Genomic DNA, 212,387 nt, shown 5'->3' on the forward strand with positions numbered 1-212,387 from the left:
AGGGCTTGGTAGCTGGGGTAGTGTGTAGTACCTGTTCGGCCCAACCTCGGCCTAACACGTATAGTAGGCCTCGGCCTGGGCTCAAGGGCTCACAACCTGAGCAACAATTCCTCTCCTGAGGACATGGGTCTAGATAGTGAGGCATATCTCTCGGGACAGAATCTCCCCAAGATCACAGGAGCCCAGCAAGTTCTCCTCAGTGTTGACATTTCGGAAGATGAAGTCAGATGGTGTATTCGAGATGGTCCCCTTTATAAGTCTCCGGGAGTAGATGAATTTTCTTCAGAATTTTACAAAATTCTGGTCTCGGAAATCGCCTCATGTTTGTCCGTGGTTTTCAATTGTTTTGTTCAAAAGGTGAACTCCCGGAGACTTTGCAAAAGGCCCAGATAGTTGTGTTGTTAAAGCCAGGGAGAGATCCCCTTAAGGCAGAGTCATATCAGCCCATCTCTTTGCTACCCTTTGAAACTAAACTGTTTGCAAAAATTCTAGCTAACTGCCTTGCTCGAATATTGCCCAACTTGGTGGCTGCTCCCCAGGTGGGATTTGTGAGGGAACGTTCAGTGGCATGATATATGAGAAAGATCTTGGCATCATTGGAGATACTGCATTGCAATTCTACTCCTTCATTGCTTATCAGCTTTGATGTGGGCAAGGCATTTGATCGAGTTCATTGGGATTTCATGTTCGTGACTTTGGATACCTATGGCGTTGTTGTTTTTTTTGTCAGCTATAAGGGCACTTTATCATGATCCTGTGACAGAGGTGTGGGTGAATGGGATGTCATCAGAAACATTTGGGATTGCAAGAGGTACGAGACAAGGATGTCCCCTATCCCCACTTCTTGGTGATGGATCCTCTGATTTGGGACATAATAGGGGTAGAGGACGTGAGGAGTGTCTGGCTTGGCACTGAACAGTTTAAGATCTCTGCTTTCACGGATGACTTTTTGGTGCTTCTGCATGAAGTCCTTACCAGCCATATTAGAGCTCTTTGCTGAGTTTGGAGACTTCTCGGGTTTCCGTCTTAATTTAGATAAGTCCGAAGTTCTAACTATCCATGTGTCAGAAAAGAGGTGGAAACAAACTGTCCATTTAAGAGATCTAGGACATTCTTCACCTATTTGGGGATTCAGCTTCCAGGGAATCCTGCACAATTATATCAAGTAAATGTTGCCAAATTGTTCTCCTCTACTAAGGAACTTCTTGGAAGATGGGAAGGTCTTCCGTTATCCTTACTGGGTCATATATCTTTGTTTAACATGATAATTTTTCCTAAATAGTTGTATTTTTTACAGACACTGCTAAAAGGGATTTAAGAGCTTTGGCAGGCCTGCATTCAAGATCCTGTTGGGCGAGGAAAAGGCCACAGATTCAGTTTCAGATCATGGTGGGTAACTGAAGTAGAGGAGGTTTTGGTGTCCCGGATATTAAACTTTATAATATGGCTTGCCAGTTGCGTCATCTTTGGAATGGAGCATTACACACTGGTTCAGATGGAATCTGCTTTATGTCATCCCCTGCACTTACACTACGTCTTACAGGCCTTACCTTTAGCGTTGCCGATCTACCTCTGCACACATGTGAGAGTCCCTTAGTGGCTTTATGGTGTGACATGGTAAAACTTTGGTCGTTTGATCCCCGCTATAGTAGATTTCTGCCCTTCTTTGGGAATGGAGATTTTCTCCCAGGAACAGAAAATCCACACTTGTCACTTTGGGTGGATAGAGGGCTTACATCTATACAACATTTATTGAATCCATGAGGTACTATCAAGGCCCTAGAATCATTGTCTCTTGAGACATTAGATTGGGCGGACAGATTTGCCTATATACAGGTATCTCATTATATAGCAGCGTTGCTCAGGACCTCCCTTGATGCTGATTTGTCCACCAAGTTTCATGAGCTTTATGAGATGGCGTCGGATGACTCTATTTCGATATCACTGCTTCTTAAGCGATTATTGAAGTTTTGCTCCCAAAGGGACCTAAGCCTAGTTCCTCAGCAGTGGTCAGAAGACTTGCAGATACTGATTACACCTCGAGATTTGTTGAGATGCATGAGTTGGATACCGACTTGGGCACTTAGTGCAGAGCTCAGAGAATGTCAGGCAGGAGTGATTTTTAGGGCCTATACCTCATGGTTGAGGTTGTATAGAATGGGTGGTGTAGACTCCCCTCAGTGTAACAGATGTCATCGTTCCCCAAATACTTTTTATCATGCCATCTGGGCTTGCCCAGTGATTAAAGCTTATTGGATAAAAGTGATTCAGTTTTTGGAAAGAATTATGAGACAGCAGCTACAGATGTTACCAGAAAGTGTTATTTTGGGGTATGTTGCCCCATTGAGGGTGGGGACTGTTCACCAAAACTCTTTAATCCACAAAGCATACTTATAGGCAAGAAGTGTATTCTAGCAAATTGGACTAAATCAGAGGCTCCCTCATACTGGCAATGGTGTAATAGATTTCATGCATTGCTCCTGTTAGAACTTCGAGATGCCCACTTAACTTTAAATTACTACGCCAATTTTACTTCATTTGGGAAAGATATATCCATAACTTAGCATCTCATGCCCGTAGCTATATTGTTAACCAACTTGGGGCACTATCAGGTTCCTAATAATGATGGATGCTGATTTGATAAGGAGGGGAATGGTCTTTTCACTACACAATAGTGGAATTTAGGGTGTTGTTACATGAAGCGGGGTGGGGGAGAGGGGTGAGTTGGGGGGGGGTTATGAGAGATTTCCCAAGAGGTAGTCTTGAGTGGGGGGTTTGGTGTTTCACACATTATAGCATCATACTTCTTGGGTAGGATGGGTTACAGGGAAGATTGGGGTAAGGTGGGGGGGGATAGACATTATAAAGAGATTCCTTTTTGATGTTGGACCTTAACACTATGGTTTATTTTATACGTTTGATATTCCATTTGCTACACCTGGAGCTTGTTGGATGTGTTAAAAACATATTGGAACCTCAATAGAAATTGTTGAAAGTAAAACCCATTTCCAGATGTTTTTCTATGCTGTTTGTCTGCAGTGCATCCATATCTCAAGGGGGTGTGTTAAGGATGGGATCTGGCCGTTCCTAAGACCTGGATGTTTTTAAGCCATAATGGGACACAACAAAAATGTCCAGGTCTAAAACTAAGACATTTTGAGCTTGAACGATTTTAATAACAACGAAGTCACAAAAAAGTGCTCTAAATGACCAGATGACCACTGGAGGAATAAAGGAATGATATCCCCTTACTGACTGGCTTGGGGTGTCCTAAGAACAGGGTTGAGAACCTCTGGTCTGCTCTAGACTGACGATATGATTTTTAATGTTAAGTTATTTTTAGGGATAGTTATTGCTTGATATTTGTATTTTGTTGTTGATTTTCTATAGTTTATATGCTTGCTGTTTTGCATTAGAAAAGTCCAGTGCTTTTATATTTCTTTTTACTTGCTCATCTCTGATAACTGATTTGTATATGTTTTTCACCCAGAGTATTAATGTAATTAGGAAGGTTATACATTTTAAACATATAAAATACAAATTTAACAGAAGTAGAGTTAGAAACAATTTTCAGGGGTGGGAGAGGAGGTTCTACTGAATGTGGCTCAGATACATAAAGAAAATAGGTTGAGATCTAGTATTAACTTATTCCTGCTGTAAACTAATAAATATTAATGCCAGTGTTATTATAAAGATTGCTGTGGCCAGAATGTCACCTCAATGAGACGGTTTTCAGTCCTGGACAGTTATTTGGAGCTGCTGATAGCTTCAGGTCACACAGAGAGTTTCTGCCTCTGAAGGGTTAAAACTGCACAACATTGCTGGTGAGATTGCCTGGGTTCTGTGCCAAGTCAACCTGCCTGAGGCCTCATGGCAACAGGGTTAGCCAAAGTAAACTTGAAAGAAAGAATAATTGCAATCAAGGCAGTGGCCACAGAAAAACAATGAGCTATTTTGTAATAAGGGAAAAAAGGTTTTGCCACCCCTGGAAGGAAGTTAAGCACTTCTCCTTCTTCTGAGAGCACACCTTGTCAATAAATGTCTCATTTATTCCAGGTAGGGCCACCATCTTATTCAGGTCAACCTCAGACTAATTAGTCCTGGTTTTGCACCCCATTCCCTCTGTCTACAGTTGCTCTAGAAGTCTATAGATGCCAGACTTAGATCAGCTTGCTGGGGTTGACAAGGGTCAGATGGCAAACCCAACTGAAGGCTTCTGCTTGCAAAGGACCCAGGTCGAGCAGGGACTGTCTTTTCACATTCAGCATACAGTGCTGCTTATGTCTAATAGCGCTATAGAAATGTTAAGTAGTGGTAGTAGTCATGGAGGGCAGGCTGAGCCAATCCTGGGTTTACTTCCATTGAGTGCAACTCTAGTAACCCTGGATCTGAAAGAAGCTGAATTTGCCCTAGGTCTGGATTTAGGCAAAGGAAACCATTAAATGTGTCAAACATCCCTGCCCAAGGGGTCCTTTTACTAAGGTGCACTGAAAAATGGCTTGCTGTAGTGTAGGGGCGGGTTTTGGGTGCTCGCCGATCCATTTTTCAGCACGCCTGTAAAAAAGGCCTTTTTAAAAGTTTTGCCAAAAATGGACATGCGGCAAAATCAAAATTGCTGCGCATCCATTTTGGTCTGCAACCTTACCCCCAGCCGTTGACCTAGCGGTAAAGACTCACTCAGTAACCAGGCGGTAATGACCTGCATGCGTATCAGACGTGTGCCAAAAATGAAATTACTGCAAGAGCCACACGGTAGCCGGGCGGTAACTCCATTTTGGCGCGGGTTGGGCATGCATTTAGACACTTATGTGGCTTAGTAAAAGGGCCCCCAAGAGAAGCCTGCTCCAAACTGCTTAAGGGTGCTGCACCAGCGCCGCTTCATAGGGGTGTACTACAGCACTTTGCTTGCTTCACCCCCAGTCCTGCCTAGGGCTACCACAATCTTAAATCCATCCCTGTATTTCCCCCCATTATCAAGCATACTGAATTTGCTGGAAGAAGCTGAACTAGAAGATTCCTGCTCCCCAAGACACAGAACTGCAGATCTATAATTTTATTTAAACTATACCTCACACTCCTGACCCTGCATAGCAATAAGGGTCAACATGAAACAAGTTTGCATGCATTAGAGACCCAGTAAATGCAAATTTATCTCAAACATCTTTATCCAGATGTCTTGAAAAGCAGACTGGATGGGGGGAGGTGGGCAATGAGAAGGATCACTGGACAGGTTTTTGGAAACCCTGCTCTAAACCACTTTTACTGGGAGCGTGGCCTCCTACTTAAAACATACACACACGTCATAATAGCATCACTCATTTAAATACCAGAATTTATCTGTTAGCTCACCGTCATACTTTCACTCATAATTGAGAGGTGTTGACTTCATTCATATAAAAAACAAACAAAAACCCTTCACTGAGCATTATACCACAGGCCATTACAACTTGTTTAACTGTACAAAGAACTTATCTTGAGTTTAAACTCTCATCTCTTTATCCCAACGGACTCTGTTCCACCCATCTTGTTCCCATCTATACATCTGTACTTGGTCCCTCGGCTACATACTAAGCTGTATTGTAGAAAAGCATTAGTATCATGTTTATGTTATTTGAATGTTTTAATGTGTGCTTATTAGTTTAATGCATAATTAAACTCTGGAATTCGTTGCCGGAGAACGTGGTGAAGGCGGTTAGCTTGGCAGAGTTTAAAAAGGGGTTAGACGGTTTCCTAAAGGACAAGTCCATAAACCGCTACTAAATGGACTTGGGAAAAATCCACAATTCCGGGAATAACATGTATAGAATGTCTGTATGTTTGGGAAGCTTGCCAGGTGCCCTTGGTCTGGATTGGCCGCTGTCATGGACAGGATGCTGGGCTCGATGGACCCTTGGTCTTTTCCCAGTGTGGCATTATTTATGTATTTATGTATAGAAAGGCTGTACATCAAGTCCAATTTCCACAGCCCCTTTACTAAGCAGCAGTAAACCCACCGTGGACTTCCTTGCAGCAATCCAGAACTACTGCCGGCCCAGCGCGGGCACCAGCGGTAGTTCCACCCCCAGCGTGCAGCATTTCCAGCGCTAGTGGAAATATTTGAAAAATATTTCAACAGGGGGTTACCACTAAGTTAGCCTAGGAGCCCTTACCACCACCTCAATGGGTGGCAGTGATTCCCCCCCACACACACACACCAAAGTGACAGTGCAGAACGTACCGCATGGCCATTTCATTTTTGCCCATTTTTACCTGCTGTGGTAAAAGGAGCCCTTGCATGTGGCAAAACAGCTGTAGCCGCTAGAGTAGGGCCCTTTTACCGCCACCCAGTAAAAAGGCCTCTCTATTGTATCATGTTTATTTTATTTTTATGAGTTTATACAAAATGGATGCTAATAGGCTTATGTACTTATGTACTTAATGTCTTTCATTAGTATTGTGCTTACATCATATTATAGCTCTGTTATTTGAATCTCAGTGCTATTAAATGTGTATATTTTTGATACTGTTTCATGGTAGTCCTATTATTAGGTTTTAATTTGCTGTTCAGGTTTACCTCATTCATTTTATTCATCTTTATATTTGGTTACTTATTATTGTTATGATGTTGACAACAGCATTGTAAGATTTATGTTAAATTGTACTTGCTGTACACCGTCTTGGGTGAATCTCTTCAGAAAGGTGGTTAATAAATCCCAACAAACTCATTTTGTGTTTGTTTTTAAAATAGTTTTTCAGCAAAATCCTCTTAACATACATTTTTTTTATTTATAACTTTCAATGAAAGACAAAGACATTATAATCTTTGAAATATACATCAATATCCACAACTTATATATATTCTGAGAAAAACATCAAAGGAAAATTTTACTTATTGATTAAACAGTCCACTAATAATGGGAGAGTCCAAGATTATTTCCAAAGGAAGTTGGATAAAAAAAATATCACAAATAAAGATACAGGTTAACTCCTATATAATTGGAAATGAAAACGGTAACAGAATTCAAACACACGTGGGATAAACATAAAGGAATCCTGTTCAGAAGGAATGGATCCTAAGGAGCTTAGCCGAGATTGGGTGGCAGAGCCAGCCGGTGGTGGGAGGCGAGGATAGTGCTGGGCAGACTTATACGGTCTGTGCCAGAGCCAGTGGGGGAGGCGGGGCTGGTGGTTGGGAGGCAGGGATAGTGCTGGGCAGACTTATACGGTCTGTGCCCTGAAGAGGACAGGTACAAATCAAAGTAGGGTATACACAAAAGTAGCACATATGAGTTTGTCTTGTTGGGCAGACTGGATGGACCATGCAGGTCTTTTTCTGCCGTCATTTACTATGTTACGATGTATGTTACTATCATTTGGACCATTACCCATGCTACCCTGCGCATTTAAGAAACTACGCAATTGAAGAGGTTCAAAGAACACATATTTTTGTCTTTAAAAATCAAAATACATTTACATGGAAAATGTAATTGGAAGCGGGCATTTAGTACTAAACTCTCTTGTTTCAACTCCAGGAATTTGTTTCCTCCTTTGTTGAGTCCATTTAGAAATGTCTGGAAAAAATGACACTTTCTCTCCCAAGAATTCAGGATGAACTTTTTGAAAATAGAGCCTTAATAAGGTTTCTTTATCCTGTGAAAATACAAAAGTCACCAAAAGCGTTGCTCTTATTTTAATTTCCTCTTAGAGTTATCAAAAAATGTAGAAATATCTAATATATCCATCAATCTTTCTTGTTGTTCTTGATCTAACTGCTGATCACAATTCCCTTGTTGTTTATATTTTGTATTTAAGTAATATATCTTCTGCACTGGTGGAAATGTTTGATCTGAATATTTATAGTTCTCCCTCAAAACAATGGAACATCTCCCCTTGGAGCAATGTATCTTGAATATGGGAAATTAAGTAGTCGTAAATTCAAATTTCTTGTAATGTTCTCTAAATTTTCTATTTTACAATGTAACAATAATCTATCACCTGCGAATTGAGCTTGGTTCTCCTGAACTTTCACCATGTCCGTTTCCAATTGAGTTTGTTTAGTGGAAAAATTTTCAATTGATTTCTTGACTTCTCTTACTTGCATAGAATTTTATTTAATGAAACCGATACAAAAGACGAGCATACCTTATGCAGGGTTTCAAGGGCATTCCATATAGATTCCAGCAATATCTAATGTGGTTTCTCTAGTGGTTTAATCGCTGAGGCACACAAGGACATTTCCTCTTGAGAATAACTAACCACTGAAACTTCCCCCATTGCCTCTCTCGACGCCATTATCAAATGTTGCTGGCTCCCTTCCCCTGAAAGCCGATTCATATCTTCGGCAGATTTTCCATCAACCGCTTTCTGAGACGAGGTACGCCTCCCCTTTGAGTGCTCCTTATTCAGTGTACTCGGTAATGTTCTCTCGTCTGGTTGCGGGAGGGGAGGGGTAGCTGGCCCTGCCGGGCTAAGCGAAAATTTGCTTTCCTGACCGGGGCTCTTCCTCGCCCCGGTAACAGAACCGCCTGAAATCAGGGTTGAAAATGTTGGATTATTTGTAGTAAATAATTAGCAGATTTTAGTACACACAGCTTCAGCTTTAGAAATGTTAATTTCTTTCTTCATCTCTCTCTCATTCACCCCTGAATAATTCACTGCTGAGTCACTTTAAAGTTGAAGTAACAAAACATCTGTTTACTCACAGTTTGCAGTTAGATTATAATCAGACAGGCTTATATATACATATTACTATACATTTGTATTATCAGCTCCTTCCATGTGCTTAGATGGTAATGGATGCTCACACCACCATAGATCCTCTCAGGTTAGGAGAGATCATGAGCTCCATGTGCTCCATGTGCTGCATGTGCTGCATCTAACCCCCACAGGAAGTTGCATAGCTGTGTGACCTCTCTAAGTAATTCACATCAGAGGTCACAGAGTAATCACAGAGAAATAATAGGTGACAGGCAATGCATGTAAAATACAATTACATTCCAACAAACCCCTTCTCATGCATAACTGTCATGCAATTATTTATTCATACAAAGTCCAAGCTTTATACGCAGATTCACAAAATGTTCTCTGGGTAACGGTTTGGTCATGATGTCAGCTGTCATCTCACTGGTGTGACAATAGTGTAGACTGATGACCCCTTCTTTTGCCAACTCTCGCACGTTGTGGTATTTCGTTGCGATGTGCTTGGTGCGTGACTGAACCTTGTCATTCTGTGACAGTCGGATGCAGCTCTGATTATCTTCCATTATCTGGATTGGTCTCTGTTCAGCTATTCCAAAATCCAGCAAAAGTTTTTCAATCCACATCAGTTCTCTGCACGCTTCCGATGCTGCCACATATTCAGCTTCTGTAGAAGACAAACTCACAATACTTTGTTTATGACTGGCCCATGAAATTTGTACATTTCCATACATAAACACATATCCACTTGTGGATTTATAATCAGAATGATCCCCTGCCCAATCTGAATCACAGTAACATATTAGTTTTGGATTACTATTGGCTGAAATCTTTAATTTACAATCAATGGTACCCTTTAAATACCTTACCATTCTTTTAACTGCAGTCCAATCTGATTTGGTAGGTGAGCTGACCCTTCTGCTCAAAATTCCTACTGCATTTGCTATATCAGCCCTGTATGTGGTAGCTAGATATAAAAGCTTACCTATGGCTGATCTATATTGGATGTTATCTGGTAAAGGTTCTCTTACTGTTTCATCCTTCAGAAAATCAGTGATCATGGGAGTGCTTACAACTTGGGCATCTTGCATACCTAAACTTTCAATAAGCTCATTTATTTTCTGCTTCTGGCTTAGAAGATAAGAACCATCATTTTGTTTCTCAATTTCTATACCAAGATAGTATGACACATTACCAAGTTCTTTTATCTCAACATTGAGGTTTAAATATTTTACAATGTCCTTGTACTCTTGCTCACTTTTGCTTGCAATGAGCAGATCATCAACAAAAACTAAAATGTATGCATATTGTCCATTTGTGCACCTAGTGTACAAACATTTATCTGCTTCACCTTGCTTAAATCCTAAATTTGTCAATATTTCATGCAATTTTTCATTCCAACATTCTGCACTTTGCTTTAATCCATAAAGACCTTTGTTTAATTTACACACTAGCTGTCTTTGTTTTGTATTTATGAAACCTGTTGGCTGTTCCATGTACAAGTCTTCAGTTATATCTCCGTGAAGAAACGCTGTTTTCACATCAATGTGGTTGACTTGCATGCCTTTGAGACTGCAATGCTCAGAAGTGTTCTGATTGTCGTGTGTTTCACTACAGGTGCAAACACTTCATCAAAATCTTCTCCATATTTTTGAAGATATCCCTTTGCCACTAATCTGGCTTTATACCTTTCCACTTTTCCTTGTGCATTCCTTTTTAACTTGAATACCCATTTGCATCCTATAGCTTTCTTGCCAGGAGGTAATTTTGTAAGAATCCAAGTATTATTTTTATCCAATGCATCAATTTCTTCTTGTGCAGCTTTACGCCATTCAGCAGCTTCTTCTGCTGGCATTTTCTCAATCTCATCCCATGTTAAGGGCTCTTGAGCTTCTGCTGACTTTGTTAGGTAAGACAGTCTTGGGGGTGGAACACCTTTGTTTTCCCTGGATGAGCGTCTGACAACAGGTTGGTCTGACCTTTCCGCATCCTCAAAATCTGAGAGTTCTTCTCCAATTGATTCCCCTTCTCCAACTGTACTGTCTTCTTCAATGATTCTTTCTGTGTCTGCTTCCTCTGCCTGTTCCTCGTTAGATACAGGTGAGTTGCTTTCAGACATCTGCCTTGGTATGGCATTTATATACACTGGCATGTCTATTATGGTTCTAGTTTCATATTCTGGATGATAAGGCTCATCTGGGATAATCCAGCCTTTATCAACCCTTTTGTTTTCATCAAAATATGTAACATGTCTTATGCCAACAATGCCAGTTTTCAGATTCAAAATTCTATATCCTTTGTGTCCTGGAGCATAGCCAACTAAAATGCCCCTTTCTGTTGTGGAATCCAGCTTATGCCTTCTTTGCTTTGGTACATGAGCATATGCTGTACTTCCAAATGTTCTTATGTGTGACAGGTTTGGCTTCCTACCATGCCATGTCTCATGTGGTGTGCGCTCAGCGCCTTTAGTTGGCATTCTGTTTTGTAGGTACACTGCTGTGAGAATGGCTTCCCCCCATAGTCTTTTAGGGAGATTGCTATCTGACAGCATACATCTGGTCATTTCCACAAGTGACCTAAATTTTCTCTCTGCAACAGAATTTTGCTCTGGTGTATAAGCTACTGTTGTGATATGCTGAATGCCTTCTTGTTCTAGAAATGTGCGCATGCTTTGTGAAGTGAACTCACCACCATTGTCGGTCTGAAGAACCTTTGGTTTTCTTTCAAATTTATTGCTCACCATGGCTACGTATTTCTTCAGCATGTCTGTGACTTGACTTTTTTCTTTCAGCAAATAGGCCACACAATATCTAGAGAAATCATCCAAGAATATTAGCACAAATCTGTTATTTCCCAATGATGGGATATTAAACGGTCCACATAAGTCACTGTGTATTAAGTCCAGCACTTTATTACTCCTATTTCCTGTGTATGCAGGAAATGAGGGTCTCACACCTTTTTGAGTAACACAGTCTATGCATTTCTCAATTTTACCAGCATCTGCACTTATCTGAATGCCGGTGGCCAGTTGCTTACTGTAAAGATCCTGGATCACCTTAGAATCACGATGTCCCAGGCGGCGGTGCCAGATTTCCAGACTACATTTACCATCATTCTTCCTTACTTGCGCCAGATGTGAGGCTTCACCTGAAATGCTCAGTTTATAAATATCATTATGCATAAAGCTTCAGCATACACTTCATCATTTTTAGAGATTGTGCACTTACTGTTTCAAAATGAATCGCAAATCCCTTCTTATCTAATGTAGATACACTAAGCATATTGCAAACTGCTTGGGGAATATACAAGACATCACTTACAGGAATTTCTTTAACTTCATTAGACACTTTGCATTTTAAGAATCCAATACCTTTTGCTTGGATCTTAGCAGTCCCTGCGTTTGCAGTTTTAAGAATACCTTCCTCTGGACACATTTCCTGAAAGAAATCCTTACAATTGGTTTAAATGGCATGTGCTCCCTGAATCCAAAATCCAAGTACTTTCATTTGAATTATTATTTACCATAGTCAAAGATTTTTCTGCCATTAGAAAGCCCTTGTGTTTATCTTTGTCCTTCATACATTTCCTGGTTTGAAAATTCTTTAGTTCCATTGGCTTAGGTGAGCTAGAGGGAGTGTTTTGTGTTTCCTTACACCATTTAGATACATGTCCCTCCTTTCCACATGAGTAGCAAATCAGCTTGCCCTTGGGTGGAGTTTTCCCATAGCTCCGCCTTCCTCTGTTCTTTGCCAAGAAATTTGTTTCATTTCTCTCTGACTTGCTTTGAGAACACATCTCCTCAGAATCATTTATTATGCATTCCTGCCTTAGTTTTGATGTTGCCTGTTCAAAAGATTGCCCTTCAATGGCCTCATTTACAGACCTAAAAACATCAAACTTCTTTGATAGTGAGGTAAAAAGAAATGCTCTTTTCAATGCATCACACATGGGAATTCCAGAAAGTTCTAACTTTTGAAATGAAGACATAAGATGCATAATGTGATCATTACATTTACTTTTATCCCTTAATTTGGTTTCATTCAACTCTGCCAGCCAAATTGGTTGCTGCTTTGCATATGTAGTTGCATACATAGTTCTCAGTTTATATAAAATGTCCTTTGGTGTATCTTTTCCCTCCACTAATATGGCTTGTTTCTCTGAGAGAGCTTCCAAAAGCATGCACTTCACATAATAGTTTGCATTGTCCCATTCAGCCATATTTTCAGCTGTTCTGTCTTGGTCTAAGCATATATTTAATCTTTTTGCTCGAAGGAGACATATGAATCTTAATTCCCACTGCTGATAATTAAACTCAGTTAATTTAGGCACCTTGAGAGAATAGAAAAATGGTGAATTTCTTCCCTCAGCCATTTTCTTAGCCTTCTGTCTGCTGTGTGGGGGGAGAGAGAGACAGACTGAATCTTTCCTTTAAAACTTAAGAGAAAAATGTGGCCTTTTTTTCTGCCTGGTAATATTTCTCTTCTTTTTCAATTCCTGGCCCTGGGCCCATAACCCTTTTGTTGGATTATTTGTAGTAAATAATTAGCAGATTTTAGTACACACAGCTTCAGCTTTAGAAATGTTAATTTCTTTCTTCATCTCTCTCTCATTCACCCCTGAATAATTCACTGCTGAGTCACTTTAAAGTTGAAGTAACAAAACATCTGTTTACTCACAGTTTGCAGTTAGATTATAATCAGACAGGCTTATATATACATATTACTATACATTTGTATTATCAGCTCCTTCCATGTGCTTAGATGGTAATGGATGCTCACACCACCATAGATCCTCTCAGGTTAGGAGAGATCATGAGCTCCATGTGCTCCATGTGCTGCATGTGCTGCATCTAACCCCCACAGGAAGTTGCATAGCTGTGTGACCTCTCTAAGTAATTCACATCAGAGGTCACAGAGTAATCACAGAGAAATAATAGTGACAGGCAATGCATGTAAATACAATTACATTCCAACAGAAAAGTAGGCTGAGATAGACGTTTGATCCGAAGAGGAGGGTTCCAGCTTTGGTAGAGGAGGTCCCCGAGGCTTACCCTTCCTCTTCGGCATGCTCTTTATAGGAAAAGTATAAGTTGTAATATTTTAGGAAGAGCACTTCTCCTCAGCCGTCCTGCATCGCTGCCATCTTGGCTCTCCATCCTCTTAACATACTTTTAAATATATTTAAAAGTATTTCCCCCTCTTCTGAGGTTATGGTTGGAAGGATTTGGTGATTTTTGTTTAAGGGGTCTTTTTACTATGCTGTGGTAAAAAGTGCAGGTCTTTCCTGGGTGCTAAGGCCATTTTTCTGGCACCTGGAAAATGCCTCTTTTCTATTTTTTTTTTTTTTTTGCATTAATGGTCATGCGCTAACATTGCCATTAGCATGTGCCCATTTTTAAAAATGACTGCATAAGCACTTAAGGCCACCCATCTTGTAGATGGTAAGGGCGCCTGTATTATCTTTGTGCTAACCAGTTAACGTGCAGTAATATAGACCCATTAACCAGGGGCATAGCCAGACTTTGGCGTGAGGGGGGTCCAGAGCCTGAGGTGAGGGGGCACATTTTAGCCCCCCCCCCCGGCGCCGCCGACCCCCCCCCGCCATTGCCAACCCCGCTGCTGCCACCAACAACAACTTTGCCCCCCCCCCCGCTGACGACCCCTCTCGATCCCCCCTCCCCGCCGCCAACCCACTGTTGCCTGCCTTTGCTGGTGGGGGACCCCAACCCCCACCAGCCGAGGTCCTCTTCTTCCCGCAAAAGGCTTCCTTCTGTTTCTGATGTCCTGCACATTGTACGTGCAGGACGTCAGACTCACAGAACAAAGCCTTGCAGATCCTTGCTAAGCCTAATGGAAATAACCGGTCCCTGGACACATACAAGGAATTCTTTCAGTATTGGGGGTGCTCAAGAACCCACAGCATCCACAAAGCTGTCTCCTATGTTACCACAGGACACCTGAGCACGTCCCCCATTAGCACCTGACCCAGCTTAGTAAAAGGACCACTAAATTTGCTTCTGGATTTTTTTTTCTCTAATACAGAATTATGTATTATATTTACTCTTAAATTTGTCATTGCTATTTTGTTTCTGTTAAGTGTATATTTTACCAGTACTGTACACTTCAGCCCTGTAGGTCTATCCTAAACTTGAAGCATATAGAAGTGAGGGTCTGCTTTAATATAATGCTGCCCAAAGAAGCTAAGACGACTCTGTTCATAAGCGTGAAAGTGTATGGCGGGACCTGGCCGATGGAAGCCTTAGATCTGGAAATCTAAGAAAGAAAGAAAGAATTTCATGATATCTATGCATCAAGTTGTGTGGATGCTGTGTGTGTTCACCTGGCTGCATAGCAAACAATCAACTTATGAGATCTTTTTATGGGATGAAAAACGTTTGTAACTAGCTTTCCAGAGCTCTATTGCCCTTCAACATTCAACAAAGAAGGCATAGCTGCTAAATTTATTTACTCCATGACAAAGTCTTACTAGCAATTTATTTATTTACTCTTATTTCCATACAGTGGGCAATTGTATAACTGGCACCCATATTCATATACCCCTTGTAAACATACATTTACAGAATACTAGCATTTTCATAGGTAAGTGCAAGGAGGGTGTACAAATGGTCAGAGAGTAGGGCAGGACTCATGCTTACACATGTAGCTTTCAGAGAATGCTAAATAAAGAGTTAATTTAGAGAAAAATAGCTAAGCGTAGCTGATGTCAGTGCCAAAGTACATCACAAAATCCAAGAGTGAAAAAGTAACCTAAATATTCAAATGGATATTAAGTGAGTGATCACTCTCGGTATACAAACCATGGCCACTGGGACCCTCGGTATTCAGGCGTCAAATCTCAAATGAATAAGCCTATAGCAGCTTTCATTTAAATGCCACACACACACCCTTGCGTAGACTACATTGTGTGATTATACCAATGTGCAAAAGTGCTGAAATAAATATATATAAGATACTGAAATATCAGTTTGATAGCTCAAACAACTCCCGGAGTAATTTAAATGTCCCATTCATAAACATATGAGCATACTCTTTCTGAAATGGCGGCAAAACCACTCTCACAATATCTCTCAAACCAAAAGATTGAATATGTATATATGGCACTTATCTGTAGTCAAGGCAAATAAAGGTTCTATAAAGCTTTTTTTTAGATTTTAAAAAAATCCTTCCTCGGGAACCTTGCATATCCTCCAAAGTTTGTTGAGAGAAAAACCGCTGGTGTATTGTAGCTTCCAAAATACATACTGGAACCAGCTGTTGATATACAAACTGGAAATGACATCATCAACATGGTAGAATCTTTGTCAGCAACATCAAACGAATATGTACACTGTTCATGAAATGCTATTCCATTCAACTAACTCATTTAACCCATAAGGATGGACAGCTCGTAGTTCAAAGATACAATATTGTTCTTTTATTGTTCTTTTAAATATAAGCGACGATCACCATAGCTATTGTCTGCTACCTGTTCCATCACAAACCAGGGAAAATCCAAACAAGCATGATTCTTGGTTAGACAATGTTCCACCATAAGAGCATTACAGGACTTTGTATTAAGATGATTTTTGTGCTCTGTGAGACGGACTCATATAGTTCAAGTAGTTTGCCCTACATATATCTTTGAGCAGGGACACAATCGGGCTCATTTTCGAAAGAGGACATCCATCTTTCGACATAAATCGGAAGATGGACATCCATCTCCCAGAGACGTCCAAACCGGTATAATCAAAACCCAATTTTGGACTTCTCCAACTGCAGTCCATTGCAAGGATGTCCAAATCTCAAGGGGGCTTGTCGGAGGCGGGACTTGGGTGTGCCTAACACTTGGACGTCTTTGACCCAGAATCAAAAAAACCAAGGACGTCCATGATGAACACTTGGACGTTTTCCCCCGGATGTATTTTTTTTTTACAAATAAGGCACAAAAAGGTGGCCGAAATGACCAGATGACCACCGGAGGAAATCGGGGATGACCTCCTGTTACTCCCCCAGTGGTCACTAATCCCCTCCTACCCTCAAAAAACATCTTTAAAAATATTTTGTGCCAGCCTCTACACCAGCCTCAGATATCATACTGAAGTCCATGACAGCGTATGAAGGTCCCAGGAGCAGTTTTAGTGAGTACTGCAGTGCACTTCAGACAGGCAGACCAGTGGCGTAGCCAGACTGCCAATTTTGGATGGGCCTGAACCCAAAGAGGGTGGGCACAAAATTTTCTCTCTACCCCCCTCCCCCAGCAAAATTTAGTCACGCTAATCAGATGCATTTGTCACACAGGGTAAAGTGCTGCTTTTCAGTGCATCAGATTTCAGAAAATTTATTTAATAGCCTAACACCCTTTTCAGTGAGCTTTCAGAGGCCAAAACCTCCTGCCTCAGGTCGGTATAATGCTGTTACGGTATCCTCGCCTGACCTAAGGAAGGAAGTATTGGTCTCTGAAACTTCATTAACACAGGTACCATATTACTTTATCCTAAATTAAAAATAACATTATTTTCTTTACCTTTCTTGTATGCCATTTACTTTTTCTCATTATGTCGCTCCCAGTCTCTAGATTCTGCTTTCCTTCATATTCGCTTAACTCTTCTGCCAGGTTTTCCTGGCCATTTGTCATTTTTCTCTCCTTTTTCTTTGCTTTCTTCAATATTTTCTGCCCCTCTCTCTCTCTCTGTCCTGATTTAATTCATTCTTACTATCCATTTTTTAATTTCCTTCATCTATTTATGGCTTTTCATCTTTTTCTCACCCTTGTTCTCCCCATGCCCCTTCCTCTTATTCTCCAGTCTTTCACTACTCCCCTTTTCCATCCAGCAGCTCTCCTCTTTCTCTCCCCATCCTTCCAGTCTCCCCTCTCTCTCCCCATCCTTCCAGTAGTCTCCCCTCTTTCTTTCTGCATCCTTCCGTCCAGTGTCACCTCTTTCTCCCTACCCTTCCATCCAGCGTCTTCCCTCTTTCTCTCCCCATCCTTCCATCCATCTACCCTCTCTCCTGATCCTTCCATCTAATGTCTCTCTCTCCCTCTTTCTAACCAGTGTCTCTGTATCTCTGTACCCTTTTCTGTTCAGTGTCCCTTCTCTCTCCACATCCTTCCAGTCTCTCCCCTTTCTCTCTGCATCCTTTCATCCATCTCCCCTCTTTCTCTCCCCATCCTTCCATCCAGAGTCTCTCTCCCCATCCATCCATTTTCCCTCTTTCTCCCCATCCTTCCATCTGTTTTCCCTCTTTCTCTGCCATCCTTCCATCTGTTTTCCCTCTTTTCTCCCCATCCTTCCATGTTTTCCCTCATTCTCTGCCATCCTTCCATCTGTTTTCCCTCTTTTCTCCCTATCCTTCCATCTGTTTTCCCTCTTTTCTCTCCATCCTTCCATCTGTTTTCCCTCTTTTCTCCCCATCCTTCCATCTGTTTTCCCTCTTTCTCCCCATCCTTCCATGTTTTCCCTCTTTCTCCCCATTCTTCCATGTTTTCCCTCTTTCTCCCCATTCTTCCATGTTTTCCCTCTTTTCTCCCCATCCTTCCATCTGTTTTCCCTCTTTTCCTCGAGGGAGGCCCGCCCTGCATGCCAGCGCCAGCCCCAGCTCCCATTGCCGGCCTCTGCTGCTTTTCCTGTTGAGCAGCAGGGCCGCCACTACAAAAAGAAGAAGCGCTAACGCTAAGGACGAAAAATGTTAAAAAAAAAAAAAAAGCGCGGCACCGGCAGGCACTGTCTAGGCAGCCTTGAGGCATTGGCTGCTGGCTCGCAGGCTCCTCCCATCTCTTACGTTACTGCCCCTGCGTCGCTCCAGGGGCAGTGACGTAGGAGACGGGAGGAGCCTGCAAGCCAGCAGCCAATGCCTCAAGGCTGCCTAGACAGTGCCTGCCGGTGCCGCGCTTTTTTTTTTTTTTTAACATTTTTTGTCCTTAGCATTAGCGCTTCTTCTTTTTGTAGCGCCGGCCCTGCTGCTCAACAGGAAAAGCAGCAGTGGCCGGCAATGGGAGCTGGGGCTGGGGCTGGGCGGGCCTGGGCTGAAATTGGGTGGGCCTGGGCCCAGCCAGGCCCACCCGTAGCTACGCCCCTGAGACAGACCCAGGCCCATACCCCCCGTACCTGTTACATTTGTGAAGGAAACAGTGAGCTCTCCAAAACCCACCACAAACCCACTATACCCACATATAGGTGCCCCCCTTCACCCGTAAGGGCTATGGTAGTGGTGTACAGTTGTGGGTAGTGGGTTTTGGGAAGGGGTTTGGGGGGGCTCAGCACACAAGGTAAGGGAGCTATGTTCCTGGGAGCATTTTATCAAGTTCACTGCAGTGCCCCCTAGGGTGCCCGGTTGGTGTCCTGGCATGTCAGGGGGACCAGTGCACTACAAAATGCTGGCTCCTCCCATGGCCAAATGGCTTGCATTTGGACATTTTTGACTTGGACGTCTTTGGTTTCGAAAAGCGCCAAAAGTCAGAGATGTCCAAATCTAAGGACGTCCAAATTTAAGGACATCCTTGGATTTGGACGTCTTTGATGTTATTTTCAAACGAAAGATGGACGTCCATCTTGTTTCGAAAATACGGTTTTCCCCACCCTCGGATTTGAACATTTTACAAAAATGTCCAAATCCAAACATAGACGTTTCTTTCAAAAATGCCCCTCAATATCACATTTACCACAAATGTCAAATCACAAATAGTTCTTGAATATAGATGATAGGTCATACCAGTGGCAAGACCTATTCCAAGCAGTAATATTCAAAGACAATTCATACATATTGCAATGGCTACATACAATCATGTCCCCTGATCGGAGATCGAAATTGAGAACTGATTAAACTGCCTTTTAAGTTTTTTAGGTCTACTATGACAGACCTTATAGACCTACGAATCAGAAACATAACCAGAACATCCTGAACATACCTAAACCTCCACTACCCAAACTGTAAAGGACTCAAATACAAAGCAACCTATGCATCCAGCTTCTCCTATATAAGCACACAACTATGGAACGCATTGCCAAAAGCTGTGAAAACAACCTACGGCCATCTAAATTTCAGGAAATTACTAAAAACCAACCTGTTCAAAAAAGCAGACCTCATTGACCCAAATAAATAAACATAAGTACCTACACCCTGCAACACGGCAAAACCAAAGCTTGAAATGGACACTTTATAACCTTTCCTCTTCCCTATCCCCATTGTACCTGAAACATATGTACCTTATTCGACCACAATATCACATTGTAACTGTTACTACCAGAACTGGCAAATGCCTTACGGTACTATGTAAGCCACATTGAGCCTGCAAATAGGTGGGAAAATGTGGGATATAAATGCAACAAATAAATAAATATACAGGGACCCTGTTAGAAAACCTCATGCTTGGTAAGAACATGCCAGTTTTCTTTGGATACTCTTAGCACTTATCTGAGCCCAATCTGAATACAACAGAACATTTGTTTTTGCACCGAATCCCTACGTTGATCCTGTAAAAACGCGAGATTAGCATACCAAGCTCTTAAAAACACTTTTTTTCAAGATCTCAGGATAGCTTCATTGTACAAGTTGCTACAGGCTTATTCATTTGAGATTTGACACCTGAATACTGAGGGTCTCAGTGGCTATGGTTTGTATATCGAGAGTAACCACTCAATATTAATTTGAACAGTTAGGTTACTTTTTTTACACTTGGATTTTGTGAAGGACTTTGGCACTGATTTCACCTACAATTAGCTATTTTTCAATAGATTACCTCTTTATTTAGCATAGTGCATTTGGTTCTCAAGTGTGGGTTCTTTTTAGTGGGAGCTTTCAGAGAATGGGCAGGGCTCCCACTTCCACGAGTAGCTTTCGGAAAATACTTTAAGTTACATGGGCCCCTGCGACAGTTATGCAACTCCAGTTACATCACCTCTATGTTAAATGTAAAGCACGTCAATGCTGGGTTATACTACTATTCTATAATGAAATCCAGGCACCCAGATGCCATTACAGAAGAAGTACTTACCACACATCCTCAGGCTCCGAAATAGAGGCACCTAAGTTATAGTTTTGCCCCCATATTTACAAAACGGAAAACATTGCAACCTTTATCTACTGGAAACAGGATGACAAGAGGAAACAAGAAAGCTGCCATCTAACCGTTGGCCAACCTTTTCCTGTCAGTTAGCACACACAGCTGTAATAGTGAAAAGAATCAGTGAAATCACCTTTGCTAGGAAGATCTAACAAGTTGTTTCCTTTCAAGCACCAAAGAACTAGATTTAGTTCAAGGATTCGGCATCTTGTTTACAAGGAAAGAAGGATGAGTTTTAAGTGCACTTATAGGATCAGCCATCTATAAGAGAAGTGTAGGGAGCCGGATCATAGGAGCCCACTTTTCAAAATGATTGGGGGTGCTAAACCCAGTGAAAATTAGCCCTCCCTAGACACAAAGAGCTGGCTCCTATGAGCTGGATCACAGGGAAACAGAAAGGGAGCTTCTTCTACAGGAGAGCAAGCAGTGGCAACAAGCAAGAAACCCTCCAGGCAGCTTCATTAAGCCTACTGAGCAAAATGGGAGATTATCCATGGTTTGTCTGCTTTTGACTGGATAGCAGAGGAGGCACATTAGCTTTAGCAGCCACATGACTGACTATACTGAACGTTGCTGTTGCTGGAGTCTTGTAGGAGATGGAAACACCAGTGACATCTGTATTCCTCAAGAAGTGACCGCTGCACTCTGCCAACCAGCAGCAAGTGCTGTAGGCCAAAACTGGAAAAAGCGCATTTCATTTAGTTCATCATAGCTCAACATCCACTGATGTGTAGGATCAATGTCCCAAAGCTCAGCCTGTCTTATTCTCCTTGAACAGGAGCACATTGAGTGAACCTCAGTTATATATTTGCTATTTTACACTAGCATCTTCTGTCTTCATCCCAGAAGCTAAAGGACCAGAACCATCCAGGATATGAAACTGGAGCTGCAGCTTAAAGATTAATTAAAAAGGAGAATGAATCTGTTCTCAGCCTGCTGAGGTGTAGAAAATGATGTGGCCTTGAATTTTTAAGAACCACCAATTGGAAATGAGATGGGGAGCTGGAGGACATTACAAGAGATAGCAAACATAAGATTAAACCAATTATATGGGTGCGGAAACAGGGAACTGCACTACTGTACAAACAGCAAGCAGTCTTGGCCCAGTTTCAAGGACAGCACCAGCATGTTACCTCCATACAACTGGGTTTTCACCTTCACAGAGACCTGAGTCATGATTCCCAGTCACTAAGTGCACTGAACCCCACCTCAGTGAGAAAAGCAACCTATTTTGTCAATTTCTTGAAATTAAATTATATTTCTAACAATGGGGGCTTATAGCAGCACTATCTACTTTAATTAATTCATGGTAATGTAGTCTATGCAGGTCTATCATCTACTAATTTGAAACAATTACAATACAAACATTACAGAAGCCTATGATACAGTTATTGGATAAGGTCTGAAGACAGAATAATTTTAACACCTTTGTTTATACATTTTCATTGGCTTCCTATAAAAGGATTGATTTTAAGTTGCTGGTGCTTACCCACAGAACTTCCTATGAAAATACTCCATCACATTTGGTCTCACTGGCTATGGCCTGTACTCCTGGCAGAGCACCGAAGTCACTTTCAGATCATAGGATAGTTATACCTATTCCATCAAGAGTGCATTAGTTTTCTGGTTTGTATCCAGTGTTGTTTAAAGCACTAGAGGCCCTGTTTACTAAGGCACGTTAGCACTTTTAACACGCCTACAATTAGCATGCACGCTAACCGTGTAGGCGCCTATAGGGATATTGTAGGTGCATTTAACGCACGTTAAAGATGCTAACGCTCCTATAATGCGGCTTAGTAAACAGGGCCCTAGGTCTAAGTACTCAAGTAAAAGTAAAATGTACAATGAAAATCACATTAATAATTTACTCAAGTAAATAAGTAAGTGCCTAACAGGGGCGTATCTGCTTGGGGCCACAGGGGCCTGGACCCCCCTACCGCCATCAACCCTCCCCTGCCGTCGCTGTCACCTACCCCCGCCGAGGTTCGCTTTCTCCTGCCGGTGCCTTTAAAAATATTACTTCAGCTGGCGGGGGACCCCAACCCCCGTGCAGCACGTCAACGTACTGCGACATCAGACTCAGTCCGAAACCGGAAGGGATGCAGGCTGCAGCTTTCAACAGCATGAGGAAGAAGAACTTAAAACAAGACCTCAGCTGGGTTGGCGGGGGTTGGGGTCCCGCGCCAGCTGAAGTAATATTTTTAAAGTGCCAAAAAGGTATTGGGAGGAATATGTAGAAGCTGATGTGGATAAAGCTGAACTGCTTAACAATTAATTCTGTTCTGTGTTCACGGATGAAAGGCCTGGGTTAGAACTGCAGAAAACAAATGGGAATGGATGTGTTGTAGACCAGGACTGATTCTCAGAAGACTGTGTTAATGAGGAGTTAGCTGAACTAAAAATAGACAAAGCAGTGGGACCTGATGGGATACATCTGAGGGTACTCAAGGAACTTGGAGAATTTCTGGCAGCTCCATTCTCTGACCCTTTCTATGCTTCCTTAAGATCAGAAGGAGGAGGTTGGGAATTACAAGCCTGTTAATCTGACCTCCAGTGGTGAATACAATAATGAAAACACTTCTAAAGCAGAAGATTATGAGGTTTTGAGAATCAAATGGACAGCAGGCTGAGGCAGTATGGTTTCACTAGAGCCTTGTCTTGTCAGGCAAATCTGACTAGGTGTCAAACAGTTGGATAAGGGAGAGGTGCTAGATGCGGTGTACTTGGATTTTAACAAAGCCTTTGACATAGTTCTGCATAAGTGACTGATAAATAAACTGAGTGCACTTGGTATGGGTCCAAAAGTGATTGACTGGGTTAAAAACTGGTTAAATGGAAGGAGACAGAGGGTAGTGGTAAATGGAGTTTGCTCTGAGGAAAAGGATGTTATCAGTGGTGTATCACTGGGATTGGTCGGAGAAGAGCGTGTCCGTCTACCTCTCTCTCTTCCTCCCTCCCGCCGGCGCAGGCAGCAGTCTTTTCCAGCGTTCCTGGCAGCGGTAGCGTTGTACACGCTGCCTTTGGCTCTGCCCCGAAGCCTTCTCTTCAAGTTCCTGTTCCCGCATAGGTGGGAACATGAACTTGAAGAGAAAGCTTCCGGGGCAGACCGAAGGCAGCGTGTACATCGCTACCGCTGCCAGGAACGCTGAAAAAGCTGAAGACTGTTGCCTGCGCCGGAGGGAGGGAGGAAGAGAGGGGGTAAACGGAGTCCCATCTTGGACCTCGTGGGGGGGGGGTGGGGAGCAGAGGGAAGATGGATGGGACTGGGAGGGGTGGGAAGCAGAGGGAAGGAGCAGGAGATGAATGGGACTGGGAGGGGTGGGAAGCAGAGGGAAGGAGCAGGAGATAAATGGAACTGGGAGGGGTGGGAGGGGTGGGAAGCAGAGGGAAGGAGCAAGAGATGGATGGGACTGCGAGGGGTGGGGAGCAGAGGGATGGACCAGGAGATGGATGGGATTGGGAGAGGTCAGGCACAGCAGAGGGAAGGAGCAGAAGATGGATGGGACGGAGGGATGGTGAGCAGAGGGAAGGAACAGAAGATGGATGGAACTGGGAGGGTTGGGGAGCAGAGGGAAGGAGCAAGAGATGGATGGGACTGGGAGGGTGGGGAGCAGAGGGAAGCCTACTGGAAAGAAGACACTGCATAAAACAGAAGACACTGGGATCAAAGTGAATAGAAAAACTAAATGATCAGACAACAAAGGTAAATAAAAGTATTTTATTCATAATTTATTAATTGAAATGTGTCAGCTTTTTGAAATGTGCATCTGTGATATTTTGCCTGTAAATTTCATTTCCGTCCTCCATATTAGCATATTTATATATGCAAATGATATGCTAATATGCTCCGCCCATTCTTTGCCCCCCCCAAATGAAACAGTCAAACTACGCCTATGGGGCAGTGGTATACAAAGCTCTCCAAATATTAATCCTTGTTCCCCATTTCTATAAAGGTATTTGATGACTTACATTCCTGAGAGTTATTAATGACTTTGGGGCTTTTCTCACTCATCCCTGGCAAATTTAGTTTAAAGTCCTCTTTAGTACATTTGCCAGTCTGTTATGAAAGGGGAAATGGGACTTGATATACCACCTTTCTGAGGTCTTTGCAACTACATTCAAAGCAGTTTACATATATTCAAGTACTTATTTTGTACCTGGGGCAATGGAGGGTTAAGTGACTTGCCCAGAGTCACAAGGAGCTGCAGTGGGAATTGAACTCAGTTCTCCAGGATCAAAGTCCACTGCACTAACCACTGGGTTACTCCTCCATGAAGACATATTGAGGGGCATTTTCGATATGATGATTAAGTCCAACTTTTTAAAGTTTTTTGGAGCATCTTACCCCCAGTTTTGGATTGGTCTCTTGAAGTTATTTTTCCACTTGTTTCTTTTTTTGTGTTGGACTTTTGTGGAAATTTTGGACCTCTTTTGTTTCTGCGGTTTTTTTTTTGTTTGTTTTTTTAAGTCCAACTTTGGACATTTTGCTAAAACAGAAAAATGTTTATTTCTTTTTCAAAAATGGCTATTTGCTAGATGTTTTTGTGTTCTGTTTCTTTTTGGTCCATTTTCGGGGGAAAAAAAAAGTCCAAGTGAAAAATGCACAAAATCAAGCCATTAGGATGTAGGAGCCAGAATTCTTAGTACACTGGCCACACAGACATCCCAGGAAAGCAATGGGGCACTGCACTGGACTTCAAATAAATGTTCCCAGTTACACATCTCACTGTTGCTCCCTTATCTCGGCTGCTGAGCCCCCCAAAACCCACTACCCCCAACAGTACACTACTACAATAGCCCTTATGGGCTATATGTGGTTATAGTGGATTTCTGGTGAGTTTTGGAGGGCTCAGATTCCACCACCAGTGTAACAGAGAGGGAGGGGACAGTATGGGCCTGGGTCCACCACTAGACTACTCCAGGAATCTGCATGCTGCTCTAATGGACCCGAGTATAACATCTGAGGCTGGCAAGTAATGCTTTTAGTCACATTTTTTAGGGGTGAGAAGGGGTCAGTGACCACTGGGGGAGTAATGGGAGGTCATCCCTGACTCCCTCCCGTGGTCATCTGGTCATTTAGGGCACTTTGTTATGGCTTATCCATTAATAAAACAGGTCTAGCTCAAAACGTCCAACTTACAGCCCTGGATGTTTTTGCTTTGCTCCATTATGGCAGAAAAACCTCCAAGTGTTCGGCCTGCCCAGATCTCACCCTTAACAAAGACAGACCCCCTTGTGATTTGAAAACACTTCTTATGGACTTCATAGAAAAACATCTAAAAATTGGTTTAGAAAATACCAATTTGGACGTTTTTAAGATGGAGCTGAAGGAGACAGAGAGGTACATAAAGGAGACCTACAGGGACGTTGTAGAGAAGTCCCTGTGCTACCCTGGAGGAGGGAGGTCTCCTAGAAGGAGAGCATCATCCTGGTGAAGTAGGAAGTACTCCTATAGCCAGGACCTACCCACCAGGGGAAATAAGCGTGAGGTACAAATGTAATAAATAAATAAATAAATATACTATCCTCTCACACCGAGGTTATGTCTCCAAGTGCTGCCCGGGAGGGAAAGGTTAGGACAGCTGTTGTAGTTGGTGATTCGATCATTAGGCATATAGATAGCTGGGTGGCTGGTGGATGTGAGGATCGCCTGGTTACTTGCCTGCCTGGTGCGAAGGTTGCGGACCTCACGCGTCACCTAGATAGGATTTTAGATAGTGCTGGGGAGGAGCCAGCTCTCTTGGTACATGTGGGCAGCAATGACAAAGGAAAATGTGGGAGAGAGGTTCTGGAAGTCAAATTTAGGCTCTTCGGTAGAAAGCTCAAAACCAGATCCTCTAGGGTAGCATTTTCTGAAATGCTACCCGTTCCACATGCAGGGCCCAAGAGACAGGCAGAGCTCCGGAGTCTCAATGCGTGGATGAGACGATGGTGCAGGGAAGAGGGTTTTAGATTTGTTAGGAACTGGGCAACATTCTGGGGAAGGGGGAGCCTATTCTGAAAGGATGGGCTCCACCTTAACCAGGGTGGGACCTGGCTGCTGGCATCGGCATTTAAAAAGGAGATAGAGCAGCTTTTAAACTAGAAATGGAGGGGGGGGGGGGGGGGGGGAAGGTCGACAGTCGCTCAAAAGCGCATGGTTCGGGATAAGGTATCTTTCAAAGATATCACAAAAACAGGAAAGATAGGGTATCCTGATAGTGAGGTTGCAAAAGAGACCGTAGTAGATCAGGTGTCCTTAAATAAAAATCAGACAAAAGATTGCAAATTAATACTGTCAAGTACTAAGCATGATGTAAATAGGAACTACTACTACTACTATAAATCACTTCTAGGAACAACAAACATAGTTTGAAATGTCTATATGCGAATGCCAGGAGCCTAAGAAATAAGATGGAAGAGTTAGAATATATTGCACTAAATGAAAAATTAGATATAATAGGCATCTCTTGGTGGAAGGAGGATAACCAGTGGGACACTGTCATACCGGGGTACAAATTATATCGTAGTGATAGGGTGGATCAGATTGGTGGAGGGGTAGCATTGTAAATTAACGAAAGCCTTGAATCAAATAGATTGAAAATTCTGCAAGAAACAAAACACTTCTTGGAATCACTGTGGATTGAAATTCCATGTGTAAAGGGGAAAAGAATAGTGATAGGAGTGTACTACCGTCCACCTGGCCAGGATGAACAGGTGGATGTAGAAATGTTAAAGGAAATTAGGAACGCAAACAAACTGGGCAACACAATAATAATGGGTGATTTCAATTGCCCCAATACTGACTGGGTAAATGTAACATCAGGGCAAGCTAGGGAGGTAAAATTCCTTGATGAAATCAAGGACAGCTTTATGGAGCAGCTGGTACAACAGCCAACGAGAGAAGGAAAAATTCAAGACCTAGTCCTTAGTGGAGTGCATGATCTGGTGCGGGAGGTAATGGTGCTGGGGCCGCTTGATAACAGTGATCATAATATGATCGGATTTGATATTAGCTTTGAAGTAAATATACATAGGAAATCAAATATGTTAGCATTTAACTTTAAAAAAGGAGACTGTGATAAAATTAGAAGAATGGTGGGAAAAAAAAACTTAAAGGAGCGGCTGCGAGGGTCAAAAATTTACATCAGGCGTGGATGCTGTTCAAAAACACCATCCTGGAAGCCCAGGTCAAATATATTCCACATATTAAAAAAGGAGGACGGAAGAACAAACGACAACCGGCGTGGTTAAAAAGTGAGGTGAAGGAAGCTATTAGAGCTAAAAGAAAATCCTTCAGAAAATGGAAGAAGGAACCGAATGAAAATAATAAGAAACAGCATAAGGAATGCCAAGTCAAATGCAAAGCACTGATAAGGAAGGCTAAGAGGGACTTTGAAAAAATGATTGCATTGGAGGCAAAAACACAGTCAAAATTTTTTTTTAGGTATATTAAAAGCAGGAAGCTGGCAAAAGAATTGGTTGGACCGCTAGATAATCGAGGAGTAAAAGGGGCGATCAGGGAAGACAAAGCCGTAGTGGAGAGATTACATGAATTCTTTGCTTTGGTCTTCACTGAGGAAGATTTGGGTGGGATACTGGTGCTGGAAATGGTATTCGAAGCTGACGAGTCGGAGAAACAATGAATTCTCTGTAAACCTGGAGGATGTAATGGGGCAGTTCTACAAGCTGAAGAGTAGCAAATCTGCTGGACCGAATGGTATTCATCCCAGAGTAATGATAGAACTGAAAAAATGAGTTTGATGAGCTATTGTTAGTAATATGTAATTTATCCTTAAAATCAAGCCATAGATAATCTTATGGACCTGGGTGCAGATTTTGAAAGCAATACGTTCTTTGATTGGGAGCCAGTGCAGTTTTTCTCGTAGCAATTTGGCGCTGTCGAATCGCGATTTTCCAAATATAAGCCTAGCTGCTGTGTTTTGAGCAGTCTGTAGTTTCTTTATGAGTTGTTCTTTGCATCCCACAAAAAAGTCCATTGCAATAGTCAGCATGGCTTAGCACCATTGATTGAACCAAGAAAATAACTTGTTTCCTTCTTTTGAAGATATTCAGCACCACTATCTGGATAGTGGTCAGTGCAGAATACTGCCCTGAACAGCCAAACATAGTAATGGTTGAGAATGTAGATATGAAAACATGTCATTTTGATTCAATACTGGGTCAATAAAGGCACTCCATTATCTCCTGGTTGCATTTTAAATTGTTCGTGGTTTAAAAATCTTTGCATGATTTTGTTCCTGCTTATTTTTCATGGGTGCTGCAACATTATACACCTAATCATGTGTTGAGATCAGTTATTTCACAACAATTGATTGTACCTTTAAGTCGGTTGCATTACTCCGTGACTGCTAAAACAGCGTTATCTTACGTAGGATCTATTAAGTGGAATGAATTACCATCGAGGTTGCATTTGTTGCACGATCTTGGTATTTTAAGAAGAAGGCATTTTTATTTGCACAAGCATGTTTTGGGATTTAGATAATCCTACATTGACTGAAAGGGCTGAGAGAGGAAGGTGTGTGTAAGTTTTTTTTTGTATGCTGGTATGTTTTAATGCTTTATGTATATATTTTGTTACCCACCTAGTTAATAGGTGGGTTATAAATGTAAAATAACTAAGGGCCCCTTTTTTATTGCTGCGGATTTGCCACTCGTCGAGGCCCCCTTTTACTGCAGCAGGTAAAAGGCATTTTGTTTTGTTTTAAAAGAAATGGCCATGCAGCAAGTCCCTTACCACCACAGATTTTTAAAAAATAGCACACAGAGGGGGCAGGCACTACCGCCGAGCTCCTGTAGTAGCGTCTAATTGGCATGCGCCAACGCTGCAGTTGTAAAAGGGCCCCTCAAGGATATCTTTGAATGAATCCTGAGGCTGTAATTCTTAACCAAAACTAATATAGTACTGTGTTCTGGCTTAACATCTCCCAATTATCCGGAAACCCTGTGTTTTGGACTTTTGCTACAGGCTTGAAAATGCATCCAAAACATTAAATGGCTTCCATATTAAAAAATACACAGTAACTACAGGACATCTGGTGGGTTAGCTTAGTTTTGACAAAACTTTGAGTAACTGTGTTCTAGCTTTTCAGAGCTGGAGCTTATCCTGATAACAGACTGAATATTGCCACTCTAAGTTCCAGGACGGACCAGGCTCCACCCACGCTTGCCTTTGAGTATCCCAGTCAACAGCACTTATCCAGAAAGAAGGTGCGCCTGGTATCCAGATTGAATGCTTTTGAATATGGACTCAATTTTATTTATGAATCTGCCATTTCAGTCCACTTTTGAGATGGAGCAGCTGTGAAAGGTACTGGCTTCAGTGACACACACAGGCCCAGAGCTCATTCTGAAATTCTTTTAATATAAACCTTTTCCTCTTATTCCTTGTGTACATAGCAAATCTTAAGTGCAATAACACAACTAGAAAATACAAAAGCTATTAAACTAACCATAAATACAGGAACGTCCCACATACTGGTTAAAAACACATTGCCCATCCATTTCTATGCTGTATGGAATTTTTCCCTTATTTTTTTGGTCATGATGGTGGCAACCCTGGCTGGCACATTCCTGGTCTCGGCTAGGGCCAATCTCAGCCGACATTCTATAAAATAAGATCAAGGAGAATTGTAGGGGGGGGGGGGGACACACTTAAGTCCCAAAAAGGGGTCACCAGCAGCATTAAGTCCGCAGCAGTCTTCCCATCAGCTTTTGGCTGCGTTACCTAGGCATGGCACCTGGAGAGGAAGGACCACATCTGAGGGGCCAAGCAGAGAGCCCAGGAAATGCAGTAGCCCTGGAAGAGGCCAGCTTCACTGGCCGCAGCAACACTGCTGGGGATTCCAAAGCAAGGGGATCCACACAAGGCCTAAGCCTAGCTTTTAAGGAATGTGTTTGCTTGAAATCCTGAGGTGTACCATGAAATTGCCCAGTCTCACACCAGAACATTATTAAATACATCCAACCTAGGATACACAGATTCCATGGTGTACAAGAGTACTAGCTCAGGCCTGAAAGTGATATAAAGCAAATACAAATGGAATTAGGACAAAATGAAGCTTGTGGTGTATAGTCTTGACTTTGAGATGCTCTTCTTTCTGTGCACCTAGGATGTGGTGGGGTGGGGTGTTTCGTGCAGCCCTGTCCTGAGGCTGCTACAGTTACAGTTTGATTCCAGAGGTCAAGTTCACAAAACCATGTTCAGTTTACAACCACATTCTCTTGACAGTCTGCAGAGACCTCCAAGGTGGGGGATGTCCCACATAACCTTGTTATCATGGACACGCCATCTATGGGAAGGAAGTGGAAAATTTTTTTTACACAAAATTCAGGCTCTCTCAAATATAGATATGTGCCAGGTGTGTGGATAATATATGTATGTAGAACATAAACAAGATTATAACAAAACACAACTTCATATATAAAAGAGTTAAAGCTAAAAAGCACTTTAACATACAAACAAAAATTAGGGTGGGGCAAAGAGGAAGAGTAATACCAGTTTAAGCAAGCCTACAATCTAAAAACGCAAGATAAATAATTTCATTGGAAGGGTGATGGGAGTCTGGAATTACCACCAGCAGTGGAGCAAGCAAACCAAACCATGAATGTGGAGCAGGAAAAGGCTTCTTGGATTTGCAAACCCATGTAGGGTATTATAGGGTATTAACGTTTAAGGACCCTCCTAGTTCCATGGCACACTGCAGCTCTTACAAGGCTGATCCAATTCATCTGCAACCAGCAAAGCTTTGCAGCTCTGTTGGGTAACATGCGAGAACATGCAGGCTGCAACTCTGCACCTGCCTAACCTTGTCATCAACATGAGTAATGCCCAGTGCATGTGTCATTCCTTTCATGGGATTACACAAGTGGTGGCAGAGGACATGCTGTATTGTATACTGGTATGCAGGGATTTATACAGCCAACTGCCTCATGTGAGAAGAGTCAGGACTATGAATGAATGGGTGAAGTGAAAAAAAAAAACATTAGTGAAGATTTAAAAGAGCAATTTTCTTTTTTCACTTTCACTCATTTTTAAACATGCATAATAGCGTTTTAACATGCACCAATATTATACATAGGCTAGAGAACACTGAAGCACTTTAGCACCAAGTAAATGTCACTAAAATACACATTTGTATTACTACATTTTACCCACTTGGCAAAATTAAGGGATCGGTATAAATCAGTAATCTGGTAAACACACAGCTTTCTTATACTGAAAATGGACTGTAACAGCTAAGACGTTTGCCAGACAGATAGCATTCTTACAGCTACATCAGCTCTATAGTACCTCCTGCCAGGAGAAACAGACAGCAGAAGCAGTGAGCTCCCCCTAACAGCACCTCCTGCTAATAACAGAAAATGATTTAAGCAGCTGTGGTCTTCCCAATTGGCTCCCAATTAAAGAATGTATTACCTTCAAAATCTGCACCCTGGTCCACAAAATTATCTACGGCAATGTCCCAGGATACATGACAGACCTCATAGATCTACCAACCAGAAACAGAACCGGGTCATCACGAACATACTAAACCTCCACCACCCAAACTGCAAAGGACTGAAATACATATATATAAGTACATAAGTAATGCCATACTGGGAAAAGACCAAGGGTCCATCTAGCCCAGCATCCTGTCCACGACAGCGGCCAATCCAGGCCAAGGGCACCTGGCAAGCTTCCCAAACGTACAAACATTCTATACATGTTATTCCTGGAATTTTGGATTTTTCCAAGTCCGTTTAGTAGCGGTTTATGGACTTGTCCTTTAGGAAACCGTCCAACCCCTTTTTAAACTCTGCTAAGCTAACCGCCTTCACCACTTTCTCCGGCAACGAATTCCAGAGTTTAATTACACGTTGGGTGAAGAAAAATTTTCTCCGATTTGTTTTAAATTTACTACACTGTAGTTTCATCGCATGCCCCCTAGTCCTAGTATTTTTGGAAAGCGTGAACAGAAGCTTCACATCCACCTGTTCCACTCCACTCATTATTTTATATACCTCTATCATGTCTCCCCTCAGCCGTCTCTTCTCCAAGCTGTATAGCCCTAGCCTCCTTAGTCTTTCTTCATAGGGAAGTCGTCCCATCCCCGCTATCATTTTAGTCGCCCTTCGCTGCACCTTTTCCAATTCTACTATATCTTTCATGAGATGCGGCGACCAGAATTGAACACAATACTCAAGGTGCGGTCGCACCATGGAGCGATACAACGGCATTATAACATCCTCACACCTGTTTTCCATACCTTTCCTAATAATACCCAACATTCTATTCGCTTTCTTAGCCGCAGCAGCACACTGAGCAGAAGGTTTCAGTGTGCATCCAGCTTCTCCTATATAAGCACACAACTATGGAACACACTACCAAAAGCTGTCAAAACAATCTATGACCATCTAAACTTCAGGAAATCACTAAAACTCAAAGTCCTGGATTTCAAGCGTGCTGACTTTAGTAAAATGGGGGAATCCCTAAGGAAGGAGATGATGGGCTGGGAGGAAGTACAAGAAGTGGAAGGACAGTGGTCCAGGCTGAAAGAAGCTATAAATAGGGCCACGATCCTTTATGTAAGGAAAGTAAATAAAAGCAAGAGAAAACGGAAACCAATATGGTTCTCCAATCAAGTTGCTGAGAACATAAAGGCTAAAGAGTTGGCGTTCCAGAAATACAGAAAAATTCAAGAAAAGGAACAAGGGGAGGAATACCGGATGAAACTGAAAGAAGCCAAGAGAGAGATACGTCTGGCGAAAGCGCAAGCGGAAGAACAAATGGCTAGAAATGTAAGAAGGGGTGACAAAAATTTCTTCAGGTATATTAGTGAAAGGAGAATGACTAAAAAGGGAATTGTGAGACTAAAAGATACTGCGAACCGCTATGTGAATAACAATCTTCTGAAGGCTAATGAAAACAGATCTCTTCAAGAAGGCATACCATCTTAAATACTAAATAATAACACTACACACGAGCTATACAAAACCGAAATCTTATCACATGACAGACACCACCACCCTAACCCTTATGTAAAACAGGGTCTCTCTACAGTCGATGACCTAATGTAGATTATAATGCAATTTATCACTCAGAAAACTTCATGCAATACCATAATTATTCTTCTTTACCATGTATGTACGCACATGGTATATATATATATATATATATATATATATATATATATATATATACCTTGATCTATTCCATATATGTTATGTTCCATGTATGTTATCATGTATGTATGCACCGTACGCAATAACATTTGCAATTCTGTTACCCGGAAATGGCAACCGCCATTACGGCAAATGTAAGCCACATTGAGCCTGCAAATCTGTGGGAAATGTGGGATACAAATGCTACAAATAATAATAATAATGAAGAAAAAGCAAATTTGCTAAATAGATACTTTTGTTCTGTTTTCACAGAAGAAAATCCTGGAGAAGGACTGCGATGGACTGGAAAAAGTACAAATGAGAATGAAGTGGATAGAGCACCGTTCACGGAAGAGAGTGTGTATGAACAACTTGAAAAGCTAAAGGTGGACAAAGCCATGGGACCAGACGGGATCCACCCCAGGATATTGAGGGAGCTCAGAGAGGTTCTAGCGGATCCTCTTAAAGATTTGTTTAGTATATCCTTGCAGACGGGAGAGGATCCGAGGGATTGGAGAACGGCGGTTGTGGTCCTTCTTCACAAAAGTGGTGATAGGGAAGAAGCTGGAAACTACAGGCCGGTAAGCCTCACTTCAGTTATTGGAAAAGTAATGGAAGCGATGCTGAAGGAAAGGATAGTGAATTTCCTGGAAGACAATAAGTTGCAAGATCCCAGACAACATTGTTTTACCAAAGGGAAATCGTGCCAAACGAATCTCATTGAATTCTTTGATTGGGTGACAGGAGAATTGAATCAGGGACGAGCTATAGACGTAATCTACTTAGATTTCAGCAAAGCTTTTGACATGGTTCCCCACAGGAGGCTCTTAGGATGGGCTGAAGATAGGACCCGAAGTGGTGAACTGGTTGACGGACAGACGCCAGAGGGTGGTGGTTAATGGAATTTGCTCGGAGGAGGGAAAGGTAAGTAGTGGAGTGCCTCAAGGATCGGTGCTGGGGCCGATTCTGTTCAATATATTTGTGAGTGAAATTGCCAAAGGGTTAGAAGGTAAAGTTTGCCTATTTGCGGATGATACTAAGATCTGTAACAGAGTGGACACCCGGGAGGGAGTGGAAAACATGAAAAAGGATCTGAGGAAGCTAGAAGAATGGTCTAAGGCCCTGATGGCGAACCTATGACATGTGTGTCAGCACTGAGACGAGTAGCCATTTTCAATGACACGCGGCGCCGCCGCAGTGTGGTCCGCCCTCCCTCCTCGCTCCCGGAAACTAACCTTAAAGCCTCCTTTCACGTCGCAGCAAGCAGCAGCAGGGCAGGCCACTCCTTCCTTCCGTGTCCCGCCCTCGCCTGACGTAACGTCCGCGAGGGCGGAGCACAGAAGGAAGGAGGAGAGGTCTGCCCTGCTGCTGCTTGCTGCGACGTGAAAGGAGGCTTTAAGGTTAGTTCTGGGCCCGGTAGCGGGTGGAGGGGGGGCCCAGCGACCTCGAGTGGGCAGCGATTTTTCTCGAAGTGACACACCACTCGAGTTATGCTCGGTTTTTTGGCGAATTTTGACACACCAAGCTCAAAAGGTTGCCCATCACTGGTCTAAGGTTTGGCAATTAAAATTCAATGCAAAGAAATGCAAAGTGATGCACTTAGGGAATAGAAATCCACGGGAGACGTATGTGTTAGGCGGTGAGAGTCTGATAGCTACGGACGGGGAGAGGGATCTTGGGGTGATAGTATCTGAGGATTTGAAGGCGACGAAACAGTGTGACAAGGCGATGGCCACAGCTAGAAGGTTGTTAGGCATCTTCTGCTGGTCACACCTCTCTATACAGCCTATAAGTCGTTGGTGAGGCCCCACCTGGAGTATTGTGTTCAGTTTTGGAGGTCGTATCTTGCTAAGGATGTAAAAAGAATTGAAGTGGTGCAAAGAAAAGCTACGAGAATGGTATGGGATTTGCGTTACAAGACGTATGAGGAGAGACTTGCTGACCTAAACATGTATACTCTGGAGGAAAGGAGAAACAGGGGTGATATGATACAGACGTTCAAATATTTGAAAGGTATTAATCCGCAAATTAACCTTTTCCGGAGATGCGAAGGCGGTAGAACGAGAGGACATGGAATGAGATTGAAGGGGGGCAGACTCAAGAAAAATGTCAGGCAGTAGTGGATGCTTGGAATACCCTCCCGCGAGAGGTGGTGGAAAAGAAAACGGTAACAGAATTCAAACATGCGTGGGATAAACATAAAGGAATCCTGTTCAGAAGGAATGGATCCTCAGGAGCTTAGCCGAGATTGGGTGGCAGAGCCGGTGGTGGGGAGGCGGGGATAGTGCTAGGCAGACTTATACGGTCTGTGCCAGAGCCGGTGGTGGGAGGCGGGGCTGGTGGTTGGGAGGCCTGAAGAGGACAGGTACAAATCAAGGGATACACAAAAAGTAGCACATATGAGTTTATCTTGTTGGGCAGACTGGATGGACCGTGCAGGTCTTTTTCTGCCATCATCTACTATCTTACTAAAAACCCACCTGTTCAAAAAAAGGCATACCTTACTGATCCAACATAAATACCTATATTCTGCAACACAGTATAACCAACGATCGTACTGGACATTATATAATCTTCCCTCTCTTCGAACCCCTTTGTGCCTGACTCTAATGTACCCTATTCGACCACATCACCTGTATTCGTTTCTCTGCCGGACTGGCTAGCGCCTTACAGCACTATGTAAGCCACATTGAGCCTGCAAATAGGTGGGAAAATGTGGGATACAAATGTAACAAACTTAGACAAAATCAAAATATTTATTCACGCAACAATCTCGTTGTTTGACACCTCAAAACAAGCACCACAAACATTCAGAATTGTTTACTTACTGAATCGGACTCTGATAGGCCAGATCATTATGCAGCATAGGATGAGTACGGCTGCAATGGCTACACCTCCCGTCACGATCACCATCGTCCAATGGTAGAATTCAACACAAGCGGGACAGCAGAGCTGTGTCCTGGTAGAGAATGGAGGTGAGATTGAAGTCATGGAGATTAAGACCAGCAGAAACCTCAGAGTCTTACCACTCTTTCACCCTCCCTACAAAGGTTCAGTTACACTAGACAGCACAGGGGAGGAGAGAAAAGCACAAACTGGAACAATGTCTGACATTTCCAGCTGTAAACTGGACCACAGCTCAGTTAAGAGAGAGAGAATGCCCGACCTAAAAACTATAACAACTTTTTTATGTTGGTTTTCTTGGATTAAGCTCACACCTTTTCAACAGTAGCTCAAGGCAAGAAACATTAAAGGTACAGCGTTCCCTGTCCCCAGAGGGCTTACAATCTAGTTTTGTACCTCAGGCACTGGAGGGTGAAGCAATTTACGCTATGTCATAGAGAGCAGCAGTGGGATTTGAACCCTGGCTCAACTGGTTTTCTGCCTGCTGCTTTTAACAACTCTTGACAAGTAGCCCATTACTTGTACTATATTTTGTATATAATTGCGCCATATTTTTAAATCTTTGGTCTGCAACCAGCTCAAAAATGTGAATTTTTTTTAAAGTGTATATATTATCTATGGAAGTCCTGAACATGGCTAACTTTATTGAGTGAAAAGTATGTTCCAAAACCAGAACATTAACAGATTTAAGTGTAACCTCAGCAAATCTTTTGTCATGGAAAGTCTGGTGAGGACAAAATACTGGAATTCAAGAACACATGGGACAGGCGCAGAGGATTAGTAAGAACAGGAGTGGGCAATTGCTGAGTGGGTGGATTTTGAGGGTGATTATCTGCCATCATATCCTAAGTCTCAACCCAGACAAAACTCATTAAGTTCTGAACTTGCTTCTCTCACCTATAGAGGGCCCTGGAGGCAGCCATAGGAAGGAAAGCAAACTGAGGTTCTGTGTAATACTTACTGACACGGGTGCAAACTCTGGATCACCACCACTGCTAGTCCGTTGGCCACCTTGTCCGTGAAACTCATGGCTCCATACACAAAGGCTGCACTTTGCTGCAAATTAACCAACATAAGATAAAAACTGTCATATTGAGTCATATCAAGAAGTCCAACAAGCCCTGAATACCCCATTTCCAACAGTGGCCAATCCAAAACACATACATTTATGATCACAACTACCATTCAAGAGCCCAAAAATGTAGCTCCAATCCATGCTCCTCACCCCCAGGGATAAACTGTGGCTTTCTCCTAAGTTCACCTTAACAATGGCTTATGAATGTTTCCTCAAGGAACTTGTCAAACCTTTAAGCTCAGCTAATCTAACTGCATTTACCAACAGGATGCTAGGAATTATTAGGAAAGGGATGGTGAATAAGACCAAAAATACTATAATGCCTCTTTAGATTGTAAGCTCTTTGAGCAGGGACTGTCTCTCTATGTCAAGTGTTCAGCGCTGCGTGCGGTTGGTAGCGCTATATAAATGTTAGTAGTAGTAGTATCGCTCCATAGTGCGACCGCACCTTGAGTACTGTGTTCAGTTCTGGTCACCATATCTCAAAAAAAGATATAGTGTAATTAGAAAAGGTTCAAAGAAGAGCAACCAAAATGATAAAGGGGATGGAACTCCTCTCGTATAAGGAAAGACTAAAGAGGTTAGGGCTCTTCAGCTTGGAAAAGAGATGGATGAGGGGAGATATGATCGAGGTCTACAAAATCCTGAGTGGTGTACAAGTAGAAGTAAAATCGATTTTTCACTCGTACTAAAAGTACAAAGACTAGGGGACACTCAAAGAAGTTACATAGAAAATAGGAGGAAATAGTTTTTCACTCAATGAATAGTTAAGCTCTGGAACTCTTTGCTGGAGGATATGGTAACTCCTCCCCCCAACACCAATAAAATGTCCCTGGTGGCCCAGTGGACAACCCTACCCCTACCCACCCTGGTGACCTAGAGCCCCCCAATCTCCCCCCCCCACCCCCGCCAAGGGGCTGAAGGTCTGGTGTACCTCTAGCTCCCCTGTGACAAAACAGTGGGTTTTAAGCCTGTAAACTGTATTATTTCTTGTAGTTTGTCCAGCAGGTGGTGCATGTTTATGTTTAAAGCTCTACAGAGAAAGACTGTTCCTTCTTTAGCTAACTTCTGTGTGCTAACCTGCAGTGATGTGGCCAGCTACTTTTAAAACTTGTTGTTCTGGGATCTGATTGGCCCAAGAGCTCAATTCATCTAGAATGTACTGGCTTTTTTCTCTAGTCTTAGCCAGGGAGAAAAGAGAGAAGATCTCTTTGATGAGGTCCTGTGAAAAGTTATATTTCATAACTTGTGAGTAGCCATATGTCCTGATCTCCCCAGGTACTATTTAGATAAACAAATGTTTAGATGTCACTGGTGATAGTTTGAGAGCGGAAGACTCGCCCAGAGGCGGTCGGGACCCAGTCAGTGGGAGGAGGGTGCTAGTGTAGAAGGTGCAGATGGACCTGAGCTGTGTTGGGGACAGACCCTCTAAGTGGCCATGGGGTAATTCCCGAGCAGGTGGCTAGGCATTTTGTGACACCCCCGACATACACACACACAAAAAATGTCCCTGGTGGCCCAGTGGGCAACCCTACCCCTACCCCCCCCCCCCGTAAAGATACGAGGGAGAAGCACTCTCTCTTTCTGGGGCACTGCCTTCAAAATGGCAGCACCCTGTATAGTACATCCTGGGATGAACTGGGCAGGGCTTCAATACCATATAAGAGAATTTCCCTTATATGGTATTAAAGCACCACCCAATGCATCCCAGGATGTACTGGGCAAGGTGCTGCCATTTTGAAGACAGCGCCCCAGGAAGAGGGAGTGCTACTCCCTCGTACCTTTACAGGGGTTTAGGGGTAAGGTTGCCCACTGGGCGGACTTTTTTTTTTTAGTGTAGGGGGAGGAGTTAGGGGGGGCTAGAGGTCCACCAGACCTCCAGCCCCTTGTGGATCTGCAGGGGGGGAGGTAGACCCTCCTGTTTTGACAGGTCTGGCCTTTTTTTTTTGTGAGCCCTGGACCTGTCAAACAATTTCTGCAGGAAGATTGTGAATTGGGTGCAAACACAGGCACAGACCTCCTGCAGAAGTCCCACCATGATCAGAAATAATAGTGCTCATAAATTTGAATGCTACTAGTTTTAATCATCGGGGCTTTAAATTCCCCATGCTATTCGGAACAGTGCGGGGAATTTGATCATTGGCCCCTTGGATCTGCACACTTTCCTTGCACCCAGAGCCAGCAGAAACTAGGCTGCCCTCAATTTCTCTCTTAGAAAGTGTCAGAGCTTGTGTTAATTTCTGGTCTCTGCTCCTGGGGCGATGCTTCATCTGATGCTTTTCTGAAAGACTGTTCTTCCTCAGACAGAAAAATGAGGAAGAATCTCTTTGAATTCCAACATAGTAACAAACATGTGGTTAGGGTGGTGGACTTTGGTCCTGGGGAACTGAGTTCGATTCCCGGCACAGGCAGCTCCTTGTGACTCTGGGCAAGTCACTTAACCCTCCATTGCCTGCCGCATTGAGCCTGCCATGAATGGGAAAGCGCGGGGTACAAATATAACAAAAATAAAATGTGCTGTGTAATTAAAAAAAAGAGGAAGGTCAAATGCCTATATAGAATTTAGCTTCTTTCAAACTGTTGCCACCAGGCTGCAGAGAAACAGAGACTGTGTGGGGGGGGGGGGGGGGGGGGGGGGGGGGAAAGCCCACCCCCCCAAAAAAAATTATAAAGCAGCAAAAACAGGAAAAAAATTAAAAAAAAAAAAATAGAGAACTTTATGTTTAAATCATTTTTATTAGCAATAACAGATATAACATATGTTCTTTCAGAATGTACATAAATTGGCAGTCATCATACAATTAGATCAATGCATTTTCCATTATACATTTCCCCATATGACCATATGCCCCTTTATAACCGTCTAACTTCCCTACCCTTCCTTAACTGCCCACCCATCCCTCCCTGCCCTTCCCCTATCCCTCAAGTTCTGGGATATACTCAGTTAGTTACTCTAAAGGTTACTAGTATTAGAAGTTCAACAAGTGACTCCTAGAAGCAGAGGGTAATGTCTCTAAGAATGGTCTCCATCTCTTTAAGAATTGTTGCAAGTCAGGCTCAGGCTTACCCTGACACATCTGTCTTTCCAAACGCATCAAAGTCACCATTTGCATTCTCCACTTCTGTGTTGAGGGCCCATCAGGAGAGAGCCAATCTGTAAGAATAGTTGCCTTTGCTACGACAGTTGCTCGTTTCACAAAGGCTACGCATCCCCCTGGGACTGGGGAACTCAGTGCAGGCTTACCAAACAACAGCAACGGAGAATAACACCAGACTGTGACCCACAGTTTAGAGATCTGTTCCAAAATACTCTTCCAGAATTTCTCCACACGTACACAGCGCCAAAACATATGTCCCAAAGTCGCTCCCTCTCTCCCACATTTGGGGCATGCCCTGTCTGGGGAAGCTCCCATATGGAACGCTCGTCGTGGGGGAATATGAAGTCTAAGGGCAAATCGGTACTGCATCTCCCAATGTGCCGACAGCGGAGAAGTTCTGTGAATGGTCAAGACATGATTTTTGAACGTTTCGGGCGTAACAGCCACTTTCAGATCTTTCTCCCATTCTCTGGCCTATTTTGCGTATGCCAGCTCCAATTTGTTATCTTTAATATGCCTGTGGTGGTACGTCAAAGGCACTTTCTGTTGGGAGTTAAGTGAAAACGCCTCCGCTATCTCCACTTGTACATCTTCCGCTAGGTCTTCCCATTCCAGGCTAGACACATAGTGTTGAAGTTGCCAATAGTGGAAGTAGTCTCCCGGAGTTAACATTTTTAGCCTTTGAAGTTCTGCGAAGGTTTTTAGTCTCCCTTCCTCAGTAAGTATCTGTTGTAAGTAAATTATTCCTTGCCCTTCCCATCGCTTGAACACGGCATATAAATCTCCAGGTGGAAAGTCCAGATTCCCTCTCAATGGCAAATACGGAGTAGTTTTATGGGAGAAATGATGCATATTGCAAATCCACTTCCATGCTTTTTGCGCAGTTTGTAAGATGTTAGAGAACTTCAAAACAGGGGAAGCACCTCTGTCCAAGCCATGCAAGGCACTGCTAAAATGAAGGGGGTTAAATAAGTTTTTCTCCATTTGGGTTGCCGAAAAATCCTTAGTATTGCGAAACCAGTCATTAATATGTCTCATTGCACATGCTACCGTCATATGCCGCATGCTTAGCAAACCCAATCCCCCATACTCCTTTGGTATCTGCATCACTTCCAATGACAATCTTGGTCTTTTTCCCCGCCATAAGTACCTTCTTAACATTACATTCAATTGCTTCTCATCTTTATTAGAAAGATACAATGGTAAAACCTGAAAGACATACAACCAGCGTGGAACTATCATCATATTGTATAACGCTATGCGTCCCATGAGAGAGAGAGGTAGCCCCTGCCATTGACCCAGCCTTATTGCCGTTTCAGACATCAGTTTTTGAATGTTCAAGCCATAAAGCTGGGACATGTCACTCGGGATCTGCACCCCCAGGTACTTAATGGCCCCATCTGCTCTGCGTAATAGGAACTTAAACCCCTCTGTGCCATCGGGTCCAGATTGAATGTGCATGATACGGGATTTCTCTAGGTTAACTTTGAATCCCGAGAGCGTACCAAAGTGAGAGACCCTATCTATCAGCACCTTGAGGGACGTAGCCGGTCTAGTGGTCACTATCAGTATGTCGTCCGCAAACGCTAAGGCTTTCACCGTCTCTCCCCCTACCTCCACTCCAGCTATTTCCCTTTCCCTTCTTAGACTCCTCAACAGGGGTTCTATCGAGAGAAGAAACAGGGCCGGAGACAATGGACAGCCCTGCCTCGTACCCCTCGCTATGGGAAATTGAGTTGTTCTTGCGCCATTAATCAGTACTGCAGCTGTGGGGTTTGAGTATAGTGATTGGATCGCCTGGTACGCCCATCCCTTAACACCCATATGCTGTAACACTGCGAACATATACTCCCATCCCACTCTGTCGAACGCCTTTTCGGCATCCAGACTCACCAATATTGCCTCCCTATCTGCACAACAGCATTGCCCCATTGCCAAAAGTAGACGCCTCACATTTACTACAGCATGTCTGTTGCGTACAAAGCCCACTTGTTCTGGTTCTATTAAATTCGGTAGCAAGCTCTGTACTCTATTTGCTAATAGTTTCGCCAAAATTTTTGTATCTACATTGATTAGTGAGATGGGCCTATAAGAATCTGCCTGTGTTTCCTTTCTTCCTGGTTTCAAAAGCAACGTAATTAACGCTTCATTAGCATGGGCTGGGAATTCTCCAAGTTCCACCACCTCCTCATAGTATGATAGCAGCGGCCCTATTATTGACGGACCTAGGAGTTGATAAAATTCACTGGGGAACCCATCGGGCCCCGGGGCTGAATGAGTAGGAAGGGCCTTAATTGTCTCCTGCATTTCTTTCCTGGTTATTGGCTTATTAAGCTCGTCTAGCTCTGTCTCATTTAGCCTAGCCAGACATGTACGCTCTAAATACTGATTAATGGTGCTCGCGGTGTGGGGTAATGGTGCCGAATACAGGTCTTGGTAGAAGTCGTGGAATACCTTCGCTACCTTCTCTTTTTGGTTTTGAATGTGGCCCTCTTTGTCTTTAACTGCCATAATTGCTCTATTTCCTCCCCAGGTTTTAATTACGCGTGCCAACAAGGCCCCTGCCTTGTTCCCAAAGCGCTGTAGCCGATATTTTCTATACACTAACGCCTTGGAGGCTCTCTCGTGGAGAAGGGTGTTCAATGCTATTCTTGCTGACTGCATTTGCTCTTTAAAGTAAGAGTTAGGAGTGCTAATATACCTGCGTTTTGCTTTTTGGAATCTTTTTTCTAGATTGGTGATCGCCCTAGTAATTTGTCGCTCCCGTTTAGCTGTGTAGGCTATGATTGCCCCTCGTAAAACTGCTTTAGCTGCATGCCAGAACAGGGATGGCTGATTTTTGTGGGCTGCATTAAATTTCACATATTCCTCCCAACTTTCTTGAATGTTTCGTATGAATTCCTTGTCAGCAGCTAAGTATGATGGAAAACGCCAACCCGCTCCACCTCGAGATGTTTCTGGGTCAATCAAGTCTATCCATGTCATCGCATGGTCGGAGACCTCTTCAGGTCCAATCACTGCTTCTACCACCTTATGAAACAAGCGTTGGTCTACAAGGATATAATCTATCCGGGACCAACTACCATGCGCCCGCGACAAGTGAGTGTAATCTCGCGAGTCCGGGTGTAGGGTCCGCCACGCGTCCACCAAATTTAGTGATTGCATGAACTGCGGGAGGGCTCTCGATCTTGTTCCCCCCCTGCTAGCCCGTCTAGGTGTTGAGCAATCTAATATTGGATCTGCTACTAGATTAAAATCTCCCATTATAAGCAGTGGGACAGCTCTATGGGGGATACAGCGCTGAATCACCTGATCATAAAATGATTTGTCAAATAAGTTTGGCCCATACATTGCCACTATCAAATATTCTCGGTGTTGAAGCCACAAATGAACCATCAAGAATCTCCCCTGGGGATCTCTCTCTATGACTTCTGATTTGGCTGCTAGTCCCTTACGAATCAAGATGGCCACTCCTCTACTTCTCCCCTCTGCAGGATCCGCATGCACTTCGCCTACCCATGCACGCTTCAATTTCGGATGCTCCTCTGCGGTAAGGCAGGTTTCCTGTAAGCAAGCCACATCCGCTCTGTGCTTTTTAAGGGCCGTTAAAATTTTTGTTCTTTTAATTGGGGAGGAAATACCTCCCACGTTCCATGTAAGGAACCGGACCGAGTTACCCTTAGTCATTACTATGGCCAGTTGTCATATAGCGGTGAAATTTCCTTGGTATACGGAACTCTGGGGCCCAGCTCCACCCGTGTCCCTTTCTGTCTATCCAATTAGCTCCTACGTCATGTTCTATTAACCTTTCCCCCTTTTTATATCCAGCATTTTGTCGCTCTCTAGAGTCATCCCAGAAACCTTTTCGGGGTATTTCCCCTCCCTCTGCCCCATCTCTCTCACCACCCTTCCCTTCAACCACCCTCCCTCCCTTCCCCTCCCCTCTATCTTATCTCCAACCTTACACTCCCCTCTCCTATCCTAGATCGGGGTGTGCAGAGTCAACGATGGTGGGACTGTGAATTGCCTCATACGCTACTTACAGTTTATTACTAAGCTATTCAACCAACATTTTGCCGTCCAACTGGGACTTAACTTTTGGTAGACAGGGTGCTCTAACTCCTGTAGCTTAATGTTATGAGATTCGAACTATCAGTTCATCCCTGTTCCGAGTTTTTGCAATCCTGGCCTTGGAGTGCTTTCTGGGCTTCCGCAGGAGAGTTGAAGATTCTCCAGGAGCCATCCATATGGATTTTTAACTGTGCAGGGTAGAGCAGTAAAAACCGCTGGTTCTTCTCTGTAAGCTGCTTGCAGATTGGAATAAAAGCTTTCCTGCGTTCCTGCAGAGCTTGGGAATAATCCTGGAACACTGATATTAGCTCCATCCAAGTTTAGGGAGTCCCATTTTAAACGCGGAGACAGAACTTTATAAAAAGTGGGGGGGAAATGTTCCTTTAGTTCTAAAAATGGAGTCTGGCACCTCCAGATAATCTTAATTTTATTTTTTTAAAATCTTATCCTATGTGGTAACATTAAAGGTCCCTTCTGCGACCATCCTAGGTCTGCATTCTATAAACTCACTGGAGTTTAAAGCTTGCTTAAGGGGATGCCACAGTGACTTCCCCCATCCCCACTCCAGGCTGGTTTAAAATTTCAGTAGGATTAGGAAAAGGATTTGCAGTTTTACAGTGTGCATGATAAAATGCATCATCTGTTCTCCACAAATCAGGTTAGCCATGGCATTTGTTTCAGTAATAACCACATCCGATTAAGCTCATAAAACAATTACAATTGAGTAGTAAAACTTTAGAAGTGTCACTCTGAAGCTGTGTAAGCTAAAAAGGGCAATTCTTTACCAAGAGAGAGTCCACGTTAGAATCTATGGTTTCTGAATGAATGTTTCTGCATGTCACCTTCCTACAACTACCATCCCTCTAACCTGCAGTATACTTTCACTAGATCTGCCAGTTTGTGGAAGCAGCAGCCTTCAGTGACCTCTACTGGGCAGAAAAGTACCCACAGCACCAACTTTTAAAAACCAGTAAGAGTAATTTAAAAGTAATTCGATGAGTAACAGGGAGCCAATGGGATGCCTTCAAAAATAGTATTGTGTGATCAAATTTTTTAGCTTTATGGATTATTCGAATGGCCGATATAAATGCTTACACTACTACTACTATTATTTAACATTTCTATAGCGCTACAAGGCATACACAGCGTTGTAGACCATACACAAAAACAGACAATCCCTGCTCAAAGAGCTTACAATCTAGATAAGACAGGTAAACAGACAGAACAATTAAGGGTAAGGGAATAAAGAGGTGAGGATAAAGGACAGGGCAAGTGAGTAGAGGTTAGGAGTCAAAAGCAGTGGTAAAGAGGTGGGCTTTAAGTTTGGACTTGAAGATGGCCAAAGACAGGGCTAGGCGAACAGGCTCTGGAAGTCTATTCCAGGCGTTAGGTGCAGCAAGACAAAAGGAACGGAGTCTAGAATTAGCAGTAGAGAAGAAGGGGACGGATAAGAGAGATTTATCTACAGAACGGAGGAGTACCCGAGGAGGGGCGTAAGGAGAGGCGAGAGTGGAGAGGTACTGGGGAGCAGCAGAGTGAATACACTTATAGGTCAATAAGAGAAGTTTAAACTGAATACGGAAACGGATAGGGAGCCAGTGAAGTGACTTAAGGAGGGGGCTAATGTGTGCATAGTGACTTTGGCAGAAAATGAGTCGCGCAGCAGAGTTTTGGACTGATTGAAGAGGAGAGAGATGGCTGAGAGGGAGGCCGGTGAGAAGCAGGTTACAATAATCAAGACGAGAGGTGATAAGAGTGTGGATAAGGGTTCTGGCAGAATGCTCAGAGATGAAAGGATGGATTTTGCTAATGCTATAGAGAAAGAAATGACAGGTTTTGGCAATCTGTTGAATATGAGTAGAGAAGGGGAGAGAGAAGTCAAAGATGACCCCAAGGTTTCGAGCTGATGAGACAGGTAGAATGAGAGTACCAACCAGGGGCGTAGCCAGACAACAGATTTTGGGTGGGCCTAGGCAAGAATTGGGTGGGCACCAAGTGTTCTCCCCCCCCCCAAATAAATATCAGCTGGTGGGAAAATGCTTCTTTCCACCTTGGCAGCAGAATGCACTGAAAACTGAGCATGCGCAGGTGCCGATGTTGTGGAGAGTAGCGTTTTCATTACCATCAGGGGGGAAATCTTCAGCTGGTGGAGCTTGGGATTCCCACCAGTTACCACTAAACATGTGCTACTGTTGGGTGGTCCTCAGCCATAAATGGGTGGGCACTGGCCCACCCAAGCCCACCTGTGGCTACGCCACTGGTACCATCCACAGGAACAGAGAAAGGGGGAGAGGAGAGGTAGGTTTAGGGGGAAAGATGAGAAGCTCGGTTTTGGCCATGTTAAGTTTTACATGACGTTAGGACATCCAGGCAGCGATATCAGATAGGCAGGCTGAAACCTTGGTCTGGATGCTGGTTGAAATTTCAGGGGTAGAGAGGTAAATTTGGGAGTCGTCAGCATAGAGATGGTTTTGAAAGCCATGGGATGATATCAGAGAGCCAAGGGAAGAAGTGTAGATGGAGAACAGGAGAGGACCGAGAACAGAACTCTAGATGTTAGCCAGAACCAGTGGCATAGCCATGGGTGGGCCTACCTCCCCCCACCCCCCCGTTTAAGCTCAGGCCCCCTCCACAACCCTGTTGAATGGCTGACGGGGATGTCCAAGCCCTTGCAGCTGAGATCCGCTACTTGAATTGCCCCAGTGCTGCCTCAGCAGTGAAGAAGCTGGTGCCTTCCTTTCCAGTTGCTGACACCGGTATTCCTCGTGCATGCTCAGTTCATGCATGAACTGAGCATGAGCAATTAGTGCTGGCTGCAAAGGAGGCCACCGACTTCTTCACTGCTGAGACAGCACTGGGGCAGTTCCAGGAAGCAGATCTTATCCCGATCAGTAAAATTACTAACGCAGCAGCGGGTGTGTGTGTGTTGGGGGGGGGGGGGGGGGGGGAGGGGAGGGGAAGTAGAGATAAAATGCATTCTCCCCCCCCCCTACCCAGTCCATCTTTCAGTACTTCCAAAAAGTGAATCCTGGCTAAGCCCCTTGCCAGAACATACGTAGATGATAAAATACTATAAATTAATGCTGTTATGCTATACAGGGAAATAACATAAACAGATTGTTTTAAATAATTGGTATGGAACTGTTTGATATGATATAGCTGTGCTAAAGTATGCTTTGATGCCCAAGGTTTGAGGAACCGCTCTTTTTCATGTATTATTGATTATTTTACAATATTTATAGTCTGCAGTTCTGAGTAAAGTCTCCTAAAATCAGAACTTTTTACAACTGCAGCTGATAGTTCATAGAGACATTCATTAACATAGTTAGTTGATTTACCAAAAGACCAGAGACCAATACACTACATCGACTACAGGACAGAATGCTTAAGGATGATGCAGTGCTTTTAAATGAAATCAGGAATCATTCATACAAAAAATGTCAAACCATCTACAATTGCATCATGAATGATTTAAAAAAAAAAAAAAAAAAAAGTTTTGCTCTCAACCAAACTTTAGTTCAAGAGGAATGGAAGAAGCAAGTTAGAAGCATTTCTCTCTGTATCTCAATATACCTTTAAAGCCAACACATACAAGATTACTCTTTCAAAAAGTACAAAGACTAGGGGGGCACTCAATGATGTTACATGGAAATACGTTTTTCAATCAAAGAATAGTTAAGTTCTGGAACTTGTCAGAGGATGTGGTAACAGCAGTTAATGTATCTGGGTTTAAAAAAGGTTTGGACTAGTTCCTGGAGGAAAAGTTCATAGTCTGCTATTGAAATAGACATGGGGAAGCCAATGTTGTTACTATTTGGGTTTCTGCCAGGTACTTGTGACCTGGATTGGCTACTGTTGGAAACAAGATACTGGGCTAGATGGACCATTGGTCTGACCCAGTACAGCTATTAGTATGGATATTCTTATGCTATGGATATTCTTGTACTATTACGACACAAAATACCCGCCAGCCCTACAGAATACACCACTCTCCTAGACTGTCTAGACCCAGAAGAAGGAACACACCCAGCAGACAGAACCTGGACCGAATTTGAACTATTATCAGAAGACCTCATCTCCAAAACTCTCAAAAAATATGCCAAATCCAACTGCAAACTAGACATATGTCCAAATAGCCTCATGAAATCTGCTCCTCAACAATTCATAATAAACCTAACTAACCACATAAACTACATGCTACAAAACGGACTCTTCCCAGAAGAAAAAGGAAAAATCTTACTCACACCAATTCCCAAAGACACAAAGAAAAACGCGAGCGAAATAACCAACTACAGGCCAATAGCATCCATACCACTAATAACCAAGATAACCGAAGGTGTGGTAACTAAACAACTCACAAGCTACCTAGACAAACATTCAATACTGCATGATGCCCAATCAGGATTCCGTTCGAATCACAGCACTGAAACAGTATTAGTCACCCTTATGACTAAATTCAAACAAATAATTGCAACTGGCAACAATATACTCCTCCTACAATTTGACATGTCAAGCGCCTTCGACATGGTTGACCATGGAATCCTACTACACATACTTGAATATTTTGGCATCGGAGGAAACGTCCTGAATTGGTTCAAGGGGTTCCTAACCCTGCGCTCGTATCAAGTCACATCAAACTCAACCAAGTCCAAGGCATGGATACCGGAATGTGGAGTCCCACAAGGATCACCTCTATCGCCAACCATATTCAACCTAATGATGATCCCTCTAGCAAAACTCCTATCAAAACAAAACCTAAACCCATACATATACGCCGACGATGTGACAATATACATCCCATTCAAACAAGACACCAAAGAAATCTCCAACGAAATCAATCAAAGTCTACATATCATGAACACATGGGCAGATGCATTCCGCCTGAAACTAAACGCGGAAAAGACCCAATGTCTGATACTCACCTCCCAATACAACACAACCGAAGTCAACGTGATAAACACACCAAACCTAAAACTTCCAATCTCAGAAACGCTAAAAATCCTCGGTGTGACAATCGACTGCCACCTAACACTTGAAACTCACGCAAACAACATAACCAAGAAAATGTTCTTCAGCATGTGGAAATTGAAAAGGATAAGACCATTCTTCCCAAGATTCGTCTTCCGCAGCCTAGTGCAATCCCTCGTCCTCAGCCACTTGGATTACTGCAACTCATTATACGCAGGCTGCAAAGAGCAAATACTGTAGAAGCTTCAAACAGCCCAGAACACAGCAGCCAGGCTCATCCTCGGAAAACCTAAATATGAAAGGGCAAAACCACTGCGTGAGAGGCTACATTGGCTTCCACTCAAGGACCGCGTTACTTTTAAAATTTGCACGTTAGTCCATAAGATTATTCACGGTGAAGCCCCAGCGTACATGACTGATTTAATAGACCTACCACCCAGAAACGCCAAAAGATCATCCCGAACTCACCTCAACCTTCACTACCCAACTTGCAAGAGGTTGAAGTACAAGACGATACACGCGTCAACCTTTTCCTACATGAGCACGAAGTCTTGGAATACACTACCGCGCAACCTAAGAACGATTAGTGAACAAGCCTCCTTCCGTAAACTACTGAAGACTCACCTATTTGAACAAACTTACGGAAAGAGCCAAAACACTTAGAAACCACACTCACTGGTCACCAACTCAATACACATCCACTTCTGATCCCCCATCCCTCTATCCTGTCAATCATTCACTTACTCATGGAACAAAGTACATTATATACCAGGTTTCTAACAATGCCCTTTTTTCCCATTGTCTCCTTCTAATGTTTCCATGTTGATGTCCCATTGTTATACTCCCATTGATATTCGAATGTCTCGCACAACTCTGTTCAATGTAATCCATAACTTAGTCGTATCAAATGTATTTCTATTATTCATGTCTTATTGTAAGCCACACTGAGCCCGCAAATAGGTGGGAAAATGTGGGATACAAATGCAATAAATAAATAAACAAATATCTTCCATTCCTCATGGCCACCAAAATAGCTGAAGATGTTAACATGATCATTGTACACATTAAACTATCCAGAAAGAGATACATTAAAAAAACAAAAACAAAACACCCTGAAAATAACTCCCAAATAAAACCCTTCATACCCACAACCATCCATGCGTTCAAGCACCCACACAACCGCCAAAATACTATCCAAATTCAAAGCAGTCCATCCCAACAAAGCCAGCAATGACAAAGAGGGGAATAATCAAACGGCGCCGGCGAAATACATGGCCAGCGATGTATTTTGGCGGTGCCGCAAACAGCTGGCCAGACCCGTATTTTTGAAAAAGATGGCCGGCTATCTTTTGTTTTGATAATACGGTTCCAGCCAGCCAAATGCCTTGGACTTGGCCAGGGTTTGAGATGGCCGGCTTCGTTTTTTAGCGATAATGGAAAGTTATGTCGGCCATCTCAAACCCAGACCAAATCCAAGGCATTTGGCCATGGGAGGAGCCAGCATTTTTAGTGCACTGGCCCCCCTGACATGGCAGGACACCAACCGGGCTCCCTAGGGGTCACTGCAGTGGACTTCAGAAAAGCTCCCACGTGCATAACTCCCTTACTTTGGGAGCTGAACCCTCCAACCCCCCCCCCCCCCAAAAAAAAAAACCCCCACTACCCACAAATGTACTGCACCCACTAAAACTGCTCCAGGGACCTGCATACAGCCTCTAGGACTTATTGCTGCTGTATAACTTTGGCACACCAGTTCACACCTGAAGACTAATCTCTCTGAAAAAGTCCTTTCTTGAAATAAGCACGTTTACTCACAGTTAACTGCAGATCAGAGGTTGTGCCCCACTGGCAAAGAGTCCCCTGGTACTAAGATGAGCAATAGGTCAGAGCTGGCACAATGGTGTACAATGCCCTCTTTCAGCACCATTCAAGGTAAGAACTACGTTCTCCAACGTGGGTAACACAGGAAAGGGAACTAAAACTGGCTTACAAAAATGGCCACTACCGCATGGACTACAACAAGAAACAAAACAGGGCACACTCTGAACCAGTAAGCAGGGGGAAAGCACCAGGGGAGTAGAGCCTACCAACTACCAATACCTACACCCACCACAATGCATTGCTGATGTGACTCTGCAGTGCAAATAACAGAAAAGGTGTCACACTCACCCCAGAGCCACATCAGAAGCAGGAAAAGGCTGTCGGAGGACAGAACACATTCTGCTGTCATGGAGGTGGGTATGGCATTTGAGGCTGGCATACAGGCTGGAAAAAAAAGTGTTTAAAGTGCGTTTTTTTTGGTGGGAGGGGGTTAGTGACCACTGGGGGAGTACGGGGAGGTCATCTCCGCTTCCTTCCGGTGGTCATGTGGTCAGTTTGGGCACCTTTTTGAGGCTTAGTCGTGAAAATAAAAGGACCAAGTAAAGCCGGCGAAATACTGCTTAAACGCCGTATTTTTTTTCCATTAACGGCGAAAGCCGGCTATCTGGTAGCCACACCCATACCCGCCCATGTCCTGCCTTCGCTTCGCCACCGACACGCCCCTTTGAACTTTCGCCGGCGAGGCAACGGGAAAGCGGCGATGCTGTCAAAAAAAGCAGCTTTCGATTATACCGATTTCGCCGCTTTTCCCAGATCGCCGGCCATCTCCCGATTTGTGTCAGGAAATGGCCGGCGATCACTTTCGATTATGAGCTGGAAAGTTATTAAACCCTTTGGCAGCACAATCAAGGACTAAAGAAAAACCTTGCATTGAAAGCAACCCAAAAACAACTACCCTCTTAATTGTTCTCTCCAATGCACAAAGCTGTGCCTTTGTTACAATGCCTCAGAGTCCGTGTAGGGTTTACCAAGCTGGTGTGTGATGTCAGATTTGGATGAAGGGGGGTTATCATGCTCAAAAACAATCAGCTAGATTTTTTTTCTATTTTCTAGAATTTGGGCCATACATTTCAACTGTCCCTCCAAATTTCTTAATATTTGTTTTGCCAAATTATTTTCCAATGTAAATTGTTGCTTTGTTTCTATATTGCAAATGTTTGCTTCTTGTTTAATAAGGTTAAATGCATACATAAAAAAAAAATCAGCTGGGATAGACAAACCACAGATTTCAGAGCTCAGAGGAAAGTTTCATAGGACATTCATCAGGAGACCTGGCAGGTCTCCTTACTCACGCTCACACTAGGAGCTGGTGAAGTCTGTTCATGCTCAAACTGGTGCATAAAAGAGTTGGATGGAGTTTTGAACGTGCTTCTTTTTCTCTTTTGCAGCTATAATGAAAGGTGGGAGCTATCACTGAACCAAAACCAGCACCTTTCATTTTTGAGATGTTACCACCGGTTGCCGCCAACCTTTTCCCAGCAGAGAGTACCTCAGATCAGACTTACCGTGTTCTCCCCAATCAAGTCTGCGGTCATGGAGAGAGACGTGACCAAGATAGTGGCTGATCCACTCCCCAGCAGCACTGCAGCTCCATAGACTGCGACTCCCATCTGGTGATCCAGTGCAACCCAAGAGGCAAAGGCCAAGATTGCCACCAAGCCCAGGAAATAAGTAAACTGCAGGACAGGCAAGAGAGAGGAGAAAAGTGTCACCCTATGGAGGCTTGGATCTTGTATCATATGGAATCCATGCCCTGTCAGGGAAGTTAGTAACCCTAGGGACTACACTTAAAACAGCAAATGGCCCACACATGCATGAATGGGCATGGAATAGCCTAGTAGTTAGTGCAGCGGACTTTGATCCTGGGGAAATGGGTTCGATTCCCACTGCAGCTCCTTGCGACTGGGCAAGTCGCTTAACCCTCCACTGCCCCAGGTACAAATAAGTACCCATATATACTATGTAACCCGCTTTGAATGTAGTTGCAAAAACCACAGAAAGGCGGCATATCAAGTTCCATTCTCCCCACTCACATTTCGTCCAATCAGCTTGTTGATGGGTTTCATGAAGAAGGAGGAGAGAAATCCACTGATGAACATCACCAAAGGAATGGTGGCAATATATTTCTGTCAAAAGAAAGAAAACACCAGAATGATTAGAATGGAGGGAATGACAGGGAATGCACCGATTGGGAGATGAAATAAATGAACCCTGTACCTCAGCTTCAGAGTCTTGGAGAAAAATGGTAGACTTTCAGTGGGCAAGAGGCCGAGGTCTCAAAGGGTATATTGTAAGGAATTCTTAGGGGGAGAAGGCCAGGGAAAGGGAAGGGTTGTTTTCCATGGAAAAAGAGGATCTTTAAGCCACACAAGTGGTGATGTCATGGTGACCAAGCCAATCAGTCTGGGTTCCACCAACCAGCTGAGAGATTATTCATTGTGGATATCCTGAAAATATGACAGGCTGTGCCTCCAGGACCAGGTTTAGGAACCACTGCTATGGTGTTTAGTGGCTAGATTGGGGGCAGGACTGATCCCCAGTCACTCTTCTCTGTCAAAATGGCTGCCGCTGGAGGTCATGGGAGCTATTTTGAGACCAGAGCAGACACAGGTAGGAGCAATTCCCAGTCATTTCTGTCCATGCCAGCTCCAATCTCAAAATGTATTTGCTTCTACTACTCTACTGTGGGGGCAGTGTGCACACTGCAAACATTTCCAGAATTACAGCACACTATCTCTGCTCCATGGCAGAGTTGCTTACATGAAACGGGTGTTCTGTGGATAGATAGTTCTTTCAGCCACACTATTTCTCCCGGCCAGCCCCAAGTTGAAGCAAGCTTTTTGATGAACTAATAAGTTATAGGTGTACAGTAGGCGGAAATGCCCACGCTTTTTCAGAAATCCAGCCAGGTTGGCTCCATAACCATGATATCACCACTTTTGTGGCTGAAAGAGCCATCTATCCACAGAGAATACCCGTTACAGGTAAGCAACTCTATGTTTAACATACACTGCTCTCCCAACTTCATCTTTTATACAGTTGCAAAGTTCTGTTTTAAGTTTCTGGATTGTATTAAACCACTATGGAATATCCAAATCCTTCAAAAACACCCAATCCCCACCAACACATCATCATCATGTTTTTATGCATGCGGTTTTTGGTCACTGAAAGAATTATGTCAACCATCTAAAGTGAATGATGATGCAGAGCTCAACTGCATCATTAAATTATTTCTCTAGTGCTCCTAAATCTGTAGTGCCGCATAAACAAGAGTAGAGATTCCCCATTCAAGACAAGAAAAAACATTTCTTGAAACCTCAATTACAGAACACAGTTTTTAAATTTGACAAAGGTATGACAACCAGCTGGAAATCTAAAGAGTGAGGCATGTCAGGCAGGGTTTCTGCTGTTCCTTTAAGAGCAGCTTACCTTGGGCAGCTGCAGGGAGCTGGTCAGATACATGGCAATGTAGGTCTGGCTCAGGTTCACTATCAACCTTGTGCTCATATACAGCAGAGCTACCTGAGGACAGAGATTTCAGATTAACAGGAAAACTACTACACATTGTAAAAAAAAAAAAAAAAAAATCACTTGTGTTTCTTTTCTGATATTTATAAAACCACTTCCCAACCAAAGGCTCGTCCTTTAAAACATTTCCATATTCCAAACTAGCATAAAGACTCCCTTAAAAAAACATACCTGTCATGGTTTTCAGATGTAGATACAATCTGTTATATAACCCTTGGTAACAACTATACATTACGCAATCTTGAAATACAGTAAATAAGGGTGAGCCATCTTCCTAAGTAGAGGGTGATTATTTAACCAGTAGGACTAGGGGTATTCCACTGAACTACTAAATTAGAAAAATTCTAGAAAGTAATTTTTCTAAAATCGGCACATAATTAAATGACAGGGTTATTGTCGTAGAATGAGATCAAGGCTAATAATCTGACCGAGTTTTTTAAAAAAAGGTTTAGATGAGTTTTTGTAAAATAGGGTCCATTAACCATTATATAGTCAGATAGCTGTCTCCACCTCCCACTTCTAGTATGGAGTAATATGGAATGGCTTTTCCAGGATCCAATGATAATCCAGAAGACCTGGACTGGCCACAGTTACAGGATCCTCACCCAGCATGGCCCTTACTCTCTTATCCTATCCTCCTGGGACATGCATCAGTTACCAAGGGACACTATCTTTCTACTACTACTACTTAGCATTTCTATAGCGCTACTAGACATACACAGCGATGTACACTTGAACATGAAGAGAGTCCCTGCTCGACAGAGCTTACAATCTAATCTTTCCTCTATATGCAGCACTGAGCCGGAAAGAGGAAAAAAAGTAGTTATATGCTGCCATGCTTTTATTTACCAGCAAAGGGTGTTGCCCTGTGATGTATGATGCCTTTCCACATCATATTCAAGGAATTTACAGCTGCGGTCAAAGACTTTCGCTGTTTTGGAGTGAAAGGTCAAGAATGTTCCTAGTTTCACCAGACATCAGTTAGCCGTAGAGACTAGAGACCACTAGAACTGCCAGGCACTGTGTGATTCTGGCTGTCTCCGCAGACGCTATTCTGTTGCACAGAGACTCTTTTAAAGCCAACCTACAGCCCAATGCATGAAGACAGAGAGGAATGGGAGGAGGAACTGATAGAGAGGCATAGGGGTTTACGAGAGAGAGAGACAGAGACAGAGAAGTGTGAGTTTACGAGTTCTTCTGGCCCACTGAGACCATCCAGAGTTTCAACCAAGTGCCAACTGAATATTTTATTCAGATCTTTGAAACCTTCTCTTATTACTATTAGGGTTTATCTTTTAAGGACTACAGATAAGTGACATGCACTGACTGAGAAGAACTTGAGAGTAAGGCTGGAACTGTGCTGGGGTGCTTTAGGTCAGGAATGAGGTATACTGGCACTGCTGTATGTATGTCTCAGGAGTGGAACAGCAGAGGGCACTGTTGGACAGGAGTGAGGTGCATAATGAAGGGGGACCCTGAGGTGAAGTTGGCAGAGCTGGAAGCTAGTCGATCTTTTGAATGGCAGGTGTTGCAGGGCAGGAATACATTTTCAAAAAGCCACATTTGCCGAGTACTAACCAAAAGATTCATGTAATTAATGCTGTCAGGTTTGTTAGCCTTAGCCTGTACCTGGAAACATGAAGGCAGATCAAGGCCATATGGCCTATCCAGTCTACCCATCCATGCCATCCTCTCCCCCAGAGATCCTACGTACTTGTCCTAAGCTTACCTGGTAAAAAGCTGGCTCCTGAAACCAGTGCTTCCACAGTAAGAGAGGCTTGACCACAGTCCCCGGATTTGGATCCTGTGGTAGTGCTGCAGCATGCACCTCAGCATCAGGAAGTTGGCAATATGCCTGCTTCTTCTCCTTTGTCCCAATGTGAAACGCTATTGAGAATAAAGTGCCGATGCCCACCACGATCAGTGCAAGGGTCTGTAGTAAACACACAGTATATGTAGCTATGAGAAAGAGCAAAGTTCGACTGACTTCACTCATTTATACACATCACCTGGGCTCTGCCAAAATTAGGTCACTATGATGCCTACAAACTCCAGGTCATTAGGGTCAAGATGATCCAGTCCTAACTTTACCCTCTGTCTACATATGAGCTTGTAGTCATACTTGTCTTAGAGAAAATTGACAAGCGTGTCCCTTATGACATTGGAGCTGGTAGATAATCATATGTCCATCTACAGCTTTAGCTTCAGAGTCTCTGCCAAAACAATCATGAAGCAGCATGAACAATCCAGATCTAGAGCCTATTACACTTTCATCCATTTTTTTTAAGGTTTATATTTAGTTTGAAAAGTTTTTTATTGATGACAATCAAAGAGCAAAGATTCTTCATTACATAACAATATCTGTCGCCATGTACAATTTCAATAAGAACCGTATCCACAAATCCAGTGAAGTCATCAAATTTATCTATATATATACTCCCCCCTCCCCCACCTCTCCCCTAAATGTTGAGTCTCATTAATTGCTTATGTATCTCCAATATATGTGGTCACGCAGACCTTACCTTAAGTAGACTACTAACATACTTGAAATATAACTCGCAACAGTTGGAATTATAACACGTCTTCTATGTAACATTTAACTCTTATAACCATTATGTTTAGTAACTCCTTGAAACTGTCCCTCCTCTTCTTCCTTATCATCCAAACAAAAAACAACAAAAAAAACATTTTTAGGAGATATGATCTGAATCTTAGAACTCAAGTAATAATGAGATATCCAGACTCTACCATTCCCTTCCCTCCCTCCTATTGTAGTTCGTATGTTGAGATCTTTAAGTTAGCAATCTCCCTCCCCCTAATAACTTTCCTATCCAGTGGCTCTGCGACTTCCCCCGATCAGGACTTTTAATCTCCATCCATACCAATGGTCCGTTTGTTCCTTGCCAATGGTGAAGATTTCAACTAAGAGAAAGAATTTAATACTAGACTTCTAGCTCGGTGGGGTAAAGACTGAATATAGGCGTCCCAAACCAACAAACATTGTTGCTTGCGCCTGAATGTAAGTCTAGCATATTGCGCCTCCATCAACATCAGGTTATGTAATCGATTCCTCCACTGCCAAAAAGAGGGAGCCAAGTCGCTGGTCCACACTCCCAAAATAACTCTCTTCCCCAGCATTCCGGCCTTCCTGATTAGATTCTTGAAATGCCTATTTTGTGGCCCAAAATCCTCAGATTTATCTAATAGCAATCCCAATGGGGACAATTTGATGTCTTTCCTTCCCAATTTTTTTAAATATTCAACTATTTGTACCCAAAATTTTCTGACCAGGGGACAGTTCCAAAAGGCATGTATAAAAGAGTTAACATCTAATTCACATTTTTTACATATTGGGGTATCTATGCCTCCCGCTTTGAAAAGCCGTTCCTGTGTAAAATAGGCTCTATATAGCATACGGAAATTACATTCTCGTAACTCTGTGCTCACCAATCCAGATGGTATCCGTCCCACTAATTGATGCAGATTAATCTGTATCTCGGGGATACCCAAATCTCTACTCCACTTATCCTGCAGATCTTTTTTTATCTATGGGGATTTGTATATCTTCCAGCGCTTTTTTCAGTGTTGAAACCAAAACTCCTCGTTCATCAATAGGTTCAAAAAATTGTAATAATCTCTGTCTAAGGGAAAATCCCTCTGTCTGCAAGGCCATAGTATTAATATAATGTTGTGTCTGCCTATACGCAAACATATCTTTACCTTCTACCTTATTAGAACGCAATAGCGTCTCCCATGGGATAAGTTTCTTCTTCTCATCTAAGAGATCTTCATCATATCAAATCCCAGCTTGTGCCCACTTTTTAAATTTTGGATTACCCATCCCTGGGGTGAACTCTACATTGCCAACCAGTGGCAGTAAATCTGACTGTCTGTCATTGCCTTTCAGTAAGGGAATCAAATACTGCCATGTCAGCCTGAGCGATTTCAGAAGAAGACTGGACCTTTGTTCCACAGGGATCTTAGTCCTCGGACAGTGAACCAAAGATAAAATATTCCATTTACCATATAAGGTTTGTTCCAAAGTTCGGGGTGTGTATTGTTGAGTGTCTAGCAGCCAATCTCCCAGGTGCCGCAAAAGACAAGCCCAATTGTAACTCCGCATATCATGAACTCCTAGCCCTCCTTGTCTCCAACCACCTATCAAATATCTAAATGGGGTTCGAGGTTTTTTTCCCTTGCCAACAAAAATAAGACCGCATCTTATAGAGTTCGTCTATTTCCTTCTTGAGAAGTCTTAATGGCAAGGTTTGTAGCATATAAAGCCACCTGGGAAACAAAATCATGCGAAACAACTGGATTCGTCCGTGTAGCAAAAGCGGCAACAAGTACCAATGGGATAAAATTTGTTTTGACTGATCTAAAAGATGTCGCACATTAAGATCATGGATCAAAAAAGTTTTATAGGGCAGTTGAATTCCCAAATACTGAAAGTGACGGGTAGCCCACTTTAGAGGGAAATCACCTTCCCATTGTCTTCTTAAGGTTTATATTTAAACTTTATATACATGTTGACTAACAGGGAAGAACTGTTTTAGGCAATAGTAGGCTACACTGTGAGGTTACACTATCCACTGAGAATTCCACCCCCCCCCCCCCCCCACACACACACACACTGAACCCAGCTGCACAAAGGCTCTCCAAAACTACATAAAATATAAATGAGAAAAATGTACAAATTTTCAACAATTCAAATAGATTTAGTTTAATTGGTACTAAAGTAAAACTTAACCCTGATCAAAGTAGTCTAATTTAAATTTACGTTTAGAATTATTTTGTCTGGGTATCAGCGACATCCACAGGTTTACCACAGAGTAGGGACACTTTCTATACCAAACACTATTAATTATTTCTATAGTGTTGTTAGATGTACACAGCGCCACAGAAGACAGCCCCTGCTATGTGAAGCTTATAACTAGAGACAAGGACTGCCATGGAAGTCACTTACCCTAAAGACTGGGATGTCACTTCTGCCCAGGTTTTCACTATTTTCATCATCTGTGGGAGAACTACCAACTTTGAAATGCAGAAGCAGCCAGGCAATTGCATACACTGTGATATTAGCCATGACAGTGAAGGCATACCTGGAAAGGGGGGGGGGGGGACAATGACAGACAAGGGGGGGGGGGGAAAAAAAGATACACCCAAAGTTATCCGGTGGACTGGAGGTATGTAATGAATGAAGATTTATTTTTCTTAATTAAAAGGAAATACAGAAGATCAGTCCAACATTTTTGATCAAAAAATACAGAAAAAAAGCCTCTTTGGATCTAATGTCTATTACTCACAACTTACAAAGTTTCATAAACCACCTTATCTGAGCTAATGCTTTCAAAGTGGTTTACGATAATGGGAGACTCCAACGTTCATTCCAAAAATAAGGGAAAAAAAACCCTGATGATTAATAGGTGGCAGAGATCCTACATTTTAGACTCCATTTAACCACCAAGTTTTCTGGCACTAGACTTGCTTGTACAAAAAGGTTTTGGGTGTATGGTGTCATAGAAAACACATAACTCACTCAGCTCTTACATAGAAACAGGTAGAGCATATGTGGCACCAAGGACCAAAGCTTTGTGATATAACAGAAGAAACTTTCTTGATAAGGATTTGATCAGGCAGAAGGATTACACCAACTGGCTCCATTTCCTCATCCCACTCCCAATGTTTAAAGTTTATTACAAGTCTTGATATACCGCTTAAAGACAAACACTATTAAAAAGTGGAACTACGAAAAGGTGAAGAGAATCAAGGAAAATAGAGGAATAGCAAGAAAGATGGGAGCAAAAGCAGGGGGTGGGACAACATCAGAAGGTCAAAGTCAAACCAGTGGGCAACAAATACCTGCCAAATTATAGGCCCTGAAAAACAGATCTTCAGTTGAAATTTGAAGGAAGATAGTACAGGCTCCAGCTGGAGTGCCAATGGAATGGTATTACAAAAAGTAGGACCTGTCACAGAGAAAATACGAAAGCACAGGGAGGAGAGGCAAATAGTAAGGACAAATGAAGCCTGAAACAGATGTTCTTGAGAAGAACAAAGCAGTCTTGAAGGGCAGTACGGAACCAAATGTCGAGAGAGATAAATTGGCTAAGTATGAAAAACTTTATAGACTAATAAGAGCAATTTGTAGGCAATAAGGTAAGAGACAGGTAACTGTGTTCACTGCGAAGTACAGGGGTAATATAGAGGGCCATAATCGAATGGGGACGGCCATCTATAAGGGCAGCCATTTCTAATGCCGGCCCCATCAAACGGCGTACCCGACTGTATTATCGAACCAAGATGGCCGGCCATCTTTCGTTTCGATAATACGGTCGAAGCCGGCCAAATCTCAACATTTGGCCTGCCCTTAGAAATCGCCGGCGTTAGATATGGCCACCATTGGTTTTCACCGATAATGGAAACTAATGGCGGCCATCTCAAACCTGGCCAAATCCAAGGCATTTGGTTGTGGGAGGAGCCAGCATTTGTAGTGCACTGGTCCCCCTTACATGCCAGGACACCAACTGGGCACCCTAGGGGGCACTGCAGTGGACGTCACAAATTGATCCCAGGTACATAGCTCCCTTACCTTGGGTGCTGAGCCCCCGAAATCCCCCCCAAAAAACACTACCCACAACTGTACACCACTACCATAGCCCTCAGGGATGAAGCGGGCACCTACATGTGGGTACAGTGGGTTTTTTTTGGGAGGGGGGGGGTTGGAGGGCTCACATTTACCACCACAAGTGTAACGAGTTGGGGGGGGATGGGCCTAGGTCCACCTGCCTGAAGTGTACTGCACCCACTAAAAACTGCTCCAGGGACCTGCATACTGCTGTCATGGAGCTGGGTATGACATTTGAGGCTGGCAAAAAAATGTTTTTTATATATTTTTTTTTTGGGTGGGAGGGGGTTGCTGACCACTGGGGGAGTAAGGGGAGATCATCCCCCATTCCCTCCGGTGGTCATCTGGTCAGCTGGGGCACCTTTTAGAGGCTTGGTCGTGAACAAAAAGGGACCAAGTAAAATCGGCCAAATGCTCGTCAGGGCCAGCTTTCTTTTCTCCATTAATCGGCCAAAGCCGGCCATCTCTTAACCATGCCCCCGTCCTGCCTTCGGTACACTGCCAACATGCCCCCTTGAACTTTCGCCGGCTCTGCGACAGAAAGCAGTTGAAGCCGGCCAAAATCAGCTTTCTATTATACCTATTTGGCCGGCTTTAGAAGGCCGGCCATCTCCCGATTTTTGTCAGAAGATGGCTGGCCTTCTCGTTCGAAAATAAGCAGGATAGTCAGCCCGCTTAGCACAAGTAATCATATTGCTGCATTTTGAACCAGTTGTAAGTGGTGTATATATATATATCTTTCTTGCAGAGCCCCTGTAGCAAAGCATTATAGTAATCAAAACCAGTGAGCACATAGGAATGAAGGAGGACACGAAGAACTGAGGGAGTAAATTGGCCACATATGCCTAGGATATCATATGTCCTTCAGAACTGCAGCACCATGAGATTAAAACTTAAGGAGGATCAGTACAAAAGCAAAGCCAAAACCAAGAGGAGAAACCATGAGATGCATGGCTCATGTAATTCTTTCCACCCGCATAGATAGATATTATGTCTGCATTATCTGTGAGCCGGGTATTTGTTTTTGTATAGGTTGTGGTTGCGTGTTTCAGTTAGTACTGCCGTTTGTGTGGAAATGTTAGGGTATATATTATTGGTTTGTGGGGCAGCTGCAGAAGGTTGGAGCAGTCATGGGGTTGCACTTAAATTTTGGGCATGAGGTTGGTTTGCAGATAGTGGGGCAGTTGCAACAGGTATTTTTGGGAGTGGTGGCTGTTTGTAGGTTGTGGAGGAATTTGTGGGCAATGAGGCAGTTTTTATGGCTGGGGTCCTTTTTTTTTTTTTTTTTTTTTTTTGAGGTGGTGGGACAGCCAAGGGGGTAGTAGAAAAACAAGGAGATGCAGCTTGAAAGGATGAATTGTTTAACTGCTATAGGTGACATAATAAATGATGGCAGACAAAGACCTGAATGGTACATCCAGTCTGCCCAACAGTCATATTCATTATCAATTCAAGATTAAAATCAATAATGAACGTGATATTAAATACTTGATCATGGTCTTTCTTTGGTGTTTCTGGGACATAGACTGTAGATATCTACCCAGCTCTGTCCTTATGTTCCAACTACTGGAGTTGCCGTCAAAGTCCACTCCAGCCTATCCGAATCCGACTTGTCATTTGCGAGACACAGACCATAGAGGTCAGCCCGGCAAATTACTGGCATTTACGTTGAAGCCCTCTCCAGCCCATCCTAAACCGGATTGCCATATAGAGGAACCAGACTGTACAAAGCTTACCCAGCACTGGCCTTAGTTCTTCCAGCCGAGTCACCATCTAAGCACCACTCAACACGCAAACACACATGCAACCATTTTTTTTATGCTATTCATTTTCTAATTAGAGATCTTCTGTTCATCCCACACCTTTCTGAATTCTGTCGCCGTTTTTTTCTCCATCACTTCCCTTGGGAGAGCATTCCAGCATCAGTCACCCTCTCCGTGAAAAAGAATTTCTTTGACATTACTCTTAAGTCAACTACCCCGAAAACTCAAATTCATGACTTCTAGTTTTACTGTTTTACCTTCTTTGGAAAATATTTGTTTCTATATTAATACCTTTCAAGTATTTAAACATCTGTATCATATCTCCCCTGTCCCTCCTCTCCTCATATCTGTATCATATCTCCCCTCCATATTCATGTCTTCCAGTCTGTTCTCAAATGTCTTTTGGCGCAAGCCTCATACCATTTTTGCTGCCTTCCTCTGGACCGCTTCAAATCTTTACATCCTTAGCAAGATACGGCCTCCAAAACAGAACCACAGTACTCCAAGTGGGGCCTCACCCAATGACTTGTACAGGGACATGAGCATCTCCTTTATTCTGCTGGTTATGCCTCGCTCTCTATACAGCCTAGCATCTTTCTGGCTACGGCCACCGCCTTCAGATCCTCAGATACTATCACCCGAAGGTCCCTCTCTCTGCCGGTGTATATCAGCCCTTATCCTAACATATGTGGCTCCCCTGGATTTCTACTCCCCAGTGCCCTGAAGCTCCAAAGTAAATGCAGGCGCTAGAGGCCATTAGCAATGGACAAGTGTCCCCATTTACCTGCACAGGATGTTCAGAGGCCTGGAGCGTGGGAACAAATGATAATGAGGTCATATTGTATTCCTCCCCAATGCTCAGAAAAGAGTGCCCAAAAGAGAACTGCATTACTACTGCGAAAAATAATGCCGGGTCATAACAGGCATTAGGGTGTGCAGGCCCAAGTGAAAACACACATTGGTGTTTGTTTCCTGTGTCTAATTATTAGCATCCAAGCTAAAAATAATTAAAAAACACCTATATTTTGACCGCAGAAAAAACAGACACCAATGTGTGCTTCACGTTCGGGTTTTACTAGGCATATGAGAACAGGAACAAAGCTTAGAGTGGAGGAGTGGCCTAGTGGTTAGGGTGGTGGACTTTGGTCCTGGGGAACTGAGTTCACTTCAGGCACAGGCAGCTCCTTGTGACTCTGGCCAAGTTACTTAACCCTCCATTGCCCCATGTAAGCCGCATTGAGCCTGCCACGAGTGGGAAAGCGCGGGGTACAAATTTAACATAAATAAAAAAATGTGGAACTCTTCTGAGCATGCACAATCCTCCCGCTGAACTCCGCATGCCTATATTTGCATCTCATTAGTATTGAGCGTTAGGGCGCTGTTCTGTGCTGTTCCGGTGGTATTTTAATGGCGCTGTTCAGAACAGCGCCGGAATTTTGAGTATCGGGACCTAAGTGCATCCCTCTGCACATATTTGCATTGAATTTTAAATACCAAACATTAGACCAATCTTCTAACTTTTGCAGATCCTTTTTCATGTTTTCCACTCTCTCCAGGGTGTCCACTCTGTTACAATCTTGGTATCATCTGCAAAAAGGCAAATCTTACCTTCTTACCCTTCAGCAATGTTGCTCACTAATATATTGAGCAGAACTCGGCACCAGCACCAATCCCTGAGGCACTCCACTGCTCACCTTTCCTTCCTCCGAGTGAATTTTTCATTTATTAATAATCTGCCCTTATCCAGAGTGGAGAACAATAAAAAACGTACCCAAAAAGTACATACAAATACTGTACCTACAACACAACAAGAACAGTCAACCAGGCAAAGCGCAATATAACAATTAAAAACAGGTCTTATGAAGCATGTGTGTAATAGGGCAAAAACAGATGATGTTCCTTTGGCTTTCACTTAAACAAAGTCAATTGAGTCCAATTTTTTTTATCCTAAGAGGTAGTTGATTGTGGCTGAGCCAAAGTAAGAAAAGTCAGACAAAATATCCATGGGCATGGACATCTTAACCTCTTGGGCCAACGCCTTTATGATGAAATTGAACAAAGAGAAAACACAATGCCTAATCCTCTTATTCCAACACTCCACGCTCCTTCCAACTAATCTTATCACCTCTGACATTACAATCCCCATTTCAGACAATGTGAAAATCCTTGGAGTGACCCTAGACAACCACCTTTCACTCGAAAATCACGCTAAATCCATTACAAAGAAAAAAGTTCAATATGATGTGGATATTGAAACGTGTAAAACCTTATTTCCCCCTGAAAACATTCCGGAACTTGGTGCAGTACCTGGTTCTTACCCATGTCGATTATTGTAATAGCATTTTCTTAGGCTGCAAGACCCATATCCTGAAAAAAACTTCAGACTGCCCAAAATACAGCAGCAAGACTTATTTTTGGCAAATCACATTTTGAATGTGCAACACCTCTTCGTGTAAAACTTCACTGGCTCCCCATCAAAGAGCGAATCAACTTCAAGGTCCATACATTAATCCATAAGATTATCCATGGTGAATCTCCGGGCTATATGTTTAACCTGATTGACCTTTCAACCAGAAACATGTCTGAATCCTTGCGAAATTACCTCAACCTGCGTTACCCCAATTGCAAAGGACTCAAGTACAAAACTTATTTTGGATCCAACTTCTCCTACCTGGGAAGCCAACTCTGGAATACCCTCCCCAGACCTATCCGCTCAATCTGTGACTATCTACCCTTCCGGAAAGCACTAAAGACCCATCTATTTAAACAAGCTTATCCAAATGACCCAGACTAATCTTATGAACCCATCTAGCCAGAAGACAACGACATTGCTCCAGACTAAATCTCCCACCTTCCTCCTTTCCACATCACCTATCTTTACCTACTTATCTCTTTTATTACTGTTATATTTGTTATATTATATTGTTATATTGTTCTTCCCATTACTACGTAAGCCGCATTGAGCCTGCTTTGAGTGGGAAAGCGCGGGATACAAATGTAATAAATAAATAATACATTCCTTTTCTCATGTGCTCCAATTGCAAATGCTGCAAAGAAGGGACAATAAGAAACAGGACCTGCCAGAACCTCTCTGAGCTCCCTCAGTATCCTGGGATGGATCCTGTCCAGTCCCATGACTTTGTTCACCTTCAGATTTTCAAGTTGTTCCTTAACTATGTTTCACTATATGTAAGTTTGTATGCTATAGAAGCTGAAATCCTGATCCCACAGGCAATTAACTTTATTTTGAGGGGGGGGGGGGGGGAGGAGGGGACGCTTTTTTCTCTAGAATCTTGGTCCCATTCTGCCCACTTACTACTACTATTTAACATTTCTAGAGCGCTACCAGGGTTACGCAGCGCTGTACAAAAAAAAACACTTTACTGATTTTTCTGACATCTTTAATTTTCATCTCATTCCTTTAAATTTTTGGACAGATATTTTACCCCCAGACAGACAAAAATACGACTCTGGCTCCATATTTACAATACTTTCCAAGTTCAGGGGGAGGGGTGGGGAGTTGGGAACTAGAAATCAATTGGTCAGCCTAGAAAGTAACAAAGCCTATTAACTCTGGAGTTACAGGGACAACAGCAAATGAGTCTAATGCAACAGCATAGAGGAAGACAAAAAAAAAAAAACCCAAAACAAAACACCATGAGGTTCATGTCACTAAGCGGAATCTAAGGTTAAAAGTGATGGAGTGAAAGTGTATAGTTGTGTGCATGATTTACCAGAAATGGCTTTAAAGGAAGTAAGCAAGGCAACTGCCCGAGACCCCAGTACCACAAAGGATCCCCCTTAAAGCCAAGTTATGACGCTGAGGTAGAACTTCAGGGTGCTTAGCAGCAACTGGGGCCACTGTATGTATTTTCTGCCCTGGATTCCAATGTGTCTAATACTGGTGCTGCAGAGAGATGAGCTAGAGAACCCCAGTCATAGGCAGCAGAGGTTTCTGCATGTGGTCATTGGTGGGGCGGCAAAGAGGAAACAAGAGATTTTCATGTGGTTGCAACTTTGTGATCCTGAAAGGTTTTTCTCACCTCTGCTGTGGTGGGAAGGAGGCGAGCGAGTATCTCTGTCCCTAACAACATTTTTGCTGTGAACCTGAGGCAGATTGACTGACATCTGACTAGTGTATCATCCAGTCAGTGAACTGATATAAAATGCACAACTTAGCACAGCTGTTTTGTGCAGCTCTCTGTACTACCACGGGTACACCAAGCTAATTGTGCGCAAAGACTCATACCGACACCAACACACAGCTCATTTAAATCTGATGGTACTCTTGAATCTAAGCAATGATTTTAGACTTGGGAGTCAGACGAACAGCTTTTATTCACCTAGAAAGCTCATCTCGTAGCTAAAAAATGTATTTTAATACAATAGATACAATCAGACCCTCCCACACTAGTATTATGACAAAACAAGTGCGTGCTCTTTTAAGATCAAAACATTTATCTGGTGTTGCAAGTGGGTGAAAAAGTTATTAATCGGTTTATAATCTGGGAATCTTTTTAGGCCCTCTTAACATCAAGACTTCACAGTGTGCTCTTAAATAAAGGAGGAGAATACAGAGAGGGAAGTGGTAAAAATGGAAATCTCAAGAAGGATAATATAGTTTTGATAGTAAGGTGAAGATACTAGAATACCTTTACTATGGTAATGGGGAAAGAAGGAAGGAGAAAAAATAAGGGGGAAAAATATGTCATTTTGACTTGGGGAAAATGTCACAGTAACAGTAAATGATGACAGAAAGACCCGCATGGTCCATCCAGTCTGCCAAACAAGGTGGCAAGAGCTGCAGTGACCACTCTGTGTGGATCCAGTCACCCATGCTTAAAATGCTGATCATCAAGTCTCGATCATGCCAACCATAAAGGTAGCCAAACATGGAGTCTTGATTATAACCACATATCATCCTCAAGTACAGCTGACAGTATTCAATTTACCAGTCAAGATGGCTTCCCTCCCTCCCGAGCTATATAGCACCCTCAGTGTGCGGCAATGGCCAAAAAAGCAAACAGGATGCTAGGAATTATTAGGAAAGGGATGGTGAATAAGAATGAACATACTATAATGCCTCTGTATTGCTCCATGGTGCAACCACACCTTGAATATTGTGTTCAGTTCTGGTCGCCGTATCTCAAAAAAAGATATAGTGGAATTAAAAAAGGTTCAAAGAAGAGCGACCAAAATGATAAAATGTATTTGTTTGTTACATTTGTACCCCACATTTTCCCACCTATTTGCAGGCTCAATGTGGCTTACATAATACCATAGAGGCGTTTGCCAGTCGATTGATAACAAATACAAGGTTGTATTGTGGTTGAATGAGGTAGCTGTGTGTCAGGCACCGTGAAAGTCAAAGGGAATGAAGACTGTATATTGTCCAGTACGATCATTGGTTGTGCTGTGTTTCTGGGTGTGGGGATTTACGTTGGATCGGTGGGGTAAGCCTTTTTGAAGAGGTTGGTTTTTAGTGATTTTCTGAAGTTTAGATGGTCATGGATTATTTTTACAGCTTTTGGGAGTCCATTCCATAGTTGTGATGGGATGAAACTCTTCTGGAACTCCTCTCATATAAGGAAAGGCTAAAGAGGTTGGGGCTCTTCAGCTTGGAAAAGAGACGGATGAGGGGAGATATGATTGAGGTCTATAAAAATCTTGAGTAGTGTAGAACAAGTAGAAGTAAATCGATTTTTTACTCATTCCAAAAGTACAAAGACTAGGGGACACTCGAGGAAGTTACATGGAAAAACTTTTAAAACAAATAGGAGAAAATATTTTTTCACCCAAACAATAGTCAAGCTTTGGAACTCTCTGTCGGAGGATGTGGTAACAGTGGTTAACATATCTGGGTTAAAAAAAAAAAAGGTATATTGAAATCCTTGGAGGAAAAGTCCATAGTCTGCTATTGAGACAGACATGGGGAAGCAACTGCTTGGCCCGGGATTGTTAGAATGGAATATTGCTGCTAAATGGGTTTCTGCCAGGTACTTGTGACCTGGATTAGCCACTGTTTGGAAAATGGGATACTGGGCTAGATGGCCCATTGGTCTGACCCAGTATGGCTACTCTTATGTTTTTACCCACAGCATGTGATAACAACATGATCTACAACACTGGAGTTGCCGAAGCTTCACCTGTCTTCTGTCATTTGCAGGACCCAGCCTGTCCAGCATTTGCCTCAGTTCTCCCCCCATGCTGGACTTGGCTAACTTTCTTTCAGTCTTCTGCCAATTTATGATTGGAAACAGATTTGTTATAGTGTTGAATTAGAACGTGTTTTCAATAAAAGATTAGTTTTGCCATAAATCCAATGGCAATAGCTATTAAAAGACAGATATAGAGAAGGATGCAGAAGACCCAAAGGCTGAGCGCAGCATTTTCTAAAGTTGGGCCTTTAAGCCAATATCTGAGGATGAGTCAACATTAGTGAGAATTTCATGCCTATTTCTTCTTTTTACTTTTTTCTGGTTTCCTTGAAGGAGGTGCATCAAAACAAAACATCATGGATGAAAGCTGAGGGGGAAGTGTGCTGAATGCTGAAATTGCTGAGAAATTGTTGCTTGGTGTTTTGTTTAGGACACACTCTGTGCTTCACTATGCTATATCAGAGTTGTTTTTGTGCATAAGATGACACTTATGATAAGTTGATGACCCTGAGGAAGGCTTTATGCTGAAATATAACCCGTGTAGGGTACAATTTCTTCACATCTGTGGCTGGTCAAGATTGTACATGTTTTGTTGAACTGTTAGAGAATAAAGAGTTTTTAGAAGCTTGGACTTCATTTTGGGGTCTAATTTTCTTGGAACATCCTTCTTCCACCTTCTTTGTCTGCCAGGAGCTGCCCACCAGGGGATTTCCAGGAGTTCTGCCTAGGAGGGAAGAATTAGGGCAGCTGTTGTAGTCTGTGGGTCGATCATTAGGCATGAAGATAGCTGGGGTGGCTGGTGGGCGTGAGGATTGCCTGGTCACTTGCCTGCTTGGCGCAAAGGTGGCGGACCTCACGCATCACCTAGATAGGATCTTAGTTAGTTCTGGGGAGAAGCCTGCTGTCTTGGTATATGTGGGCACCAATGACATAGAAAAATGTGGGAGGGAGGTTCTGGAAGCCAAATTTAGGCTCTTAGGTAGAAAGCTGAAATCCAGATATTCCAGGGTAGCATTTTTTGAAAAGCTCCCATGTGCAGGACCCAAGAGGCAGACAGAGCTCCACAGTTTCAATGCATGGTTGAGACGATGGAAGGGGGAGCCTATTCTGAAAGGATGGACTCCACCTTGACCGGGATGGAAGCAGGCTGCTAGCCATAACTTTTAAAAAATGAGATAAAACAGCTTTTAAAATAAAATAGGCAGAAAGCAGACAGTTGCCCATGAGGGCATGGTTCAGTGTGGAGTATCCTTGAAGGACATTTATGGAATCCCAATTGTTTCAATAATGGTAAAAGGAAAACAACAATCTGAAGTGTCTATATACAAATGCTAGAAGCCTAAAAAGATGGGAGAGTTGGAGTATATAGCTCTAAATTAAGAAGTAGATATAATAGGCACCTCAGAGACCTGCTGGAAAGGAGGACAAAAATCAATGGGATACAAATTATATCGCAATAATAGAGCGGATCAAATTGGATGGGGGAGAGGTTGCACTATATGAGGGAATTGAGTCAAACAAAATAAATATTCTACATGAAACAGATAGCAGCATGGAATACTTGTGGATAAAAATTCCATGTGTGAAGAGAAAGAGTATACTGGTACAGCTGTACTACCACTGGAACAGGACAGACAGATGAACAAATGTTAACAGAAATTAGGAAAGCTGGAATTATAATAATAATGGGTGATTTCAATTACCCCAATATTGACAGGATAAATGCTACATCAGGGAACTTTAGGAAGGTAAATTTCTTAGATGTAATAAATGACTGCTTCTTAGAACAACTGGTCCAAGAACCAACAAGAAGGGGAGCTAATTTTGATTTAGTCCTTAGTGGAATGCAAGGCATGGTGCGAGAGGTAACATGTTGAATCTGCTGGGAAACAGTGATCATAACATGATCAAATTTGATCTGATATCTGGAGTGAGTCACTAAACAAATCTACCACAGCAGCATTCAATTTTTGAAAGGGTGACTATGACAAAATGAGGAAAGTGGTTAAAATGAAGCTGCAAGGGTCAGCACAAAGGTTAGGACTTTGAATCAGGAGTGGATATTGTTTAAAAATACTATTGTGGAAGCCCAGACCAGATGTATATTCCACGTATTAACAAAAGATGGAAAGAAGAGAAAACGACGGCCAGTGTGGTTAAAAGGTGAAGTGATAGAGGCTACTGGAACCAAAAGAGCATCCCTTCAAAGAATGAAGAATCTTTGAAGGAAGTAAGAAGCAACATAAGTAGTGTCAAGCTAGATACAAAAAACTGATAAAGGCGGCTAAAAAAAAAGAAAAGAACTTACTGTGGAGACAAAAACTCATAGTAACACCTTTTTCAGGTACATCAGAAGCAGAAAGCCTGTGAGGGAATCCATGGGACTATTAGATCATACAGGAGCGAAAAGGTCACTCAGAGAACAAGGCCATAGCGGAAAGATCAAATGAATTATTTGCTTAGGTCTTTATAGAAGGGATGTAAGAGATCTACCTGTACCGGAAATGGTTTTCAAGGGTGATGATGCAAAGGAACTGAAAGAAATCTCAGTGAACCTGGAAGACGTACTGCGCCAAACTGACAAGTTAAGAGTGATACATCACCTGGAACGAATGGCATACACCCCAGGGTACTGAAAGAACTCAAAATATGAAATAAATCATCCATAGTATCTGAAGACTGGAGGGTGACCAATGTAATGCCGATTTTTAAAAAGAGTTCCAGGGGTGATCTGGGAATTTACAGACAGGTAAGCCTGACTTCAGAGAGGGGGAAAATAGTGGAAACTATTATAAAGAATAAAATTACAAAATATAAAGACAAACATGGTTTAATGGGACAGTCTCAGCATGGGTTCAGCCAAAGGAAGTCTTGTGTCACCAATTTGCTTCATTTTTTTGAAGGCATAAATAAACATGTGGATAATGGTGAGTCAGTTGATGTAGTGTATCTAGATTTTCAGAACGCTTTTGGCAAAGTTCCTCATGAAAGGCTCCTGAGAAAATTAAAACATCTTGGGACAGGAGGCAATGTCCATCTGAGGATTAGGATTGGTTATTGGATAGAAAACAGAGGGTAGGGTTAAATGGTCATTTTTTTTCAATGGAGGAGGGTGAATAGTGGCATACCGCAGTGATCAGTACTGGGACCGGTGCTATTTAACATATTTATAAATGATCTGGAACAAGTGAGGTAATTACATTTTCAGATGACATCAAAAACTATTCAAGGATGTCAAAACACATGCGGATCATGAAAAATTGCAGGAAGACCAAAGAGAGATACAGCAGAATTAGAAAAGGTTCAAATAAGAGCGACCAAAATGATAAAGACGATGGAACTCCTCTCATATGAGAAAAGGCTAAAGAGGTTAGAGCTCTTCAGCTTGGAAAAGAGACAGCTGAGGGGGGATATGACTCATTCAAAAAGTACAAAGATTAGGGGGCACTCAATGAAATTACATGGAAACACTTTTAAAACAAAATAGGAGGAAATATTTTTTTCACTCAAAGAATAGTTAAGTTCTGGAACTTGCTGCCAGAGGATGTGGTAACAGTGGTTAGCGTGCCTGGGTTTTAAAAAGGCTTAGACAAGTTCCTGATGAAAAGTCCACATAGGGGAAGACACTGCTTGCCCCGGAATTGGTAGCATGGAATGTTGCTACTAATTCTGTTAGAAGCAGGATACTGGGCTAGATGGACCAATGATTTGACTCACTATGGCTATTCTTATGAGAGATGGTGAAGCAAATGGAAGGCAGGAGAGTCCCATATTGCCCCACGGATTGGTAGATACAATCTTTGAGGTATAACCACTACCAAACACACACACATTTACATGCCTCTGAAAGTATGGTAATGCTGACGACACTTATACTTAAAATAAGTCACAAGACTGAAAGTTTAAGTTTGCACAAGCCTCTGATTGGTGGTTGATTGTAGGCAACAGATCTATGTCTGCTCCAGCAAGATAAGCCTGCAAAGATCTTCTTCCTTCTGAGGAGAGCTGAATACATAGTAACTGAACAGCAGATGGTCCTACAAGGCAAGATAAACCTGACCAAGCTTAGAGAAAAGTCACCCTGCTACCACCTCCTCAAGGTGTAATGTTAGACCTTCACAGGAATGGCTTTTCTGTTTCTACTCTACTGAAAAGGAAAGGCAAGGCCCCTTAATATTCAGCAGCCCAAAATAGCCCTGTAGCCAGGGAATCAAAGAGCTTTCTATGCTGAACACTTGTCCGCTGCTGCACTTATTCTGCTTGTAAGCAAAAAACAACTATATCAGGGCATCCATCATACATAGTTCTCTCCCTCCAGGTGATGCTTTAACTTGCTTGTTCAGGAAGCAAAAATTACAATTTTCAGAAGCCATGCAACACCATAGAACTATATACCATACACTCAGAGAAGCTCTCTGGCTGTTTAAGTTGCATCAATATTCTATGAAGATCACAATCTCTGCATATTATTGACTCATTCCATTTTAAAGCAACATGGTTTGACTCATCTTTCTTGAATAGCTCACTATGACCTTCCTTCCAGTCCCTAAGTCCTCAAGAGGTTAGGGAGGCAGAGCATATATTTTACTATCCAGCATGCTGTCCATCCTAGTATGTGAGGAATTTAGATTTAGCTCAAACCTTTCTCTGTAGTTCAAGGTGAGGTACATTCTGATACTGCAGGTATTTTCCAGGCACCAGAGGTCTTACAATCTAAGTTTGTACCTGAGTCAAGGGAAAGTTAAGCGACTTACCCAAGGTCACAAGGAGCTGCAGTGGGATTTGAACCTGGCTTCCCTGGTTCTTAGCCTGCTGCTCTAACCATTAGGCTACTCCTCCTTTCCATGAGAGGATTTCAGGTTAGAAAGGCAGGCAGCAATCATCTTACCTGAAGGCTGTGAGCTGCACCTTCTCATGTTCATTTCTCACCAGCTCAGGGATGAGGGATAAGTGCGAGATCTGAGTGGCTGCCCAGCCAAACTGGAAGAGGACAATGAAAGGGATGAAGTAGATCAATCCCACCCACTCAGGAGTGGCCTCTGTGCAGCCCAGGCAGGAGTTAAAGATGAATGGGAATGAGATCACCACACTGATAGTCCCTAAAGGAAAAAAAAAAGAAAAAAAGAGAGAGAGAGAGAACTACAGATATTTAGTACTTCACTCATGACTTAACTTCTGAAGGAGTGCACAGAAGGAAAGATGAGAGGGAATGCTAGTTATTGTTGCTATTTGTGCAGATATGACCTTCCATCAACTACCACAGATCTACAGGAGCCTCTAGGGCAGTGATGGCGAACCTTTCAGAGACCGAGTGCCCAAACAGCAACCCAAAATCTACTTATTTATCACAAAGTGCCAACAGGGCAATTTAACTCATTATGGGCAGGGTCACCACATGACTCCACCCCTATGATAGCCACACCCCTTACACCAGCCATGGTGCATATAAACAGACATCATTGAAAATATTATACTAGTATAGGAGAAAAAAATAACATGATTGTTTTCATTATAAATCATTTCTGTAAGCTGTTACAGCAGTGATGGGCAACCTTTTGAGCTTGGTGTGTCAAAATTCGCCAAAAAACCGAGCATAACTCAGGTGGTGTGTCACTTTGAGAAAAAAAACCATAATTTCACGATACTTATAGTTTAAATAACAAAAATATATAATTGTAATATATAACTGTATTTAATAAACCAAAAACTAATTATTTAACTTACCTGCTTAGTGACTTCTTTGTCTGTCAATCGGTTTCTTTTGTTGGTCTTGGTATTATTTAACTTGTGTGGGGTGCCGTGAACTAAGATAAGTGAGGGGGAGGGGGAATTCTTTAACTAATCTGCCTATTAGTGACTTTTTTGTTGCTGAATTTCATTGGCTAAATCTTCAATTGAAGGTTGGTATTTTGTACACTTCAAGCCCAAGCAAGCGCTACTAACTTCATCTTTCAATCTGTTTCTTTTGTTGGTTTTGATATTATTTAACGCTGAGAATAAGGTTTCACAAAAGTACGTAGAGGGAAAAATTGTGAGTAAAGCCATTGCTATATTTTTCAGGGTGCTAAAAGTGTCTGGTAATCAGATCCAGGCACTCCAAATTTCCTGCTAACTCAGATATTCTCTTAATAATTGCATCTTTATTCTGCATATCGTGAAATAGAACTGGTGCACATCTTAGGAGAGTTTCTTTAATAAATCCTCCCTGAGTGCTTTACCATGCTGAGCTATGGAGTGAGCAATGCTCAAACTTGCAGATGTTAAATTTGTAGAACCTTTTACAAATGTAAGGATGGAATTAGATTGGCTCTTATAAAAGTGTAGCTGCCTGGAAATGTATTCCTTCCTTTCATCCTCACTTTTTTTCAAGAGCTGGGAATGATTAGTTTCAAAATGTCTATTTATATTCCACGTTCTGCTTACTACTGTTTCAGTACATAGAACGCAAAATGATCTGCCATTTTTTTCTATAATGCCATACATCTCGGTCCATGTCTCTTGAAAGGGTCGGCTACTGCTACTACCACTTCCTTTACTTAACCTTGGTTTTTTATTTTTTGGGTTCTCCATCAGGGGGGCAGTGACAGAAGATAGAATTATAGATAGCCTGTTAGCCCTGCAGGCAATTAGGGGTTAACTAGCCTAACTGACCACCTTATGTAAATTAAGATGGCTGCCGCTATTTCTAATGGCGGGAAACGGCACCCATAGCACATGCCCTTGCCTCTCCCAGCCTCCCCCTCACCTATCTCAGTAATGATGGTCAATTAGAAATCCACGACACTCCAGAACAGTAGATTGGATGATGGTTGCTGTGGTTATGTGGTTGCTGGTAATGGCGATCACAGGGCCCTCAGAGATGCGTCCCCCACGGCATTCCGCTGCTCTCTGCTCCGCCGGCCGGAAGTGAGGTCAAACGGCCGTGCAGGAGCCGGGGCAGAGGGAGCAGCAGGGAGGGAACGAGCGGAGGACTCTGAGGGAGCCAATAGGAGCGCACACGGGTAAACATGCACCGGGGGGGGGGGGGGGGGGTGATTTCGCCGGGGGGGGGGGGGGGAGGTCGCGCTGCACCTTGGGGGGGGGGGCGCATCGGCGATCCGCCCGGGTGTCAGCAAGGAACGACCCTGCTTCTCTGTATGCAGCCACATGTCATCGAAAATGGCTACGCATGTCAGTACTGACACGCGTGTCATAGGTTCGCCATCAGGGTGTTACAGCCAGTATACCCAGTGCAAAATAAGACAGCAGATGTAAATTAGACAATTCCAAACACTAAAATAAAAATAAAATGATTTTTTTCTACCTTTGTTGTCAGGTGATTTTGTTTTTCTATCCATATTGGTCCTGTTCTCTTAACTCCGTTTCCAGGCTTCCTTTCCATTTATTTCTTTACTTTCTTCCTTTCTTGCCCTCCATCCATGTGCAGTTTTTCTCCTCCCTGCCCTCCCCTCCATCCACCCATGTCCAGCCACCCTCCTCTCCCCCCTGCCCACCCTCCCTCCCAGCCGCAGGCCACCCACCCAGCACCAGGCCTCCCTCCCTCCCACCACCAGGCCTGCCACCCAGCACCAGGCCTCCCACCAAGCACCAGGTCTGCCTCCCTCCCTCCCACCCAGCAGCGGGCACCAGGCCTCCCACCCACCCAGCACCAGGCCACCCTCCCTCCCAGCACCAGGCCTGCCACCCACCCAGCACCAGGCAACCCAGCACCAGGCCTCCCACCCACCCAGCACTCCTACCCAGCACCAGGCCACCCACCCAGCACCAGGCCTCCCACCCAGCACCAGGCACCAGGCCTCCCACCCACCCGGCACCAGGCATTCCTCCCTTCCGGCACCAGCCCGCCCAGCCTCCATCCCTCCCGCCAAGCAAGAAATTTAAAAGTCTTCCCTTGTCGGGGTTAAGGCGGCGTCAGCAGTAGCAGCGAAAAGCGTGCTGCTGGCTCAGCGCGCCTCCTTCAGCCTTCCGTCTCTCAAGCTCTGGTCCCGCCCTCATTTCCTGTTAGGGCGGGACTAGAGCTTGAAAGACGGAAGTTTGAAGGAGGCGCACCGAGCCAGCAGCACGCTTTTCACTGCTACTGCTGACGCCGCCTTAACCCCAACAAGGGAAGACTTTTAAATTTTGTGCTCGGAGGGAGGGATGGAGGCCGGGCGGGCTGGTGCCAGGTGGGAAGGAGGGAGGAATGCCTGATGCCGGGTAGGTGGGAGGGACGGAGGGCTGGAACTGGCTGAGGCGACGACTGGTGCGCGTGCCAACAGAGAGGGCTCTGCGTGCCCTCTCTGGCACGCGTGCCATAGGTTCGCCATCACTGCTCTAGGGAGTCCTGGTATAGCTCCTGCAGAAAAGAGGGTTCACTGCAAGCTGCTGGACCTTGACAGAAGAAATATTCAGAGAGATGCTGCACATGATCTTTTGAGACCATCCACTGATGCCTCAGCTCTCAAATGCTGCTGTACGTTTCTGGATAATGCTCAGTCAGGCCTGACCAATAACATGCTGTTTGCAGTTCTAGAGAAGGGAAACTTGTTCCAGATGATTAAGACAGCTGATCATTTCATTCTGTTCCTGGTTTCATTTCCTCTAGAATAAACACAGCTGGGACCATTAAGGGTTTCGAAGGAACTTAGTGTGAAATTCCCCTTTTACTATGAAGCCTCATGCTCAAAATTGAGGAGAATAAGGAGGGGAAGTCCCTTACGGCTCTTTCCACACCAAAGCAAGTGGACAACACAACATCTGACATTAGACAAGGAGATGTGGCCTGGTAAAATGTTAAAAAAAAAAATTGTCTCAATCTGAAATCAAAATCTGGACAGGGAGTCAGCCAAAAAAAACATTATCACTAATCATTCATCGACTTTCTCTCTCTCTCTTTATAAGATGCTATCTCTCTTGGCCTAGCCTAACCTCCCCCTCCCCTCCAGTGGCAAGGATCCCCTTAAAAAATAAAATTAGGCCTGCAAGGTCATTCCTTTGCTCCTGCCTCAGTATGCAAGTTATTTTGGTTTCACACTCTTTCTTACTGCAAAGACACTATAGGAGGCAACGGTCAGTCTCTCTCCTTCTGTAGCTGTCAGGTAGTAGTCAAACTTGCTACAGATGCAAGAAAATAACTTTTTCACCTTTGTGCCAATTGCAACAGAAACAGAAGCAGCAAATACCTAGGCAAAATTTTACATATAAGTAATAGTTGAATAATGTTTTTTAAAAAAGGATCATCATCAGATATTGACTGAACATATGGGTCCCTCAATTATATTAGTGGGCAGTGTCTCCAAATTGGTCAGTTTTGTACGTACCATGACAGTAACAAACTTCACTCCTAAGTCACAGGGTACATGGCATATGATCCCAGTCTCTCAAACTTACTGCTGATGCTTGCTGTAGTAACTGCATCAGGTTAAAGAGCGCCTTCTTCTGGAGATCATAAGATATAACAGGTATAGGCAGGATTGTGCTAGTTATTCTTCACAAGTAATTACAATTACTAGTTACTTCTCAGTTGAAAGTAATTACAGTAATTATGTTAAGTCATTTAGGAAAGTAATTGATTACAGTTACCTGCTTAGAGTAATTAATTGCTTTTCGTTTACCAATACCACATCCAATAATACTTATGGTAAAAGGCTTATGGTAGGTGAAGAGGTAAAATATCCATCTTATACACAACCCCAATGTGAATATTACATAACTTCATCTCTTCATGCTTATTTTAGGGAGGTTTGATCAACTCATGCCAACCACATCCTATGTCATGGTCACGTCATGTTGTGCTAGTTACTCTTCAAAAGTAATTAATTACAGTTACTGGGATAGTGAATAGTTACTTTCTTGTAGTAATCAAAAAAGTTAATTAACTACGGTAACTAATTACAAGTAACTCAATATTGCACAACACTGGGTACAGGTAACCTATCCAGGTGTGCTTGAAATTTCATTTTAATCAAGCTTGAGGCACCCAAAACAATAGGAAAATGTTTCCATATCTTTCTTTCACATTTTCTTGTTTCTTGAGGATTTTCTCTTCACATGACTCATTGAGTTATCGCTTTGGACAGAGACTTCTATGACCAATACTGTTCTGATGTTTTTTATCACTATGTTCAGCTTTCTTGTAATGGTGGTGAGAAGTATGTGGTGTGTATGAGTGATGGGAGAAAGTAGGAGCCCTGTTTTACAAGCGATCACAGAGCCAGCAGAATTATGACTGGAAACCCCAAATCTAAGTCTCTTTACATTAGCTTTGAAGTATCTGATAAGTTGACTGTACCCCCTTCTATCTATCCATAATGAAATAAAATGCCCCAGCTGCAGTCCTCTCTCATATTAAGTCTTAAATGGGAAAGAAAACTAGAAGCCAAATTAAACTTTGGCTGGACATAGAAGTGTGTGCTACAGAGCAGAACGCTGGTAAACTTGCACAAACAGTCAAAAGTGTCAATAATTTACAATCTATACTCCCCTGCTGCCAACTACAACAAGCCTGATGTGGTCAGGCTACACAAGAACATTCCTGCAAAAATCCGTGGATCTAGGCTCAAATCTTCCCTATGTAACTCCCAAATGTCCTCAAGACACATTATTTGTTTGGATTTAGCTCACATTTTTTTTAAGTAGTAGCTTCAGGCAAGTTACATACAGGAGGCAGCCTAGTTTGCCCTTTCCAATTAACATAACTAAAGAAGGTACCTGATAACACACATTAGGAAGATAGGAAGTTAGAAAACACAAGACAGCAACTATACTTACCATACTTCAATGTATTTCCCTGTTCCTAGAGGGTTACAATCTAAGGGACCCTTTTACTAAAACATAGAGCACGCTAACAGAATGATGATCAATTTCTCCGTGCTGTTCTGAACAGCGCTGTAAAATTAGCACCAGAACAGCAGAGGGAAATACTGCCCCTATGATCAAAGCTAATAACATGCAAATTTATGTGCTATTAGCACTGATCATCAGGGTACTTCTGTGGGAGGACTGTGCTTGGGCATGTGCCCATGACACAATCCTCCCACAGAAATTGTTTGACAGGTCCAGGCTGTCAAAAAGAAGTCCAGACCTGTCAAACAAATAGATCAACGCAAGGGGCTGGAGATCTGGTGAACCTCCAGCCCCCCACACACTAAAGCTTCCCCAAAACACCTGGTGGTCCAGTGGGATCCCCGATAGCTGCCCCCCCACACCCACCTGGTAGTTTAGTGTCTCCCCAACCCCCGCCCCCCCCCGTACCTTGAAGCAAGAGGAGGGGGTAGCACTCCCTCCTTCTCCTCCAAGTACCACCTTCAAAATAGCAGCACCCTGCCCTACCCGGTGCATCCTGGATGGGGCTTCACTACTATAAGGGGGATGTACTAGTTGGGGCTTCAGCACATATAAGGAGAAATTCCTTGATATGGTAGTGAAGCCCCAAACACTGCTTCCCAGGATGCACCAGGCAGGACACCAACATTTTGAAGGCAGTGCTTGCAACGGGAGGGGGAGTATTATCCCCTTTCCTCCTGCCTTAAGGTACCGGGGGGGGGGGGGGGGAAGACACTAGACTACCAGATGAGGGTGTGGCTATTGAGGGGGGTCCCACAGGATCTTTGTGGTGGGTTCAGGGGTCCACCAGACCCCTGGGGCTGGAGGAAAATGGGAGCCTTAACCATAATGCCGGCTCCAAGGTGGTATAAGGTTAAGGCGGTAGGAGCACTGTACAATCAGAGCACAGTGCTCTGATCATGTGAGCGGAATACCAAAGAGCTCATTTAAATATAATTTAAAATGAGCTCTGCTGTATTTCTTGGCATGCTCATTGTTTGCCGCGCCAGAGCCCTCTGATCATTTGGCGCAAGTAAACGTGGGTGCTACTGTCCTCTAGCGCCTGCATTTACCTTTGATCATTGGCCTGTAAATGCTGTGCATCCTATTTTATACCAATGGGCCACGTGGCACTTAACGCACATTAAACTTTAGTAAAAGGGCCCCTAAGTGTGTAGATGAGGCAATGGAGGGTTAAGTGATTTGTTCAAAATTAAAACTAGCATCAATAGCATTTGAACCTTGTCTTCCTAGTTCTCAGTTTGTTGGTCTATAACTACTATGCTACTTCTTAAGGCCAGTTAAATCCCAACGTAGACCAGAAGGCTCTTTAGGGAACGGAGTCTGTCCCTGTATAGTATAATTTCCACAATGTGAAGGACACTGAGGAAGCTACAACAGAAGAAACCTCTCATGATTTTTTTTTTTCAAAAACTCTTAATTAAGAGACCAGGAGTGGCCTAGTGGTTAGGGTGGTGGACTTTGGTCCTGGGGAACTGAGGAACTGAGTTCAATTCCCACTTCAGGCACAGGCAGCTCCTTGTGACTCTGGGCAAGTCACTTAACCATCCATTGCCCCATGTAAGCCGCATTGAGCCTGCCATGAGTGGGGAAAGTGCGGGGTACAAATGTAACAAAAAAATATATATATATATTCTTGACTGGTGAAGGGCCAGCTAATGTCATAAGCAGGCCTAACAGTTTCTCTGGTGCACCCATTACTCCCCTGGTTTACTAGAAGTGGTTGATGGTATAGCTGCCAGGTGTCTCTGAGACAGAAACATAACAAGGACACAAAATAACCATAAGGCTCATTCACCAGTCTCTGCCCTAGGTCTGTATTAGTACAAGGCTATCAGCTCAATTCATTTATGGCTTTCCCTCTTCATTTTTACTTTAACCAGAGCATCCTCTGTGCTGTTATCCCAGACTTTCTCCAATGTCGTCACAATCAGTATCTTAAGTATGCTTATTAAAAACATCAAGACTTTTTTGGAACATTAGATGCCTCCAAAATCATGCTAAGTGATGGTATAGTATTTTTTTATAATCACATTTTTAAAGAACACCACCACACATATGATGATTCCCCCTCGCTATGGCTCTTTTCTTGCCTTTGGCCCAGTAAACACTCCCAGTTATACAATGTAGCCACGCGGTTAAGGACAAACACTAAAAACAGTTCCCGACAAACATACCAATCAAGTGCCAGGATTTCCTTCGGCTGTAGCAAGAGCAGGCAGTAGTGTGGTCGGACTCGTAGCCAACCAGTGGGGTGCAGATGCCATCGGCAATCTGGCCCACCAGCAGCAGAATACCGGCGAAGGTGCTGCTGAAGCCAAGCACTGCGTGGTAATATACCAAGAAATAAGTGAACCAGATGGAGGCACACAGGTCGTTCAAGAAATGTCCGATGGAGTAGCTGATCTGGGCTCGTAAGGGCAGCGACTCAAACTCCATGACCGCAGCAGTGTAAGCTCTGAAATATTGCACTTCTCCCCCTTAAGTGTCCGTCTCACCTTCTCCCTGTCTTGTTACTGTGGGTTTTGGTAGAACTCATTTAAAAATGATTAACTTCAGAAATTCCTGGACCGTGTTCGCAAAGTCTTTTTTTCAAACCCATTGGAAAGGGAAAGCATAGAACGCCTTTTAAACTGGTCTCTTTATAGATCAGTTTGCAGGCTACCCTTGTTTATCTGCCCTGACGGAAAACTAAAACCCCACCTATCCGAACCTTTTTTTTTTTTTTTTGCAGTAAGAGTAACGTAGGAATGTTTAACTAGTTGAGCCGGGAGAAAGAAACCTTCAGAAACGAAGATCATTGCTCTTCCACTTCCCAGTCCGACTCCTCCTCCATCAGTTTGAAATGAAATCTCTCCCGATCTGGATGTCACCTCCAAACTCAATCCCCAGAAATTCTAACCAAGCTCCAGCCGTATTTCAACTGTACCTCCAGAACCCGTATATGTATCCACCGACTTATTATTACAGCAGCTTGGTGGTGGTACAGTGTAAAGAGATTAAAGAGAACACTGATGATAACCTACACTAAAAGGGCGGAACTTGCGGAGATTAGCGGCAAAAGGCACCAACCAGGACAGAGCTGAAGCAACCTGAGCCAATAGAAAGGAGGATGGGGGGTTGTGCAAGGGGCGTGGTTAGATAGAGTTCTGACTGTGTCCTAGTCTCTCTCCATTCATCACATCCTGTTTTGGAGGGATCGATTCGTGACCGCCTTTTCCTGAAGTCTGCTACCTTGGGACGGGACGTCTCGTGATCTGTTGTGTTTAGTCCTTGTGCAACTATGGCTTCTTAGTCTTCTTGATGGACAACCAAAGGGCCGGTTAGTTGATTCAGAAGGGCAACAGAGATGGGGTAAATAATATAAGGAAAGGCCATGGACCCTGAGCGTACTCTATTGTTAGGAGGGGCGAGATGGCAGTAACTACTCCAAAAGTGCATTTGCTGTGATGGCCTTAATCCAATTTTTAACTCGCGGTTGTTTTGTTTTTATTCGTGGGTAGCTTTTTGGTGGCCTTTTTCCCCCCATTAATTTCGCACTCTATTTTTAGCTTTTTCCCGCTAGCGGGAAATAATCGAGGTTCGCAACTTTATAGAAATGATAAATAGTAGTAGTTGCTGCTGCTGCGATGCGACTCACCCGACTCCTCCACCCCCACCCCCGGAAACAGGCGGCAGCCGGCACAGGAACATGTCAGGGCCGTCTGTCTGCGAGAGGGATTTGGGGGGGGGGGGGGGGAGGAGGAGGAGGAGGAAGGAATGAGGGGGAGGAGGATCCCCGTCCCGGAAACACGAAACGAAACACAAACATCCTGCGAGCAGGTTGCGATTGCGAATGAGAGAATCTCTCTCTGGGTGAGTTTGTTAGGGACAAGAAAGTATGGTTTTCCCGATTGTCCAAATTAAAAAGAAGACGTGACAGGGCCGTTTAGCCACACCTCAGGCCCCTAACAGAGAAATTCCTACTTATTTGCTTGTATAGTAAACGGCCCCACCCCGGCTTCTTCACGAACTATTTCTAAGGCCTCCTTTTCGACTGCCCATTGCTTCTTTTACCAAAAGCAATAGATACCAAGACGGTTACCTGCTTTCTTTTTTCCAACTTCACTTGACTGTTAGCTGCTGCCAGCCGGGCTTCCTTGGTTGCCATGGCAGCTGATGGTGGGTGGGGGGAGGGCTAGGGCTGAGCCTGCTGTTGGTGCCTGGAATAGTTTGAATAGTTTAGAGAGACACACGCACACTCATCCCAACTACCCGAGGGGTCAGGTCCTCTGAAACCTGCAGCACCAGTCGAACTCCCTTAGTTGATCATAATATGCAGGGCCTCCTATCATTCCTTGACTCTCCTTATACAGACTGGAGGAGTAGGCTCATGGTTACAGCAACATGTGGAAAAGTCAGGGTTCAAATCCCACTGTCCACTCTCCTTATGATGTTGGGCAAGTCACTTAAGGCAGTGTTGCCAACTTCGCTTTTTTTTTCTGTGAGTTGGGATGCCAGGTGCTAACGGTGCAGAGCCACTGTGCAGGACAGGTTCAGGGTAAGCACTGGTTAGGTTTCCTCTAATGCCCAGTAGTTGGAAGGGAAGTAGCTGGGTGAGTGTTTTAGTGTATGATTAAACTTCTCAGTATATAAAAAAAAATTGGGCATATTTTGGAGCTTAGTGGTTAGGGTGGTGGACTTTGGTCCTGGGGAACTGAGGAACTGAGTTTGATTCCCACTTCAGGCACAGGCAGCTCCTTGTGACTCTGGGCAAGTCACTTAACCCTCCGTTGCCCCAGGTACAATAAGTACCTGTATACAATATGTAAGCCGCATTGAGCCTGCCATGAGTGGGAAAGCGCGGGGTACAAATGTAACAAAAAAAACAGATATTGTTTGATTTGCGTTTATCATTTAGGGAAAATGTACTTGTTTTTCCACGACTACCTGGCAACTTTTCTTTTTCTCATTTTCTGCTGGGCTGGTGAGCAGAAAAAATCCCTGCTGAGACATTGGAGGGCTGAGTGGGAGGAGACGGGATTTGATATACTGCCTTTCTGTGGTTACAATAGAAACGGTTTGCATATATTATATACAGATACTTAGTTTGTACCTGGGACAATGGAGGGCTAAGTGACTTGCCCAGAGTCACAAAGAGCAGGGTTCCCCCAGCTGCTGCACTGACCAGTCCATTGGGCTACTCCAAGCTGGGAGGAAGTAAGCGGAAAGTGTTGGAGTGGGAGATATGAACACGTGGCAAGCAGGGCCAGATTTATAGTGGCCCTTCCTAAGCTGTTAACATTTAAGAGCCAGCTCCTCCATTATGTAGGAAGTGAATTTTAGGTTTAATAGTTTTTCATGCTAAGGAGACCCCTTGTAATGTGAGGGTATATATAGCTTGTCTATCTTAGACCTAAATTTAGTCCTCTGGTGAAGATCAGGGAAGATGCTGGATCGGTGGGGGGTGGGCGGGGAGGAAGGTGAGATCAGGGAATATGTTGACCACAGGGGAGTGAGAGTAGGTGGAAAAGAAGATCAGTGGAAATACTGGTCATGGAGGGGGGAAGAAAAAGGAAAGAAGAAGAGCTGCTGGGCATGGAAAGAGGGAAGGAAAGAGAGATACAAGAAAGAAGAACCAGGGACCAACATGATTAGAAAAATAAAATCACCAGACAAAATATAGTTACATACCTGTAGTGGTTGTTCTCCATGGACAATGGGATAGTTCAACCACACAAGTGGTGATGTCAGCAGATGACGGTGCAAAACTGGCAAGAGATTCCAAGCTAATAGTCTCGAGAGATACTTGTAAATGCGTGTGTGGGAATTCCCGCCTAAGGCGGGGTAGTATAAATAGCACTCCTAGCACGTTCTATCCTCAAGCATGCTTCAACTCAGGGTAGGGAGGGCGGGATTGTGTGGCTGAAATATTCCACTGTCCATGGAGAACAGAACAACTGTATTTTCTCCTAGGACAGTGGTTGATCTTTCTGCCACACAATTGGTGATGCCCAAGCCATAAGTTGCTACAGTGTGAATACAGAGTAATTCTCAGTGTTATATTCATGGCAATGCAGAATAAAATAGGCTTGTATAAACACACATTGAACAACGAAAAATATAAAGAGGAGGAGGTGGTGACTTGAAGTATCATAAAGAAGAATTTAATACTGAATATGTAAAATCAAAAACAGAATCAGAATAACCAGGTTGATCTAAACAGTAGTGTCTAGCAAACATATGTATCGTGGACCAAGTGGCTGCAGTACAAATGTCCTGAATAGATGCTCTGCAAGTGTGCTGTAGTGGTCACCATAGCACGTAGATGATGAGCAGTAATTCGTGGTATTGGTGACATATTTGTCTGATAATAACAGAAGTTAATGCAGTGCAATCCAGGAGGACAAAGTCCTTTTAGAGACAGGGTAGTTCTTATGATTCGGATGAATAGAAAGAAACAGCTGAGATGGTCTCTCTGTATACGAAGTGCGTTGTAAATAGGTTTGTAGAAGACGCTTGCAATGTGTAACAATTCTTCAGATGAATGATGTGGAGGTGGGCAATAAACAGGAAGTATTAAAGGTTGATTAAGGTGAAAATCTGAAACTACCTTAGGTAAGAACTTTGGATGAATTCTCAAAATTACTTTATTTAAAATTTGCGTATAAGGTGGATAATTAACTAAAGCTTGTATCTCACTTATATGACAAGCTGAAGGTATAGTAATGAGAAACACCGCTTTAATCCCTCTGGACCGGCCTGGATCCCTCCCGTTCAGCGATTTGTGTGTGTGTGTATATATATATATATATATATATATGTGTGTGTGTGTAGGTGTGTGTTTGTTGGTTCTTTTGAGGAGAGCTGTGTTGTCAGTTTATGGTTTTTTGGTTGCTTAAAAAAAATTTTTGTTACATGCTTTCATTCATTCTCATGCTGTACCTTGGCGCCTAGGGAAAGTACGGCACCTTTTGCATGTCAAACAGGCTTGTTATTGGCCTTGTGTCCTTTGCTGCTCAGGTTCCTGGGTGCACAGGTTATGGCTTTCTTTCCTTCTGCTATGGTACTGTTTACTGGATTTTTCTACCTAGCAAGGGCTCTTATTGGCTCTCTCGGATGCGTCAGAAATGTCAGTCTCCGCCTCCTGGAAGGCGTACACAACCCATCAGCCAATCACTGGGCCGGTCTGGAGGGACTAAAGGAAAGCAAATTAGTAGGTAAGGTCTAATTTCTCCTTGATTTTTCCAAGAGTCAGGTGACAATTTAATGACAAAGTTCAGATGGTGAACAATGAAAATCCCAACAGTGTACAAAATACATTGGAACGTGTACATTGAATGGGCTTCATCTCATTTACTGCACAGGAGTTGCTAGCACGACTTTATAAAAGAAGCCCATAATTTGTAATACCTCCACTCTTTAATGTGAAAAATAAAAAAGTTACAGAAGTTCAAATGTGTAACTTTTGCAGACTTCTTATGGACCCAAGACATGGAAAATCAGCCATTCTCAACATTTTGGATCTGCTACTTTAGTCACCTTTTTCCCAGAGACAATCATTTAGTGAAACATGAAAAACGTTTTACTGACAGCCTCAAGGAAAAGGTAGGAAGAGGGGGAGGGGCGGGAAAGAGTAACAGGGAGAAACAGAGAGATGTGGATTGGTATCCTTACCTTAAAAACCCCATAATCTTGCCAGGTACTTGTGACCTGGATTGGTCACTGTGTTGGAAATGGGATACTGGGCTTGATGGACTTTTGGTATGACCCTGTATGGCGTTTCTTTTTTACATTCTTATACAATGGGATTTAAAGTCAGAATTCAGGATTAGTCAAGTCTCCCACCAGAAACTGGGTTACCCAACTGTCCTGTGAAAGTGCCACAATACTCGCCAAGTTTGAGGTTCATATCTCTTCGAAGTGTTCACATGTTGTATCTGTGACGTGTCATGATCTCTCAGAATGCTTTAAGCACTTGAAGTGCTACACAATAGAGATGACAATCCCCCTGGCATTTTATTTCTACACCCCCCCCCCCCCATTAAAAAGAAAACTATATTGTTAATGGAAAAAAAAATGTAATCCAAATTGTTGCTCAAAGTGCATCAAGATAATGAGGACATTGTTAGCCAATAGAGACTTACTGACCTGAATTTGCTTTCTTCTAGAGTCTAGAAGTGTTTCTTGAAGAAATCTGATGCAGTGACATGCAGTGCCTGTCGTATATAGGACTTTGTTTTCAAGAAGTGGGAGAAGATCCTCTGGACTGCAGTAGCCATGTCCCAGGGCATGAAGCAGCTAACCACAGCAGAAGGAATTCTGTAAGTACTGGCTTCACATGGGCACGCTTTCTGCTTTCAGTGAGAAGGAGCAACAGGCTCAGAACCATGGAAATCAGGGTTCAAATTCTTCTCCTTAGGCAAATCACTCTCTATTGCTACAGGTACCAACTTAGAAGTGTTGGGAAATGCTTACTTTACTTGAATTTCTAACATACCTCAAAGGCTTTGGAAAAGCAGTAATAGAATCAAAAATGTGTGTAAAACAAAAGACCTTGATTTTATTATGATTGTCTGCATAGGATTGTTACTCCCATGCATAAAAGCAGAGGGATTCTTTCCGTGGAGCCAGCCAGCATACACTTGGCTGTAATATTAAGCCATCTTTACAATATCTGAGATCCTGTTGTGTTTATTTACATTTTCTCACCATCTTGCTAGTCCAGCCCAAATTGAGGGGTTACACCACCCTAGCAGCAGATGGAGGCAGAGATCTGAGCTTTCCAGCGACATCGTCTCTATAAAGAGTGGTGCAGCCTGGACTTTGCCAGTATTTCTCTGCCTCCATGAGATGGACTAGTGTAGCAGGATTTCTTTCTATGCTGGGTGTAACTCCTTGGAGCTCAGTGTGCAACCTGTAGTCCTTGGTTGAGTCCTTGGGAAATTCTCGGGAATCAGTCTGCAGATCTTCCCCTTGACTGAGCAGGAGGAGTTTGTGTGCTCGGGCTCCAAGCCCCAGCCTGCAGTCCATGGCTTGGCGAGTACCTTTTCTTTGTGGGGCCGTCTTTTTTTTTTTTTTTTTTTTTTTTTCCCTTCTACTAGTTGTTAATGCCTTCAGTCAATTCCCTCTGCAGGAGCATTAAAGTCTTCAAAAAAAAATAGAGAAATAATTGAAAGAGAAACTGAAACTTGTTGTCGGGGAAAACCTTAAGATTAGCAGAGGCAACAGAGAGAGAATTCCCTTGTGAGCTGCATGTTTCTGATGTTGGAGAGCAGGCAAATGCCATGGTGGTTCTTGTGGGGAAGCTGCTGTCAGGAACAATGACCTTCTTAATTCCCAACCAGGTGGTTTCTGCATGGTGGGAGATTTTTGTGTCATAGCGCATGTTTAATGAACAAGATGATCCCACTCTGGCTTCTGACTAGGGGACTTCTGCAAGGGGTCTGTCACAATCCTGGCGTTCCAGTTTTCTGTAGACTCTCACAGCCTGCTTGCAGAAGGCAATGGACCGGCCTAAACTAGCACAGGGAAGGACATTTATAAGAGGGCTGTCGGGGGGGGGGGGGGGGGGGGGGGGCTGGGCCTTGCTCTTGGACAGCAGTCTGGGACAGTTTTAAGAAGGCTAGGACTCCTGCTGCATCCATGGCAAAAGACTGGGATGTGGGTAAGGACATCAAAGTGGCTAGTCCATTGGGTAGCCTAGTCTCAGATCAGGGAGAGCTGTTTCCTGAAGAAGAGGAAGACTCCTCCATTGTCCACTTGTTCAGATTAGATAACTTTATTGGCATGACAATTTTATGTCTTGCCAAAGTAATACATTTTGCATATGAAGCATGGAAAGAATCAGAGATAATTTAGGGAAAGGGAAATGGGACTTGATATACCGCTTTTCTGTGGTTTTTTTGCAACTACATTCAAAGCGGTTTACATAGTATATTCAGGTACTTATTTGTACCAGGGGCAATGGAGGGTTAAGTGACTTGCCCAGAGTCACAAGGAGCTGCAGTGGGAATCGAATTCAGTTCCCCAGGATCAAAGTCCACTGCACTAACCACTAGGCTACTCCTCCACTCCAAATCCAAATTTACAAATCAATGGTAACAGTAAAGTAAAGCTTATTCTTTTAGGATGAGCTCTCCACCCTGATCTTGCAGGTGATGGCTTCTGGGCATCAAAATGGCAGATTAAATTTAAAGTGGACAAGTGCAAAGTGATGCACATTGGGAAGAATAACCCATATTATAGCTACATGATTCTAGGTTCCGATTAAGAGTCACTGTGGAGGAAAAGGATTTAGGTGTCAAGGACCACACAGAAATCTTCTGTTCAGTGTGCAGCAGTGGCCAAAAAAAGCAAACAGATTGTTAAGAATTAGGAAAGGAATAGAAATTAGAGAATAAAAGAATATCATAATTCCTACGTATCATGGCATGGTGAGACCACACCTTGAGAGTTGTGTGCAATTCTGATCACTGCATCTCAAAAAAGATACAGTGGACCTATACAAAGAAAGGCGACTAAAATGATTAAGGGAATGGAACAACTCGTATATGAGGAAAGGCTAAAGAGGTTAGGGCTCTTCATCTTGGGGAAGAGATTTCTGAGGAGAGAAATGATTAAAGGTCTATGAGTGGAATAGGTTGACACAAATCGATTGTTTACTCTTATTCAAAAAATACAAAAAGTAGGGGACACTGCATGAAGTAGAAAATTTAAAGCCTGATTCCATGTGTACGTGTTCTGGTTTTGAATAAGTTTGGGGGGGGGGGGGGGGGGGGGGAAATGGTTGCCTCTTAGTAGAATGAGTTAGGTCTTTATTCGGGAAGGTTTTAGGGAAAGATTTTTTTTTTTTGGGGGGGGGGGGGGGGACGAGACTGCTGTTGGGTGGGTTAAGAACCTTCTGTTTTTCATTATGTGAAGCTATAAGAGCCAAAGCCCCATATACTTTGTAGGCTAACTTGGGTAGGGTGGGACAGGGGGAGGGAAGTTTTTCTCAGGGGGGATTAGATTCTAAATGAAAATGTTAACAAAATGTGCACAATAACAACCATCGTAGAATTCCACAATTAATGGCATTTAGCATATGGACATATTAAGTACATCTGCAAATTGCCATCGAATGGAAATTTCATTATGGGTAGTAGCTGTTTGTTAGATATTATAGTGTATTCAGTGGAATGTATGAATGGATTTAGTTGCACCTGTTTGGTTTTGTATCCTGGTATTTAATAAATAGATTTAAATATAAAACAAACTGAAGAAAATATTTTTTCTGAAAGCAGGATACTAGGCTAGGTGGACCCTTAGTCTGATCCAGTAAGGGAACTCTGTTCTGTGTGCATAGCTGAGGCAGTACCAGAGGAAGTGGTTGGGGGGGGGGGGGGGAGGTAGACCCCATTTTGGAGGATCTCTGCAAACCATCCAGGTCCTCTCCACTTGTTGGAGTGTGGGAATCCCTAGATCTATCCTTAAAGGAGACTAGAGTTATGGGGTAGCTTTACCATCTTCTGCAGGAAGCTTTAAACTGGGGGGGGGGGGGGTTGTTTAGGATTGTTTTGTCTTTTGTTTTGGGTTTTTTTTTGGGGGGGGGGGGGTTTGTCCAGGGTGTGTGATATGATGACATGGCTCCTCTTCAGTACTAGGAGTCCGGGTGGCCGTGTGCAGGGTCGATGTAGCTAGAGCCTTGTTTCAGCAATTGCCAGGGCAGAGTCCAGGGCAGCCTTCCTGGTTCATGTTCAGTACCCATGTCTGTTTTAATCATTCCCACAGTTCTGCGTATGTCTAGTAGATCTATAGAAGTAAGTAGTAGTATGTGCTCTATGACCTTAGGTTAGGATTAATTTGAGGGTACTGGCTTTGGTATTCTGGAGCATAGATGACTATAGCACCACAGTTGACCTGGTGACTGTGCATGCAAGGAACATTAGACTAACCTTCCCTTCCGTGGTTGACTGCTCTTTGGGGAGGTTTGGAAGAATTGCTCAAGGTCCTGGGGAGGCCAGGCTCTAGAAATTGCCCTAAGACTAGTCTTGTAGCCCTTTCGTGGGATCTGTGTATGTCTAATTGTGAGCCATGTAGAACATTTGGATATCACGACATATAAATTAGCAATACATGAAAAGGGCCCAGGTAAGGCTCAGTGAGCCACCTCTGTGGAAGTACAGGTGGGAGGTCAGCTCTGCCTCTTCTTCCAGGAGTGGGCTCATATTACTTCATGCCATTGGGTTCTTGAGGTTATTAGTGGAATTATGCCCTGGAGATGGCAAAACATATTGGCAATTTTTTTTTATGGTGTCTTCTTGCAAGACAGGCCTCAAATGAAGAGCAGTAGTGAGATTCTTCAGCATCTTTTTCTAGTTGGGGGCCATTGAACCAGTTCCCTTAGAGGGTTGGGGGTGCTACTCCACCTACTTGGTTTCCAAGAAGGGGGAACATTCTGTCCTATTCAGGACCTGAAGGGCATCAAAGCTTCTCTGTATGTTCAGTGATCCCATTAGTCAAGATGGGAGAGTTTCTCACCTCCCTGGATCTGTTGCTTACTTTCACATTACAATCAGGAATGTGGCCAAATGGTTTCTTCACTTTTGTGTCTTGGGTAGACATTTTCAATTCTAAGCATTTCTGTTTAGTTTTTCAGTGGTGCCAAGGACATTCTCCGCTAGTGGAAGCCTTCCTGCATTAGGGAAGGTATCAGAGTTCATAAGTATTTGGATGATTGGTTGATTTGGTCCAGCTTGGCAGAGGGTTTGTGGGTGGCCACATTCAGGGTGATCCATGTTCTTGAGAGTTTCAGCCGGGTAGTGAACTACCCCAAGAATCAACATGTCCTGTGCTCAGTCCCTGGATTATGTGAGGCATGGTTTAATACTAAGGCTGGCAAGGTTCTTCAGACTTTTGAAAGGATGCTGAAGGGGCAGGTAAGGAGCCTTTGCAGTCAGCAGACCCTGAATGCCTGGGATTATCTACAGCTCTTAAGCATGATGGTGGCAATGTTGTAAGTGGTTCCTTGGGAGTGGGCTTGCTTGCTTCTGCTGCAGTGAATTTTGTTTCCAAGTTTAAGCTTAATTAGCAACCTTTCTGAGCGGTTTACAATATATCATAGGAAAAAGAAGAAAAATCAGAAAAGGAATTCACGCAATGATAGGAAAAGGAGGAGGCACGAGAGTAGGAAGATATAGCGAAGCTGAGCATCCCCAATCCCCCTCCCCCCCCATGAGGCCAGCGAAGGAAGGAGCCATGGCCAGCAAAAGAGAACTAGGGGGTCTCCCCATAGACGTCTCTAAAGAGGAGAGTCTTAAGGTCTGTCTTAAACTTTGTCAAGATTACCCAAGTCTCAGGAGTGTGATATTCAACTTCTTTGCTGACTTCCACCAAATAGGAGTTGGTGTGGTGGAGTTCACCCTCAGTCTCCTCAGGGAGCTATAATAATGACTGACACTTCTTTTGAGATGGGGAGCCCATTGTCAGGGGCAGGTGATACAGGACCAGTGGTTGAAGCAGGACGTATATTGGCCCCTCAGTCAGTTGGAGGTGAGGGCCATTTGTCTAGTCCTGATGAGGTTCTTTCCCTTTCTGAAAGGGAGAGTGGTTTGCATAATGTCCTCTAATGCCATGGTCAGACCCTTGAAATGATCCTGTTGAGACTCAAGGGTTATTTCTCTTCCAGTCATTGTTACCCTTTTAAAGGCCTGGAAGGCATTTACTTTGGTGGCATATGTACGGGTCTGGTGTTTATTTGAGTTCTGGTGTACAGACTGAGGGCTATCCACCTGGATAGTAGATGTTGCATGCAATTTACCCTTTTTGCATTCTCGTTTGGCCCTCAGCTCACTCAAGGTGCAGGTGGCAGTCCTGTTTTAGAGGGAGGATTAAGGGCATCTCATGGAGGAGCACTTGGATATATCTTGATGCGTTATTTCTGTTGTTTTTTTTTTGGGGGGGGGGGGTGTTGGCATCTTCAGGTTCTTTAGCTCACTGTTACGCTGAAAAAAGACTTGGTGATTGTGTGTCTATGCCGCCCTTTACCTAATAATATCCTAATAACTCTTGATTGCTGGAAAGGAGGAAAACTTAATGCTGGTTCATTATGGACTGAGATCATATCATTGGTCAAAAACCTCTTGTGTTCCTAACATTGTTCTTTTTTGTTAATTTTTTAATTCTTAGATTTTTATATTTATTTTAATTATAATTCCTCTCTTTTCTTCAATATCAATTGCATTTTTAGGTACACATCTTAACTTAACATCTTTACATCCACATCATAACTTAATAAATACCAGCACTTAGCTTCAAGTTCATACACCCAGCACTTGGCTTCAAGTTCATACACCTGTTTCACTCTCTAATGGAGCTTCTTCAGGGGACCAAGTGCTCTGTAAAACCAAGATCAAGTGTACACCACTCTTACAAGATGGCGTTTTTTTTTTTTTTGCTGTTGACGCCGACCTTCAAGTTGTTCACATTCTGCTTATAGTGCTGCAGTGGGACTTTAACCTTGTCCTGAATTCCTGAATTTCTTTTGAGCCTTTAAAAAGGATGACCCTGAAAGATTCTACCTTAAAGGTGGTCCTCCTGATGGCCTTTTGCTTAGCCAAACATGTTTTCGGCGTTGCAAGTGCTCTTGTATAGAAATGTATATCTGTCATTTGCAGCAGATTTGATGACTATGTTTACAGTTCTGGCTTTTTTTTTTTTTTTTTACCTAAGATTGTCTCACCTTTTTAGGTAAATCAGTCTGTATCCCCACTAGTCTTTTTGAGCAAAAAGAGAGATGATGTTGCTAGGACTCTACATAAGCTGGAAATTGGCAGGGCCCTAATTTAGTATTTGGAAGCTATGAACACCTTCCAGAAGTCTGATAAATTTTTCATCCTGTTTAGTACTGCACAGGAGTGAGGCAGCATCAAAATCCTCCTTAGCTTGGTGAATAAAGGAGATGATCAGATCAGCATATGTCCTGAATCAGAGAGAGATTCCTAATAGTCTGCGAGTGCATCGTACAAAGACTTGGGCAACTTTCTGGGCAGAAGTTCATGAGGTCCCCCTAGAGGAAACCTATAAAGCTGTAACTGGTCATCATTACATTCAGTCATGAAGCACTACAGGATTGATGTCTGAGCCAGGCAGAATAGCACCTTTGGTAAGGTTGTCTGGGGTCAGCCTTATCTTCCTTCCTGAAGAGTAGAGATTTGAGTATATCCTGCTTGTCTGGACCGATGTAGTATGGGCAGTAAGATGAAATTTTTGTTCTTACCTGATAATTTCCTTTCTTTAAATCCTGCTAGATCCACCCAGGGCCCACCTAGGAAGTCAGTGGTATATGGAGGATTTTGTTTCTGTGCCCTTCCCGTCATCTGGGCCAGTGTAACTTCGTATATTCTTGCGGAGGTTTCCCTTTGAGAGATATTTGTTGTGCTTCTAAAGTTTGTTTGGGTATTAGCTTTGTTATTTATGTACTGGCAAGTTCCAGGCTTCATCATTCATTATGCTATTGATTTCACTGGAAAGCTCAGGCCTTTGCCTCCATCTGCTGGTAGGATAGTGTAAACTGTCATTCCATATCATCAAGCTGATCAATCCATAGACTGGTGGGTTGTGTCCATCTACCAGCAGGTGGAGATAGAGAGCAAACTTTTGCCTCCCTATATGTGGTCATGTGCTGCCGGAAACTCCCCAGTATGTTCTCTATCTCAGCAGGTGGTGGTCACACACAGCAGCAGCTCTGGCTAGGCCTCCAAGCCTAATCCTTAGGTTTTGTTGAGGCCTGGGGTTGAGGGCTCTTTTGAGCAAGTGCAAACCTGGTGGTGCCAGGTCCCTCCTTTTCTCCCCCCTCCCGCTGGCTCCGTTTAAAAAAAAAAAAAAAAATTTTAAACGTCCTTAAAGGCGTTTATTTCGACCTTTATTTAAACGTTCATTGCAGCTACTCACTGGGACACCAGTTCGTTACAGCTCGGAGCAGCAAGCAGGTAATTTTTACCTTTTTATAGCGGGCAGGGGGTTCCCCGATTCTTCTCCTCGTGGCATATGGCGTCGGAGGGCGAGGGCGCAAAGGGTCGCTCCCCGGATCGCTTGAGCGCTTCTAGAGGGGATGCGGGGGTCTTACAGCCTGATTCGCCCTTGTTGGGTGACAGTTTCGTGACCGATGAATGTCCCGGTCCTTCCTCCGGCGTGGCGGTTTTTCCCGCCATAAACGCCCATCCCCCGCTCCTCGCCTCCGCCATCTTGGCCGGCCACACGGCTCGGACGGCTTCTTCGGGGCCGCCCTTGAGGTTGGAGACATTAATGCCATGAACGCCCTTAATTTGGGCGAGGGCACAAAGCGGCTAAAGTAAGCGCCGCTCTTCCCGCGCGGCTCCTTCGCGGAGTGTCGCGCCGGACGCCATTTTGGATGCGCAGCATGTTTCTCCCCCGCTCTTGCGAGCGCCGGTTGAGGGTGCGTCTAGGGCTGTTGCCCAGGCTGCGGAAGTGCACAGTCTGGGGGGTTTCTCCCCCGAGTTTGTTTTGCTGCTGCATCAGGCTTTCCTCATGCACAACGCTGCCCCTGCTCCCTCTTCTGATAAAGAGGTTGAGGTTCCCAGAGGTAAACGCCCTCGGGTTGATTTCCAGGCCTTGGAGGACTGTGTCTCCTCCGATGTAGATGAGGGCAGCGTGTCTGAGGTCTCCCAACGGTCCTTTGCGGATTCCTTGGAGGAGACGGATCCCCGCTCGGATGGAGCGGATGACCCCTCTGCAGCGCGTTTAGCCCAGAGGATTTGCCCAACCTGTTAGTGCAGGCCATGGGCATTTTGAAGATTTCCTCTCCGGAGGACGTCTCTCCCTCAGCCCCTGTTGGCTCTGCCATTATGCTGGGGACGAAGCGCCCGCCTAGAACCTTCCACGTGCATGATGCCATGCACACCTTAATTTCGGCTCAATGGGATGTCCCGAAAGCGAGCCTCAAGGTGGCTAGGGCTATGTCCCGCCTCTATCCTTTACCTGAAAGTGAACGTGAGGCCTATCTGTGGCCTACTGTGGATTCTTTAATCACTGCGGTGACTAAGAAAACGGCTTTGCCGGTGGAAGGTGGCACGGCCCTAAAGGACGCCCAAGACAGAAGATTGGAGGCGGCCTTAAGGTCGTCCTTTGAGGCAACTGCTTTAAGTTTGCAGGCCTCGGTTTGCGGTTCCTATGTGGCCAGGGCGTGCCTGACTATGGTGCAGCGGGCTTCCCCCTCGGATCATTCCTTGAGGGTTGATTGGCCGGCCCTGGAATCGGGCCTAGCCTATTTGGCAGACTTGCTGTATGATGTCTTGAGAGCCTCAGCTAAAGGCATGGCTCAGACAGTCTCTGCGCGGCGGTGGCTTTGGCTGAAACATTGGTCTGCTGACCACGCCTCTAAATCCCGCCTGGCTAGATTGCCTTTTAAAGGCAAGCTGCTCTTTGGGGTCGAGCTGGACAAAATCGTGACCGATCTCGGCACGTCTAAGGGCAGAAGTTACCAGAGGTCAGGGCTCGGGCTAGTACTCGTCCCGGTACCTCCAGAGGACGGTTTCAGGAAGCCCGTCGGTACCGCCCGGGCAGGTCGGGCTCCTCTGCCCCCTCTTCCTTCAAGAGGATTTTCTCCCCCAAGCAGCATTCATTTCGCAGAGACCGCCGTCCCGGAGGTGCTCCCTCCGGTCCTCCCCCAGGGTCTCGTACCCAGTGACGGGGCCTTGGTCCACGCCCCAGTGCAGATTGGAGGACGGCTGTCCTCGTTTCTGGGTGAGCGGACCACAGTAACTTCACAAGCTTGGGTGCTGGAAGTCATCAGAGACGGCTACAAGCTAGAGTTCTGCCGACCCTTAAGAGACGGGTTTGTACTCTCTCCCTGCAAGTCTCCGGTCAAAGCTGTGGCAGTGCAGCAGACCTTGGACAACCTGATCCGCCTGGGTGCGGTCGTTCCGGTGCCAAAAAATCAGATTGGCAAGGGACGTTACTCCATTTACTTTGTGGTACCAAAGAAAGGAGATTCTGTCCGGCCTATCCTCGACCTCAAAGGGGTCAATCGGGCCTTGAAAGTGGAGACTCTCCGCTCTGTTATAGCGGCAGTGAAGGCAGGAGAGTTCTTGGCTTCCTTGGGCATCTAGGAAGCGTACCTGCATATTCCCATCTGGCCTCCTCTCCAACGCTTTCTGCGTTTTACAGTCCTGAGACGACACTTCCAGTTCAGAGCCCTCCCTTTCGGGTTGGCTACTGCTCCGCGGACCTTTTCCAAAGTAATGGGGGTCATAGCGGCCTTCCTGCTAAAGGAAGAAGTACAAGTCCATCCTTATCTGGACGACTGGTTGATCCGAGCCCCCTCTTATGCAGAGTGCGGCAAGCTATGGACCGGGTAGTTGCTCTTTTGAGCTCCCTAGGATGGATCATCAACTGGAAGAAGAGCCAGCTGCGCCCGACTCAGTCCCTGGAGTATCTGGGAGTTCGATTCGACACCCAAGTGGGCAGAGTGTTCCTGCCAGACAATCGGATTGTCAAGCTTCAGGCTCAGGTGGACTAGTTCCTAGTAGCCTCTCCTATTCGGGCTTCGGACTACGTGCAGCTGTTGGGCTCTATGACGGCCACGATGGAAGTAGTGCCCTGAGCCAGGGCTCATATGAGACCACTACAGCTATCTCTGCTGTTGCGCTGGACTCCGATGTCGGAGGATTATGCTGTGCGCCTTCCCTTGGACCCAGCAGTGCGCAAGGCGCTGAGCTGGTGGACGCAGACAGTCAAGTTGTCTGCAGGAATGCCTCTGGTGACCCCGGAGTGGATTGTCGTCACGACAGACGCCTCTTTGATGGGCTGGGGAGCCCAATGCTTGGGAAGGACAGCGCAGGGGCTCTGGTCTCCTGCAGAGGCAAGTGGTCTATCAACCTCCTGGAACTCAGAGCCATTCGGTTGGTGTTTTTGGAGTTCATCCCGGTACTGGTGTTGAAGCCTGTACGGGTCCTGTCGGACAATGCCACGGCTGTGGCTTATATCAACCGCCAGGGAGGTACCAAGAGCGCCCCTCTAGCCAAGGAGGCTATGAGTCTATGCCAGTGGGCGGAAGCGAACCTGGAGCAGCTTTCAGCGGCCCACATTGCCGGAGTCATGAATGTCAAGGCGGACTTTCTCAGTCGCCATACCTTGGAGCCCGGAGAGTGGCAACTATCTGCTCAGGCGTTCTTGGACATCACGAAGCGCTGGGGCCAGCCGAGCCTAGATCTGTTGGCGTCATCGGCCAATTGCCAAGTGCCGCGCTTTTTCAGCAGAGGACGGGACCCTCGATCCCTGGGAGTAGATGCTCTTCTCCAACAGTGGCCGACACAAGAGCTTCTCTATGTGTTCCCGCCCTGGCCCATGTTGGGCAGGGTGCTAGACCGGGTGGCAAAGCATCCCGGCAGGGTAATCCTGGTGGGTCCGGATTGGCCCAGAAGTCCCTGGTATGCGGACTTGATCAGGCTCTCAGTCGACGATCCTCTGCGGCTCTCAGTGGAGCAGGGCCTGTTACATCAGGGTCCCGTGGTGATGGAGGATCCCTCCCCCTTTGGTCTTACGGCCTGGCTATTGAGCGGCAGCGTCTGAGGAAGAAGGGCTTCTCAGACAAGGTCATTGCCACTATGCTAAGAGCGAGGAAGCGCTCTACTTCTACTGCTTACGCCAGGGTTTGGCGTATCTTTGCAGCGTGGTGTGAAGCAGGCTCACTTTCTCCCTTCACTGCTCCAATTTCTTCAGTGTTGGCGTTCCTGCAAGAAGGTCTGGAGAAAGGCCTGTCGCTCAGTTCCCTTAAAGTCCAGGTAGCGGCTCTGGCTTGCTTCAGGGGCCGCCTGAAGGGTGCTTCCCTGGCTTCGCAGCCAGATGTGGTGCGCTTTCTCAAGGGAGTTAATCACCTGCGCCCTCCTCTGCACTCAGTGGTGCCTGCGTGGAATCTCAACCTGGTGTTAAGAGCCTTGCAGAAGCCGCCTTTTGAACCCTTGTCGAGGGCATCTCTGAAAGACCTGACGTTGAAAGCAGTCTTTTTGGTGGCTATCACTTCAGCCAGAAGAGTTTCCGAGCTCCAGGCGCTCTCATGTCGAGAGCCTTTTCTGCAGTTCACTGAGCAGGAGTGACTATTCGCACAGTGCCTTCCTTCCTGCCCAAGATTGTTTCTCGCTTCCATGTGAATCAGCAGCTCTGTCTCCCTTCCTTTCGGAGGGAGGACTACCCAGAGGAGTACTCTGCTCTTAAATATCTGGATGTGAGACGAGTCATCATCAGATACTTGGAAGTGACCAATGATTTCCGGAAATCGGATCATCTGTTTGTCCTGTTTACAGGTCCTCGTAAGGGTCTGCAGGCTGCTAAGCCTACAGTGGCAAGATGGGTCAAGGAAGCCATTGCAGCGGCTTATGTGGCCGCAGGGAAGGTGCCGCCTATCCAGCTGAAGGCTCACTCCACGAGAGCTCAGGCGACCTCGATGGCAGAGGCCGGGTCCGTCTCCTTGGAAGAGATATGCAAGGCGGCAACTTGGGCTTCGGCTCATACATTCTCCAAGCATTACCGTTTGACTGTGGCTGCACGGGCGGAGGCCCGGTTTGGAGCTTCAGTGTTGAGGTCAGGGATTTCAATGTCCCGCCCTGGGTGAGTACTGCTTCGGTACATCCCACCAGTCTATGGATTGATCAGCTTGATGATATGGAAGGTAAAATTATGTATAATCATACCTGATAATTTTCTTTCCATTAATCATAGCTGATCAATCCATAGCCCCTCCCAGATATCTGTACTGTTTTTATTCTGGTTGCATTTCAGGTTCAAGTTTAGTCTTCAGTTTCTTCAGAAAGACTTCGTGTTCAAGTTTTTTCACTTGGATTCTTCAAGAGTTGAGACGAGTTTGTGTTACAGTGAGCTGCTGCATTCCTCTCCCCTCCGTTTTACGGGGCTGGATTGAGACATAAATTCTGCCGGCACTCCCTCCCGCTTCGTGCGGCTGTAGGGCAGCTTTGTACCCTTCCCGCTTCGGCGGTGTTAGGGTCAGTCAGCTCCTCCCGCGGTTGCGGTTGCAGGATAAGCCAGATCCCCCCGCATCGGCGGGTGTGGTGTCCCTCCCCCGCTCCGCGGGGATGAGCTGGACGGATTCCCCTCCCCCACTTGTGTGGGGATGAGCTGGGTTAATTCCCCTCCCCCGTTTCGGCGGTGGTGAGCTGGGCAGAGTGTCCCTTCGTGGGTGTAATTCTCTAAGTGCTGAGTCCTGCGGATGGAGCTTTGATATCGACATACTGAGGAGTTTCCGGCAGCACATGACCACATATAGGGAGGCAAAAGTTTGCTCTCTATCTCCACCTGCTGGTAGATGGACACAACCCACCAGTCTATGGATTGATCAGCTATGATTAATGGAAAGAAAATTATCAGGTATGATTATACATAATTTTACCTTCCATTTTGTTGCTTGCCCACTATTCCAGAACGTGTGGGATAGTTGTGTCCATCAACCAGCAGGTGGAGCTAGAGAGCTGAAAACTGAGCTGGGCCAGCAAACATGTGGACCTCTTTCATCTCTGGAAAATTTGTAGAGAACAAGAGATATGCAGGAAGCACCATGCAATGTGCTGGTTGATGGACACATCTGCCCCACAGGGTCTGGAATAGTGGGAAGGACTAAGGAAAGAAAATTATCAGGCAAGACCTAATTTCTCCATACCAATCCAGAAGGATTCAAGGAAGGAAAACTAGCAGGGAAGAACAAATTTCACCTCTTCTGCCATGATTTTCTATGTTTCATGGCCTGTTGAGAGCCCAGAGTTCTGCAGACAGACTGGAGCATAGATATTATAGGAATGGCATAAGTATATTTTTATTTATTTGTGACATTTATATCCCATATTATCCCAAACAAGTTTGAGTTCAGTGTGACGTACAATAAACAGTATAGGATACATAACAAAGAATAATGCATAAGAAAGTAATTTGTTGTAAGAATCCAATTTTACAATACAGTAAATAATGTGGGGGAAAATGGCATGTATGTGTGTATTCCCAACTTTCTTCCACCCCAGGAACACCCTTTTTCTCTCTTGTAAATAGACACGGGGCCTAGCGGTCACCTTAAGTCCCCACCATGCCTTCCCAGGGCAAGGTCTGAGTCTCATTGCTTATAGCCTGCGCAGATATAATAGGAGTACAGAGCAAAGTAATACAGTATACCATTTATATCAAAATTAACCCCCCCCCCCCTCCAAAAGAAAAAAACAAAACAAAAAAACAGCATACAATAGATAAAACAAACAACTGGCTCGTCCCATATTAATGGATTCATTCCATTCTGTACCTAGGATAAAGACAAGAATCAAGCCCATAGGACCAAGTCCTAGTTTATTTTTGAAAGATTTCTTATCAACTGTCTTCCCTCCCCAACCCTTCTTTATTTTAATTCTAAACATTTAAAACAATGTAACTAGTCAGATATTAATGTACTTGTGGGGAAAGGAATTTTCAAAGCTATTGATGTGGTTAAATAGCAATGTACATGCTTAAATTGGCTGGCTGAAAATTGACCTCCCTCAGTGAAGCTAAAAGTATGCTGCTGGAGGAGGCAGAGTAAGGATGCCCCACATGAAATATGCATGAAGATTTCATTTTGCCCTTGTGAAGTTTGAGTGGTAAAAGTATCTGATGACACTAGCCAGCACCAGATTTTTTCCCTTTGAAAATTGACTTCCACATTTGTACTTTGTTTTGAACAGGTTTTTCCTTCTCTTGCCTCTTTGGTGTATTGTTAGATGCAGCTCAAGACCTGCTTTAAAGGTATACATATAGGACTAGATTCTGTATATATGGCAACTGAAAAACAAAACCACGCTTAGCACTATTTTATAAAGTTAGATGTAGTTCATAGAATACGCGTAGCATCTGTTCTGTGGAGCGGGCATATTCTATAACACTGTGCTTTTTAAGAACACCTGTGACCTGCCCATACCCCTCCCATGGCCACACCCCCTTTTGAGGTACGCATGGTCCAGTTTACTTGCATTGCTTTATAGAATAGGCTAGGCGAGCTATGGATGTAAATCCTAATTAGTTCCAATTAGTACTGATAATTGCTTAGCATCCAATTATCAGCATTGATTGACTTGTTATGCAGTTAAGTTCCATGTACAAATTGGCTATGCTTGCTGATTTGTATGTGGAACTCTTGTTGCCATATATAAAATCTGGGAGATAAGATCTAAAAGCAGAGAACAATTTTTTGACAACCTGTTGCTCATTTTCAGAAAAAGCCATGGGAGCCGCTGACACTGGAAATGTTTTTTCACCCCTCTCTGAGCTTATTCTGTTGGGCCAAAATACAGTACAGCTATTAATTTAATCCAGTTGACGTTATCTGTTGCACAAGAACTGGGTAGAATTGATTAAGTGACCCTGCTGACTTTGCTGTTTGTCATCCCTGGATTGTAGACATCCCATAGGCAAGGCGCATGCAGACTCTGGGAGTCTCTTGATGGTCGTTAAGCAGGAGAAGAACGAGATGCCCAGACCCAGCAATGGGAAGAGCACCACTGGAGAGGAAGAACCAAGTGGGGTCAGTAGAATCTTCTGTCTTCTCACTTGTGTGCTGAAAGCAATGCCAGTGGTGGAGTTTAACCGTTAAAGTTGTTTGTCTTTTTTTTCCTGCGCTGGAAGCCGGTGAAGAAGAGGGGCTGGCCGAAGGGGAAGAAGAGAAAGAAGGTCCTGCCCAACGGTCCCAAGGCACCAGTGACGGGTTATGTCCGGTTTCTGAATGAGCGCAGGGAGCAGATCCGTGTGAAACACCCAAACCTGCCCTTTCCAGAGATCACCAAGATGCTGGGGGCTGAGTGGAGCAAACTCCAGCCTGCGGACAAACAGGTGCTGCGGGAGGAAAGAACAGAGAAGGAACAGGGGAAGAGAGGATGGTTGGAATGGAGAAATTGTCCACTAACAGAGGAATAAATACAATAGTCATCATAGCCATTTGCAACATCTTCATTTATGGGATGGGGCTCATGTGGTATTTGCAGGAATTATTCTGAGGTACTTGTCCTGGTCTACTGGAATATGCACATCTACCTCCCAATATTCAAAACTTTTTAATCGGCCAGGATCGACTGGCTGGTTAAATGATACTTAGCTGGCTAAGCAGATAGCTGGCTATCTCAGCTGAATATTAGCACTTAGCAGCTAGCTGGATGATATAGCCGGTCAGCGCCGATTATTCAGAGTCAGCCTGTCTTTATTTGTTGGGCAAATATGGCCACGTTAATAGGTGGAATATCTTTGGCTGATTCCATCCTAGCCAGCGCTGAATATCAGCTTGGCTGGTTAAAGTTCAAACCAGCCAAAGATAAACCAAATATTCGATGCCGGTCACTGGAAACGACCCAACATTGAATATCTGGGCTCAGCACCAACCACGGGAGGCAGCCTGGCCACCTCTCGCATTCTGAATATTTGGCCCCTAATGTTTAATTTTCCTCTGGGTTTTAATTATAGGGTCTGGGAACTTTCCCCAGGAATCCCAAGTAAATGTGCCAATGGGTATTACATAGCTCTCATTGTGTCTGATCTGTAGTTTATTAAACCTTTGTTCCCTCTCTTGTCCCAGAGGTACTTGGATGCAGCAGAGAAAGAGAAACAGCAATACATGAAAGAACTACGGGAGTACCAGCAGTCTGAGGCTTACAAGATGAGTGCAGAGAAAATTCAAGAGAAGAAGATAAAAAAAGGTCAGCAGGTTTGGGTCTGAGGGAGTTGTATGGCTCAGACAACTCACTCTCTTCTCAGTGCTGGTGCTAGGATCCAAGGGCTTGGAGAGATCAGGCTGAGCCCAGTTCATCTCGCATCTCAAAACCACTACACAGAATTCAGGACAGTTTTGGCACCTTAATGGATCATTAAATTCTAGATTGTGTGATAAGTTTCTACTGAAGTTAGCTGGGTTTGTGTGTTGGTTTGTCCAGAATCTCCCCTTGCTGTTTGTGTGACTAACTGTAAGGATTGTGCCCAAAACAAATGGAAAAGTGTAGTAATAGGCAATAGAATACCCTATTCTGTTCTCTGCTCAGGAAACTAAATGATCTTGGTTATTCTGTCTTTCCTTTAACTCTTGAGTTGTCAGTATGGCCAGAAGAGGAGGGCACTTATAGCAAGCAAAATTGGAATGTTGTTGTGGCGAAACGGAATTTTCCTGCATATAAATTATATAGCTATTGTTTATGATGTGACTGTCATTTGTAAAGTTGTTGCAGAACTGTCAGTTTCTTCTTCCCGTCAAAAGCTGTTAGCTTAAGCTGTGAAGTAATTTTTTTTTTAGTTTCAGATAAGGGAGACCCTGTGAACAGTTAGACTTCATAACCTGTGAGCAGCTATATCTTGTTCCTGAAATCTCCCGTACTATTTAGGTAGTAGATAAATGTTTAGATAGTTTTATATTTGATTTATATTTAGTTAAAAACTATTTGTTATTGCCTGTTCTTTTCCATCTGTTTTATATGGTTCACTGTTCTACTCTGACGACAAACCTGATTAGTTTATTGACTCTGCTTGTCTGGACTGACTGAAAATCCTGGTGGTTTGTGTTTTGGTCTGTGAGTGCTTTCTAGGAACAGTGGGACCCCTGAGAGTGTGGCCCCAGTAACCTAGAAATCACCGGGAATAACGTGAGAGTGGGAGACTTGCCTAGAGGCGGTTGGGACCCAATCGGTGGGAAGAGGGTGCTAGTGTAGAGCATATGCCCAGGTGCAGGCGAACCTGAGCTGTGCTGGGGATAGACCCGCTAAGTGACCGCAGGGTTAGCCACAGGTGGGTTGCTGGGCATTTTCATCACAGACCCCTGTCCTTTTTTTTGGTGGCAGCATGTTGGGATTGTCGGGCTCAGTGTGTGGAGTGAGGGTCACCATCCACTGAGTAGTTCAGAGTTGTTGTTTTGTTTTTTTTTAAGCTGTAACCTCCAGGCATAGTGCAGCAATAACAGGGTCCCTTCCCCATTCAGCTTTTTTTTGGTAGGGTTAGAAGATTAGCAGCGTTCTGGTGGCAATTCACAGTGGCCATCAGACACCCGATATGCCTGTCCTAACACCAGAGCGACCGGATGACCTCAGCGAGGAGGAGATGCAGGACCTGCCTGTGCAGAGTTCTCCTGAGGGGAGACCAGACTCCTTGTGGGGAGAGGCCCGTGAGTTGGCACAGCCGTATGCCACACCAGCTGAAATCCAGGAGATCTAAAGGGAAGAGCGATGGTGGTTAGAACAACAATGGCATGAAGAGCAGGAATTCCAGCTGTGGTGTGAGCAGCAGGAATTTTAGCTGTGGAGAAAGAAGTTGGAGGTGGAAATGGTTCGTATCCAAAGCTCCAGCCCATCCTCTGTGCCAAGGCCAGAGGTAGGATCCCCAGCCCAGATTGGGCCTAACTTGTTTGCGCAGTTTGATACCTGAGGTGACATTGATGGATATCTAACTGCCTTTGAAAAAATTTGCCACCTCAATGAGATTCTTCAAAAGACTGGCTGCGCTATCTGGGGATAGACCCTCTTAAGTAGGGCTGTGCTGGGGATAGACCCTCTTAAGTAGGGTTACCATATGTCCTCTTTTTGGACATCTTCAAATATGTCCTACAGGATTTTTAATTTTTAGGGAAATGTCCTCTTTTTCTTTTATGTGCCTATGACCAACACACCTACCCACATAATGAGAGAAATCATCTCAATCTGGACACAAGGGGATGCTAAAGAGAGAAAAAGGCATTGCTGATCCCCTCTCTGTTCCCCTGCTGGTTGAATCTGTTAATGGAATTTTGTTCGTGCAGCACGATTTTAAACTATGTCATGCAAAGAATTTCACACATATCACAGAAGCCAGACAAAGGGATATGTTCTCTTATGATAAGTATGCTTAGGCTCAGACTCAGTTGAACTCAAATCTAGAAGTTCTTGAAATGTAGAATGTCTACTGCTGTACTGTAAGTTAAAGTCACATTCCTTAGCGTCCCTCCGGACCGGACCAGGATTGGACTGATGGGTTGTGCTCGCCTACCAGCAGGTGGAGACTGAGAAAAAAACTCTGACTCTAGAGAGCCAATAGGAGCCCTGGCCATGTGACCTTAGCCTCAGTATTTTCTCAGTCTCCCAGCAGGTAGGAAGCGAGCCCATTAGTCTCTCTTTTTATCTTTCTCTTTTAGAGGTTAATAATAAGAACTACAATGCTACCTCTTCAGTGCCTAGGAATTCTCGGTTAGACGCTGGTCAGATAGAGATTTCTTTTCCTTGCTTTCTTTACAGCCTCTGGGGGTGTTAAACTTGGGGTGCCCCCGGGTCCCTCCCCCCTTCCTCCCCATCTCCCATATGTAGCTGGGAAGGGCTACCCTTTGTTTAGAAAGGTGTATGTCTTTGGGAGAGGCAGCCACTATAGAAAGTTAAAACGTATATGTATTTTTTCCTTTCCCAGCATTTTAAAGAGCAAACTAGCAGGCAGCGCTCAGCTATTAAAAAAAAAAAAAAAAAAAATCCCCAGGCTTCTAACGAGCAGGCAGCTCTGTGTTATTCTATTACTCTTCAGCAGAGTTTTTCCCCATTACTTTAGCGAGCAGGCAGCTCTGGTTGCTGTGTTGGGTGTCTATGTTATCTAGCTGTTCAAAAAAAAAAAAAAAAAGCAGCAATAATTTGGAGGAGGTTTCTTGACTGTCTTTTTTGCTCTTCCCTCCGTTTTTGTCAGTTGTTTTATTTTTAGCGGTTTGTTCGGCAGAGCAGGGCTTCAAAAAGAAAAAAAAAAAAAAAAAAGGAGATTTTGGCGCGAATCGGGTACGCGCGTGCACGCACATTACCGTCATGTCTGAGACGCTGCGCTGTATGCCAGCGTCGGGGGATCTCCTCTTCCGGCTCCTGTAAATACTGTGCGCCACTGGGGGGTGCTTCGGGACCTTCTCTTTCGCTGTCTTCGGGGCTTCAGTCGTCAGCCCAGGGTCCCTCGCCGTCGCGGTCTGCTTTAGCAGTTGTGGACGGGTCGGGTGCGCCTCCGGATGCCTCTCCCGCGAATTTGGTGCGTGCGGCGCTCATTTTGTTTTGGGGGGCGGAGAGAGCTCCATTATGCAGGAGAAACTGCAGCATGTTTTTGTCAGCGACGGAGTCCATTCGTTTTCGGCTCCAAGTTTTTCTATATTGCAGCCTGCTCCTTCAGAACGCAGCGCTCTGTGGTATGTGTGGCGCTCCATAATTTGAATCTACAACGAATTATAGAAATGAGAACAGACGAATATCATTCTTTCATCTTTCAGGGGAACTAGGGGGTTGAAAGCATGATTTTCCAATCACATCGGTTATCCAGAAGAGAGAAGTAAAAAAAAAAAAACAAAAAAAAAAAACCCACTATACTATGCAATCTAGCACATTTATGCACACCATTTGCACAAATGGTTTGAGGCTGTTTGCTCTATAATCCAGGATTATTTTTCTCTGTGGTTTCCCAGTGTTGCGGTTCTACCATATTTCTTATTCTTTTTCTGCCTTGAGACTATGTAAATTCTGCAAGGTTGTAATTTCAGTTTAAAATCACAAATTATGATTTTAATTTGTGGATACACAGAGTTTGTTCCTTTTAAGAATTTCTCTCAATGGCTGTGGTATTCTACAGTGTTTTTTTAAGAATTTAAGAAATTTTCTCTATAGGCATAAAGTAGATTGTTTTTAGATGCCATAAGAATATATATGCTCTCTCATATTCTCTGAGGGACAGCCCTGTCTATCAAGCTCCCAATCACTCAACTGCAGGCAGGCTTGGTTCATGTCTTCTCTTCTTTTCCAACTGTCTTGAAGCCTCTCATACTTCATTTTGGCTTTTTTCTGGTAGTTACAGGACAGATGACCACTTAGAGAATGAGGTCACCTTTTCATTTTGCATATTTCCCCCTTAAAGATAGTGGAAGGTCCTGAAACCATTTTGTTTTTTTAATCTATGCTATCAGTTCAGCATTGGCAGATGGTAAACTTTCTGGTTTGGTCCAGTATGCCTATACATACCATCTACTATCCCGAGATCTTATGTTCTTGTTTCAAGCTTTCTTGAATTCATATAGTCTTGTCTCCTCCGCCTTTTCTAAGTAGCGGCGGCACAAATTCTTCTTCTCTGGTAAAAGTATTTTACAAGTCTGTCCTTTTTCATTTTTATTCTATGCGCCCTCTCTCCATAGCCTCCTTTCACTTGGAAGGGATCTCACTTCCTGTGCCACTATGTCTTAGGTAAATAAGTATTGTTCTGCTGTGAAAGACCAAAAGGCCATCAAGCCCAGCATTCATGTCTAATGGGCATAGGTACATAGGTATTGTCGTCTTGGGAAGGACCAAAAGTCCATCAAACCCAGCATTCGTATCTAATGGGTGTGGGTTTGGTACATCTCAGTGAGGGAGGAGGCATGACCATGGTACGAGGATTGGGGAGATCCATGAAATTACGGGCCGGTGAATCAGGTGTCCATTCCGAGCAAATGGTTGAACTTGCTGGAAAAAAAAAAAAAAAAGCGTGCTTCCATGGTTGTTGGACACCTATATTTAAAGTTTCCCCAGCTGTGACACGCCACAGGGATAGGGCTGGGGTATGGAGCCCTATTTAAGTAGTGTCCTTGGTCACCTTTTCTCTCCTCCTCAGAACCCAGAAAAGGGCTAGTTTTTGCTTAAGCATTAGCAGGTCATTTTCAGCAGTACTCTTCCTTCCGTTCTATTTTAGCTCTAAAAGGTTATTCATTGCGCTCTCAGGATCACAACTTTTTGTATGGAGACTCCTCGGTCGATCATAGTGACAGTTCGGCAAGGAGAGTATTTAACGGCCTTGGATATGTCAGAGGCTTATTTACATATTGCTATTTGGCAGGTTCATCGCAGATTCTGGCGCTTTACGATTCTAGGTTGACAACTAGGGATCCTTGTTTCAGCCTTACCTAGACGACTCACTAATTGGGGAAAGTCTTATCGGCAGAGTTCTCAGGTCACGCACCGGGTGGTGCATCTTTTACAGTCTAGGTGGGGTGGTGAATGTAGCCAGGCCTCTCTGATCTCTCATCAGATATCTCAAATTTTCTCTTTGTTTAGTCAGGTTGGCGCAGAGTCTTTCATCTCCTCTGCAAGCATCCCAGTTTATAAATATATTTTTTCTTTTTTCTTGGTGACCTTGGGCCTTCGGCCATTTCCTCGCTCTATTCTGCAGAGTACTATTTTACTTTCTACTTTCCCAGAAGGAATTTTCCTTCATCCTTTTTGGAATCTCAGGGTCATCAATTGCGCTCTTTAAGTATCATCTAGTTATCACAAGAACCTTAGTTCCGTCATAGGGATGCTTCGGGCACTACACGTTTTAGCAGAAGCTTGTTTGTATATGTTTTGTTTCTGGGGGACCACAACAATTTGTTTACCTTCGGGTATATTTTGTTCCCCTACTGCTCAGCAAGGCGGGGAGTGCTATGTTGGTTTTTGCCATGGCAATGGGTTCTGTCATCCGCCAAGGAGGAACTAAGAGTATACTCTTGAGTTTGTAGTCAGTGAGGCTCTTGTCAGGGGTGGACATTTGCTTAACTGCTTTTTTCAGCAGTCCATGTGGCGGCAGTCGAAACATTGCAAGTCATTTTTTCTTAGTTGTCTCACCCTGCATTCAAGTGAATGGACTCTCATCTTTTCAGCGTTACTGCCTCGCTGCGGCAATTCAGGGATATCTCTTTTTGACCTCAGGCTCTCAAACATTTCTTCTTCCGTCCAGCAACAGTCTTGACGGAGACAGGGATAGACGCCATCATTTAGCAGGGGTCTTTCAACCTTCTATAGGCGTTTCTTCTGTCAACTTACTAGGCGTTGTCTTTTCATTTATTAAAAAAAAAAAAAAAAAAAATTTCCATCTTTCATCCATACCACGCTTTATTTGGTCATATGGTTTGGCTCTTTGGTGGTTTTTTCATTAATTAAGAGCGCATTTTACGCTTCAGTAGTTCTTTCTATGTGGCGGTTGCGTTGTTGAGCCCCGTCTCTTTTATTTGTTCTTGGTTCATTTGTTGTTGGTTTTCATAAACGATTACTCTTTTTTTCTTTTCTCCTGCAGATTGCACTTGTTACGGCCTCGTCCTTTTGGAAGTTCTCGTTTACTTTAAGGATCTTAGTCTCCTTCGCCCGACCAGCCGAAATCCTCTTCAAATCACAATGTTAATCTTGCAGCTCTCGTAGGTCCTCTTTTTGGGCTGTTTTCTTCTTGTGTCCTTTAAGTTTTCCTCTTAAACCACTGTTTTATAGTACCCATAGCTTTTCTATAAAGTTTTCCTATTCAAGCAGGGTTCCTAGTAGCTATTGCAGCAAGTAGGGCTATGGGTGGAGTACTTCTACAGTTGGTTACTCCTTTTCGGCCTACTCTAGTTTCATGGTTTCACCTTTTCTGATCGGTCTTTTGTTCTTGGGTTTGTCTTTCTAGACAGTAGGCGTAAGGGTTTGGTTGTTTCTACCCGCTCTATCTCGACGGATTAAGGAAATGAGAACTTCTATTTCTCTTCTCACTGAGAAATCTCACTGAGAAGGCAGTTTCACAGAGTATAACAACATATTCCACAACTTCAGAAGCGGGCTGTATTCTTACTACAGCGTTTTTTGATGCTCTCGATGCTAATTGGTAAGGTGGCAGCCTGGTCTTACCTTCATTCTTTCGCTAATTGAGACACGCCGCATGTTAGTTCTCGACAGGAGGCGGCCTATACAGCATGGATATTTCTATGTAGTTTTCATAGGGTCCCTCCCTTCAGATTACTGCTTTGGTACTTCCCATCAGTCCAATCCTGGTCCGGTCCGGAGGGACGCTAAGGAAGGAGAAATTAGATCTTACCTGCTAATTTGCTTTCCTTTAGTCCCTCCGGACCGGACCAGGCCCCTCCCATGTTCTCTCAACTGTTTAGATTCTTTTATTAGGTTTGGACGTGTCTTAGTTCCTTTACCACATGTGGAATGCTTTCAGTTGAACTCAAATCTAGAAGTTCTTGAAATGTAGAATGTCTACTGCTGTACTGTAAGTTAAAGTCACATTGATGTGTGTTCATTAACTACAATTAAATATTTCTTTAGCAAAGGTAGCAACTGTTTTTATGTTTTCTGTCCTCCTTTTTTTTTTTTTTTTTTTTTTTTGTCTCCACAACTATGGTAACCCTACTCTTAAGTGGCTGCAGGGTTAGCCCCAGGCGGGTGGCTAGGCATTTTGGCACAGTGTGAATTATCCCTACTTGCCATTTGCATAAGGTGGTTTACATTACAGAGAACAGAATTATATAAACATGAAAATTCATCTGTAATGGCTTCTAATAAAATATTTCAAATAATGTTTAACACAGACCCTCTTTAACCTAAATCAGCAGCCTTAACTACTCACTCCATTTACAACAGCCTATAAAAGTACATTTACCAGTCCTTAAAAGTTAACACTAATGCCTACATCACATAACACTGAGTGTAAAAAGAATAAGCTCTTGGCTTTTTATAAAACTATGCATAGAAAGTGAATATGTAGTTTGTAAGGCAGAGCTTTTGACAGAAAGTATCTAAGATAAACAAAAGCCCTTAAATGCATGAACATACTGATAACACTGTGGTCTGGTTTCTGTTGTATAGAAGAGACCAGCCTGGCAGCTGTGAGCACCTTGCTGAATGGACACCAGCACAAGGTAAGGCTGTTCCCTGGATCGCAACCTGATTGTGAAGTAGTGGGGCCAGTAAGATACAATGAGGATAGAAACATACATAGAAAATGATGGCAAATAAGGACCATATAGCCTGTCAGTTCTGCCCATCTATACCAACTACTAAGCTCTACAATCCTTTCCTCTCAGAAATCCTCTGAGCTTATCCTATGATTTCTTCAATTCATTCAGTCCTTGTCTCCACCACAACCACTAGAAAGCTGTCCTACATATCCACCATCATTTTTGTGAAGAAATATTTCCTTAGAATACTCCTGTCTGCTTTCATCTTCATTCTGTGTCCCTCGATCCTGGGCTTCCTCTCAGTTTAAAAAGGCCCGCCTCCTGTGCATTTATGACTGAGAGGTATTGAAATGTCTGTTACCATATTTCCCCTCTCCACCTTTCTCCCAAAGTATATGTATTCAGATCTTTAAGAGACCACTGACCAGGGGCAGACTGACGGGAATCTGGGCCCCCTGAGCAGTAAAGGTCTTTGGGGCTCCCCTGGCCACTGCCTGCCGCTGCCCCCCCCCCCCCCCCCCCCCCCCCCCCCCCCCCCCCGGTTCTACCTTGAAGGGCCCTGGTGGTCTAGTGGCTTCTTTGAGGGCAGGAAAGAACCCCACTCTTTCCTGCCCAGTATTGCTATTCTGCCCAGTGCCACCATGTTTTCAAAATGGGTGCTGAGATTTCAAGTGGTAGTTTTGCGGGTCTCGACAGTCTCGCGAGACTGCTGCAGGGAGTCTCAGCAGCCATTTTTAAAACATGGTTTTTCCTGCCCCCATAGAGGCCACTAGACCACCAGGGCCCTCCAAGGTGGGACCGGGAGGGGAGGGGGCTGTAGTGTACGGTGGTGGCGGCAGGAGCCTCTGGGCACTGCCCAGTTGCCCAAATGGTCAGTCTGCCACTGACCATTTTAGTAGCCACCCTCCATTCTGTTTGTCTTTTTGAAAGTGGAGTCTCTAAAATTGTACATAGTACTCCAAATGAAGCCTGACCAAAGTCTTATACAGAGACACTATCACATTTTATCTTCTGGTAAATTCCTCTCCCTGTGCATCCTTCTGGTCTTTGCTACCTTCTTTTCTACCTGTTTGTTCACCTTAAGATTATCAAGTATGACTACTTCAGTTTCTGCTCTTCTGTCTTGTTCATAAATACTTCAACCCCTATACTGTATCACTTCCTTGGGTTTCTGCAGCCCAAATGCATGACTTTGCATTTTTCATCATTAATTCTTAGTCAAATTCTAGTCCAGTCTTCAAGCTTCACTAGATTTCTCCTCGTGTTATCCCACCTTCCAGAGTGTCTACCCTATTGCAGTTTTTAGCATCATCAAAGAAGCAAATCTTACCTTACAGCCTTTTTTAAGTATTGTTAAGAAGAACGGGACCAAGGACCAATCCCTGTAGCACACCTCTGGTAACACACTTATTCTCAGAATGAACACCATTTACCACTTCCCTAGGACATCTCCTATTCAACCAGTTTCTAACCCAGTCAGTCATGTTAGGACTTAAACTGAGGGAATTTGCTTTTACCTTGCCTATGATTTCGCTGAAATCTATCATATCTAGCATTTTCCACTAACGGAGTGGAAAATGTGTGGAAGTAGTTGTTTGCCCACTGGCTCCATGTGTTAGCAGACGGGCTGTGTCAATTGTGGTTTTATCCTATTGTATTTATGGACTTGTAATTCCACTTTATGTAAGAAATGTGGGACTAGAAGCCAATATATGTAATGGAGTAAAACCAGGAAAGCCTCAGCCTGGCCATTAGGGTGCATAGACAGAATATTTCCCAGATGGATCGGAAGAGTCAGAAACACAGTGCACTAAAAACCATTGTTTGTCCCTTCATTTCAATTTAAGGTCAGCAGCCAGCTCCATTTTAACAGGACAGACTGATCTAATCCTGCTGTTACTGTAGATCTGATTTTGCCTAAAGAAAAGCAGAAATCTATGTTTGCAGTGGGAGTGACATCAGGAGTGAATTATCCTTGTTCTGAAACCACCACCTCCCTGGAGCACACCAGTGGAACCTGTTTGCCTTTTTTCCTGGAAATAACCATTTCATGTCTTTTTGCCTTTTTTTCAGAGTGGTACCGATGGGTTCTCCACTTTTGATGTTCCAATCTTCACAGAGGAATTCCTGGACCAGAACAAAGGTGCTGCTTGGGCTGGACCCTGTGAACCACTTGGTGGGAGTGGGGAGGAGAGAGGGGATTTAAAGATGTCATGAGTTTAAAATTGTGTTGGTGTCAAAACTGAGGAGTGAATTTTGGAGTAGTGGACTGAGAACCAGGGGACCTGGGTTTGGTTCCCACTGCAGCTCCTTGTGACTCTAGGCAAGTCACTTAACCCTCCTTTGCCCCAGGTACAAAATAAGTACCTGTATATAATATGTAAACTGCTTTGATTGTAACCACAGAAAGGCCGTGTATCAAATCCCATCCATCCCCTTGTGATAGTCTCGTTCTAAGGCCCCCTTTAAGCTGCATTGAAATTGTGAGGTACTGTGTGTTAATGACCAAATTTAACATATCTTAACTGTTGCGGTATGCCCAGAATCCTCACATATAGTTAACACAGAGACCATATACTTCCTGCACATTAATTACAATGCAGATAATACAGATGGACTTAATGTGCCGCCTCTGCTGCATTAATATTTGACATCCACTACACATTAAAAATAAGGCGCAGCCCCTACACATTCCCTATTTGTCTGTGAATGTATTCAATAGAAATCAAACAAAATAAAACATGGAAAAGAAAATAAGATGATACCTTTTTATTGGACGTAACTTAATACATTTCTTGATTAGCTTTCGAAGGTTGCCCTTCTTCCTCAGATCGGAAATAAGCAAATGTGCTAGCTGACAGTGTATATAAGTGAAAACATTCAAGCATTACTATGACAGTCTGACAGGGTGGGAGGAGGGGGGTGGGTAGGAAGTATGCATGGGGACATCAAAGCATATCATTGATATTCTAACAGGATGGGTGTGGATAGGTGAGGGGAGGGTGATCAACAGAGACATACAGCTTTATGGTTTATAATGGGCTAGGAACCCCAGATCCTTGTTAAGTCCTTTCTGTTGGGTGTTAAAATATTCAATCATTCTGACTTCAAAGGTCTTACGTTCTTGTATGGTTTTAAAGTTACCTTTCAGGATTCTCACTGTGAAGTCACTGGTACAGTGTCCTGGTCCTGTAAAATGTTGACCAATAGGCGTGGGAACCCTGCTGGCACCAGTATTGTTCATATGATGTCTATGTAAATTGAATCTTGTCTTAAGCATCTGGCCTGTTTCTCCAATATAGCATCCTTCGTTATATTTTTTACACTGAATGATATATACCACATTGGAAGATGAGCAAGTGAAAGATCCCTTTATGTTGAATATCTTTTCTTTGTGGATGACTTTGGGGTCCTGTGAAATATTTTGGCATAGTTTGCAACTGGATAAATTACAGGGAAGTGTGCCCTTCTGTTCCTTTTCAGTCTGTGATGGAAGTTTACTTCTGATTAGCTTGTGTTTTAAATTGGGTGGCTGTCGGAAGGCCAGTACTGGTGGGGATGGGAATATCTCTTTCAGTAATTCAGTGAGAATCCTGAAAGGTAACTTTAAAACCATACAAGAACGTAAGACCTTTGAAGTCAGAATGATTGAATATTTTAACACCCAACAGAAAGGACTTAACAAGGATCTGGGGTTCCTAGCCCATTATAAACCATAAAGCTGTATGTCTCTGTTGATCACCCTCCCCTCACCTATCCACACCCATCCTGTTAGAATATCAATGATATGCTTTGATGTCCCCATGCATACTTCCTACCCACCCCCCTCCTCCCACCCTGTCAGACTGTCATAGTAATGCTTGAATGTTTTCACTTATATACACTGTCAGCTAGCACATTTGCTTATTTCCGATCTGAGGAAGAAGGGCAACCTTCGAAAGCTAATCAAGAAATGTATTAAGTTATGTCCAATAAAAAAGGTATCTTATTTTCTTTTCCATGTTTTATTTTGTTTGATTTCTATTGATAACCTTAAGAGTGGACTAACACGGCTACCACACTCCTCTGTGAATGTAGGAATTAGTGTGCGCCAAGTGTCGAGCCTCTGTGTTAACTGTTAGTGTGTGTTAATTCCCTCATTAACTGCTTAACGTGCTTTAGTAAAAGGGGCCTTTAGTATGGATGTGTAGTGCAGATTCTGTATTTTGAAAAAGGTGTGATGGTGGATGGGGGAAAACACACTGCCCGAACTCTGCTTAGCACTGTACATGTCCAGTTTTCTGCACACAAACTAAATTTTAAAATGAATATGTTTAAAGACAGAATAAGCAGGCTGTTTGTGGCACATTTAAGGAGAGACATGATAGAGATTTATCAACTAATGAGTAGACTGGAATGGGTAAATGTGAATTATTCGTGGGATAAGAAGTATAGAATCTTACTCTTTTTTAAAACAGGATACTGGGCTTGATGGACCTTTGGTCTGTCCCAGTATGAAAAAAATAAAAACAAAGGAACATTTGTAATAACCTAGTGGGAGAGGAGGTTTTTAAGACATCTGTGTGCTAAAAATGTCCAAATCCTGATTTTTACACTGCAGTTCCTAGCAAAGGAGTGTATTGTGGGCGTGTTTTGGGTGGGACTAGGTAGGGCCCAAAAGTAAGATGAACAACAGGAATTTTTGAATGGGAAGAAGTGTCCATGTCTAAAAAGGATGTTTTTAATCTAGAACATGTTTGTCACTTCCAAGTTACAAAACTTTGCTCTAATTGAGCTCTGACCACTAGTGAGATTAAGGTGTGACTCCTTTATAATCCCCCAATGATTTCTGGCCCCCTCCCTGTCCCCTCAAAATGAAAACCAGGCTGTTTTTCAGCTGCAGGTATTATGGTCATTCTGAAAAAAACAGCAAGATCAGAGGAGTAGCCTAATGGGTAGTGCAGTGGACTGTGCACCAAGGGACCCAGGTTCAAGTCCCACTTCAACTTTTTTTTTTTAATCTAAGCCTTCAAGAAACAGAAAAATACCTACTGTACCTAAATATATAAGATACCTGCAAGTCTGGAGGCTATTGAAGTTGCGTATATTTAGATGCAGTAGGTATTTTTCAGGTCCTGGAGAGATCATGTGTACAAAAAGTTATAGTGGGGTTTAAACCAGTAGCCTTTGGTTTACAGTCCACTGCACTAACCACTTTTCTGTTCTACAGATACATCTGTGTGGCTATATTTTTAAAAATGGTGTCAACGGATATTCATATTCCTGGTTTCTTTGTTGTTCAAGAGTTGGATGTTTCACTTTGGAAAATTGATATTTATTTTGGACGTTTTCAGTGCCAAAATGTCCATCTCACAGCCATAATTGAACAATTTTTCCTGTTTGATTATGGCTGTGAGATGGATTTTTTTTGGACTTAGATGTTTTTTTGACAATGCCCCTTCACATCTCTAATAACGGTTTGTAAAATAAACTGTTGAGTGCACTTTGCCACAAGACTTACCAATGCAGGAACTGAGATTGTCCTTTTTTTGTGTGTGTGTGTGTGTTCTGCTAGTTCGTGAGGCAGAGCTGAGGCGCCTGCGGAGGATTAACACAGAGTTTGAGGAGCAGAACGCCATTCTGCAGCGGCACACAGAGAACATGAGCTGCGCCAAAGAGAAGCTGGAGCAGGAGCTAGCGCAGGAAGAGAGGCAGACCCTAATGCTTCAGCAACAGTTGCAAAGCATCCGCCAACTGCTCACCAGCAGCTTTGCCTCCCTTCCCATCCCAGGTGAGAGCAGGTCAGAGAGATCCTTAGCAAGTTGGCATGCAGAATGAGAGGGTTAGAAGGTACTTGGGAGGTCACATTGGGCCAGATGTACCCTTGTGCATTGAAAGGAAGAATGCTGTAGAATTATACAGTGATATGATTGGAAGTGAGCTTTGGAAAACATTAAGTCCCGCTTCCCTCTGTCCCTTCCTTCCCCCGATCTACTTTACCTAAACTATCCCAGACAAATTGGTCTAACCTGCTTTTAAAAACCCTTAGTAACAGATATTCCACCACCTCCCCAGATAATTTCTAATATCAGACTTCCTTTGTTACCAGAATGTTTGGTCAGTTGTCTAACTTAAATCATTTCTACTGTGATTTGAGGCCATAAGGTCTTGTCCCTTCCTCACTGGAGATAGGAAAAACTGATCACCATTGTTTTTAGTGCTTTGACTTTGTATCTTAATGTGTGAAACACATGCTGTTTACTTGTACCATTTTTTATTTTTTATAATATTTGCATCAGATTTACAAGCATAAACTTGAGTTTGCCTTGTACCTTCTATGAAGGGGAAGGTTTCTTGTAGAGTAGAGAGTTGCACAGGGACAGAAATCTAACCTGTCCCTGCCGCAAGTAATCTCTTCCATCCCAATCCTGGCCCGCCCAGCCTTTGCCATGCCACAGTCACCTTGACCCCTTCCCCCCCCCGCCCCCCAAAGAAAGCCAGATTCTACAAGCAGTAAAAATTCTAGTAAAAGTAACATAAATCATTTTCGTCTATACACTGCTAAGACAGCAGATGTATAGATTAGCAGGACCCAAAGCAGTCCAAAACAAGTGAAGTCAGAAACAACACAGTTTATTCTTAATTGTTCATCCGCCCTTAGGATTCACCTTTGGGTTTAAAAAGCAAAACCATGTGCATGTAAGGACTGGATAAACGAAATAAAACAAAGTTTAAATCAAATGCCTTTAATATGTAATATTCGGTAGCAATGATGAAACGGTGATAGAATATTCACATAGCAAGCAGCCTGAGGCAACAGGTTTATTTTCCACTGAACATAATTAACTTAGTATAAACTTGTGGCTAATACTGTGCTGACCTGGACAATGTTGGCACATTTGGACTGATGCTGGACAGGACTTCTGCATGAAAGAAACCGTTCCCTCGTTATTCAATACCTCTCTGTGAAATAGTAGTAATAAAAAAGGCAAGTGCATTTTTATAATATACCACTGCAATCCAGAAAACAAATGGAGCAAATTCCCAAGTTATCTTTTTCTTTTAATGTAGGCACAGGAAATAAAAAAAAAAAAAAGATTTTAAATGCTCCCAGGTTTCAACCTAACTCATGTCTTACGTGGGATATAAATGTAATAAGTAAATAGATAGAAAGTCTTAATGTTGAGTACCTGATTCTCATAACATGGATACCTGTTATAGTGGCCCGTTACCAGGAGAAAAAAACCTCTGCACGAATGTAACTGTGTTAGTGTGTCCCTTTAAACTGCTCCTCCAAATGACACACTGATTACAATTTATAAACAAATTACTACTCTACTTATGAAAACTTCCTCTGTGTACATCCATATGCTACACAAGTCTGGATGTTTGAAAATATAAGTGAGTTTAAATAAAAATGCTACTAACAACAAAGAACGTGGATGCAGCAGTTCATAGGTTTGCTTTGTTTTGAGTGTACGTTGATGACGGCTGTGCAAGGAAGGGGAAACCCTGTCTTCAACTTCCTCCCTCCCACCCAAGCACACATACGCCATCCATCCACCTCTCCTTCAGCCCTGGATGTCCTCCCCACTTATACCTTACATCATCTTGATGGTCTAGTGACTTGCTTCGGGGCAGGAAAGGTCCCCCACGCTTTCCTGCCCGCTGCCGCTTGTTTAAAATGGCTGCCAAGAGTTCAAGCGGCAGCCTCGGTACCCCCGCAGGACCTGGGTCCATCCCCTCGGGGTCCTCATGGACCTTGGTCCATCTCCACAGGATCCCCGCGGTCCTGGAGGACATTCCTATGTTATCTGTGGGAATCTTGCTATCCCCATTCCCGTGCAGCTGTCTACTGTAGGGCAGGAAGTGTTTGTCTCTTTAGTCTGTGAGCACCTGCTTCATCCCATACAATGTAATATATCCTATAATACCATGGTGGCAATAACCAAACTTGTGAATAGAAAAGCCTGACGGACATGGCTAAAATACAGCTATACTCAAAAAATGGCAATCTATAGTGTGTTGTAAAGTGTTAAGATAAAGTCACAATTTGTAGGGTTTAGCCCAGCCCTCCTGGCACATCTGAGGTGCCTAGTAAGTGTTATGCTAGGCAAAACACAACCTAGACTATCTTCATATTCTTATAATAGGGATCATGTATTGTACTCCATGGTGGCAGATAAATACGAATTGGCCCTTCCAGTCTGCTCTGCTATCTTCCTTTCTTATTCTTTATTTTATTTATTTATTTTTATTTTTGTTACATTTGTACCCCATGCTTTCCCACTTATGGCAGGCTCAATGCGGCAGGCAATGGAGGGTTAAGTGACTTGCCCAGAGTCACAAGGAGCTGCCTGTGCCGGGAATCAAACTCAGTTCCTCAGTTCCCCAGGACCAAAGTCCACCACCCTAACCACTAGGCCACTCCTCCACTTTACTGCCTTGGGTAAATGAACATAAAACTTAAAATGACTACAACTTCCTCAGAATACCATTCCAAAAAATATTTTGATCATGTTTCATCCTTACTCCGAAAGCTACTTTGTCTTCCTGTTGAATTTCAAATTCTACTATTATTACTTATTAGATATAGGCAACACTGTAACATATGCATGAGAAGGTCCCTGCTCCACAGAGCTTAACAGTCGTTTCAGTTGAAAACCATTTGTTTAGCACCTTCATATAGGTGAACCACACTAGTTAGCATTTTTGTTACACCATTGTACTATTTCTCAGATTTGTGGTCTTTCTGACAGGTTACTCAGAAATAAGGCAAGTAATTACGAACAGATCAGCAAGTGACTCTTTTGTGCAATCCTAATAGAATATTTTACCATTACATTTACAATTAGAATTGTCCTATCTAAAATTCACGGAACTTTTTAAAGACCGGCCTTTTGAGCATGCTTTTAATTAACTGTTTATATTGTTATGTCAGTTTGTGAATATATGATGGTATTGCATTTGTGCTTTATTTTGATAGTAAACCATTTAAAGATTTTGTGGTTAATCTGGGAGAAAAGTTGTTTCTAGGTAATGCCTGTATATTGGGAAAGAAAAATGTATCCTCAATCATTGGATTCTGGCTCATCCCCCCTCCATCTGATACTAGAGGAATAAGTTGCACCAACACGTTTGGGGAGCGTGCCAGGTGCCCTTGACCTGGATTGGCCACTGTCGGTGACAGGATGCTGGGCTAGATGGACCTTTGGTCTTTCCCAGTATGGCACTACTTATGTACTTATGTACTTATCTGGGAATCACTTGTCGCAAAGGAGGCAGCAGAGGTTTCTTGCGATTTGGGAGGCCTATTTGAACAAAATCTTACCTGTAGCTCAAAGTCAAATTCTGAATAGATTTTCACTGGGCCGTTGAGGGTGGCCAGATAAAGGGGACCAGGCATCATGGGGAAGGGTTAGGGTGGTAGGGAACAGGGGATAGGGTACACATTTTATATAAGGGTAGGTTGGACTCGTAGGGCAAAGGTCAGGCCTACACCTCAGAAATCAACACCATGCTTTTTGTTTTTGTTTTTTTTTGGGGGGGGGGGGATTGGGAGTGGGGTGGGGTGGTAGGTAGGAGGGAATAGGGAGAAAAGTTGATGACAAGGAAGTATTAATGGATTCTTTCTGGCAAAAGTTTGATGTTATCATGTTGGATCAGTGTTTCTTTGCCAGAGCTTGCGTAAGAATGTATTGTCGGACTGTGATGTCATCAATAAAAAATTTTCAAGTTAAAGACTTCGTGGTTGAGAGTGGTATATAAAGTTAGATAAATGAACAAAATGTTAAATATGAATTACCCTCCTACTCGCTTGCCTTCACTCAGCCTCTCAACACTGTGCCCAGCACTGCCCACTGTCTGACTGAAACATGGCTTACTAAAGCTTTTCCAGGCACCTGCCACCCCTCTTTATACCTTTGTGCCCTTGAATTCCCTTTTCTGAGAGAGATCATTTTCCACACACACACAAAAAATTTTTTTTTCATATTTGTTGATTATGCAACAATACAGATAAATGACAGATTAAGAAAAAGGAAATTTAATTCATATACAAATTAAATATCAATGATATTTTTTAGTGCACATTAATTTAGGAGTGATGGATTATTCTAAACACAAGAAGAAACTGTGTATAAATCCATAAATATATACCTAAACCATTATTTGACCTATAAACCAGGATGAACAGACGGACGCAGTCATGTTAAAGGAAATTAGTGAGGCAAATAAATTAGGCAACGCAATAATAATGGGTGATTTTAATTTAATTACCCCCATATAGACTGGATTAATGTAATGGAACCTATGCGGGATGCAAGGATCAAATCATAAAGAAACTTCAGACCGCCCAAAACACAGCAGCCAGGCTTGTATTTGGAAAAACACGTTTTGACAGCGCCAAACCACTCCGAGAAAAACTGCATTGGCTACCAATCAAAGAACGTATAACTTTCAGAATCTGCACAACTGTCCATAAAATTATCTATGGCGAGGCACCGGGATACATGACAGACCTTATCGACCTGTCAACCAGAAACCCCACAAAATCTGCACGATCATACCTAAACCTCCACTACCCAAGCAGCAAAGGACTCAAATACAAATCCACCTATGCATCCAGCTTTTCCTACCTGATTCTCAACTCTATTTAAGATGGTTAGAAAAACTAATAAGGGGAACAGTATTTTTAACTGTTTTTATTGAGATTAATAACAAAATTATACAATCATAAAACATTAAGCTACCAATAAGGCACCAAGTCAAAATTATGCACTTTGTTCCTTCAGCACAAAACTAATTCTAATAATTGAACCCATGGTGGTACAGATATTTACAAACCCACACGGATCTACTTCACAAAAATTAGGAGATAACTCGCAGCAAACACGTGAAGATTAAACACAACTCCTTTCTTGAGGGAGGAAAGGGATCTCATCCTACTGTGGCAACTGAAACAAACATTCCGTAGCTGCCCACAGTGAAAAGTAATCATAGACCCCAAAAACCTGTGAGGTACAGATATTTAGCATAACAGTATTTTAAAAGGGAATTTTCAAATGGGTGTGAAGTGCAAGTTAGATGCATTGGTGTGCAAATAGTCCATTACTAGAAAAGAAAAAAATTAAAATGGGTGTTAGTGGAGGTGGTGGGGTGAGGGGGGGCAACGAAAGGGAATACAAATGTATTTTCAAATATGTATGTGTTCATCAGTGCTCGGGATAATATGGAGTTTTCTCTCTTCTGCTCAGGTACTGGAGAAACCCCCACGTTAGCAACTTTGGATGTTTATATGACCAGACTGCACAATGCAATCGAGAGCAACCCCAAGCAGCATGAGAAGCTAGTGGTTCGCATCAAGGAAATTCTGGCCAGGATAGACAGGTAATTAGTCTTGAAGGAAGATGGGGAGGGTGTAACCTCCAAATAGATGGGGTACCAGGTCGTCTCTTTAATTTTTTTGCCTGGGAAATGCATTTCCTTCAGCCATCCCTCAGATCACCACTAGGAGCTTGTCTGTGAGACTCAAGTAGAGAGTTGCACGGGAACAGAAATCTAACCTGTCTCTGTGGGGAATCTAACCTGTGCCCACCTGTCCCCCGTTGTAAGTAATCTCCTCCATGCCAGCCTCTGCTGCACTGCCCCCCCCCCCCCCCGAAAGAGGTGTGCATCAAATATATTTATTATTTTGACTTATGAAAACCATGTGTCCCTGAAACATGCTCAGAACAGAATAATCCATTTGTACAAAAGAGATGAGGTGAAGATGTAATTTCATGTGCCCCAGTGAAGGAGAGTTTAATTTTACTTCCAATCTTTATAACACCAGGCTTCCCAAGGCAGATTACAACAGTTAAGATGAACCCGTCAGTAAACAGGACTGGAGGAGTAGCCTAGTGGTTAGTGCAGTGGATTTTGATCCAGGGGAACTGGGTTCAATTCCCATTGCAGCTCCTTGTGACTCTGGGCAAGTCACTTAACCCTCCATTGCCCCAGGTACAAATAAGTACCTGTATATACTATGTAAACCACTTTGAATGTAGTTGCAAAAACCACAGAAAGGCAGTATATCAAGTCCCCATTCCCTTCCCCTCACTGAAATTTGGCCATGTATTACTGTATTGTATAGAACAGTGTAGAAAAATGAGCACAAAATACAGCATTTAGCAGTGCTGTTTCTACAAGCTACAATAATGTTTGAAGCTGTTTTAGTGATATTCAGTTTTTATTTCATGATATTTATATCTACATATGGGAAGTTTTCAAATAAATTATAAAGCTGTCAAAAAGTAACAAAAAAAAAAGGCACTGCCTATCCAGCTGGAACAGCTTTTGACTTTTTACAGATGGACCATGCATAGGCAGTTCTTTTATTTCTGATAAGCATTTGCTATTGTTTTGGGTGAACCAGTGTGGCGGCAATCTCCACCTACTGGCTTCAACCCATTGGGCTAGATACCCTCGTATCGTCTTCTGTTCTTAATTTAACCTCCTTGCTCCTTACCAAATTTTTTCCCTCCTTCTTGCACCCACACTCCCACCCTTTTTACAGCTCCCTCTCTCCCACCCACATACACAACTGCATCCACCTCCCACCAGCCTTGGGTACCCTCCCTGCACATACCTCAAGTCACCCTGGTGGTTTACTGGCTTGCTTCGGGACAGGAAGGTTCCCCACTCTTTCCTTGCCACTGCCGCTTGAAGTCTTGGCAGCCATTTTAAACAAGCGGTGGCAGGGAGAGGATCAGCAGCAGCAGGCAGGAAAGAGGATGGGGATCTTTCCTGCCCTGAAGCAAGCCACTAGACCACCAAGGTGATGAGGTATGTGCGGGGAGGGAAAGCAAAGCTCGGTTCGATTTTGTACAGGTTCATCCCCGTGGACCTGGAGGGGAGACTGAAGACAACTGTTTACAAAGGGGACAGTATTTCATATTTTTGCAGGGACTAGATACCTGCAGGCCTGCAGTTAAATTTAGCAGTTGCAGATTGTGCCTCCTTCCAGAATGTTATACATGAGTCTGATAAGTATGTCTACCAGGTGGTGCCATAGTGCGATGGCCAACACTTACCAGAAACAGGCTGTGGTATCTTTTATTGGTCAAAACAAGGATTATCTGAAGGGAGTGGTGTATACGAATTTCAAGAATGCATAGGTTCTCTTTTCTGAAGATGTGTCTAGAATACCTGCAAGAGAGAATTCTTTCCAGTTCAATAAAACATTTCACAGTCTTCAAAGAGCCTGGCTTAAGAGAGAGGTGCATTACTGTCATGGTATGCACGAATAATCCATTGGGAGATATTGCACCTGGTTTTCTCCGGGACTGATAGTTACCAGAACCTTTACCAGCCAGAAATCCCTTCCATGACTTCAGGTAGTCAGATCACTCATTACATGTCAGCATTTCAACCCCAGCTAACGATGTTCTCCCTGATTTCTTTTTAAGAGAAGGAAAGAACATATTACGAGATGTGGAAAACTCAGGAGGTTTTTCTTTCTTTCATTTCAGTGAGAACGTTTGAAGAACGTTCGAATGCACATAAAGTATAATAATCTTCTGAGCTTCTTGAAAGAGGACCGAGGAGTTTGGAATCAGGTGGTCCTATTCCTCATGGCCTATATTCTCTTAGGCACTTGGATTCAACTGTCTTCCTGTCCTGGAACTATATTCAGTTCATTTTTGGACTTTTTTTTTCCAGTTCATTTCAGATATTTGTTTTAATAAAACAATTTTTAATATGCATTAGAACTTTTTAACACACGCAGATTGACTACGTGCAGGTTAATTCATGGGTTAACATGCATTGAATCAATTTCACACACACTGCGTTTTTTAAGGCACACTAATGAACTGAATGCACATGAATGGATATCCCTACCAGGAAATGCCAGAGCATTTTTTTATTTGTTGTTTGCATATATTGTTCTAGAGAGGGTATTTTATCTGGCATCAGGGGATGAGGAGAGGTGATTGAGAATGGCAATCCCACTGTTACTGCATAGTGCTGTGTATCTGTCTGAAAAACTGGGGACAGCATCAGAAAGAAGGCTGAGAGCAAAAGAAGGGTGAAATGCATTTCATAAAAGAATGAAAGCCCAACTTCAAATCTGCTGTGTCAGAGACTGGATGGGGCAGTTGGTGTGAACAGAATTTGAAAGCAGTTGACTTTGTGCTTGAAAAGTGCTACCCGTGGGAATCATCGTGTATGACTGTTGTCCCAGGAGTCTCACCCAGCCTGCAGAATTGGTCCTATCGCTGAGTCCCTTCAAACTCTTTTTCTCCCTTTTTTTTTGAGGTGACCTTTGCCGTTGGTCCCAAATGCCTGCTCAGTACAGTAAGAGCACTTGGCAGTACAGAACTGAAGCAGTGTGAAGATTTTTGTATCCAAGGGCAGATGTTTTCCTGTGTGTAGAGCACCCTCAGGACCAACAGTGTGGGAAGGTGGGTAGCATTTAGAGGTGGAGAGAAGTATAAGACAAATCGGGCTCTGTTTTCAGTTACTTTTTCCATGGGTGCAGTTGAGAAAACAGTCTCCCCTGTTAAGGAGACGCCAAGAGATATCAGTGTTTACATGAAGGTCATCCTGGTGGCAGATTAGCCAATAGTCACATATCTAGGGTCAGTCCTCATGTTAAAGGGTCCCTATTTTATTGACTGCCATGATGATATTAATTTTGAATGGTGGTTTATCAAATACTTGATAGATAAATGTCTCACGTAAACACTACATGCAACAGAGTAGTGCAATGAACGGTCTTCTTGCTTAGCAGCCAGAGTTGGAGAAATAAGAGAGATACCCTGATAAGCTTGAGCCTACTGACATACTGAAACTGACCTGGCATTTTGTTTCAGCATTATATAGATGGAAAAAAAGGGATGGATCTGGAGCCAGTGTTTACGGCTGGAGCCTCATCTGGATGTTGGCCTGGTCACTCGCATAAAGCATTAGCTGAGTGCGGAAATGCATTGGTGCAGACTGCATGTAGGTTCTAAGTTAGAGCTACAAGCAGGTACAGTTCTTAGGATGTTGACAACAAATACACATCAGATATGTTTGTATAGTGGTGGTCTGAGAATAAACCTAATTTGCATAGCTTATTTACCTTAGAAACCAGATCTGTTGTGTGTCCCTCAAGAACTGATCTAGTTGTTTTTACTATGGTCTGATACTTAGCTTGTACATTTGAATTTTCTAATAAGGGTTTTTAATGTACCTATTTTTGATATCTCACTACTGTATAGATCTTTAAAAATGTAGTCTAGTATTTCCATGACTTCAGGGGGGGGGGGGGGATTCTATGCATGTCTGATTTTTATTCCCTGGTGCCTTTTCTCTGCCTGCCTGGTCTGTCCAGGCAGTGGAGGATGTGGCATGCTGAGAAGTCTTCACTTCCACAGCCTAGTTTTTTGTGTACAGCTGGTGAATGTTCAAGTCGTGGGTGTACTAGGCAGCAGTCTAATGATTTACATCATAAGGCCTCGTATGAATAAGCTAAAGACCTGAGATTGAAAATGATTTAATTGGACAGGAGAAGCTCCTGCCCAGTTAAATCATGCTTAGCAGGTCAGGAAGGGAAATTCAGCAGCAATTAACCTGGCAGTATATCTCCTCTGACCACCACAGCACTGTCCAGGTAGGATTTATGTGGATACTCCACCACCTAACTGGGCAAGTCGGACCACTTAAATAGAAACTGAGTCCTATCTTTACCCGGTGAGCTATGCAAATACAGCACTGAATATCAGCTGTCCTCGCATAACTTCCAGGTAGCACTGCTGACCCGGATATTCAGTGTCTGTGCCTGGATATGGCCCACAGGCCCAGCACTGAAATCTGGGTCCAAATTAGCCATAAGCTGTGAGCATTTATGAAAATGCTGACTGCTACTGGCTCGATATTGACCCATAAGGGTTTAGTCTGTGTGACCTTTTCTAAGAGTGCCAGGTTTGAGATGAATTCTATTGATAGGTTTTCCTCAAGCATTTTATATCTTAACAAGAATGCAGCCTGTCACTGTTCATGCACAAGCAAATGGATTTCATATATTCTTAATAAAAGATGATTTTTTTTTTTTTTTGGTGACTGAAAACTCTGGTGATTTGGTTTTATTTTGTGTCTATATGGATTTCTATTTTTGTTTCTTTAGAATTGAATACTCACTTTTTGTCAAGGTTGAGCTCAGGGTGAGTTAAAAGCAGGTACGTAAGTTATTTCTCTGTCCAAATAGACTTCTAAACTGTACCTGAGGCAGTGAAGTCATAGACTTGTTTGAGGTCACTGGGAGAAGCAGGATTTGAACCCTGGCCCTTCACCTGCCATTCTAACCTCTAGGCTGCTCCTCTGCGTATGCTTCAGTTATGTCCATCTCTAGATCACTCAAGAAAAGAAAACAATGGAGCATCTCCCTCATTTATTTTCCTGATGCTGTTGTAATGTAGAAAGCAGTTCCCAAGTCAAAGAAGACACCCATACTCTATAGGACTGTACAGAAGATCATATGCTATTGGTTCTGTTCAAGGCTTGCAATAGTTCACATTCATTTCATTCGTGAATCTTGGGCAAAATATTATTTCTAAATTTGTAGGCAGTATTTCGTGCCTTATGCTTTCTATGTCCTAGAGTCTTGTACAGAAGGCAGAAAGGTCTCATGAACTAATTTTTCCCCATAGAGAAAAGGGTTAGTAAAGCCTTATAGAAATAAGTAGTAGTAGTAGTAAAAGAACTGCTAATTCCCAGGATGTAACTGTTTGTGTGCGGCTGCAGATGCAGACCAGGGATCCACATTCAGTTCCTTGTTGAATGTGATACTGAGGGTCTGTAACACATTGGATTGCTGTTGGCATCATGCAGATATATTGTATCCAGTTTGAGTGCCTTGCAAAATCTGATGGACCCAAAGGTGCTTTCATACATTGGTGGATTCTGAGAAATAGGATACATGATATGTATATGTCAACAAGAGAAAAGAAGCTGGTGCAAATCAGTTAAACAAGGTTTATTAATATTGTATGAGCTTGAGGACTAGACTTGCAGAGCAACCAGTCCTCTGGAGTTTCAACTCCCTGTATTGTGGGAAGAGTTTACATTGGTTTAATGCATAGAAAGTCCAGGCCTAGCCCATATAAAGAACTATAAAAGTCTCACAGAAGGCCTAAATATATACAGGGATGTCTTATAATGTCTTTTGCTTTAATACAACCATGTACTTCACCAACATGTAACCCAAAACCCTCTATAAACCAAATGTATATTCTTTTCTATTTCCAGTATCCACGACGAATTGTAAGCCACATTGAGCCTGCAAAGAGGTGGGATACAAATTAAATAAATAAATACAATTAGGTTGTAAGCTCAGTGGTGTAACCAGTAACACAGTGTTACCTGTAGTAGCTTTGTGAAATAACCATTTCCCAGGATCCATCTCCAAAATGGTGGACAAGTTACTTTACCAAATCTTACTTGTTAATAGTCAAATCTAGCTCATGTTCATGAAACCCTTAAAGGGGTTAAAAAAAAAAAAAAGTACCTTGTTAGTGCATTTTAATGAGCAGAGCCGGTTCCTGCAGGGGAGAGAGCCCGGTGTGGGACAGTAAGAAGTTTGAGAAGTGCTCCGGTGCACTTCTCCGGCGTTTTTAAATTTTATATAGTGCGTCGGGTGTGCTGTTAACTGGCACGTGCTGCAGCAGTGCCAGGTGGAGAGAAGACAGCTGATAGCACGAGCCAGATACTGGCTCGTGGCAGGGAAGTGCAGCGGGCGCCTGCAGAGGGAAAACTTGAAAACAAACACTCCAGGAGTTTAAAAAGGTATGAAAAATATGTTTACATTTTATTTAAATACTGTGTAATGTTAGAATGTTATGATTTATTGTAAAAATTTGTGTTTTGAAGCTGTTTAGTGGACTGTATGTTAGTGCAGGGACTCGTGCTGGGCTCGTGTCATGTTATGACATGCTAAAGGTTCTAAACTGTGTGTTAGGCAGTTGGGAGGTAGGTTTGATGCTGAATAGACCTGTGTTGATGGTCTCCGGTCAGCTGTGAGGAAAAATTCTGTTTTAAAACAGATTAAGTGAATTTTAGGAATTTAATGTTTGTTGAGAAGTGTGACTGAATTAATTAATTTTAAAAGCCTCCTGCGTCTTTTAAGGCTTATAGAGTTGTGGCTGAGAGCTGTATGGTAAAGCTACTGTTTTTTTTTTTTATTTATTTATTTATTTATTAACATTTTCCATTATATTACAAGACATTCCTCTTGTTCAGGTATAGTATATAGTAATTTACAATATTGTAAAATAATGATAATAAGGAAAAGAAAAAGAAAAGTGAAAATAAACCTTCACTAAGGAAAATTTATACTCAAGTCCATAAATATGATCCAAGATTTCAGGAAAATTGCGGAGACAAAATATAAGGAAATTAATAAAGATTATACAAAAGCTGTTAAGAAGAGCACAATTGTAATTAACGCTTTTCCATTTTCACTGAGGTTATGAGCGAGGACACATGTGACGGCTCTGTAAATACATATTTTCTTTCCTTAAACCTTATTATGCACTTGCAGGGGTACCTTAAAAAAAAAGTACCCCCCAAGTGCAACACCTCAGGCCTAAGGAGTAAGAATTGTTTCCTTCGTCGACGAGTCTCCTTGGAGACATCAGGAAAAAGTAAAACTTTTAGACCCAAAAAGGGTTTATCTTTATTACGGAAAAACAGACGAAAGAGCAAATTCTTATCTGGTAATAATACCACTGTGGCCACTAATGTAGCCGCAGTTGCCAATTCAGTATCAGAAGTTTCAAGTAACAGGGAAATATCAATCGGAGCTTCAGGTAAAGAGGTTCCTTTCCCAGGAATATAATAAACCATAGACATTGGAGGCAGATTCTGTTCCGGAATTAATAAATTTTCACGCATATAGCGTTTCAGCATATCTATTGGAGTTACATTCTGAAGTCGAGGAAAATTAGTAAATCTAAGATTATGATTTTTAGTGTAATTTTCAAAAGTTTCCATTTTGTCTCTAAGACTTGTCAAGTCTTTCACCATAATAGGTTGTAGGGTTTCAATCTTCAGAAGTCTCTGATCCAGGTTAACTATTTTTCCATTTAAATCTTTAATCTGTTGCTCTTGTACACCTAAGTTACTTTCCAAGGATTTCACTTTAGGTTGAAGGTCGTTTATCTGCTTAAGGAAAACTTGACCCAGATTGGAAACCAAGTCCCACAAAGCTTCAAGTGTAACATCTTTAGGTTTAGTCATAAATTCTATAGGTAATTCAAACCTTACAGGCTGATCAGTGTCCTCACTTCGCCCCTCAGCTTCTCTCCCCTCAGTTTGCAGCGTTTCCACAGGCAAACTGGTCTCCAATCCCACCTCGGTAGTAAGAGAGGCTTCGATTCGGCGTTCTTCTGGGCCCCTTACCTCGATGGGAGTAGACCCTGTCGAATCCAGGAGGAAGGAACTGGCGCCAATCGGCTGGGGAGGAGGAGTGCGTTCAGCGGGGCTTAGAGTCACTTCAAGTCCAGAAAGCGCCAAATTCTCCGTTTCGCCGGCGCGTACATCTGGTTGCAACCCGCTTTCAGAATGAGCTCCCTGCGATCTCAAGTAGCGATCCAACGGACCAGGTAAGGAGGGTGTTAACGGGGAAGCCCTACCCGCTATTCGTCCTCTCCGTTTCGGCATGTTAGGAGCTTGAGTCGACACGACCTAACAGCTTGCGGCCATCTTGGATCGCCCCGTAAAGCTACTGTTTTAATAATAAAATAATTTGATATACTAAACAATATTATTAATAGTTTGGTAAGCTGGTGAGGCTTGTTTAGCAAAAAATGTCACACTGAGTACTTATGACAAATGTGTTTTTTGCTGTGCACATTTAAGTTTATTCTGAAGTGGGTTCTGTGAGACATTATTAATTGGAAAACTTCTGCTGAACCTTAGAATAAATTACTTTGAAAAGAAAATAATTAAATTGATTAATGCCAAAAGATCATCTCGCACAATCCTTAATCTTCATTTCCCCAACTGCAAAGGCCTAAAATATAAACTAATGCACACATCAACCTTTTCCTATATGAGCACACAATTCTGGAACGCATTGCCACGTAACCTAAAGGCAACCTATGAACTGACCAACTTCTGCAAATTGCTGAAGACCCATCTTTTCGATAAGACATATCACAAAGACCAATACATATGAAATCCCCACATATATCTAGCAAACAATGTTAAGAACGCCATTCATTATACCATCATCATGTTTTCTATTACCATGCAACCCAAAATACTTCTGTAATACTAAGTTTCAATTCTCTTTTCATTTCCACTAGCCACGATTTATTGTAAGCCACATTGAGCCTGCAAGGAGGTGGGAAAATGTGGGATACAAATGTAATAAATAAAAATAAATAAATTAAAAAATACAGTGGACTTTATAGCAGCTGTGGGCTGTTTGTTGGAGTAGACTTTAAAGTCTCTGAATTTGTATACCAATCTCAGTAGTCCTGTAAGTGAAAGAGTCATACTAAGACTTAAAAAAAAATCCTTAAAAAAATTATTTGTGGGAGGGATAGAATAGGGTTAAATAAATATACATTTTTTTTTTACTGGGGAAAGCTAGATAGGGAAGTAATCCAAGAATTATCTAACATGATTACTTCAATAACTGAATTAGGGTTTAGGTTTTTTAAAGTTTTTAAAGTTCAGAGTAGTAGGTACCCCGGACCTGGTTCCTGTTGTCATCACGTATTAGGTACCCAACGATAAAAGAATGATGAAGACCCAATGATATACAAGAAAGCTGGAAGAGATAGCTAAGTTATTGATTCAACTATACAAATACATAGAGGACTGACACACAAGAGACTAACTAAAGGGACAAAAACAGAAACATATTTAATACTTACCTGCTCCTTTGATGAAGAACCTGAAAAGTAAATAAAAATAAAGAATCAATTCTTACAAATTAGAGGGATTTTAAAATGAACTATTGATGTTAAATGCATGTTTAAATATAAAATTTTGCTTATTTTAAAATTGATACTTATCTGATAGGTTTCTGTTGTGTTTAGAACTGAAAGGGGTTGGTAGTCTGTGGAGAAACAAAGACATTTTCAGATATAGTAGAAATTTGTTAAATTAATAGTTTTGAATAAATTATTTAACTTTAAAGGTAAAACATCTGCCTAACCGAGTTATTTATTTTAGATTTATTCCCCTCCTATTTTATTATTATTATCTGTTGCATTTGTATCCCACATTTTCCCACCTATTTGCAGGCTCAATGTGGCTTACATTGTACCGTGATGGCGATCGCCATTTCCTCATCAACCCTCCAGACCAGTCAAGACGCTTGGGTTATGCTCACCCACCAGCAGAGGGAGACTGAGAACACTAAACTTGAAACTATGTACATATAACCTGTGCCTAGCCATCTATTGCCAGTATTTTCTCAGTCTCAGCAGAGGGTAGACAGGCAGCCTGTGCAGCTTGTCCGGTCTGGATAGGATTCTGAGATCATTTTGAGAGCTTACCTTTGGTTTATTTGTTTGTTCTGGTGAATCTCTGTGCCTGGAAGACTTAGGTGTGCTAGGGGTTGGCGGGTCCGCTGGGGCCTGCCATTGTCCCCTCTGGGGTGTCACACCCGGGTGGCCGGGTCCCTCCCCCTAGCTGGCTCTCCATTTGGGCAGCTTTGTGCCTCAGCTGCAGTTTTTTATACTGCAGCCTTGAGTGCCGAGTAGTTTTAGCAGCAGCAGGGCTCAAATAAAGGCTGCAGTAAAGTTTTACAAAAAAAAAGAAGGCCCAGACGGTGTTGAGAGCTACTACTACTACTACTATTTAGCATTTCTATAGCGCTACAAGGCGTACGCAGCGCTGCACAAACATAGAAGAAAGACAGTCCCTGCTCAAAGAGCTTACAATCCTGAGATACAGAGCTGTTCAGCTGATCTAAGGGCGCTGAGATTTCCTGGCCTCTGGTGAGTTTTTCTTGGTATTTTCGCTGGGGTGTTTGATTTGCTGTCGGCTGTGGCTTGCGAGGATGTTGGGGAAACCGCTTCGGTGCCGGTCGCATGTGCATCAGGGCGTTGACGCGGTGGGTGGTTCTTGTTGGTTTTGTGGGGAACCGAAGCCTCAGTCCTCCGTGCCGCCGGTCTTAGCGGTGGAGGTTCCCGTGACTAGCGTCCAGGAGGTTCCAGCGCCTCAGACTAGCGGTCCTGCGGCGGTTCCGATTTTGGCGGGAACTGCCGCCATTTTGGATTCAGCGCCGCATGGCCCGGAGAGAGTCAGAGGACTTCAGGGCAGTCAGTTTTCAGCTCCTTCGGGGGGGGTGATGCCTCGGGCAGGATGGGATTTCCCCCGGATTTTATTTGGAGCTTATTCCAGGCTTGGCAGGTGGGCCCAACGCAAGTGGAACCCCTTAGTCTTGGGACGGGGGGGGGGGGGCTAGCGCGAAGAGACCACGTGTGGAGTGGTCTGAGGACTTAGAAAGTTTTTCTCCGGATTCGGAGGGTGACTTTAGTCCCCTGGAAGAGGATGAGGGGTCATTGGCTGGGCAAGGTAAGGAGCTTGCGCTGCCTGGGGAGTACCCCTCAGTGGTTCGCATTTTTCACAGAGATGAATTGGCGGACCTGATTGACCAGGTGTCTGCGACCCTCAAATTTGATCCGGCGGCAGCTCCGAGGCTGGAAAGCAGGACCTGTTGTTTAAGGGGATCGGGGTGTCTTGTACTTTCCCTATGAATGCGGATCGGAAAGAAATGATTACTCAGGAGTCACCGGAAGCTCAGTGTAAGGTGGCTCGGGCCATGACTAAGCTCTATCCCCTTCCGCAGGAGGATAGAGATTCTTTCAAGTCTCTGACCGTGGATGCCGTGGTTACGGCAGTGACTAAGGCTACAGCGATTCTTGTGGATGGGGGGGGGGGGCTGTGTTGCGAGACCCCCAGGACAGAAAATTGGAGACCTTTCTGAAGCGCAGTTTTGATTTGTCTGCTCTGGCGTTGCAAGTCTCGGTTTGTGGAGGTCTGGTGGCTCGGGCGTGTTTCCACTGGGCGGAGCGGCTCTTAGCCCGCAGGAGGATAGGGCCTCCTTAACTCAAGATTTGGCGAAGTTGGAGTTGGGGTCGTCCTTCTTGGCAGATGCGCTGTATGATTTGTTGTGGGCATCAGCAAAGAACATGACCCTAGCGGTGGCAGCTTGTCGGGCCCTGTGGTTGCGAGGCTGGGTGGCGGATGCTGCTTCCAAGGCCAAACTGTGTTCGCTTCCGTTTAAAGGTTCTTTGCTGTTCGGTGAAGAGTTGGATAAGTTGGTGAGAGGTCTTGGTGATGCTAAGGTTCCTCAGCTTCTGGAACCCCCCTAAGGCTTCTAGGGGTCTGTGGGGCGCGGACGGTTTCGGGAAGCTAAGCGGTATCGGCCTGGTAGGTCTTCTGGTGGGACTAGAGGTCGGTTCTTTCAGAGAACCCAGTCCTTTCGAGGTGGCCATCATGGAGGGCGAGATTCCTCTTCGGGAGCGTCCGGTATGGCCCGTGCTTCTCAATGATGGTTTGGGGGCCCAGCCTCTGGTTCGCGTGGGGGCTCACTTAGGCTTGTTTTATCAGAGATGGGTCCATATCACGTCAGACCAGTGGGTGCCGCAGATAGTGCGAGACGGGTACGCGCTAGAGTTTGACGGTCCTCTGTCCGACTTCTTCCTCGTGTCTCCTTGTCATGCAAGGCGAGAGCGGTGCGAGATACTCTGTCACATCTGATAGATTTAGGAGCTGTAGTACCTGTTCCTCCAGGAGAGCGAGGAAAGGGATGTTATTCCATCTACTTCGTGGTTCCCAAAAAAAGAGGATGCTTTTCGTCCCATTTTGGATCTCAAGAAGGTCAATGCAGCTCTAAAGGTTCCTTCCTTTCGGATGGAGACGTTACGCTCAGTCATTGTAGCGGTTCAGGAAGGGGAGTTTTTGACTTCTCTAGATCTGACGGAAGCTTACTTGCACATCCCCATCCTAGAGGCGCATCAGTGTTTTCTTCCCTTTGTGGTGTTAGGGAGACACTTTCAGTTTTGCGCGCTTCCCTTCGGTCTGGCAACTGCTCCTCGAACCTTTTCCAAGGTGATGGTAGTGGTGGCGGCGGCTCTGCAGTTGCAGGGCATTTTGGTGCACCCGTACCTAGACGACTGGTTGATTTGGGCCAAATCAAAGTCAGAGAGCGTGGAGGTCACCGGCTGGGTGGTGACTTTTTTGCAGTCGCTGGGCTGGGTTGTCAATCTGGCCAAGAGTCACCTAGTGCCGTCGCAGTCCCTCGAGTATCTGGGAGTCCGTTTTGACACGAAGAGAGGCCGGGTGTTTTTGACAGCTTCTCGCATTTCCAAGCTGCAGGCTCAGATCCGTCAATTCTGAGCTCAGAGGGCGCCGTCGGCGCGGGAGTATCTTCAGGTGTTGGGTCTGATGACCGCCTCAATAGAGGTAGTTCCCTGGGCCAGGGCGCATATGAGGCAGCTCTCCATCCCTCCGTGTTCGAGCGGATAGTGTTGCAGTGGGGTCGGCCGGTGTTGGATCTCATGGCGTCGACCGACCAATGCACAAGTCTCTCGTTTCTTCAGTCGTCGAAGAGATCCTCAAGCCGAGGGCATCGACGCGTTGGTCCTTCTGTGGCCGACTCAGCAGTTGCTCTATGTGTTCCCGACGTGGCCGCTGGTGGGCCGCGTGGTTCAGTGGATCGGTCGTCATTCGGGATTAGTAGTTCTGATAGCGCCCAATTGGCCTCGGCGTCCGTGGTATGGAGATCTGATGCGGTTGCTGGTGCAGGATCCGATTCCCCTGGGGCCTCAGGTGAGACTGGTTCAGGGGCCGATCGAGATGGCCGATCCCTCTCCATTCTTGCTTACGGCTTGGCTCTTGAAAGGCACCGCTTAAGACACAAAGGTTTTTCGGCCAGGGTGATCGATACGATGTTGCGGTCTTGTAAGAAGTCTACTTCTTTGGCGTATGTGCAGGTGTGGCGCATTTTCGAGAATTGGTGTCAGGAGCGGGACTATGCCCCATTGCGGGTTTCGGTGGTGGAAGTGTTGGATTTTCTGCAGGATGGTTTGGACAGAGGGCTTTCGCTCTCCTCTCTGAAGGTGCAGGTTTCAGCCTTGTCTTGTTTTAGAGGTAAGATTCGGGGAGTATCCTTGGCAGCTTCTCCGGACATGGGGCGGTTCTTGAAGGCAGTGAAGTTGCTTCGGCCGCCTCGTCGTCCAGTGGTCCCGCCTTGGGATTTAAATTTGGTCTTGGAGGCTCTGGTGGCACCTCCATCTGAACCCTTGACTTCCATCACATGTAAAGATCTTACTTTGAAGATGGTCTTTTTGGTGGCCATTTCTTCGGCGCGTAGGATTTCAGAGCTTCAGGCTTTATCTTGCAGAGAGCCTTTTCTGACTTTTGCTAAAGAGAGAGTGACTTTACGACCGGTTCCTTCTTTTGTTCCTAAGGTGGTGTCTTCCTTTCATGTCAACCAGGTGATTTCGTTGCCAGTGTTGGGTGATCGTGCCGGGGATCTCTTGCAGCGTCATTTGGCTAAGTTGGATGTGCGGTCTTGCGGTCATATTTGAGCAGAACACAAGACTTCGAGCATCGGATAGGTTGTTCATTTTGTTTGGAGGTCCCAAGAAGGGTGAAGCTGCCTCCAAGGCAACTCTGGCTAGATGGTTGAAGGAGACTATTGGTTCAGCTTATTTGTTGAAGTGCCGGGCAGTGCCCTCATTACTTAGGGCACACTCTACTCGAGGAGTAGCTGCTTCTTGGGCGGAAAGTAGTTTTATTCCGCCTCAGGATATTTGTAGGGTAGCGGCGTGGTCGTCCATCCACTCCTTTGTGAAGCATTACAGACTTGATGTTCAGGCAAAAGAGGATGCCCGGTTTGGAGCAGCTGTGTTGTCTTCTGCTTTTCGAGGGTCCCACCCTTAAATGTGCTACTGCTTTGGTACTTGCCAAGCGTCTTGACCGGTCTAGAGGGTTGATGAGGAAGGTGAAATTAGGCCTTACCTGCTAATTTTCTTTCCTCTAGACCCTCCAGACCGGTCAAGAGCCCGCCCGTTCTTTTTATCAGATGTAATTCTCAGCCGTGTCTATGACCAGAAGTATTTTGAGCCGTGTTCTGCTAGGACTATTCCTTTAAGGTTTAGTGTGGTCGGAGAGAATTCTTTGACTCTAAGACAGTATAGAGCGGGGCGCTTTGACGTCCCGTCTGTTTCAGCACACTGTTGGTGTTTGTCCTTTGGTTTTCCAGGTACAGGGGTTTCTAGTTTCAGAGTTGTGTTTTTGTTCTCTGCTTTGCTAAGCGTATACTGGCAATAGATGGCTAGGCATAGGTTATATGTACATAGTTTCAAGTTTAGTGTTCTCAGTCTCCCTCTGCTGGTAGGCGAGCATAACCCAAGCGTCTTGACCAGTCTGGAGGGTCTAGAGGAAAGAAAATTTGCAGGTAAGGCCTAATTTCACCATCTGGTAGAGAAATACAGAGTGTTGATTATGTTAAAGTTCATAAGTAGTCTAGGAGGAAGAATTAAGTATTGTCCAGTTCTGGTATAAGTTTTGTTGTGTTGCAGGGTTTAGGTGTTTAGGTTGGATCGTTGTGGTATGCCTTTTTGAACAAGTTGGTTTTTAGTGATTTCCGAAAGATTGTTAGGTCATGCATTGCTTTCATATTGTTTGGTAGTGCATTACAGAGTTGTGTGCTTATGTAGGAGAAGCTGGATGCTTAGAAATAGGAAGGCGACGCTAGTGACAATATTTGGACCTTTATCTCCATTTTGGTGGGGTATATCTGAGGTAAACATTTGGGTACAGTAAGATATATTTACATCCTTGAAGGTGAGGTCACATTCATGTTCATCATTTTTATTCAAAAACGTGCTAAGTTGTACCTTTTTCCAGATTTAATTTCATTAATTTGCATCCCGCTTTTCAGGCTGCAAGACTCCAGCAACAATGAAAATAACACTTATTACTACTGTGGTTGCATTTCATTACACACAATAGTGCTACAGGCAAGTACTCATTTACAAACTTGTGCATAATATTGTAAACATAGCAAATAAAACATGAAGACAGTCCATCTGTCAAACATACATATGGCTGAACCCCCCCCCCCCCCCCACCCCGACACACAAAGAAACAGCACAAGGTCTGGGTAATTATTTTTAAAATGTATATTACAACACAAGTCTCTCCATGCAGCAACAACCAGTATTTCTTTTTCTTTTGTGTGTGTGTGGGGGGGTTGGGGGGGGGGGTAAGAGAATCCCCAGGAACAAGAAATCCTGACTATTCTCTAATAAAAAAAAGCACCAAATGATTTAAAAAATTGTCAATTTTATTGAGATGTAAGGGCAGGAAATTCCACAAGTATTAAACTACTCATGAAAAGGCCCTACTTTTGTTTTTACATGGCTAACTCCCGTGGTCAACACTGAGCCTGGATATTCAATGCTGGGCCGTTTCTGGTGACCGGCACAGAATATCTGGTTTATTTTTGGCTGGTTCAAACTTAATTGGCGAAGCTGATACTCGGCATTGGCTGGATAAGTTTGGCCACCAAATTTGCACAGAAAATTGGTACATAGCTGGTTATATCATATGATATATCTGGCTAGCTGCTAACCATAAATTTTCAGTGGATCATGGCCGGCCATGTCCCGCTGAAAATTCACGGATAGCCAGTTATGGTGCATTTAACCAGCCAGGTAACGATCCTAGCTGGTTAAATGCTTTTGAATATCGGGGGGATAATATTTTTGGATCACTGTTTCTATATTTCCTGATTTCTTGAGGGAAACACAACTTAGGAGGAAGGCCTTTTTTGGTCCTTAGACCTTAGTTGGTAGCCCTAGGAGGAGGAACCTTTTACCTACAATATTCATGTAAATGTATTGATAAGTTTGAGGGTAAAACTTGTGTTTGTGGATCCCAATTCATTTGAAGAATTTTGTTGAAACCAGATCTCAACTGGCCTCCATTGCCATCTCATCTCTAGTGGATAACCTACTAATTGAAGTGAAAAGTCTCTTTAGAAGCTTTAATTTTTGTGCTCTATAAGAAATTACTTAGAATTTATTATTTGGATTTTATTCGGATAGCGACTTACAACTTGCCAAGTTTCCTTTTCTTGTCCTTCCCCCCCTCCCTTTTTTCTTAATAGGGTTAGTTACATTGTCATATGTAAATGTTCTTAACTATTGTATTTGAATATGTGAAATTTCTTTTTCTTATAGTTATATATTTCTACTGATGGAATGTATTTTATATTTTCAAGTTTTATACATGTAGTAACATTGGAGGTCTTCTACTAAGTCTTGGTAGCGTTTGTAGCTCATGGTAGAAATCAGCTGGTGGTAAACAGGGAGACGCCCATTATATTCCTAAGGGCGTCTTGGCATTTACTGTCAGTCGATTTCTATTGCGAGAAAAGCGCTACCATGGCTTAGTAAAAGGCCCCCATTGTGAATTCAAATTAAAAAAAGAAAAAGACAAAGAAGAAAGAAATCTAGTAATAGGAATGTACTTTTCAATGTTTTTTTAAGTGTGTGCCAGGGATATAGTGTAGGATTTACACACACACTTTTGTAGCAATTTTAAAAGAAGGTATACCTGTAAATTCTGGCAGATATACACACCGAAGAGGCAATTTTAAAAAGGAAAATAAACATGTACTTTCCAAAATTACTGCTATTTATGTACAGCTGCTTATTACTCTTTCTATAATTTTTTCCATTTATTGTTCCAGTAACTTAAACATGAAAGTATTCATAGCACACCATGCTGGTGGTCTTACAATTAGATGTTAGGAACCTGAAATGTTGGTCCTGAGTATATAACCTCTTGTCATTGAAGGGTGGGGTTGTCAACACTCTGTCTTAAGGGACAGACTGAGACATCTACTCAGGCAAGACTACAAACCCATTGATAATCTTATGTGGTGGGGAGCTGGAACAGACTTTTCCTTGAGGATTATAGGAATCAAAACAATGGGAGGGAATTTAGTGGTGGGAGGAGGGATAGCAAAGCTAGGACCACAGATTAGAAAACAGGACAGTAGACAGAAGTGTGCAGACTAGGGGGGGGGGGGGGGGGCAAGTGGTATTTATCTGCTGGCAACTGTGTTTCTACAACCTGGACTTCGTAAGTGATTCTACTAAAGGGGTGTTTTTAAGCAGTGATGGCTTTTGATTTCTGTGTTGTGTATGGTCAGTGATTTGTCCATTAAACTTCAGCATCATTGACAGGAAACATTTGGTAGATGCTGGCGATAGCTGTGATGGAGGGAGGCACTGTACGTGGTCATAATAGGAACACCTGGGGGGGGGGGGGGGCATCAATATTCAGCCAGTGGAGATAAGCATTTTCCTGACCTCCACTGGCATTATTCCCAGATATTCAATGCCAGGCCATGTCTGGGCTTCAGCACTGAATAAGTTTATGTGGCACTGGCTAACACACATGGCTGGTTAAGTCAATAATCAGACATCAACCAGCTATGGGATACTGCATAAAGATAGGAGTGTGTTATACATGGTTCTTTTTATGCAATTACACTGGCCGGTTAAATGCTAAATATTGACACTTAACTGGCCAAGTGCCAACTCTGCCCCCAGAACATCCCCAAAATAGGCTGCTTTCACTCAGGTGCCAACTGCTGATTTTCAGCAGCGATAACTGGTTAAATGCTGTTAAAAATTACGAGATGGCTCCGAACAAATGATTTAACTAGTCAACAGTTTTTGCTGACTGGTTAAATCGTTTTGAAGATCGACCAGCTGGATTCTAAGGATAAGCCATTTCAACTCAACTTTTTTAAGTATTCTAGGGTAATGGTAACAGTGTGCTTATTAGTGTTGCAAAAGACTTACTTGGAATATAATCTAAACTATTCTCTAATATCATCTTTTACCTTTTGGGAGGTTGTCAATGGTTGTTTTTTTCCAGTGCTGCTGTGTTCTCTTTATGCCCTGCTCCAGTGTGTGCTCTGGCAATGACCTTATTTCCTGTTCAAAAGAAAAACACCTTCTTCCTCTTCCTCCTTGATTATCAGGCTGTAAATTAAAGTTCTGCAGTGCTATTGACAGCTGTTTCAAGCTCTTATTGGCTGGAAACCTCCTCCTTTCACCAAGGTATTCCAGGTCCCAAGGTTCAGTAATGCCACACCTTGATGTGCTGCTTATGAACAGAATGATGGGCTGGCTTCTTCTGTCACTAATTGGATTACCTTCACCCAGGAGGATACAGTTACCTGCACTGTGTACCTCAGCTTAGATCTTTTTACCTGCCTGTTATTGATAGCTAAGCAAAATACTCTGTATAATTCATAAAGGCCAGTTCCCACTGCAGCCTCTCCTCCTTGCTACAGGGATCAGGAAGAGGAATCAAAGGAGAGCCAAGCAGCTGGCAGAAGAACCCATGGAGAACGGCGTGTCTCAGAAGCAGACAGCCCATCTTGCATCAGCCGAAGCTCAGGGCCCCAAACAACGTGGGGAGACTGTGCCTGCTGCCCCTGAGGGGCAACCCCCTGCCCTTCCTCCACCAGCACGAGTCCAGCCCAGACTGGTCTTTCACACTCAGCTAGCCCATGGCAGTCCAACAGGCAAAATTGAGGGTTTCACCAATGTGAAGGAACTGTATGCCAGAATAGCTGAGGTCTTTGGTATCTCCCCAACAGAGGTGAGTGGGAGACTAGAGAAAAAAAGTATAAAGAGCAGGGGATGATGTGTGATTCCTGGGGTTGATTGCTGTCGTCTGCTGCTGAAATGAGGGGAAGGCTTTTACCTTTAAGCAGGTGATAGTGGATTGTATTTCCAAAGCCTTTTACTTTATTTTTTAACTATTTTCAACCGGAGTTGAGAAAATGTGTTTTTTTTAAAATTTTATTTATAACAACTTAATTTTACAAGCACTAAAATAACTTGCCAGAAATACAGAGAAAATAACACACAAGAATTATTTCAATCAGGTAATTCTATACTCTTCCTTAGACCACAAAATAGGGAGAGTGAAACAAGATAAGGAGATCAATTAAACAGTAAACAAAGAAAACGTGGTATTAGCCTGATTATCTCCAGTTATTCTTTATCTGAATAATTATTCCACATTGATCGTCTGCTTGGCTTCTTCAAACCCAAAACGGTGTATAGTCAATTTATTTCGTTGGAAACATACTTATTGTCCAATATTAGTGGAAATAATACACCTGATTTCATTTTTTTCTGTTTAAAAACCAGAAATTATTTAACAATACAAACACTTGAGTCTCTAATCCAATTCCCACTGATTAAGGTAATCCCAGTTTCACAGGCTTCACACCTTTTGAATTAATATACTAAGAGGAATCATTTCAGAGGAAAAAACTTTAGGAGTCATACCCAGAACTCTGGGAAAACAACAATCTTGATATTAATCATCTGTAATAATATTCATTTTGTTCAAATTTTTCTGGTCTATTATCATTTTCTTAACCGTTTCCTACTCCTGTAGAACTTCATTTGCTTTATCAATTTTTCATTCTTAAAGGATTCGATTAGATTATCCATGTGGCTCACTAATAAGATTATATTTGAAGCAAAATTATTTACTACCACCGCCTTCCAGATGGTATTCAATGTAACCCCCACGGGAGCCAAAAACTCCAAGCTGATAGCTCTTACGGGTTTAGGAGTGGCACCGCCGACACGGGTTCAGCTGTAAACGACTTCTGTTTCAGCATACACTTCTAACTCACTCCTCCAGTCCTTTGGACATGGTGGTTATATGATTCGGGAGCGATGAAGTTGTTTCCAGGTTCAAGAGCATCAACGCTCCTTCGCTGGCGCTAATCAAAGGACTCACCAACCCAGTCATCTGTGGGCAGCTCGTTGCGCAGCGGTCCCACACTTGCACAGGGGACAAAATGCTGGCCATTGGCGGCTGACCCCCCATTGTCCCCTTCCTCTCAGTTAAGGTAACTGCAAATGCAGAGAGGAAATTTCATGTAAACAAAGACAACTTCAGAGGACAGCTGGGCCGTTGAGCGTATGAGCTTCAGGTCGCCATCTTTCCACTCTCCCTAGTTTGGGACACTCTTTGTCTGGTTTCTCCTTAGAGGCCTGTCTGATATGGGTAACCCTTCAGCATAGCCCTCTGAGTCATTGAAACACAGAAGCCCCTCCACCACTACAAGGTGTTGTCGCTTCGGAGGGGTGAGAAAATGTTTTTAAATGTGTCCATCTGTTAGTCTCTGATTATTTTCCTCTGAGTGAACTGATCTGGATCTAATATCAGATAAAGGATAACCATGGGCCTAATCTGTTGCTAAGTGTCTTTGAGTCGGTGTTGACTCATGGCAACCCTTCACATTGTTGCCTCAACTGTGTTTGGTCTTCAGTCAGGTGGCTAATCATTGATAGAGTGGCATCCATAGCTGTATGATGGCTTTCTCTAATTGTCTTATCTCAATCATGATGAGAAAAAATTTCAGAAAAAGGCACTGTAAAATTTATGCATATGCCTGGATTCCTACTTTCTCCCTTGTTTAGTTCTATAGCCTTAGCATAACCGGAAGACAGAGGTAGTATGTGAGGTAGGCAATAAGAGACTCTAGGTGGTAAATTTCATTGTGTCATCAAGTTTGGTATAAAGTCCTCAATGAAATGACACATTTCAGAAGACCTAATTCTAATACCAATGTGGTTAATACCCTTGGAGGCAAATGCTAAAACTCTAAAATGAAAGAGAGCTGGAATGCATGACTGTCAGTATTCTGTGATCTTTGTTCTATTCAGCATAGCTATTCCCTTTCACTTTAGAGATGCCACGTAACTGGTCAACAGAGAGGGGCATAATCAAATGGGGCGCCCAAATTTTCCTGAGGGTGTACTCGCAGGACATCCTCAGGAAGGGGCGGAGAAACCTGTATTATCGAAACAAGATGGGCTTCCATCTTTCGTTTCGATATTATGGTCGGGGATGCCCAAATCTTAACATTTAGGTCATCCTTAGAGATGGTCGTCCCCGGTTTTCAGTGATAATGGAAGCCAAGGACACCCATCTCAGAGATGACCAAATCCAATCCATTTGGTCGTGGGAGGAGCCAGCATTCATAGTGCACTGGTCCCTCTGACATGCCAGGACACCAACCGGGCACCCTAGGGGGCACTGCAGTGGACTTCAGAAATTGCTCCCAGGTGCATAGCTCCCTTACCTTAGGTGCTGAGCCCCCCAAAACCCACTACCCACAACTGTACAACACTACCATAGCCCTAAGGGGTGAAAGGGGGCACCTAGATGTGGGTACAGTGGGTTTGTGGTAGGTTTTGAAGGGCTCACATTTACCACCACAAGTGTAAGGTGGGGGGGATGGGCCTGCCTGCCTGAAGTGCACTGCAGTACCTACTAAAACTGCTCCAGGGACCTGCATACTGCTGTCATGGAGCTGGGTATGACATTTGAGGCTGGCATAGAGGCTGACAATATTTTTAAAGTTTTTTTTTTTTTAGGGTGGGAGGGGTTTAATGACCACTGGGGGAGTAAGGGGAGGTGATCCCCGATTCCCTCCGGTGGTCATCTGGTCATTTCGGGCACCTTTTTGAGGCTTGGTCACAAGAAAAAATGTACCAAGTCGGCCAAATGTTCGTCAGGGACGCCCTTTTTTCCATTATCGCCCGAGGACACCCATGTGTTAAGCACGCCCCAGTCCTGCCTTCACTACACTTCCAACACGCCCCTGGGAACTTTGGTCGTCCCCGCGATGGAAAGCAGTTGGGGACGCCCAAAATCGGCTTTCGATTATGCCGATTTGGGTGACCCTGGAAGAAGGATGCCCATCTTCCGATTTGTGTCGAAAGATGGGCGTCCTTCTCTTTCAAAAATAAGCCTGAGAATCGCCTGGAATGGATGCCATTTATCTTCAGCTTGGAGAAATACCCAGGAACTTTCTGTTGTTGTTTACTTCTATTATTTTTGAAATCTCTTTCCAGTGTTGGACTCTAGATGTCTCACTTGATCTTTCGGCTACCTTTGATTTAGTTCATCACTCATTGCTGCTTTCTCAACTTTCTTCTCTTGGTATATTGGCATGGTGTTAGCATGGTTCACTTCCTTTCTCTCAGATTGTTCTTATAAGGTCTATACTGCTTCTTCATCATCATCCTCTTGCATTCTATCATGCGGTATTCCTCAGGCTTCTATTCTGTTCCCTCTTCTTTTTAACCTATTTCTCAGTACTCTTGCCTCCACTATTCAATCTACTGGAGTCTCCTTCCATGCTGATGATATCGCTGATATTTCCAACAAATCCTTTCACCCCTACGATTGGTCCATTACAAGATTATGCCTGATTTCTCAATGGCTTTCCGATCACAAATTAGTCTTGAACAAACTGAAAACTGTCACATGTTGGTTCACTGGAGGTCTTTCTAGTCATAGTCTTCCTCTGAACCCTTTTGGGACTGATATCAACCCACTGAAACTTTTCGATACAGTGAAGATGTTTACCTGTAGCAGGTATTCTCCGAGGACAGCAGGCTGATTGTTCTCACATGTGGGTCAAGTTGCGCATCGGCCCAGGAATCGGCAAATTTTTGCAAGCAAAAAAGTAAAGTTCTGCCAGAGTCTTCTGGCACGCGCACTGCGCATAGACAGACTGAGTTCCCGCCCGTCGCATGAGCACTTCAGTTAAATCCAAAAGCATATAGAAAAATAAATAACTCCAAAGGGGAGGTGGGCGGGTTTGTGAGCATAATCAGCCTGCTGTCCTCTGAGAATACCTGCTACAGGTAAGTATCTTCGCTTTCTCCGAGGACAAGCAGGCTGCTTGTTCTCACATGTGGGGTATCCCTAGCACCCAGGCTCACTCAAAACAATGAACATTGGTCAATTGGGCCTCGCAACGGCGAGGATATAACAGATTGACCTGAAACTATAAACAACTAACTGAGAGTGCAGCCTGGAACAAAACAAAAATGGGTCTAGAGGGGTGGAATTGGATCCTAAACCCCGAACAGATTCTGCAGCACCAACTGCCCAAACCGACTGTCGTGTCGAGTATCCTGCTGAAGGCAGTAGTGAGATGTGAATGTGTGGACTGATGACCACTTTTGTAGCCTTGCAAATCTCCTCAATGGAGGCTGACTTTAAGTGAACCACTGATGCAGCCATGGCTCTAACACTATGAGCCGTGACATGACCCTCAAGAGTCAGCTCAGCTTGGGCATAAGTGAAGGAAATGCAATCTGCTAGCCAGTTGGAGATTGTGCATTTTCCGATGGCAACTCCCCCTCCTGTTGGGATCGAAAGAAACAAACAACTGGGCGGACTGTCTGACGGGCTTTGTCCGCTCCACGTAAAAGGCCAATGCTCTTTTGCAGTCCAAGGTATGTAAACTGCTTTCGCCAGGGCGGGTATGAGGTCGGGGAAAAAATGTTGGCAAGACAATTGACTGGTTCAGATGGAACTCCGACACCACCTTTGGCAGGAACTTAGGGTGCATGTGGAGGACTACTCTGTTATGATGAAACTTGATATAAGGTGCATGCACTACCAAGGCCTGAAGCTCACTAACCCTACGAGCTGAAGTAACAGCCACCAAGAAAACGACCTTCCAGGTCAAGTACTTCAGATGGCAGGAATTCTGTGGCTCAAAAGGCGCTTTCATCAGCTGGGTGAGAACGACGTTGAGATCCCATGACACCGGTGGAGGTTTGCCCGGGGGCTTTGACAAAAGCAAACCTCTCATGAAGTGAACAACTAAAGGCTGTCCAGAGATAGGCTTACCTTCTACACGGCAATGATAAGCACTAATCGCACTATTGTGAACTCTTACGGAGTTGGTCTTGAGACCAGACCCTGATAAGTGCAGAAGGTATTCAAGTAGGGTCTGTGTAGGACAAGAAAGAGGATCTAGGGCCTTGCTTTCACACCAGATGGCAAACCTCCTCCATTTAAAAGAGAAAGACCTCTGTGGAATCTTTCCTGGAAGCAAGCAAGACATGGGAGACACCCTCTGAAAGACCCAAGGAGGCAAATTCTAAGCTCTCAACATCCAGGCCGTGAGAGCCAGAGACTGGAGGTTCGGATGCAGAAGAGACCTCTCGTTCTGGGTGATGAGGGTTGGAAAACACTCCAATCTCCACGGTTCTTCGGAGGACAACTCCAGAAGAAGAGGGAACCAAATCTGAAGCGGCCAGAAGGGTGCAATCAGGATCATGGTTCCGCAGTCTTGCTTGAGTTTCAGCAAAGTCCTCCCCACCAGAGGTATGGGAGGATATGCATACAGAAGGCCTGTCCCCCAATGCAGGAGAAAAGCATCTGATGCTAGTCTGTCGTGGGCCTCAAGCCTGGAACAGAACTGAGGGACCTTGTGATTGATCTGAGTGGCAAAAAGATGCACCGAGGGGGTGCCTCATGCTCGGAAGATCTTGCGGACTACACCCATGTTCAGTGACCACTGGACCAACTTCGAGATACTATCGGAGAACATCATCTCCCAAACGCTCAAAAGATTTGCCAAATCTCACTGCAAAATAGACATATGCCCAAACAACCTGATGACATCTGCCCCTCAACAATTCATAAACGACATAACGAAACACCTGAATTACATGTTACAAAATGGACTCTTCCCGAAGGAAAAAGGAAACATCTTACCCCCATACCCAAAGACACAAAGAAAAGTGCTAGTGAACTAACTAACTACAGGCCGGTAGCATCCATTCCCTTAAAAACCAAATTAACCGAAGGGTTGGTAACCAAGCAACTTACAAATTATCTAGATAAATTTTCTATACTTCACGATTCCCAGTCAGGGTTTCGGTCTAACCACAGTACCGAAACAGTATTAGTAACCCTCATGACTAAATTCAAACAAACGATTGCATCTGGTAAGAACATACTACTTCTACAATTTGACATGTCAAGCGCTTTCGACATGGTTGACCACGAAATCTTACTACACATCCTTGAATACTTCGGAATCGGAGGCAACGTCCTCAAGTGGTTCAAGGGATTCCTAACCGCAAGGTCATACCAAGTAACATCCAACTCAGCTATTTCAGCCGCATGGGTACCTGAATGCGGAGTACCACAAGGATCCCCCCTCTCGCTGACTCTATTCAACTTAATGATGATACCCTTGGCAAAATTACTATCAAATCAAAACCTCAACCCATACATTTATGCGGATGATGTAACGATCTACATCCCATTCAAACAAGACCTAAAAGAAATTTCCAATGACATCAACCAAAGTCTCAAAATCATGCATTCATGGGCGGACGCATTTCGGCTGAAGCTCAATGCAGAAAAGACCCAATGCCCAATACTAACCTCCCAACACAACAAGAAAGAATACACCGCCATCAACACACCAACTCTAAACCTTCCTATTTCAGAAACCCTAAAAATTCTTGGAGTCACCATTGATTGACACCTAACACTAGAGAACCATTCGAAAAACACAACCAAGAAGATGTTCTACTCATTGTGGAAATTAAAAAGAATAAGACCTTTCTTCCCAAGGAGTGTTTTCCGTAACCTGGTACAATCAATGGTGCTCAGTCATCTAGACTATTGCAACGCACTATATGCCGGCTGCAAAGAACAAATAATTAAGAAACTCCAAACAGCCCAGAACACTGCAGCTAGACTCGTATCTGGCAAACAAAATTTGAAAGTGCCAAGCCCTTAAGAGAAAAATTACACTGGCTCCCACTTAAGGAACGCATCACATTCAAAATATGTTCACTAGTTCACAAAATTATCCATGGAGACGCACCAGCTTACATGTCTGACCTAATAGACCTACCACCTAGGAATGCCAAAAGATCATCCCGCACATTCCTTGATCTGCACTTCCCCAGTTGCAAGGGAATGAAATACAAACTAATGCATTCGTCAAACTTCACCTACCTGAGCACACAGTTATGGAACGCACTGCCGCGCAGCTTGAAATCGATCTACGAAAGAATGAACTTCCGCATATTACTGAAGACCCATCTCTTTGATAGAGCATACCAAAAAGATCAACCGATGTGAATATGCACAACTCGCCTATCTAATTCCAGAACTGTTTTTTAATATCTGCTTGTATACTAATACTTTGTTTTATTATCATCATGCTGACCAAGATCCTGCAATACTATATGTTTATTTACTAACATTCTTCCACTACTCATGATGTATTGTAAGCCACTTTCAGCCTGCAAAGAGGTGGGATAAGGTGGGATACAAATGCAACAAATAAAAATTATCCTGCTTATGTTCTTACATACAAGGGACAGCAGACTGCTGAGAACATTTCCTACTTTTTAACTGATTACTCATGCTCTGTAGCAGGTAATACTAACATTAAGCATTTCTTGAGGTATAACATAATGAAATATAGTGCTTTTACTCAAGTCTGGTAGATCACAAAACCATGATATCTCTTAAGCAATGGCAAATTGTGTCCTGACTTCGGGGAGACCACTTTGGTTCGTCCTTTACTAAAGAATCTGTCACTTGACCCAGCAATATTGGGTAATTACTGTCCAGTTTCGAACTTGCCTTTTCTAAGTAAAGTTCTTGAGATAAGTGTTTTTCATCAGCTTTCACAACATCTTGAGTCTGCCAATATGCTTCACCCATCTGTCTGGCTTTTGGCCCAGTTATTCCGCTGAGACAGTTATTGCCTCTTTGCTGAATGACTGTCATAAATGCTATAGAACATGGTAATGCTCTTCTGTTGGTTTCACTAGATCTTTCATCTACTTTTGATTTGGTTAGCCACTCTTTCTTGTTAAGATTATCCTCATTGGGTCTTGCTGGCATGGTGCTCCAGTGGTTTCATTCTATTCTCCCAGGTCGTTCATTTGAGGTTTTTCTTCCATCTATTTCTGACCCAGAATTTCCTACCTGTGGCATTCCCTGGGGCACTGTTCTCTCCCCTTTGCTTTTCAACATTTTTCTTAGTCCACTTGCATCTCTTATTAAGCAGTCTCATATTAAATGTTATATTTACGCTGATGACATTCTCTTGGTCTCTTCTCAGGACCTTAGCTCTCTGCAAGGGTGCCTTGACAAAGTCACCGCCTGGCTCTTTTCTAATCGTCTTCATCTTAACCTGCGTAAAACTTCAGCAATTTGGCTTACAGGTCACCGTTCTTTTTCTTCTGTAACTTCTACTTTAGATGGGTCTCCTATTCAATTGGTAGACTCCTTGAAATACCTCAGAGTACACTTTGATAGTGCTCTAATTTTCTCCTCTCTTCGTTTGATTCGCTCCCTTCAGCCGTTTCTCTCTGATGAAAGTTGTGCTACATTGCTCTATGTATTAGCCACTTCGAAACTTGATTACTGTAGTGTTTTTTTAATGCCAGTCTTCCTGATATCTCTCTGCATAAACTCCAGACTGTACAGAACACTGCTGTTCGTGTTCTTTGTCACGCATGCTGTTACACCTACAAACTGTCACACCTACATTTAAAATCACATATATTATTTATTAAGTACCTGAATATATGTAAACTGCTTTGAATGTATTTGCAAAAACCTCAGAAAGGCAGTATATGAAGTCCCATTTCCCTTTCCCTTTATTGATTGGATTTATTAACCGCGTTTATGAAAGAGATTCACCCAAGGCGGTGTACAGCAGGTACAGTTTAACATAAAACTTACAATTTTGTTAACAAACAATAGTAAAATAACCAAGAATAAATATAAATACAATAAATGAGGTAAGCTTGAAAACAGTAAATTGAATAATAGAACTACTGTGAAATAGTATCAAAAATATCCACATTTAACAACATTGGAATTCAAATACCAGAGATATAATACAATGGTAGTAGGTCACGTGATGCTAGGCTAGGGGGAGGACGCCGCATGTAAGAGCTCCGCGGACCCTCATGTAACATCAGCCCGTAGCGATATCAAAATCGGAGGAAAGCCCCGTGAAACGGAAGAACGAGCAGTGGGAACCTCCCTACAGCACAACTCACCAAAAACCGCCAGTGTATAAGGCCCGGTATGACTTCAAAAGCGAACCGCAAAGACGGAACGAGGAGCCGCGTGGGAGACGGAAAGATGGCGGACGCAGGCTCCTCGGGTGAATCGCCAAGCTCGGCCTGGGCGGCAGAGATCGCAGGAGAAGTATCGAGACTCCTGGAAGTGTCGGTAGACAAAAAACTGCAGCGGATCTCGGATCAAATAGAGCAGCTGGACGGCAAGCTGGAGGGATTGAAAACAGACATGTCGGGCTTCCAGCAGCGTCTATCAGACGTAGAGGACCAGAGCCTGCAGCAAGCAAACCAGCAGAAAGAGATGTTAAAATGGTTGGAGAGCCTAGAGTCCAAAATTGAGGACTTAGAGAACCGCTCGCGCCGCAACAATTTAAGGCTGGTGGGACTGCCGGAGTCCATTAGAGAAGTGGACCTCAGGCAGTTCTTAGAGAAATGGCTGCCCCAGGTATTAAATTTGAAACAGCTGGAGAACTGTCTAAAGATTGAGCGGGCACATCGACTTGGGCTCTCCAGACAAGGGAAGGAAAGACCGAGAGTCGTGATTTGTAAGGTCCTGAATTACACCCACAAGCAGGATATTATACATACATGGCGGCTGCGGGGCAAGATCCAGTATGAAAACTCCACCGTGCTTTGTTTCCAGGATTTTTCGGCAGCAGTGGCGGCCCAGCGACAAAAGTTTGCAAAAGGTCTGCAAGCAATGCTACGAGAGGCAAGCACGCTTTGCGCTACTATTTCCTGCCAAGCTGCGAATTCAGTTTGAAGGCAAGCCCCATTTTTTAATGTCCCCTGCGGAGGTTATACAATTCACGAAGCGTATGGAAGTTAATATGGAGGGGAGCGGAGAAGCGGTGGCATCCGGTAGTTCACCAGATCAGTGTCCTGCAGGGAGACGTGCTGCAAGAGACGACCACAAGCTACCAGGGGAAGAACGGTGAGAAGAAGCATAAAGAGTAGCAGTGGACTGTAAAATGCAGGTGTTAATTCGTGACTATGGGAGATAGGCAAAAGTGTGGACTTTAAGTTAATTGCTTATGGGAAGAGAAATTTTGGGGGGATGAAGTGATAAAAGTATAATGGAATTGGGATGTCGCCAGGGGAGGGGCGGGGGCATGACCAGTTCTCAGGGGAGGATGCAGTTTGAGATTGCGGGCTATAGGGGGAGGGGAGGTCAGAGGAGGGGGTGGCAACGAGTGGGTTGGGGAGTGCGAGGGGAGGGTGGGTAAGGGATATGTGAGTGCCAACATATTTTGTTGATTTGGTTTTGATTGCTTTTCTTTCTTTTATTTTCATTTTCAGAGTAGAATGGGGTGAGAGCTGTAACATAAAACACCACAGGATGGGTGGTAGAAGGGGGCCGCACCCAGGGGCTGGGGGGGGGGGGTGACCTCAAAAAGAAGGTTTTAAGATCTAAATTCAATATGGAAGTCTGGCAGGTTGATGGGATCGGTTAAAATAGTGTCCTGGAATGTGGGGGGGATATCCTCGCCCATCAAGCGCACAAAGGTCCTGCAAGCTATGATGCGACATAAAGCAGATATTGTGCTTCTGCAAGAGACACATCTGACAACTACGGAACATAATAAATTCCAGAAGGGATGGGTGGAGCAGGTAATGGGATCCCCGGCGGAAGGTAAGAAGGGGGGAGTACTGATATTGTTCCGTAAAGGCTTGCAGGTTCAGGTAAAGCGTGTTAAGCGGGGCCCTGAGGGTAGATACATACTGGCTGAAGTGGAGCTGGGGAACACCACATATATTCTATGCAATGTGTATGCGCCCAATGTGTTTGACCGTAAATTCCACCGCTCCCTCATAGAGCTGCTGGGCCCCTATCAGGGGAGTAATGTGATCCTGGGTGGGGATTTTAACTTGGTATATGATGATCAGATGGATAAAACGGGTCCCTCTGCCCCCGCTCAGAACCCTGCGGCAAGGGGCTTACCCTTTCTCTGTTCCACACTGGATTTGATTGATGTGTGGAGAGTGCTACATCCAAATGTGAGGGATTATACACACATGTCCAGAGCGCATCTCACACAATTGCGTATTGATTATTTCCTCATCTCAAGAGACCTTTTTTCAAAAGTATCAGTAGCGGCAATAGGGCCGTGTGAAGTGTCGGATCACTCGATCATTTGGCTACAGTTGCAGGGAATGGGGGAGGAAGGGGGGGTTGGAGATTTCCTTTTAAGTTATATTGGGACCCACAATTTAAGGCCTATATAAATGAAAAGTGGGGGGAATATGCGACCCATAACAAGGAACATCACCACCAACCCAGTTTGTATTGGGAGACTTCCAAAGCGGTGATACGGGGGGAGATAATCGCGTATAAGGCTAGAGCTAAGAAAATGAGGGATAAGGAGATTCTTAGACTGGAGAAGGCAGTACGCTCTCAGAGGATTAGATGTGGGTTACACATGACACCTGATGAGAGAGGAGCATTATTAGCAACTCAGAAAGCACTGAATGAATTACTCCACCAGAGGGCGGTGAAGTCACACAAGTATTATCAGTATCATTTCATTCATGGCAACAAAGCGGGGGTGCTGATGGGGAGATTGATACGAGGGAAAGGGGGCACTCAGAGAATTCTGGAAGTAAAGGATGAGGGTGGCCAGCTCCTTAGGGAGTCTAAAGACCTAGCAGACTGTTTTAAGAGGTATTACAAAAGATTGTATGAGGAGCCAACAGATATAATGCAAGATAGTATGCTTTACTTAACCAATCAAGCTTTGCCCCAGATATCGGATTCCCAAAAAACGTACTTCCATATCATCATGCTGATCAATCCATAGACTGGTGGGTTGTGTCCATCTACCAGCAGGTGGAGATAGAGAGCAATCCTTTTGCCTCCCTATATGTGGTCATGTGCTGCCGGAAACTCCTCAGTATGTTCTCTATCTCAGCAGGTGGTGGTCACACACAGCAGCAGCTCTGGCTAGGTCTCCAAGCCTAATTTTTAGATTTTGTTGAGTACCTGGGGTTGAGGGCTCTTCTTGAGCAAGTGCAAACCTGGTGGCGCCAGGTCCCTCCTTTTCTCCCCCCTCCCGCTGGCTCCGTTAAAAAAAAAAAAAATTTTTGGACGTCCTTAAGGGCGTTTATTTCGACGTTTATTTAAACGTTTATTGCAGCTACTCACTGGGACACCAGGTCGTTACAGCTCGGAGCGAGAAGCAGGTAATTTTTACCTTTTTATAGCGGGCAGGGGGTTCCCCGATCGATCTCCACGTGGCCTATGGCGTCGGAGGGCGAGGGCGCGAAGAATTGCTCCCCGGACCGCGTGTGCGCTTCTAGCGGGGATGCGGGGGTTTTAAAGTCTGATTCGCCCTTGTTGGGTGTCAGTTTGGAGGCCGGTCAGTGTCCCGGGTCTTCCTCCGGTGCGGCGGTTTTTCCCGCCATAAACGCCCATCCCCCGCTGCTCGCCTCCGCCATCTTGGCCGGCCACTCTGCTCGGACGGCTTCTTCTTGGGCCGCCCTTGAGCTGGGAGACGTTCATGCCATGGCCGCCCTTGATTTGGGCGACGGCAAAAAAGCGGCTAAAGTTAAGCGCCGTTCTTCCCGCGCGGCTCCTTCGCGGACTGTCGCGCCGGACGCCATCTTGGATGCGCAGCATGTTTCTCCCCCGCTCTTGCGAGCGCCGGTTGAGGGTGCGTCGAGGGCTGTGGCCCAGGCTGCTGAAATACACAGTCTGGGGGGTTTCTCCCCCGAGTTTATTTTGCTGCTGCATCAGGCCTTCCTTATGCAAAACGCTGCCCCTTCTCCCTTGTCTGACAAAGGGGTTGAGGCCCCCGGAAATAAACGCCCTCGGGTGGATTCCCAGGGCTTAGAGGACTCTGTCTCCTCTGATGTAGATGAGGGCAGCGTATCTGAGTTCTCCCAACGATCCTTTGGAGATTCCTTGGAGGAGACGGATTCCCGCTCGGATGGAGTGGATGACCCCTCTGCAGCGCGAATCTTTCGCTCAGAGGATTTGCCCAACCTGTTAGTGCAGGCCATGAGCATTTTGAAGATTTCCTCTTCAGAGGACGTCTCTCCCTCAGCCCCTGTTGGCTCCGCCATTATGCTGGGGACGAAGCGTCCGCCTAGAACCTTCCACGTGCATGATGCCATGCACACCTTAATTTCGGCTCAATGGGATGTCCCGGAAGCGAGCCTCAAAGTGGCTAGGGCTATGTCCCGCCTCTATCCTTTGCCTGAAAGTGAACGTGAGGCCTTTCTTTGGCCTACCGTGGATTCTTTAATCACTGCGGTGACTAAGAAAACGGCGTTGCCAGTGGAAGGTGGCACGGCCCTAAAGGACGCCCAAGACAGAAGATTGGAGGCGGCCTTAAGGTCGTCCTTCGAGGCGGCTGCCTTAAGTTTGCAGGCCTCAGTTTGCGGCTCCTATGTGGCCAGGGCGTGCCTGACGATTGTGCAGCGGGCTTCCCCCTCGGATCCTTCCTTGAGGGCTGATTGGCCGGCCCTGGAATCGGGCTTGGCTTATTTGGCAGACTTACTGTATGATGTCTTGAGAGCCTCGGCTAAAGGTATGGCTCAGACAATCTCTGCGCGGCGCTGGCTTTGGCTGAAACATTGGTCTGCTGACCACGCCTGGCTAAGTTACCTTTTAAAGGCAAGCTGCTCTTTGGGGTCGAGCTGGACAAAATTGTGACCGATCTCGGCACGTCTAAGGGCAAGAGGTTACCAGAGGTCAGGGCTCGGGCCAGTGGTGCTCGCCCTGGTAACTCCAGAGGACGGTTTCAGGAAGCCCGTCGGTACCGCCCGGGCAAGTCGGGCTCCTCTGCCCCCTCTTCCTTCAAAAGGAACTTCTCCCCCAAGCAGCATTCCTTTCGCAGAGACCGCCGTCCCGGAGGTGCGCCCTCCGGTCCTCCCCCAGGGTCTCGTACCCAATGACGGGGCCCTTGTCCATGGCCCAGTGCAGATTGGAGGACGCCTGTCCTCGTTTCTGGGCGAGTGGACCAGGGTAACTTCAGACGCTTGGGTTCTGGAAGTCATCAGAGACGACTACAAGCTAGAGTTCTGCCGACCCTTAAGAGATGGGTTTGTACTCTCTCCCTGCAAGTCTCCGGTCAAAGCTGTGGCAGTGCAGCAGACCTTGGACAACCTGATACGCCTGGGTGCGGTCGTTCCGGTGCCAGAAAATCAGCTTGGCAAGGGACGTTACTCCATTTACTTTGTGGTACCAAAGAAAGGAGGTTCTGTCCGGCCTATCCTCGACCTCAAAGGGGTCAATCGGGCCTTGAAAGTGCGGCACTTTCGCATGGAGACTCTCCGCTCTGTTATAGCGGCAGTGAAGGCAGGGGAGTTCTTGGCTTCCTTGGACATCAAGGAAGCGTACCTGCATATTCCCATCTGGCCTCCTCATCAACGCTTTCTGCGTTTTGCAGTCCTGGGCCGACACTTCCAGTTCAGAGCCCTACCTTTCGGGTTGGCTACTGCTCCGCGGACCTTCTCCAAAGTAATGGTGGTCATCGCGGCCTTCCTGCGAAAGGAAGGAGTACAAGTCCATCCTTATCTGGACGACTGGTTGATCCGAGCCCCCTCTTATGCAGAGTGCGGCAAAGCTGAGGACCGGGTGATTGCTCTTTTGAGCTCCCTGGGGTGGATCATCAATTGGGAGAAGAGCCAGCTGCGCCCGACTCAGTCCCTGGAGTATCTGGGAGTTCGATTCGACACCCAAGTGGGCAGAGTGTTCCTGCCAGACAATCTGATTGTCAAACTTCAGGCTCAGGTGGACCAGTTCCTAGTAGCCTCTCCTCTTCGGGCTTGGGACTATGTGCAGCTGTTGGGCTCTATGACGGCCACGATGGAAGTAGTGCCCTGGGCCAGGGCTCATATGAGACCACTACAACACTCTCTGCTGCAGCGCTGGACTCCGGTGTCGGAGGATTATGCTGTGCGCCTTCCCTTGGACCCAGCAGTGCGCAAGGCGCTGAGCTGGTGGCTGCAGACAGACAAGTTGTCTGCAGGAATGCTTCTGGTGACCCCGGAGTGGATGGTCGTCACGACGGACGCCTCTTTGTCGGGCTGGGGAGCCCACTGCTTGGGAAGGACAGCGCAGGGGCTCTGGTCTCCTGCAGAGGCAAAGTGGTCTATCAACCTCCTGGAACTCAGAGCCATTCGGTTGGCGCTTTTGGAGTTCATCCCGGTACTGGCGTTGAAGCCAGTATGGGTCCTGTCGGACAGTGCCACGGCTGTGGCCTATGTCAACCGCCAGGGAGGTACCAAGAGCGCCCCTCTAGCCAAGGAGGCCATGAATCTATGCCAGTGGGCGGAAGCGAACCTGGAACAGCTGTCAGCGGCCCACATTGCCGGAGTCATGAATGTCAAGGCGGACTTTCTCAGTCGCCATACCTTGGATCCCGGAGAGTGGCAGCTATCTGCTCAGGCGTTCTTGGACATCACGAAGCGCTGGGGCCAGCCGAGCCTAGATCTGATGGCGTCATCGGCCAATTGCCAAGTGCCGCGCTTTTTCAGCAGAGGACGGGACCCTCGATCCCTGGGAGTAGATGCTCTTCTCCAACAGTGGCCGACACAGGAGCTTCTCTATGTGTTCCCGCCCTGGCCCATGTTGGGCAGGGTGCTAGACCGGGTGGCAAAGCATCCGGGCCGGATAATCCTGGTGGGTCCGGACTGGCCCAGACGTCCCTGGTATGCGGACTTGATCAGGCTCTCAGTGGACAACCCTCTGCGGCTGCCAGTGGAGCAGGGCCTGTTGCATCAGGGTCCCGTGGTGATGGAGGATCCCTCCCCCTTTGGTCTTACGGCCTGGCTATTGAGCGGCAGCGTCTGAGAAAGAAGGGCTTCTCAGACAAGGTCATCGCCACTATGCTAAGAGCGAGGAAGCACTCTACTTCTACTGCTTACGCCAGGGTTTGGCGTACCTTTGCAGCGTGGTATGAAGCAGGCTCACTTTCTCCCTTCACTGCTCCAGTGTTGGCGTTCCTGCAAGAAGGTCTGGAGAAAGGCCTGTCGCTCAGTTCCCTTAAAGTCCAGGTAGCGGCTCTGGCTTGCTTCAGGGGCCGCCTGAAGGGCGCAGCCAGATGTGGTGCGCTTTCTCAAGGGAGTTAATCACCTGCGCCCTCCTCTGCACTCAGTGGTGCCTGCGTGGAATCTCAACCTGGTGCTAAGAGCCTTGCAGAAGCCGCCTTTTGAACCCTTGTCAAGGGCATCTCTGAAAGACCTGACGTTGAAAGCAGTCTTTTTGGTGGCTATCACTTCAGCCAGAAGAGTTTCCGAGCTCCAGGCACTCTCATGTCGAGAGCCCTTTCTGCAGTTCACTGAGGCAAGAGTGTCTATTCGCACAGTGCCTTCCTTCCTGCCCAAGATTGTTTCTCGCTTCCATGTGAATCAGCAGCTCTGTCTCCCTTCCTTTCGTAGGGAGGACTACCCAGAGGAATACTCTGCTCTCAAATATCTGGATGTGAGACGAGTCATCATCAGATACTTGGAAGTGACCAATGATTTCCGGAAGTCGGATCATCTGTTTGTCCTGTTTGCTGGTCCTCGTAAGGGTCTGCAGGCTGCTAAGCCTACAGTGGCAAGATGGGTCAAGGAAGCCATTGCAGCGGCTTATGTGGCCGCGGGGAAGGTGCCGCCTATCCAGCTGAAGGCTCACTCCACTAGAGCTCAGGCGGCCTCGATGGCAGAGGCCGGGTCCGTCTCCTTGGAAGAAATTTGCAAGGCGGCAACTTGGGCATCGGCCCATACCTTCTCCAGGCATTACCGCTTGACTGTGGCGGCTCGGGCGGAGGCCCGATTTGGAGCTTCAGTGTTGCGGTCAGGGATTTCTATGTCCCGCCCTGGGTGAGTACTGCTTCGGTACATCCCACCAGTCTATGGATTGATCAGCATGATGATATCGAAGGTAAAATTATGTATCATACCTGATAATTTTCTTTCCATTAATCATAGCTGATCAATCCATAGCCCCTCCCAGATATCTGTATTGTTTATATTCTGGTTTCATTTCAGGTTCAAGTTTAGTCTTCAGTTCCTGTTCAGGAGGACTTCGTGTTCAAGTTTTTCAATGGATTCTTCAAGAGTTGAGACAAATTTGTGTTACAGTGAGCTGCTGCATTCCTCTCCCCTCCGTTTTACGTGGCTGGATTGAGACTTAAATTCTGCCGGCGCTCCCTCCCGCTTCGTGCGGCAGTAGGGCAGCTTTGTACCCCTCCCGCTTCGGCGGTGTTAGGGTCAGTCAGCTCCTCCCGCGGTTGCGGTTGCAGGATAAGCCAGATCCCCCCGCATCGGTGGGTGTGGTGTCCCTCCCCCGCTCCGCGGGGATGAGCTGGACGGATTCCCCTCCCCCACTTGTGTGGGGATGAGCTGGGTTAATTCCCCCCCCCCCCCCCCCCGTTTCGGCGGTGGTGAGCTGGGCAGAGTGTCCCTTTGTGGGTGTAATTCTCTAAGTGCTGAGTCCTGTGGATGGAGCTTGGATATCGACATACTGAGGAGTTTCCGGCAGCACATGACCACATATAGGGAGGCAAAAGGATTGCTCTCTATCTCCACCTGCTGGTAGATGGACACAACCCACCAGTCTATGGATTGATCAGCTATGATTAATGGAAAGAAAATTATCAGGTATGATACATAATTTTACCTTAAATGGCCCCATCACAGAAGGTGAGTTGATGCTGGCGCTTCAGCAGAGTAATATACAAAAAGCACCGGGGTTAGATGGGTATACTATAGCATATTATAAGATAGTTCAAGAACAGGTGACACAACCTTTGTTAAATCTCTACAATGATATGGCAGCCTCTGGGGCAAAGTCAGACACACTGAACATGGCAAAAGTAATAGTGTTGTTGAATCCCGGGAAGGATGGGAAAGAAGTAGGGTCATTTATTATTTATTTATTTATTTTTATTTATTTATTGCATTTGTATCCCACATTTTCCCACCTATTTGCGGGTTCAGTGTGGCTTACAATACATTGTGAGTCATGGAATTACATTGGTTACAATATGGTTATGGGTTATATTGAGAAGAGTTATGGGAAGACAGTCGAAGTCAAACATATTTTGGGAAAACAAGTCAAAGTCAAACATAGTTTGGGAATGGAACAGTAGAATGTAACAATGGGGAAGTGATCGGCGATAGAACAATGGCGAGAGAACATTAGGGTATAACAGTTCCATCTGTGGGTAGAGTTTTAAGTGTGGTGAGAATAAGGGGAAGAGAGATCAGAAGAGAGTGTATTGCCCTATCTCTGTTAGTGCGTAAGGACTTCATATGTTTTGATTCTTGCCATAGCTTTTCTCGAAGAGGTGAGTTTTCAATAGTTTGCGGAAGTGGGTTAATTCATAAATCATTTCCAGGTTGCGTGGTAGTGTATTCCAGAATTTCGTGCTTGTGTAAAAGAAGGTTGAGGCATGCAGTGCTTTGTATTTTATGCCTTTGCACTTAGGGAAGTGGAGATTGAGGAAAGTTCGGGATGATCTTTTGGCATTTCTGGGTGGCAGGTCTATTAAGTCAGACATGTATGCAGGGGCCTCACCATGAATGATCTTGTGGACCAAGGTACATACTTTAAAGGTGATACGTTCCCTGAGTGGGAGCTAGTGCAGTTTCTCACGTAAGGGTTTTGCACTTTCGTATTTTGGTTTTCCGAAGATGAGTCTGGCTGCTGTATTCTGGGCTGTTTGAAGTTTCCTCAGTATTTGTTCTTTGCAGCCTGCGTATAGTGAGTTGCAGTAGTCCAGATGACTGAGTACGAGTGATTGCACTAGGCTGCGGAAGACAGATCTTGGAAAGAATGGTTTTATTCTTTTCAGTTTCCACATGGAGTAGAACATCTTTTTGGTTGTGTTGTTCGCGTGAGTTTCGAGTGTTAGGTGGCGGTCGATAGTGACTCCAAGGAGTTTTAGAGTTTCTGAGATTGGCAGATTTAGTTTAGGTGTGGTAATAGCGGTAAATTTCTTTGTGTTGTATTGGGAGGTAAGTATGAGGCATTGAGTTTTTTCTGCGTTCAGTTTCAATCGGAATGCATCTGCCCAGGTATTCATGATGTGTAGACTTTGGTTGATTTCATTGGAGATTTCATTAATGTCTTGTTTGAAAGGGATAAATATCGTTACATCATCTGCATATATGTAAGGGTTGTGGTTTGATAGAAGTTTTGCCAAGGGAATCATCATTAGGTTGAAAATAGTTGGCGATAGGGGAGATCCCTGCGGTACTCCGCATTCAGGTGTCCATGTAGCAGACGTGGTTGAATTTGATGTAACCTGATATGAGCGTAAGGTTAGGAATCCTTTGAACCAGTTTAGGATGTTGCCTCCTATGCCAAAATATTCGAGTATGTGTAGTAGGATTTCGTGATCGACCATATCAAAGGCACTTGACATGTCAAATTGTAAGAGGAGTATATTGGTGCCGGTTGCAATCATTTGTTTAAATTTGGTCATCAGGGTAATTAGTACTGTTTCTGTACTGTGGTTTGACCGGAATCCTGATTGGGCATCATGTAGTATTGAGAACTTGTTGAGATAGTTTGTGAGTTGTTTGGTTACCATCCCTTCGGTTATTTTGGTTATTAGTGGTATAGATGCTACTGGTCTATAGTTAGTTATTTCGCTTGCGTTTTTCTTTGTGTCTTTGGGTATTGGGGTGAGTAAAATTTTTCCTTTGGGAAAAGTCCATTTTGTAGCATGAAGTTCACATGGTTTGTTAGGTCTGTTATAAATTGTTGAGGAGCTGATTTCATGAGGTTGTTTGGACAGATGTCTAGTTTGCATTGGGATTTGGCAAATTTTTTGAGTGTTTTAGAGATGGAGTCTTCTGATATTTATTCGAATTTGGTCCAGATCCTATCTGCTGGATATATTCCGTCTTCAGGGTCTAGGCAGTTTAGGAGTGTGGCGTATTCGATAGGGCTGGTGGGTATTTTGAGTCGTAATTGTATAATTTTCTCCTTGAAGTATTTCGCGAGGTCGTCGACCCCTGGTGTATCTTTGTTGTTGTTTGTAACTGGTGTGGTGTCCAGCAATTTATTTACAAGGTAGAAGAGTTTGTGTGTGTCTCTGTAGTTTGGGCCAATCATTGTTTTGTAGTGTAGTCTTTTAGTCTGTTTTATGGTATATTTGTATGTCCTCCAGAGTGATTTCCAGGCGTTCAATGTGTGTTCATCTTTCTTTTTGTTCCATGCGCGTTCTAACTTTCTGACTTGTGTTTTGAGTTCTTTCAGCTTCTCGGTGAACCATGGGTTTGATTTTTTCCTATGTGATGTCCTGGTTTGGATTGGGGCAATTGTGTCTAATGTCTTACATATGTCGTCCCATTCTTGGAGGAATTGAATGGTGTCAGTGTTTGTTGACCATTCATTTTGGTAGACTTGTCGCCAGAATGCTGTGGGGTCTATTTTTCCTCTCGTAGTGTATGTTGTTCATTCCTGTTTATTGGCTGCATTCGTACGTATTTTTCGCCAGTGGAGGGATACAGGCCCATATCCCTATTAAACTGTGACGTAAAAATCTATGCTAAGATCTTGGCCAATCGACTATCTAGGGTACTGCCAGACCTGATTGCATCCCCACAAGTGGGATTTGTGAAAGGACGATCTGTGGGGAGCAATGTTCGGGCGCTAGAGATTGTGGAGATGCGGAAAAGGCCTTCCCTGTTGGTCAGTTTCGACGCAGAGAAGGCCTTTGATTGTGTAATTTGGAACTTCATGTTCAAAGTGCTGGAAAGAGTTGGAATGGATGGTCAATTTCGTGCGGCAGTGGGAGCGCTCTACTCGAACCCACAGGCATTTATGTGGGTCAATGGGGAGCAGTCGGCACTGTTTCAGATCAGGAGGGGCACCCGGTAGGGGTGTCCATTGTCCCCACTGCTATTTGTGTTCGCACTGGACCCACTGATTAGAGAAATTGAGGCCCACCCAGAAGTGGAGGGGGTGACGGGAACATCCTCGTTTAGGTTTCCGCGTTCGCGGATGACATATTAGTGCATCTCACACACCCCAGTCAATCGTTGAGAGCATTGTTGGAGTTGTTCCAGGAGTACGGGGACTTTGCAGGGCTTAAAATTAACTATTCTAAATCACTAGCGTTGACAGCCCATGCAAATGTGAAGACAGAGTGGGGAGCAGGTTTCCCGCTTAAGTGGGCGTCTGACTTCCTTCCATATTTAGGGGTGAGGATCTCTATGAAAACATCCAAGTTATACCAACTAAATTTTACTAATTTATTGGACAAAATGAAGAGCCGGCTGAGTATGTGGGGAGCATTACCGCTTAACTTGCATGGGCGGATACACTTGTTTTGAATGGTCGAATTTCCGAGATGGCTCTACACGTTCTGTTACAAGAAGTGATTTATCTTGGGGGAAAGAGCTCTAGAGCACTCGCTAATGTTTATAATTTTTAATATATATATATTTATTTTAAATTCTCCACCAGTTGCCGATTAAAGCAACAAGATCTACAATTAGACTGAATGAAAGGAATTAAGTATATTTATTGGATTGCATTAACCTGCCTTACCAGGTTTAAGAAAGAACTATATATATATATATATATATATATATATATATATATATATATATATATATATATAATATAGCTTCAAAAGGGTTTATTAAGTTACAATATGACTAATGCAATCGTATAAATAAGGTTACAAGTGAGAGAGAGTTCTTTTAAGAGATCTTTACAGAGAATCTGTGCTTAAAGTAAGGTAACAAATCTAGATCAAAAGTTATGTTACTTACAAGTCCTGGTTACAAAGTATGAGCAACTTGAGGTAAGCACATGGTTAGGAGAGGTCCTCATAGCAGGCAGGTGAGCTGCAGGTCAGGTCCCAAGAAGCTGGCAGGTCCCAAGAGCTTTTTGAGCTGGGCTTTTATACAGTCTGTTTGCAGGGAAATATGAGTGCATGTCCTGTGTGCATTTGCTTCCTGGTTTGCACACGACCCTGAGTAGTTGCAAAGCATTGTGGTATCTTGGTCTCATGTCTTATGACATCACAAGACTTGCTGACAAATGGTTTATTGAAGTGCAAGGCTTCCTGCTTGAATTTCTGTGATAGATACTCCTCTGATAAGATTTGTCTGGGGCGGCCAGCAGGTGTCCTTTGTCTTTAGTAGCTGGATTTTACACCTTTCCTGCCTGCCTGTCTCCTTGCCTCTACTGGTTACCTTTGATCTTTGTTGTGTTGATCAGCCAGGCTTTTTGATCAGAGGAAGAGAGTAAATTTAAAACTTTATAACAGTCTTACTTGAGAATAGTCTTTTGTCAAAGGGGGAGGAAGGGGGAGCACTGAGTTTCCCAGTAAAAAGGGAGGGGGAGATGAGCTTGGAGTGAAAGCCAGTTTCTGCTGCAGTTTCAATATGTTTTTAAAGCTGTACAAATATATTGGTATATATATATATGTATCTGATCCAACACAACATCATGCTACATATATTTCAATAATCCTGACAATTAAACTGATACCATTACAATTCCAGGTGCTGCCCCTGTGGCTTAGGCATAAGGATCTTAAGCAGTTGTACCAACACCTAAGGAGGTTTGTGTGGAGAGATGCTAAACCGAAACTTCCATTGAAATTACTCATGGGCTCATGGAGGGAAGGGGGCATGGGGCTTCCAAATATCCACAGATATAACCAAGCCTGTTTGTTGAGACATCTGGGGGATTGGCTGCTAGGAAGGCAGGATTATACACCACGGAGTATGGAATACGAGTTTTTTAAGCCACTCCATCCACACTACTTATTGCATTGCGCTAGGAGAGTAATACCAGCACACATTACTGGGACCCCTGAGGGAAGTATGGAGGGAATTAAACAAGATATGGGGCTTAGAGGCAGATGTCTCAGACCTAATGCCACTGCAGGGCAACCCACAATTTGCCCCAGGTTTGGAGAACAAAATATTCTGCAGATGGACAGAATTGGGGATCATGAGACTTGAGCATGTCCTGGATACAAGGGGGAAGATCTTATCTCTGGGAGCCTTGGGAGTTGGTATTAATATGAACCATCTATTTGCATATTACCAGTTGGCTCATTATGTTAGATCCTTGGACCACAATAAGCTGGAGAAGGGTCATGGACGTAGGCTTCGGGTTTTTTTTGGGTCGATTCCCGGAGATAGGCTGTCTGTATCAGGCCTACAGAGAGCCATAGGGGAGCTAGAAGGGGAGAGGGGCACGGACCCTATTCGTCAAAGATGGGTGGTGGATTTGGGACAACCGCAGTTGGAGTTAGATTTCCGCAAACTGATAGCACGCATTCCTCAGATATCAGTAAATGCAGGCCTACGAGAATGTCAATATCGTATAACTTATAGTGCTTATATGGCCAAAAGTCAACTGTTTAAATTTGGGGGGGTTGTGGATCCGCTTTGTGTGAAATGTGAACAGGGGGAGGGTACGTTGCTTCACTCCCTCTGGGCCTGTCATAAGATTCAGGCCTTTTGGAAACAGATATTCCAATATCTGGAGTCCTTGGTACATGCCCGGATTCCATTCTCGCCGCAGGGGATCTTATTGGATAAATATGAAGTATTTAGGCTTCATGGTAAAGGGCCCAGCAGCTTATCCGTAAGGCCAGTATGGTTGGGAAGAAGGTAATTATGGGCTCCTGGATGAGTGAGTCGCCGCCAGACTTCTGGCATTGGAGGAATAAATTACATGAACTTTTGTTACTGGAACGTAGGGGAGTGGGATCTTCCCCAAAGAGGCGGAAAGCATTCCTGGCAGTCTGGGAGCCCTATATACAATCACTGTCACCCAGTGGTGTGCTGGTAAATTTTTAACAACAGGCTCTCTCTCCGGTCCACCTCGGTGCGCCCCCCCCCCCCATCCACCTCTGCGCCCCCCCCCCCAAAATTGCAGAGCTGGCTATAGCCAGGGGGGGGGGGGGGGGGCAATGCATTACTCTCTCCAGGAAAAAAAATTAAATGATCCCAGGTTCCAATCTAATTCATGTTTAATGTGGGATAAAATGCCATAAATAAGTAAATAAATATAAACTTTTAATGTTGAGCACCTGATTCTCAAAGTGAACATATTCCAAACGCTATAATGAAAATAAAATTATTTTTTTTCTACCTTTGTTGTCTGGTGACTGTTTTTCTGATCATGCTGGCCCAGTATCCGATTCTGCTGCTATCTGTCCTCTTAACTTCGTTTCCAGGGCTTCCTTTCCATTTATTTCTTTCCTCCTTTCTTCTTCATTTCTGGTCCTCAGCTTCTGCCTATCTTCTTCATCCATGTGCAGTTTTTCTCCTCTCTTCCTTTTCCCTCATCTCATCTCCTTCCTCACTCTTCTCTCCCCTCCATCCATGTCCAGCATTTCTTCTCTCTCCCCTCCTCTCCCCTGCCCTGCATGCACCCATACCCAGCGACCCCCTCCACCCATGTCCAGCAGCGACTCCCTTTTTCCCCCTGCCACCCCCTCCCAAGTTGTATCGCGAATTCTTCTCCTCCCTCCCGATCCGGTCCCTCACCACCCGCTTGTTTTTTGAATTCTTCGGAGCAGGCACTCTTGCCTGCCCGCTTCCAGCGCTGACTGTCCTCTCTTGCCGATTCGCTATTCAAAATGGCCACCGAGACTTCAGCCGAAGTCTCGCGAGGCCGCCTCTGGAAGTCTCGGTGGCCATTTTTAAAGCACGAATCGGCAAGGGAGGACAGTCAGCGCTGGAAGCGGGCAGGCAAGACTGCCTGCCCCGAAGAATTCAAAAAACAAGCAGGCGGTGAGGCGGATCCGGAGGGAGGGAGGAGAGCCAGAGCCAGAGCCGGCTCGCTATTTTCAACAACCGGCTCGCAAGCCGGAAGAAAATTTAACAACCGGCTCTTGCGAGCCGGCTCCAGCACACACCACTGCTGTCACCTAAAGCTCGTAGCTTAATATTTAATAAGCTCTGAAAGGAACGATTCCGGTTTTTTTTCCGCTTTCTCTTTCTTTTCTTTCTCTTTTATCACATAACATGCTATTTGTTTCATCACTTTGTTGGAGATATCATTAGCCTGAACTTTGCAATAGAGGGGGGGCTTGTAATAGAAATTTGGATGACAACTGGCATCACTGTGGACGTCATGAATGTATGGTTCTCTATAAGTATTAGTGTATTCATTTTAAAGGTTGTATATTCTTTGCTGAGTCATCAATAAAATCTAAAAAACTGGAGGGGAGGAGGGACGGGTTATTGTGGGGGAAGGGGAAGAAAAATGGAAAACTAATTGACGTTGGAAGAAGTACTGACTGGTGTATTAGAAATGTTATTGGTTGAAAGGTTGTGAATGTATTATCTCTTGCATAATACATCAATAAACAGATTTAGACATAATACAATGTTAGTAAATACTAATGATACACTTAATTAACATGCATTAGTACATTCAACAAACATATATACAATGCTAAAGATTTTCTACAATACAGCTTACCATGTAGCTGAGGAACCAAGAGCACATATATGATGGGAACAAGATGTGTGGTACAGAGTCAGTTGGGATAATTTGATGGGTTAGCTAAAATCAAGGCAAGTTCTTTGTGTAGTTAAGCAAGAGATAAGGAACTGATCTACATTACAGTATGTGTAGTGTGCAAGCTAGTCCAGGTGCAGAATGGGAGAAGAGCCAGGCTTTCACCTGCTTCCTGAAGTAGAGGTAGTCTCGAGTGATACATAGCCCCTCTGGAAGTAAATTTGAGACCGTGGGGGTTACTCCTGAGAAGGCTTGCTGGTGGAATGCAGTGGTATATTATAAATATGCACTTGCCTTTTTTTATTACTACTATTTCACAGGGAAGTATTGAATAATGAGGGAAGGGCTGCCTTCATGCAGAAGTTCTGTCCAGAATCAGTCTAAATGTGGCAATATTGTCCAGTTCAGCACACTATTAGCTGCCAAGTTCATACAAAGTTAATTATGTTCAGTGGAAAATAAATCTGTTGGTTCAAGCTGCTTGCTATGTGAATACTTCATCACTGTTTAATTATTGCTACTAAGTATTACATATTAAGGGCATTTGCTTTAAACTTTGTTTTAATTAATTTATCCAGTCCTTACATGTAAATGGTTTTGCTTTTAAAATCGAAAGGTGAATCCTAAGGGTGGTTGAACAATTAGGTATAAACTGTGTTGTTTTTGACTTTACTTCTTTTGGACTGCTTTGGGTCCTACTGATCTGTACATCTGCTGTCTAGAATTTTGGAAGATGGAAACGAGAAAAAAAATTAAGTTTTGGATGTACTCTGTAGAAGCTATTGTTTAATTTGCAATGTATGGGGAGCCAGGAATAAAATGAGCCCTGAGGCAGATAACTCGAGCTAATCTTTAGTAAAAGACCCCCAAAGTGAAAAATAAATGAATAAAAGTATGTATGTATAAATAAATAAAATAGAGGGTATTACCTTAAATGAGGGCACTCAATGTATCAAAGGTTGCCGATACTGGATCCCGTGTACATTAAAAAAAAAAAAGCATTCTCCTTTGTAAAATATAAATATAAAAGATAAATAGCTTAAGGGGTCATACAGAACAGGCTTCAAAAAGGAAAGCAAACACAATGGGATTTCTATTATTGATCAGCTTGTAAGGATCATATTGAGCTGATCTCACTAATTCCTACATAGAAAACAGGCAGACAGAGAATACTGCTTGAACAGCTTGCCAGAATAAGATAGTACAGATCTCATTTACAAAAGCATCAGCATCTCTACCTGCAAATGTGCTGGGATCATCGAAACAGTGACATTTCTTAGGACTATATAGTTCAAATCTCACATTAAAAGCTATGCGACCCAAACTGAAAACAGAGATTCAAAATGCCATAGAGAAATTGTAAAAAGCACATTTTAAACGGGAATCTTGTACGTTAAAATTGCAAAATACACCCTGTATCAAACTATTTCAGACAACTACATATCAATACAAGAAAGGAGTTAATTAAAGAGTGATTTAACTTGATTAAAAACACCAGAACAATACAAAAAAAAATGTGATTTTTAAAGGGGCATTTGTTCTAAAATAAAGTGAAAGTAAAAACAGCCATAGGGATAAAATAAACTTGTCTTACCTTAAAAACTGTTCAAATACACTTGTTTTGGAAAGCAGTAATGGGACAAAAACATCAAGTGTAGTGGGCCTAGATGGAAACAAGAAGCGGAGCCTCTCCAGAAGGACAAGAGAACCTAAAGCTGCAATGATTTTGTATGTAGATATCTTCTGACCTGAAAAGCTCAAGGGTCCACCAATAAATCTGCTTCTTCCCATCTGAAGCTCCCCTTCTTGTTTCCATACACTTGAATTTTTTTTTTCTGCTGTTTTGGTTTGTGTTGCTGTTTCCCTCTGTTTTGCTTCCAAAACAATCATGGGCACAGCTTCCTGCATAAAATAGAGTAAAATTGCTTCAAAAAGAGCAGTGTGGCCCAATGCAGGGTCAAATTTCAAAATTGCATCAAAATATTTAAAAAAATCAATAAGGGTACTTAATTTTTTTTAAGCGGTTCCTCTTTCAAAACACGGAAGAGGGGTACTGAAATCAAAGTAGAAATAAAAAAATAAACTAAAAAGAATTAAAAATAAATGAATCAAAATCGATAAGTAAAGCAACTAAAACATAAAAAAAATGTCCTTTTTGTATTAGAGTTTGTATGTATTTATGTGTTTAATGTAAAAATGTACTAATGTGTCCACATTTGTGTAAGATACACCAGTAATATAATGGTGTGCCATACCAATGAGTCAGTTATCTAATGAATGGAGTACCCCCCCCCCCCCCCCCCACCAGGAAAATACAATTAAAAATGTATAGGTCACTGAAATATACAATGTTTTCTCATAAAAATCATAAAAGTACAGTTAAGTCAAGAGCTTGGTTTAGTCCATGAGAATGGATTGTGTCCATTTCAAAAATAAATAAATAAAATTTAATGCTAAAAGATGCAGGTTCATGCACTTGGGCTACAAGGGAACGGTACAGTTTAGGGGGTGTAGAACCTTTGTGCATACAAAAGGAGTGGGTGTGATCATATGTGACAATCTTAAGGTGGCCAAACAGGTAGAAAAGGCAATGGCGAAAGCTAGAAGGATGCTTGAGCGCACAGGGAGAGGAATGGCCAATAGGAAAAAGGAGGTGATGATACCCCTATATAAGACTCTGTTGAGACCTCATTTAGAATATTGTGTACAATTCTGCAGACTGCACCTTCAAAATCATATAAACAGGATGGAGTCAGTCCAGAGGGTGGCTACTAAAATGGCCAGTGGTCTTTGTCATAAAGCGTATGGAGACAGACTTAAAAATCTCAATATGTATACTTCAGAAGAAAGGCAGGAGAGGGGAGATATGATAGAGACCTTTAAATACCTGTGCAGCATAAATGCACAGGAGGCAAGTCTCTTTCAATTGAAAGGAAACTCTGGAATGAGGGGGCATAGGTGAAAGGGGATAGACTCAGAACTAACCTGAGGAAATACTTCTTCACGGAAAGGGTGGTGAATTCATGGAATAGCCTTCTGGTGGAAGTGGTGAAGATGAAAAAAGTATCTGAATTAAAGAGAGCTTGGAACAAGTACAAAGAATCTCTAATGGAGTGATATAGAAAGTAGATGGCATGGAAGGGCAGACTTGATAGACCATTTGGTCTTTATCTGCCTACAGTTTTCTATGTATGCTACCTCATGGCATTGGTGATTGGTGGGTGGATATATTGAACCACCGGTGAAGTGCTGATGTCAGCAGGGAAACAAGATGGCGGAAGTCAGTTAAAGATTTGTGAGGAGAGAGAGGGGCGGAGCAAGATGGCGGCACTCTAAGCTCCTCGTGAATGGTCTAGGTGAGCTTACTGCGTTTTCTTTCCTGTTCGGGCTTTCCTGTGAATATTTTTCCTTTTTTCTTACCTTGTTACTATGCCTCATACGAAGAGAAAAGGATCCGTGAAGGCCGGGGCCCCGCCAGCCAGAACTTCATCGCCTACGCAGCAAAGCCTAGAAAGATTCATCACGAGGCAGTCCACCTTACCTGCGATCGGAGATCCCGCTGAACTTTCGGCTCAAGGAGAAGCCGAGCTGTTGGGATTGGACATAACATTGTCCCCTCTGACGCTCTTTCCACCGCTGCATCCAGCTGGAGTTGCCCATCGGGGCGGAACCTCGACCCATGAAGACGGGGGAGGTGTAACGCGTCTGGGACCCGAGGCCGAACTGCCAGCTGAGGCTCAGAGAACTGTGGTTCCCTTGTCGAGACCAGAAACATCTAAGGTCTCCTCTGCGATGGTAACGCTGGAGGCCATTTGGAAGATACTCCAGCGTTTGGATTGTACCGTGATGAACTCAACAGGCCAAATAGAGACACTTGTAAGTATTGTTCAAAGTTTGTCTACGGCATTTATATCGATGAAAAATGAAGTAAATGAAAAAATAAACTTTTTGAATGAAGAAACGAGTAAAATAAAGGAAACTTCTGTGCAGTTGATAAAGGATAATACATTGATACACAGTAAACTGGAACAATTTGAGAACTATAATCGAAGGTTAAACCTTCGTTGGTTGAACTTTCCACTAACATTTGTGTATACTCCTCTGGATATATTTAAACGATATTTGATATATAAATGATATATTTAAAACTTAAAATATTCCCCGGAAAATATACTGCCTTTAAATAAAATATACTATTTGCCTCAGAAAAAAAGTAAAGAAGATTCACAGAACTTTCCACAAGTACAAGGAGATCTGAATGTTTCAGATATTTTGGAAACATCTTTGATATCAGTAACAGAGAGACAAACATTGCTTGTATCATTTATTTTTCAGCAAGACCAAGAAGCTGTGAGAAGAATGGCTTTAAAAAAATTTGCAAACACCATTTTATGGGGGTAAAATATGGGTTTTTCCCGATGTTACCAAGCAAACCCAAGAGAGGAGAAAAGAATTTCTTGCATTAAGATCAGCAACGACAGCTTTGGGTGCTTCATTTAACTTAAATTACCCCTGTAAATGTAACATAAAATACTTGGAAGTTAAATATGTTTTTTTTCTACCTGACCATTTAAAACAATTTCTTGATAAAACAAAATTGTGAAGCTTGTTGGACTCACACGGTTAAGATCTATGGTTAAAAGAAATGTATTAATTTTTGGTGGATAAAGTGTTAAGCTTTTCTTTATTTTCAACGTTTGAAGCTTATCTCCTGAGTTTATAACTGCTCCTGTCCCCCATTATTGGTGGTCTAGTACAAGACGTAAAATGGTTTACTTTAATTATATAATTTCCAAAAATTTATATGTCTGAGCTTTCTTGTTCAAGTTGTAAAGCTTGTAAAATTTATAAATTTATAAATAAAGAATTTAAAAAAAAAAGGTTTGTGAGGAGAGTGCCAAATTTTGATACTAAGTTCCGATTAAGCCTTTTCAAAAGTTTTTTTTTTTTTTTTTTTTTAATATAAGTTGTTTTTTTGAATTTGTAGCACTGCATACCTGATGAGGCCTGAGGGTAAAACGGGTCCCTTTGGGAAAAGATAAGTGCACTGCATGCTATACAGAATTTCATGTTGTTAATTATGAATGTGTTTAGTAAGTCACAGGCAAAGTTGTTAATTCTGTTCCAAAGGGTTTTTATGGCCGATGATGGGGTCTAGTGAGTATAGCTCTAATTCAGCACTCTACAGACCGGTCCATAGGGTGCTGTATTACCACGGACTTCTGACTGTATTTTGTTTAGGATACTTTAGTAATGCAAACCGCATAGATGGCTTACTGATTGGCATCATAACAAATCATAATAAATTTGGAACTTAATTAACCAAGAGCTATTTCCATTCTTAGACAGCAAATTCTGGCCTAGGTCATCTGCCCTGATGCTTTAAGTGGCAGGTAGATTGTTAGAAAGCCTTGCTGCCCCTCCGCTTATGCTTGTCTGTCTACAGTAAGGCAATGAATTATGATATAATTGGCATGCTTATGATGTTATATGTGCTTTGATTTTATAAATTCTAAATCATTATTGGCTAAATGGAGGTGTGATTGACAAATGTAATAAATATATAAATAAGATGTGTTCTCTGCCATAGATTCTGTTCTGTACCTTGAACACATACAAGGTGGACATGCAGAAGCTGCTGGGGGGTCAGATTGGTCTGGAAGATTTTATCTTTGCTCATGTCAGAGGTGAAACAAAGGAGGTGGAAATAACCAAGACTGAAGATGCCTTGGGGCTGACAATTACAGACAACGGAGCTGGCTATGCTTTCATTAAGGTAAGTACATTTACTCCAGTCAGGAGCTGTCATGAGACCTGGGACTTCTGGAAGGCTTATACTCCCTCAGAAATAATTCAACAGTGGGAGAAATTATTCAAGTACCAGGGAGCAGGTTGGTTTGGAAGCTAATCTCCATCACCATCCTGCCCAGTAACAGAGCCAAAGTTTTTATCACATCAAAACATTTCCTTCCACCTCCCAACTAATGGCTAATATTTTTCTTTGGGGGGGGGGGGGTGCATTCTAATCCATTTTAAGATTCATTTACTATTATCATTTATTTTCTCTTCTACTTCAGGGATCCTTTTACTAAGCTACGAGAAAAAAGGTCTTGCGGTAGTGGTGCGGTTACTGCAGTGGGTAAAAAGCCCCTATAAAAATGGTCATGTGGAAAGATTACTCTTACTGTGTGGCCATGTTGGGGGGAGTACTTCAGGTGACAGTAAGGGCTCACATGGAAATGGCACACACTCGAGGTGGAACTACCGCTGGCGGTCGCATTGAGCCGGTGGTAGTTCTGAGTTAGCATGCAGTAAGCCCGCATTGGGCTTACTGATGCTTTGTAAAACATTTTATTTGCCAAAAAAGGCCTGCTGAATTTATGCAAGTACAGCTGTTTGAGCAACTGTAACAAAATAAAAGATACCCAGTCCCATGTTGGGTTTTTTTTTTTTTCATGCATTCTAGTTTTACAGAGAAATATGATAAAAGCATGAAATGATAACCAGGCAAGCTTGCTTTGGGCCAATTGCCCATACCAGTGTTTCAGGCTGTTGCTCCCTTCTGACCACTGAATGACAATGTGGCATGTTCTGGTTGTTAGAGTCACCCAGTGTTGTCATGCATGTTGATGATCATCTCATGTTATTAGTTCTCCTTATTTCCCAGAGGAGCTCTGTGACTTTATGGACATGTTGTGCAGTGTTCATATACTTCAGAATGAAGATAAGTGTGCTGCCAAATTACCAATATAGATGTAACATAAAATTGGCCTGTACCCAACAAAGACATTTTTCATCAGCAAACTGAGTTAGGGTCTCCTTTAGAATGGGGTGGTGTACTAAGAGATTAGACCTGTTTGATCTTCTGTATATTACCCTCACCCTTGCAGAGAATTAAAGAAGGGAGCATCATTGACCAACTCCAAACTGTGTGTGTTGGTGATAATATTGAGGCTATCAACGACCAGACCATTGTGGGCTGCCGTCACTACGATGTTGCCAAGATGCTAAGGGAGCTTCCTAAATCACAGACATTCACCCTGCGACTGGTTCAGCCAAAAAGAGCATTTGGTAAGCCAAAGCAAAACTGTTAACTCAATAGTGATGCGATTTTCTTCATAAATAAATAAATTTACCTAGATGTATGATTCAACATGTCATATAACTTGTCACTTGAGTTAAGTTGGATTATGGTGCTTTCTGATACACCAAACCACCATAAGGCCAAATGTGATCTAACCGTGTTTTGTAGGGGAACCTTAATGGACTGTTGCTACTCATTTGTGATTAGATCAGATAGCCAGACATTTCCAGTGAACCAATTTGTGGTTTTCCATAGATAGGCCTCAAGGTATGGAAAGACGCCTTTTTATTAGACTAAACATATCCTGAAAACTAGAGCTGGTTGCAGAGCTTGATCTTAAGCTGGGAATGCTTGCCAGAAGATGGTAAAATCCAATTTAGGGATAACTATCATAAAGATGGAGATAGAAGAGCATATCATAAAGGGCAGACTTGAACAGTCTCTGTTTACTACATTGCATCTATGGATTTGTAGTTCCACTTTTCTTAGAGAAGCTGCCTGTTCAAGTGCACATATTCCATAAGGCAAAAACTAGGACCGGCTTATCTGAAGACCTGAAGCCATCTGGTAATCCTGTGATACTCAGTGGAGCTGATGCATTAATCTGGCCCTCATTTCTTATTTATTTATTTAAAACTTTTCTATCTCACAGAATTCATATTGTTCTCAGCTGATTACAAAAAACTATAAACACTTAGTATGACAAGAACAATCAAATAGAAACAGAACATACATACATATCAAACACAGGGCTTAATTTGTAGATAAAAACGAAGTGGAGCTGGGAGGGGCATGGGTGAGCCAGGAGCAACAGGAGAAGGACTGGATTAGGGAGTAGAGACTGTTCTCTGCTCTGCTCCAGGCTTACTACCTTTCTTCTTCTTCCTTGCAGGCTGCTGGGAAGGGAAGGGTTAGAGCAGAGTGCCTCTGCTGCACTACAGTCTGAAAATAAGTGATGGAACTATGTTCCACACCGTTCCCCCACAAATTAAGCCCTGATCAAACATATAAAAATAACTTCTAAAAAAACAAAAATCAAACATATAAACGGTGAGTGACCGTACTCACTCGCAAATGCGCAGTAGAGACTTCCCTCTCTGCCCCGCCCCCGCATCAATACATGATGATGGGGGCGGGACAGAGAGGGAAGTCTCTACTGGCATGCTGCAGATGTCGGAACCGCTCCCCCTCCCCCGGATTCACCGCCGCCCCTCCATCTGGCCCGAGCACTGTGAACTTACATCACCACGCAGCAGCAGGCACATCAGCAAAGCTGCCGTTGGGCTTCCTTCTCTGCCTTTGTCCCGCCCTCGCCGACGTTATGTCACACGAGGGCGGGACACAGGCAGAGAAGGAAGCCCGCCCTGACGGCAGCTTTGCTGATGTGCCTGCTGCTGCGTGCTGATGTAAGTTTACAGTGCTGCTTGGGCTGGGTGGAGGGGCGGCGGCGGCGGCGACTCCAGGGGAGGTGGGGCGGGGCGGCACCGACCTTGGGGGGGGGGGGCTCGGAAACCCCCCCATTCTAAAAGTAGCCCGTTTTCACGGGCTCAACGGCTAGTATAATATAAACCAAACATAAAAAACTACACCTACATGACTCGATCTCACAAAATAATGAAACTAAGACTCGAATTGTTCACAACTCAACCCTTCTTCTGTATTCCTGATGTATTTATTATACAAGAACCTCAACATTGTCACTCTGTATCTGCCATACCAGAAATGGCGATCACCATCACGGTCATTATGTAAGCCACATTGAACCTGCAAATGGGTGGGAAAATGTGGGATACAAATGCAATAAATAAATAAATTGTAAATACATGAAAATAAAATGTTTTAACTTTTTTCCCCTAAAAACAGTCAGATCAGAAAAAATTCTTCAATATCCATTTAAAGCATATTCAGTAAGGTTGGCAGAACTACAGAGAATGCTCTACTACTACATGTAACCCTGTTCTTGGCTTCCTTAATGTTAGAAATCTGAAGAGTATCATGTATGATTATCCAGATTTAAAGAACATCCTGATAGTTTCCCTCCCCCCCCCCCCCCCCCCCCCCACTTTATCCTTTTCATTTTGATTCTTCCTTAAGTTTCCACTGAGTCATGCACCATGGATAGCACAAGACCTATCGTACAGGATTTCCATTCTTGCAAGCACATTCCCATTTCAACTACTGAGAATAACATACAAATGTTAAGATTCACAACCAAGTGGGGGACAAGGAGAAAATGTTATTTCATAATCCTTCCGGAAATAAAGGCATAGTTCATCCTACCTCCTCAGTCTGTGAAGAGGCCTGGCAGGGCTCATAGACAGCTGCTGGCACGCATGAGAGAAAGCCAGGGAACAGCGACAGAGTTCAAGGCTGTAGAGACCAGCCTGAAACTATAAAGCACAAACAGCTCAAAACACTGACAGAATTAACCCGGAAGTAAGCAAGATTCCTAGCTAACTAGATCCTTGCTATCTTTTAAATGTTATGTCCCATTGTTTTTGTGAATGTGTGTATGTATGTGTGTTTAGAGCAGTGATGGCGAACCTATGGCATGCATGCCAGAGAGGGCATGCAGAGCCCTCTCTGTTGGCACGCGTGCCGTTGCCTCAGCCAGGGTCGTACTGCCGCTATGAACTGCTGGCGCGATCGCGCTAGCAGTTCAAAGTTGTGTCGGAGCGGAGGAGAGACCCACCGGAAGTTCGTTCCCTCCTCCCTTCGAGTTCCAGGCCCCCTCCCTCCAAAGTTTAAAAGTCATCTATTTTACCTCATCTGGGTTAGGGCGGCAGCATGTAGGCTCGGCTCGGTGCTTAGTTCAGGTTTCCCTTCTCTCTGTCTCTCTCAGCTCTGGTCCCGCCCTTGCGGAAACAGGAAATGAGGGCAGGACCAGAGCTGAGAGAGAGAAGGGAAAACTGAACTAAGCACCGAGCCTGCATGCTTTTTACTGCTGCTGCCGCCCTAACCCCGACGAGGTAAGATAGATGACTTTTAAAATTTGGAGGGAGGGGGCCTGGAACTCAAAGGGAGGGAGGGGGGGGACCCTGGAACTGGGGGGAGGTTAAATTGCCCTGTTGGCACTTTGCAATAAATAATTAGATTTTGGGTTGCTGTTTGGGCACTCGGTCTCTGAAAGGTTCGCCATCACTGGTTTAGAGGATGTCTTTCTTATTAGCCTCATGTTACTGAAATTTAAATTCACAGGGTGTTGTTCTCTTCATAACCCACAGATGCAGGAAAACTCCTGGTATCTGTAGAAGTTTCCTGAAATATTTCTATAGTACTACTACATGTACACAGTGCTAAACAAATACATATAATTTATATAGATTTTGGAAATTTTATTTAATAAGAAAAGGGTTAAACTCAAAAAACTGTGATCAGGAGAATCAATGGTTAAAATTTATAAGCAGCCTCAAAAACATAGGATTTTTAAAAGGCTGGATTTGAATAAGGCCAGAAAGGGCGCATGACACACCAGTTCAGGAAGTTTGGTCTAACAATGTAGCTAGGTGGAAAGCTTAGAGTTGGGAACTGGCAGTGGAGAAGGAGGGCACATACAGGGCCGGTCTTAGCAAGTGCGGGGCCCTATGCAGACCAATTTGATGGGGCCTCACCCTAGCCCTGCCCCCACCTAACTCCGCCCCCCCACCCTAGCTCCAGGGCCGGCTACCCCTCCCTCTGAGTTCCCGGGCTGCTCCCTCTGAGCTCCAAGGCCCCCAGCTCCAGGGCTTCCCCTCCGAGGGCTCCCAGCTCCAAGGCCCCCCTCCCGGTCATTTTTTAACACCCCCTCCAAAATCCAGTACTAGGTATGCTGAGAATACAAAACACTCTAGGACCTATTGAGCAATTCTACCATACCATAAGCAGTCATTTCTACGAATCACACAAAGAAAAGGAAAACATCTTAAAACACTACAGTGAGCAGTAGAACATCAATTCACCTATTGTAAAATGAAACCTGACAGAATAGTACAGATCGTCGATCCTGCACAGTCAATGCCAACTGAAAGCCATGTCTTTTTCACAAACACAGATACACCCTAATCCACTATAGAATAAGTAGTAATATTTAAACTTTCTATTTAGACAAAAATTAAACTGAACCCCCAAGATGCCAGACTCTGCATACAATTCAACACCACAGAAACAGAAAATGACCCCTAGTACTGTGCAAAATATAAAGACAGCAGATGTAAATTTGAAAAAACTAACAAATACCAATCACCACTTTACAAATTAACAAATAGAAATAAAACAAATACAGAAAATAAAATAATCCCATTTTATTGGACTAATACATCTGGCTTCCAGAGGCCAAAATCTCCTTCCTCAGGTCAATACAGTATAGTACTGTTACAGTATCCTATCCTGACCTGAGGAAGGGGGTTTTCTTCTCTGAAAGTTAAGTCGAAATGTATTAAAATTAGTCCAATCAAAAGATTACCTTATTTACATGTTCTATTTATAAACATTTATTAACACAGCTACAATACTATATCCTAAAGCAAAAAAATAAAAATATATATTTTATTTACAGTTTGTTGTCTCTGGTTTCTGCTTTCCTCATCTTCTTTTCACTGTCTTCCTTCCATCCAGCATCTGTCATCCAGTGTCTGCCCTCTCTGCTGTACCCTCCATCCAATGTCTGCCCTCTCTCCCTGCCCCTTCCATCCACATCTGCCCTCTATCTCTGCCCCTTCCATGATCCATCCACCATCTGCCCCTGTCTGCCCTCTCTCTCTCCCCCATCCATTCACTGTCTGCCCTTTCTATCCCTGCCATCCACTGTCTGCCCTTTCTCTCTGCCCCTTCAATCCACAATTTGACCTCCCTCTCCCATCCATCCGGGGTTTGCCCTCCCTCTCGCTACCCCATCCAGGATCTGCCCCTCTCTCCGCCCCTTTTTCAGTCCCCAGTTCCAGCCCCACTATCCCACCAGTCCCCCATTTCAGCCCCAGCCCTTTTCTCCCACCAGTCCCGAGCTTCAGCCCCCCAGCCACTTCTCCCTATCCCGTTTTCAGCCTCCAGTCCCAGTACTAGCCCCCTTATCCCACCTACCCTCCTTTTCAGCCCCCAGTTCCAGCCCCCTTCATCCACATGCCTTGTATTAGGGCCCCCTTTTCAGAACCATTCTCCCACCTGACCCACGCATGCCCCATTTTCCCACCAGCCCCAGGCATGGCCCCCATTTTCCCATATGGCCACTTCTCAGACCCCAGTGCCTGCCCCCTTCTCCCATCCGAGAAGCCCCTCCCCAGTCCCCTTCTCCTATCCAAGAACCCCAGTCCCCTCCCCACCCATCCCCTTTAACCATCCAAGAACCCCCTCCCCACCCCCTTCTCCCATCCGTGAACCCCCTCCCCACCTCGGTCCCCTTCTCCCATCCAAGAACCCCAGTCCCCTCCCCACCCGTCCCCTTCTCACATCCGCGAACTCCCTCCTCAGTCCCCTTCTCCCATCCAAGAACCCCAGTCCCCTCCTCACCCGTCCCCTTTAATCATCCAAGAACCCCCTCCCCACCCCCTTCTCCCATCCGTGAACCCCCTCCCCACCTCGGTCCCCTTCTCCCATCCAAGAACCCCAGTCCCCTCCCCACCCGTCCCCTTTAACCATCCAAGAACCCCCTCCCCACCCCCTTCTCCCATCCGTGAACCCCCTTCCCACCTCAGCTTTAGAAATGTAGTCTCCTTCCCATTTGAGAACCCCCTCCCCACCCTTCTCCCATCTGAGTCCCCCCCCCCAACCTACCTACTAGCTTTGTTCTCCGGTCCCCACCACCCTCACTGGCTTTAAAAAAAGAATTTGGAAGCGCCAGAGGGACAGGCAGCACCTCGTGTCTGCCCTCCCTGCTACTAAAAATGCCTTCGATGTCGTCATTGGGCCTTCTCACATTGAGTCCCGCCCACCCTCGCGGTAATTGGAAGTTACCTCAGAGAAGGGCGGGACTCAATGTGAGAAGGCCCAATGAATGACGACGTCGAAGACATTTTTAGTAGCAGGGAGGGCAGACACGAGGTGCTGCCTGTCCCTCTGGCGCTTCCACAGTCTTTTTTTTAAAGGTAGGACAGGGTGGGAGCAGCGGGTGCAGGGCACCCCCCACCCGCTGACAGCCGGGGCGGACCGCCCCCACCACTCCGCCGTCGCGCGCCATCCGAGGGAGGGAGGGAGGGAGGACTGGAACTCGGGCAGTCGGGGCGGGGCGACCTTAGGCGCGCCGCGCGGGGCCCCCCTGAGCGCGGGGCCCTATGCGGCCGCCTCGGTCGCCTCGCCTTAAGACCGGCCCTGGGCACATAGGGTGACCTGTACAATGGACCAGAGTTCAGTAGCAGGGGTGTAGGAAAAACAGGTAGTGCAGAGTTCCAGAACGAATGCAATTTGTAGGTGGGTAAGAGAAGTCAAAGATGTGTACAGGAGCAGATGGGGAGCCAAACTAGAGATCTGAGCAGAAGAGTGATAGTGGTCTAGCAACACTGGTGAAAGATAAGTCACACAGCTGAATTTTGAATAAATTGAAGTGAAGAATGGTTTGGATGGCGCTATCTACACAGAAAAAGGGGGGGGAGGGGAAGTGGTGTGTTTGTGTGGGGTGTGGAGAATAAGAAATTCTCTTTTGGCTGTGCTGAGATGAGCAGGACTACATTCTGTAGGATTTGGGACTACACTCTTGAGGAAATTTCTGGCACACACAGTGGAGCCCTTTTACTAAGCCGCGTAGGCACCTACATGCACCAAAATGGAGTTACTGCCCAGTTACAGCGTGGACCTTGTGGTAATTTCATTTTTGGCAAACGTCCGATATGCACGTCTAAAAAAAATATTTTTTAAATTATCAGGCGTGCGTAATGGACACGCGCCAAGTGGCATTTGGCGCACGTAGGTCATTACTGCCCGGTTACTGTGTGAGTCTTTTCTGCTAGGTCAATGGCTGGCGGTAAGGTCTCAGACCTAAAATGGACATGCGGCAATTTTCATTTTGCCGCATGTCAATTTTCGGAAAAAAAAAAAGCCTTTTTTACAGGCGCACTAAAAAATGGATCGGCGCACGCCCAAAACCCGCGCCTACACTACCGCAAGCCATTTTTCAGCGCGCCTTAGTAAAAGGACCCCAGTAAGTCTGAGAGTCATCAAAATAAAGATGATGCTGAAAGCCGTGGGAGAAGATCAGAGCGCCAAGGGAATGAGTATAGAGAGAGAAATGGCGGAGAGAAGGCACAGGACACCAACTGCTAGTGGAATAGTAATGGATGTGTATATGATAGAATAAGCGTGCATGTGGGGGGGTCACGTGATGCCTGCTTCCTAGGAAGACGCAGACCTATGCAGCTCCCCCTGACACCAGCCGAAATCTGCTGAAATATCGAAGATCCTGAATCTTTTGAAGCCAGGAAAGCAGTACGGGGGCGAGAAGAACATCACCGGCTACTGCGGGGCCGAATTTGGAAAGACGGAACGTCTGAGTTATGCCCACAAGGGCGCAACGAAAATCCAAAACACCGCGAATCCAGGCCCCGAACAAAATGGCGGCGCCACAGCGTGATCAAAACTTAGATCCAGGTGTGCCCCCGAACCCGACGCTCATGCAGACAACGGAGTGGGTCCAGGAAATCACCCGCTCGGTATCGGCGGCATTAGCTGACCGCCTGAATAAATTACAATCAGCTGTGGAGGAAATACACGAGAAGTTCGATGCGCACTCCCACAGGCTGCAGGAGATGGAACAGCGGATCTCGACGGGCGAGGAGGAGGCGAGGGCCACGGCGACTTTGGTAGCCGCACTGCAGAAGGAGACGGGAGAACTGCGAGAACGAGTTGAAGACCAAGAAAACCGGAACCGCAGGAACAATCTGCGGGTGATTGGGCTGCCGGAGATGGTGGCAGGTAATGACTTGTACCGGTTCTTTGATTCCTGGCTACCCCAGGCGCTGGGCCTGGAAGAATCCCAGAGTACTTTTTGCTGTGATAGAGCCCATCGAGTGGGAGCGAAGGGAGATGCTAATGCTAAGCCACGTACAGCTATAGCCCATTATACTAACTGGCTCTCCAAGGAAAAGCTGATGAAAACATTTCGGGCGCGTGGGAGTGTGGATTATGAAAACCATCGCATACTTTTGTTCAATGATTACTCCGCCAGGATCGCAGCGCAGAGGAGGGCAATGGCACCTACATGCTCCGAGCTCCATAAGAAGGGAGTGCGCTTTGCGCTTATGTATCCCGCGAAATTGCGAATATGGCATGAAGGGAAGACATTACTCATGCAGGAGACCGGGGAGGCCCAAGCGTTTCTGCGCAAGTTAAATGCCAATGCACAAGAGGGCTGAAACAGCTGGAACTGCGGGAGCTGGAAAATAATCTGCTTGCAATGGCGGTAGACTGGTGATACCTATGCATATTCATAGTTCAAGATGATCTCCGCACTAGTAAATGGTGAGCCTACTGCCTTTGAGGTTTGGACTGAGAACATTGCTAAAAGCCTGTTGGGAGAAAGGGCAGCAGGAGTTGAATTGGCTGTTATCCAGTTGAGAAGGTTTATTAATGTTTTGTTAATAATTTTAGTGCTTCATTAAGTGTAAGGGAAGGGATCTGATCATTTAGAGCTCAATGAGCTGGGAAGGGGGAGGGGCTAAGGGCGGATCTGGGAAGGTGAAGGATGGGGAGAGAGAAGGGGACTATAGAAGGGAAGGAGGAGGGAGGAGAGATGATAGTGGGGGGGAAGGGGAGGGGGAATAAGGGGGGGAGGGAAGGGAAGGGGAGTGCGTGTGTGTGTTTGGGGTATGGAAGTGTGTGTGAGGGGGGTGGAGGGGGGAGTAAAAGGAACACGAAAGCAAATTGAAACTCAGATGGGGATTCAGAGGGGAGAAGGAGAGAGAAGAATGCGGAATAGATTTGGAAGGCCTTTTGAGAGGCAACAAGAGGGATTTCGCTGGTCCAGCTGGGAGACCAGTGAAAGGGATGCTGGCAAAACCATAGAGAGTACTCTTCTTGGGGGCGAGGATGGCTAACTTAAAAGTAGTTACTCTTAACGTTGACGGACTTCACTCCCCGGTTAAGAGAACCAAAGTGCTTTCCTGGTTGAAAAAAGAGAAGGCTGATATAGCTTTCATTCAGGAAACACACTTAACGGCAATAGAACACCAAAAACTGAAGAGGGATTGGGTGGGGGAGGTAGAATATGCTTCTTATAACTCTAGGCAAAGAGGGGTGGCTATTCTAATCCATAAACAACTGCCTTTTACCATGCATAAGGTGATCTCAGACACGGAAGGAAGATATGTACTTGCATTGGGAGACCTATGGGGTCAGAGTATCCTATTGTGTAACGTTTATGGGCCTAACATCTACTCCCACAAGTTTTTCTCAGAACTAGTAGCTAAAGTGGTACCATTCCCGGACTGTCATATAGTGATGGGGGGAGATTTTAACTGTTTGGCCGACCAGACAATGGATTGTAAACCAAGGAAGCTAAGGGGAGAGAATTGGGGGAGTAAAGGGATTAACTTCTTGCTATCCCAGCTGGGGTTGGTGGATATCTGGAGGCTTTTACACCCACATGATAGGGAATTCACCTTCTACTCTCACCCCCATAACACCTACTCTCGAATTGATTATCTGCTTACTACACCATCCCTGCTTTCTAGGTCCTCTCACGTTCATATAGTGGACTGCACCCTTAGCGATCATTCAGCTGTCACCATGACGATATCCTTTGCAGGAGGCCAGGGAGAGAGAGTGTGGAAACTTCATCCCTATTTGTATCATGACAAGGAGTTCCGAGAATATCTACGGAACAAGTGGATAGATTACCAAACGTATAATCATACAGGGGACGTAGATGCGGGTACATACTGGGAGGCATCGAAGGCAGTAATGAGGGGTCACATAATAGCTTACACGGCGGGGAAAAAGAAGGAGAGAGAAGCAGACCTTCTGAGATTGTCCAATGAGTACCACATTTTGAGGAGAACACATCTGACCACTCTGTCAACGCAGGATAGTGCACGCATATTAGAGATTAGACATCAAATAGATGAACTCTTGAATCAGAGAGCGCAGCGAGATATATACTTCCAGCGATTCAGGTTATTCAAGTGGGGAAACAAAGCTGGGAAACTATTGGCAGCATTAGTTAGGCCATACCGCAAGCGGCAACTTATTACCACTATTAGGGACACGGCAGGCAGGGAGTACACCACAGAAAAAAACATCACACAGCAATTTGTTAATTTTTACAGTTCCCTATATGGGATAAGAGAGTTTGATCAGGTGGCATGTGAGGCCTTTTTTCAAGATGTTCACCTCCCTACCCTGGCAGCTGACCAGTTAAGCAATCTTAATAGTCCAATAGTGGAACAGGAGGTTAAACAAGCCGTCAAATTTTTAAAGCTGACTAAGGCGCCAGGACCAGATGGCTATGGCCCGGAGTATTATAAAATTTTGGCAGACCTGGTGGCGGCCCCCTTGGGAGATTGGTTTAACGGGATGGGGAACGGATTAACTATACAGAACAATATGGCCCATATAGTGTTAATTCCAAAACCCGGTAAAGACTCAACCCAGGTGGGTTCTTATCGCCCCATTTCATTGTTAAATCAGGATATTAAAATCTTGGCCGCTATCATGGCTCGACGGATGAATGAGGTGGTTTCCTATTTGGTCCATGAAGACCAAGTGGGATTTGTCCCGGGGAGGCATGCCTCCATGAACATTATGAGAGCTCTTTTGGCCATACAGGAATGCAGGGGCAGAGGGGGGCTGGAAGTCATTGCGGGCCTCGATATGGAGAAGGCGTTTGACAGCATTTCGTGGCAATATCTGTTTTGGACCTTGAATCGCTATGGCATAACAGGGACTTATATCTCATGGATTAAAACGCTTTATACTCTCCCAGTGGCCAGACTGTTAATTAACGGTAAACTCACAGAGAGCTTTCCCTTACAAAGGGGAACCCGTCAAGGATGCCCCCTGTCACCGCTCCTTTTTTTGTTGGCCATAGAACCGTTAGCTATAAAAATTAGAGGGCATAAGGCCATAAGGGGGATAAGGGTGGGTACACAGGACTTTCGGGTGAATCTGTTTGCAGATGATATTCTAGTCTACTTGGCCAATGGGCCTAGAGATCTTCCCCGGGTGTTAGAAATAATAGGGGATTATGGGGAATTATCAGGACTGCGGGTCAACTGTCTAAAATCAGAAGTACTTCCATTGTCAGGAAATTTTGCGGACCCAGGCCTGTCGGGGATACCAATACCGCTCGCACGAGGAGCTATGAGATATTTGGGAATCTTTCTTAGTGTAAACACCTTGATATTTTATAAGAAAAATATAGTGGATACACTGGACAACATCAGAAAGCTATGTGATAGATGGAAACAATTGCCGCTTTCCCTGATGGGCAGAATAGCTTTAGTTAAAATGGTCTTGCTACCAAAGATCCTATATCCACTACAAGCGGCCCCCTTGTGGGTGTTGAGGAAGGACGAGCGCCTATATCGGTCTATTATACGCGCCTTTATCTGGCGGGGGAAGGGAGCAAGGATCGGACATCAAAAGCTTTCTTTGAGTAGGGCCAAGGGAGGTCTGGCATTGCCCGAACTACGTTTGTACAACGTGGCGGCACTTATGCGACTCATTTTTGAGGGACTGACGGGCAGCTACCGGTTTTTGCCGGGTGGTGGATTAGAGGACTGGAGTGCCCCGTGGTCCTTCACAAATTTACTGCACATGAGGCCTAGTAACATATATGACACTGCAGGGAGACTGGCCTTTCTGCAGCCTCTGCGCAGAGCATGGGCCTGGTGGAGAGGACAGCAGAATAGAGAGTCGGGAGCTTCCCCCTTTTTGGGCATGGTGGGCAATGCAGATTTTCCGGCAGGCCTGGGATATTCTATCTTTGCTAAATGGAGAGAGAAGGGATGCGTGATGTTGGTCCACCTTATGGAAAACGAGTTCACAATATCAATGTCTCTGGTAACATTCAACTGCTAATAACCACAAACCAGGACTCAAAAGCCACCTACTGCGAGTAAGTGTAGTAATAAACAGTTATTTCACCCGTATGTGATCATTAATTTTTATGTGTAGAGTACCCTCAGATATAAACCACCGTGACTGCAGTCAATAATGCTGCTACAGCGTGGCATAGCACTTCTTTCATTGGGTAACTCCTACTATATTTTTTTTGGGTAAAGAGCAACCTCTGCTCATATTTTTTTGCATCCCAATCACCACAGTGCTATAAAATCGCTTATTCATTTGTTTAAAAGATTACATATACTAGGTGAAAAAAACTGTACACTTATCTCGTGAGTTCTTGCCTCTCTGGCAGAACTGTGTTGCCTTGCTGAAACAATTAGCAATTGCCTTCCCCTGGATCCGCCCGACTCCGCGGGGTTTCAAAACAATTTCCTCAGGGACAAAGGGTTAAGGCTACATAAATCGCTTCTTCTTCTTTATTCTGTCTCAAGCAATCCACAAAACAAGGCAAAACCTGCTTTTACCTTGTGGCTTATAAAGCATCTGCGTCCATGTGAAATCGGAGATCACGTCACTTTTTTCTTTTTTTCTTTTTTCAACTAGCTTTATGCAAACAGTTACAAAGCTAGCAAACAGACGAAATACCAACAGATGTAGAAGAGCTTTGCAGATCAAATTATGGTGTTCCATTCAACATTGTCATTAAGTCCCAAAGGGTTGATTGTTTTTAAAGTGAAGATCCACCACTGTTCCCGTCTAATCAATGCCGTAGTCCGGTCCATATTATTTGTCCAAGCAGGAATATGGTCAATAATAAACCACCGTAGATCTGCAAATGTATGTTTAAATTGTTCACAATGTGGAACCAGAGGAGCTGTCATGGTTTTTGTAGATAATCTGCTTTTATGTTCTATCAGTCTTACCCTCATATGTCTAATAGTGCGCCCCACATAGAACAAGTGGCAGGGGCACTCAATAATGTAAACTACAAAAGATGTAGTGCAGGTCGTGCTGTGTCTTAGTAGAAATGTCCTTAACGTTTGTGGATGAGTCCACTGTGTCATAGAATGAGTTTGACTACAAAATTGGCAAGAGCCGCAAGGTTGGTGAATACCTCCCTCTATGCACAAGTTATTATGTGTAATAGAGGTATGTACTAATCGGTCCCTAAGATTTTTTCCTCGAGTATAAGCAATGCATGGCTGTTCCAAAAAAATATTATGGAAAGTTAACACCTGCCAATGTTTGTTAATAATTTGGGCGATTTGAGGAGCCATAGTAGAAAAACCCAACACACATACCATCCTGTTTAAAGGTTCCTTAGGTTTATCAATAAGCAATAATGATCTCTGAGCGAACCACGCTCGTTTATATGCTTGTCTGATACAATTCTCAGGGTATCCTCGACACCGTAATTTATCCATTAATAAGGCAGCTTGATGTTTAAAGGATATATCAGTGGTGCATATTTTCCGTAAACGTAAAAACTGGCCTATTGGTAAAGACCATTTTAACCTATGAGGATGATGACTATTGAACTGCAATAGAGTGTTTCTATCCGTGAGCTTGTGATAAACTGTGGTCTGTAAAGTGCCGTTTGCCTTAATAATTTCTGTGTCCAGAAATCTAGCATGTTGTCTATGTTTATTTATGTTGAAATTTACTATGAATAAACATAGACAACATGCTAGATTTCTGGACACAGAAATTATTAAGGCAAACGGCACTTTACAGACCACAGTTTATCACAAGCCCACGGATAGAAACACTCTATTGCAGTTCAATAGTCATCATCCTCATAGGTTAAAATGGTCTTTACCAATAGGCCAGTTTTTACGTTTACGGAAAATATGCACCACTGATATATCCTTTAAACATCAAGCTGCCTTATTAATGGATAAATTACGGTGTCGAGGATACCCTGAGAATTGTATCAGACAAGCATATAAACGAGCGTGGTTCGCTCAGAGATCATTATTGCTTATTGATAAACCTAAGGAACCTTTAAACAGGATGGTATGTGTGTTGGGTTTTTCTACTATGGCTCCTCAAATCGCCCAAATTATTAACAAACATTGGCAGGTGTTAACTTTCCATAATATTTTTTTGGAACAGCCATGCATTGCTTATACTCGAGGAAAAAATCTTAGGGACCGATTAGTACATACCTCTATTACACATAATAACTTGTGCATAGAGGGAGGTATTCACCAACCTTGCGGCTCTTGCCAATTTTGTAGTCAAACTCATTCTATGACACAGTGGACTCATCCACAAACGTTAAGGACATTTCTACTAAGACACAGCACGACCTGCACTACATCTTTTGTAGTTTACATTATTGAGTGCCCCTGCCACTTGTTCTATGTGGGGCGCACTATTAGACATATGAGGGTAAGACTGATAGAACATAAAAGCAGATTATCTACAAAAACCATGACAGCTCCTCTGGTTCCACATTGTGAACAATTTAAACATACATTTGCAGATCTACGGTGGTTTATTATTGACCATATTCCTGCTTGGACAAATAATATGGACCGGACTACGGCATTGATTAGACGGGAACAGTGGTGGATCTTCACTTTAAAAACAATCAACCCTTTGGGACTTAATGACAATGTTGAATGGAACACCATAATTTGATCTGCAAAGCTCTTCTACATCTGTTGGTATTTCGTCTGTTTGCTAGCTTTGTAACTGTTTGCATAAAGCTAGTTGAAAAAGAAAAAAAGAAAAAAGTGACGTGATCTCCGATTTCACATGGACGCAGATGCTTTATAAGCCACAAGGTAAAAGCAGGTTTTGCCTTGTTTTGTGGATTGCTTGAGACAGAATAAAGAAGAAGAAGCGATTTATGTAGCCTTAACCCTTTGTCCCTGAGGAAATTGTTTTGAAACCCCGCGGAGTCGGGCGGATCCAGGGGAAGGCAATTGCTAATTGTTTCAGCAAGGCAACACAGTTCTGCCAGAGAGGCAAGAACTCACGAGATAAGTGTACAGTTTTTTTCACCTAGTATATGTAATCTTTTAAACAAATGAATAAGCGATTTTATAGCACTGTGGTGATTGGGATGCAAAAAAATATGAGCAGAGGTTGCTCTTTACCCAAAAAAAATATAGTAGGAGTTACCCAATGAAAGAAGTGCTATGCCACGCTGTAGCAGCATTATTGACTGCAGTCACGGTGGTTTATATCTGAGGGTACTCTACACATAAAAATTAATGATCACATACGGGTGAAATAACTGTTTATTACTACACTTAATCGCAGTAGGTGGCTTTTGAGTCCTGGTTTGTGGTTATTAGCGGTCCACCTTATGGAGCAGGGGCAGGAGCACATAGACACTTTTGAACAGCTGAAGGAAAGGTGGGAAATCCCTAATAATCATTTACTGCAATATTTACAAGCGCGGCATTATTACTCTTCTTTACAACAGGCATACAGGGACAAATGGTTATGGGGACCCATGGACAAGATCTTATTGCGTACACCGTACAAGATGAACAGCCTAACTACATGGTACAAAGTCCTACAAATGCACAGACCCTTGGGGGGGATGGAAAGATTAATGGATCAGTGGAATAGAGAGCTGAAAAGGAATTATACTATTAAGGAGTTTGATAAGCTATTTTCTAATATATATGATATGGTTAAGGCAGCGGACCTCCAAGAAACCCAATACAAAATATTGCATAGAGCATACATTACAAAGGCCAAGGGGGCAGCTATTGGACTGTGGGAAGAGGGACAATGCACCAAATGCCAGAAGGGGCAGGGGACTTTTCTTCACTCTTTCTTGGAGTGCCCCTCCCTTTCTTTGTGGAATCGAGCATTTCAGCTGATCACTGAAGTCATAAATAGACAGAGTGGGATTATGCCACCTTATTATTGGGAGACCAAGACCTTTTGATTGCCCAAGGACTTACTAAGCCGTGCAGAAGATTCATATACACCGCTATATTATTGATCAAAAAGACCATCCTACAATACTGGATCCAACCAGTTTGGCTGTCATTGTGACGGACTGCAGTTGGAGACGTCCTAAATCGGGTTTGGATTATACCGATTTGGACGTCCATCTTCCGATTTATGTCGAAAGATGGACGTCCTGCTCTTTTGAAAATGAGCCCATAAGCAGTGATATCGTTGAATAGCTGCTTAAGCACTGAATATTGTTGGATAGCCCCTTAAGTGCTGTTTTAGCAGCCATTTTCCTTTAAATATTGGGTGGTTAAATTTAGGAGCATAAAAAGTGTGTTGCAAAAGGGGGCAGACAGGGGAGGGGGGGAAAATAAGTTAAGAGCTTAGTCTTGATTTTCAGTACTAGATTAATAAATTAGACTCATAAATCTAGGCAAGCGAATGGCAGGCCTAAATTTATGAGCATAACTTTTAAGCTCCTTGATTATGATGAATTTTCAGCTGAAAAGTGATGCTTCTAAGTTTGGCTGAAAATAGGGCACAAATTTAAAATGCTAACCAAGGAGCATAAATTTAGGAGCTCAGCATTGGGCCTTTAGAGGTAAAAATATTAATTTTGTGATACCTCAGTAGGACCCATGCAAATTTGGCTAGCCTAATCCTGTCCTACAACTGCTCGTGGATATTGACAGGTGAGCAGTTTATTCCACAAGGTGGCACTGCATAGCCATAGCAAGAAAGGCCACATATGCCCGTTATTTAGTGCTTCAGAAACTGTGAGTTGGGACCCCAAATGGGGTCACACAACCTGCCTTTGGAGTCACAACCTAGGTGGGTTTTCCATAGGTGCATCATTATTCTGCACTTCCTGGGGGGTCACTCAATTTTATTTGGCTGCAATCATAGGGTCACAGGCATAACCACAGAAAGATTGGGAAGCACTGTAGCTCAAATGTACTTTAAACACCTTTTCACAGAATATGAAGAAAAAAATGTGCAAGGGTGAAAAATGAATATTATAACATATAGCACTACTGGATGTGTGCAGTGCTTTACAACATGTAGCAGAAAATATTTGTACCATTTTATATAAAACATGGAAAAATTAGGGCTTACCTGATAATTTTTATTTCTTTTAGTCGCAGCAGATGAATCCAGGAACTGGTGGGTTGTATCCGTCTACCAGCAGGTGGAGATGGAGAACACTACAAGAAGGCAGTGACCCAGAGAACCCAGGTCCTTCCCTCTTTAGTTTAACATTCATTCCAAAGCAGAGAAAAGCACGTAGCCTCTAAACGTACTCACAACAAAACAGTCACTGAAACGACAGTGAACAAAACTGTAACTCATAAACCTGGAACTCTTCTCTTTCTTAGCTTCTGAACAAATATACACAGCATGAAACCAGGGAGGGACCCTGGATTCATCTGCTGTGACTAAAGGAAAGAAAATTATCAGCCCTAATTTTTCCTTCCTTAGCTTCAGCAGCAGATGAATCCAGGAACTGGTGGGATGTACCCAAGCAGTCCCTAAACTGGGTGGGAAGATGCCGCTCCTCGTGAGAGGACTGCTGCTCTAAAACTAGCATCGTTACGGGCCGCCACAACATGCCTATAATGCTTCACAAACGAAAGGTGAGAAGCCCAAGTAGCGGGCCAGCAGATTTCCAGCACCAAAAACAGAGAAGTTTCTGCCCAGGAAGAAGCCTGTGCCCACGTGGAATGCGCCTTCAAAACTTCTGGAGGGGACTTCCCTGCCATGAGATAAGCAGAGATAATCGCTTCCTTAAGCCAGCGAGCAATGGTGGCCTCAGACGCCGAAAAACATTTCTGCAGACCCAACAAAAGAACAAAAAGGTGATCCAAACATCGAAAATCGTTTGACATCTGCAAATACTGCAACAGAACGCGCCTAACATCCAAACAATGGAGAAGCCGGAAGGATTCCGGGTAGTCCTCCCTCCAGAAGGCAGGAAGACAGAGGCTGGTTGATATGAAAGGCCGAGACCACTTTAAGCCGGAACGACGGAACCATCCGTGTGGTAACCCCAGACTCGGGAAAACTGCAGAAAAGGATCCCGACATGAGAGGGCCTGAAGCTCGGACACTCGACAGGCTGACGCCAATGCAACCAAAAACACCGTCTTAAGGGTAAGATCTTTAGGAGAGGCTAGCCGAATCAGTTCAAATGGCGCCCCCCTGTAAGGCCCGTAGTACCAGACCTAAATTCCAGGAAGAACACGGACCTCACAATGGAGGATGAAGGTGCTAGGCCCCCCGCAAAAAACGGCCCACATCCGGATGAGCCACCAAGGACGAACCTGCCACACGCCCCCCGAAAACATGCTAGAGCCGCCACTTGAATTTGCAGGGAATTGTAAGCGAGTCCTTTCTTAAAACCTTCCTGCAAGAAGGCCAGCATCTGAGATACAGACACCTGAAAAGTTCCCCCAGACCAGGAAGAGTGGCAGCTACCGCCCCCCGAGGATCCCTGGGCATAACCACCCCCTCGGATAACGGGACCGCTGTTCTCCCACCAAGCTCCGCCAGAGGGACCGCATGTTCGCTGTGCTCCGGCGAATCCAAGATGGCGCCTGTGCCTACAGCGGGTGGGTGGGAAAATTCAGCCTCTGCAGCCACCGCCATACTCGGTGACCCCAAACCGTCTAGGCAGGCCGAGGGACAAAGCCCCGCCACATTGCGCCGCTTGCCACAGCACAAGCAGCGCTTAACAGTTTCTGCCGCCACCCCAGACATGAAATGGCACTAGTACTGAGGGGAAGGCTATAGCGAGACTCACCGCACCGCCGACCAGCTGACAGCAGACCTCCCAGGAGGGACTATTCAGCGGATCAATGCCTCAAGGAGCTCGGGTCTGGTATCGTGCTGCGTCCCCTTGTGCTTTTTTTTGTTTGTTTTGTTTTGCTGTGAGGAAATTTCAGCCAACAGTAGAATAGAAGAGACAGGCAGCAGAAGAGAAATATCACCAGGGTAAGGCAGGGACTACCAAAGGGTATGCCTTTAAAGCGGGCTCCACCAGCCACACAACCCAAGCTCAACTGCATAGACCAGGAGGCTACTCCTTCCCCACAGAATCCAGGAGTTGTGAAGATCCATCTAACACCTGCTGGAGATGGATATAAACTAATGAGGGAAGGACCTGGGTTCTCTGGGTCACTGCTTTCTTTTAGTGTTCTCTATCTCCACCTGCTGGTAGACAGATACAACCCACCAGTTCCTGGATTCATCTGCTGCTGAAGCTAAGGAATTACAAGTTCAGCCCACAGTGACAAATTCCTTCTGCACAAGACTGGTGCTGAATCACTATGGCCTGCTCCAAGAGCTGCTCCACAGGGTTAATTTTAGTCTATTCTACCACCCAAAGGTTGTCATTGGCCTTTGTGAAACTGTAGTTCACACTTGGCCCACCCCTTACACTTATCCATCCTAGCCTAGCCAGGTAAAAAAAAATACCGTATATATATTGTGACGTAATGAAGAAAATGTCAGGTTCCTAGTAGTGTCTTTCAAGGTTAAGAACATATGAATAGCCATACTGGGTCAGACTTCTGGTCCATCTAGCCCAGTATCCTACTTCCAATCCAGGTCACAAGTGCCTGGCAGAATTCCAAATAAGTAGCAACATTCCATGCTACCAATCCCGGGGCAAGCAATGGCTTCCTCCATATCCATCTCATTAACAGACTATCCAGCTTATAATCGAACGAGAAAAACGCCCAAGTTCCGACCTAAATCGGGAGATGGGCGTTTATCTCACAAAAACGATTAAAGCGGTATAATCGAAAGCCGATTTTGGACGTTTTCAACTGCACTCCGTCGCGGATGCGGACAAAGTTGATGGGGGCGTGTCAGAGGTGTGGCGAAGGCGGAACTGGGGCGTGGTTATCTGCCGAACAGAGATGGGCGCATTTCACAGATAATGGGACAAAAGTATGCGTTTTTAGCTAGAATTTAGGGCACTTTTCCTGGACCCTGTTTTTTCACGAATAAGGCCCTAAAAAGTGCCCTAAATGACCAGATTACCACCAGAGGGAATCGGGGATGACCTCCCCTGACTCCCCCAGTGGTCTCTAACCCCCTCCCACCACAAAAAATGATGTTTCACAACTTTTTATTTTGACCCTCAAATGTCATACCCACCTCCCTGGCAGCAGTATGCAGGTCCCTGGAGCAGTTGTTAGGGGGTGCAGTGGACTTCAGGCAGGTGGACCCAGGCCCATCCCCCCCCTACCTGTTACAATTGTGCTGCTTAATGCTTAGTCGTCCAACCCCCCCCGAACCCACTGTACCCACATGTAGGTGCCCCCCTTCACTCCTTAGGGCTATAGTAATGGTGTAGACTTGTGGGCAGTGGGTTTTGAGGGGGATTTGGGGGGCTCTACACACAAGGGAAGGGTGCTATGCACCTGGGAGCTCTTTTACCTTTTGTTCTGTTTTTGTAAAAGTGCCCCCTAGGGTGCCTGGTTGGTGTCCTGGCATGTTAGGGGGACCAGTGCACTACGACTCCTGGCCCCTCCCACGAACAAATGCCTTGGATTTATTCGTTTTTGAGCTGGGCGATTTCATTGTCCATTATCGCTGAAAAGCAAAAACGCCCAGCTCACAACTTGGCGAATAAAACATGGACGTCTAATTGTTTCGAAAATACGCTTGGGTCCGCCCCTTCACGGACCCGTTCTCGGAGATAAACGCCCATGGAGATAGGCGTTTCTGTTCGATTATGCCCCTCTATGTTTTCCTCCAGAAACTTTTCCAAACCTTTTTTAAACCCAGATATTCAGACTCTGCATTTTGAATCTAAACTGTAAGCCACATTGAACTTGAGCTTGTTTTCAGGATAATGTGGGATATAAATAGATAAATAAATAAATATGCTAACTGCTGTTACCACATCCTCCGGCAGCGAGCTCCAGAGCTTAACTATTCTGTGAGTGAAAAAATATTTCCTCCTATTTGTTTTTAAAGTATTTCCATATAATTTCATTGAGAGTCCCCTGGTCTTTATACTTTTTGAAAGAGTAAAAAATCGATTCACTTTTACCCGTTCTACACTACTCAAGATTTTATAGACCTCAATCGTATCCCCCCTCAGTCGACTCTTTTCCAAGCTGAAGAGGCCTAACCTCTTTAGCCTTTCCTCATATGGGGGAGTTCCATCCCCTTTATCATTTTAGTTATTCTTTTAATCTTTTTTAATTCCACTGTATCTTTTTTGAGATACAGCGACAAGAATTGATTGCAATACTCGTGGTGAGGTTGCACAATGGAGCAATACAGAGGCATTATAAAATTCTTGGTCTTATTTTTCATCCCTTTCCTAATAATTCCTAACATCCCGATTGCTTTTGTGGCTGCTGCTGCACACTGGGCAGAAGATTTCAGCTTATTGTCTGCAATGACACCTAGATCTTTTTCTTGAGTGCTGACTCCTAAGGTGGACCCTAACATCAGGTAACTATGATTTGAATTATTCTTCCCAATGTGCATCACTTTGTATCTGTCCACATTAAGTTTCATCTGCCATTTCGATGCCCCGTCTTCCTGCAATTTCTCACAATCTACATGTGTTTTGACAACTTTGAATAGTTTTGTGTCATCTGCAAATTTAATCACCTCACTCGTCATTCCGATTTCCAGATCATTTATAAATATGTTAAATAGAAAACAGTCCCAGTACAGATCCATGTGGACTCCACTATTCACTTTCCTCCATTGAGAAAAATGGCCATTTAACCCTACCCTCTGTTTTCTGTCCAATAACCAATTCCTAATCCAATTTCTATCCCATGACTAATTTTCTCAAGAGTCACTCATGAAGAAGTTTGTCAAAAGCTTTCTGAAAATTTAAATACACTACGTCAACCGGCTCACCATTATCCACATGTTTATTCATGCCTTCAAAGAAGTGAAGCAAATTGGTGAAGGCAAGACTTCCCTCAGTTGAACCCATGTTGACTCTGTCCCGGTAAACCATGTTTGTCTATGTGTTCCATAATTTTATTCTTTATAATAGTTTACACTATTTTGCTTGGCACTGAAGTCAGGCTTACCAGTCTGTAATTTCCCGGATCACCCCTGGAACCCTTTTTTAAAAAATCAGCGTTACATTGGCCACCCTCCAATCTTCAGGTACTATGGATGATTTTAACGACAGGTTACAGATCACTAAAAGCAGATCAGCAATTTTAGGTTTGAGTTCTTTCAGTACCCTGGGCTGTATGCCATCTGGTACAGGTGATTTATTTTGACTGACCCTAGTTATTGCTCTTTTAATGCATCACCAACTAGAAGTCCAATCCAGGCTTTCTCCACCAGCAGCTGTAATTGGAAATGTTGACTCAAAAGATTCTGAACTTGGGCCTGGATCTATTTAGACATCAAAACTAAAGAATACTGTAATAAGCAAAATTAGATTTTATTTTCTCATCTCCAAGTACAGAAGATTTTGAAGCCCCCAGACTGGTGGTCTTTGAGGACAGTGAACAAGTTGGTTTCAGGATATCTCAAATGGACATACATGAGATAAATTCACATGCATATATCCACTGTATGCAAACCTATTTCATGTATATTCATTGCAGATAGCCTGAAAAGCCAAACCAGTTCTAGTCCTTGAGGACTGACAAGAATACTACTGCTCTAGACCAGCAGTGGGCAACCATGGTCCTCAAGGGCCACATCCCAGTTTGGTTTTCAAGATTTCCACAATAAATATGCATGAGATCTATTTACATACAATGGAAGCAGTACATGCAAATCAATCTCATGCATATTCATTGTGGAAATCTTGAAAACTCAACTGAGTCTTGACCCTCAAGAACCGTGGTTACTCACCCCTGCTGTAGACCAGGGGGTTCACAACCTATTCCTCAAAACATATCTATTCAGTCATGTTTTCAAGATATCCACAATGAATATACATGAGATAGATTTGCATACAGTGAAGGTAGTGCATGCAAGTTTATCTCATGCCTGTCTATTGTAGATATCCTGAAAACCTGACAATGTGTCCCGAGGACTGGGTTGAGAACCCCTGCTCTAGACCATGAAACCATTGCTTAGTTTTAAAAGACAAACAATGGAGCTTTCTTCTAGAAATCATCTTGATTTTTAAAGTTTGTCTTAAAACAACCCACCTCCTATTGAAATAAAACAGATAGTCTTACAGTAACATTTTTTTATAAGGAATGAAGAATTCAGGACTTAAGTCACCAAACTTGAGTAATAAATCCAAGTACATATGCTCCACCTATAACAAACAACAAATCCCTATTAAGAAAATACATAGAGTCTAACACAGTTTGTCACTGTCACTGATCGTGTCTCTTTTTTGTGTTGCAGACATGATTGGACAGAGGAGTAAAGCTAGCAAATGCCCCAGTGAAGGCAAAATAGCCAGTGGGAGAGAAACTTTGCGCCTGCGTTCCAAAGGCATAGCTACGGTGGAGGATGTGGTAAGCACCAGTGCATTAACAGCTGCAAGCCTAAAGTGGAGTGGTTTTACAATCTCCAGAATGTTGAATTTGAAGAAGCTGCTGCAGTAGTCTGACCAGGTTTATATTTTCATAACACCCAGAAGGGTTACTGACAGGCACCACTGGTTTTTAGAACACTGATCCATGCTTTGTTTTATCTCCATTGCATGGATGGACTTGTAGTTCTTTGCTTTTCTTGAGCATGCAGGACTATAAATTTGTGCATGCTATTGCAGAAATAAAAAGGAATAGAGCTGGCTGGAGATCCTAAGAATAGATACCTCTTCCTACTTGAAGGCTATTCAAAATCTAGACATATGTGGGCCTAAATATGAGAAATCTTGCTGTGATCTGGGGTTAAATGACCTGCTGACTGAGCCCAGCTTACCAGCAACTGAAGCATGTATTGCAGAAAGACATAAGGGAAATTCTGAATCTTATCTGTCAACACACCAGATTGCCAACAAATGTGGCTTCATCCTCTTTTCTCAGACTTACAGGAAATGTCCTGTCACTGTCCTTACTTGATGTTGCTTCTACACCATACAGTCCTGAAATAGCTTCTCCTTTATCAGCACGATGTGCATTGAATTAAGCTTAAAATGGGCACCTTGAAACCAAGTTCCAGGAAGCTCTTACAGAGGAATGTTTCTCTTCAGTGCCTTCCCTGTAGAGAGCAGATGCTGTGTGTTGCAGCTAAAAGAAGCGCACAGATGTGAGGTAGCACAGCAAAACAAAAAAAAAAAAAAAAAGCAAAGGACATTAGAGTGTAGGAAATATTTCTGTTGTGTTGTAAGGAGATGTGAGTGACTGTAAGACTATTGTATAGACATGTTATGACTGATGTCCTCTGATAAAGATATAATGGATTCTGCAATAATAATTATGGTTCCTACAGTACTAATGAAACTTTGTAATACATTACCTGGTGCAGTATCAGCACTGTCTGGGGGCCCTTTGAGTCATCCCTTCCTGGGCCACATGGTCTTACTCTTGTTAAGAATTGAATATCTTCCCTTTACAGCCCAGTGAATTTGAGGAAGAAGCATCGAAGAGAGTTGATGACTTGTTGGAAAGTTATATGGGCATTCGGGATGTAGAGCTGGGTAAGAATGGCAACCAAATTGGAACCCACAGTTATAAAAGGGCTAGTTAGAAAAATCCACGTCTCTGACTACAGCAAAACAATGACTTTGACAATCCCTCTATTAACCCTCGGGGTCCTCTTACTAAAGCTTAGCGTATGCTAACATAAATTAGCATGTGCTAAATGCTGTGTACCCTATTTTTTAAATTTGAGCCTTGTGGAACTTAGTGCATGCTAATGTCTGTTAGCACGTGCTAAGCTATAATAAAAGGGCCCCCTTGTAGTTCCTGGATATCACGGAGAAAGGGGCCAGTGTACCTGTCTACCATCAACCAATTTCAGAAGCTTATGCCTAGATAAAAATGAAGAGAACCATTTTTATAAATATGGCCAGCGGTTGTCTTTCATACATCTGATTTATCTCAGAATTTGCACCTGAAATATTGAGGACTTATGGCAAAAGCTGAATTACTCAGAGGTCAATAGCTTGCTTTGTCATAGAACTCTAGAACAAATTTAAGTGAAAGCATCTGAACACAAAAACCAGCTAAAAACAAGTGATTTTGAATAAAAATGTTAGGAAAAATAGTAAGGGCCTGGTAATATATGTATAAAAGCTGAGCACCTAAATTTCATGCTCCTAAATTTGTGCCCTATTTTCAGACAAAATTTGAGGAGACTATAGGGCTCATTTTGGAAACAGAAAAATGGCACAAAGCGGCAGATGGACATTTTTTTTCGAAACTCGTTTTGAAGATGTTTTTCTATGCAGTTCTAAATCTCAATGGGGTGCCTTAGAGATGTGTTTTGGGGAGGACTAGGGCAGGCTTACAACTTGGACATTTTTCTGCTATAATGGAACATTGTAAAAATGTTCAAGGCCAAAAATAGGGCATTTTTGGCTAGACCCATTTCAATAATGTCTAATTCCCAAAAGTTGCCCAAACTGACCACATGGCCACTGGAAGGATAAAGGCATGACCTTCCCTTAATCCCCCAGTGGTCAGTGACCCCCCCTCCTACCCCCCCTAACAGGTGAAAGTGATAGTACATACCAGGCTCCATGACAGCTGCAGATATAATGGCCATTCCTCTTAGATCAGCAAGCAGGTCCCTAGAGTAGCCTGGTGCTTGGTACAGTAGACTGTAGAGAAAGGGGGAAGGGAAATGGGACTTGATATACCGCCTTTCTGTGGCATTTTGCAACTACGTTCAAAGCAGTTTACATATATACAGGTACTTATTTTGTACCTGGGGCAATGGAGGGTTAAGTGACTTGCCCACAGTCACAAGGAACTGCAGTGGGAATCGAACCCAGTTCCCCAGGATCAAAGTCTGCTGCACTAACCACTAGGCTACTCCTCCACTCCCAGGATCATTTTCCACTCTAACTAGTACACTTGTAGTGGAAAGTGTGAACCATCCAAAAACCACAAAATACCTACTGAATCCACATCTAGGTGACACCTGCAGGCATAAGGGCTATTGTAGTGGTGTACAGTTGGCTCACCCTACAATATATAGGGATTATGATGTGATGTGTACCTGGAACCTTTTATGTGAAGTTCACTGCAGTGCCCCCTGTGCTGCCCCACTGCTTTGCTGGGATGTCTGTGTGGCCAATCTAGTAGGACAGCTGGCACCTGGACATTCCAATGGCTTGTTTTTGTGCATTTTTCCCTTGGACGTTTTTTTTTTTGTTTGAAAATGGCCCTAAAAGAAAGACATACCGAGCACAAAAATGTCTAAAACAGGGCGATTTTCAGACCAAAAAGATAGACGTTTTTCTGGTTTGGAAAATGAGCATGCTGGGCACTGGAATTTTGGATGTTTTTTTGCAAAACGTCCAAAATTGGATTTGGATGTCATATCACAAAATATCCCTTCATGTTTTCAGTTGAAAATGTATCTAAATGTAGGAGCTTTCTAATATTTCCCCTAATGGTGTAGATAGTGCAGAATCAACACTCGGCTACATCTGAAATCTTCTTTGATAAGTGAGCAACTCAGCAACTATGAAATCAAAGCTTGTTCTGTACATCCTTGGCCTGAAATATTGGTTATTGTATCAGAAACCCATTATAAAAGCACAAGACTATAGATTCTTGGCTGAAGTGTGTGTGTGTGTTTGTACATATACATACACACATTCTGGGGAGAGATGCTTTAAGGCAGCGATTCCCAAACGTAGCCCTGGAGGCACCCCAGCCAGTCAGGTTTTCAGAATATCCATAATGAATATTCATGAGAGAGATTTGCATGCAAGCAAATCTCTCTCATGAACATTCATTGTGGATATCCTGAAAACCTGACTGGCTGGGGTGCCTTCAGGACCAGGTTTGGGAATCCCTGCTTTAGGGTGATAGATGTTGTAAGATAGATATAGATATATGAAAGCAATTTTGTGCAGATTATTTTACTTTTGTGCTTCTCTTCTTTGTTCCTACAGCCTCGACAATGGTGGAGACAGCAATTGGCAAACTGAATCCTGAGGAATTTGCCCGGGGTTTGGACTCCATGCTGGGAGAGTTGGCTTTCCCTGATGAGTTTGTGGTGGAGGTGTGGGGAGCAATTCATGAAGCAAAGAGCATTTGTAAATAACAGTTATGCTGAGGGATCATCTCCTAATGACCCCCCCCCCCCCCTATAGTTCTTCCCATGTCTGGCACTAGTAGCCCCTTCCCTTTCCATCCAGGAAGATAACCATATATATGTCCTTCCCATTTTAAAGAAGTAAGAAACTGAATCAAATCTCTACCTACTGAGAATGGTATATAGTTTAACCCAGATCTGCTGCACGCACACACATTTTTTGGTAAATAGCTCTCGGTACAAACTATTCTTTCCTAAGCTGCATTAACACCGAGACTTTTAAAGATATAGCCAGATGCTATCTTAATTTAGATGCTAGTCCGGGCTTCTGTGGGATGAAAATGACCTCCACTGAGGGTGCTGGAGGGTAATACAGGGCTCCCTAACCATGAACTGGATGTTGCTGCATATAGATGCCACGTATGATAGACTGCAAATCTCTTGCAAGTCACCGTAACTGTATTCCTGGTAGTCTTATTGTTTTAGTGAAGCCTGTTGACAAGAGACTTCAGACCATTGAGGTTTTGTGGTAACTTCCATTCAAATAAAAACATTGTCTTGTATGACTGTCTTTCTACATAGGGAAAATAACATAGGATGTCTAAGGGAGAGGAAGGGATAGTAGATGGCATGGATGGGCCATGTGGTCTTTATCTACCTTCATTTTTCTCTGTTTCTACATCTAGCCATTACAATGCAAATACCTGATAGACAAAAGGAAGAGTCCACGATAACAGAGACAGATTATTTTTATTTACATGTGATATAACACATTTGATAGTAATGACAAGAATTAATATTGCCTTTGAGTCCTTGACCCACTATTTTCATTACTCTTTACCCTTGTCAACTTTGTATGCCCTCTTTCAAGGACCCTCTCCCACCCCCTACTTTTAAGCTATCACTGCATGCTACAAATTTAGAGCAGACTTGATTTCTCTCATGACCTGGAATTACAACCGTAACAAGGATTCTGGTTCTGTAGAAGAGAATCTCCAGCAAGGACCTGCTATACAAAGCACTTTCCCTATAGACACAAATTATCTGCTGCTGCCTTCATGTTGTAAGAATTACATTATGCTTTAAAATTTTGTTAAATTTGTTTATGTATATCATTGAAGAAGGGCAAAGTACTTTGTAAAAAATAATATATTAAAGTTAATTTTTCCTTGCACTAACTAAGTAATAGATTACAGTTACTAGTTTAATGAAACTAATATGTTGTTACTGTGAAAGTAATGTTACTTTTAGTTAGTTTATATGCATATAAATATAGAAACACAGTCTTAAAGTAAGCATCAATTAATCCTTCTTAAAAGGAGGAAAATGCCTCGAGAAGCACCTCTACCATACTATTACCGGAGGAGGGCTGGGGCTGCCTCATCATAGGCTAAAAACCTCCTTATTTTATTAAGCTTGTCTTCTTAGCAGATAGAAAAGCATTGCCTTAACGTCATAAGAAGTTACTTAACTTTAGACCGGCATGCTAGCCTAAGAAGATGTACCAGAAAAGGAAATACACATAAACAGGCCAAAATAAGAAGAAAAGACAGGAGAAAGGGATAGCAGCAATGAATACAACTAATAAAGATTTCAGGACAGTTAACCGCAATACAAGAAGAGTTAGCCAGAATAGCAGCAGACAGCATAGCGTTAGAAGACTATGCAACAGAAGCTGCAGACATGAATGAGGAGTCGTATGAATGTAAAGAAGAAAAACAGTTGTAAGAATAAAAAAGGTTATCAGTGGCCTAACACGGCTACCACACTCCTCTACTTAAGAATAAAAAACAAATTCATCATTATGGCAAATAGTTCAGTATGGCAAAAGTCAAAAATATAAAGTCCACAATGCAAAGTCTGTCTCAAGTTCCAGACAAAACAGTAGGTAAAGGGTGAAGATCAGATAGATGGTTATAGGAAGAATGTCCTTCAAATAAAGCAGATGTTGGGGTAAGAGTCCAAATGTAAAAGTGTCCAGATTACACAGGAGCAGTGTAAAGTTTGTGTAGTACTTAACCAGCAGGTACTCAGCATCAAACTTGAGTGAAGTTCTCCAGCATCCGATTGTAGTGGGCTTGGGAATTATTACTGTCCTGGTCTCCAGGAGTTGGTGTCTGTTTAACTGCATCTATGACATAGAGGAGGAGAATGAGAAGAAGTATACCACAGATGGCTCCTAGGACCAACCTGAGTGTTATCGGTCTATCAGTCAAGGTCCTGATTGCTCTCGGTCTCAGCCAATTGTTCACGTGGGTCATCTGGATCAGATGTTAAGGCTTCCATTTGAACCCTAATTTCTCACTTGGGTTGTTGTTTGCTTCACCGGTTTGAGACGAGGGTTCCTATTGAAGCACCTCCCCTGTGCAGCTGGGCTTACCCTTGCAAGAAGGTGGTCTACTCTGGTTACCCAATTTTTCCCTCTTGATGACCTGAATTAGGACCCAGTCTCCTGCTTGGACCTTGCTGAGCTCAATAGGTTCAGGATCTGTGGACACTAGTGACCAACAACAGAAAATGAAAAGCAGTTAGGATGCCCCCCCCCCCCCCCAGTGGGTTTGTGTGTACACAATTTCAAAAAGCTCAAAACTATCTCCCCTTTGCCTAAAGAAGAACCAAGGGCGCCACTTTCTATCTGGGATCTTATATGAGATCAGCCAAAAGTGTACCAATTCTCCAGTGGTAGGTGTAGGTCAAGTTTAAGTAGGACAGTCCCATAGAGGTCAATCATTTCTAAAATAAGATTCCCTGGGCCTGTGGTCCAACTATCAAGTAAAGGTTCACACAATATAGAAAACCTGAGGTAAGGACTCCAGGCAGCGTTATCATCTTGACCAAGATCCTAACTCAAAACAGACATGAGAGGGTTAAAATGTTATAACAGGTCTTTCACAAATAGTGGAGTAATACAGAATGTAAATCCTCTTTTGATCAACAAAGCTGTTGCAAACAAGGCAGTGAGAATAATGACAAACAATGAAATAAATGAAAACTAGAACCGTAAGTCCCCAATCATCCAGTATGAAGTATGGCTGAGTCAAGTTTTGTAGTAGATTTCAGATATCTGAATCAGGAAGTATGATTTTGCAGCTTTACAGCAGGGACTGACAAGGCCTCAATTTGCTTCCAAGTTAAGTGTGTGTAGATCTTTAAGCTGATCTGGAATGACATTAGACAGAGAAACTTCTTTAATTTACAGTATTGGGAAAATACAGTATTGGGAAAACTCATGCTATGAATATTCTTGTTACCATCCCTCTTGGGGAGTGCCAGATCCAGGAAGGGTACTTCTTTATCTATTTGTAAAAGACTGTCATAGCAGCCAGTAGTTGAAGGATAAGAAGGCATATACAGAAAATGAGAAACAAATACATGTGGAAACATATGAGTGTACAGCTAGTAAGCAGACAAAGCATAACTAAAAATGGAACAGAAATCACTGGGGTAGAGGTCAACAGTTCATGCAGTAGATCAAGTTCCAGATAAAAATCAGATTAGAGCAGGTGTGAAATTACACTGAGTCCAATGAAATTTTCCATCCAGCAAAGCAGCTGTAGGTGTCACTGTTTTCAGACTAGTCTCGCAGCATGCTTCAGAAGGAGGCCAACGTAGAGTAACTATAAATAAGGGTGCTTTGAAGGAAGACAATAAGCCAAGTAAACAGAGCAAAGCACTTACAACTTAATAGAAGTCACTTCACTGGCTTCCGATCAGGTACCGCATACAGTTCAAGCTTCTCGTACTGACCTACAAATTCACCCAATCTGCAGCCCTCATTACCTCTCTACCCTCATCTCCCCTTACGCCCCTACCCGAAACCTCCGCTCACAGGAAAATCCCTCCTCAGTACCCTTCTCCACCACCGCCAACTCCAGGCTCCGCCCTGCCTCGCCTCACCCTATGCTTGGAATAAACTTCCTGAGCCCATTCGCCAAGCCCCCTCCCTGCCCATCTTCAAATCCTTACTCAAAGCCCATCTCTTCAATGTCGCTTTTGGCACCTAACCATTATACCCCTATTCAAGAAATCTAGACTGCCCCAAATTGATTGATTACACATTTTTTGTCCTTTAGATTGTAAGCTCCTTTGAGCAGGGACTGTCCTTCTTTGTGAAATTGTACAGCGCTGCGTAACCCTAGTAGCGCTTTAGAAATGTTAAGTAGTAGTAGTAGAAGTTTATAAACATGAGATCATAAAGGTCACAGTTCCTAACAAGTGAAACAATTTACTGAAGATCTGGGCAGTTCTTAAACAATAATGACATTTTAGCAGAAAATAGCATTAGCACAAGGTTTGATACTTAATGCAAATCTAGTTGAAGTTAATTTGGAAGAATAAATCTGTAACCTATTGTAGTGTGACAGAGCATACCAGTTCAAATACATTTCCCTGTTAAAAACATACGTCCACACATTTATGCACTTAACTCCAGACTTTCTTAAACAACTTTTCCGGAGATGGGAAGGCGGTAGAACTAGAGGACATGAAATGAGATTGAAGGGGGGCAGACTCAAGAAAAATGTCAGGAAGTATTTTTTCATGGAGAGAGTGGTGGATGCTTGGAATGCCCTCCCACGGGAGGTGGTGGAGATGAAAACGGTAACGGAATTCAAACATGCATGGGATAAACAAAGGAATCCTGCTCTGAAGGAAGGAATTCCCAGAAGCTTAGCCGGTGGTGGGAGGCATGGCTGGTGGTTGGGAGGTGGGATAGTGCTGGGCAGACATACGGTCTGTGCCAGAGCCGGTGGTGGGAGGCGGGGCGGGTGGTTGGGAGGTGGGGATAATGCTGGGCAGACTTATACGGTCTTTGCCCTGAAAAAGACAGGTACAAATCAAGGTAAGGTATACACAAAAAGTGGCACATGTGAGTTTATCTTGTTGGGCAGACTGGATGGACCGTGCAGGTCTTTTTCTGCCGTCATCTACTATGTTACTATGTAACTTGCAGTGTTCTTCTGAGATATGCTGCCAGGGGACTTTCTAACAATGCATTCAACTGGCAGCAGACAACTTTGACAATGTCTCATTCATTATTAAGTGGAACATCTCTATAAGCTTTCACAGAATTACCCAAAAAGGAATGGGAAATTTTCATCCATCGATATCACAAAACTTCCTGCAATGCAAAACATAACTGTAAATCATTGTTATGGTAGTAGCTCCCTCTAGTGGCTAAAATAAGGAAAACCAGATCGTGGCTAATTTTAAAAAACTACACACCAGTCCCACATAAATCCAACAACTATCTCAATCAAATTGGGTCCAGCAATTAATTCAATTAAAGCAAAATCTTCATTTCAGACTGTTTTTTGTGTTTTCTAACTCTCAAAACATATAAGAAAATTTTGAGAACATATATTGACAATTTTCATATTTTTTTATATTTTTCCAAGGCAACCTCAGCGGCGCTCACTGCCAAAAGATATAAATCTGGCAATGTAACTAGCGCCCACTTCTTCATCGGTTCACGATTTCCTTAGTTTTTTAATTTTTAAACTCCTTTTTATTATTATTTTCTTATCAATTAAATTACTTATCTTTTATTTTGCAATCAGACCAAGGGGTTCAACTGCCCGACATGCATGTTTCACTCTGCACCGAGCTGTATCAATAGAAAACCCAATATGTTAATTTTCTTTCCCAGTGATTAGAAAACCTTCCTTCACAAGTTTTCAAAACCTAGGTAATTTTAAAAACATCTTAAATATAAACTTCTTACCTATAGCCTCTCCCAGCGCCAGCTCTACTTTATTTTAACGGGTTTACCCCTTTCCCAAGATGGCGCCGGCGTTCTACTCTCCTACTTAAATATTTTAATTATCTCTGACATCATGGATCCTCCCCTGGGTTCTTTTTGGATATTTAAAACTGAAATCTAACTGATCTAACTAATTAACGACGCCCATTCTAACTCTGCATTTAAGCCGGCCGGTGTTACCGTATTTAAAGAGAAAATATAAAATTGTTCTCGTTAATTTAGTAACTTTTTAACTGAGCCTCCCTCCTCCCCTGGGCCTACATACTCCAGGATTCTCCAACGTATCTCATCAACTGTATGATTGTTTTCTAGCCAATGGGCTACTAAAGGTGCCTGCATATTCTGAGTAGTGATTCTGGACTTGTGTTCTGTTAATCAAACTTTTGTCGGTCTAGCACTTCTCCCTATATAAATCAGTCCACAGGGACAGATAATGCTATATACCACATTACTCGAATCACAGGTAACTCTCTCTCTCTCAATCTAATGATCCTATCTCTACCAGGGGTGCACCAAATGGGGCCCATAATTCCTGCTCTACACCACTGACAATGGCCACATTCTACTTGTTCACCTCTTCTTTCTATCCAATTAGAGTAAAGAAATGTTTTCTTTGACAACCACTCCCCCACTGTTTTTCCTCTAGTATATGCAATTCAAGGGGGCTCTGGAAAGCATGGAAATAACTGTAAAATGTGCCAATGAGTTTTAATAATCCGTGTCAACTTTTGACTCATTGTAGTAAACGGAAGAACACAGGTTAGTTTTTCTTCTCGAACATCATCATCAGGCGTATTTTCTTTTAATAATAAGGGCCGTTGAGCATAGTGAAAGGAGGACCACAAAATGGTACTTTAACTTCACTGCAAGTTTGTGAGGGACTTAAAAGATGAGCAGTCCAAATGCAAGAAAGGAAAGAGGAGATATCGATACAAATATTCAAATATATGGTAAGACATCAGAAGGTAGCTTCTTCCCTAAAATAGAAAGTTAAAGAACCAGCAGTCTGCTTTTAAAAATGATTGGGGGGTAACCACAAATTACTCCTCCCTGGACAGTGCAAGAGCTTGGGTCAAGAGCTCTTTTGCTCAGCCCCCAAAGAGCTGGCTCCTATGCAGGGATCATTATATCAAAGTGAAAGAGTGAAAAATGTAAAGAAAATGTTAGAAAAATCTTTTTCTCTGAGAGGGTGCGCGCTGTAGGCTCTGCCCCGGAACAGGAAGCTGATGTTAGAGAGGGTAGGGATTGGCAGAGCCAACAGTGTGGACATGGAGGCTGTGGCCTCCAAGACTGCTTCAGGTTTTGCAGCTACTGGTCTGGAAAAGCAGCGGGAGGGAGGAACGTCTGCCTCATACTCCCTGAGGAGGTCTTGGGTTACTTATATTGTATGTTGAGAACCTTTGGTAACAGGAGCTAGAATACAAACTGATGCTAAGAACTAAGGGTGGTTCTGGACTGATCTGGAGGGACTCTCTAAGATAGAAAATTATCAGAAAAGAACTCATTTGCCCTTCTTTATTGTCCCACCAGACCAGTTTAGATCCTTGGGATATATTAAGGCAGTACTTACTCAATGTTGGACACTGAACCTTCTGATGCTAACACTTTGGCCCCAAAGGCCACATCACTTCAAGTTTGAACATCCAATCTGTCATTATGAACAAAAGAATGCATAGGTAACCAGGTTTCCACTTTGCAAATTTCATGAGGAAGCACTAAGGAGTACTCTACCCAAGAAGAAGATTGACCCCTTGTGGAATGGACTTATGAAACTTCTGGAACTGGATGATCAAGGAGAATATACGCAGAAGCAATAGCTTGTTTAACTCATGAGTGATTATCACTTTTGATGCTTTTACTCTTTATGGACCCCACTGAAATGAATAAAGAGCTTATCTGATTTCCTTACTACCTTCCATACTCTTCAGGTACTTCTTCAACATGCATCTCTCATCTAGTTTGTGCAAGGCAACTGTGCTACCCTTATTTTTAAGATCCTGAAAAACACATAAAGGTTTTGATTGCTGTGCTGCAATTGGACGTTGTCTCTCATTTTGCCTTACTTATCTGTCCTGGTAACCCCTACTGACAGGTTACCAGGACAGGTTTGAGAAACCCTGAGAGGGTTGGGCTCAAAAGACCTTTAGACAAATATCAATAACCAATGAAGTAATTCTTAGGGATACTCAGTCTTTTTGAAACAGATTCATCAAACAAACTAAAAAACCCAGTAAAAATCTATGAGTAGGAAGAGGAAATACTTATGTAAAAGAGAGGACATTGGATGGATTTTTCAACAGCACCTTTTAAATCAAATGTGAACTAGGTTGCAGTCTTCTTGGGCTGAATTTGACATAAAAAAGTTTGTGGTATTATTAATTTATTGATGGGGGCAGTGGTGATTTTCTGCCAGGTCTTCATGTGGAACCTTTTTTCACTGACTCAGAATCTTTCTGAACTTACTTACTTTTTCTTATTGCAGCTGGAGTGTAAGTGTAAGGTGGACACCCTGTTGGCCCCAGGACAACACCCTTTTTTCTAGAAAATCTCTACTGCATGGGGGTAATACTTTTCAAAAAACATTTACCTTGGTAAATAGGCCTGTGTGAAAATTGCTTTCACT

General features: G+C 43.8%; 3 protein-coding genes across 7 annotated transcripts; 2 read left to right on the forward strand and 1 right to left on the reverse strand.

Annotated features, from left to right (window-relative positions):
• Window positions 1-29,963: 29,963 nt before the first annotated feature.
• MFSD12 (major facilitator superfamily domain containing 12) lies at window positions 29,964-83,861 on the reverse strand. Its single transcript, XM_030220082.1, has 10 exons — window positions 82,955-83,861; window positions 74,842-75,052; window positions 60,371-60,506; window positions 57,134-57,337; window positions 55,306-55,398; window positions 53,910-54,002; window positions 53,382-53,552; window positions 37,745-37,839; window positions 36,708-36,838; window positions 29,964-31,028 (listed from the first exon to the last, which is right to left on the reverse strand). Exons 1-10 carry the CDS (start codon window positions 83,214-83,216, stop codon window positions 30,940-30,942), a joined length of 1,485 nt encoding a protein of 494 aa, XP_030075942.1. The 5' UTR covers window positions 83,217-83,861; the 3' UTR covers window positions 29,964-30,939.
• A 136-nt stretch (window positions 83,862-83,997) lies between these two features.
• Window positions 83,998-129,510, forward strand: HMG20B (high mobility group 20B). Of its 5 annotated transcripts, none has more exons than XM_030220084.1 (10): window positions 83,998-84,099; window positions 88,928-89,080; window positions 104,181-104,304; window positions 104,406-104,609; window positions 105,346-105,466; window positions 113,357-113,409; window positions 115,522-115,591; window positions 119,003-119,218; window positions 124,683-124,815; window positions 126,939-129,510. In XM_030220084.1, exons 2-10 carry the CDS (start codon window positions 89,037-89,039, stop codon window positions 126,949-126,951), a joined length of 978 nt encoding a protein of 325 aa, XP_030075944.1. In that variant the 5' UTR covers window positions 83,998-84,099; window positions 88,928-89,036; the 3' UTR covers window positions 126,952-129,510. The 5 variants fall into 5 exon arrangements, with proteins under 5 accessions (XP_030075944.1, XP_030075948.1, XP_030075943.1 ...); XM_030220083.1 differs by having other exon boundaries at window positions 84,003-84,131; XM_030220085.1 differs by lacking the exon at window positions 83,998-84,099 and adding an exon at window positions 84,555-84,632.
• A 14,337-nt stretch (window positions 129,511-143,847) lies between these two features.
• On the forward strand, window positions 143,848-205,124 carry GIPC3 (GIPC PDZ domain containing family member 3). The gene is made up of 6 exons (XM_030218601.1): window positions 143,848-144,108; window positions 175,445-175,630; window positions 176,745-176,925; window positions 200,191-200,303; window positions 201,349-201,430; window positions 203,861-205,124. Exons 1-6 carry the CDS (start codon window positions 143,848-143,850, stop codon window positions 204,010-204,012), a joined length of 975 nt encoding a protein of 324 aa, XP_030074461.1. The 3' UTR covers window positions 204,013-205,124.
• The last annotated feature ends 7,263 nt before the right edge of the window (window positions 205,125-212,387 follow it).

The sequence above is a fragment of the Microcaecilia unicolor genome, chromosome 11, assembly GCF_901765095.1.
Source record: "Microcaecilia unicolor chromosome 11, aMicUni1.1, whole genome shotgun sequence".
Taxonomy (NCBI): domain Eukaryota; kingdom Metazoa; phylum Chordata; class Amphibia; order Gymnophiona; family Siphonopidae; genus Microcaecilia; species Microcaecilia unicolor.

Coding starts and splice junctions, on each gene's coding strand:
- MFSD12 (XM_030220082.1), bottom strand. CDS start 83,216: ATGGAGTTTGAGTCGCTGCCCTTACGAGCCCAGATCAGCTACTCCATC. Junction 57,338..60,370: donor GTGACATCCCAGTCTTTAGG/GTAAGTGACTTC, acceptor TGTTTACTACAG/ACCCTTGCACTGATCGTGGT. Junction 55,399..57,133: donor AGGAGCCAGCTTTTTACCAG/GTAAGCTTAGGA, acceptor CTCTGTCCTCAG/GTAGCTCTGCTGTATATGAG.
- HMG20B (XM_030220084.1), top strand. CDS start 89,037: ATGTCCCAGGGCATGAAGCAGCTAACCACAGCAGAAGGAATTCT. Junction 89,081..104,180: donor ACCACAGCAGAAGGAATTCT/GTAAGTACTGGC, acceptor CCTGGATTGTAG/ACATCCCATAGGCAAGGCGC. Junction 113,410..115,521: donor TGAATGGACACCAGCACAAG/GTAAGGCTGTTC, acceptor CCTTTTTTTCAG/AGTGGTACCGATGGGTTCTC.
- GIPC3 (XM_030218601.1), top strand. CDS start 143,848: ATGGAGAACGGCGTGTCTCAGAAGCAGACAGCCCATCTTGCATCAGCC. Junction 175,631..176,744: donor CTGGCTATGCTTTCATTAAG/GTAAGTACATTT, acceptor TCACCCTTGCAG/AGAATTAAAGAAGGGAGCAT. Junction 176,926..200,190: donor TCAGCCAAAAAGAGCATTTG/GTAAGCCAAAGC, acceptor TTTGTGTTGCAG/ACATGATTGGACAGAGGAGT.